A 288,358-nucleotide genomic window follows, 5' to 3' on the forward strand; every position below is an offset into this window, starting at 1 on the left:
AACTTGGGAATACACCCCTGGAGGACCTAGTGGAATCCACACTTCAGCCTGAAGTTGTAGTTGAAGTAACCGAGATGGACACCTCTGCACTGGCAAATACTTCCCGAGGTAAGATGCATTTAATAGTCAATTTAATGCTGAATGCCGCCAATGTACCCTAAAGTCAGATCAGGTGTAGTGTTCAGAATCAAAATCCAGTCCACATTTTACTTGCTACACCCAAATACATTATGGATTAAGCGGCAGCAAAACTTATAGTAAAGGCATGTAGGGAGGAAAACAGCATTTTAGCTTACGACACATCAAGAAAGTGACACTGTGGGGTCTATTATAATGTCGGGTGGATTGCCACCACCCGCATAGCAGTGGGGATCAGCCTGACATTATCTCCTGCCCGCCTCCCATTTCCCCCCTGCCATAATATGAATGCGGGGGTACCGCGGCAGATGGGAAGACCGTCTGCCGCTTCTCTGTCCGGTCGACCGGGCGGAAACGGGTTGAATATAGTGGTGTTGTCTGCTAGACACCACAATCCATATTACAATGCATGCGGGAAGCAGCCTTTCCGTGGTGGCAACATTTTTGCATTTTTGCAGTCGGGGGCCTGTTGCAGGCCCCCAGGATGTTGGCGGGGTAGGAGGGGCACATGGGGGGTTCCTATGGTACCCCCCTGCATTTGCATGTACAACATGGCACATACCAGGAAATTCAACGCTTTCCCTACTGTTGTACTGACTGGAGTGGGAATGGTAAATGTTACACCTCCGCAATCCAACATTTTCCCTACTGTTCAACTGACTGGTGTAGGATTGGTAAATTTGACCCCTCAGTAATACAACAGTTTCCCTACTGTTAAAGTTATTGTTGTTGGAATAGTAAATTTAAGCCCTCAGCAATCGAACACTATCCGTACTGTTGCACTGACTGGAATGGGAATAGTAAATTTTACCCCTCAGCAATCCAAGACTTTTCCTACTGATGCACTGTCTGGAGTGGGAATAGTAAATTTGACCCCTCAGGAATCCAACACGTTCCGTACTGTTGCACTGATTGGCGAGGGACTAGTAAATGTTACCCCTCCGCAATCCAACACTTTCCTTACTGTTGCCCTGATTGGAGTGGGAATAGTACATTTTACCCCTTCACAAGCCAGCACTTTCTCTACTGTTGCACTGACTGGAGTGGGAATAGTTAGTTGAACCCCTCCGCAATCCAACATTTTGCCTACTGTTGCATTGACTGGAGTGGGAATAGTAAATTTTACATATCCACAATTCAACATTTTCCCTCGTGTTGCATTGACTGGTGTGAAAATAGTAAATCTGACTCCTTTGGAATCTTACACTTTCCCGACTGTCAAAGTTCTTGGAGTTGGAATCGTAAATGTTAGCCCTACGCAATCCAACGCTTTCTCTACTGTTGCTTAGACTGGAGTAGAAATAGTAAATTTTACCCTTCGTGAGTCTAACACTTTCCTTACTGTTGCACTGACTGGAGTGGGAATAGTAAATGTTACACCACCATAATCCAACACTTTCTCTACTGGGAATACTAAATGTGACCTCTCCGTAATCCAACAGTTTCCCTGCTGTTGTACTGGCTGGAGTTGGAATAGTAAATGTTATCCCTCTGCAGTCCAACACTTTTCCTACTGTTCCACTGACTAGAGTGGGAATAGTACATTTTACCCCTCCGTTATTCAACACTTTTCCTACTGTTGCACTGACTGGAGTGGGAATAGTAAATTTTACCCCTCTGCAATCCAACACTTTCCCTACTGTTCCACTGACGGGAGTGGGAATGGTAATCCAACTACTGCTGAAGTTATTGGAGTTGTGATAGTAAATTTTACACTTCTGCAATCGAACATTTTACCTAATGTTGCACTGACTAAAGTGGGAAGGGTAAATTTGACAATTCCGTAATCAAACACTTTGCCTATTGTTGTTCTGTCTTGAATGGGAATAGGAAATTTGACCCCTCCAGAATCCAACACTTTCTGTACTGATGCACTGATTGGAGAGGGACTAGTAAATGTTACCAATCTGCAAGCTAGCACTTTCTCTACTGTTGCACTGACTGTAGTGAGAATAGTTATTGTAACCCCTCCACAATCCAACACTTTCCCTACTGTTACATTGACTGGAGTGGAAATACAACATTTAACACATCCCCAATCCAACATTTTCCCTAGGTGATATTTTGTCAGTGAACCGAATGTATCCTATACTGATGCCAGAGGGTTCCTGTTACTCTCACAAAAGTCAGACAAGTGGCAGTATTCCAACATAGGTTCATAGAATGGCCATGATAAGCTGTAACACTAGTCTATGGTTCCACGATGCAAGTAGTTTTTTGAATTCCTGTCGCACCATGGACCTTTTCGCCTTAAGAAAGTCCTTTAAGGTACGAAACGCGTGTTGGCTGCATTTCTTCTTTGAACATCTTTGTACAAGAACAGTGGACCGTCTGTCTTACAATAAAAAAACTGGACATGACCTACATTTGACCGGACTTGACTTTCGTAAAGACTTGTTGGTGTCCACATGAGCCATTAACCTACACTAGAAAAAAGTTCTACGGGTGTACTATCCAGGACTTGGGATTTTTTGCGCTCTGACAAATGAAGTGTTATCATTTAAAAAATGCTCTGATTTGGATACATTATTTGGGATTGCTGGTCGTAGTGATTAGTGGAGAAAGTTTAAGGTTGCTGCTGCTTAGATGACTGAGGAACCAGCTAGAGTTGCACATAACAATGCTCCAGCTGATTTGATAGCTGACAAACATAGAACCATGATAGAGCACTGGAAAAAGAAAGAGACAGAGAAAAAAGTGAAGTGGGAGAAAATCATGAGAGCTACACAAGAGTTGAAATAGACAGTGCATGCTTATTGTGAGAGGCTTCTCAAATTTATAGCAAGTATAGATAAAGGAGATGTTAGCAGATTCGTATTGGCTTTTGTATTCGGTTTGTGTCCTGAGCTTAGTTATCATTTTCAGAAAAGTGTGGTATGCTGGCAGACTAAGGGTATCAACAAAATCTTGCAGTGAATATTCTGATGGGAACCAGAAAAAAATAAAGAGAAGTTGATGATTTACCAGACCAAGCAGAGTCAGAATAACAGCAGGAACCATATGATATGTCCTGATTCAGATTTTGCACCACCTGATAATTTTCGGATGAATGGATTGAAAGGAATGCAAGGTGTTAGAATGGGAAATGAGATGGTGCAGACACAGGGTCATGGTAGAGCAAATGTATATAATTATTGAATCAATGCAAATATTAATTTGCTGAAAAAGAGCACTGTTGGTAATTTCTGTGTCAAAAACTGGCCCCGGAGTTATGAATGTAGGTAAAATCCAGATTGGATCCAGAATTATTTTGCTTCCCTGATGCAGCAAAATGCAAATAAGATGCAGAAACAGTTAGTCACCATAGCCCATGTAGCCCCTCTGCAGAATGTGCAAAGTCATGGACAGTTCTATGTGAATATGCCCATAGCACCAGTGATCCAGCAAAATATGAGAACTAAGATGTCTTATAAACCAGAGTATCACCGGAATACATTGATTCTGAATAATCATTTTCCTCGGTTTTCTCAGAGATTAATTCACAATGATGGTTCTGGGGGTGGGGGTATAGGTGTATATTCTTTGTGACGTACTAGAGATAGTCAAGTGTGGTCCATATGTAGATGGAGAAGTGAATGGCCACCTGTACCATTTCTACCTTCTCCTCAATTCATTCTGGGGAGGTCCCAAACCTGCCTCTCTTGGGAAGAAAAGTCAAAGTTGTATGCATTAGCAATAAACAGATTCTTAACCAGGTGACAGCAGAAGTACCAGTCATAATAGAGTCCATGGAGAATAACCATTTTTTTTTTATTTTTTATTTTTTATTTTTTTTGCTTGTAAAGCGCCTGAGTCAATTCCCGAAGGGATATCTCTGCGCTGTTGCTAGCAGTTTTAGGACAGCTTACTGCAGTGGTGAAATGCCGGGGGGGGATAGGTATTATGGCCTAGTAAAAAGGTACGTTTTCAATTTTTTTCTGAACAACACTAAATTGCTAATCTGTTTCAGTTCAGTGGGCAGGGAGTTCCAAAGTAAGGGTCCTTTGTAGGACAGGGCTCGACCTCCCTGCCTAGCTCTTCTTATTTTTGGAACTTGTAGCAGCAGATGGTTACTAGAGCGGAGTGCGCGTCTAGGGCAGTAAGGTACAAATTTCTCTCGTAAGTATTTGGGGCTGGTACCGTACAGGCATCTGTGTATGATGTTACAGATTTTAAAATTGATGCGCTGCTTCACGGGAAGCCAATGGAGTTGGTGTAGTAGGGGGCGGGAGGGCGTTCTGGGGGGGGCGTTGAGGGCCAGCCTTGCTGCCGTATTTTGGACAACCTGAAGTTTGTCTATTTGTTCTTCGTTCGCCGATAGGTAAAGCCCATTACAATAATCCATTCTGCCTAGGATTAAAGTTTGGATGAGGGTCTTTCTGTGGTTGTCTGGCAGGAAAGGAAAGACACGTCTTAGGAGCCCCACCACGTGAATGCAGGCACCTGCAACCTGAGTGGTGTGTTCCTTAAGCAGGAGTGCTTGGTCCAACTTAATGCCAAGGTTTTTTGCTATGGGCTTGGGGTTGGGGACCGGGCCTAGTTCCAGAGGCCACCAATCTGGTGACCAGAGGAGAGTCGCCCCTCCAAACAGCATGACCTCTGTTTTGGTCACGTTGCATTGAAGAAAATTTATTGCCATCCATTGTGCTATCGTTCTCATCCCACTGGCAAATGATGAAAGAATTTCCGGTGTGAGAGTTGTGAAGGGAAACAGAAGTTGGGTGTCGTCAGCGTACGACACCGGAGTGAATCCAAAGGATCTTATCATATTTGCTAAGGGGGCCACATAAATGTTAAAAAGCGTGGGGCTAAGGCATGAGCCCTGTGGCACACCCTTAGTAAGCTCTCTAGATGGAGAGGAGTGAGAACCTAGTCTGACTCCTTGTGTGCGATCGGAGAGAAAGCTCGTATTATGTGATTAGAGTCCTATTAATTTGCTTGGCAGAGATTTGCATTGCTTTGCAATAAGGACTGCTGACATGATTTACTGCACACCAGATGCTGCTTTCCCTCACATTAGCCAACACAGGCTTTCAAAAGAAGCAGAAGAATAAATTAAATGAATCATAGAAGAAATGATAGAGCAAGGTATTCTACGAAAGATACTGGGTAGTCCTTGCAACTCTCCAGGAAGGCGCATTTATAAAATGAGTGGTAAGAGGAGAAAAGTGCAGTACCTTAGAAAAACAAATCAAATAGTGATCCCATGTTTTCCTGTGGTACCAAGTCCTACAGTAATATGGTTTCAGACTCCTGTATATGCAGAATGGTGTGCAGTTATTGACTTATGCCAAGCATTCTTCTCCATTCCTCTACAAATAGATATAAGTGCATTTTTGAGCCACTTTACTTACAATGATCACAAGGTCTCACCTACAAAGATGCTAAATTGTAAAAAAGAAGTAATTTATCATGGTCATCACATTTAAAGAAGAGCAAGGAAAGTTTCAAATGAACGTATTTCTGCCATCTTCAAGATGAACCCTCCACACTCCCAGGGGAGATGAGGATGTTCCTGGGATTAGCTGACTACTTTTGAATGGCTAACTCACAATAATATCAAAGATTAGGTACTTTTGATAATTAATTCATGAAGGCCAGATGGGAAATTTTTTGAAAATCTGTGTAATGCACCTGTCCTCACAATGGGGGAACTTCCTTTACAACTGAACTTTTACATTGAAGTACCGTTACGACGCAGGTTTAACAACGAAAGTCATTACAACGACTTTCGCTGAGGGGGCTCTAGGATAGATAATAGTTTAATTTACTATCCAGCACCTTCCCTACTATCCACGGGGACTGGAATTGGAATAGTAAATTAAACTATTCACTATCCAGCGCCCCCCAACGCAAGTTGTTGAAACGACTTGCGTTGTAAAACCTGCGTCGTAACGGTACGCATTGTAAAAGCACGCGTTGTACCGTCATACATCCCTCAGAATGTATAATTATGACAGTTTTTTCTTTATTGTCACAAAGGGTCAATATATATTTCTTAATCTTGACCCAAAAACATGGAAGGGTTGTGAGGCCTGTGGCTTATTTATATGCTGTGTTAGATTGAGTAGATGCTGTATCTCTTCCTGATTGTCTGAAGTCGGTTGCAGATGTTTGCATTGTGATTTAACAAAGTGAAGGGATTGTAATGGGACATACACTGATTCTGTTTTTGCCCCAATCAGTTGAAATTTTGCTGACTCATACCAGAACTCAATATGTGACAAACACCTGCCTCAGGAGATATGAGCAAATTATGCTAGTAGTTGAAAACATCTTGATTAATAGGTGTCATTCTTTGAACCTTGAAATGCTGCTGCCTGTTTCAGATAGCAAAGAAAACAATGATCCAATGATGATGGTGATGATGGTGAGAGAGAACATGACTGTTTCAATGCTACAGGATTATGTACCGAGCCAAGACCAGCTAGCAAAGATGTTCCTCTTGAAATTACTGATCTGATTTTGTTTATGGGTGGTTCTTGTCTGAGAAGCCATCTTAGAACACTAATAGCTGCCTATGCAGTTTGCTCCATTTATGAAATTAATGAAACATCATACCTGCCTAGGATAACGTCAGTACAAGGGGCAGAGTTGATTGAATTGACAAGAGCTTGTTGCTTTGCAAACAAATTGACTGTAGCGATTTACACAGACAGTCAATATAGGTTCGGAGTGATGCATACGTTTTGGCAGTTTTGGTCAGAATGGGCTTTTGTGAGATCCTCTGGTACCCCATCAGGAATGGTTCTTATAATCTTAATTTGCTAGAAGCCATACAACAATCAAAAGAGTTTGCATAAGGTTGGTGACAACATAGTCACATAGGGAAATAAACATGTCGATAAAGTTGCAAGATACTGTGCACTTAAAAATGCAATTGTGAGATCAAATGAACAAATCACAGTGCAAGAATCTGAACCAATTGGATCAGGTGATAGTGTTGCCAAAATATGAATAATGTAAATTGTTTCTTGTTAAATCCAATACGGATCTTTTTAATTGATGGATCTCCAGGAGGAGGTTCCAGAAGATGAGACACAGAAATGGGAAGTGTTGGGTTGTAAGAAACTTTTCTGTGATATCTGTAGTACTCCTAAATATAATGATTTCTTACCTGGAGGGAACCCCACGAGAGACATAGGAGTTGGAATAACCATGTGGTACATGTAAGCGCAGAGGTCCCCCTCTATGTTATATTGGATGTTACTTCAGAATTGTAGAGCAGGGAGAGAGGAGTGGATTTTTTGGGGATGGTGGCATGGTGCTAATTGTGATCTGTAACAATTTGTACAAAATGCCTGTAAAAATGTATACCACAAGTAAGTCTTACCTGACTCAATGCTACATTCATGGCTCATTGTTTACATGGCCAAACACATGTAGGAAAGGACTCAATGACCAGGACTTTTAACCCCTCTGTGGGATTCACTGGGCCGGCACAAATGACTGCCCACACGTCGTTCCCCTCAGTCTCCCGAGTAAAATGGTACCTCACTTGTATGGGTGGGGCAAGGGCCTGTGACTGCGAAGAACCGAAAACATAGGGATTAAGGGTATAGCTCAGCAAATTCTATGGGCTACATTTTAAAACAAAATACGCTTTTAGCCAATTCTGCACTGGACACCCCCACAAGTGAGGTATCATTTTACTCGTTAGACTGAGGGGAATGCTGTGTAGTAGGACATTTGTTGTGGCATGGTGATTCCACTCAAAAATATGTGGGAAATGTGTTTTTCTCAGCAAAATTTGAGGTTTGCAGGGGATTCTGGGTAGGTAAACGTAGGAGGCTTCACGCAAGCCATACCTCCCTGGACGCACCAGGTGTCTAGTTTTTAGAAATGTGTGGGTTCTGTGGGCTTCCCTAGATGGCTGCCAAGCCCGGGCCAATAACCCATGTGACCCCCCCATGCAAAACCAGGTTGTTTTGTGATAGGTAATTTTGATCACTCCTCAATACGTTTTGGGCCCTTGCCTGTCGTGGTTACTTGGACCACCCACACAAGTGAGGTATAATTTTTATCAAGAGACCTCGGGGAACACTGGGTGGTAGGATATTTGTGTCAGCCCAGTAATCCCACAACTTTTCCACACAAACATTTGAGAAAAAGTGTTTTTTTCAGCTAAATTTGAGGTTTGCAGGGGATTCTGGGTAAAAAAACGTTGGGAATCCACACAAGCCATACCTTCCTGGACTTCCTTGGGTGTCTACTTCTCTGAAATGTGTGGGTTTGGCAGGTTTCCATAGATGGCCGCTGAGCCTGGGGCCAAAAACCCAGGTGACCTCCCCTAGCAAAACCAGGTTGTTTTGTTGTAGGTAATTTTGTTGTCTCCTCAATTCATTTTGGGCCGTGCCTGTCGCGGGTACTTGACCCACCCACACAAGGTAGGTACCATTTTTATTGGAAGACCTGGGGGAATGCGGGGAGGGTGGAATTTTGTAGCCCCACGCATATTCCAGAACTTTCCATCACATAAATATGTGGACAATGTTTTGTTTTTTTACAAAGTTTGAGGTTTGCAAAAGATTCTGGGTAACAGAACCTGGTGAGAGCCACACATGTTACCCCTTTCTGAATTCCTATGGGTCTCTAGTTTTCAAAAATGTATAGGTTTTCTAGGTTTCCCTAGGTGCCAGGTTCCGAATCCACAGCTAGGCACTTTGCAAAAAAAGGGTCCGTTTTCACAGCAAAAATGTGGTGTGTCTACTTTGCGTTTTGGGACATTTCCTGCCGCAGGCACTAGGACTACTCACAAAAGTGAGGAACCATTTTTATCAAAAGACTTTGGGGAATGCGAGGTGGGTGGAATTTTGTGGATCTATGCAGATTCCAGAACTTTCCATCACAGAAATGTGAGGAAAATGTGGATTTTTTGACAAAGTTTGAGTTTTGCAAGGAATTCTGGGAAACTGAACCTGCTGAGAGCCACAAAAGTCACCCCTTCGTAAATTCCTCAGAGTGTCTAGTTTTCAAAAATATATAGGTTTGCTAGGTTTCCTTAGGTGCCTGCAGAGCTAGGGCGCAAAATCCACAGCTAGGCTCTTTGCAAAAAAAAGGTCAGTTTTTCCCGTAAAAATGGGGCGTGTCTACGTTGTGTTTTGGGCCACCTCCTGTCACGGGCACTTGGCCTACCCACACAAGTGAGGTACCATTTTTATCAGAAGACTTTGGGAAACGCTGGGTGGGTGGAAATTTTGTGGATCCAAGCAGATTCGAGAACTTTCCATCACAGAAATGTGAGGAAAAGGTGCTTTCTTTTTACAAAGTTTGAGGTTTGCAAGGGATTCTGGGTAACAGAACCCCTTAAAAGCCACTCAAGTCACCACATCCTGGATTCCTATGGGTGTCTAGTTTTAAAAAATATATAGGTTTACTAGGTTTCACTAGGTGCCCCCAGAGATAGGGTTCAAAATCCACAGCTAGGCACTGTGCAAAAAAAGGGTCAGTTTTCACTGTAAAAATGTGGTGTGTCCACATTGCGTTTTGGGCTGTGTCATGTCGCAGGCACTAGGCCTACCCACACAAGTGAGGTACCATTTTTATTGGAAGACTTAGAGGAACTCATAATTGTAGAGCAGCTGTTATTACCTATTGACTTTCTTTGCATTTCTGCCTTCCTAATGTAAGACAATGTGTAAAAAAGATGTCACTTTGAAAAATGTCCTACAATTCACAGGCTAGTATCAGTAACCACAATTTCGGAGACGTGATAGATACTGTTTCTAAACTCTATATTTTGTTCCCATTTTTAAAATACGTGGGTATCTTTGGTGCCTATTGTATACTCTTTGTATTTTGCCAAATTAATTGCTATATACCCGGTACAGAATGAAAAACCACTGCAAGACGCTGCTCAGTTATTGGTTCTAGGTTCCTCAGGTTCTTGGTGAACCCTACAAGTCCTATATATCCCCAGAACCAGAAGGGTCCAGCGGATGTAATGGTATATTGCTTTTAAACATCTGTAATATTTAGTAGAAGTTACAGGTGAAAACGTTGGCAAAAATGGTTGTTTTTTTCAACTAATTTTCAATTTTCTAATTTTAAAACGGTAGTTTCTTGGATCCATTATTGATTTCACGCCCATTTCTACCACTAACTGGAAGGACGTTGAAAACACAAAAAGTAGCAAAAATAGGATATGTTGCAGTACAATGCCAAAACTGTGTAAATAATTTTGATTTTCTGACAAAGATCTGCTTGTCCCTGAAAGCTAGGAAGATGATGATTTCAGCACCATAAACCCTTTGTTGATACCATTTGCAGGGGAAGAACCAGGCGCTTTCTTCTGCAGCACAGGCCCCGGGTTCATATCCCGGACGAGCCCCCACTTGAAACCTAGAGACTTTGTTGCAATGCCTTGTGCACTCGTATTTTCTATTGTATTCCTATGGATGGGAACGTGAACCCAAGGGGCGGATAAGCAAATTTAAAATTCATGATGGGAACGTTGAATTCTAGGAGGTGACAATGTCCGAGCCACCTCTCCTGACCAATCATAATGTGAGAAACTGTCACTTGCAACAGTGGTGGGTGGTCTAAGGGTCCCCAAATTGTATAATTACCCTAGTGTAGCTTAGGAAAATTGTCCGACTTGTCCGAGTAGCAGACCTGTCACTGACCCTACGAACTCTATAGGTGATCCAATCTTGAGTGCTGCGGAGCACTCTGTCCATACTTTCCACAAACTCCTAGGGGTGGAAATAGTCTTAAGTGCTGGCGGAGCACTTTGCTGGGAAATTCGGAAACCCAATCGGGGTTACTGGCGGATTACTTGCAGAAAGGGGTAACGCAGGCGTTGCTTCCGAAGCTGTGGGTGTTGGTCGTGCCTTGGTGAGCCCAGTCCTGAACCTAATCCTGAGGGGTATCCTGTCCTGACTGTCCGTGAGCTGTACCTGCTCGCATTCTGGCATTCCTTTTCTGAGGGTCGTTGTCCCCGTCCTTCCCAACTGACCCGTGGCCAGGGTTAGTCTTCACTCTAAATTAGGTAATTATCAACCTGTGGGTTTGCGTCTTCCAATCTTTCTCTCACTTTCTCTCCTTTCTTAAATAAAGCACTTTTGCCTATGATATTGCCCTATCTCCTTGAAATACAAATTATATGCAATTGTTTATTAGAATTGTTCCACTTCTCTCCCCACCTTTAGGTGTTTGCCAAAACTGTCATATTTTATTAGTATGTTCCCGTTTTTCCCTCTCCCTTAGCGTGGTTGCAGTGAACTTAGTAAGAACAGTATAAGTAGCTTAGTCTAAATATACATTTTAGGTCCCTCGTGTTTAGTTTAAGCTTGGGTGCAATAGTGTGTTTCCCAATACTCTTATCCCATAGTTCTCCCGTATACCCAAATGGTCCTTGCTCTAATTCATAGTTACATTTTAGTTGTGATTCTAATGCTTGATGTGTTATTTTGTATATTGCTTATCCTAACCTATTCACTTTGAAATCTTCAGATAAATTTTCAAACCCATCAGGTGTCTGTGGTTATTTTTCTGATTTATAATGTGGAAATGGTATGGTGGTTTATAAAGTGTATTTTCTTCTAGGACCCCTGTCACCTATTCCCTGCTAGCTCCTGATCCGTCTGGAGTAATGTGCCTGTGGTAAGTCAGGTACATGATCAGCAGTGGTGAGAAGTCACCCCCCGGATTACTCATAGTAGCGTGTATAATCTCACCCGGTTCACGCCAAACACGAGTCATTGGTTTGTATGTGCACGCCAGGGCCCAGTGCGTGTGAGAATCAGGAAATCCAGTGACCCGGGTGAACTGCGCGCTCTATCAGTACTTTTCTGGTAGCAGAGGTAATGGTTAGGACTAGTTAAATTAGGTAGACAGAATAGTTGATAAGCAAACTGTGAAATTCGAATGTGCTGCTAAAATTTCTATGCTGCTAATTTTTCCATTGCATTTTTTTTCTCTCAAGTATTTTGCGATGTTATGACTGTGTATATGATTTTGCATTGCTGCTATAAATATTATATGTAACATTAACCCAGAACTGTTTGTATGTGTTCAGTGTAGTCTGAATCCCCGGGGAAGTATATAGCTGACGGTGAGTAGAATCCGATCAGCTGGAAAAGTCACTGGTTTGAAGTCATTAGTGTAGGGTGAAGAAATACCTGGAAACACTAATTAGGATCTTTTCATATCTGAATAATTGATAGCCACGAGTCCTTTGTATAAAACTTCCCTTGTGATATCACCTAGAAAGGGTCACATGTGGGAGGAGTAATAGGGTCTCCGAGGCTTGTCTGGTAAGTAAGATAGTTCGCTGGTGAAATCCTGGCTCAGTACATATCCCCGACTAAGGTGGATGAGTCAGAAGAATAACGGGTTCTATGTTACTAGTGTGAAGGGACAGGCAAAGAAGTCTATCCAGAGTGAATGAAAAGTAGACAGAAGTGGTTTACTTGTAGTGAGAGGAAATTTTTCTACTTATTTAGAACACTCAAACATAGTGGCAGACGTTGTGTGTTAGTTACTAAGTTTTGCGCTCGCACTTTAGGAAGAGTTAAAAGTTTCCGTTACCTTGTGAAGGAGGGAGTCGGGCGGAAGGCTGCTCTGATGTCACTCCGTGCCCCGCTGGTATTGGTCAGGACAGCGGGTGTGTAGTGAAGCCGAATTTGTAAGGGAGGGGTGAGTGCCGGAGCGTGGGACTTGGTCTCGCGAAAGGCCGCGCACCCATTGGATAAGGATTTCTGTATTAACAGTGTTGATTGGTTGCTACAAAAATAAGAGTCGCGCTAGCATTGGAAGTACCAAAGTAAACAAAATTAATCAGGCCGAGTTAGAAGCGAGCCTGGAAAGGCACATGTGGTATCCTGAGTTCTTACCTAATCCACAGAACTCAGGCTTCTATAAGGAACAGATTATACGAGGTAGACCGCACATGATGTATGGAATAAAGAGAAAAATGTCATTTGCCGACAAGGTAGAGAATTTCTTTAAGACCGATAAGCCCATAAGAACAAGAGAGGGTGTGATCATTCCTCCACCGAATACTCCTGCTTCCTTCATGATGTTTGAAAAGGGATATCATACCTGCGTGTGGCTAGAAAATTGGGCAAAGTATACTGCAGATGACAGAGTTCTAGCCTTTCCTATTGATGGTACCTTTAATGGTAGGATCCTGTTTAACTTAAGGACCCGCATGAATGAATTGCATCCCAGACCCAGATTGACCCAGTACGAAGCCTTAGAGGAGTGGGAGATTGAGGCTTTGGAGAGGGATAGACCCCGGATGGACAAGGGAGTGAGTAAATGGTATCCGAGGGTCCATAGAGAAACCAAAGAGCAGAAAATGAAACAGTGGAGACAAAGCATGATGACAGAGGGATTGTTTCCAATGATGGGGGTATTAGAACAAGGAAAAGGAAAAAGCACAGAAAAAACCCATCACTTAATGCCCGTAGGGGACTCAGAAGATGAGCACCTAGAAGATTTATTGATGAAAAACCCCCCTCCCTATGCAGCCGAGTCTGAGCCTTTGAATTCACCAAACCCGTTTGCCAAATATCCCAGATGTCGGAGGGATAGCGAGACAGATGGAACAGGTACAGACAGTAAAACCAGTGAAGGGGATGGGTTTTGCAGACCAAAATCCACGGTCCCGAATTACCAGCCATTTGGAGAAGGCCCCCCTCGATTGGTTACCCCAACTGCCCCAAGTATTTACCCTCCCTTGGTACCTCAAGTACTGCATGACAATCCCACAGGGAAGGGTTTGAGAGAACAAGAAAAGGAAGCCCTGGTTAGGCAGCGAGATGATTTAGTCCGAACCATAGCCCAGATACATCCCCACCCAGACTCCCTGACTATCCCAGTAACCATTGGACCCGCTATTCCTCTTTATAGGGATGCCCTGGCTAGTCCTCGTCCTCCTGTTATCTCCCCAATAATGCCTACTCCTAGCATTCCACCCCCGAGAAAGGAAGTATTCATAGATGACGATCAAGAAAGTGAATGTGAGTCAGTGGTTCTGATGGATTTGCCCATTAGGGAACCTAGGACTAGCATGTCGGGGGCAAGAAGTCAGAATAAGCCAAAAGAGGTTCTGATTGAAGGGGCATCTGGGGTTAGGAGTGCCACAGTAGTGTCACCAGAAGAATTAGACAGATGGACCAAAGAGTTGGAGAAAGAGGCCACTCCCCAATCCAGACCATTAGAAATTTATAAACTAAGGATAGAAATAGAGGAAATGATGGCTGGAAACGTAGGAGTAGAGCGCCTAAACTCATACAGTGAAGAAGAGTTACTGTTTATCAGCAAAAATCTTACCCGAAATGCTAGGTTGCTCCATGAAAGGATAATGGACACAGCCACAGAAATGGGAATCGATGTCAGTCGCTCCAAAATCCTTCAGAAACCCTACAGAGTAGATTTTTCGGATAAAGACTTAGAGAGCTTGAATGTGGTAGGAAAACAGATCCAAATCAAGGAATTACTGAAACTATTGCAGAAATGGGGAGAAGTGGGAAAATGGAGAACCCGGTGGGCAAAGAAAAAGGAAGACAGCAGGGCTAAGTCTCAGGCTTCAGAATTCGTGCTACAAGAAGTAACTCCAACAGAAAAATTGTGTCCTATGAGAGAAGTCCCGGGAGGAAAATATGTCCATGTCCCTTGGTCCCGACAGGATATTGTGTCATTTACAAATGACTTCCCGAAATTACGGGAAAAGCCTGTTGATTGGTACAGGCAGGTAGAACGCTTCATAAAAGTTCAGAAATGTCTCTTGAAAGACCTAGATGGGTTTTTCGACATTGTGGTCCCTGTAGATCTGTGGACCGACTGCAAAATTGAAATTGATTGGCCTAGTGAGGAATATGCGAGAGACGAGAAAACAGGAGCTCCCGCACCCGAAGTAATGAGGAAATATGAGCAAGTCATACAGTACCTCAAGAAAAAGGTGCCCGCAAAGGAGACAGATTGGACCCGAATAGATAGAACAACCCAAGAACGTGATGAAACTGTCCATTCTTTTTATGAAAGGTTACTGCAAGTATTCAAGACTTACAGTGGTATCGATAATGTGGACATGAAAGACATGACCCATTTCAGTTACAGATTCGTGCTAGGATTAAGGCCTGAAATATCTCAATGGATTCGAGACAATAAAATAAGTTGGCAGGGAAAACCCATAGATGATGTCCTGAAGTATGCAAAATACTGCGAAGATGAAATCGAAAATAAAAAGAAGGCCCTCAAGGAAAAGGTGATGTGGGCACAAGTAAAGTTGGCTGAACAGCAAGAAAAACAGTTAAGTAAATTGAATTATAGTAATAATGCTCAGAATGCCACTGCTGGGGGAGGAGGGAAGCCCCGGGCAAAATTAAGTCGGGAAGAGGCTATGAAAAAGTTCCCCTGCCACGGGTGTGGCCAGTTAGGGCATTGGAGAGACGAGTGTCCACACCTGCAGGCCGGTAACGCCCCTGTAAATGGTTTAAATCCACAGGTGCAGAAAGAGGGGACGAAAAGGAACCAGCAACAGGTAAAGCTACCTCCAGTACCTCGCGCTCCTAGACAGAATTATAAGAACCAGGGCCAGCAGAATGAAAGGGCAGAAATATGGGAGGGAGAGAATGGAAGCAATGCAGCAATTCCACAGTACCTGTTGAGTGATTCTTTCCTCTGTGATGAACAAGATTGACGGGGCCTGAGGGGGGAGGACAAGGAGTGCGTGCTTGGCGCCTCCTTACCGGTAGACCAGACTGGACCATACATTGAAGGGAAGGTTGAGGGAAAAGACATCACCTTTCTGTTGGACACTGGTGCTACCCGGTCCACTGTGAGAACAGTGGATGTTCCTAACCTACCCCTCTCGGGAGAAGCTATCCAAGTAGTGGGTGTCTCAAATCAGATAATAAGTACTCCAGTAACCGAGCCTATGGAAATCTCCATAGGAAACTTTAAAGAAATGCACAGATTTGTGGTCTGTGATTCCAGTCCCGTAAACCTGTTAGGTCGCGATTTGTTGTGCAAAATGAACTGCACCATCTTTTGCTCATCAAAGGGCGTCGAGGTTCAGACCCCCGATGAAGATGGTTTGTACAAACTAATGTTAGTAAGACCCGATGCTGACATCAAAACATTGTCAATTGAAGACTTGCCTGAAGAACTGCAGTTAAGAGTAGTTCCAGAAGTGTGGGATTTCTCAGGAAAGGATGTAGGCTTAATGGCAAATGTGGACCCAGTTAAAATAGCCATAAAGACAAATGCAGTATATCCAAAAACAAGACAGTACAAAATGAGTGCAGAAGTAAAGGCAGGAGTCGCAACTGAAATTACCCGATTGCTCGAAGCAGAAATCATAGAAGAAGTAATGAGCAGTCCCTGCAATTCACCTATCATTGGGATTAAAAAGCCTAGTGGGAAGTACCGAGTAGTGCAGGACCTGCGCAAGGTAAACCAAATTGTTGTACCTTGCTGTCCCATTGTGCCCAATCCTGCAGTAATCTTGTATCAGATTCCTTGGAATGCAGAATGGTTCACTGTCATTGACCTGTGCCATGCATTCTTTTCCATCCCATTGCATCCAGAAAGCAAGTTCCTTTTCAGTTTTGAATTTGACAGCCATATCTATGTCTGGAATCGTGTCCCCCAGGGGTACACTGAAAGTCCTTCGATTTTCAACCAGATATTAAAGAAATGTCTTGAGACCCTAATATTGCCTGGAGAGTCCGTTTTGGTGCAGTACATAGATCGCCTTCTAGTGGCATCCAAAACTCAAAATGACTGTGTCACCGACACCATCGCCTTGCTGAATCACCTAGGAAAGGGAGGACATAAAGTATCCCCTGACAAATTGCAGTTCTGTAAAAACTCAGTGAAATATCTGGGGCACCAGATAGAAAAGGGGATCCGGAAAGTCACCACAGAGAGGATCAAGATAATTAAAGCAATGGACCTACCCCGAACTCAGAAAGAGGTGAGGATGTTTCTAGGAGTTGTGGGGTTCTGCAGACAGTGGATTGTGGGCTTCGCAAATCTAGCCAAACCTTTGATAAAAATGACCAAGAAAGGAGTGGAAGACCCAGTCGGTTGGGACAGCGAAAGCATGTCCGCATGGGTAACCTTGCAAAATTGTCTATGCACCGCACCTGCATTAGGTATGCCAGACTATTCCAAGCGGTTCGAACTATTCTGTGACACCAGAGAAAATTGTGCACTCTCGGTCCTGACCCAGGAGCATGGGCTGGTCAGGCGTCCTGTAGCGTATTTCTCAGCCACTTTAGATCCGGTGGCTGCTGGACTGCCCGGATGCCTGAAAGCAGTAGCTGCTACTTGTGTCAGCCTGGAACAGAGTGAAAATATTGTAATGGGACATCCTGTCACTGTGTATGTTCCACACTCTGTTGTGATTCTACTGACAAGAACCAAAACCCAGTATCTCACACCTAGTCGGCTGACTAAGTATGAGAGAATTTTGATTGGTGCTGAGAATGTAACCATTTCCCGGTGCAATGTCCTAAACCCAGCCACACTGTTACCTGTTCCCCTCGAAGTAGACGACGAAGGTGAAATGGAACATAATTGCATTGATCTAACAGAGTTCAGCACAAAGCCCCGTCCTGACATCAAAGAAGTCGCATTGCTTGATGGGGATCATACAATGTTCGTGGACGGCTCATGTTTGAGACATGAGAGTGGGGGTCTGTGTGCTGCCTATGCTGTTGTCACGTTGACAGACACCATAGAAGCATCTTACCTATGCGAAGTGAAATCGGCCCAAGTAGCTGAGCTCATCGCCCTGACCAGAGCCTGTAAGAGGGGAAAGAACAAAAGAATAACTGTTTACACCGACAGTCAGTACTGTTACAGGGTTGTTCATGACTTCGGCCAACTGTGGTTACAAAGAGAATTCATGACTTCCTCAGGTACCCCTATCAGAAACGGAAAGGTGGTACAAGAATTATTGGAAGCTATTCAATTGCCCAAAGAATTGGCTGTGGTCAAGTGTGCGGCTCACAGATCAGGAAATGATGATGTGACAGCCGGAAATAGATACGCTGACCAAATTGCCCAATTTTGCGCCCGACACAAAATGTCCCTCCAAATTGGGTTGTGGGGTGGACACAGCTGCCAACTGATGTTGTTTGATAATGTGCCAACGTGGGATGAATTGAGAGACTTACAACAGTCAACAGGCAGGGAAGAAAAAGCTAGATGGAGTGAAAATTACTGCAGAATGAGGAATGACGGTGTGGTGGTAGATAAAAGTGGAATGCCCGTGCTACCCGACAGTCTGATAGATCCCATGGTCCGAATGATACATGAACCCACACATATGGGAAGGGATGCCATGTGTCGTGTGTTTGACAAGGTGTTCTATAATTCAAAGTTCAGGAACCAGGCGGAAAGGCTTTGCCAGAGGTGCCTAGTGTGTCAGCAATTCAATGCAGGAAAGAGGACTGTAGTAGAGCAGAGTACCATCGGCAAGGCAGTAGGTCCCTTTGTTAGAATGCAGGCAGACTTCATAACAATGCCCAAGTGTAAGGGGTATAGATATATCCTGGTCATAGTTTGTCTGTTTTCCCGGTGGGTGGAGGCTTACCCAGCGAAGAAAAATGATGCCCTAACTACAGCAAAGCTGTTGCTCAGGGAGTTGATACCTAGGTTTGGGATCCCTGAGACGATTGAAATGGACCAAGGTGGGCATTTTGCCAACGACGTCCTAGAAGAGCTCTGTAAGGCTTTTAAAATTAAGCAAAGACTGCACTGTGGCTACCATCCCGAGGCATCTGGGGTGGTTGAACAGATAAATGGCACGCTAAAGTCCAGGCTGGCGAAGATGTGTGATTCCACCAAAATGAACTTGACAGATGCTTTGCCCCTTGTGCTGATGAGTCTGAGAAGTATTCCAAATCGAAAAACAGGCCTGAGCCCCCATGAGGTACTAATGGGGAGAGTGATGCGACAAGCATGGGTACCTGGACACAAACTGCTAAGCATTACTGATGATTTGGTGCTAGAATACTGCAAGCAGCTGGGTGACCAAGTGCGTTCTATCTCCCACCAGATTGGAGAGACAGAAGACGACTGGCCCAAGACTCCAGCACATAAGCTGCGACCAGGCGATTGGGTGGTGTTAAAGAAACACACCCGGAAGAGTTGCCTTGGACCAAAGTGGGGAAAGCCGAGACAAGTGATTCTTGTCACCACTACTGCTGTAAAGTGCACTGGTGTGCCGAAGTGGATCCATGCCAGCCACACAAAGCGGGTAACCGGAGAAAACGCGACTGAAGCTGAAGGCAGCACCGCTGAGGAGACTCCCGAAGAGAGTCCGGATCTTGCTGACATCGAACTGCCAAGCACAAGTCGAGACGTTGAGTGGTACCCCGCCGACGACCAGGTTCATGATCCAATACGAACCAGGAAATATTCCTACCTAGACAGTGAGTGGGATAGTCCAGGTGAGACAGAACTAGAAGAAGAAGGTCAGGTCAACCAGACACACATCACACCTGATCAGGAAATAGGCCAAGTAGGGATAGATCAAGACGTCAACGCTCCACCTGAAACTCCGGAGTCTGGAAAGGGACAGATAGTGGTAAGGGCTGAGGTTCATGCGGAAGACAGTGAAGAGAACGAAGTGCATGAACCAGAGCAGATAGAAATAGATGAACGTGTTCAGGAATCAGACTCCAGTTCACGTAACAGCCAAGAAAACCCACAAAGCGAACCTGAACAGGACCAGCTAGAGGACCAGGCAGAAGAAATAGATGAAAGACCTGGAACTAGTCAGACAGGGAGGGAAATAGACTCTGTCAGGCACCAGAAGAAAAATAAGAGAGTGCACGAGGAAGGTCAAGTGTCCTCAACTACTAAGAGTCGCAGAGACAAAAGTACACCCAGGTACGTCAAAAGGCTAAGACTCTGAATAAAAACAGTCGAAGAGAAACTGAAAGACCGTGAAAGGGCTGAAAGTGAACGAAAACCAGCCCGAGGCAAGTTTCTGAGAAAAAGCGACAGATTGAAGAAACAGAACAAACTGTATCGGAGCCCCGAATGGACATACCTGGTGCTGGAAGAAATTGATGAGCCCCATCACAGTGGGAAAAGTGACGAGGAGTCCGTCACTGATCAGAGTTCGGACGAAGACCCTCCTTGAGACAAAACAGAGCGAAGCCTTGCATAAAGAGAAGAAGAGGGGTTGCAAAAGCCACCTGTAAGCTAAAATGTCTGATTCAAGCGTAGCTGGGAGATCCAGATGTGGGTGTTTTAAAACTTGCTGTAAGATATGCTTGTGTAGTATAGCAATGCTAATAGTAATGTGGATAGGATTAACCATTTTTTTACCTTTTATGATAAGTAAAAATCCTAACCTGTCCCCTACTGAACCTGAAATACTAGACACAGACGTTGCACGGACTGCGGAAACTCCACGGAGCTTAGGACGACATGACACTCTAGATAGGCAAAGACAAGCACGACAGAATTTAGAAGCATCAGATGAGGGTGAACTGCACTTTCACAAGATGAGAAACCGGACGCATTTAAATGTTTTTGCTAACTTGTTAGTGCATTATGTAGAAGCTATGGAAATAGAAGACTGTTATGTCTGCATGAAGCTACCTACCTCTGTAGCTGAAGGTGTGACATATCACCACTTACCCCTAACCTATGGAATTTCCTGTAGTATATTAGCTAGCTTGTTTTATAGAAGCACTTTACAGTACTACTATTCAAATGCTGATGTAGTCTTTTCTGAGCTTCCTATTAGAGGACACCTGAACCTTGTACATATTAAAAGTGACGTAACTCGTTATATGGGAGAATATTTCCTGACTATAGGTGACATAGACTTAGATGAAGCACGACAGGAAAATCTGACCTGTTCTTTGCAAGAGCAGGAAAAGATGTTCATAAAAATGGCAGACCGAAGGAGGGAAAAGTTTCAGAAAAAGGCAAATGATGAAAAGAATAGAGTCCCTAGGTGGGCTGAGCACATGGATAACACCTCTCAAGGCGAAGCTAATCCTGCTTTGTTGCTGGATTTTGAACGAAAAGGAAAACTTTGTCTCCATAGAGAAAGGACAGAATACTATAACAATGTATTCATTGGTTCCAGCGAGTGTGAACATAATTATAAGGTAATTGGAGGTTGGGGTTTCAAAAATGGGTCAGAACCTGTGTTTCCCGGAATATATTATATATGTGGGAACAAGGCTTATTTCAAATTGCCGGATCCCTGGTATGGAAGCTGCTACTTTGGCATTGTTTTCCCGAAAATATACCATGTGAATAACGCTGCTGGAAGCAATGATGAAGAAACTAATGGCTTAGTGCGTAGTAAACGTGAAAGTGTAGGTGAAATTATAGGTGATATCTTTAGTGCACTGATACCTGGAATGGGGGTAGTTCTGAACACTCATAGAATCTGCAAATTGTCTACAGTAGTGGATCGGTTATCTACTGACACTGCTGCTGGATTCCTGCTGGTCAATACTGAGATGGTTGCGATCAGATCAATGGTTTTGCAAAATCGCCTTGCTCTTGACACCTTATTGGCAAAAGAGGGCGGAGTCTGTAGAATGCTGAAGGCGCAACATTGTTGCACCTACATTCCTGACAAAAGTATTGCATTAAAGCAATATGTGAAGAACATAACTAATTTGGAAAAAGAGCTCAAACCATTAGAGGTTGACAGTGCCTGGACGAGACTGACTGGAGGTCTCTCCTCTATAGGTAGTTGGTTTTCTAACCTAGGTAGAAACATCCTGTGGAAAATATTGATGCCAATATTTGGAATAGGTGTGATTGTGTTGATAATTTTCATCTGCTGTAAATGTCAAAAGTGCAAAAGAAAAACTGTAAATAAGAGAGGAGTGAAGAGAAACATTGATGAATTAGAATTAGAAGAATTAAAGAATGAAATTTACAAAAAGGTGAAGAATCACCACTCTCATAGAGAAGCTGAAAGAAAAATAAATAATAAGTTCATCGAAATTGAAATGAATGATATGGAAGAATGAGAGTTGGCATCTGTTTCCTTTGTAGTGATGATAGTAAATATCATCAAAGAGGGGATTGATGGAGCAAGGATTCGCACGTAAAGCGACTTGCTCACACTCATGAACCTCGTTTAATGTATAATCATATTAATCCAACTGTTCGTCATTTATTTTTGCATTTTCCCCAACACGTGGGTGTCCCCAAGAGGCTTGCCTATGTGTCTTTTCATTTCTCACAAAGCTTGCACTAAAGAAATGGCCGCTTCGCTGAAATTCAGTCTGCGCATGCGTCGGTCATACCCATGTGATGTGACGCACTCGCATTCTGGAGGGAATCTGTGCTCATGCGCACTGTTGCAAACATGGCCGCTTGTCTCTTACCATGCTCTACGCTTGCAAACTGCTGCTTTCGCCTATCTGTCTTTTCGCACTAAACTGTAATACTATAGATGTTAGAAAATAAGGGGTGTGTTTTTATCTATCACGGTATACAGTGTGATCATTTTATACATGATTCTAATTTGTTCTCGCTTACTTTTCATGTATCGTGTCTCGGGGGCTGGGAAAATCGGGAGCGGAGCCATACTTGAGGCTCTGCTGGGCACCGTCATGTGACCGGGGAGAAACTATACTGCGCAGAAGCTGAAACCAGCCAGCTGGCTCCTGAAGCCCAATGCGCCTGAGAACCCAGCACAAGATGATGAAACTCACCTTGAAACCTAGAGACTTTGTTGCAATGCCTTGTGCACTCGTATTTTCTATTGTATTCCTATGGATGGGAACGTGAACCCAAGGGGCGGATAAGCAAATTTAAAATTCATGATGGGAACGTTGAATTCTAGGAGGTGACAATGTCCGAGCCACCTCTCCTGACCAATCATAATGTGAGAAACTGTCACTTGCAACATTGGTGGGTGGTCTAAGGGTCCCCAAATTGTATAATTACCCTAGTGTAGCTTAGGAAAATTGTCCGACTTGTCCGAGTAGCAGACCTGTCACTGACCCTACGAACTCTATAGGTGATCCAATCTTGAGTGCTGCGGAGCATTCTGTCCATACTTTCCACAAACTCCTAGGGGTGGAAATAGTCTTAAGTGCTGGCGGAGCACTTTGCTGGGAAATTCGGAAACCCAATCGGGGTTACTGGCGGATTACTTGCAGAAAGGGGTAACGCAGGCGTTGCTTCCGAAGCTGTGGGTGTTGGTCGTGCCTTGGTGAGCCCAGTCCTGAACCTAATCCTGAGGGGTATCCTGTCCTGACTGTCTGTGAGAGAGGCTGGTTTGGCTTCGTGTGTGACTGGATTCTTTTTAATTATTTAAATATTGCATTTCTACTATTGTGGTTTAGCGCTTTTCAGCGCTACCGCTTTGTATGTAGTGTGCTGATTTTAATGGGCACACCGGCTCCATTCTGTTCTTGATCGCCGATCTCGGCGCAACGTTTATATTTTGATTGCCTCCCTTGGCGCAACGTCCTGTACTCATACCTGCATATTTGTACTTAAATTTTGCTGTCCCCGGCTCCTGGCACCGATCCGCCACGGCTTGTGCCGTTTGCAGCGGCGGTGGCCATACGAGCGCACACTCACTTCCGCCCTGCATCCCCACTTCCGCCCTGCTGGCTAATTGGCAGGTGAGCGGTCTAGTGGTTCTCTCCTCTTGTGTACTTAATGTCACAATGGCGGAAGCGCAGCGGACGAGCGCAGCGGACGAGCGCAGCGGGAGCGCCGACTTCGCGCCGAAGTCGTGCCAAAGTCCTGCCCGTCTGCGCCCGTCCGCGCCAGCACGGGCCCAGGGCCCAGCCCCTCTACACAAATTCCTCTTTCTTACTCTCGATCCGCTCTCCTGCTGCTGCGGGGATCAATCTGCCCTTCGCATACTGTGTTAAACTGTCAATATGCCCCTACTGTTTGCTCCCACTGCTCCCTGGCCCTGGACTCTCTTGAATCAAGCACCGACAGTATGTCGTCCTCGTTCTGGAACTTACCCTTCCCTGCGTGTAATGTACGTCCCACCTCACACAATTACTCTTCAGAACTGACCTTCATTAGCATTAACAGTAGATCGCTCTCTAAACATAAGAGAGATATCTTCGACCTCTTGGAGTCAGATCGTCCCGCTGCTCTGTTTGTGACCGAAACATGGCTTAATGATAGCTCTGGACCAGATATCACCATGGCTCTCCCCAATGATTATACCTACGTTGGGAGAAACCGAGCGCTCAAAGACGGTGGAGGAATTGCTGTTATTTTCAAAAGAGAGTTCTGTAAATGGGAAGACCTCGACTTCCCTAACTGTGAGGCGGGCCTGTTCAAATTAACTCTTTCCCCCCAATTTACCCTAACAGGCATCCTGATTTACCGTCCACCGGGATCAGTGAGCGGTTGGGCTACTGCACTTCCCGAACTCATTGCTCCTTTATTAGCACAATCCACTAATTTTACTATTGTTGGGGATTTAAATATCCATTTTAATTCTGTCTTGTGTGCTAATGCTCAACGCCTCTTACAAGATCTTGAAGCTCTTGACCTGCATCTCCATAATTCCGACCCTACTCATAAGGCCGGTAACCTCTTAGACCCTATCATTTCTAATCTGACGACCATTTCCTATCAATCCTCTACCCCTGTTCTTTGGTCAGATCATTTTTTAGTTAAATTTTCTGTTAAAACATGTGTAGCTGACACTCCCAGGCCAGACCTTACCCATAAAGCTAGCAGGAACTGGAAACGTCTAGACCTTGACAGATTTAACTCTTTTCTGGCCAACTCCACCCCGTCAGTTTCTAATATAACGATCAAAGAGCTACCCACAATTACATCATGGTTAACTACAGCCCTGGATTCCTGCCTCCCTACCCAAAAAAATAAAACTCAAATTCATCACCCCCCGGCGCCCTGGTTTAATGACTCTTTACGCCTTGAAAAATCCAATTGCAAAAAACTTGAACGTATTTGGTGTGCAAAGTATAACCCCGAGCACAAAGCTAATTATAGGTCCGCTCTTAAATCCTACCACGCGGCATGTGACACTGCTAGAGCTAACTTTGCCAACAACACCATACTTACGGCTCAAAACAGGCCCAAGGCCCTGTTTAAAATTGTTAAGGAGCTCTCAGGTGCTTCCTCAGTTCCGAAAGACCCCTGTCTAGACACTGCACAGTGTAATGCTCTAGCCAATTTTTTCCGGGAAAAGATAGACAAAATCTATGCCATTTTTAATTCCACTTCTGCCACCCCCACCCACGTCGCTCAAAATCCCGATAACCCTCCCCTGGTTACTCCTCCCTGTTCCCTGCCTACCACTTCCCTATTGCTTTCTTGGGATCTCATTTCCCCAGCGCTTTTAAAAAAAATACCTTCAGGACATCAAATCTGGCTCTCCCCTTGACCCTCTCCCCCCTCAAGTTCTGGGCTCCCTCGACCCAGCTCCACTCCACATTATTTTGGATGTCCTCAACGCCTCATTGGTAGAAGCGACTGCTCCGAATGAATGGAAGCACGCAATGGTGGTACCACTATTAAAGAAGGCCAATGCTGATCCCAATAATCCTTCCAACTTTCGCCCTATTTCATTGCTTTCCTGTTTCTCCAAGATTCTGGAGAAACATGTTAATTCTTTACTTAGTTCTTTTGTTGAATCCACCAATTTTCTCCATGGATCTCAGTCCGGTTTCAGGGCTGGTTTCTCCACGGAAACTACTCTCCTTGGCGTGTCAGAAACCATCAGACGCCAAGTGGATAATGGTGAGACGGTGGCACTCATCTTGCTTGATTTGAGTGCCGCTTTTGACACCGTCTCCCATTCCATCTTATTATCCACCCTGGAGGCAGTTGGTGTTGGTGGTACCGCCCTGGCCTGGATTGCTAACTTTTTGTCTGATCGCACGTTTCAGGTTTTTTCTTCTACTTCTGTATCATCCACCCTTCCTTCCTCTCACGGTGTTCCCCAGGGTTCTATCCTCAGTCCCCTTTTCTTTAACCTGTACGTAAGGCCTCTTGCGTTCCTGGCCGAACAGGCTGGTCTCACAATTTATTCCTACGCTGATGACACTCAAGTCATCTATTCACTTTCTACTAACAAAAACCTCCCTTCCTCCTCTCTCCAAATTGGATTAAAGCATATATCGGACTGGATGTTGAAGCACAAACTGAAGCTCAACGGGGATAAAACAGAGCTGCTCCTGTTTGGCCCCGACACCTCTCTCTGGGGCCCACACCACTGGCCTCCGGAGATGGGTCCTCTACCCATTCCATCAGTGTTTGCTCGCAACCTCGGTGTGATCTTCGATAACCAACTTACTTTCAAACATCATGTTGTGAAAGTTGCGGCCACCTGCACTACCATCATCAGGTGGCTGAGAAAGATCACTTGGATGCTGCCCACAGACACCTTGAGGACCGTTGTCCAGGCCCTTGTCATCTCACGCCTGGACTATGGGAACATCCTGCTCTTAGGTGCTGCCAAAGAGGTAACCAGAAAATACCAAGTGGTTCAAAATATGGCAGTTCGTCTGATTTGTCACCTTCCCGCAAGATCCTCGGTCACTCATCACAGGCGTAACCTGCACTGGTTGCGCATTGAAAGCAGAGTGCACTTTAAAGCACTCTGCTACATGCATAACATCATGACTGATAGAGCCCCGCGCTATCTTGCTGCTCTAGTCCAGCAATATGTTCCCCCCCGTACACTCAGGTCCTCGTCGCATAACAAATTCAAAATTCCACGCATCAACAGAGCCAAAATGGGTGGCCGCTCGTTTGCCCTGCTGGCCCCATCCTTATGGAATTCTCTTCCTCAACCCTTGCGCACGGAATCGTGTTTTCTGAAATTCCGTAAGGGAATAAAAACATGGCTTTTTAACAACTAATGTCCCTCCCTCCTTTCACCGTTCAGTTTGCTCTAGCGCCGGGAAACCTCCGGGTAGCTGTGCGCTTAATAAATGTAATAATAATATAATAATAATAATACCTGCTCGCATTCTGGCATTCCTTTTCTGAGGGTCCTTGTCCCCGTCCTTCCCAACTGACCCGTGGCCAGGGTTAGTCTTCACTCTAAATTAGGTAATTATCAACCTGTGGGTTTGCGTCTTCCAATCTTTCTCTCACTTTCTCTCCTTTCTTAAATAAAGCACTTTTGCCTATGATATTGCCCTATCTCCTTGAAATACAAATTATATGCAATTGTTTATTAGAATTGTTCCACTTCTCTCCCCACATTTAGGTGTTTGCCAAAACTGTCATATTTTAGTAGTATGTTCCCGTTTTTCCCTCTCCCTTAGCGTGGTTGCAGTGAACTTAGTAAGAACAGTATAAGTAGCTTAGTCTAAATATACATTTTAGGTCCCTCGTGTTTAGTTTAAGCTTGGGTGCAATAGTGTGTTTCCCAATACTCTTATCCCATAGTTCTCCCGTATACCCAAATGGTCCTTGCTCTAATTCATAGTTACATTTTAGTTGTGATTCTAATGCTTGATGTGTTATTTTGTATATTGCTTATCCTAACCTATTCACTTTGAAATCTTCAGATAAATTTTCAAACCCATCAGGTGTATGTGGTTATTTTTCTGATTTATAATGTGGAAATGGTATGGTGGTTTATAAAGTGTATTTTCTTCTAGGACCCCTGTCACCTATTCCCTGCTAGCTCCTGATCCGTCTGGAGTAATGTGCCTGTGGTAAGTCAGGTACATGATCAGCAGTGGTGAGAAGTCACCCCCCCGGATTACTCATAGTAGCGTGTATAATCTCACCCGGTTCACGCCAAACACGAGTCATTGGTTTGTATGTGCACGCCAGGGCCCAGTGCGTGTGAGAATCAGGAAATCCAGTGACCCGGGTGAACTGCGCGCTCTATCACTTTTTCCCCATTTTTCCCCCAAAAAACAAAATGTAGCTGTATTTTGGCTTAATTCTGGGTCCCCTCCAGGGGAATCAACAAACCCTGGGTACCTTTGAAATTCCTATGATGTTGGAAGAAAAAGGCGCAAATTTGCCATGGTTACCTTTTGTGGACAAAAAGTTAGAGGGACCTAAGTGAGAACTATCTGAAATAGCCAAAAAAGGCTTAGCACGGGGAGGCCTAGCAGAGAAAGGGTTGAAAAGTACTGGTTTAATAGCAAATTCAGAAGTGTTAAAGAGGATTTGTGTCAGAGATCTGTCATTCATCAGAGAAATAATAAGGGAAAGAGAACTATTGTTCATTTGAATCACAATGACAAATCAAAGGGCCTATTTACAAAACTTCAGGCAGACTTCTTTGAGATGCCAGTTTGCAGCGGCTTTAAATATGTTCTCGTCATTGTCTGCTTATTCTCTAAATGAGTCAAGCCTATCCTGCCTGGAGATGCAACAGTATGACGGTTGCCAAACTCTTGTTAAGGGAATTGCTTCCACAATTCAGCCTGCCAACCGCTATTGAGACATTGGGCCTAATTACGATGTTGGGTAGGTCATTTCCACATCGTAATTCGGCCAAAGTGTGGAACTCATTTTAAAAATGAAATCCTTAAGTTGATTTGTACAGCTCTCAAGATTGATCAGAAATTCCAAATAAGTCATTGTCCCAAGTCACCTAGCATTGTAGCGTAGATGAATGGGACCATCAAAAGCAAGCTGGCTACAGTGTGTGCATCCACTAAATTGAAAGAGTCTGATACTCTTCCTCTTGTTCTGATGAGCATTAAAAGTACCCCAGAAAAAAAACTGGACTCTCGCCCTATGAGGTGTCAATGGGCAGAGCCATGAGGATTGCCTACATACCTCCAGGAACACTTGTGTTAATCACTGGTGACTTTGTATTAGATTACTGTAAAGATCTGACTAATGTTGTGAAATCTGTATCTCATCCGGTGATTTTGGCAACAGCACCAACAAAAGAAACTCAAAGTCATTCACTACAGTAGACTGGAGCTGCCTTGAGGGACGATGGAAAGGGCCATATCAAGTTGTGCTTGTAACTAACACTGCTATAAACTTTGCCGGAGTCACACAGTTGATCCACGCCACTCACACAAGAAGGGTGAAGACAGTGGATGAAGAATTGGTGACAACAACCACTGATTCACAGAGTCAAACTCAAGTTTGCAGCATGGATCCAGAGGAAGGTGAAGTCATTTTTAAAGCTGGTAAAGTTGCTGATGAAGGTGAAGATCCTGCTGAAGGTACCAAAGGCCATTTTCATCAGTGTGAAGAACTGTTGCGATGTCACAAGCAGCAACAAGAAGAGGTAGAATCTGATCTGAGTACTGAGAAGCTCCAGTTCAAATTCAGAGTCTTGAGAACAATCCTAGAGGAAGAAGAAAGTTCATAGCAGTGGCGTAGCAAGTAGTGCCGGGGGTTCCATCCCCCGCTCTTATATGCTTTTGCCCCCGGGGTGGCAAATGCAGAAATTATCGCCTGCCCCTCCCGCTCTTCAACGCGGCTGCGGGCGGCAAAGGCAGGTACAGCCACGGGCGGCATAGTGCCTAGCTGTGCCACTAGTTCACAGTTAGTCAAATTGCTGATGCTAGTCTAAGCACAAGTTTTCTGTGAGTGAAGATGAATCAGTAGTAGTCACAAGTGAAGCCCCAGAGCCTTGCCTCCTAGGAGTGTGAAGAATATGCGCAAGGGCCGAAGGAAATTCAGAGTCAATCAGAGAAGAACCCAAGTAGTTAAAATTGCTTTAGAGAATAGTGATAGTGAATCTCCTGTTGCTAAAACGACCAAAGAGAAAGAGAAATCAAACAGAAAATACACCTCTCCTGAAAACCCATATCTTGCATCTACATCTGAAGAAGAGCAAGATATAAAGATATACAGTCCAATAAACTGTTGCTAATTCATTTTTTAAAACGATCTAGAAGAAGAGCCAAATAGTTTATGAAATTACAAACTTAGCTTTGCAAAGAAATCCATATGAAGGAGAATTGGGCAAGTGAACTGAGAAAAGAATTGACGTTTGATTTTGTTTTTGATCATTGTTTTAAAACAAGAAGGTCCATTATTGTTTTAAGAAAAGTTTTCTTGAACACTGATTTTTGAGTTCCAAAATGTCTTTAAAATTTTTGTTGTTTTAGTTGTTGATCTCAATATAAATGGCATACAGCAGATGTTGGAAAATTATTAGCATGATTTCATTAATGATGATACTAATGAATTTAGTTGGACTACTGTTGTGCTTTATTTCTCCAGTTGGATACGTATCCATGGGATTTGAATTGACTACAGTACGTAATGCAATTGAAATACACTGACAAATAGGGAACGTTTAGTTAGTGGCTCTAATAAAAATATCTATGCAAAAACTTTGTGATTATGTTGATATTATGTGAGTTAAGCACTGTATGGTGTGTTCTATTCTGTCTTCTTGTGCAGGTGAAGTGTAACATATCTGCAGCTACCTATTTCCTATAGACTGTCTTGTAAAGTTTTTGTTTCTAAATTTAATAAGCAGGAGTTTCTATCACTATATTTGTCAGATTTAAAGTTTTGCTGGAGAAACTTCCTGTTCTGAAGATGTTGGGAATAAGGTATGGTAAATATGTGAATACAGTTGCACAAACTAACCACAAGACTAAACAGCTAAAAGTATGTATGTGTGTAGCTTGAGTGAAGAAGAGTGTAAATAGTTTGAGAGTTTGGGCACATGAGACGAAAGTTAGAGAACAGATTAAGGCTGGAGGGGAATTTAGGTTTTCAAATTTGCATCCAAGGTTGGGAATGGAACATGAGAGAATGGTGAATTGGCTATGGTGCTTATGCTTAATGACCCCACAAGAGTTAGGTCAATGAAATGTGTGGGTAAGAGTGTGAAAAGAGTTATGTTGTCAATGGTGATTTGCTGATTGGTACCATTGTGGGCCGGATAATATTAACCGTTTAGGGATCTACCTGGAGCCCTTCTTTAGAGAACTGGTATCCAAAGAATTCCACGTTGTTGGTGTAGACCGCACATTTCTGCCTGCGAAGGGTCAATAATCGCTCGACCAGATATTTCAGCGCTGCTCTCAATTGAGCATGATGTTCCTCAAGAGTACTGAAAAATATTAATATGCCATCACTCACGTTGATGACGCCCACTAGTCTGGACAGTGCATTCCGTGATGCCTCCTGGAAGACCTCCACCATGGAGGAGATGCCAAAACTGAGCCTTTTGAACCGGCGTACACCCACATGAGTGGAAAAGGTTGTTATGTTGAGGAAAATTAAATTTTGGCCATGTTGTGTTCCCTAACGCGTACCCCACCGACTCCATGTACCAGCTTAAAGTGCATGTAACTTCCCTCCTGTGCCAGCTATGAAGACGCAAATACATTTGCGTCCAACGTCAACTTGTCCTCTTTCAGATCCACCATGAATGGATTATATAGTCCGTTCCTAAGTATGCTATGCCACCGTCTTTTTGTAGTACACTTTTCACTTTTTCCTGCTCTAGCAAGAGTAGGCCCTGAATTCCTGCCATCTGAACCTCTTTTGTGGCTCCTGACTCTGCCCAGGCTACCTCTGTACTCGTGAACTCTGTCCTACTTTCAGCGCGGCCCCTCGCGCTCAGCTCAAGCCTGCTTTCTGCCAAGACTGACTATAACCTTCGAGTTATCTGTTCCGATCCCCGAGAATACATTCCTGCCTACTAGATCCTGTAAACATCCTCTCCAGCTGCAGAGCCAAAAGGGCCGACCTGTCTTAATGCAAGTAATTCATAGCCTCCGTTGCCATGCTTCCATGGGAGGCCCCGTGCCCCCACGCTTCACATGTAGACACTCAGGCGCTTATACACGCATCCACAGTTAGCATAGAATAGCTTCTGCCCTAGAGACCTTTCCGCCCAGATAGTATAGTTCCTAAACATCAGATATCAGATATGATAGAAGTACAAGTTGATCTGACATGCCAGACTTCTGTCTCTTTCCGTCAGTGTAAATGTCAAGACCCCTGCACCCCGTCAATCACACGTCATGCAGCTGCGCGCGCATCCAAGCTTCCGATTTCTGCTGACATTGCAACATTCTGTTAGCACCACCCCTTGGTGCCACCCACTTGCGTCACCTATCAGTGACGTTTCTAGCACACACCTCTAGTTCACGCCTAGTTTACGCCTCTTGATGATGTATTGGTACCACGTGTATACTGTTATCTTGTCTTCTCTCAGCTGTTACGCCTCTTACATTGAACCTTATGATGTAAATCAAGTATATAAGCTATGTATTGTCAATAAACGAGAGCGCGCTCATCTATCCCTTCTGACACCCCTGTGGTGGTCAGAACATGATATCCTGATTCCTTTATGAGGAATAAAACCCTTAGAAACTCTAACACCACGGACTCTGTTTTCTTTCCTTCTGATTGAGTTATCATTGATTAAGTACTTACCTGCATAGAAATTAAGAGAGTAAATTAATTATTTACGTCATTTTGGCGCCCGAACAGGGACCCCTCCCCCACCTCACGCGCCGGTAGGTGCGTTGCAATCCGTGTCCCCTGCCATCAGTTAGACGGACCACACGTGTACTGGCAGGATTTCCTGCATCCCCCTCTGACCCACGGAGGTGACGAAGACTGCGATCAGTGCCCAGACGAGGCGGTGAGGAGTGCGGAGGATCCCGACCAGAGCCCAGCCGAAAGAAGCAAGGTCCGAGGTGTGAAGAGGCCCACCAGTTTTCCGAAGTTTTCCGAAGTTTTCCGAAGTATTCCGAAGTTTTCCGAAGTTCCGAGTCGAGTCCAGTCGAGTTTTCCGAGGCCTTCTGTTTCCGTGCTTCCCGGTGAGTACCATTGCTGGGTCGTATCTAGACGGGTTTGGGTACGCAAGTCCGGTCTGCACTGTTTTTAGGCAGTGTATCTGTACTGTTTAGCAGTATATCAAGCATTTCGAATTTCTGCACTGTTATACCAGTGTATCCGTACCGTTGAGCGGTACATTCAGTATAGGGGGTAGGTAGTATGTCTTCAATGTTTTTATGTGATTAATGTTGTGGTATGAATGCGACTGTTTTATTGTGTATTATTGTATTTCTTGTATCAACTAGCAACTCGTATCAAGGAATAAAGATCTAGCGTTCAGTAATAAGTAAGCAGGATGCCGTTCCTCAGCAAGTTAAAACAGATCGGAACTAGGAAAGGGTTACTAGAGGAAGAAATTCCTATCCCCCCTAGGGACACTCCAGGCAATTTTATGTATCAAAAACACGGCATAGATGCCATATTATATCTAGATTTATGGGCCGATTACACCAAGCACCTAGACGAAAGACACAGATGGCCTGTTACCGGAACGTGGGATGCCGAGTGCATCATGAGGGTAGAAGAAGCATTATGGAAAAAGAAAGCCAGACAATCTCAGAAGGACGCCATAGAGTTTTGGCGTAAGGAATCACGTAAGCGTGCTGACAAAGCACTCCGTAGAGAAGACAGACTTAAAGAATCCGATAAAGAACGAGAAAACGAATTAGTTACTGAAGGGATCCGAGTAAAAACAGAACAAATAGACCGTGCCCGAAATAATCTTGTAAACGGTATGTATCTCGTAGCAGATGGCACATCTGAAACTGAATCAGAAATACCGAAAAACTTACCGACACCATTAGTTCCGACTAAAGTAATGCATAAAACTACTAAAGACATATTCCTGAATTCATATCTAGAGGATGTAGCACCAGCTTATACCAATCTGCCTGTTCGTGCCCTGCCTACTGACAGGGATGGGGGTGGCACTGCGCCCCTAGATCCAGTTCCGCCGGTACCGCGACAGACCTCCCCTGTTCCGCCAGCTCCGCCACTCCCCCCCCTCAAAACGGACCTACCGAAACCAGTGCTACCTGATCTTACTAAAAGACAAATTCAAGTCCAGATACAGACTCCGCGGAGAGATAATGCCCAAGCATCCGCCTCAGGAGGTGCGACAGCGGGTCTACAGACCCCGCCACCGACACACAGATTGCATTTAAGGGACACACAGAATCCTTTCCAGTCTCCCCACTCATCCCGGCTTGACGCATTTAAAGATAGGATGTCATTTTGCAGATATGATCCAGTACCCGGAAAAGACGATCTAATGGTATTAGCTTCACTGCGCTTAAGATCTGCCACCGATAACTTGCTATGCTATGTAGGAATGCAGGAAGTTCTCGATAGACTATATAAATTCATACAGACAGGGAAAGACCCCGACAGTGTCAAAGCTGCCATGCATAAACAGAAAGTTGACATTCAAAAACAGATATTACGATTCTTCATAAATTGTGTGATAAGAGAACGAGACAGGCCCGAGACAGATCAAAGTGAGTTAGACGCATTAAACAAGTGGGGTCAAAATATAGCAGACGCAAAACATGACAAGGGGACTTGCATAGCCACTATGTCCCAGAAAATTAGAAAGGCAGTATTAACTGCACACCAGGAAGAAAATGATAAAACTTCCTCCGAGGAGGAAGACGAAGATGAAACATCAGGAAAATCTACAGATATAATAGCGTATGTAGGTAAGGGAAATTACCTTAGGAAAGGCATCCGTCCAGAGAGCAAGAGAGTCCTTTTCTCTGCTTTAACAAATCCGAATTCTTCAGAACATCAGTTCCAGGAAACTGATAAAAGGCTTCGAGATCGAGTAGGGTACCATGTACTCAATTCTATGGATGAACAGGAACTAGCCCGGTCAGCCGTGTTGTGGGCCGAAAACCCAGACATATACAATGATGACACGTTAGTGCAGACATTCTTGAACCTTTCCCCGGAAGAGCAGAAAATAGCAGGTGTATACATGATTCAGCACCTCCTCATCAAGTTCAGAAACCATCATTCTGATCCAGGTCCCTTACACGAAACATTAGAAGCACTAATCATGGATAGATGGAGAGGTTTTAGTACCAAATTAATACAGATAATTCTAGAACAACGACGTAAGTATTACAACTTCTTGAGCTCTGAATACGTTCCCGCCCCGCCTCCAGAAAGAAAAACGTACCACATGCAATGCGGTGGTGGCATTGAAAGTCAGAATCCCTTACGAGAAGTACACCCAGTTATGGGTGAGGATCATACCCTGAAGCGTGTGTATGTTCACACACCACTGACTAAGTTAGAACTGTTAGAAATGAAGAAATTAGTTCCGTGCCATGATAAAGACCCTGCAGGTTTTCACAGAGAGCTTAAAGACATGTTACTGATGGGAGATTACACGTATGATGATATTATGAAAATGTTAAAAGTACTGTTGCCCACGGGCATTTACGAGAAATTAAAGGAGAAGGATTGGGAAGTGGGAGAGTCAAAGATAGCATGGGCAGAAATAGAAGACGAAGAAAAGAAACGAGTCCCAGGGTTAGGCCTTGGGGATCTGACTAAAGCATTACCAGGTTTAATAGTACAGGTTCTGCCAAGATTATTGACAACTAGAAAGGAAGATTGGGACGCAATTTCGTCCTGCAAACAGAAACAAGATGAAGATACTAGTGACTTTTATTCAAGATTCGAGAAATGTTTCATTATCAATAGTGGCCTAAAAACTAGTAGCGAGTCATATCCACACCTGTTCGTAACAAAATTAGTAGAGAACGCACTACCACTAGTCAAAAATAGAGTTTACAAGGTTGAAAGTACTTGGCAGGCAAATACGCCATCACAGATGTTACAAATGTTACAATATCACCAGAATAGAATTAGGGAAGAACAAGAACAGGAACAGAAACGTATGAAAGACACGAAAATGAAAATGTTAGTAGCTCAGACGATTCCAGCCGAGGGTCATAGAAAAGGTGGGGCCCAGACCAATCATCCTGCCGCTCCCGTTAAAGGAACATGTAATTATTGCAAGCAGCCAGGTCACTATGTACATGAATGCCCAGTCCTGAAACATAACATCGAGACAGGTAAAACTAAAGAAAGACCGCGTCCGCCTAGACATGAACAGGGTCATCAACAGACCTCACAGAACGAACAGCCAATGCAGAATACACAGCCTATGCATGATCAGTCCCATACAGTACAGACAGTAGCAGTACCGCAGCCACAGCATGCTCAGACACAGCCCGCTGCCGCAACCCGACAAGTATCACAACAGATGTACCAGTATGCCCAGTCGGCATATCCAGACTATCAGCGTTATACATGAAACAGCCTAGGGAGGGAAAGTGATTTGCCTCTTATTGAAATTCCTGTAGATCAAGAAGGTCCTTATGTACATAGTCACGTATTAGGAAAAGACAGAAAGTTTTTAATTGACACAGGGGCAAGTCGCACTACTATAAGTCATAATGAAGTTCCAGGGGCACCCCTCTCAGGCTCACAGAATGTTTCCCTTGGTTTTTCAGGACAGCCTATTGTAAATGAAGTATCAGAACCAGTACCACTAGCTGTGGGTCCATTATCTCGTGTTACAGATTTGTTACTTACGAAATCATGTCCCGAAAATGTGTTAGGAATTAAAACACTGAAGGCTCTAGGAGCTATAATTTGCTGTTCCCCGGAGGGAGTCAGACTCTTTCTACGGGATTTCAAGGGTCATTATGTTCTACGTGACTTTGATGTCAGATTGAAAAATGTACCAGATCACTTATGGGCAAAAGGCCCAGCTGATGTAGGTTGTATGCATATCACACCATACCGTGTTACACTCAAGACAGGAGTTGTTTTACCCAGAATCAGACAATACAAGTTACCACCCGATGCTACAGTGGCTTTACTGAAAATCATTGAAGAGCTTATTGCCCAAGGAGTGGTCGTAGAGACCGACTCCAATATCTGTAATTCACCTATCATTCCAATTCTTAAACGTACAGACCGCAATGCACCGCCAGTATACCGGCTGGTGATTGATCTTCGAGAACTGAACAAATGCATTGTACCACAGTATCCCGTGGTCCCCGATATCTCCTCCCTGTTAACTGCCATTGATTCAGAAGCGACGTTCTTTACTGTGATTGATCTCAAGAACGCCTTCTTCAGTGTACCTATTGACCCGGAGAGCCAATATCTCTTCGGATTCAGTTTAAATGGACGAAGTTTCAAATTTTCCCGCGCACCTCAAGGATTTACAGAAAGCCCCAGCATCTATAGTCAAGCACTGAAAAGACAACTAGATTGTATCCAAATGCCAGTTAATACCGCTTTACTACAGTACGTCGATGATCTGCTGATCACCGCACGAAGTGAACCCGAATGTGAACAAGCATCTCTGATGGTTTTGCATTTCCTAGCCGACAAGGGACACAAGGTGTCTCCTTCGAAGCTACAATTCTGTGTTCAGCAAGTTGTGTACTTGGGTCACTTGCTGTCCAAAGTGGGGAGACAGCTCACTCCCGATCGCATTCAGTTAATTGTAAACATGCCACGACCCCAGACGCAAAAGGAAGTACGGGCCTTCATAGGCCTCACCTCGTACTGCAGACAATGGATTCCTCAATATGCATTTCTAGCTAAACCACTCATCCAGTTAACGACACAGGAGGCAGCGACTTCGACTGTCCTCCCTTGGACTCAGGAACACACACAAGCCTTTGAGGAATTAAAGAAAGCTTTATGCCAAGCACCAGTTTTAGCAACACCATGTTACAGCAAACCGTTTACACTCTTTGTTACAGAACGTGACGGTACAGCATTGTCCGTCCTCACTCAAGATCAAGCAGGTTCACATAAGCCTTGCGCTTATTTTTCAAGTACATTGGATTCAGTAGCACAGGCACTCCCTGCATGTTTAAAGTCAGTAGCAGCAACAGCGTTAGCAATCAGACAAAGCGACTCAATTGTTTTAGGTCATCAGTTAACAGTACAAGTTCCACATTCTGTAGAGGTTCTGTTAAACAGAACCCAGACTCAACACTTGACTATAGCACGACTGACAGGTTACGAATTGACATTATTCCAGCCACACATAGAAATCAGACGCTGCAGTATCTTGAACCCAGCAACATTGTTACCTACAGTCATGACAGATCCAGCTCCACATGATTGTATAGAGATTATTAATGCAGTAACAAAGCCCAGACGAGATTTAACAGATGTTCCATTGACAAATCCAGACCTGACACTTTATGTGGATGGTTCATGCATGAGAACAAGTACAGGAGAGTTAGTGGCCGCATATGCAGTGACCACTGAAACTGAAGTTAAAGAAACACATCGTATTGATACACTGTCTGCCCAAGCAGCAGAGCTCATCGCTCTGACCCAAGCCTGTATTCTAGCAAAGAACAGAAATGTTAACATATACACAGATTCCCGTTATGCGTTCGGAGTCGTACACGACTTCGGCATGCTCTGGCAAGAACGAGGTTTTCTGACCTCTCATGGTACAAAGATACAGCACGGTCCTCTCATTCAAGCACTGCTAGAAGCAATACATCTGCCTTCAGCCATTTCAGTCATGAAGTGTAAGGCACATACTAAAGCCACAGATTCTGTTTCCCAGGGTAATGACCTGGCAGATCAGACAGCAAAACATACAGCACTGACTCACACTCAGACAACTGACACGACAAAGATAACAGATCCGACAAACTGTATGACAGTCAGAGATCCCACACTAGATGTTATTGACATTCAGACACATGCTACTGCAGACGAAATAAAGAAATGGACCGAACTAGGAGGGATCCAGACAGATCAAGGTTGGATGACGAAGGGAAAATCTACATGGTTTCTCCCTGACTCTATGGTTCAAGTCATGATAAATACAGCACATAGTCCTGCCCACCTAGGAGAGAAAGCAATGCTAGACAGTTTGCAAAATCTCTGGAACAATAAACACTTACGAGCAGCCGCAAAACAGAAAGTGCGTACTTGCATGATCTGTTGTCAGTTCAATCCAGGTAAAAGCGTCCCTGTAGAGCAAGGTGGATTTCATCCTCCCGATCACCCTTTTGAAGTCCTCCAGATGGATTATATCCAGATGGACCGTTGTCGAGGATTTAAATATGTTCTCGTAGTTGTCTGTGCTCTGTCCCGCTGGACCGAAGCATACCCAGTCCCAGATTACACTGCTCCGACCACTGCCAAACAGTTGGTTCGTGAATTTTTCCCACGGTACGGCTTGCCTCGTGTCGTGTACTCAGATAACGGTCAGCCATTCTCGTCTGCCCTAATGAAAGAAGTTTCCTTGTTACTGGGATACCAGTGGAAGTTCCATTGTGTCCGACATCCAGAAGCCGCAGGCCTTGTTGAGAGGCATAATCAGACATTAAAGATCCGCCTTGCCAAAATATGTCAGGACAAAGGGGTCGACTGGATAGTCGCCCTGCCAGTGGCACTATTCTATATGAGAATGGTTGCCCATTCGAGATCAGGGCTATCTCCGTACGAAGTGGTCTTTGGCAGACCACCGAATATGTGGGGGACGCCCATTCCTAAAAAGATAACCGATGTTGATTCTAATATGTTGACAGATTACCTTGCCTCCTTGATGTCTGCACTCCAATCATGTCGTTCACAGGTTGCCGCAGCCTTCCCTGACAACACCGATGTGAAGGAGCATGACGTCCGCCCCGGAGATGTTGTTTTAGTCCGAAACTTCGACAGGAAAAGTCCGTTGGAGCCCCGCTGGAAATCTCCAAAGACCGTTCTTCTTACTACAAAGACCGCAGTCAAATTGGAAGGAAGAAAGGGGTGGGTCCACCTAAGCCATATCAAAACATTCCCAGGACTGAAACCGGAACAAGACACACCCACCCCCACCAAAGACTCTGATAACAAAGACTTTTCCGAATCCAAACGAGAAAAAACTCCTCAAGAACAATATCGTATGAAATTACGATCTAGCAAGTCAGACAGTTTAATTGTTTAAGTCCTCCCCTAGGTGAATCGGTTAAATAGTTTCTGACATGTATCCCCTAGATCGAGTTAGAGAGAGAGAGGAAAAGAAAAGAACATATTGCAAATCGCTTCGTAGTCACTGCATAGTGACACTAATAATTATGTTTATTCTCAGTATATTAATTATTATCGCTAGCATCTTGTTACCTATATACTATCCTATTTTCAAGCGTGAACAATCTGCTTACAATGTCTCTGCTGAACACACTTTTAGTGAGTTACCTCCTCATGAGCTTTCCTACAGACTCGCGCTGCGCAACAATACATTCATTAGTATGTTACATCATTCTCATCAAACTAACAATGCTACAAATTGCTGGATATGTGGCCGACTCCCTCCCTACCAGAATTACAAGGGAGCCCTGCCTCTTTTTCCGTATCCGTTCACTCACAATGGCTCCTGTGGAGCATGGTTTAAGATAATTAATTCTTTAGATCCCGATATTGCTGTTTTCGATGGGGGTTGGGTTTGGGGAAACCTGAACTTGGTCCTACTAGACGTCTGTTACCCGGATAAGGAGGGACTCCCCATTAGAATAGGAACTGATCTAGAGAATGAAGTATATGGATTAGGTAATTATACAATTAGCCTTATGATTCTTACTGTCGAATCCGAAGCCACACCAGTTCTACCTATTATGTCAGTACTGCCAGTCACTGGTGAATTATGTATCAAGAAGAAAGGTTCAGTACACTTAGGTCATAGTAAATGCACTACTGTGGTCGAATTCAGTGATGATGGAAAATCATCTTTCAAAGCTATCAGTCACTCTTACTTTGTTTGTGGTCATACCGCATACACTCGTCTACCTCCAGATTGGGATGGTACCTGTTACATTGCATTCCTTCTGCCACCTGTTTTTCTAGCTCCTTCTGATTACCATAGAAATAGCAATCTAGTAAAGAATAGACCCAGAAGAGATACCCCCCTTGTCGACTACACAGAAACGGCATGGGAACAGTACACTGATTTTAATAAAGGATTCTTTTTCTTTTTAGGCCCTGTCCAGAATAGTAAATTAATACGCAGATTAACTAGAACACTTGAAGCCGTAGTAAATGAAACTACCTCCGCCTTAGGTAACTTAACAGAAGAGCAGTCCGCTATGCGGGTTGTTGTCCTTCAGAATCGTCTTGTAATTGACGTCATCTTGGCAGATAGAGGTGGAGCCTGTAAGGTCATCGGGTCAAGCTGCTGTGTTTTCATTCCACAGAATGCACCATCTGTATATCAAGCTATCACCCGTCTTCATAAAATTGCAAATCAGATACATCAGAATCCAGGCACCTGGACTTGGTCCGGTTGGTTCTGGACAACATTAACAGCTTGGGGATGGAAGATCCTATCCTTCCTAGGCATTGGCCTAGTCCTAGTATTCAGTTGCTGCCTGTGCCTACAGTGTGGGCCAGCGATTTGTGGACTATGTGCCACTTCTTGCATTGAACATTCCAGTTTTCACTCAAAACGTAACCGAAAGAAAGAAGAACAAATGATGTTACAAGAACAAACTGATCGATTCATGAGGATCGATATTTCATGAAGGGTCCGTAGGGAACAAGGAGGGAATGAGGAAAATTAAATTTTGGCCATGTTGTGTTCCCTAACGCGTACCCCACCGACTCCATGTACCAGCTTAAAGTGCATGTAACTTCCCTCCTGTGCCAGCTATGAAGACGCAAATACATTTGCGTCCAACGTCAACTTGTCCTCTTTCAGATCCACCATGAATGGATTATATAGTCCGTTCCTAAGTATGCTATGCCACCGTCTTTTTGTAGTACACTTTTCACTTTTTCCTGCTCTAGCAAGAGTAGGCCCTGAATTCCTGCCATCTGAACCTCTTTTGTGGCTCCTGACTCTGCCCAGGCTACCTCTGTACTCGTGAACTCTGTCCTACTTTCAGCGCGGCCCCTCGCGCTCAGCTCAAGCCTGCTTTCTGCCAAGACTGACTATAACCTTCGAGTTATCTGTTCCGATCCCCGAGAATACATTCCTGCCTACTAGATCCTGTAAACATCCTCTCCAGCTGCAGAGCCAAAAGGGCCGACCTGTCTTAATGCAAGTAATTCATAGCCTCCGTTGCCATGCTTCCATGGAAGGCCCCGTGCCCCCACGCTTCACATGTAGACACTCAGGCGCTTATACACGCATCCACAGTTAGCATAGAATAGCTTCTGCCCTAGAGACCTTTCCGCCCAGATAGTATAGTTCCTAAACATCAGATATCAGATATGATAGAAGTACAAGTTGATCTGACATGCCAGACTTCTGTCTCTTTCCGTCAGTGTAAATGTCAAGACCCCTGCACCCCGTCAATCACACGTCATGCAGCTGCGCGCGCATCCAAGCTTCCGATTTCTGCTGACATTGCAACATTCTGTTAGCACCACCCCTTGGTGCCACCCACTTGCGTCACCTATCAGTGACGTTTCTAGCACACACCTCTAGTTCACGCCTAGTTTACGCCTCTTGATGATGTATTGGTACCACGTGTATACTGTTATCTTGTCTTCTCTCAGCTGTTACGCCTCTTACATTGAACCTTATGATGTAAATCAAGTATATAAGCTATGTATTGTCAATAAACGAGAGCGCGCTCATCTATCCCTTCTGACACCCCTGTGGTGGTCAGAACATGATATCCTGATTCCTTTATGAGGAATAAAACCCTTAGAAACTCTAACACCACGGACTCTGTTTTCTTTCCTTCTGATTGAGTTATCATTGATTAAGTACTTACCTGCATAGAAATTAAGAGAGTAAATTAATTATTTACGTCAATGTAGCGATAGGACCCCACCAGAATCAACTTATGGTAACCATCATAAAGATACATGTTGGAAAATCATCAGGCTCCGTTCAGGTCAGCCACGATTTAGTTAATTGTCTGTGTTATATGTCTCTCTCTTTGAATAGCCTGATTGGGTAACTGCATGTCTACAGTATGTCGTATCTGGATGTTTGCGTTTATGGGCAATAACCAACTGCAATACCCATGGGGTGGGTCCTGTCACCTATTTGATTACCCTGACCTGTTCCAACAGTTCTCGTTCTTTATCAAACTGCAGCTTCAAATGAAACCGCTCCCTCCTGTGATGTAACGTGAGATTGACTTGGACCTCCTTCAAGCACTCCAGCCCCTTGTATAGCTCTGGAAAGTCTGCCGGGTTGTTCTCAGCATGTGACTGGTGTTTCTGTTACGTAAATAAGACCAGGCTTAGATCCTCCACCATATGTCAGCCAAGAGCGTGCCTGTGGCACCTGTAGTTGCGTGGAATTTGGCCTCCATCTTGGTGCCTCCGTGGGCCACCTGTACTTCGATGACTCCTTGCAGCGGGATTGGCTCGGAGCCTACATAGGTGTATATCTTGGCCTTTGTGGAGGCTAGGGCCAGCAGCGGATCTAGTTTCAGGAACTGCTCTCCCTCTATATCATTTACAGAGACACCTGTATCAATAAGGGCAGTGATTTTGATGTCACAAATGTCCATCTAGCACATAGGCGGTGATTATCTCACCCTGTGAATGATATGGTAACCACTTCTTCTTCTTTGTCATCCTCCAGTTGTCTGGTGTTAGCACTATTCCTCAGTGTTTGCCCATCTTCTCCCTCCTCTATCTACAGTTGTCTCACATTCACACTCCATCCCCGTGCGTTCACTCCTGACGCTGCAGTGGAGCTATGGCATACCTTTGCAAAATTATTAAGTCAGCCACACTGGAGGCCAAGCTAGCTCTGTGCGAGGCACCCACTTGGTAGGTGGTGTACAGTTCTACAGTTTCTGCACCCTTTTTCGCTAGACTTTGTAGCAGATGCCCCTTGGGGTCTCGCCAGAAGCCGCTGCATAACCTCTACCTGCTCCTCCTTGAACTTCACAGCCGGTCTCCTTGGGGGTCCTATGGAGTGGTGGGAAAGGGCCGACTCCATTCCCCCAGTTCTACTGTCAGCCAATTTGTGTGATCGAGGGAGTATCAGGATATCATCCAGCGTGATCCCGGGCTACCTCAGAATGAGCTTGCAGAGGTTTGACAAGTGGCACCCTTGAATCAGCTGCACCCTAATTTATTTCAACTTATCAATGCATGTGCACATGCTCACCAATTTGTGTAGCCACGCCAAGAATGTGTCTACTGATTCTTTTTCCGCCTGTCTCGCTTGCCACAGTTTAAACCTCTCATGCTCAGGATTTACTTGAGGGATGAAAGGTATAGTCAGAGCCACAACGGCTGCATCAAAATCATGATCCGCCCCAGTATTAGATAAGTTCTCGAAAAGATCATACAGCTCATAACCTCCCATGTGCAACATCATCGATCTTTTGACTGCGCCTCCCGTCTCTCGGGTGGCGTGAAAATAATGTTATACAGATCAACAAGAGAGAGAGGACTAGGTAAGCTAGCCCGTATCCCCAGTATTATATATGTAAATCAATGTGGGCTAGCTAGTTTGAGGGAAGAGGTCTTTAAGTGACTCAGGTACGTCAGCAAATAGATAAGGAAAAGGCACTGTTTTCCTTAGAAAGCCCTCACCCACCGACCTAGTCGGTGGCATGCTTTATCATCGGGCCCACCACAGTGGCACCGAATGTGCCCCGGGTGTGCTACAACGCCAGGTGACTGCGGAGCTGGTATATTGCTGAGTGTGCAGTGAAGGGGTGTGATAAGTGAAGTTTAAAATGCTATACGTGAGGTCCCAGCACCCGAGGGTTAACAATATTTAATAAACTGGGCCTCTGTTAGCAGGTTAAAAAGGCAAAAGGACGTTAAAGGAGTGTTACAATGACCTCCGGCGTCCAGTGTGGTCTACATGTTTCAGCCAGTGCCTTTTAATTCTAAGCTGGCTTTCCTCAGGACCAAAGAGAAATGTGAAAAAGTGCAAAATTATAATAAACTTAACTTTAAGTGTGTGTCTGATTTTTACTATGTGTTGCGCACGCTAAGGCGCTGTAACTGTTAGAGGGGGATTCCCTCAAGCTTTTTCTGTTATTTCTCAGTAAAAAGCCTCATGGGTCGCCTAGCAGAGAAAGAGACCGAGTAGTTCGGTCTGGTTCCTCCTGGGACCTAGTAGTCCATCCGCGGCGCGCCTTAGCGTGCGCAACACATAGTAAAAATCAGACACACACTTAAAGTTAAGTTTATTATAATTTTGCACTTTTTCACATTTCTCTTTGGTCCTGAGGAAAGCCAGCTTAGAATTAAAAGGCACTGGCTGAAACATGTAGACCACACTGGACGCCGGAGGTCATTGTAACACTCCTTTAACGTCCTTTTGCCTTTTTAACCTGCTAACAGAGGCCCAGTTTATTAAATATTGTTAACCCTCGGGTGCTGGGACCTCACGTATAGCATTTTAAACTTCACTTATCACACCCCTTCACTGCACACTCAGCAATATACCAGCTCCGCAGTCACCTGGCGTTGTAGCACACCCGGGGCACATTCGGTGCCACTGTGGTGGGCCCGATGATGAAGCATGCCACCGACTAGGTCGGTGGGTGAGGGCTTCCTAAGGAAAACAGTGCCTTTTCCTTATCCATTTGCTGACGTACCTGAGTCACTTAAAGACCTCTTCCCTCAAACTAGCTAGTGAAAATAATGTTGCAATCGTCCAATGCACTGATGCCCCACAGCACGTCCATTGCAGGGTCTGCCAATTGAATGAATGGCAGCAACGCTGTGATGGATCGATAAGTGCATTGCTGATGGGCAGGGGGTGCAGCTGCTTGAGGTGGTGTTGACATGGTGCCTTGAAGTACTTCTAGCCTGTGCCACCTAGGAGTTTAGGTGCTAGCTGTTGGTTTGCCCACAGGCCATGCCAGGCCATACACATCGTGTATGCTCTGCTCCTCCCAGCGCCTTGGTGTTGTGGAATACAACAGCCTTGGAGGCTGTGAGCTATTGTCTGGTCTCCCTCTCGCCAGGCCTCGTTGTGGCTTCACGAGCCTTCCTTACTCAGTCTGTAACCCCCCCCCCCCAAAGATGCTTCTGGGCACTATTCAGGGCAGCTGCAGGAACTCCTCCCACTGGAACAGTACCTTTGGCAGCTCCCTTCTACCTCCTGAGCCTCGCTCACAGTTTGTCAACTGCATGCCACATGGTTGTGCACTGGAAATACTTCTCCCCAGGGACTCAAGCCATCACCAGCTCCCTAACTGGAGCTCAAACATATGGCCCTGGTGCTGCAGCAAACAAACCATTGAACCCCAGGGCGGAAGAACCTGCACTCGCATGCAGGGGTCGCCATGGTTGTCGGGCGGCACCACAGGCCCAACAGTATCTGCCCCGTGCACCTTGCAGAAGCCTCACCACACTACTTGCTGCACCGCTTCCCACAGCGCATCGCTCTCCCAATGGCCGGTACAGCCGTGACCTCGGCCCAGGTGCTGACGAATGGCAGGCATGCAGAAGCAGCAGCCACATAACACGGTGGGGGCCCACCTCGTCGCCAGTGTTGTGTTTGAGTGTTCAGGGGATTACTAACAACCCTGCCAAATATCACGCATAAGCAGGGGTGGCTGGTGACATTTGAAAGTGGTGGGCATAACATTTTAGTTGGAGTGTACCGCGGCGAGCAAGTGTAGTGAGCGAGGCCTAACAACATAAGGGGGATTCGTGGAGTTCCCCCCGAGAAATGTTTGAAAAAAGAGTGGGCAAATGGTGCATTTCTAATCAAATTTTAGAAAGTAAAGTTGTACTGTGTGCCCTTTCTGCCAGTATGAATGTCTATGTCTGGCCCAAAGTTGCTGCAGCAGGCTGCGCGAGGGCAGCGAGACAGGGACAATGCAACATGGTCATCAAAACAGGATGATTTTACACATGAGCGTTTTACCTCTGGAAATAAAGAAACGTCAAAAAGACATTGCATCCATCCTGCACACATCGAAGCCACTGACTGTGAGGACGCTATAATCACACATATGAATGCGATGAGTGACTCGTCTCTAACGCTACAATCTTTACACAGAACATACAATGTTGAACAGCACTGTAGTACAGAGTGTCCGTCTGTAATGCAACTGGTGCTCATGTAAAGCACTCTGATACCTTTGGAGTGCCACCGGCGGGGCTCTTGTGTCACGATTCCTCCCCATAATCAGCCTCCCCTGGTGACTTTAGAGGGTATGGCACCTGAGGAGGACTCCTGTGCATGAGCATTACCCCGGCGCCTGCCCTTGGCTCATGAGAGAAAGATTACCCTGCGCAGAGGCTGCCTTTGTTGTGAGATTACTACCTGCAGATCCCGCCCTTGGGTCATGACAGATTACCTCCTGCAGAGTCCCCTTGTGTCAAGAGAATATCCCCCACAGAGCCTGCCCTTGTGTCGAGAGCGACCACCACAGAGCCTGTCCTTGTTTTGAGATTACCCCGTAGTAGAGCCCACATGTTTTACGAAAGATTACCTCCTTAAAGCCTGCCCGTGCCCGGTGTCATGAGATTAACCCTACAGTACCATCCCTTCTGTCGCTGCTGGAAAAACAGGAAGGAGGGGGGGCCGAGGGTGAGTGACGGCTAAATCCATCAGGACTTCCAGAGATGGACGGATAGTGAACTCCCCGATACACAGCCCCACAGGAAGAGTGAAGAGTGTGGAACACTCAGTGAAATCATTGAGAAGACTTTAATAATTAGTAGCTTGATATTTAGGACGCTAACAGACACTGAATCATCCTCTCCAGACTCCCTCTCGCATAAAATTGAGCAGTGACATTTCCGTCATTGAAAGCAAAGCCAGCATGGAAGGCCGTTCAAACCTGTCACAGAAGAGCGTTCTTAATCTAGTCTTGAAAACTGACTGCTTATAGGATACTCCCCCCCACCACTGTCATAATGCATAATAATAGGGCCCTAAACTTACCTTCCAAGTTCCTCTAGCGGCAGCCAGTTCCACGACCGCATCACGCGCCACCTCAGTTCCTGCTGCTCCTGGCGCGTTGTAGGCAGCCTCCCTCCTCCGGCTCCCCTAAACCAATCCCAATGCAGTGTTGGGACCACCCAAGCGCGGCACCCAATAATGGATCTGCGTGTGGTGGACCACGGTGGACCAGCCAATCCTGGCGCTGCATGCAGCGCCAGGATTGGCAAGGGGGGCACAGGTAGTATTCGCCCCAATGCCCTATATTAGACCCGGGGGCTGCGGCTCTGGCTAGGCTGGATACTGTATGAAGCAGCACCCTTGCATCCCAGGAAGGTTAATGTGCGCACATGCTCTGACTGATCATAGCCAAAAAATGCACAAGCGCACTACTGCGGCAGCTGAGTCTTGACTTTGTCACTCAAGCTGCCGCAGTTCAGCCGCCACACCCCCTGGCTCAGTGCAGAGCACACTGACTGATTGAGTCGGCCGACTCGGGCGTGAGCGAGGATTAAAGAGCATTGGCAAATCCAATGCTAGTTTTTGTGCTGCTTACTTACTGCTTAGCGTGTGTGGCGTGCGTCCATGTGGCTTAGTGGGGCTACGCCCCAATGCCCCAATGGATGCACCGCGCCTGCGCACCAGGCATTAGACTAACGCATTTCAGTGTAGTGGTCCGCATCACCGCACTGAAATGCGAAGTCACGCATATTAAGCACCTATGCCTGTAAAGTGCTGCTGCCGGAGCGCTGGCTGCTAATTATTTTACTCGCACTAAGTTGAATGGTACAGGCAAGCAGCGCGTGCTGCACACTATTAAACAGGCTTCTTGGGGGCTGGTTGAGCTGCTTAATGATACAAAGTAGCACAGGATTCAAACACTGGATCAGCTGCAAATATTTCACTGACGTGGTGACTTTAAGTACTAGTCGTGCCTGCCAATGGCTAATACCATGACTTTGAGGAGTCTGTGTGAGTTTTGTTACTCACATTTTATAGGGTGAGTGGGTCTTTACCCTCCAATGGCGCGAGTGGGCGGCAGTTGCGGAATTCAGAGTAGTGGCTGCTGGCAGATGAACTTGCAGCTCCGCGTTAATGAATACAGCGGCGCGACTAACCCGAATATGATCCAGCTGGGCCCACTGCAGCTGACAAGTAACATCCGGACTCACACTGCGGCACCGGAGTAGTGCCAGGGCCAGGAAACGGTGCGGCACACCCTGCACAGTGCTTCGCCTCATCGGTGTTCCTTCAACTTGCCTTAGAATCCTCAGGTAGGAGTGCCAAAGTTACTCAAGGCACGGTGCAGCCTATCGGATAAGCCCCAGCGCAGTGCCCTTATGAGAATCAGCATTGCGCCGCCTTGCATGTTCATGTTGCTTTTCACCAACTAGCACCGCTCCACAGGCCATATTATCAAGAAAGGGCGATACATTATCGCTGCTTTTATCGGCAGGAAACTGCAGCTAAAGCGGCGATAATGGGCTTGATAATACGCCCTTGTGAATTCCCATAGAAGCCCAGGTTGACACCAGAACCTGGGCTTCTATGGGAATCCAAAAGGGCGTATTATCAAGCCCATTATCGCCGCTTTAGCGGCAGTTTCCTGCTGATAAAAGTGGCGATAATATATCCCCCTTTCTTGATAATATAGCCCTACAGGTGTAGTGTTACTGACACTTTTCTGTGATGGCCGCAACTAGATTTTTGGCTTCAAACGTCAAGCGCTTCCTACTTGAGCCAGGCGTTTTGGCATCTTCGAAACCAAAGGTATTTCTACATCATTAGATTCCGTAGGTCACTGAAAGCAAGTGAATCAATCCCCACTGTGAGCATAGTGTAACAAAGGTAATTCGATCACCCAAATCTGATTTAGATTCTTGAATTCCAACATACTCTCTTTCTGTCAACTTTCTCTAGCTTTTCTCCTATGACCATTCTAAATTTATCGAACCCTGATTCACCCAATGAATAGACGCATAGCTGCCAAGGTTTAATATTACTATGTGTGACGTTTTCATGTCAGTGTAATTATAAGTCAGCCACTGCTGGCGTTTGCAGCAGTTTTAAGTACTTATTAGACTTTCTTGTTGCTCAAATACCTGTAGTTTCTGATAAATATTTGTTCCCCTTGTGTTTTTTACTTGATTTTTGCTCGCAAGAAAGTGTCACTCATTGTCGTTGAAATGTCGCTCACAATTACTCTGAAATTATAAAAATGTCACACATAGCAATCTGAGACCTTGGCAACTATTTTACAAGCCGTTTGGGAAGCTTACACGCATGCCTCAATGATCACACCGGACTCTCAAGACATCGTGAGGACACACTCTACCTCGAGCGGTAGAAGCACCTTTATTTAAACCAGGGGCGGCTATAGGCTCATGGCGGCCCTGGACAGGGAGCGTAGGTGGGGGCCCCGGAAGAGGTGGTCCGGGCAGGGGGGAGCGCAGAGGCCAGTGAAGAGGGGGGGAGGGTCAGGGTCTTTGGAAGTGGAACAGAGCCGGAGGCTGCCAAATCTCTGCCAGGGACAGCCACGCAAATATGTATCCATCCTCAGAGGATTATTATATTAAGGATATATATTGGCGTGGTGGCCCCTGGGGTTTGGTGGCCCTGTGCAGGTGCACAGCTTGCACATGCCTAAGGGCGCCTTTGTTTAAACCCTCAGACAGAGTCTGGCCCTCTGGATTTGTACATGCTAGAATGTATGGTAGCGGCCGTGTGGCTCTCTACAAGTACCAGGTACATTATACAGGGCATATTCATGTTTTTAAGTCAGGGGTAAACTAAGTGCAAGTAAATGGCATTGTCTGATTAATAAAAATCATCACCAAATGACATTTTACAGCTCATGCAACATTTTCGCATAAAGTATTCTTATATGCACCATACACATAAAAATTCACCGAAGTTAAAAATATATTTGCATTTACCCTAGCGCACAGTAATCCATACCGTTTGGTCCAAAGTGCCAAATGCTTATAACAAAGGATATACTGCAATTCGAGTAAAACCTATGTGCATAAAAATACTTCAAAGTTGAACATAAGATTATATGCATCCTTTCCTCGGAGAAAACCATTCAGGGAAATTAAGTGGTTTACCCAGAGTCACAGGATGTTGAGCCGACGCCGAGATTTGAAACTGGTTTCCCGTTTCAAAGCCGGGAGCTCTGACCATAGTGCTGCTTCCTGTCCCCCATGTATTCTTCCGCTGTGGATTGTTTTAGATGCAGATCAATCGAGGCACTTTTTTCACATTGTAGATGTTTTGGCAATTAAGTACTTGCTCTTGTTATAAAGAACCAATGTTGCTAATCTGACGCCGTACGTTTGCAGAACAAAGAAAGTGATATTGGAATGTAATGGAAGCCGTCAGATTAAATATATATTTTCAGAATAACAGCGGTCACCGAAGTCTCCCGCTGTAAAACCATCGATTCAAACATGTTCCAAGCTGCAATATTTGGCATAACGTGAGTATTCCATCATTAATTATAAGGGTTATAAAGGCAATTGTTTTTCAAATTTTGTGACATTGTTTCTCATAAAAAGATATTTGTCCCCATAATGCCTGATGGCAAATGCAAGCGTGTTTAGAAATAAACGATCCAGTCTATCATTCTTCATAGTCCGCCGAAGTACCGTTTAAAATTTTTTCAAGTTATTGTCTGGGGCTCTAGCAGATAGTGCACCTTTTGCTGTGATGCTCGAATTAGCTCCCATTTTGTTCCCTGTCAAACACTGCCATCTAGTGTCAAGAAAGGGGTAATTAAATTCTACTCTACTAAACAGACAAGTTTTAAACCCCCAAAAAAAACGTAAATCAGATTTTGAGTTAACGCAATAGCAACCAGAAATACTACCGTGTGTTTTGTAAGCCTCCATGATCTCTAAGAAGTGTGCCACGTCGGACAATGACCAAATATGTTTTTAGTGGATTCTCCCACCATGTGACGTCTTACGTTGCATCCACATGGTGACTAGAGTACAGATTAGGGAATCCCTTTATCTCATTAATAGGTGCGTAATCTATACTTTGTATGATCTGTTTTGATAGGAGCCCTCGCAGACGATGCCCGACTTTTACGTAAACGAATTTAATTGCCTATAGGAGACTGTTTTGTCATGTTCTTAAAGAATTACAAATGAACTGAAATTCTGTGCAACAAAACTAGTTGAAGCAAAACGTCGAAACCAGAGCCAAAGAACCAGGGTACTCCAAACCACCCTGAACTTGAGAACGTGTCGCAGCCTGAGAATGACCGAAGATGTTTTGCCAGTTTCTTCGGTCATTTGAGCCTGTTCAGCTGCAGCGGCCAGCTGCTTTTTTGTTAAGTTTGTGCTATCGAATACCACTCATATATATGTCATTCATTGTTCTCTTATTAAATTTGAGGTTTTCAATGTTTGTGAAGGATCAATACCAAAAAGGTTGAAGTAGTAGTTTGACGAAAAAAAACCTCTCTACCTACTTAGTAATGACTAATTTGGGCAAAAGTCATGTGAGACAGGTCCTGGGCTAACTTCACATCCATATAGAACATGTTTTATTATCCAAAATGCAGTTCTGCTGGGGTCCTGGCACTTGTTTGTTTTGGACAGCATCCCATTGGACCACCAAATTATCTTTGGATGAAGCTTGTTGGCACTTGTTTCTACACTGTCGGCAAATTACATCGTAGCCAATACCACCTTGCATACATTGTTAATATATGTTGCTGCCAATGTTTTGGCAGTATCATAAACCGAAGTTGGAGGAATGTAGGCAAGTAAGGATGCCTAACTTGAATTCCAATATGTCTTTGACTGCCCAGGACTGATTTAAAACAGGACTCGCCTTCCGTTATGCTCGAAGAAGTAAGGGGCATATTATCAAGGGGGTTTATCTCGGCTTTTATGGCTTTAAAAGCCAAGAAAGCGGAGATAAAATTATCTCCCTATTACCTAGCTGTCGCTAACACCAGTTAGCGACAGCTAGTAGGAGATAGCGACCATCTTGGGCCCCACTTTGCATGTCAGAGAAATTTATCACTAATGACATGCAAAGTAGGCGTGCCAAGATGTTAGCGACTGGAAACAGTCGCTAACATCGCTATCTCCTATTGCCAACTTTTGGAGATATTCGCGCTAAGCGCGAATATCTCCAAAAGCTAACACCTGCCCTGAGCAGTTCTTAGCCATGTTATCCAATGGGAGGTGGATAACATGGCTAAGAGCATTAGCTTGGTAAGGCATGAATATTGCTGACTTTTCAGTGATATTCATGCAATGCGGCCGATTTTTATCGCATTTGCGATAAACCATGGTAATACCAAGGTTTATCTGCGATAAAAATCGCCCCAGGTCGGCGATAACATTTTTGTCTCTGACCAAGCAATAGCGATAATTATCGCTATTGCTTGGTAATATGCCCCTTAGTCCAGGGATTACTTTAAAGAACATTTTACTGGCAGGGCTTCTTTACACACTAATGATCAGCATACAATTCTCAGATCTGGAAAAAAGAAAGCAAACACATGATTATGCAACTGAGGTTCAGGTTTACACTGAAGTCGTGCAATCGCGTAACACAGGGCAGCAAGTAAAGTTGCTGCTCTCTTTTGTGTGAACAAGAGCAGAGCAGCACAATATCTACTAAAATGTGGTGCTGTTCTCTCACCCGGCGCTGGTGCCATTTTGGCAGCCATGTGCCAACACAGACACCTTTACGCCATTGCACAAGGATTTCTTTGTTGTTTGAAACATAGATAGATAGATAATCTCTTTATTCGGTTAAATAAATAACCATAAAAAGTATAGAACACATAAAACATACAAATCCATTCACATATAGTTAAAGCGTAAATAGTAAAGCAAATACAATTGCTACATCTTCACTTAAGTGGATCCAGTGTACTGTACAAATGATGTGTGAAGCAGTTTCTGTACTGCAGGGTGTCCCTTCCAGCACAAAAACTATGCATTAGGGATTTTCCCACTTTGTATGTATGGTGTACGGAGCAGGACAAAATAACGAGAAATGAAAACATTTTCCCTCGTTATCCCTGCATCGAGTAGAGGCCGGATTTTGGCACAAATCCATGTACACAATTATTTGTAGATGACAGTTTACGTCAAAACTCAAGGCTGGTTGCATGGGAACGCGCATGCACCACCCATGGAATGTCCCCTTAAAGCAAAGTAATGAAAGGCCGCGCATTCCACAGCTTTGCATTACTTTGGGTTACAAGTCAATGCAAATTGTGATTTACATTGCATTGTAAATCCCACCACACTTTGGATCAGGTTTGAATTAGGACAGTAATGCAAGCCGGATACAAAATGATTGTCAATCTGGGCCTAAGAGTATCACAGCCTTAGCATGTCAAAAGAGCGTGATCGCAAGGAAGGGCCTGGCGGACAGGCCAACTTCTGTTGATGTTAGCTAGTGGCCTATCTGCCGCAGAGATGCCAGGTGGGCAATGTAGGAATACCCATCCTGTTTAAAGTGGGCCTTCACTGTTATTTCCTGTTGGCAACTGACATGCAAGGTTCAGGGATTGCTAGCATGGACAAACCACATCTTTGTGGGTTTGTTTCTCAAAAACAATGCCAAGCGGTCTTCCATAAATTGACGGCCCTTCTAGCATTACATTTTTAGATCGAGCCTGCAGAAATTGTGCATGCGCTGTCACTGAGAAACAACCTATTCAGCACTCCACTCCACTCCACTGCAATTTATCCCAGTCTACCCCTCTCTACCCCCACTGTAATCTATCCTAATCCACCCCACTCTAACCCAATACAATCTACCCCACTCCACTCTACTCCAATCCAATCTACTCTACCTCATTCCTCTACCCCTATCTACCTCATCACACTCTACTGCTCTCCATTCTACCCCAGTCTACCCTGCTCCAATCTACCACAATCTACCCTATCCCAACCTACCAACTCCACCTCAATATACCCCGCTCCAACCTACCACACTCCACTCCAATTTACCCCACTCCAAGCAGCCCCACACCAATCTACTCAACTCCACCACAATATTCCACACTCTACTCAAATGTACCCAACTCCAATCTACCACGCTCTACACCACTCCACTATACTCCAATCTACCCCCACTCCAATTTACCCAATTTACCCACTCCTCTCTACCCCAATCTGCCCCACCCAACCTACCACAGTCTATCCTAGTTTGCCCCAATCTAGCCCACTCTATTCCAATCTACCCTCTCTGCCCATTCCGCTCTACCCCAATCCACTCTACTCCAGTTTACCCCAATTTACCCCACTCCACTCTACCCCAATCTGCCCCACCCAACCTACCCGACTCTATCACAACCTAACCCAATCTAATCCACACTACCCATTCCACTCTACACCTATCTACTCCACTCTTCTCCAATATATTCCACTCCACTTTTCCCCAATCTACCCCACTCCAATCTACCCCAACACACCCCATTCCAATCTACTGCACTTTACCCCACTTCAGTTTACCTCACTCCACTCCAATAGCCTCAATCTACCCTATTCTACCCCAATCTACCCCCCTTTTGAGTAACTTTACCTTTTTCCACTCTAACCTCATCTACCCCAGTTTACCTGACCCCATTCTACCCCACTAAAAGGTACCCCATTTTACCCTGCTCCTCTCTACCCCACCCTACTCCACTCCTCTCTACCCCACTCTATGCCATTTAACTCTACCCCACTCTATTTTACCCCAAACTACACCACTCTAATCTACCGTAGTCCACTGCACTCTACCCCAAAAGACCGACTCCATTCTACCCCACTCTACGCAACTCCATTCTACCACACTTAACACTAATCTACCCCAATATAGCCTTCTCTACCTCACTTCACTCTACCCGAATCCATCCCACTCCACTCTACCCCAATCTACACAAGCCTACCCCTTCCTAATGTACCCCAATCTGCCACACTCTACCCCACTCTATTCCACTCCACTCTATCCTATTTCATCTTACCCCACTCCTCTCTACCCCAGCATACCCCACTTTACTCTACCCCAATCTACCCCACTCCATTCTACTAAACTCCACTATAACTTACCCCACTCTACTTGTCTACCCCACTCTAATCCATTCTACTCCACTCTACCTCAACCCAATCGACCCCCTCCACCCTAACCCAATCTACCCTCTCAAATCTACCCTAATCTACCCCACTCTATCCCAATCTACTCCACTTCAATTTACCCCACTCTATCCCATTTCACTCAAGCCCAATCTGGCCCACCTAACATACCCCAATCTATCGTAATCTATCCAAATCAACTCCAATCTACACCCCTCCACTGACTCCACTCTACCCCAGTCTATTCTGCTCCAATCTACCCCATTCCAATCTACTCCAATCCCAATCCATACTACCCCACTCCATTACAATATACCCACTCCAATCTACCACACTCTACTTCAATGTGCCCCACTCAACCCGGTCTTAGATAAAGTCAATTCCACTTTAGAGGACTTAATCATCTTCATTTATCATTACATGGTAGAGAAAATGTTTTAAAAATGATGGTTCTTCCCAAATTTCTTTATTTATTTAGATCAATCCCAGTAGAATTTTCTTTAAGTTATTTAAAAAAACTCAAAAATATTTCCTCCAGATTTTTGTGGGGGTATAAACACCATAGAAGGGCTCTCAAAAACATTGCACTCCCAAGAACTAGTTGCAGTTGGGATATTCCCTATTTTTAGGTCGAGGTAATATCCGGTCTGCCGAAGGCAGAACCGGAAGTACCGAGATTTAATGTTTCTTAGTGTGGACTATTTGTCCCGCCTCTGTTTTTGCCTCTCTCCCATTGGCTGGCTTCCTAAACGGAGGCCAGCCATTAGACGAGAGAGCGGTCCCTCCAAATAGGCTTCGTCCTTTTCGGATTTGGAGGTGTGTTCGGTGTTCTTCTTTCCACTTTTAGCCCACGCCCATTCTGAGAACACCGAACACGCCCCCAATCCGAAAAATTTGCAACGTTGTGCCATTATTTGTTTTGTCTTCCCATTGTTCTATTGTTCATTGACAGCATGTATGAGTGAATCTACAGGTAAGTGATTAGATGTGTGTAGGCATCTAGGAATCAATGAGTGGGTTTTTAAATACTTGTATTGCTGTGTCAATGGATTCAAATATGATACTCTGTATTTTACAAAGAGTGATGAAAGATTTTACTAGTGCATGAAAAGGTGTATGTGATTGTCACGTGGATGATGTCATCATTGATGTCATTTGAGATGTCATCAGTGATGTCACTGACCATGTCATGAATGATGTAATATGTGACATCATCAGCAGTGGATTGCGGGTGCGCGAAATATAGTTAGTACAACTAACTATATAGGAGCAATTCCAATGGTTTTGTATGAGTGAAATGTCCAGCTAACTATAACACCCCTAAAACTTATAGTTTTTGGAGTGAATTTCAAAGGTTTTTTGAAAGCTAATTCCTAACTATATAAGGCCTGAAACCTATGGTTTTTTCAGTGAATATATATATATATATATATCTGTACTACTATTATAAAGAAAGAGCACGCACCTTTGAGTCAGGTAAACTCGGGAACCACAGCACCAATCCACACACCTGATACATTGTAGAAATTGTCAGAGTGTGCAGATGGACATAGACTATAAAAAAAAATTTAAAACGTACATTTAAAAATATAACTTTTAAAAAAAAGTTGTGCCCTGGAAGTAGCGCCAGCCGCGACGCTGCTCTGGCCGCGACGTAGCGCTGGCCGCGACATGCGTGATGAGGACGTGCGTGATGACGAGGAGGAGAAGAGACATGGAGCTGCGGTGAAGTGAGGAGCACGTGCGCGTCATGGCGAAGAGGAGCGGCGGTGAAGTGAAGATCGCGGGAAGGAGCGGCAGCTCAGGTAAAGTAAATGCTCATTGAAATCGAGGCGGGAGGCGGGCGGCGGGCGGGAGGGGGGCGGGAGCGGGTGTGCACAGAGGGACAGGCGGGAGGAGTGGGGGCGGGAGGGAGTCGGGACAGGAGCGGGTGTACTGCCCCTAGCCCCTTTCTACCCCAGGCAACGCTGGGGCGGGCTGGTAGTATATATATATATATATATATATATATATATATATATATATATATATATAGTCGCTCCAAAAGTTGTCCACCTTTAAGTAGCACGCGACCAGCAGCTTGATTTATGTGTAGGTAAGGACGGGGATCCGCTTGCAGATGCCGGTCCGTAGTGGATTTGCCTGACGCGTTTTGAAGCTCCTATGCTTCCCTTCAGAGGCTTTAACGGAAGCGGTGTGCACAATCGCTGACCCACTTCCCCACTGTGTATTATGGGAAGTGTAGTGCGGAGAGCACACAATCACGTCCTGTATGGACCCGCAAGTGGGCCCGTCCACGTTCCTGTATACGGCTGCTGTTTCACTTTCGTGACCCCCAAGAGTTACGGGGTGGTGCATACTCCGCGGCTGGACAGCCGTGTATTAATTGTCGCTCCAAAAGTTGTCCACCTTTAAGTAGCATGTGACCAGCAGCTTATGTGTAGGTAAGGACGGGGATCCGCTTGCAGATGCTGCTCCGTAGTGGATTTGCCTGATGCGTTTCGAAGCTCCATATGCTTCTCTTCAGAGGAAGCGGTGTGCGCAATCGCTGACCCACTTCCCCACTGTGTATTATGGGAAGTGTATTCGCGGCCGTCCTGCCGCGGAGTCTGAACCAACCCCGCGGAAACAGGGGGCCACTCGACAAGGTATTTACCAAATCGACAATGTGGGTCAACAGCAGAGGATTTAGGACGGGTCCGCTCACACAGAGTATAATGCATGTATCCATTTGGGGGATGAAGATTACAAACCACAGTTCCCATAATGCACAGAGTCCCATTGGAGGGAGTGCAGTACTTAAATGGGTGCGTCATATACACGCATCCTTTCCGTGGAAGCCTCACAAGAGAAAGCTGAGGAGCTTTTGAAACGCATCAGGCATACCTACGCGGAGGCTGTGAATGACTGTAGCGGTATCCGTCCATACCTTGAAAAGAGAGCTGCTGTTGGCCGAGTGAGACTCAACTGATGGACACATCTTGGAGCTGTATGTATTCGCGGCCATCCTGCCGCGGAGTCTGCACCAACCCCACGAAAACAGGGGGCCACTCGACAATGTATTTACCAAATCGACAATGTGGGTCAACAGCAGAGGATTTAGGACGGGTCCGCTCACACAGAGTATAATGCGTGTATCCATTTGGGGGATGAAGATTACAAACCACCGTTCCCATAATGCACAGAGTCCCATTGGAGGGAGTGCAGTATTTAAATGGGTACGTCATATACACGCATCCTTTCCGTGGAAGCCTCTGAAGAGAAAGCTGAGGAGCTTTCGAAGCGCGTCAGGCATACCTACACGAAGGCTGTGAATGACTGTAGCGGTATCCGTCCATACCATGAAAAGAGAGCTGCTGTTGGCCGAGTGAGACTCAACTGATGGACACATCTTGGAGCTGTATGTATTCGCGGCCGTCCTGCCGTGGAATCTGCACCAACCCCGCGAAAACAGGGGGCCACAAGACAAGGTATTTACCAAATCGACAATGTGGGTCAACAGCAGAGGATTTAGGACGGGTCTGCTCACACAGAGTATAATGCGTGTATCCATTTGGGGGATGAAGATTACAAACCACAGTTCCCATAATGCACAGAGTCCCAATGGAGGGAGTGCAGTATTTAAATGGGTGCGTCATATACACGCATCCTTTCCGTGGAAGCCTCACAAGAGAAAGCTGAGGAGCTTTTGAAACGCATCAGGCATACCTACACGGAGGCTGTGAATGACTGTAGCGGTATCCGTCCATACCTTGAAAAGAGAGCTGCTGTTGGCCGAGTGAGACTCAACTGATGGACACATCTATATATATGAAATACAACTTGCCCTTTGCATTGAGAAGGCACACTGCACTGCTCTGCCATCCGGCTATAATCTGCTTCCTGCTTTCTCCTCTCTGACCAACATTAAATTTTGCCGACGCGTTTCTGGGCATCACGCCCCTTCTTCTTGGGCTGGGAGAAAGCACACACGAAATGACTGCTTGTTATTGGCTTTATTTAACAGCATCCCCACCTGAATTGATTGCAGTGCATTATGGGGGTAGAAGTTCTGCATATGGGTCGATTTCCTCGCAGTCAATTCGAGTGTGCCATAAATCTCCATGTTAAAAGTCCATTAAATACTCTGAGTGAGTTTCAGAGGAAGACAGGCAGAAATACATGCATTTGGAGCAAATGCGCTGTTTAAATGTTCGGAAAAGTTCTGAACTTCAGCCTCTGCAGCCCGTGGGTGGCGTCTCCTCAGGCTGCCGATGGTGCTCTTCCCCACGGCCGGGCCGCCGTGCAGACATGAAATACAACTTGCCCTTTGCATTGAGAAGGCACACTGCACTGCTCTGCCATCCGGCTATAATCTGCTTCCTGCTTTCTCCTCTCTGACCAACATTAAATTTTGCCGACGCGTTTCTGGGCATCACGCCCCTTCTTCTTGGGCTGGGAGAAAGCACACACGAAATGACTGCTTGTTATTGGCTTTATTTAACAGCATCCCCACCTGAATTGATTGCAGTGCATTATGGGGGTAGAAGTTCTGCATATGGGTCGATTTCCTCGCAGTCAATTCGAGTGTGCCATAAATCTCCATGTTAAAAGTCCATTAAATACTCTGAGTGAGTTTCAGAGGAAGACAGGCAGAAATACATGCATTTGGAGCAAATGCGCTGTTTAAATGTTCGGAAAAGTTCTGAACTTCAGCCTCTGCAGCCCGTGGGTGGCGTCTCCTCAGGCTGCCGATGGTGCTCTTCCCCACGGCCGGGCCGCCGTGCAGACATGAAATACAACTTGCCCTTTGCATTGAGAAGGCACACTGCACTGCTCTGCCATCCGGCTATAATCTGCTTCCTGCTTTCTCCTCTCTGACCAACATTAAATTTTGCCGACGCGTTTCTGGGCATCACGCCCCTTCTTCTTGGGCTGGGAGAAAGCACACACGAAATGACTGCTTGTTATTGGCTTTATTTAACAGCATCCCCACCTGAATTGATTGCAGTGCATTATGGGGGTAGAAGTTCTGCATATGGGTCGATTTCCTCGCAGTCAATTCGAGTGTGCCATAAATCTCCATGTTAAAAGTCCATTAAATACTCTGAGTGAGTTTCAGAGGAAGACAGGCAGAAATACATGCATTTGGAGCAAATGCGCTGTTTAAATGTTCGGAAAAGTTCTGAACTTCAGCCTCTGCAGCCCGTGGGTGGCGTCTCCTCAGGCTGCCGATGGTGCTCTTCCCCACGGCCGGGCCGCCGTGCAGACATGAAATACAACTTGCCCTTTGCATTGAGAAGGCACACTGCACTGCTCTGCCTGCCTGCACTGCTCTGCCATCCGGCTATAATCTGCTTCCTGCTTTCTCCTCTCTGACCAAATTTGCTCCAAATGCATGTATTTCTGCCTGTCTTCCTCTGAAACTCACTCAGAGTATTTAATGGACTTTTAACATGGAGATTTATGGCACACTCGAATTGACTGCGAGGAAATCGACCCATATGCAGAACTTCTACCCCCATAATGCACTGCAATCAATTCAGGTGGGGATGCTGTTAAATAAAGCCAATAACAAGCAGTCATTTCGTGTGTGCTTTCTCCCAGCCCAAGAAGAAGGGGCGTGATGCCCAGAAACGCGTCGGCAAAATTTAATGTTGGTCAGAGAGGAGAAAGCAGGAAGCAGATTATAGCCGGATGGCAGAGCAGTGCAGTGTGCCTTCTCAATGCAAAGGGCAAGTTGTATTTCATGTCTGCACGGCGGCCCGGCCGTGGGGAAGAGCACCATCGGCAGCCTGAGGAGACGCCACCCACGGGCTGCAGAGGCTGAAGTTCAGAACTTTTCCGAACATTTAAACAGCGCATTTGCTCCAAATGCATGTATTTCTGCCTGTCTTCCTCTGAAACTCACTCAGAGTATTTAATGGACTTTTAACATGGAGATTTATGGCACACTCGAATTGACTGCGAGGAAATCGACCCATATGCAGAACTTCTACCCCCATAATGCACTGCAATCAATTCAGGTGGGGATGCTGTTAAATAAAGCCAATAACAAGCAGTCATTTCGTGTGTGCTTTCTCCCAGCCCAAGAAGAAGGGGCGTGATGCCCAGAAACGCGTCGGCAAAATTTAATGTTGGTCAGAGAGGAGAAAGCAAGAAGCAGATTATAGCCGGATGGCAGAGCAGTGCAGTGTGCCTTCTCAATGCAAAGGGCAAGCTGTATTTCATGTCTGCACGGCGGCCCGGCCGTGGGGAAGAGCACCATCGGCAGCCTGAGGAGACGCCACCCACGGGCTGCAGAGGCTGAAGTTCAGAACTTTTCCGAACATTTAAACAGCGCATTTGCTCCAAATGCATGTATTTCTGCCTGTCTTCCTCTGAAACTCACTCAGAGTATTTAATGGACTTTTAACATGGAGATTTATGGCACACTCGAATTGACTGCGAGGAAATCGACCCATATGCAGAACTTCTACCCCCATAATGCACTGCAATCAATTCAGGTGGGGATGCTGTTAAATAAAGCCAATAACAAGCAGTCATTTCGTGTGTGCTTTCTCCCAGCCCAAGAAGAAGGGGCGTGATGCCCAGAAACGCGTCGGCAAAATTTAATGTTGGTCAGAGAGGAGAAAGCAGGAAGCAGATTATAGCCGGATGGCAGAGCAGTGCAGTGTGCCTTCTCAATGCAAAGGGCAAGTTGTATTTCATGTCTGCACGGCGGCCCGGCCGTGGGGAAGAGCACCATCGGCAGCCTGAGGAGACGCCACCCACGGGCTGCAGAGGCTGAAGTTCAGAACTTTTCCGAACATTTAAACAGCGCATTTGCTCCAAATGCATGTATTTCTGCCTGTCTTCCTCTGAAACTCACTCAGAGTATTTAATGGACTTTTAACATGGAGATTTATGGCACACTCGAATTGACTGCGAGGAAATCGACCCATATGCAGAACTTCTACCCCCATAATGCACTGCAATCAATTCAGGTGGGGATGCTGTTAAATAAAGCCAATAACAAGCAGTCATTTCGTGTGTGCTTTCTCCCAGCCCAAGAAGAAGGGGCGTGATGCCCAGAAACGCGTCGGCAAAATTTAATGTTGGTCAGAGAGGAGAAAGCAGGAAGCAGATTATAGCCGGATGGCAGAGCAGTGCAGTGTGCCTTCTCAATGCAAAGGGCAAGTTGTATTTCATGTCTGCACGGCGGCCCGGCCGTGGGGAAGAGCACCATCGGCAGCCTGAGGAGACGCCACCCACGGGCTGCAGAGGCTGAAGTTCAGAACTTTTCCGAACATTTAAACAGCGCATTTGCTCCAAATGCATGTATTTCTGCCTGTCTTCCTCTGAAACTCACTCAGAGTATTTAATGGACTTTTAACATGGAGATTTATGGCACACTCGAATTGACTGCGAGGAAATCGACCCATATGCAGAACTTCTACCCCCATAATGCACTGCAATCAATTCAGGTGGGGATGCTGTTAAATAAAGCCAATAACAAGCAGTCATTTCGTGTGTGCTTTCTCCCAGCCCAAGAAGAAGGGGCGTGATGCCCAGAAACGCGTCGGCAAAATTTAATGTTGGTCAGAGAGGAGAAAGCAGGAAGCAGATTATAGCCGGATGGCAGAGCAGTGCAGTGTGCCTTGTCAATGCAAAGGGCAAGTTGTATTTCACATCTATATATATATATATATTCACTGAAAAAAACATAGGTTTCACACCAGTTATAGTTAGCTGGAAATTTTACTGACATAAAACCATTGAAATTCCCACGTTATAGTTAGTTGGACTCACTATAACTTGCGCGCCTGCAATGCACTGCTGATGACGTCACATATTACATCACTCATGACATGGTCAGTGACATCACTCATGACATCACTGATGACACCATCCTTGTGACAGAGAGACAGACCTCCTTTCAGTGTAATGTAACCCTTGAAACACATATTCAAAAATAGAAACTAAAATTTTCAAAAAAATAGAGATACCCATACCAGTTTCAACAACCAATTCAGTAATACCACCATCTATATACACATCCACTCATTCACCAACAGTTCTATATAGTCACTCATACATATATTCACTCATCATATGTAGTGAAACACCTATGCATCCTGTTACACACCGACAGTCATCCAAAAGTTACTCACACACATAATCACACATGCAAATAAACTATTGATCATCCATTTATTTGCATTTACAGCTATACACACACTACCACCTTACTTCTAAGGAAACTTACACATACTTACTCTCTTAAACAATCACTTATAGAAACACATACTTATTTAAACAAGAACTCTTTCAATCTCTCACTCTCACATATACTCACTTATATACATCAATACTCACATATACTAGATTAAAACATATGTAGTTACTAATAAAGACACTAGTGAGACAGTCATTCACTCACTAACACACACATATACACACTAAGCCAGTTAACCAATCAATTTTTTTTAAAAACATCCATTAAGACACTTATTAAACATTTATTCTTCCATCGACCTTTACATATACATAAATAAAACATATTTATTTTTCAGAAAGACACACATTCACTGGATGGTGTCATGAGTGATGTCATGAGTGATGTCACTGACCATGTCATGAGCGATGTAATATGTGACGTCATCAGCAGTGCATTGCAGGCGCGCAAGTTATAGTGAGTCCAACTAACTATAACGTGGGAATTTCAATGGTTTTATGTCAGTAAAATTTCCAGCTAACTATAACTGGTGTGAAACCTATGGTTTTTTCAGTGAATTTAATAGGTTTTTTAAATGCTAATTCCTAACTATAACTGGTGTGAAACCTATGGTTTTTTCAGTGAATGTATTTGGTTTTTTAAATGCAAATTCCTAACTATAACTGGTGTGGAACCTCTGTTTTTGTCAGTGAATTTCATAGGTTTTTTAAATGCTAATTCCTAACTATATATAGGGCCTCAAACCTATGAAATGTAATATTTTTTATAATGAATCCTATATTGTACATTTATATAATACTTTCTGGCGCGCCCGGGGCGCGCACCGGTGAGCGTCCCGTTAGCGCTATTGCCGCGAACGAAAACATCATCGTGACGTATTGCGTAGCCGCGTCCGTGTGATACGCACGGCGTAAGCGTGCCCGGAAGCACCCACGCGCATACGAATGCGCTACGTAAGCACCGCGGGTCGAACCCCGGGGCGCGCCCCTGGGCACGCACCTGGGCACGTAGAGTAAGCGCGTCGGGTCATGTGACCTGAAAATAACACTTTTCATTGGTTCAGATCAGTTTTGATTTCCAAATGATATAAGCCCCCACCTTTTTTCCTCATTCTCACTTTGTTCATTGAGTGAGGAAGACCTGCTTTTTTCTTACAGATATGGCTACTGTACTATCTGCAGCTGAAGCATCTGCCCCACCACCACCACCACAAGGACCACCAGAACATCTCATTGGTGGTCAAGAAGAAGAAGAGGAGGTGGAGGAGGAAGAGGAGGAAGGGACAAGGCAGTTCCTGCCTGAAAACACTCCACCATACAAACCTAGGGAGCACTTCATATGGGAGTTTTATAAAATCCCAACTGGTTTCAAAAAAGTAAATGCTGCAAAGGTGACCTGTCTCATCTGTGGTGCTGTGCTATCCAGGGGGAACACTACCAAAAATTATTCCTTTGGGAATCATACAATGATTCGGCATATGCAGCGTTTGCACCCTATTAACTATTCAGCAGCAGAGGTGGGAGAACTCTGCAAAAACCTACCCCAATCATCTGGCACAACCTCAACAACCAAAGAACCCACTCCATCGGGTCCAGAAGCAAGTCAGTTGATTTCAAGTATACAACCAAAGTTTGGGGGATACAAAATTGTTTGTGTACATTGTGGGAAATTAATTACTTATGGTGAGCAGAGCATTACACTCATCATGCTTGCTGGTGATAACCACAAATGCACAAAGAAGCCTTAATTTTTTCCTGGTTTTTTTTTGCTCCAGTTGAGCCGTTTACAAATCCCTGCTTTTTGTTTCTCCCTATAAAAAATACAAAATAAAATATAAAACTGTTCAGAAAAGCAAAAAAAAATAAAAAATGTTCTAAAAAAAATATAAAAATATAAAACAACAAAAAGAAAAAAACTGTTCTTTTTAGAACTACCTCTAAAATTCAAAAATACATTTTTTTAAAAAAAAATGTCATTCTTTTTTTCTCCATGGTACCCTTCCCGGTCGCTACCCAGTGCGCGTACCGGGCGCTCCCCCGCGCAAATCGAAAAAAAATAAAAAATTGGGGGGTCCCGCGGGGCCCTTTTATAGCCCCCACATCAAACCTAGGAGGTCAGGGGGGTCTACCCTGCCCCCTTTTGCTCATTTTCTCCTTTGTTTTTGCTACCTCTTATGTCTCGATCCTACCGAGACACAAGATGGCGGCCGCTCCGGACTGTTTGGAATGTTTACAGACACCCGAGAGCCAATCAGCTTTCCGCGCGCGAACTTGCGTAGCGCGCTGGTTAACGCCCCGGTGCGCGTACCGGGGCGCGCTTATAGATATATATATTTTTTTGAACCTAAATTACTCAAAATCCACTGGAGCACATATCTTGAAACATAGCAAAGGCACATCGGGCTACCAGTCCCTACAATTTTGCCAAGTTTTGTGTAAATCCGTTCAGCCGTTCGAGCTAAAAGTGAGCCCCCGCTTGACAAATCCCCCCCAAACTTTCAGGGAAGGACCGGGGCGCCACAAGGCAAATTTGAGGAAATTTTCAGGCAGATTCCTCAACCGGCGTTAAAGTTATTCACAATAGAATGTTGAGATTTTGCATTGAAAATAATCCTAACTATACCTACCTACTGGCGACCGCCAGTAGGTAATATATATATATATATATATATACATACATACATATATATATATATATTACCTACTGGCGGTCGCCAGTAGGTATATATAGTTAGGATTTTTTCTCTATGGGATTTTTGAAAATTCTATGTCTAATAACTTTGGCGTTTGTGGACGGAATCGGCTGAAATTTTCAGGAAAATGGAACATTTTGTTTCTGAGCAGCCCCTGACAATTTGGGGGGGTTTCATCAAGGGGGGGCCGAGAAAAAAGGGGGGTCCCAAAACGCGTTTTTGCCATGTTAATTTCCATAGGGCGGTTACCCTCACTTTTAGCTCGAACGGCTGAATGGATTTGCACGAAACTTGGCAAAATTGTAGGGACTGTTAGCCCGATGTGCCTTTGCTAGGTCTCAATATATGTGCTCCAGTGGATTTTGAGTAATTTAGGTTCAAAAAAACATATATATCTGGGCGGAGCCTAACCACACATCTGATCTGATTGGCTGTCAGCACTTCATCCAAGAAGTGTTGGCAGCCATCTTGGGACCAATATACATGATAGCACCTCATTAAAAAGCATTGTAGTTAATAGAGGGTTTTAGGACTTTAGTTACATTATAAATCATTTGTTGATGGTACCATACTCGTTTTAGGAATTGTGGTGGGTTCTAAGGTGATTTTACCATGTGAAAAAACCTTCTGCTGTGATATCATGAATATTGTTTGAAAGAAAACTAATATCTCATGATTTTCCCACAGTGGTTTGGAAGGGGATCTATAAGCTAAACTGAAAGCATATTTTCTGTAAATTCACATTATCTTTCTCAGTCATGTGAAAATGAAGTCTGACATTCTCAGTAAAACATGTACATCCAACAAGGACAGAGACTGTCGGTTGATTCCTTTGTGTTCTACTGCAGCCTCCTAGAGTGTTCTAAAGAACAACTAGAGCGCTAACAGTCCTACTTATTACAAAGGTATGGCACACCTGAAGCCATCTTGATTGGAATAAAGTGGTAACTCTTAAAACATTTAATTTAAAAAGAAACAACATGAGGGGGTATATTTTGCCATAGAAAGTATGATTAGTGCTGCAGAATGAAAAATTAGGGCACATTTTGAGTGACTTCTCAAATCCTTTTCTATTTCATTAAAACATTCTGACATGCAGTCTCCCAAAATGGCCACCAGAGACAAAAGAGCCCAAATGTAGCCCAAATATCACCCAGATGTAGCCCAAGTATAGCCCAATGACAGAATGTCCCAGAGTTTTCTAAAGAACAACTAGAGCGCTAACAGTCCTACTTATTACAAAGGTATAGCACACCTGGAGCCATCGTGATGGGAATAAAGTGGTAACTCTTAAAACATTTAATTTAAAAAGGAACAAAATGAGGGGGTATATTATGCAATAGAAGGTATTATTAGTGCTGCACAAAGAAAAATTAGGGCACATTTTGAGTGACTTTTCAAATCCTCTTCTATTTCATTAAAAAATTCTGACATGCAGTCTACCAAAATGGCCACCAGAGACAAAAGAGCCCAAATGTAGCCCGAATATCACCCAGATGTAGCCCAAGTATAGCCCAATGACAGAATGTCCCAGAGTGTTCTAAAGAACAACTAGAGCGCTAACAGTCCTACTTATTACAAAGGTATGGCACACCTGAAGCCATCTTGATTGGAATAAAGTGGTAACTCTTAAAAGATTTAATTTAAAAAGGAACAAAATGAGGGGGTATATTTTGCCATATGAATTATGATTAGTGCTGCAGAAAGAAAAATTAGGGCACATTTTGAGTGACTTCTCAAACCCTCTTCAATTTCATTACAAAATTCTGACATACAGTCTCCCAAGATGGCCACCAGAGTCAAAAGAGCCTAAATGTAGCCCAAATATCACCCAGATGTACCCCAAGTATAGCCCAATGACAGAATGTCCCAGAGTGTTCTAAAGAACAACTAGAGCGCTAACAGTCTTACTTATGACAAAAGTATGGCACACCAGAAGCCATCTTGATTGGAATGAAGTGGTAAGTCTGAAAACACTCAATTTAAAAAGGAACAACATGAGGGGGTTAATTTTGCCATAGAAAGTATGATTAGTGCTTCAGAAAGAAAAATTAGGGATCATTTTGAGTGACTTCTCAAATCCTCTTCTATTTCATTAAAAAAATTCTGACATGCAGACTGAAACATGCCCTTTGAATACCAGCAGCAGACGTCCATGGTGAGCAGTAGCTTTACTACAGTGATCTAATGTGCAACTAGAGTGCTAACATTCAGAATTTATGGCAAATGTGTGACACATCTGAATGCCGTCTTGATGGAACCAAAGTAAACAAGCATTGAAAATGCAATAGATCTCGCCCTCGTTTAAGTTAAAGCCATTCTGTTTGTAATGAGGTGGCTTTTTAGCTTTGCTTTTATTAGTGTTTTTTCAACTTTTATGTAAATACCATGCATCTGTATGCATATAAGTATATGTATGCATGCATTTATGTTTGTATTTATATAGATATACAGATGATATATGTTTATATATGTATGTATATATATATATTCACTGAAAAAACCATAGGCTATAGACCATATATAGTTAGGAATTAGCATTTACAAAACCTTGAAAATTCACTGAAAAAAACATAGGTTATAGACCATATATAGTTAGGAATTAGCATTTACAAAACCTTGAAAATTCACTGAAAAAACCATAGGTTATAGACCATATATAGTTAGGAATTCACATTTACAAAATCTTATTTTATTCACACTAAACCATTGAAATTCCATATATAGTTAGTTGCACTAACTATATATCGCGCACCCGCAATCCACTGCTGATGATGTCACATATTACATCATTCATGACATGGTCAGTGACATCACTGATGACATCACTGATGACATCTCAAATGACATCACTGATGACATCACTGATGACAACATCCAGTGACTGTATGTTTCTGTAAAGTTAAAATATGTCTTACATATTGAAGAATGAGTGGATGTATAAGTGTCTGGATGAAGGATTTAGTAGGTGCATGACTGACTGTATGAGTGAGTGATTAAATGTGTCTCACTGAGTGCATGGGTTAGTGACTAAACTGTCTTAATTTGTGCATCATTATGTCTGTTGTTCTGTAAACTGTTGCATGTGTTGATAAGTAGCTATATGAGTAACTATATGGGTTATTGATTGGTTGCCCAAGTATTTGTATGGGAGACTGAGTGTGTGTGTGGGTGGCTGGGAGGAGTATGACTCTGTGCATAGATGTGTGAGCAGTTGATTCACTAGATATATGGTTTCAAAAGTGCATGTGGAAACAGCTGTATGGGCGGTTGACTGTGTGCATGAGTGTATTGGTGAGTGAATGGATATCTCAGTGCTACATGTCAAAGTAAGTACATATGTAAAACACAGTACATGTGAGAGTTGACATATATAAATAACTGTGCATAAGAGCCAGTGAATGTGTGAGTGGCTGTATGGATCATTGTGAACTTGTATCAGGGATTGTATAAGAGAGTAAATATGTGTTAGTATATGTTTGAATAAGTAAAGTTTGTATAACTGTATAGTTGAGGAAATGGAGGTGTGATTGATTCTTTGCATGACTGACTAGGTGTGTGAGTAACTCCATGGATGAGTGACAGTCTGTGAGTGTCTGTTTACACTGATTGTATCTAAGGTTATATTAGAGTCTGAAGAGGTTCATCGTATTATCACATGAATGATATCATCAGTGATGTGATCAGTAATGTCAAATGAGATGTCATCAGTGATGTCATCAGTGATGTCATTTGAGATGTCATCAGTGATGTCATTTGAGATGTCATCAGTGATGTCATCAGTGATGTCACTGACCATGTCATGAATGATGTAATATGTGACATCATCAGCAGTGGATTGCGGGTGCGCGATATATAGTTAGTGCAACTAACTATATATGGAATTTCAATGGTTTTGTGTGAGTAAAATAAGGTTTTGTAAATGCGAATTCCTAACTATATATGGTCTATAACCTATGGTTTTTTCAGTGAATATATATATATATATATATATATATATATATATATATATATATATATATATATATATAGATAGATATATAGATATATATAGATATGTATATATATATATATATATCCCAGTGGATATGTGCAGCATACATGCGTTGCAGCGGCCATTGCGATTTCAGAGTACCAGCACACTGAGGGCATCATTCACGCAGCCACGTGGGCAATCTCGTGGCGGTGTAAGGTGCGCAGACCTGGCAGACACGTTCGCCATACTGTAAGAGAACCACACCCTGAGAAACGTGCCTTTTATTCATAGCCCTAGGATAGGCTTGCGTGCGCTGAGCCAGCCCACTACGCTAAAGGGTTGGGGGGGAGGGGGCACGTATGTGTTACGTTTCCGTAATCTTCCCTACTGATTGTATTATCATGGTAGTGTCTACTATTCACTTCATTCAATACACCATCAGTGTATGTTGACATGTACATGTCTGTGCGCTGCATACTCAAGTCTCTCCGGCACATCCCCTCAACTCTTTGCATTTTATATTTTTATAACCGAGACACATTCGCACATACTTTGCTCCCATCTCTCCCCGCATTCTGCATTGTGTAACAGAGGTGCAATGCCATGTTTGGTTTGTGTACATGGCTAGCCATGGTTCCCACAGTACGTAGTGTTGTTTTGTTTGCTACGTGTACATGTTGTTTGTCATGTTGTATGTGATTGTACAATGTAGCACATTTATACATGAGCAGTGGTTTCTCTCATTTACATATCGCTGTCTTAAAGAGCATACAGAAGTTTTTTATCACAGGTGAAAACTGCGACCACAATGGCAGTCATTCATTACCATCCAAGAATGTCCAACTGCACAACGCTACTAAGCTTACAACACCCAAACTTGTGTGCTTTGTTAAAAACACGCCAACTCCCACAATTAGACCAACAATCACACAGCTTTCTAATGGCAGTTATCTGCTTCTCAATAATAATAATAATAATAATAAGGTAGCTTATAAAGCGCCTGGTGACGCCATCCCGGCGTGTCCCCGCGCTGTGGAAAACAAGTTACCAGAGACATACAGATCTCCCAACACCCACCGCCTTTTCAGATGCTTATTGTTTATATAAGTGTGTTTTTAGCATTGATCTAAATTTCGTTTCAGATTCTTCCAGCCTTAGGGAAGTGGGGAGAGCATTCCAGTTTTTTGCCACAATGTATCTAAAAGAGCGACCACCTAGTTTTGCTCTTTTTACATGGGGGATCGTCAGCAGACCCATCCCCTCTGATCGTAAGGCTCTGGTTGGCTCATACCTACGTACTAGATCAAGCAAATAGGGAGGGGCTTTATGTTGGAGTATCCTGTGGCATTCACTCCTATGGAATGTGAGCTGGCATACCGTATGTCCTTACTGTTTCAAACTGAGTAACTTCCTGTGGCAATATCTATTCCCACTCACACAAAGTAACTCCCAAACTTCAATTTGGCCTTCAGTCCCTACTTTGAAAACAAATTTCATTAAACTAACCAAACTGAAAGTGCTTTGTTCAGAACAGAAGTGTCCCTCATGTCTGCAAAACAAATGTATTGATTGCAGATAGCACAAATTTCAAGTAAAATACAGTCCCATTTAAATACAATCCTCCCATTATAGTTTGTGAATTGTTACACTATTTTCAAGGTCTGGCACACTTTTTTAACATGGTCTCCTCCGGCCTTCTCACAGCCATTCAAACTGTTTTTGGTATAATACCAGACTTCATTCATTCGATTATCACTGGAATAACAGGAACAGTGCCCATAATTCTCGCTCTGTTTGCGGCCATCCTACTACTATTTTTACTTGTAAAAAATGGCTGTGCTCCCTATGGTAACAACCATGTCTGACAGAATACGCCTCTACGCAGAGCTACATCAATACTGTGAAAAAATGGAACAGCTTTTTGGCTGCCTGCCTCTATCTATTATCAGAGCCAGCTACATGTCATTTATTTGCACGTATGCAATCAGCAAGTAACCATATTTTAATTGCAAAACTTGCCCATTCGACTGGCGAATGGATCTATGTCTTGCCAACATCTCAACAATAGCTCCCGATATCCAGCAGGTAATGGAGTATCTTGAAAACCATGAACTTGATTGTTCGGGCACTGGAGCGATGGCAGATGCAATGCAAAAAGGTATTGTGGCTGAATGGGATTCCTGCGCAGCCGCGAAAGATCTCCTGCAACGTGCAACCTTTGACAACATTGCAGATTGCCTGCCAATTCAAATTGCCGCTCCAACATTCGAGGAACATTACTGTCCCTTTGAGGAAATTCATTGGATTGCTTCGCTTTTCTCACACGATGGCAACAATGACCTCTTGGAACATTACGCATCTCAAGCCGCTGAAGAACTTCCAGACTGCAATCTCCAAGACTTGTAAGAAACTCCTGTTATTCTTGGATTGATTTTTTCCATCCTTTATGACTTTTTCCTTTAATTTTATACACTTCAATTGTACTACTTTCATATAATAACTTTCTAAGTATGCTCACCCATTTCAAATCTGTTTTCATTATTGCCCCTTACGTCGCCGCTCTAACCAGGGATGGGTGATGTATGACCTATGCAAATACACAATTTACTTGCTAAATTAGCCTAAACCCGACTTCCATTTTGAACCCATGTCTATTCTTTGTGCGAACGTCTCTCTGCCTGCCTGTTATTCACAAAGCCCTTTCACACAAATTTACTCTTCCTCTACCTGTGCTCACAAGCTGGCGATCAAGATCAAAAAACACAACATTGTTTAGGAACTGGTTGCCACAGTATGGTAATCGTATCCTACCTTTATTTTCATTAGACAATTTAGTCATTCATGTCTAATAGCTATTGTTCATGTCACATGGAACTGTAACATGTAATGTGGAATTCACTGATGCATGAACTTCGGTTTCAATACAGCAGAAGTAGTTGGAGTTTGCCTCAGCTCGATGCCTTAGCTCTCTGCACAAGAATGTTTTTTTGAAATAGCTGAAGACAATAATGTATGGTTTGACCGGAAGGGTACAGAATGTGCGTCTCAGAAGTGCAATGTTTGTATTCCTCCTCAAAGTTCCAATGCGGGTAGAACTATTACCAATTCTGACACGCACCAGATTGAATCTACTGTACAACAGATTACTGACTGTTCTACTGTTGATAATGTTGTGTTACAAAAAAGCAGTACCAGGGTACCTAAAAAGTTTGATGATTACATACTGCAATTTTTTTTCTTTGTTTTCTTAACTCCTTCGATGCTCATGACGGAACGGTTCCGTCATGAGCATCGGTCGCACTGTGCTCATGACAGAACCATTCCGCCATGACCACACCCGCGAATGGAATGTTCAGCACCGGGGGAGAATCGGTGCCCCAGGCAAGGTTTTAAAAGATACATGTGGTAATGGTATCCTACCTTTATTTTTCTTATAGAATTTAGAGTCATTCAATTCTAATAGGTATTGTTTATGTCACATGGAACTGTAACATGTAATGTGGAATTCATGATGCAAGAGCTTACGTTTGAATACAGCAAAACAGGTTGGAGTTTGCCTCAGCTGGATGCCTTAGCTCTTGTACCAGTGGGTCCATTTATGTCACCTAAATAAAAACACTTTTTATATAACTTTCAAACTCTGTCGCTTTATTACACACAGCCACTTTCTTAGACCCACCTGATTTCACCATTTGTCTTCTGTAGCATTTCAACATTCTGCATTATATTTTTCACGATTATTTCTTTATTCCTGCTTGCTAAAACACTGCATTTGAGTCTTCAGATCAGTAGAGGTGAGTAGTTCGCTTCCCACTCCCTGTATGGTATAAACGCATACTACTGCGCCCACAGCACATCACTTTACAGCAATCAGCTCACTGCTTACGCTCACGGTTTCATCCCGAGTCTTCAGATCGGTACCAGTGAGTAGTTTGCTTTCCACTCCCGCTATACTCTAATTGCATACTAACACCACCTGCACACCTATGCAACAGCGCCCAGTATGCTACAGCACCCAGAGCACATCAGTTTACAGCACTCAGCTCACGGTTTAGGCGCACGCTTTCATCCCCGAGTGTACCAGCCCCTCACCTCAGCACTATCTCACGGTAGGCAAAACAGCACTTTCACACCGGTAGGGATAAATACTTCACATCACACTCCCTGTACAGCATACTAGCAGCCCGTCCCGACGCTGTCCGGATATGAATTGCTGCCGGCCAGTAGTATATTGTTTTGTAAGATTTCGTTTTGATAGCATTTCTTATCTGTGACAGGCCTGTGAAACGCTCCGATTCACAGTGCACTGCTGACGCACTTAAGAGTGCGCGTTCAGTAGTGTGTGAACTCGAGTTTTCCTACTTCATTTTTCCTTGCAATATTATATAGCGCGAACTCGACAACATGGCAAGAGCACAATTTACATTACAGAAGAACACATTCATTTGTGGTAGGCACGAGGAGACAAAGCGATTTGCCTGGAATCACAGGATGTTGAGCTGATGCCGAGATTCGAACGTAGCTCCCCAGCTCTAAAGTTCGCAATTCTAGAACTTGTGACAGGAGGTGTGTCTAAAAGTGTATGTAGGTGCTGGCCATCAATGAGAGAGACCTGTGCATTTTTCAAATCGGTGGTGAAAAAATATGAGTATGTTGCTGGAGATGTGGGCCGCTGTGCCACCAATGTACTTACCGGGGGAGGGTAAACGCACATTATTCCGCACCTTTTCTTCTGCATACCATCACTCCGCATACTTTCATTATGGAAGTACCATGACTCCGCAATGCCATTATACCGCATGGCATTACATTTTATATGCTTTTACCACGCAAACATTTACAACGAAATTCGTTGTAAATCCATGAATGGTAAAAGCATGTTTTTTTAAAATGTTTGGATAAGGTAAGTATGAATATAGGAGTATATGTTTTGGGGTACTGAGGTATATGTTTTGGGGTGTTTGGGTATTTTAAGGGTTCAGATATAGTTTTGCGTTATGGGGTACAGGGGGTAGTTTTAGGGTTTAGGGATAGGTATGGGTTTAGGGGTACAGGGGTATTTTTAGGGTTCAGGGCTAGGTTTTGGTTTTGGGGTGTAGGGGTCTTTTTAGGGTTCAGGGGTAGGTTTGGGTTTTGGGGTACAGGGGTATTTTAAGGGTTCAGGGATAGGTTTGGGTTTTGGGGTACAGGGGTATTTTAAGGGTTCAGGGCTAGGTTTGGGTTTTGGGGTACAGGGGTATTTTTAGGGTTCAGGGGTAAGTTTGGGTTTTGGGGTACAGGGGTATTTTTAGGGTTCAGGGGTAGCTTTCGGTTTTGAGGTACAGGGGTATTTATAGGGTTCAGGGCTAGGTTTGGGTTTTAGGTACAGGGGTATTAATAGGGTTCACGGCTAGGTTTGGGTTTTGGGGTACAGGGGTATTTTAGGGTTCAGGGGTAGGTTTGGGTTTTGGGGTGCATGGGTATTTATAGGGTTCAGGGCTAGGTTTGGGTTTTGGGGTACAGGGGTATTTTTAGGGTTCAGGGGTAGCTTTGGGTTTTGAGGTACAGGGGTATTTATAGGGTTCAGGGCTATTCTTGGGTTTTGGGGTAGAGGGGCATTTATAGGGTTCAGGGCTAGTTTGGGGTTTTGGGGTACAGGGGTATGTTTAGGGTTTAGGGATAAGTTTGGGTTTTGGGGTACAGGGTATATTTATAGGGTTAAGATGGGTTAGTGTTTAAGGGTGTTGGGGTATTTTAAGGACTAAGGGTGGGTTATGATAATGGGGTGCAGGGGTATTTAAAGGGAGCAGGGTGTGATTAGTTTTTAGGGTGTAAAGGGTAATAAAATAAAATAAATAAAAATAATATAAATAGTGCAAGTTAACCCCTTCGATGCTCATGACGAGCTCAGCTCGTCATGAGGCACAGTGGAGCTGTGCTCATGACGAGCTGAGCTCGTCATGACCACACCCATTTACATTGTGCTCCAGCACAGGGGAAAAATCTGCCAAGCAGCCAAGGTCTTAAAAGAATAGGGCCCCGATGTAGGACGCCCAATACCGGTCGGTAACGGCCAATTTCGGCCGTTACCGACCGGTATTTGGCTTTTGACATGTAGGTGGCTCGGAATTTACAGAATTGGTATATTTACCGATTCGGTAAATTTACCGCTTCTGTATTTTTCCGAATCCGTAAAGATACTGATTCTGTAAATTCATATGTAGGTGGCACAGTTTGCAGTGCCACAGGCCCTTAGGAATTCTTAAATTACCAACCAATACTATTGGCACACGCTCACAGCACAACACAGACACGCCCACAAGGGGCAACTTTGCTGGCACGGTTCTTTTACCTTTTAAATGTATATGGTGGGCGTCTGCATAGCCTATGTCCTTCTGCTGCAACTGCCCTTTCCAACGCTGTATTGGGTGTTGTGATTGGTGCTGTGGTTCCTGAGATTACCCGCCTCAAAGGTTTGGGCTCTCTCTTTATTATATTAGTATAGATATATATATATATATAGATATATAGATATTGCATCAGCTTCTTCTCCTACGAGTCCGTAGATAAAGACACGGCACAGCAACAGATAGCTTTCTCCACAGTTTTATTTACACACCGTGTGCAAAGAAAAGTGCATCAAATGGACGGTCTACGCGTTTCGGCTTCCTGCCTTCAACTGGACCATAGAGTCCCTTGGTCTAGACCTTATTTAAATACAGTGCTGTGTATAAGTACCCTCTACCATTTCCATGGTCATCTAGACCTTCAACCCTGCACAGTCTGTTCTCGGCTAGTACATACTCGTGGCCATTTTGTGAGTATTTACAATTATCGTGAAGTACGTTTGTAAACCATTTACCATAATCAAAAATAAAGTATTTACAATCTCACAATCATCAACTTATTCTAATTGTTTTCTATATATAGTGAACTAATAACAATTTTCGTTCATTTCAGTAAAGTAATCATTTTATACTGTATAAAGGGGAGGTAAATTCCACTTTCATTGTTGTAATGAGTTTCTCCATTTTTCAACCAAATGCAAATAAGAGTAAAAGTGAAAGTAAAGGGGTTTCCTAAATACATGTATAGCATTCCAAATTATGATCGATATTCAAATCTACTATTTACAATTATATACATTTTTAGGTCATTTTCAACCCTTGACTCATCTTGTTTGATTCTTAGGATGTATGAGAACATAATATCTGTGAAGTACATTATCAAAACCGTTCTCTTTCCCTTTAGGTATCAATTGGTTGTTAATTCTTACTTTCCCCAATTATTTCTTATATTTAGAATGAGATTTTTCAAGATTAGATAAACTCATAATGGTTTCAAGTATGTACTCTGTCCAACATCTCACGTTTCACTATATACATTATATACAAAACTCCACATGGTGACGGATTCCAGTCTTATATTTTCATCAATACTGTCTATATAAATTTACAGATGTACGTGTAATTCGGCATCCAAATTATGGCCAAACGGCACCTCAGTTCCCATACTCAATATCATCCTGGATTCCAGTCGTCTTAATTGTACAGTTTGATCACCGCCCCTTTCTGAGATTTTGCTCATCTTGATCCCTGAGTATTTTAGTAGGGCGGGATTGCTCTGATGATATTGAGCAAAATGTGTGGCCATCGGGTAGCATGGGTCCTTGTTCTTAATGGCCCTCAGATGTTGAAGTATTCTTAGTTTTAGTTTGTTTCACAGTGCTCCCAATATAAAACTTGCCGCAAGGACACTGTAGCCTGTAGACCACACATTTTGAGTCACATGTAATATGGTCTTGAATAGTTTCCGTTTTGCCATTTTGTAATTTGTAATGTTTCATGTTTATTCCATGCTCACAGGCTTTACATTTGTGACATTTCCAGAAGCCTGGTGTTGTCAGCCACGTCTGTCTCCTCTCTTCACGTAATTCCAAATGGCTCTGTGTTAATATGTCCCTTAGGGAAGAGGTCTTCCGATACGTGATACTTGGATTTTTTGTCAAGGTTTCTTTTAAAGTGTTGTCCAACTTTGCTGGCACTGTTCTTTTGCCTTTTAAATGTATATGGTGGGCGTCTGCATAGCCTATGTCCTTCTGCTGCAACTGCCCTTTCCAACGCTGTATTGGGTGTTGTGATTGGTGCTGTGGTTCCTGAGATTACCTGCCTCAAAGGTTTGGGCTCTCTCTTTATTATATTAGTATAGATATAGATATATATATATATATATATATATATATATATATATATATATATATATATATATATATATATATATATATATATATATATATATATATATATATATATATATATATATATACACATATATATATACTCTCCCAACACGCCTTCACTTCCAATTCCTCACGAACAGACGAGTGTGGAACCGGTATTTTAAGTGCATTCTTTATTCAGCCAGTGCCGGCATAACGCGTTTGAGGAGATCCCTCCCTTGATCACATGACAGCTTACAGACATTTCCAATCGCTTTTTAAAGTGCATGTGCAGTGCAGCAATGAATAGACATGGTAGAAACACTTACTACACTATTTTAATATTGGGAGAAATGAGAGAAATCATTAAAATTGCTTATCTCCACTCAATCCTACCTAATTTTTCAAAACTTCACTAGTTTTCACTACACACTTATGCACTGCAATTTAGTTACCCTGTTGTACTGATTTTTTTCGGTACCACCCTTTATCAACAATTGTTCATCTTGAATTGTTTGTCTGTCACAAAAACATCCAGTGGCAGACTACACTTTCTCCTGGGTTAGGAGAGCCCAGATGATGTACAGGGCAGTACCGAGTGGGAACTGATGGGCACTTTTTCCTACTCAAGGAATTTAGTGCTGTTTGTTGCACATTTGCACTAGTCATTTATTTGGTTTTCTTCGGTTGTGCAACACTTTAGGATACACAGTTGAACCTTTATTCCTTTTTTGACCCACATACATTTCTTTGTTATGAATACGTATTATTAGGGCATGTGTCTGCGTGGGTCGTTAATCTAGCCCTTGGACCCTCACCAATTTGTTTGTTTCAAAACAAAAAATCCCCATGCTTTTTCCATAGACTTAAGAAGCACTACCGCAAAAACTAATGAACTGAAATACACTAAATTTGGCAGGAAGCTAGATCTTGGTCTGTAGATTGTCGTTTTTGTGATTTGGTGTAAATCTGTTCAGTAGTTTTGATACTATATTTGTACATCTACATGATTGAGAGAGGCTCAAGACGCTCTCGCGAGAAAGCCAATTTCAAAATAAAGTTTACTAATTGGTTCAGTGAACTTTATTTCCCATGGGCCAATTCACTCCTATGAGAGTCAGACTCTATGGGCTGGCAGCATCATCTGAAAAATATTACTGGCAGCCATTACAGGACTTGGGAACTTAGTCACCTGTCCTGAAGTTAGAAAGCAAGTATTATAAGGGGGCAGGGTTGAGAAACAGTCCACTTGGGTTGCCCCAGGATAAAATACAACAAAATCTGCATTGCTCCCGCCCGCAGGCAGCTGCTATTTATGCTTCTCCCTCTGGGCAGTGCAGGCAGTGAAACAGATCAAAAGTCTGCTCCCAGTCAGGGAACCTCCTGTGTCCAGGGGGTGGGTTCCCAGGAACACAGCAAATGAGCTGGCCCGGGGGGATGGGATAGCAGGGGCCAATAAAGGCTCAGGGAGGGGAGTCACTGGCCCCCCCTTTAAAATAATTAATGCCCTCGTGCAATGGAGCCCCCAGGGCCTAATGAGGCATGGGAATGGGGGCAACATGACCCGCCTTCCCTTTTTTATGGGTCTGGCTCCAGGGAATGGGATCCCCGGGACCTAATAAGGCTCTGTGAGGTGGGCAGCACAACACCCTCCCCTTAGATTTTGGTGCCGGGGGATGGCGTCCTTGTGGGTCCAAGAAGGCTTGGAGAGGGGAGCCGTGTGGCCCCCTCCTATATTTACTGGAACTGACCACAAGGATGGGGTCCCCAGGGCCAAGTTAGGGTCAGGAAGGGAGATGCATACCCCTTCCACTTAATATAGGTGTTTTGCCTCAGTGGGTGGAGTCCTCAGAGCCTGAAGACGAACCCTACTCTGCACACATCAAAGGTTGTGTGTAGTCTGAATTTAATAGCATGCTGGGATTTTGGCCCTGGACCATGTGGCAGGCCAAGACCTGTGGCCAACATGCCTCCGTGCACTGCCAAAGGCTAAATGCAGCGAGGTGTTGGCTGCTTGCGGGAAGTTGGAAACAGTGCCTGTCTGCAAGACAAGCCCAGAAGCTAACCCCATGCCACCCACGACTAAATGATCCACGTCGGGTAGAGTTGGTTGCCTCGGCATGGCAGCCTATGTGTAGTTGGACAAAAGGCCGCGCACAGCATGGGATTGGCTGCCAAGGGAAAGAGTAAAGTTCTCCCACTGGGCAGGAGCATGAAGCTGCTCCCACCCAGTGGGAGAACAAACCTTTTCCCTGCCCATGCTCTCAGCTAGAGAAAATACACTGAACTGCTCCACCCCATGGGAGCAAACAAAAACTGCTACCACAGGGTGGGAGCAATGGTGGTTCCCACTGCACCCATGATCGGTGCAAACGGGGAGTCGGCAGAGCTGCTGGGGCCCTGAGTTTCCACCTAATACCCAAATAGGGAGCAGCTGTAGCATGCCAGGACCCGCCACTTTAAAAAATATAAAGCCGTCTCTTGCAGGGAGCCAGCCAACTACACAGCCCTGGGCTTCACCTGCAGCCCCAAACAAAACTAGTTGTCTGTGGTGCCCCTGGTGGGCACCAGGACATCCCTTAAATATAAAAAATGACCAGTTCCTGTGCAGCCCCAGAGGGGGCAGTGGCTCCCCTCCCAGTCCCTAACCAAAAAAGAAAACATTGTGTGTCCCAGGCAGGGCAAGGACACCCAAGAAAATTCAAAGTGAACAAAAGTGTCAAATAAATGAAGCACTTGCTGATTATTCTCTGCCATAATGCCCTACGAGGGCTATTTACATATATCTTTGGGGGGTGATGTCCCTAGAAGGGACAGTGACACAACCAAAAATGTGATTTACTGTTGTGGGGGGCTGCAAGATGTTCTGCAACTCCAAGCAACATTAGAAAACAAGCATTTGCAATGCAATGGTCTCGGCATCATTAAAGGTAGATCTATTGGCATTGCTCATGACATTTTTTTCTTTAAATCAAAAATAAATGGGCATTGTCATTAACATTGCCAATACACAGCACTCTGCACTCAACAGCACACAATGCTCTGCACACTCACTCTGCACACTCACTCTGCACACTCACTACTCTGCACACTCACTACTCTGCACACTCACTACTCTGCACACTCACTACTCTGCACACTCACTACTCTGCACACTCACCACTCTGCACTCACCACTCTGCACTCACCACTCTGCACTCACCACTCTGCACTCACCACTCTGCACTCTGCCCTCACCACTCTGCCCTCACCACTCTGCCCTCACCACTCACCACTCTGCACTCACCACTCTGCACTCACCACTCTGCACTCACCACTCACCACTCTGCACTCACCACTCTGCACTCACCACTCTGCACTCACCACTCTGCACTCACCACTCACCACTCTGCACTCACCACTCACCACTCTGCACTCACCACTCACCACTCTGCCCTCACCACTCACCACTAAAAATACAGAAAGCGGACACCTCCCTGTTAGAATCCGAGGGAAGCGAAGACGCGCCCAGAGATGACCACGTGAGCTCGTTCGCATGGGGAAGGAACATCGCTTAATCTTAAATACCATGAAGTGATTGTACTGTGGAAGAACGCTGCTACTCGGCCAGCATGGGCTCCAACTTGTTAAGCTCTTGAGATAACTAAATTAATTAGCGTGAATGCCCTTGTGGGAAATCAGCCCATTCTCTTGTACAAGCCGCCCGTGAATACAAAGAGAACACAGGCTACCTGATGTACGGCAGCCAACCAAAACACCGGCGGAAAGCAATTACTTTCCGTCAGGCCCGTACACTTCTCATAATAAGCGCCAATGGACACGACATAAAGCAATCTGCAATGCATCTTTGTTCTGCGAAATAACCGCTCGTGGCCCGCATCGCTATTGTTTAGGCACTAATCAAATGCTACACCTGGCTGCGCCGCACGACGCCCCCTGGCGGAGCCGCGCCTGTGACCATCACCGCTGTGCACACTGCACACCCCGAGAGCGAGAAAGGCCTCTCGGGTGTGACAAAGGGCTCAGATAAATCACTGCATCAGCGTTTTCGCTCAATGCTGATCCGTCTCCAGAAAACAAGACACACACATACTACACACACACACACACTCACAGGCGCGCGCACCCTCCCAAATAACCCAGTAATTAAGGTATGCATACATAACTCACTTACCACTTAACTGGGATGCACGATAGCTAAATTCCATCCTGATAGTGTACAAGGGAAGAAAATGTACATTAAAAGCAGGAACCTCCGAACCCTAGGCCATGAGATGGTAGTGTCCCACTGACACGAACTCGGCCTCAATGGGGTTGAACCTCCTCGACTCATGGCCCCCAGTTCGGGAATTCAACCCCATCACATATTGGGGTGTCGCCAATGCAGTTTTATCACAGTTTATATTGCATTTATCACAGGCAGATGTTCAGTGTATGTGAACAGCCTGTTGCTTTCTATGGGTCTTCTTTAACACGTTTGCATTTTAGGAGTTTTGTGCTGTAGGTCCGCCCATCCCATCTTCTCTGTGTGATAGATACTCAGATTTTTAAGTTTAACCTTGTTTTTATCATTAAACATATAAGGTCGGCACTTTCACACTCACCCCTTGCTTGCAGCCATTGTAACTCCACAGACCACACTTTGTCCCCAGCAGTCTCTTAGTATCGCGGCCGCCCCGGAAGTCAGGCACGGTCGCCTGTGACGGGGGCGGGGCCACGTTCAGACCAGAAGAGGAGGCAGGCGGAGTCGTTGCGTCTCGCGGCCCGGGGCTCCTGTGAGCGGTGTAGAGCCCCGGGGCCACGCCAGCAGGAGGTTGGGCGCCGCGTGCTGAGGTAAGGTAAGTTCCAAAAGGCTGGAGCGGGATTGGTGCACGTGTGTGTGTGTGTGTATGCTCGTGTGTGTGTGTGTATGTATGTGTGCGACAGTGATGGCGGGGGGGGGGGAGGGGGGTCCTCGGTGCACTTGTGTGTGTGCGTGCGTGTGTGTATGTGTCAGGGGTGGTGTCTCTGTATGTATGTATGTGCGTGCGTGCATGGGCGCTTGTGTGTGTGTGTATGCGCATGGGTGTGTGGTGCTTGCGCTTCCCAGGAGACAGCGCCTGGCCACAGCGCGCGTTCCAGTTACAAATCGCCTCGAAGGATGCGCGCGGCCGGGACTGTCTCCTGGGAAGCATAGTCGCTGACAAAAGATCTCGGCGGAGACGCGCTTCCGCGCGTTGACGCCGAGACCTAAAAAAGAATGTCTCAAGGTCCCATACACCTAAAGCTCCTAAAATACCCTTATTGAAATAAAGAATCAATTAAAGACACGTTCAGGCCAAAGGAATGAAAAGGGGTATTGAGTTCTCAGAGGACCAGGCCTCTGGATTGTTAAGGTAGTTAAAGAAAAGCTTGTATAATCTTGTCTCTGCTGGACATCCACAAGACCATGACCTGTCAAAGAGGAGGGTTGAGCTAAGGAAAGTATATACCTTTTTTCTTTTAAATATTTCACATTAAACTATAACCATACATCTTTCCCCTTGGTATTGTATAAACTTGCAAATGAAGTAAAAATTTATATTTTTTGGGAAACACAGAGGCTGCCATTTTCTGACCTCAGTACTTTGATGCATTCTGTACAAGGAGATACATATATACACATACCATGAAATAGAAATAAGCAGGGTTATAGGATTCCCGTTTAAACTTAAAGAAGCTCTTGAAAATAAAACAAAAGCGATGCTTTCATGTTTTGCAATGGGCAGAAGTGAAGCCAGGCTCAATATTCTGAGGTAACTCAGATAGTGCGCCATAGAAATTCATTTGGTGCACCATACAACACATCCGTCCTGTTTTAAAGTTCCTTAAAAACTGTGTGCACCCTATGTCTCCTTATACGGCATTTTACCCTCATATCCCTCTTCCTAATCCCAGTCCGTACTATACTATTCAGAAATAAGCAGGGCTGTAAGCGTTCTGGGTCCTCCTGGTGCTCAACACCAGCAGTTCTAAAAAGCAGGTGCTGAGACGGGTCCCTATGAGTGTCTCCATTTTTGCTCTCACCTTCGGGATGAAAAACATCTTAACTCTGCAGCAGTGCCACCCTTTAATGCCTTTGAGGTCATTTCAAAGAGACTCGCTAGAGTACTTTCACAGTCTCATCATTTCAGAACTGAAGCATTTTCAATATTCTACAACAAAGCAATAGTTGTCGCTTATTTAGCTTCCACAATTAAGAACCATTTGCAAAGCCAATAGCCCTGACTTGTTGTAGGTGTAATGTTACTTGTTGTATTATATATATGTATGTAATGACAGATCAGCAAAATGTCAGTGGGGCGGCACACCATGCTAAGCAAAGATTTTTAGCTTGCATATTTTTAAGTCATGCCTTTAATCCGCTGACCAACCTCTTTGAGAGACCCCCCTCGTTTTTCATTCCACCTAATGCCCTGGGATTAAAACAATCCAGAGACAGGGATATGTGGAGCAGCTAATTGAGCTTCATCTCATACTTGTGTCCGCCATTAAAAGCACCAGGTGCTGCACAAGGATGGAAAACTGTTGGTGTTGGGGTTCTTTGATTCAGTAGCAATTACTTTTTTTCTGGGCTCTCACACTAGAGGTCATTGGGTTTAGCAGCATTGTGAGGTTTGTGTGGATCAAAGGCTGTACGCCATGCTTTGGAATACTGCAATCGTAATAGCTGGGTGGATGAATTGAGACAAGGGTCACAATGGATGCAATGAGGAAGAGCGGGCATCAGACTGATGGAAATTCATTTTAGGTTATTCAGTCACTAACTGTTATCACATGAGAAAACTGATCGGACCATGCTCGCAAAACAACAGTGTTAGACCTAAAGGCGTATGTGAACCCGGAAATGTTAACACATTAGAACTGTAATTAGATCCAGTAGAACCCACACCAATAAATTATAATGCACAATTACCCTTTAAAGATGACAGTTACACCCTTGGCTTTAAATTAATTGTAGGAACTGCAGAGTGTTTTACTGAGGTCCCCAATTTTGTTCATTTCAAAGAACGGTAAATAATATTTGCTTTTACTTGGTAAATAAAAGCAATGTTGATAAAATTACAACTTAATTAATATTACGGGCACTACAGAACAAAATAGTTTACCTTGTGCATAATTTCCCCAGCAGTCTCTTAGTATCGCGGCCGCCCCGGAAGTCAGGCACGGTCGCCTGTGACGGGGGCGGGGCCACGTTCAGACCGGAACTGAAGAGGAGGCAGGCGGAGTCGTTGCGTCTCGCGGCCCGGGGCTCCTGTGAGCGGTGTAGAGCCCCGGGGCCGCGCCAGCAGGAGGTTGGGCGCCGCGTGCTGAGGTAAGGTAAGTTCCTAAAGGCTGGAGCGGGATTGGTGCACGTGTGTGTGTGTGTGTGTGTGTATGCTCGTGTGTGTGTGTGTGTGTATGTATGTGTACGGCGGGGGGGGGCCTCGGTGCACTTGTGTGTGTGCGCGTGTGTGTGTATGTGTCAGGGGTGGTGTCTCTGTATGTATGTATGTGCGTGCGTGCATGGGCGCTTGTGTGTGTGTGTATGCGCATGCGTGTGTGGTGCTTGCGCTTCCCAGGAGACAGCGCCTGGCCACAGCGCGCGTTCCAGTTACAAATCGCCTGGAAGGATGCGCGTGGCCGGGACTGTCTCCTGGGAAGCATAGTCGCTGACAAAAGATCTCCGGCGGAGACGCGCTTCCGCGCGTTGCCGCCGAGACCTAAAAATGTAAGTCTCCTGTGTCATTGGATCCATGACCTCAGGAGAACTTACCATATTTTTTAAAAGAACGTACCAAACTGTACCTTTGCTTTACAGCTAGGAGTGCAGTGCCCTGTAGAGGTTGGTACAATGTCTGCGCTTTATGTGGCCTGAAGAAGTATAAATAAAATAAGGCCTTTTTGTAGATTTATTTTTTTATGATTACATTTTTTGGCATGGAAGATTCAGAGACATTTTTTTTAAATAAAACAATACATCTCTGATAATTTATTTTCACGTTTTTCCCCAAAAATAATAATAACAAGCAATTTGCAATGCAATAGGTCTCCATTTACGCGAGTTTAAGCTATTGGAATTGTAAATGACAATGAGTTTTATTTATGTTTTACAACCAAAACATAAATAAAGGCATTGTCATTTACAATGCCAAGAGCTCAAACCCGCGTAAATGCAAGACCTATTGAATTGCAAATGATGGTAGGCAACACGGAAAATGGGAGGGCGGGCGGGGGTCGGGGAGGGAGACGACATGGACAACAGGAGGGAGGGCAGGGGGTAAAGAAGGCACAACAAAGAGAGGGAGGGGGTAAAGAAGGCACCAAAGAATGTTGTGCCTGCAGTAAGAGAAACAGAATAACAAAAGTAGTGCTTACGGTCTAAATAACACAACGCATGTAACAGCCGAAGTAAAGGGGCCAGTCGCTATGGGAGGAGACAAATGAAGAGGAGGCGGTACTAAGGAGGGACTAAGAAGCCTACTAAGGAATCAGAAGCCAGCATTTAGGACAAACAATGACACAAGCTAATGGCAAATATGGGTGGAGAGTGGGCAGGGCTTCTTTTCGTTGCTCCACCACAACACGGTCCGCAGAGCAGCGCATGCACGCTGGCTCGGGCTCGACCTAAAAACTATGTAAAAGAAAAAGTCACAGACGTGTTTTAATAAACTTTTATTAAATATTTTTAAGTAATCAATATTAATCAACATTGGATTTTGCGTATTATTGAAACATACATTTGATAAAAATTATTGGCGATTTGTGGAGAAAGATGATATGTCTGCTTTATATATAAGAGGTACGGGGTGGGTGAATGGGGAAATGGCCAAAGGCCAAATTCACTGAAACAAAAAAAGGTTAAAGTGATGTGATAGTTAGGTATGATAATAATATCTTACTTTGAATTTTTTTTTAAACCACAGAATTTTACTCTCTTTGTTCTTTTGAATTAAGGGTAAGCGGTGTGCCTGCTGGATTTGAGAGTCCCAGTCCCAGTCTGCTAAGTCTGGAAAGGCTTTCTGAAGTAGACCCTAGAAAGGCCCTAGGATCTGAGCCTTCTGATCCTTCCGGTACTCCAAAAAGTCTCAGGTTAGATCTTCTCTGTCGATTTTCAAATCTTCAACTTTCAATTGAAGGGTCGTTATCTGGGTGTCGTGTTGGCTTACTGCTATATTCATACGAGACGCTACTTCTTCTACACCTACTACTCGGTGCTGCAGTTTTTCGATGTCCTGCGATACCCCGCTAAAGTTAGAGGTCAGTTCTAATAAGGAGGTCTGCAGTTTGTTATTATCCTCCCGTAGTTGTAAGTAGTGTTCTTGTGCTTCTTTACATGGATTGGTTAATATTTGAAGTATAGTGTCCAATTGGGAGGAGTTCGGCTCTTGTTTATCTTCTTCTTCTGGATCTCGAGGTGGAGTACTTTTGTCAGTCGTTCCATCTATGGCTAGTGTCTTTGAATTAGTAGACCCTGGCGAACCACATATTGGTGGAGTTACTGATTTGGGTTGTAGCAGAGACAAAGATGTCATGTCTTGCTCGGGTACTGCGTTTGATGTTGCATTAAGGGATTCACATGAAGCGCTGTTCTCCGGGGAAGCGGGGAAGTTTAGGAGGCCCGAGATAGGGTCAGGATCCGTAGGGCTTGTCCCGGATAACCTTAATGTCATACTCTTTACGAGCCCCTTTTCCTCTATCCATTTCCTAAGAGGGCTTTTATCAATAAGCATTTTTTTGGTGGCCGAGGTATTGTTTGTAATCAATCGATTTAGAGTGGTGTTAGCTTTGCCCCCTCTTTTAGTCTTGGACTTGATTTTCGGTTTGCGCTTTCTAGTCACCAGGGATCTCGTTGAAGTTTCAGACGGATCAACCGTCTCTTCTTCCGTCTCTGCTTCATATTCATCCTGGGAGCCCAGGTCTCCATTAACCTCTTCCAGCTCCTCAGAAGCATGACAGGCCTCTTTATTTGATAGCCCAGTGCCGTTAGTTACTGTGTCCTCAATTGGAACCGTATTGCTTGTTTCTTGGTTTGCCAATGGCATTTCTGTTGTGTGCCCCGATACAATGACAGTTATCAGCTCGTTTGAGTCTCCGCTAGCAACTGAATTTAAGTCGCCATCATTCATTAAACTCTCTTCTGTTATAATTGCTACTTCTGTAGCTGGTTCTATAGATAGTGATAGGTTAGAGTTTAAGTTTGGATTTGTATGAGGCTGTGTCTGAATTAGGGTTGAAACTTTGTTATCGACTTGGGATTTTGCTACAGTTCCTGTGGCTTCAGCTATGCCTGCTGTAGATACAGTAGCTAAGCTTGCCGGGAGAGTTAGACAGTCAGTTTCATCGCCTCCCTCACCTCCCTCTCCTCCAGCCAGAGTTCCAGTTAAACCACCGAGTTTTACTTTTAGTTTAGCTGTATTTTTAGCAGTTTTCTTGGATGAAGTACTAGAAACAGTCAGCGTTGGGGGGCGCAATAGTGGCTTACCGATGGTTGCTGCGGTTCCAGTGTCCTTATGCGCACCTTTGGCTCCAAGCGCTGCCGCTGCAGAGGAGCTGTTCCTGGCACCATCCACCGCCCCCGAGGACTCCGAAGCTGAAGCTGAAGCTGAAGAAATCGCAGTGTCAGGAAGCAGCGCTTCTGTATCCGTTGCAGCAGACGAGGAGGGGGGGCTGCTGAAGCTGTCACCACCGCCGTAGTCGTTGCGCCCTTCGGGGAAAGGGAGGCAGCAACAACGGTAGTCTTTGTGTTTCGGGTGGTGCGAGGCGGATTCTTAGGAGACATATTGAGTATCCACCGTGCACGGGCCGCAGGCCGAAGACCAAACCAGCCAAGCTCCGAGTTAGTGAGCAGGCTACGGATCGCTTGCCCAATCGACTGCCTAGCGGTCCGTGAGAAGTCCAAAAGCCAGAGCATTGGTGAGCGTCGGTAAGCGCCGATGTGACTTCATTTAAATGTTTGAGTGCCTCCTTATTCTTCCTTATTCTTGTGGTTCGGGGGTTACGGGGGAAACACCAGCATCCCCGGGGGAAACACCAGCATCCCCGATTTCACTTCAGAGGGGATGAGGAGCTCCCGGTCAGCCGCTGCTCGTCCGCGTCCTCACTCCGCCATCTTGGCCAGATTAACTGTTTCAAAGATAACAAGGGCATTAATTGCAGATAGTAGCTCTGAATTCAGGGTTGTTGAGGTAGAGTCATTTTTAGAGTGTAATGGTATTAAGCACACATGTACATCAGTTTATCAATCTGAAGGTAATGGACATGTAGAAAGAATTAACTGGCTTATCAAAGGTATCCTATAAATGGCTGAGTAGAAAAACTATATTGATGCAGGAAGTGAAGAACATGGTTTGGATGAACTGAATTTCTCCTAGTGTCATAGCATACAATCTACTAACTGTCATGCAAGGTAGCGTTATATTCACCAAGCACACTCAGGGGAGGATGAGAGACATCAACTAGTACAACGGTCGCTAGAAATGATTAAGGAAATTATTAGAATAGCACAAAGCAAATATAACATTTACGATAATGGTACATTTGGAGCTTAGACGTTGCAGTTCAAAATTGGGGAAATGGTACATATAAAAAAATAATAACAAGGGAGAGTATATTTTCGAAATGCAGGGAGGTAATTAAGGTGTATGTGAATGCAGCTGAACTAAGAGATGGACGAGTGTGGCACTAGTAGAAGAAATTCGAGATGCAAGAATGTGGTGGGGAACAGGAGGGTAAGAAGAAGGGAAAACATTATAAATGGTTGCATAAGGACAATACTATGCTGGAAACAAGGAATGGAAAGAATGATTGAGAGAAGTTCCAGAGGTGATGGAATGGAAGAGTGATTGAAACTGTTCCAGTGGTGAAGGTTATGTGGTACAGCCTGGTGAGCAGAATGGAAGGGTCCAGAGCAATTCTGGTCGAATTATCAGAAGGCCACCCTATTTAAATGATTATTTAGTGCAATCAAGTTTCTATTTATCTATATACCACCTACTGGGTTCAGTTTTAGGTTATTGTGATACATTTACCTTGTATGTTTTTAAATAGGGTTATAACTGTATAATCTAGTTCTTTTATCAAATGTAAAAGGACGATGTCTGGTGTTCTAACATTATAATCATTACGAATTTCAATAAAATGCATTCTTATAATAGAATTATGTTGGGGAACAGTTGGAGGTACGAGGAGGATAGAGCCGGGAGAGGATTGGAGCTGGCGACTCTCCCGGGCTTAATTAGGCGCGTATTTGCCTTCTTCGTGTGGGCATGTTTACACTTTGTGCACACCATTGTCCTGAAAGTCCCCGGGGGAGATGTCACAAGGACTCCTCTGCCTCAGAGCACTCCCATTGCAGTGATCGATGAATTTGATGATCTCTCGTAAGAGTGATTTTACCATCGATTACTTTAAGTTGAATTTGTATTTTTATTGTTAATGTGTATGCGCTGTTTTCATGTTAAAAAAAGTACGCTAAAACCAGTTGCATGATGCTCTTCGCTCTATTTATGGACGTCTCTGAACCCGTCCCGCACACTAAAAGACCCTGACACTACTGAACTCAGGATCACTGGACTGGTACAATACTTTTTACACACTTCAACCTCCGTTTACCAACCAATCGGCAACTAAAAAACTCCAGCTATGAGTCTGACACTCCGACTAGTGACTAAATAACCACGTGTTCAATTTTCCAAGATGGTCATGGAAACCAGGGTTCGAGCGTCAAGGTCGCGTCCCCATCCTGTGATTCTGGGCAAATCACTTGATCTCCCCGTGCCTGAATGTGTAATGTAATTACGGTGCTCGTGTAAAGCACTCCAATACCTTCGGGTCGAGTTCGCGCTATATAAAATATGCACACAAAAAAATAATATAAAATAAAAGGCGAACACGTATGGACACCCCAGCCAATCCGCACCCCGAAATTCCAGTTGGCGCACTAGTGAGCTCTGATACTAGTTCATTTTACACTTTAGCCGGACCCTAGCCGCACCTCCCTCTCACAATATATGTTCAGTCTTGTGATTGGTTGTTAAGCGACCCGGAAGTGCTAAAAATTACGGGCAAATGACATCCGTTTAAAGATCAGCTGCGGACGGCAGATATGAGACTGAATTCACGGTCGCTCCGTGTAAGTAGCGGGCTGGTGGTCACTAATCTGAGGTTGTAGATGAGAGTAAAGGGTTATTATTGATGTGTTACAACCTTGGCAGTTCCTCCAACTCACACCTTTTAGTTTTGGGGTTTTCTGCATTGTTTTTTAGGTTCGATCTGTTTACTTATCTGCTGCAGTAAAAAAAGACAGCATTTTATGTTCAGCCCGAGCGTTAATGAGGTCTTTGAAAGCCAAGAGAGGTGGGTTTGTAGGTGAACAGAGCTTGTTATAAGCATGAAAAAGGATACATAAATTGACTCGGACAAGCCTTGTGGTTTTTTTTTCCAAGCTGTGGTTGGTAGTGTTAACTGTGTGTGTGAGACAGACCGTAGTCCAAGCTCAAGTGTATCCAACGATCTGAAATGTGTAGTAGTTTCATGTAATATATTTGTTTTTCCTTCATTCTGGGATATAGTATACGCTTAATCTATTTCCCAGAGGGATTGGTTTAAACTGCAAAACTTAATCCTACCTTTTTGTTCTCCTGGCGCAGTGGAGGTTTTTAAGCGGTGGGGTTACATGGTAAAACATACTTATGTTTATGTTCTGTCAGGCCACTTGATTATGAGCACCTTTTGAAATTTGCTGTTGAAGGAAAGCTCTGACTCAAACAACCCAGGTTTTTGTTTAATGGTAAATGCTCTTTTTTTTTCTTTTTTTTTGTTGCCCAAATAAATTCAGTTAAGTGACCTATTTTTATGGCCTCAATCATGAAACATTTTTAGGGGGGAGGGGAATGCACAAATGGGGAGCCCCAATGGAAATACGGAGTTCATTAATAAAACCAATCGGAGGTGTGGACAGAAGTCCTGATGTTGAGTTACAATCCTACTTTTTCCAAATAAAAGTTTTAGCGACAAGGACTTAAGCTGCCTGTGCTTTCCTGAATATCTTATTTTCTCAGTATTGAGAAATTATTTTTGCATGCCTGGTTCCCTAGAAAATCTTGTCATCCTGTGTGCTTCAAAATCCAGGACTAATTCTAATGGGTGGCAATGACATTGTTTCTTGGAAACCCCAATGGAACTTAAGATACATTTTGAATGTGTTGAACTGCATTCAAAAATATTTACTGTTAATAAAAAAAATTAACAAAACCGTAATATCAGGAGGTTGTAAGAAACTACCTTCCACTTGGTACGTTGGATCAGGATTTGTTACTTTGGGTGGATATAATGTTTAGTCTTAAACACTGATCGCACCAATCTCAATTGTCTACATGGGTTCTTGTGGTTGAAAATGATTTAAATCAATTGTTGGAGCCATACAGCTATTAGCTAATCCCTTGTAAAAAATTGGATTATAATTTGGGGTTTACTGTCTACCCACATCAAAGAATCGCAAAACATGTCCGTGTAAGTCCCTAAATTAACATGGGCTCAACCCCTGGTAGCTCTGGCACAAAGCAGACTGGATACATTTATGGCAATGTGTAAAGTATTGATGCATTACCAAAACAGCAATGAAGTCAAAATGCAAAACAATAAAAATCCCTAACTGAATTAGAAAAATAAAATACAATTAAACAAAGTGACAAAAATCCTATAAGGAGTACTGTAGGTCTGAATTTTGTAAGCGGTAATAGCGCTAAAAAATCACAAAGTACCAATTTTAATCAATTGGTGTGTAGACTGGTGACTAAGTTCAATTTGAGGCTGACCATGATGAAACATGGGTTTTGATAAACTAACCAGGTTTGTCCCGGTCAAAGATTTCACCTTCTGACTTTTAAGTTCCTGTCCAATCAAACATGTATAAAGTGCAGCAAATCACCCATAAGGGTCTCGAAGCTCTGGAGATGTTAGCTGCTGCCTGTAGGTTTGTTTATTTGAACATTCAGGTCTTGAGTTCTTTCCTGAATTGCTGGAGGTAGGGTGTTATCCTGAGGTTCAGGATGAGGTTGTTCCAGGCCTTTTCCACCACCGGAGTACACTTCTGAGGCCTGCCTGCTCCCCAGGGGAGGCACTTGGAGATTCTCAGGGTGTCCGGCAGAGGCCAGCCGCAGGGCCTAGTCCAGATACTGCAGCTGGCTGTAGCTGCCAGTATCTGCCCTCTTTTCCAGTCTGGGGTAATCTTGGAAGCAGCACCCCATTGTCATTGCATCTCCCTGCCTGCACTTACCAAGGATCTAGGCTTAAAGCCACTCGAGTGCCTGTAGTATCAACTCCAGGGGGCACCCACTCACAAGACCAGTCCACAAAAGTCCAAGGTGAACCCTCTTTTTTGTTCGTGCCCACCAAACCCCTCTTCGGCTTGTGCTGTGAGGAAACCAGGGAGTTACCACTATTTCTGGAGTCAAAAACATTGTCAGGGGTATAAATTCAGAGTGGGTCTTCCACATTTGAGACAGGGGTTCACCAGCCATGCTGGTCTGACCTTCTGCTCCCCTTCTCAACATTTCTTCCTTGGGCAGGAATTAAAAAATGTAGTTCTTGAACCTGGGAGTTGCCCAATCAAGCCAATGATGCTTCCTCACCCTTCCATTGCGCTTTGTGGGATCTGTATATTGGTTGCATGTCATCTTGCACAGTTCTGTGGGAGGAAAGAAAGATAGAAGTTAACTTCAAAAGTGCAGCATATCGCTGTAATCAAGGCTGCATCCACTCGGGTCTAGTTTCTTCCATCAAAGACTTCAGAGGAACCCCATGTACTCGTTGGAATCGGAGGACTGCCTGCCTAATCCCCCTTTCCCCGACCCCCCCCCCCCCCCACACTCCCTGTACGTTGTAGGACTATCTTACAGTTGCTTGACAGGGAGGAGCTGCCAATCTGTGTATGGACATTTCATCCTGCCCCTTTGCTCTGCTAGACAAGTCTAATCTCCCTAGGATGCACCAATTGTTTCATTAACACTTTAATATACCAGCAGAGCATCAGAAGGACTGACTCATTCAGCAAAGCAGCTTAAAACTTGAATCCCATTAATTATCTTGAGGAAAAGCACACAGTTTTATCAGTAAATAAACAGACTTGTATAGAGTAGACGTGACTGTATATAACTTTGTGACCCAGTGATTGATGCAAAGAGGCACATCCCTGCCCTTCTACCTTGGTTACGTTATAAAATTATATCGTAAGCACGCGTTACCCCAAAGTTCAAACCATTGTAAACACTAGAGCTTAAGACATTAGCCACAAAGCGAGGGGCTGATTCTTTTAGGTGTCCAATTGCATTGTAAGGCCTTAGCAAGCTACAATCCATTTCATCTGAGTATAGATATTAACTGTTGGTATTTAAAAGCCCCTCACATGCTGACAGCCATGCACCCTGGCCCTGAGCACTGCTTTGTGCTTAACTCAACCCCTAGCCTTCATTGGGCTGTGTGGAGCTGGAGGATGTACATGTTCCTGAGTGATGTATGTGTGGACACTAAGATGTGTGTGTGCCTGCTTGAATGTACAACTCGCAGTTGACAGTTTGTGAGATTGTCTGAGTGTGTTAGGATGTGTGTCCTGGAAGAGGTAAGTACATTTGAGACTGCACACATGTGAAAGCGTGTGCAAGGGGTATGTGTGCACTTATGAAAAGCACAATACACAGAAGACACTTCTATTTTGGGAGGCCCAGGGCTTGGTGGAGAGGTAGAGGAGGAAGGAAAAGCCCGGCTCTTCAGTGTACTTCAGTAGGTGCTCTTTGATTCTGAAGGGAGGTCACTCTTCAGAGGGGCTTGGACACATCTGACGAAGGAGATTGGGCTATTAAGAGAATCCAAAAGCGTAGGGCTGGGGTCCTTTGATAGACTTTTGAAGCACATATCACTAAGGCTGAAATCTGGGTGTGAACCTCTAGTCACTATCTTGGCCTATGTTTGGGTGTGAACCTCTAGTCACTATCTTGGCCTATGTTTGGGGCTATCAAAATTGGAGACTGTCCTGCTGCGATAGACTGCTCTCTGAAGGAAGAGAACAACAAAGGAGTGGGCTTTTCAAAGTGAGCAACCAGTAGAACACAAACTTCAAATACAGAGACACTAAATCACAAGTATGTCTGTAAATGAATTAAAAATATGGGAGCTTGAGAATCCCACATTGGCAAACTGAAGCTGTACATCGCTTGGAGAAGCTCGGCACAAATTCTGCTTGTTGTGACCAGTACTGGGGACTAGGGGTCTTCCAGTCTCCCTTGCTGGGTGAGGAGACATCACACTGAATGGTCAAGAACACATGTTTGGAGCCTATAGCACCAGCTTCTGTCTGACCCTAGACCATTGTGCCCTGTGAGGTGAAGGAATTTGCTTGGAGGCAGCGAAGACCAATGGGGATCCATTGCATGGATGCAGAGAGTAAGATTATTTTCCATCTGTACTGCTACATCGATTTGATTGCCGGCCTGTGTTCCATAGTCCACAACCCACTTTCCAGGTGTTGATAGCAGTGAAGAGTACAGGTTACCACCCTTGGTGCTACACTCTTGAGACAGAGGGCAGTTGCCTGATATAGGGCTGTGACCTGAAGGGGGGGCTGTCACCTTGGTTGTGCAGCCTGTGAGCCCAGTGTGCAAGGTAGGGGCTGCAGTGAAGAGATAGGGTCATTGCCCTGTATGTGCTGCTGAGACCCTACTTGCATGTCAGGAGGAAATTTCCATGAAAGAGATAAAAGTTTACTCCCTGAACTCCTGTGCAGCTGAGACAACATAGTGGGCTGTGACTAGTTAAGAGTGAGAGCAACAACTTCAACTCCCCCACCCGGGAGCATTGAAGACCTGTTCTGGATCCCAGGAGAGGCTTACAGCATTGAAGGAGAGCAGAGGACAACTGCTGCTGCAACTAAAGCTCCCTGCCATCTGGACACAACTGGTCTGCCGAGGAGCACGCTGAGACTCTGACCTGCCACTCCGCGGCAGGGGGTTAGACTGGCTAATGGGTGGCTGGACCCTGGGAAACTTGCTCTGAATTAACACACTCTACCACAGGGACTCCGATCTTACTAAAGAGCCCACATAGAACTTCTGAGACTTGAACACTTGGCGAAAAGGCTGATTTGCATATGGCCATGTCTGAACTGGGGTGGTGTGGTGAGCAAAATAACGATGGATTAAACCCAGATCTGTGACGGGGTGAATGTTTTGCCATCGTGCAACATTCCGTCCATCAATTATTATTTTTGCATTTGCCACCCCGAGTGGGACAGGTATGCTCAGGCGTGAGTCCCGTGCTCTCCATGCCACTGGAATCCAGCTATCCTGGCTGATGACGGCTGATAGCCAGAAACCGGTCCTAGGATGCTTGATTCCGGACCAGGGAAGACATGACTGGGCAGTTCGGGCTGGAGTGTTCCCATGAGGCACAGGGTCAAGGCTGATTTGCATATGGCCATGTCTGAACTGGGGTGGTGTGGTGAGCAAAATAACGATGGGTTAAACCCAGATCTGTGACTGGGGGTGAATTTTTTGCCATTGTGCAACATTCCGTCCATCAATTATTATTTTTGCATTTGCCACCCCGAGTGGGACGGGTATGCTCAGGCGTGAGTCCATCAATTGTTGTTTTTGCATTAACGCACTCTAGCACAGGGGCTCAGATCTTACTAAAGAGCCCGCATAGAACTTCTGAGACTTGGCGAAAAGTGCATAATGTTTCTTGCATTGTGTTTCTATTGTACTTTGTATTATTAGATAAATGCAACTTTTTACATAAAAAAACAAGAAATTGACTGGGCACATTTATTGGTGTTGTTGGATGTATTTTGAGTAGAGTCTGTACGTGCCTTTCATCTACCTCCTACCCGAGAATCCTTGGACTTCTCGACTCGTGCTACCACTGACAGTCAAGTGTTGGAGGGGTACTTGGCCCAGTCGATTATAGCTTATAGCAGGCCTGGTCCTAGGACAGCAAGATAAACGGTCTCAACCACCGTGGTTGGGCCCAGTAATTCCTGCTTGTCCCGTGGTCCTCTGAACCTGGTTATGACATCAACCTTAGTCAGAAAGCAACCTGTACATTTGTGAACACACATATGCGAATGTGTAATCTGTGCTGTGCCTCTTACTGCAGCTAAACAGCAGTGGATTTTTATATTAAAAGGAGGGCACTGTATGCTGCAGCTCAGTACCATTTTAAAATATAGTGTACAGTGAATGTAAGTATTCCTTAAAGATACTTGCAGCAGAGTTTCAAAACCTGGAGATCCATAAGCAGAAAAAAATCTAGGTTTTTACGCAGGTTTTAACCCTCTTTGTTGCAAAAGGACCCACAGACATATGCAGCATTTGGCCAATGATGGAGGGCAACTAACTTGGCATTAAATATATAGGGTGTTGTTTTATAATGTTGCATTCTGTATTGTGTAGGGTCGAGAGTTTTAACAAAGTTAATGAATGCTAAATATCTGCAGCTCTTTTTGTACTTCAAGATTACAAGAATGTTTCATTGATTTAAAAGTGAGACTTCGAAGGTAAGTGCAGAAGAAGTGACCCATCGTGATCCAGTGGCGCCACTTTGGGGCCCGACGGAGGAAGCGTGGAAGAGAGATGTTACAATGGATTCTGCTGAAGAAATAAAGACGAAGCAATCGGGAGGGACGAGAGGGTTTGTAAAGATGTGGCTGCTTTGGCAGACAGAATGAAGTCTTTAGTGGGAAGCAGAGGAGAATAGACCACCATAAAAATACAAGGTAGTGTCAGCTGCCCGGTGTAACGGTGAATATAAGTGTAGACTGATCAGTCTAGATGGGCAAAGCATAAATCAAGCGAGCATAGAGGCAGTCTGTGTGTGTGTGGTCAATATATAAGAGGAAATTCTACTTTAACTGCTTTTTATGCCAGTATGAAAATTGTGTATTTTTCCTGAATTATTTCTTTCCCTTTCTCCTTTGACAAGTAGAGATAAAATTGATGCAATGGGACCAAATTACCTTTCGTTGGTGTTTTTTTTTAATGCTTTATGTGAAGTGAATTGTTACACCAAAAGTGATAAATAAAGATTGAAAAAATATTGAAGTGTATACTTGGCTAATGTATTTTTCACAAGTTTTAATACTATTGAGTTTTATCAAGGGACACCTCTGGTTATAACTTTTTGCAAACAACCAATTCCTTAGTAGATAGACGGGTCTCTTTCTAAGGTTGGCCTGAAGAGTTTTGAAATGCCAGGCCGTTATAGATATGTGGCACATATTATAAATAATGTATTGGTAAGACTTTTTAGGGTGCCTGTGAAAGATACCTGGCAGTAATTTGATATCCAACTGAAATATACTCTTTCGTATGCAAATGCCATCTGTCATGTGTAAATGTCACCTTGAGTCCCACCAAATCTGATGCATGATTTCAATTCAAATTTACTATAATAGTCGTGTCGCATGCCAGCAAGGGTTGTCATTGTTACAGAATATTTATGGCCATATCACGCATGCTGCGTTACCCTTCAATAACGTAACTGCCCAGTAGTTGAGACTAAAGCTTGAGTTGGCCCACACCCCCTCTTGTCAGTGGAAGCTCATTATACTTGAGTGCACAGTTGGGCTTCCTCTAGTCTCATGTAAAGTTATATATAGAGCCTTTTAAAGAATTGTGGTGTGTGGGTATATATGTGTTTGTTTTGTATATATGTATGTGTGTTTGAATATATGCATGTGTGTTTGTATATATGTATGTCTTGGGGTCTTTGTTTTGAACAGGAGGCAGTTTTCAAGTAGGCAACCACAAAGCAGAACAAACAATGCAACCGAGACTGCCTCTGCCCACAAGGGTTTTTATTGTTGTTTATTATTGTTAACATTCAAGCGGACTCACTTGAGATTAAATAAGCACTACAAAGTCCATCAGGCCAAGCGGTTGGCCGCGCCCACTAAGGCAGGAACTTCGGGATTTAATATTAAAAAATATTACGACAGAAAGAATCACGGCATATTTTAAATATGCGATCCTTGAGCCCCCCCATGGTTTAAACTAGAGTGAGGAACTTTATATTCATCTATAAAGGACACTGTATGTGTAGCAGAACTGTATTCAAAAAGTTGAAGCCTCCAGAAATTAGTTTGAGTGAGATGAACTGAAATTATTTTTTAACAATCTCGTTTTTAGAAAAAAACAAAGTGGTTCTTTATCTTGTACATAGTCACTTACTTAAAATTGTACAAAATTGCAATGAATTAAGCAACGGGCACATTGATTTGATTCATAATCCACTGGAGGATGATATGGTGATCAAAAGAAGCTCGATAAACAAAGCTTGATAATGAGTATGCAAATTAATCCACCGTAGGAAGATATTGTTTTGTTTAAAAAGTTTAAAAATAAGATTGATAATTTGTGAGCATATTTGACGAAATAATGCCATACAATAATGTACATAAAGGTGTGTCTAAAATGTTTATATGAAGTGCAGAAATATAAAAACAATAATGTATACACTACAACTACCATAATGCCCCTGAAACAGAAACAAACAGGAAATGTGAGAGAGAACGAGGGCGTTTACGTGAGCAAGGTCTCTGCGTAGACAGAAACGTTGGTGGTTTTATTTTCATGCTAGTAAGCATGCTTGAAATTTGATTAATAAATCTGAGCACAAGCTTTGGAATTACGAAAGTTGGAGTGCGACCTAATTATTCCCTTCGGGGAAGAGCGCATGTGTATGTATGTATATATATATATATATATATATATATATATATATATATATATATATATATATGATTGAATAAGGACTAACATTTCGGTAGGATCCCTGTTTTGATAATTTTGACCACAATTATTCAGTAATGGTTCATAATTATTTACTACAATCTCAGCGACATTAGTTTGTACTATGATCCTAATGTAATGTCACCCCGGAGGTATGATATCGCAAACCTGTTGTTACTATTCTCTGAATCTATTTTGCATTCAGTGTGTACCAAGAATCTTCTTCAATTCGACAGCTAACTCATCTGAGGCTGGCAGTGCTCTGACTGGATTCATTTTAGACATGGCCATGTCTTCTGCATTATGTTATATTTGTACTTCCAGCATTAAAGGCCAATACAACGATCTGATTATAGGTTTGTATCGAGTCTATAAAAGCTTCTAGGTTAAAGAGTGAAGGCGAAAGTGTGTTCTTTTGGAGTACTATACATTATTGGGAAATGGCAGAGCAGCTGCCCCATCAAACCTGGATTAGCCCTTCTAGTGTTTACTTTAATTATGGAAAGGAGCTTCTACTGGTACGAGTATGCCACCATGTGAGTTTTTCTTCAGCAAGTGATTGTACGACCAACTTATTGCAGTTTGCTTGCCTTGCTTGGGCCCTTTACTCGAGCTAAAAGGACTACACATTTTATTTGCATATGCATCCCACATATTCGCTGACAGATTACCAACTCGGAAGACACCATCACAGCTGCTGAACACCTGCACTTCCAGATACACACGGACCCCAGGACTACCCTCAGAGGCACCCTTATCTACAGACCCCCGGGATCACGCACTCAATTCAGCGAAGCCATCGCAGACTTCGTGAGCCCGCACGCCCTCGCCTCCCCAGACTACATCCTCCTAGGAGACCTCCTCTTCCACCTGGAGAACAACAACGACAGCAACATCACCACCCTGCTGGACAACCTCGCCAACCTCGGACTCCAGCAACTTGTGAACACCCCCACCCACTACGCCGGCCACACGCTCGACTCAGTCTTCTCCTCCAGCAAACACATCTTCTTTAGCCACTCCACTGGACAGACCACAGCTGCGTCTACTTCTCCTTCAAGAAAACCCCGACCCACCACCACCCGCAACAGGCCCCCCGCAGAAGCTGGAGCAAGATCACAGCTGACCAGCTCACCACCTCCCTCACCCAGAACCCTCCCACCATCACAACGGACCCTCAATGAAGCAGCCCGCAACCTCGCACAATGTATCATCGACTGCGCCGACGAACTCGCACCACTGAAGAAACCACCCAGAAAACCCCACAGTAAGAATGCCTCGTGGTTCACGGACGACCTCATAAACTCAAAGAAAACCTGCCGCTCCCTGGAGAAGACCTGGCGCCAGGACCAGACATCAGAGAACCTGACAGCCCTTAAGAACGCCACCCGCAAGCACCACCAACTGATCCGTACCACCAAGAGAACTACTTACAAACAGCGCTTGGACAACAACACCCACAACAGCAAGGAACTCTTCAGCATCGTTAAAGAGCTCTCCAACCCCAGTGCCTGCAACAACGACATCACCCCCTCGCAAGACCTCTGTGACTCCCTCGCCTCGTTCTTTCACCGCAAGATCGTCGACATACACGACCTCTTCGGTGCACAGACCAACAACCCTACGACCGATCCAGCGCACCCAACCGCCACCCTCTGCACCTGGACCCCGGTCAGCACCGAAGACACTGCCCGCACTATGAGCACCATCCACTCCGGCTCCCCCACCGACCCATGCCCACACCACATCATTAACAAAGCCGTCTCCATCATCGCACCCCAACTCCGCTACGTCATCAACCGCTCCTTCGCATCAGCCACCTTCCCAGACAGCTGGAAGCACGCCAAACTCGGCGCCCTCCTGAAAAAACCCACCGCGGACCTAACGGACCTCAAGAACTTTCGGCCCATCTCGCTCCTCCCGTTTCCTGCAAAGTCAACGAGAAGACGGTCAACCAACAACTCTCCGCCTTCTTCGAGACAAACTGATCCCTCGACCCATCACAGTCCGGTTTCCGAGCTAACCACAGCACTGAGACCGCCCTCATCGCAGCCACCGACGACATCTGGTCTATGCTTGACAACGGGGAAACCACCGCACTCCTCCTCCTGGATCTCTCAGCAGCCTTCGACGCGGTATGCCACCGCACCCTGATACAATGCCTCAACGACACCGGAATCCAAGGCGCGGCCTAAGAATGGATCATCTTGTTCCTCACCGGTAGAACCCAGAGAGTTCGCCTCCCCCCGTTCCGGTCCGCGGCTACCGAAGTCATCTGCGGCGTCCCACAAGGATCATCGCTCAGCCCCACCCTCTTCAACGTCTACATGAGCCTCCTCGCGGCCATTGCACGCAAACACAACCTCAACATCATCTACGCCGACGACACACAGCTGATCCTCTCCCTCACCAACGACCCCGCCACCGCCAGAGCCAACCTCCAGGAAGGAATAAAGGACGTCGCGGACTGGATGAAGCTCAGCCACCTGAAGCTGAACTCAGACAAGACGGAAGTCCTCATCCTCGGACCATCCCCTCGGCCTGGGACGACTCCTGGTGGACACCTGCCCTGGGCACCGCCCCCAAACCCACAGACCACGCACTCAACCTAGGCTTCATCCTGGACTCCCCCCTCACGATGACCAAACTAGTCCACGCCGTCTCATCGTCCTGCTTCAACACCCCGCGCATGCACAGGAAAATCTTCAGATGGATCCCCACCGCGACCAGGAAAACTGTCACCCAGGCCCTCGTCACCAGCTGCCTAGACTACGGAAACGCCCTCTACGCCGGAACCACAGCCAAGCTCCAGAAAAGACTGCAGCGCATTCAGAACGCCTCGGCAAGACTCGTCCTGGACATCCCCCGCCACAGCCACATCTCTGCCCACCTGAAGAATCTGCACTGTCTCCCCGTCAGCAAGAGAATCACATTCCGACTCCTCACCCACGCACACAAAGCTCTCCACGACGCGGGCCCCATGTACCTCAACAACCGCCTCGCATTCTACACGCCAACCCGCCAGCTCCGATCCGCCAGCCTCGACCTTGCGACCGTCCCACGCATTCGCAAAGCCACCGCCGGAGGAAGATCCTTCTCCTACCTGGCAGCCAAGACATGGAACACCCTCCCCACTCACCTCTGGCTGACACAGGCCCATCTCCCCTTCAGGAAGCAACTCCAGACCTGGCTGTTAAAGCACAAACTACCCCAATTCCCCCCCCCCCCCCAACGCTCCTTGAGACCCTTACGGGTGAGTAACGCGCTACAGTAAATTCCTTGATTCATTCATTTTCGTGACCCGAGGCATGCTGTGCAAACCTTAAGATGGCTGAATAGCTTTAAAACGAAATTTCACTTCATTCAGTCATTGAAGGACAGCTGATATGGGGGCAGCTACCAAGGAGGGCAGGTGTCAGATGTACATGGGAATATTTTGAGACTTGGCTAACGAAATAGAAGAATTTTGTTAAAACCAACAAAGCGGTAGATTCCTTCTACGACACTCTATGGGACGCATCAAAGCAGTGGTAAATGGAATCACTACAGCTATAGCTTCAATATATGGTAGAGAAAGAGGCCTATTAAAGACCAAATAGGCCTTGAAAAATCTACTTGCCCACTCGCTATGGCTAATCGGGTTTTTATAAGGGCGAGCTGTTTTTTCAGGGCCTACAGGCCCGTCCTGGCAAGAGAGATTGAGGTGGTAAAGAATCTGTTCATTTAAGAAAGTGAATTAGCAATAACTATGCCTTTAAATCTTGTTTTTATCTCGTAGCACTTGCTGTGCATTCAAAGGTCAATTTTTCTTTCTCTGATTGCAAAGTTATTAAAAAAAACTTGTCTGACAATCCTGCTGGGGTACATGGAGTGTAAAATTAAAGGCTGTAGATGTCAGGTTGTTTTCTAACACATTTAAATAGATTGTAAATGAACTGTAAAATATTAATAAATAAATAGGAGTTAGGAGTTTTTTTTTAAAATTCTGAAGGGTGATGGAAACAAAGATTTTAATAGGATCAAAACAAATTAGATATTTGCTGAAACTCAATTTCCAAACGTTGTTTGTACGCTATATACAGACCTTGAGAAATTAGAAAAAGTTTACCAGACCTGTAGGTTTAGTGACTTGAATAATCTACTCGGGCTAACTGTAATGCACTTGATCTATAAACTTGTTATGAATTAAGCAAGTCTACTGTACAAAAAAACTATCTTGTTTGATTTAATAGACTAAACCTTTGCTTGATATGTAATAAAAATCTAGCCCACATGTAAGTTACACATGACCAAATGACTTGCATCTTAGTTTACTAATAGCATTGTCATCAGGGCACAAGCAGGAATGTTTCTCCGTTCATTTTCACAAACTCTCACTCTTAATAAATATCACTTGACACATGATCTGGAAGCACACTGTCCTTTCCAGAAAGGCATTTTTCATTGAATTAGATACAAACTTTCCCACTGGCATACCATTTTCCCGAACATACCTGAAAAGTATTCTGAAGGCCTACAATGTTAAACTGTGTTGTGGTAAGCTACATAGCCTCGAGAGACAAAGCCAAAGGTGAAGACATGGATAGATGTCCGTTAGCGTGAAGAATGAGACAGGGTTGCTCGTTTTTCCTCCTGCTGTTTCCTCTTGCGGTGAAACCATTGGCGGTAAGAGCTTATCCACACATCAAAAAGAGTACCCCACTTTCGAGTTATTGGAGCAATTTGAAAGTATATTAGGAATCTCTGTATGAATGCACAAAGGTCAGAGGCCCCAAGTAGCTCCTTATCCACACGCTGCCATCTAGATTATCTTGCAGTGAACTTCAAATCAACCTACAATGTGAAAAAATTTAAATTCCTAGGCGCTTATCTTATGGGAAAGGGTTGGGATAGTATACAGTTAATTGGTTGCATTTATTAAAAAAAAAAGAAACTAAACCGATACTCCAGAATATGGCTGCCTACATATATTCCATGATTAAGACGTATCCATGCCCTTAAAATGCACATCCTTGCTTGCTCTTTCTTTTCCCCTGTTCCTTTCCCCCGTTCGGAGATACGTGACCTACAGGAAGAATAGTCCTAAAGTTTATAAAGGCTGGTGGAAATGAAAGGGTCAACAAAGAGTGCAAGTGGCAATAAGAAAAAGCAGAGATTTGGAGTGCCGAATTTAGATACTTTCCAATGGCGTACCAGCAATTTGTGGTAGAACACCAACTGGGGTAGTGGAGAAAAGATGCCTCTTATTGCATCAAGCAGTAGTTGGAAGAACACTGGGGTTTGACTCGGGTTGAGCAGTGGCATAGGCTAAAGAACACTTACCTAGCCATATCAGTAACAAAGAGCTGGGGATTTGGGATGGGGTATCTAAGAGGAGGGGAGGACATGAGATAGTTTGCCTTACCCAACACTCCATTTCATGGCAGTCTGTCATTCGCGCCTGCACTGAAAGGAGAAACTTTTAAAAGTTGGAAGAAATGGGACTGTACATTGCTGTCGGACCAATTTCGGAACAGAGGGATTAGTCATTTAAGGAATATAAATTCTTCAGATTTACTTCAGAATAATAGATGACCGGTTGCAGTACTAACAGTTAGGTATTTGGTACCAATGCAGACTAACAGGAGGTGGCCACTGGACCTGTTAGATTGTATGATGGCTCACTTGGACTCTCATCAAATATTAATAACATTCTCGAAATGACATGGCCTAAAGACGAGGGCCTACAAAGAAAATGAGACGCTGCATCTAAGTATCTGCTGGGGACAAAGGATGATTAGATCTATGGGCAATAGCACTACCAGGGTCCGACTGGCCTATCTGGCAATCAAGCCGTGCCTATATAGGCTGGCCTCCCAAGTCAGTTGTGGACCGTATTTTAAGCTGTTTGTGGGGCTATATTATCTGCTACTGAGCTGGTTTTTACTGTTAATTTCCCCAATATTAAAACAAACCTGGCCCGCAGTAGGCTCAAATCCAGGCAGTCTTCCTTACCTTTTACAGCGAGTCTTTAGAAGGCCAATACTACCCAGTTTGCAAACATGGGCCACATCTTTTTTTAGCTATGTAATTCAATAATGGGGACCACTGTTATTTTGGTGCCTAGGCGTACTTTTTTTTTGTCCGAGTCCGAACCTGAAAACTACAAATATATAAAAGTATCCCCTACAGGTAATCTGCTTACAAAGTTATGTTTCAGTAGCATAGAACCAAATAAACCATACATAGACCGTTTTCCCTAGTGGTCACAGACAAATGTTGAAGGTGCAACAGGGAGTGGGAACATCATGCTAATTTGTTGGGATTGTTCACAGATTTAGAATATTTTTTTGTAAGAAGGTTTTTGGTCATGTCAAGAGAATTACTGGTTTAACAATACTAGAAAATCCAGGTATAACCTAACTGGGACGTAGGGTGTCCCGGTTTGGAGAACGAGTTAGGCAGACTGAGTGCTGCTCCTGCATATGTTCACTGCAGTTAAGTTGATTATAGCTCCACTGGAAGAAGACAAACTCCTGATATCGAATTGCCTTGTGTTTCCACAGATACTGGCTACTTCTAACAGTGGAAAAGCTTTACATAATTTAGTTTCTGAACCTAACAAATTATCAAAAATATGCTTTGCACCCGTTTGATGTATATTGAATACCGTGTATTCTAATTGTTTACTTGAATTCATGTGGGAAGATTGTACGGGGCGATCAGTGTGGGGAGTAGGGGGGGTGTCATCACTGGATCTGGAGTTTGGAGACAACCAGCCTGGAAAAGGACCTGGGAATTATCCTAGGTCAATACCTGAACCATAGTGGGTGTCCCAATATTGTCTGGTGTAGTGGCTCTACGGGGTGGTGGGTGGATAGGCTGGTTTATTTAGGCATTATTTTTGCTATTGCTTATGCAGGGCCTGATTTATGGAACCCTATCTCCATCACCCCAGATTGTTGAAGTGTGGAATTCCTACTTCTTTTCATGTGACAGTTTCCTAGAGCGTACTTCCCATTCTAATTTGACACCTAGTGGTGATCAGTGCTGTTATCCACTCCAATTAGACTTTTGGAACTTGGTCTGTGGCTTTCGGCTAAAGCCCTAGTTGGACTGTAATGCATTTAGAATGCTGCATCAAGCGTTTCACCTACAGCTAGCTAGCCAGCCAGCTATTTTTATTGACACAGGAGATGCCAATCTACTCTTACCCTTTTCCAAATTCTGGTGCAAATTTAGTAACCCCTCCCTCTATCTTCACACGTCATCAAGAGAAGATCTTCCCACCCTCACTGGGACATGGCGATAGTATCCAGAGTTGCTGTCTTGAGAATCAAAATGGGACCATACATTTTGGCACTGATTCTTTCTGGAAATAAGAATGTGTGGCCTTCTTGGAGCCTGCTGCCCTAAAAAACCGATTAATGTTCACAGCCTAGGAAATTACACTGATTCTAAAGCTTAAGGAATTTACGTGTTTTAGACTGACCTAATGCGTCTTGTAATCACTACCTGTATCAACAGGAAGGTAACCTAATCAGCTTTGAATGATTCTCACCAGTCCTCAAGAGAGGATAGCTAAGTAAATTGAGGAGAAGATTTCAAGTGGGGACTCTGCTGTCTAATGTTCAGCAAAATACGTTTATTGTCCGCCTTGACCTCTTAATAGGTCAAATGGGTCCAACAACAGAAAATCCTGGTACCTGCTATTCAGCACATAGAGAAAATGTATGTGTATCTTTTCTCAAATGGGTCCCTAGTACTGCAGCTTTGCACCAAACGAGAACGTTTTGCATAATGTGTTTGTTTTCTTCAGATAAGTGGGTTTGTTTTTTTTTAGGTTTTTTTTTATAAACACTTTCCGCCAAAGGCCTTTTGTGACCGCAAAATCAAACCAAAAAAGAATAAAATAAAAACTATGCAGTTTGCTCCAGTTGCTGTAAGTGAAACCGACTTTGTGTAGGGGCTCGGAAGGAAGGGTTTTGGGTACAGGGTGTGGAGTATGGGATATCTGGGAAGACTATAGTGAACAAAACGGGAGTGGTTAAGAAAAGTCCTCTGTGGGCCTTACATGAGGCATCATAGGTTTTCAGATTATTTCCATGGATTCTACAAGCTCCTACTGGGAAGGGCCAATTCATAAACTCAGCGCGTCCGAATCTAGGCTTAAGAATCTGACTTGCTTAAAAAGGAACTGAGCAAACGGCAGCTTCTCCAGTCGGTACTACATCCAGGTGTTTGCACCAAATAAAAAATAGAATAATTGATTTCTGAACTCGTTTTAGATGTATAACCCACTCTATAAATGTTTGAGAAGTATAATAAATGTTTTATTCAAAGAAAAATAAATGCAGGAAACCGCTTACAAGGAGTAAAAAATGTTAGACTGTTGTTGCCTCAAACATAGCCCAATATTTCACATGGGCTGTTTGTGTACACACTGACAATTAATCTGAAATGAGGGTGTTTAAAAAAAACAATTTTTATTTTTATTTTTGCAGGTTTGTTCATGTATGCGATTTGTCCCACTCATATTATACGAGCAACAACCTTGTTTACCATAGATTTGTGTCTGATGCAAAGTGTGTATACTTCAGTGGTGTGGTACTGTATTTTGTCTAGTTTCTTTGATGGTGTTCTCTCACTTCATAGCAAGAACAGGCTACTGTGATTCAGTTACGCGTCTAAAGTTGCTATGCCCTTAGTCTTCCCCAGGCGCTGTTAATAAAGGAGTTTGTACACTGTTGTCTTGTGTATCTGTTACAATCTGTTCATGGCTAGCAAATACTATTCAAGACGTAATAATATGTTTAATTGTGGTGAGTAACTATGTTGAATAGAGGTTTGACCTGAAAAGTGATGGCAGCATTTGGTCATTTTTAGCTCACAGATGGAGTGCGGTCTTCTGCACGCCCAAAAAGTAGAAAGTGCCCATCGGATGACTCTTTTGCAGATGAGGAAGCTGAGATCTGCAGGTCCACAAAGACCGCTTGCCTGGTAAGAAGTTTCTATCATTGTTTGTTATGCTACTGTGTATAGTTAGCTGCAATTTTGTCTCAATCCTGCTTTAGCTGTTTTCTGTTTTTCACTGCCTGTTTCTCCCGCAGGCGCCAAGATTCCTTGATGGTATTATTTCCAGGAAAAAGACAATAAAACATAAGTTCAAAAACGTGAATAAAAACATTTGCTTGGCTAAAGGGGAGGGGATATTGGATGCGTTAACTATATACTTTGTTACTTATTGTATATTCTCCCCTTCAGTCGATCAGTTGATTGTAATCCCTCCACTTCTGTAGCATACATCAGTCACATTTAATAACATCAGTGGGTCCATTTTAAATCTATAGTGAAAGGTACATTATACAACCGTTTATAAAAGGTAGGGGTTAAAGGAAGCTACTTAAAATGCTTTGTATAATTTGTTTAACAAACAGCAGATTCGGATGTCTTATTACCATACCACTCCCAAAAGCTAACAGACTTTCTAACCTCTGTCAAAGTCCTCAGAAAAACGTATTGCTATACTTAGGAATGCTGGTCCCTACATTGTAGACCGCTTTTGCTTCTTCCACGCGTTATCCGGGTACAGCTTTCAAAAAGATATTGGACAATACGATTACCGATATCTGCTTCCTTTATTGTAAATTGGTACAACGAGAGCCTTGTGCCCTAATTCAACCTGGTCCACAGAGGGGACTTTAGAAAAAGAAGCTTGGGAGACTGCTGTTTTTTTTCAGCTTTTTTTTTTTGTTTTTTTTGCCACAGATCCACTACAAAGTTGTGGCAAAAAAAAAGGTTTTAGGCCTCTGGAGTTTCTGTGTGGACCCCACAACCAGTATTCATACTCTGCCCCCTTATGTTTTTTTGGCGTTTTTTCTTGTGATTCGGGCGAGTCCTGGTGCCAAGATGGCTGCCACCATCTGGTTGAAGTGGTGGCAGCCAATCAGATCTTACCATGAGATCTGTCAGATTCATTGACCCTCCGCATCCCTAGATATCTGTAACTCTTTCTTTAATAACTCCAAAACTACTGAATGGATTTACAACTGATTATCTTTTTGCCAAATTTGGTGTAATTCCAATCAGCTGTCCGTGCTGCAGTCATGTTCAAAATCCCTATGGGATATCGCATGGTGAAAACTTGTTTTGAGACCACCCCTCCTCCTGTTTCTTGAACCCCCCCCCCCCATCCCCGGGCGATTCACCCCGAAACTTTGCATAGAGCAGCTGAAGTGAGTTGTGCACTAGTTTTGAACATTTTGTGAAGATTCTTCAAACGACGTCAGTTATTAGTACAAAAAAAACACTTTGCCTGTGCAACCTAGGTTCTAACTAGAAGTACCTACTGGCGACCACCAGTAGGATATGGAGATATATAATCTCTTTGCACACTGGCCCGCGGATGCCTTGGAGCTGAATGGCGGTGAGTTTCTCCTTGGGTATCCATAGACTGAGAAAATTTAAATATTTGCTTTGATGAATTAGCACTATATGGTTTTCAGTTTGTAAGGTTTTAATGTTATCTGCTCAAATTTTGCACAAGCACTGAGCACTTTAGTTTGTATAGATATTTAGGTGTATTAAGGAAATTAACAAAAAGAATGGGAGGATAGTTTATCTAAAATCCATGATTTCAAATTACATTGCAATGTTACTAAACTAAGGAAGTCGCTATTTGAAATTCGATATAAAGCAAAATGAATAGAATAAGAGTACACCTGCTACAAGCCCACTGGAGGGCATACATGTGAGCAAAACCAAAATTATAAATGGTGAGACTCCCTAATGTGAAAACTAATTAATAGCTGTGGTACACTCGTTGAATATTAGATGATATGATATAAGGAAATTAAGAGAACTGACATAGAAGATTGTAAAATGGAACTACCAATCCTAACCTGCAATGCGCAAAATATAAATCCTAATGGAAGAGAGGTAAAGACCTATTCAGAAAGAGTTGGAATAAGGAATGACAATTGACTGAAAAAGCATTAATAGTTCCAGTAAAGCTTTGTGAACTGGAAGCATAACCGCCTTTTAGTTGTAAATGTTAATTATCAGTCCTGAAGATGGTCTAATGGACGTAAGCCGGAAATAGACCGAAACGTCAACACACACACCTTTTTTTCTTTATTTATTTAGGAAAAGGTGGTCACAATAGTGGACAGGAAGAACATTCATTTGTACAAAGCAGTAACTTCCGGTCGTATTGTGTTATGAAATGTTATTGTACCCTCTTATTTTATAAAATCTTTTTGGGAATATTATAAAACACTTGAAAATATACACCTGTGTGCTAATATCTATCTATTGGTTATGTAAGATGAATTCATGCTGAAAAAATTGTGAATAATATCTTCTGTCATAAACGTTTAGAGACCAGCAAGTTGAGAGAGCCTGTCCAAATTAGATTGACAAATTAAGTGATATATCTATTGAAATTAATCCATTGTAGGCACTTTTACCTGCTAATACTACTTGCCCGAGCCGTCAAGGGTAGATTGGGTTCCCCCTTTTGATTGCTATTTTGTGGTCAAGGGGCTCTGACACACAGGCTGCAAATCGCAAGATAAATAATTTTATGAGATTTTAGAGAACCTTGTTATGGGAACATGATGATAAACGCCCTTGTACAATAACTGAGCAGCATTCGTTCCGATGTTAGCTTGGGAATGCAGTTGAGGGAGTGGTGCCTCTGGACCTTTTGCTGAAATAATCAGATAAAGGCAAGTCCTGGGTTCACGTTCAGGAGAAAAATTCAGTCAAAGCAAAAATGGCTCTTGGTGCCTGCTGGCAGGATCTTCTCACTTATTCAAAAAGGAGCAGATCGATTTCTAAAGGTCATCTCCTAGAGCAGCGCATGCGTGCTGCCTAGGCGAGACCTAACAAGGGGGATGGGCCCTAAATAGTTTTCTCTATTCGATTTTGCATAGAGATTTTAGACATGACTACAGCCCGAACAGCTGAACGGAATTACACCAAAATTGGCAGAAAGCTAGATATTGGTCCAGAAATAATGCTTAGCAGCACATGCACTGCTCGCTCTGCGAGACATGCTGTAGTAGGGTATGCTGTGGAAGTGCTGTGGAATCCCTGCCTACTCCTTCATATTTTTCATTGACTAGTGTCATTGCCCTTGGTAAACACTGGCTTCCGATTCATTATAAGACTTGTTACCACCCAAAAGGACTGGACCTTTTACTTCGCTTGTTGCACTGCTTTATCTAGTGGGTGAACACTATTTCGTTTGTTGACAATGGAGGCTGTAATTTTTTGTTTAGTTGTGTGTGGATGCTGAGCGCTGCGCCCGTTTTAGGGACACTGCGCTCTGTTTATTTTTTTTATTTTTAACTTTCATTCGGAGCGCGACGCCCGCTACAGGGACACCACACTCTTTCTTTTTTTTTACAATGCCAGAGGTTAAAAACTTGCAAGACCTATAGCATTGTAACTGTTTCGGTTTAGTGGCTCGTGCCATTGTCTTTGTTTTCTAGCCTGACTCTGAAACTTCCTCAGCAGTTCTCAATGTGATTTACTGCCCTTCTCAGGGTGGTTTCGGTTTTGGTTTCGTTCCCATGCGTTTGCCAGTTCCACGTCCACCCTCCTCAGCCTACCAGCCCTTTCAGCCCCCTCCTGCTCCTCTTACAAACCGCGGGCCTGGCCATCCCTCGGATGCAAGCATATCTCCTGTTCTCCTCGGACCTATAGGACACTGCCTCTGCTTTAGTCAGAGGAGACAACAGGGGCGGCCTCGTGCAAGTGCAAGCTGTGCACCTGCATAGGGCCACCAAACCCCTGGGGCCACCACGCCAATGTATATCCTTAATATAATAATCTTCTGAGGATGGATACATATTTGCGTGGCGGCCCCTGGCAAGGATTTGGCGGCCTCCGGCTCTTTTCCACTTCCAAACACCCTGACCCCCCCTCCCCCCCCCCCCCCCTCTTCACTGGCCTCCGCGCTCCGCCCCGCCCGGACCTCCTCTTCCGTGGCCCCCCTACCTACGCTCCCAGCCCAGGGCCACCATGAGCCTAGAGCCGCCCCTGGAGACAAGAACACTTGCCAACTACGCCGGATTCCAGGAGCTGCAAGCCCTCTTCTTCCCAAAACTATAAATACTGCATGGGGCCCGGAGGCAGTCTAGAGCATGTGCTGTCGGTGAGCTCCAAGTGCCCTCCTACTCCAGCGCCCAGAAGACCCTCTGTGCCCTGCTTTCTATAGATGACTCGCACTCGTATACCTCATCACTTGCAAAAAGTGGCTGAGGAGCTCAGGACCACCTTACCCGGGTGTGCAGGTAAGGGAAGCGCCCAGAGGCTGCTACTCGTCTGTTATGTTATGCTTTGTCATGTTACGCAGTGAGTTGTTGTTCTACAGTAAGAGGGGCTGTGCGGTGCTGTTAGGATATAGTTAGCTATGCCCTGCAATCTTATGTTATGGCATATTGTTCTCCCATAAGCTGTGCCTTGGCATGTTTTCTCGTAGTGTTGTGGTATGATGTGATCTTATACTCTGGTTTGCGATATCATTTCATGTCATCAGGCTTTTATGCTTTGATAAATTATATCGCAGTATTTCAGGGTATCCAGTAGTATGTTTGCTATGCACAGCCATGCTATGTTGCACTATGGCATGTTATCCTTTTACATGAGTTGCTTTATTGTAGCATGGTGTACACTGTTGTGTTGTGCTATGCTACAGTGGGCTGTGCCATTTTATATGCTCCGGTAGGCTATGTTATGTTACACGACGCAAAATGATGCTGTTGCGGTGTTTGTTCTTGGTTGTGTTATTTTTAGATACAACATCTTAGTCTATGCTTTGTTATATTCTACGTTGTTGTTACTATTCTACAAAGTGTTTAGTCAGATTTTATGTCATGTACTGCGTGCGGCTATGTGTTATACGAATGGTATGTTGCCAGCATTTGCCTAGTGCATTGCTTCTAGCTGGATGGCTTTGTAGCGCTTTAAGGAGGTAGGGAATAGCACTCTGCTATAGCTTGGTGTACTCGGTCATGAAACCAGGAAGAGTAGTTTAAAGATTGTTGCTTCTGAAATGGGGGAGCGCTTGTCTGGGGCAGGAGTCGAATAAGTGCCCAACACCGCCCGTCATCTATTTGCGAAGATTCCTTTGATTGGACACCAGTAAAATCGTTGCTTTTCCACGATGTGAACACTAGTTTGTGCTGTGTGTGTCTGGTGTGGGGCAGCTGTGTTCGTTGTGACACAAGCCTGCACTGGACTCAGAGTTTTCGCACCCTGTGGTTCTTCACTTCAAGGTGCCTTCTCCTTTTAACGACCCACAATATTATGGGGATACCCTTACATAATTGAGACAGGCACTGTGCCCACACTGAAGGCAGCGAGGCATTGATTCCCCCCTCCAACAACGACTTTTGCACTATTAATGCTCCGTTTTGTACCCTCACTCGATTCCCGAATACATGCTGTGTTTAGAGCCCTGTCCTCCACAGATGCTCTGGGGAGGGAGTGCTCGGTTTCGTACTGGTGAGTATTGTAGTGCTCCAATAAAGGCATGGCAGCCCTGCTTGGAAGTACTGTTACTGTCCCAGTAAAAGTATGGCATCCCTACTGATAAGTATTGATACACTCCCAATCAAAAATATGGTATCCCTGCTGAGAAATATTGGTGCAAACACAGTAGACATTTGGCAGCCCTACTGACAAGTGATGGTAGTAACACAGTATCAGTATGGCATCCCTGCTGAGAAGCATCGGTACTAACACAGTAGAAGTATTGCACCACTGCTGAGAAGCACAGGTACTGTTGCAGTAAAAGTATGGCAGCACTGCTTAGAAATATTGATACTGTCTTAGTAAAAGTATAGCAGCCCTGCTGAGAAGTATTGATACTGTCCTAGTAAAGTATTGCAGCCCTAATGAGAAGTATTGCTACTAACGCAGAAGAAATATTGCAGCACTGCTGAGAAGTATTGTTACTATCCAAGTAAAAATATAATAGCTCTGCTGTGAAGTATTAGTACTAACACATTAGAAGTATTGCAGAACTGCTGAGCAGAATTGACACTTTCCCAATAAAAGTATGGCTTGCTGAGAAAAACAGGTACTGTCCTAGTAATAATATGGCAGACCTGCAGAAGAGCAGGTACTGTTTCAGCAATCTCCAGCAACCCTTCTAGTAGGTGCTGCCACTGCTTTTTCCTTCCTTCCATCCATCCATCCATCCATCTATCCCACTTCACCAATGCTGCACGCGTTTTTTTTAAAATCGAGCCTAGCTGCTGTGCGCATTCGCTGCATGCTCTGCGAGGCTTGCTGTAGCTGGGTATGCTGTGAAAGCCTCATCTACTCTCCACCCGTATTTGTCATTGGCTTTGTGTCATTGTCCTTCTTAAATACTGGCTTCAAATTGGTAAATAGGCTTTTTAGTCCCTCCTTGGTACCGCCTTGTCTCAATTTGTTACTGGCCAAAAGGACTAGACCTTTTACTGGTCATGCTACACGGTCTGCTTTATCATGGCTAAGAGCACTATTTTGTTTATTTTTATTTATTATTTGCAGCGCAGTCCGTGCTTAATCTGCTGTGCTTGGTTTTTTAATTAATTTGCTGTTTTCTTCTGTGTGAGGGGTGGGCACAGGCAGAGCTAGAGCCAGGCACATCACACGAGGCTTGGTTCTGTTGTGGTGAAAGGCAGGCACTTTTACCTAAACAAGCATTTGAAATGCAATAGGTCTTGCATTTACGCAAGTTTGAATTATTGACACAGCAAATAACAATACCTTTTATTTTAGTTTTTGTTTTTGAAACCTAAATAAAAGGCATTGTGGTTTACAATGCCAATAGTTTAAACTCACGTAAATGCGAGACCTATTGCATTGCAAATGCTTGTTGCAATTTGGTGTAAATCTGTTCAGTAGTTTTGCAGGTATTAAAAAACAAAAAAAAGATTCATAGATATCTAGAGAAGCAGATCCACTGCAATGGATCCACGCGCCAACAGCTATGCCATGATTGGCTGACCTCAACCTGAGAAGTTACGGTTGCCATTTTGTCAATGGGGATGCCCATAAAGTATAAATAGGATGTATGGGGTCAGGCTAGAGGTGCGCAAGTTAGTTACCTTAGGGCATGAGTTATGGTTACTTGTGAGAAAGTGCCACCTTGCTTGCATTGGTATGCTCCCACTTTTTGCTGAACTGCTGATGTGCTTTGACTGAGTGTGCCCTGGGCTCCTGCCAACCAGGTGCCCAAGGCCTGTGTTCCTTCCCTAAAACTGTGTTGAAACCAAGACCCAATTGGCATCTCTGGCCACCTGTCGGCCCGTAGTAAATGGTACCCTAGGTACCCAGGGCATGGTGACCAGAGAAGGCCCCTAAGGGCTGCAGCACTTATTGTGCCACCCTTAGCGGCCCTGTGCCCTGACACACACACACTGCCTTTTGCAGGCTGAGCGTCTAAGTGCAGAATTAAACCGAGTCGACATGGCACACATCCCTGTGTGCCTTGCCCACAAAACACACTGCCCTGGCATACCTCAGTCACTCCTATAGCTGGGTGCCCTATGCCAGCGGTGTGGGCACAGGTGCATGAGCACTGTGCTCCTACAGTACCCAGGGCCATTCCTGGGCACTTTAAGTGCAGTGATGCCATTAAGAGTATATGGTACTGGAAGGTTGTCATTACGAACTCCACAGCACCATAGTGGCTACACTGAAGACTGACAAGTTTGATATCAAACTTCTCAGCACATGAAACCCACACTGATGCCAGTGTGGGATTTAATGTAAAATGCACCAGCGGGCTTCTTAGAGATGCCCCCTGAAAACCTAACCTACAATCCACGTCTGGACTGAGAGGCTGACAAGGTTGCCACACAGCAGACATGTTGCTGGACCCCTGGGTGGAGAGCCCCTGCTCTCCTGGGCCTGCAACAATGCACATCCTGGGCGAGGTGCTAGGTCTCCTCCCCCAGGATGGCAGGGGGAAGCTTCAAAGGCCTGCCGCCTTTGTGAGCTCTCCAGACCATTTGCTGTACCCAGCAACTGGCCCCCACCTGTTCTGACTCCCACTCTGGCGGGAAGACTGACGTGAAACCCTATGTCGGGAAGGGGGGTGTGCCGCCCTTTGCCAACCCCACCCCTCAGGTGGGAGAGGCGAGGTAAAGCACGACCCCGGGCTCCGGCCATCTTGAAGATGGGAAGCCTTGCCCAATCACAGCTAGGCTCCTGCCCCCCCTCCCACAGGAGAGGAGCAGACTAGGGGTTGTACCCACCCCAGGACAGGGACCTATTGGTCCCTGCCCTACCTGTAACGCCCCTAAATTCAGTATTTAGGGGCACCCTGAACCTTCCTTCCTCTGATCCAGATACGAAAATCAGGAAGAAGATCAAGAAGAAGACTCACCGTGCAGCTGCTAACAGGACGACACCAACTGACTTGGCCCCAGCCCTACCGGCTTGTTGACCCTGGAACCTGCCCCTGCTCAAACCCGGCGACTCCTGCGGACAGCAACCGTGGAAACCCGGAGGACCTGCCTGCCTTGACCCTCTCAAAGATTGGGACTCCCCCGAGCAGAGGCTCTGCTCCAAACAACCATACCCCTGGTGCCAGCGAGGAACCGTGGATCCAGCCCACTCTGCACCCGCCGAGCCGGCCCACACCCGAGTGATCCAAGACCCCGTGGACGTTTCCTCGGCAACTGGGACCCGAAGTCCAGTGCCCAAAGACCCTTATCGACGACCCAGACGACGCCTGCAGCCTCAGAACCAGGGACCCCTCCAACCGCGACCAGCCGAGGGTAAGATTTCCCGACACCCAAAGACACCCTTGCACCCGGTGCCCCAAGGCCCCTTGGGCCCTCCTTTGGGGTACCTACCTCTTCTCCAAGAACCCTACTTACCTCTTGAAGTGGTGGTCGCACCTGAAGAATCTCCAAAGCCTGCAGCCTTTGTTCACTTTGTAACTTTCCCATAGGATAACATTGAGCGCCCGATGGCTCAAAAGCACCCTGCACCCAGCCGCCCGAGTGCTGATGGAAGGGCAACTACTACCCTACTCTACTTCCCCACTTGCCCTGAGTAAGTGACCAGGAGCTCAGCTCCCACAGCCGCTTGGCCTGCCTGCTTGCAGCCACCAACCAAAGGCCCTCTACCCTCCATTGGATTGCATTGGGCCTACTCTCTCTGCACCCGGCTGCTCCTGTGCCGCTAAGGGTGTAACAATTGAACCTTTCCAACCCTGGTAGAACCCGGAGTCTAGGTCCAGAACCTTAACCTCACCAGTCGAATACTCACCTGAAAGCTGATAACTCACTTTCCTTCCATAGGTTAACATTGACTGGTATTCACTGACATTTTTCTCTAAGTGTGGAGTTTTTAAACTTTGAAATATTCCTCTAAAATCAGCCAATTACAGTGCTGTACTTCCTAGTTCAGTGCTGAATTGCAAAAGTAATCTTAACTGTACTTACCAGTTACTTATTTTCTTCCATAGGAAACCATTGACTGTTTTTTTCTCTGAAATTTCTTCTAATTGTCGATTTTTGCAAATTACAAATATTCCTTAAAAATCCTACCAACTGCTGAAATGTAAATACTTACCTGTCTTAGGTAGAGGTTCCAGTGCTGGACCTAGGAGTCCAGTGCTAGATTACAAAAGTAACGAGAACCTACTTTACCTGTGACATGAATTTCCTTCCATAGGGTAACATTGCTAGTTTCTCTCTGAAAAGTTTTTCTGTCAACTTTGAAAATACATTTCTATCCTTTACAAAGTACAACTGTAACAAACGCTTTTACTTAACTGCTTACAGCTTAGGTCCCGAGACTGAATTCAGGATCCAGTCCTGGCAGTAGCAAAGTAATCCTGAAAGTAATCTATTACATTTTTATCGAAAAACCTGTTGAGCTGAATGTTAAATTGTGTTGCCTTTTGCAACCCCAGTAACTATTGTACTTATCCAAACTATTGCCTTCTGCAAAGTAATTACATAAAGTCTCTCATATTGAGCAAAGTATATTTTGATACCTGTTGGTTCTAAAATAAAACAACTATGTCTTTTTGATATAAAAACAATTGGCCTAGAGTTCAGTTCTTGAGTGTGTGAAACCTTTTGCTGACGAGTGTGTACAACAAATGCTTTGCACTGCCTCTAAAACTGCCTTACTGCTCGACCAAGCTACCACTTTGGAGAGTAAGGTCAGACCTGACTTTAACCTCTGTTATACCTCTGGGGATTGGGGACTCTATAAACACTGTACCTTACTTTGGTCCGGTATATATAGAGCCACTTTCTTACATTACTTGAGATAACTTCTGAATTTCTATGGTTTTGTGTTAGTGAAATCTGAACTCCACTATGACCTTGTAACTTTTTTTGTGTGTGTGTGTGAACTATAGATATAGAGATATATATTGGTTTCCCTGAAAATGAAGATGCTTTAGAAGGCAGATAACACATTCAAATCATTTATTTTAAAACCAGCATTAGCATTCCAATTCCTTTCTTCGCCTGATGCGTATCGGTGCCTCAAGCTCCTTACTCATAGGCTGTCGTGGAAATACACAGAGGCAATAACTTCCATTCTCTTAACTGCATGCTGGTTTGCCCTCCAGTAGGCCTCCCGGGTGAGTCTAATTACTGATTCATGCTAGGACTTGTAGTACATTTTAGATTTATTCTTTCCCTCCATATTCTCTTCTCCTTGTTATTGGCAGTTGCCAGCTGGCTGTCGAACGCTGTTGGTGCATGGCTATAGGTGAGGCCGCCGCACCAGTCTAAAAACATCCACATCTCGCATTCCTCAGGGAAGACTATGCAATATTCCAAATTTATTACAGCAACAATGGTGGACACATTGATACCTTTCGGTTTCTCTGAAGCTTTGGTCACGAAAAGTAATGCCATTTTGTAGTACATTTAAGTACAGCCATACGTGAATAGACATAATAAATATTTGTTTCATCCCCTCACCAGGTTTTTTTTCATAATTTTGTAATTCTTAATACAGATTCACTAAGCAAAAGCATTGAGTGTTGTAGTGCGATCCTTATAACCAACACATTGACTATGATAAATAAAATGCAAAACAATGAAATGTCATCAAATCGACTCAGACAGCAACTGATTCATAGTCCAGAACAATTACATTTAAGCTTAGGTGAAAATCCTATAATCAATTATGTCCCAGTGGGCTAAGTAATCCAAAAAGTGTTTTCTTTTACAGTTGGATTACCCAAAATATAACTACAAACATGAAATCTAAATAAACAAACTGAATTTCTACTTCCCTCAATGGGTTAAGTTGAATAGCAAGTTGTTTTCAAAGTCTGTCAATTAGTACGATCAAACGCAGTACTCTAAAGGAGAAGAAGGGGGGCTGGTGCAGATTTACATAAACACATAAACCAAATCGATTAAAATACATTCCTAAAAGGCATCACTGCCATAAAGAGACAAAAATAGCTCCTTACTGGAAGAATTCCTAGATAAAAACTCATCTCTTCATCCACATTAAGCCCCCATTGTTCTTTACTGTTCAGGGATAAAACGTTTCTGGACTCTAACCTCTGTATTGCACTCTTTCTATAACAACCACTTACTTCTCCACACTGTTGCTCAATTGCACTGTATTTCATGTCACTCCAGTCTCCCCCCGTGTTTTTGCTGAAAGTGCCTTGCAACCAGGTAATTGGGGTAATTATTTTTAGTCACTCTTGTGCTACAGTATGCACTTGTGTACTTGCAATTTAGTGCAGGCACAGTCTTTTAGGCCAGGGAAACTTTTAAATATACACGGCAAATTCTGTTTTACAGTTCAGATGTCCTCTAATTCCTAGTTTCCTATTGGTGAAAGAATTCTGGATAAAGGTAGCATTCTCACCTTACCAACAGCCTTCCTACTGGCACATTTCTTGAAACCTTCTTGTGGTTGGAGTCATGAATCCTTGGTTGTGATAATACTCCTTACTAACTGTTCTTACTTAGATATTGCTCTTCTGTGAGTTAACTGTATTTTCAGAGTGAGTTTCTTTCCTATGACCAGACCATTGCATATCAAATGCCGTTTTTTATTCAAAATGGCTCTCTTTTTCTTATATACGACATTGAGGTTATAAACCTGCCTACTCCTTCCTTGGTCTTGTCTAGCCTCTGTGTTCTGAACAGGGCCTGTGTTCTTTTTATTTTGCACCCCAGTTTTATCATCTGCTGTTTATAGCATTTTCTCTGAAATCCGCATACAATCTCATTTTCTACTTCTGTGTATTTCTTTTGTTACCTGTTTGTTCTCTTTTATCTCTAAGTAGCTCTCCGTAAGATATTCTCATTTTCAGGGATTAAGGATGGAAGCTGTTGGTGTCTAATTGACAATTTCCTGCACTCGGTTTTCTATAAAGGGTAGTGGCTAAACTCCTATTTTCAATCATTAGTTTCACATCCACAAATTCAATTTTTGTTCTTTAGCTAATGTAACACTTCCTCTCCAGATCACAAAGATATAGTCTATGAAGCAGACCCATAATACAATGTGCCTACACCATTCATCAGTCAAAAGTACCTGCTCCTCCTACCAGCCCATATGCAAATTAGCATAGCTGGGGGCGAAGCAGGTACCCATAGCAGTATCTCTCTGCTGCTCATAGAACTCGTCGTTGACAAAAGCATGTTCTTTGTAAGACTTCACTGTAGCATTTCTAGTCCTATTTTTGTGTGTTCATATTTGATAGACGTGATCTTAAGAAATGTTTAACTGCCCTTAATCCCATCTTCTAGCCTGATACTCGTAGATAGCGGGCTTATCTCTCCCATAGAATAACATTGTGGTACCTTTTAACATTTAATAACTGTTACCATTTGATTGGCAACAGGTCAATATATCATGTTTGGCGTCTAAAAAAATTGTAATTTTAAAATCCTTTTAATGGTGTGATTTTTAACTCCCAGTTCTGAAAATGGCATTTTTTTAGAATGTTGGCTTTTCTTGGTCACATAACTGTGAATGCCTTACCTTCAAAGGGGCTGCCTTGGGACATTCGCAAATAACTTCACACCAGTCTATTATCACTCATGACAGTTTGGGATCCGGAAAGGAGAGGAAGGACATTCCAGACCAGATTTTGAGGAGGGGTGGTGTTGGGGCAGGGAGGTCTAGAAGTTTCTCCCACTGCAAGGCTGGCACAAGGTAGAAATATTGGATTCTCAGACAAACTCTTCAGTTCACTACTGGACCTGCGGAAGACCCACAAAAGGACTGGCTTGTACTTCAGAGTACTGCCCTGCTGCTTGATCCTAGGAATACCAGAGTGACTCCAAGGTCTAGTTGGCTGGCCTCCTGTTCAGAGCTACAGGTACACAAAAAGCTCCAACAACTTGAACCCAGCACCTGAACCCTGCCTGAAGTGAGTCCTATCCTTGAAGTAGTGGACCCTTCGATGTTGTGCTAATGGTACTGAAACAGCCAACAACAAAAACTTGGAACTTTGAAAATGTTCCACTGAAATCGGAGAATGTCCCAAGGTGCCTCGCAAGTGGGCCTGACTTCCTTGTAGCTCCAGCTACGTTATTCTCCGCAGCCGCAAATCCTGTTCAGTGACTCCTCTTCAGAAGGGTATTCTGCCTCGTGGAGCCCCCCATTCGGCTACAGGCTGCAGCTTCGTTCACTGGAGGTTTTCGACGTACAAAAAAATGACTACGTCTGAAAGTAAAAATCTTCACCCAGCGGCTCCTTGACTATGACGCCGCTCCCTCTTCCTTGGACACCGCCTTCTAACATCCGCCCCCAAGGTGAACTTTACCTTCTCTGTCATTTTCCTTTAAGGGCAAAGGTAAGGCGAGACCGTCCCAATCCACTTTGGTATCCGAACCGCGCTCCATTTCGATCAGCTGTAATTTTCTACTTTACAACTATCTCGCACGACTATATGTCCAGGGTTGGCGCTTTGATTTATTTGGCACTATTTTTCACTAAAAGTGTTAAAAAATCATAACTCTGGTTCTACCGATTGGATGTAATTAGTTTAGGTGTCATTTTAATTATTAAAACCATCTCTGTTTCTGAATTGCTGTGGGATTTAATTTTTTCTTGTTTTCATTAATTATTACTGTTTGAGTGCTGCATAAATACTTCACACATTGCCCCTAAGTTAAGCCTGGCTGCTTTTGTGCCAAGCTACCATAAGTTCAGGCACATGATTTTTTTAGGTCAAATGTGGGCAGCGCATGCACTGCTCTGCAAACCTTGCTGTATTGGAGTATGTACTTGAAGCCCCGCCCACTCTCTGCCCCTATTTGTCATTGTCCTTCGTAAATGCTGGCTTCTGATTTGTTATCAGGATTGTTAGTCACTCCTTAGTACTAGTACTGCCTTGCCTTAATTTGTAACCTCTCATGAGCACTGGCCCTTTTATTTCGGTTGTTGCACTGTATGTCTTCTTTAGTCTGTAAACATTGTTTTCTTTAATGAGCTCTTATGGCAGGAGGGTCTCTCATGCGCAGTTGTGACCACTGGCTTGTTTAACTCGTAGCAAATGAGGAGCTCTTCAGGGTACATGGTAGACAGAAGGAGGCAACTCAGCGATACCTTTTGGGAGGTCAAAGGTGCGTGAAGTAAATTCCACCAGATCTAGCATGTTTATTTTTCTGAACAAACATCTATGTTAAACATCAATCTGCTTTAGGTTTGCTCCACCGCTCACTTGTTAAAAAACATGACTTCAACAAAGGGCTCTTATCCTCTTTTCTCTATTTGTTCCTCTGAGAAATTGATCCAAAAAAGAAACTCTGACTGCAAATGTCTCTTTGGACACACTCTCCAGCAACCGACCCAGAAGCAGAGGACGGCCCGGGACCAGGGTTCAATACCCAACGCGGCAGGGTCGTGAACCAGGGTCAGCGGACTCGATAATTCTCACCTCGGTGCCTACTCTAACCAGGGATCACACTCTGCAACTCTGGGCATTAGCTTGCCTCCTCTCCACAACGGCCCCCCACAAACGCCGGGGATGCCTGGTTTCACCTTGGAGATACCCAGGAGGGAACATCTCGTAGGGAAAGCCAGGACTGGTTCCTCAGCGGTCTATAGCGCCAAGACGCCTCCGGGTAGCAGTGCGCTTTACAAGACACACACATTTACAAGGTATTAGAACGCTTTACTAAGCAGTTCTCCAGTTCCAAAGTGGCAGCTCGCTGCACTTTGCTCCTCCGCTCAGATTACCTGTAAAGGGTGTGCTTTCATCCCAAGCTTAATGTTGCTCTCGCTCATTTGCTTTTCTCGCCCTGCCCGCCACATTGGTTTGTCTATTGTTTGCTTCCCTATGCCCTCTGTGCCCCCTTACCGCGCCATCATTTTTGCTTCCCCACACCCTCCCTGTCTGTGTACCATCTGTTTGCAACCCCCCACACACACACAGGTTTAAAAGAGCTTTTGGAATGCAAAAGGTCCTTGCGTTTGCAAGAGTTTAAGCTATTGGCATTGTAAATGACAATTACTTTTATTTATGTGTTAAAAACCAACACCTAAATAAAAAGCATTGCCATTTACAAATGCCAATAGCTCAAACCTGTGGAAATGCGAGATCTATTGCATTGCACTGCCCCTAAACCAGGTGTCCAGCAAGGTATTGGCCAAAGTCTATCAATGCTTAGCCACTTAAAGGCACTGGTTCTGAATGTGGCAGCCATGGTTAAACTCTGACACAACATGCACAAATACAATTGCAAGATTGCCACCCACTCCTAAGTTTAATTTCGCTATTGCAAGCATATGCCTACCATGTTTATGCCACAGCATGTTTTTTTTTTATTTTATTTTTTTTACTTTGAATCTTTTACGTTTTGGAGCACGTGCTATTTGCATTTTCTTGTGGTTGTGTGAGTGAGTGAAAGTAGAACTGGGTTAGTGAATGGAAAGGTGCAAGAGTCCGTGAGAGGGCATGTATGATGACTTTTCAGTGCCCAGACCAGCGGTCTTGAAACTGGGGAGCGGGCCCTCTAGGGGGTGCCCTTAACTGACCCCGGGGGTGGGGGGGGGGGGAGGGGCTGGGGCACCAGGCTCTGGTTAAAAAAGCATCATCCTGAAAGCAGTGTGGGTGTTTCTAGTTGGCACAGGTAGGTACTTGTGACAAATAGGGACCCTTGCCTCTAGTCCCGGTAAGGGGGTACACTCCTAAAAAAAAAAAAATAACCCCTGCTCACCCCCTTGGTAGCTTGGCACGAGCAGACAAGCTTATCTCCGTGGCAGTGTGTAAAGCATTTGTGAACATATACAGTAATCAAGTGACAACACTACAGATGGATAAGTTTTATATTAAAAATAAGTATTCTTTATATAGATTTAACACGACCACAAACAACAAAAATCCACAATACTGGACTAAAAATGGTAGTTTTAGCTTAGTTCTCTTCAGTTCTTAAAATGCGACACTGAGTCAATGTACCCTAAGATGCGACAAGCAGGGCATCGAAAGTGTTGCAAGATGGAAATGCGGCAAAGATCTGGTGCAAAGAAATAAAGGCCTCAAGTTCTTCCTGATGCGGCACGCTTCTCCGATGTTGCGAGAAGTCTCAGCTCAATGCATCCGCTGCAGGGGCAACACCCTTGTTCAGTGATGTAACATCAGCGGCTTTGGCAGCGACACTACTCCGACGATGCAAGACGCTTCCGCTCGATGCAACAACTGCAGCGGCGACACCCTTGTTTAGTGATGTGATGTCAACAGCTCCGACGGCGGCACGCTTCCTCGTTGCGAGACGCTGCTTCCTCGTTGCGAGATGCTGCTTCCTCGTTGCGAGACGCTGCTTCCTCGTTGCGAGACGCTGCTTCCTCGTTGCGAGACGCTTCTCTTGATGCGGTGCAATGCGTCGGCTACAGCAGCGACATCCACGATTCGATGGCAGCAGCTGAGACGGCGACACGCTTCTTCTGTGTTGCGGGACGTTTCTTGAGATGCGGTGCAATGCGTCCGCTACCGCGGCGACATCCATGATGCGACGGCAGTGGGTGCGATTGCGACACCCTTCTCCCTCTTGAGTCGTGCTTCCAGCTCCTTGCGACACGCAGTCCCTCAGAAGGCCCAAAACCGCAGCAGGCACTTCAAAAAAACTCTGGGGAAGCTGGGGGTTGAAGTCTGTTGTCCCTGAGACTTCAGCAGGAAGCAAGCTCTTCTCTCAAGCCCTTGGAGATCCTTCACAAGTTGAAATAAAGCACACAAAGTTCCTTTCTCCTTTCTTTGGCAGTCAGGCAACCACTGCAGGAAAATCCCCCAAGCAGCACTTCAGCTTAGGGATAGACTCTCCTCGGTTTCATCAGGTTCCTCTCCACAGAAAAGGTTTTTTCTTGTTGTCTAGAAGTGATCTAATTTCTTGGCATCAGGGTCCCAATACTTATACACCAACATCCTTTGTCCTCTGAGGGCAGAGGGGCCTTTGCCTAGTCCAAACCAGTTCTGGAGCACTCTGTTTACATGACTCTGTCTTTCCTTTCACAGTGCAGTGCAGGGCACAAACATCAGACAGGAGGTGGAGCCCGCATTGTGGAGGGAAGGCACAGCCCTATTCAGGTCCCAGGTGCAACTCCTCCCTCCCATCTAGATCTCTCTATTCAGCACTGGGCTGACTCACCCTGTCTCCTGGAGTGCCCCAGCCCTGTCACTCAAACTCCAGACAAGGAATACACAACCTAGCAGAGGAAAGCTTGGATAGTTAGACAAGAAAATACCTAATTTCTAAAAGTGGTATTTTCAAACACACAATGTTAAAACCAACTTCACTAAAATATGTATTTTAAATTGAGTACAGGCATACTAGACTAATTTCTACCATGTTACCCGAGTCAGTTAGGATTATAAGATGTAATAATCTAACTGCCCATTCTGGCCTATGGAGAACAGGTAGCCGTGCAATAGTGAAAAACAAACATGGCTGTAATTCACTATTAGGACATACCACACACACACCAGGGCATGTCCTACCTTATACTTACAATGCACCCTGCCCTGCCCTTAGGCCTACCATAGGGGTGTCTGATATGGGAAGGTTTAGGGACTGGCAAGTGGGTACACTTGCCCAGTCAGCATGGCAGGACCAGACTGCACGCAGACTCTGCAATGGCAGGCCTTAGAAACACTTTTACAGGCTGCTTCTATGGGTGGCACAACCAGTGCTGCAAGCCCACTAGCAGCATTTGTATTATCAGTCCTGGGCAGTCTGGTCTGACCAGTAAACCAAACAAGCCAATCATGGAGTCCCTAATCCATACATCAATTTATAATAGGCAGAGCATATGCACTATAGCACTGATCAGCAGTGGTAAAGTGCCCAGAGTCATAAAACAAACAAAAACAGGTCAAACAAAATACAGGAGAAAGGCAAAAAGTTCAGGAATGACCCTGCAAAAAGGGCCAAGTCCAACAATTAGCAGTAAGCCATTCTTTAATGCGCCATTGCTAATAACCTTTGTCATGTATATCTGACTGGGAACATGTGTCAAAAGGGAAGGGGCTCCAAATACCCTTCAAACCTCCCCGCCTCTCATTTCGTATAATCACACCGGGATACTTTCACACATTAATAAGGCCTTGCTAACCAGAATAGTATTTTTGGCATTCATGTATTTGATTGTATTTTTGAAAGGTTTAACATAACTGTAATGTTTAAATAAGTCTAGGGATATTTAAACTATGCAAATTTCATAAATTAATTGTAAAAAATTCTGGGAGGCCGCAATTATGATTTTTTGTTTTATACTTGGGGGGCACTGCATTAAAAATTTCGAAGACCACTGGCCTAGGCCTTTCAATGACTAAAGAGGTAGATTTTAATTTATAAGCCAGAAATAACGGCATTACCAGTGCTTGTTTTTATTACCTTTGAAATACTGGCTATTTATTTAGTCTGCAATTAAGTTGCATGGTTAGATGGTTATTTATATTCGGTTTTATTGTTAATGGTACTGGCTGTAAATTGAGTGCTTGGTTATGGGTGCGGTTTATTTTTGTTTTCACAGATAATAAGATGCATGCCACTACTTAAAAGGTTGTGTTGCTGGCATTGTCATTGCTTCTTTGAATTAAACCATTGATCCCAGCTTGAAGAAGTCCACTGCCAAGATAAACCAGCGTTAAACCTTCCAAGCCAACATTTGTGTTGGCTGTGGAAAACCACTTACCAGCGCCCAGACACACTTCACTTGTAAACTCGAAGGCTTTTTCAAAATTTCTCAAATGATTTTTGAGTCCAGAATGTCACTTCAATGTCTTTCTTTTTTTTCTTCTTGTAGAATTTTTCGAAACCATATAAACTAAACTTCATTTATTTTTTTCACAGTTGCTTGTGGCCATCTATATAGCCCAACATCATGACACTTGACAGTGTTAATTACAATATCCAATGATTTTTCAACACCGAACTGCCCTTCCCAATCCATAATCCTGATTATAGTGGGGGTTGGGAAGACTGGGCAGGTTTTCCATTGTCATTTTCAACACCAAGAGCTTTAACTTTCACAAATGTGAGACCTTTTGCATTGCAAATGCTTGTTTTTAATGCAGCAATTTTTCCTTAAACGTTACATTTTCTTTTTTGAAACACATCCCATTTTCCTTTAAGTTTCATTTTCAGGTCGAACGAAGCCTGCCAGGCAGCCCAGCTGTCTGGTTTGCTAAATACATCTTGGGGATATTTGAAAAGCTTCCTTGTGAATACATTCCACCCACTGCTTACCATTGGCTTTGTAGTTCAAAACTTAAATGTGCTTGCTTTCTATTTGTTGGTTTTATTTGTTTTAGGCTGTCAAGTTGGAGTTAATACCTTCTGTGGAGCATAGTCTGTTAACAAGGGCAACTTGTATTTTTCTTATCTTGTCACATTTCCTGTGCATTCAGAGACCGAGGTCAAATGTCAGGCTCTGTCTTATGAGGGAGCTTGGTGTTATTTTTCAAAGCGAGAGGATTTTTGTGGCAATCATGCTGGGTACTGGGGGTTGTACTGGAGAAAAGCTGTACAATGTTTTATTGCAAAATTTAAATGTCTGTTAATTAACTGCTCCGATATTAAAGAATATATCATAGGAAAGCACATTTTTTTTTAAAAATGTCTGAAGTGCGTTTGAAATAAATATTTAATGTTGACCAAAACAAATCAGTACACTAGGTGATTATATTTCCGCACATTATTTGTGCACTGTATAGTTAGTTGTCAGCAAAACTGTGTCTGTGCAAATGCAACTGTCATTTCAGTTGGAAATGTGATGTGTATAATGGCAGTGCGCTGCCACACCATGCATTAGCCACTTTATGCCACTCGAAATCACTCCAACTCACTCTACTCTGTACCACTTCACACCAATGCACTCTATGCAAATTTACTCTGCACAACTCCACGGCACTGTACTCTAATCACTGCGCTCTACGCCATTGCACACTATGCCAGTCTACTCTGCACCACTAAACTCTAGTCACTATGCACTACTCTGAAACACTCCACTCTTTGTCACCGCACACTACGCCACCCTATTCTATTTTGCAACACTGCATTCCGCCACTCCACTTTAAGCCACTGTACTCTGCACCACTCTACAACACTGCACTCTAGGCCAATCTACTTTGCACCACTGCATCCTACGACCCTGCACTCTACACCAGCTCACTCTACTCTGAAACAATTTACTTGGCAACACTGCAGTCTATGCCACTCTGCTTCACTCTCCTCTATGCCACTGCTATATAGCTTGTGCCACTCCACACCATTCTACTCTAATAGGCTGCACTCTATGCCACTGTACTCTACACCAGTTTACGCTACACCACTTTACTCAACAGGTTGCTCTACATTACTACACTCTATGCCAATCTGCTGTGCACCACTGCACTCTACACTCCTCAACCCCACTGCACTCCACCCCACTGCACTCTACTCTATGCAACTGCATTGTATGCCACTCTACTCTTCACCGTTGCACTCTGCCACTGCATTCTATACCACTGTAGTTTACTATGCCGAACAATAGTCTATGCCAATGCTCTCTGCACCACTGCACTCTGTGCCTATGCTATGCAGCCTTCTCTAAGACACTTGGCGTTAATGCACTCTACGCAATTATACGCTACACCACTCTACACTGCATCACTACACTCCACGTCTGTGCCCAGTGCACCACTACACTCTATGCCACTGCATTCTACGCCACTCTACTCTGCCCTGCGCCAATCTACTCTTCATCATTTAACTCTACACCAATCTACTCTTCACCACTGCACGCCAGTCTATTCTGCACTACTGTACTCTATACTGCTATACTCTACATTACTTGCATCACTCTACTTTACTCTGTACCACTGTACCCAATGTAATGTACTCTACCCCAATGCTCTCTATGCCACTCTTTTCTACACCACTGTAAGATACTCTACTCCTCACTACTGCACTCTACGACACTACTCTGCAACACTGCACCCTATACCACTGCACTCTACTCTACACAACTCTACTACACTGTACAACAATGCACTCTTCAGCACTACACTCTATTCCACTGCACCATGTGCCAGTCCACTCTACACCTTTCTAGTCTACTCTGCACCTTTGCAGTCTACGCCACTGCACTCTACACCACTCTAGCTGCACCACTCTGCCACCTCACTCTACTCTGAAAGAATATACTCTGTGCCACTTTACTCTGCACCGCTGCACTCCACACTATGCCACTGCATTCTATGCTACACCACTCCACTCCACTCTAGTCTACTCTACGTCACTGCACTCCACATAAATGCACTCTATCCCACTTTGCTCAGAACCAGTGCACTCTAAGCCACTGTACTCTACCCCAGTCTACTGTGCTCCACTCTACAAACTACTCTACCACTGTCTACGCCACTTTGCTCCTCTCTATGCAACTCCTTCTATACCTCTCTGGTTCTCTCTAAGCAACTCCCTCTATCCTTATTTTTGTCTCTCTACGCAACTCCCTCTACTCTTATCAACTCCTCTCTATGCAACTAAATTTACTCCACTCCTCGTTACTTTACTCCATTCTGTGGCACTGTGTGCCACTCCACTCTGCCACTGCAAGTTACTTTGCTCCACTCTATGCCACTTTACTCATCTCTGCGCCACTCATTTCTACGTCAGTTTACTCCACTCTGTGCCCTTCCATTCTACGACACTCTACTCCCTCCATGACACACCACTCCACTGCGCTCCACACAAATCCACTCTATTCCACCCCCCTCTGTTTATGCCACTAACTTTAAGCCATGTTGAGCAGTATCCACGCAAGTGTATAATATGGCTAAAACACATTAGCAAAACCAATCGCTTTTGCATAGGCCCGACCTATTGGTATTGCCAATGCCTGCTCTTGAAAAATATTTTACATTCTCAAAGGGGAGGGGGTCCCATTGGGACCGATACCCATTCGCGAATGGGTTACCACAATTTTTGAATTGGTAGTGTTGTATTTTTGTTTTGCGACCGGAGTTCGGTCGTAAAATATTAATGCATACTACGTCAAACCAGTATTTGGAAGGGGCGCCCCAAACACGCCGCTTCTAAATACTAAATCGCAGATGTAAATTGCGATTCCGTTATTAACTTACTAAATCACAATTTGCCTTTTGTACATTTCAAATAGCATTTTTATTGTTGCAAACGGTCCGATTGTGCGAACTGGCCCATTTGCGACCTCAAAAACGCTTTATACATCTGGCCTTATGAAGTTACATAGTTTTGGGTAATAAATGGAAAGCTAACTAGTCTGAGTCTAGTGAAGAGTTAAGCACATTTATTTTCAGAAGTCCATCTCTTCTAAATATTCCCCGGCTTCACAAGTAAAATCAAGTCTTGATGGTCATCCCTCAACCTGCAAGTCTAGGGGCTGAGGAGAGAAGAGGCATTCGCGCTGGTGAGGCAAGTCTTGGGGCGTGGCGCGCCAGTCATGGCTTGTGCCTGGAGGATTCTGCACAATGATATTTTATTTGCTTGCACAATTGTGTGAAAATGATTTTCCATTGTATAGCGTTTAACATTTTCAATTCGCTGTTTTTGCGTTTAACTGTACTTGGTTCGATGGTAAGGTACAAAATGTACTAACATTTCAGAGTACTTCTTAATTGGTTGAGATGGAGCACAGTGGCCTGTTAAGAACAAATTAACGTTTGAGATGGGTTTAAATAAGTCGGGGTCGATTTACTTTTTCCGTTTCTGATGATATTGTGCACTGTCTCTTTTGAGCTTGGGTTCTTGTTAGCAGAGACAAAGGAGGTCTATCTTTATGAACGGGAGCCTGTAGCCTATAATGCACCAGTTTTGCCTCAACCCAAATAATTATCAGCAAATATCTTATTTTTTCTTTGTATTAACTTTTTTTTTTAGGTTTTTCAGTGCTGATACTGTTAGGGTGTTTTGAGGATTTGTGTGCAGCTTCAACTGCTGCACCTGCCATCCTGTGAACTCTGCTATTTTCTGCTCTTCGGTACTTATCACAAACGATTAGATGAAATTAAAGCTTGTAAGGTTTGATTTTTATTTCTGGGGAGACATAGCATGTTTTGTGATCATAAAGTTGTTAGTTAAAGCAATGTGAGACTGTTGCCTGTTTGTTGGTCCCCTGTAGTTGGAAGCTGATTTTTGTGGGAACTGGGTCATATGACCATGCACTCCGATTAAATATTTAAAATCTACTGACCATTAACTATATTAATTGTCCTACATGAGCCTACTCTGTGTATGAACTATGAATGTTTATATTCCCCACACCAGGCTGTATCACACAAAATGGAGAAGCGGCCTTCAAAACCGACCAAATCTGGAAGAAATAGTGCTGTGACATTAGAAATACAAGGGCTAATATCCAAAAGTAAAGTTGCTACCTCCCAAAAACGACCAACAAAAACCAGGAATGACCTACAACGTCTGCATGAAACACCTGACAATGGCATAATGTCACGAAGTAGAGGGCGAAGGATTCCCTCTCATGGTTCAGAGGGAGCGATCTCTAAAGAAAACCCTGGCACTTTGGGCTCTAGCTGCATTCCCAAGCTGAGCGACCGTCAGCCTTTGGCAGGCAGCGATGAGTCTTGTCAATCTAATGCTAGCCTAACTGCAAGAGAAGATAGTGGTGATGGTCATGCTTCTTCGAATGAGACCATGGGAGGAGCCTCCGCCCCGCAGAAGACACCGATCCACATTGATAACAGTGTATTCATGGATGAGGACAGCAACCAGCCCATGCCCTTGGGACGATTTTTTGAAAATGCTGATCTCATGCAGGTAAGCAGTGTTTACATTTATTGTTTATGCTTTAAGCATGGTGGAATTGCTTTGAATTACATGGACTAGAAAGGAAAAAACAGCAGTAAAAAAAAAAAAAAACTGAATAAATAATTTTGTCCAGGTAATATATATTACATATGTGGCGGTTTTTAGAGTTGTAAAGAGAAAAATATTTTCACTCCATGTAAATGAGTGGGATGCAATCCTTTCAAACATTACAGCAAAGAAATAAACTTTACTCGCCTGTAGAATTCATTTTTCAACATCGATATCTTTAATCAAACTAACCACTTGGAATACTAGTGCATGTCTAGTAGAATCTGTGAAAGCCATGATATTACCATCTGCTGTGACCTTTTCCCTCCTGAGGCGGAAGCCGGGAGGTCTCGCTCTCTTTCTTTCCTTTTTTAAAATTGTGTGTTAGACATTTTAATGCTGTGCTTCTCTGCGCTTGACTAATAAGCGCCAGAGACTTGAGACCCTCAGACTTCCTAGCGCTCCTTAGCGCTTCGTTGCTCCTTCACCCCTCCCCTACCCCCGGACCGCCCTCGGCCAAGCATCGACGCCGAGGGCTGGGATCTGGCTTTGGCGGCCATATTGGGTGTGGGCCAGGCCGTTCACGCGCTCTAGCAGCGCTATAAAAAGAACGTACACTTCTCCGCACAGCGGACGCTTACAGTGGACGCGCCGGATCTGTGCCGTTGTCATGCCCGTCTGCACCCGTCAGCGTCCCGGAGGCGTACAGAGTGGCGGGCAGGCTCGGTCTTTCTGCATACACTTCCTTTGGCGCTATTATGATGCGCTACTCGTCCTTGGAGCTCCGTTCACTCCAAAAGGCCTCGTGCGCCTGTCATACAGTCTTTTCTGGTCGATATAGGGGCAAGAGGAAATGCCGGGCTGCGGCTGGTCTCTGGGCAGTGTCCCGCCCTTTACATCAATCAGGGAGGTGGTCAATGTGAAGCATCTCTGCCTACTTTTAAATACCAGATCTGTTTCGCAGACATGCCCATGAAATCTTTGATCTCCTTGTCACCGAAAAACCGGTATGCCTGATGTTGACAGAGACCTGGTTAGGTGAGTCATCTAACCCCAATATTGCTACAGCGATCCCTCTGAATACAATATTTTTAGGCAGGACAGATCGGAAGGGAGAGGTGGGGGCGTGGCACTCGTGGTGAATAAAGCCTTTACATGTTCTATCATCCATATGGAGGCCATCACGGGTTCTGAATCCCTTGCTTTCTCCATATCACTGACACCCCAACAATCTCTTAAAGGGCTCCTAGTGTATAGGCCCCCTGGCCCGGCCGTGTCCTTCTTTGAGGAGCTTCAGTCGATAATTTTGACGCTGACCCTAAGAGCGGAGCACTGCGTACTGGCTGGAGATTTTAATTTTCATATGGACGAGAGTTCTGACCCTGATGCAACTAAATTGATCGACATTACGGCTCCCTTAGGCCTGATTCCTTATCTCTCTGGACCGACCCACGACAAGGGCCACACTCTGGATCAGGTCTTCTCCACATCCCCTATTGAGGTGACGGCATTGTTGCCGGTGCTCTGGACAGATCATCGGTTGGCTTACTTTTACATACCGTGCACTAAGAAACCATCAAGCATTTCTATGAGACATCAGGGGTCAGCATCCAGGGCGTATCATCGGGTGACTCCGGAGATGCTGGCCCAGGCCTCTCTGGACCATCCCTTCCCTTTCACGGGTGATCTGGACAAAGACCTAGAAGCTCTGCAGATGTGGCTAACGGACAGGCTGAACGATCTAGCCCCTGTGATTTCCCCCCCCCCCCCCCCCCCCCCCCCCCCAAACTACATTTAAACGGGTCTCTGCTCCTTGGTTCACCAATGTGCGGGCGCACTCCCGTAGGCAGTGTAAAGTGGCCGAAAGGGCTTGGCGGTCTCAGTATGATGCTGAGGCGAGGCTTACCTACAGGTCGACGGTCAAAGCCTACCACCGGGAAATTCTCCAGGAAAAACAGGCTATTTTGCCAGGAGAATTGAGGACGCAGCCAACTCTTGTAAGGAGATCTTTTCGATTGCTAGAGAATTCACTACCCCGCGCTCTAATTCGACGCAGGCCGCTCCTTCTGAGTCATGGGTTGCTACCCTCGCCAATTTCTTCACCACCAAGATAAAGGTGATTCAGGACTCCTTTCCTACAAGGCTGGTTGATGTGCATCCCAGCCTCGCGGGTGGGCCAGTTTATCCAATTCCTCCAGGTCCAGTCTTGGCAGCTTTTCCCCCACTTTCGGCACCCTCGTCGTTGGCACTTATGGCCAATCTTAAATCTGGGTCGCCCCTTGATCCATGCCCGGCCACATTTTTGGCGATAATGGCGGTTACCGTAAATCCTTTAAAAATCCGCTCTTGAATCTCTCCCTGAGCCAGGGGGTGATCCCGCAGGCGTGGAAGCAGGCTATGGTCATCCCCCTCCTTAAGAAACCGAGCCTTGCCCCGGAGGCCCCCGCCAATTATAGGCCCATCTCGCTCCTCCCTGCATTGGCTAAGATCTTGGAGAAACATGTACATATCGTGCTCTCCAATTTTTTGGGAGTCTCACGATCTGTTACACTCCTCCCAATCTGGCTTCCGCCCCAATTTAAGCACCGAGACGGCGCTGCTGGAGGTGTCTGAAGCCATTAAAGAGTCGCTGGATTCAGGAGGCAAAGCTATGCTGGTCATGCTTGATTTGTCGGCGGCTTTCGACACCGTCCCCCATGAGGGTCTCCTCGCCAGACTTTGAGATCGGTCTGAGGGGGACGGTGTTCAGCTGGTTTAGATCTTTCTTGGCTGACCGTCGACAAACGGTCTGGGCCTCTTCTAGCTCCGCCGAGATGCCGCCACTGGGAGTCGGAGTCCCTCAGGGCTCCGTGTTGAGCCCAACTCTATTTAACATCTTTATGACCCCTTTGGCGACATTGGTGGAGACTTTCGGGGCCCAGATCGTATCCTATGCCGATGATACCCAGCTCCTCCTTTACTTGCCGGAAGGGAGAAGATTTTGATGGAGAGAGTATCTGTGAGTGCCTTGGGCTGTTTTTAAATGGTTCCAGCTAAACAGCCTCAAGTGCAACTCAGATAAATCTGAGATACTCTTCTTCGGCTGTCCATCTGACCCAGATTGGCATGGATGGTGGCCTGCCGACATGTTCCCTCCTGCGCACTCGTCCCAGCTAGCCAAGAACCTGGGAATCAAGATTGACAACGGGCTGACGCTTAGATCCCAGGTCCTGGCTCTCACGGGAACCTGTTTTGGCATCCTCGGGATGCTCCGGAAGTTCTTCCCTCTGCTCTCCGAGGAACATAGGAGGACTACGGTTCAGGCCTTAATCGGCTCAATATTAGATTACTCCAACATACTATAACTTGGCCTGCTGGAGTATCTCTTGCAACGCTTGCAGGTGGTCCAGAAACGGCCGCACGGGCCATCTTTGGCCTCCACAGGCGGGCCAGAGTCTCTAGCCTATTGCAGTCGCTCCATTGGTTGCCTAGCCGGAAGCGGATAGTATTTAAGGCTTTGACACTGGCCCACAAGGCTTTGCACGCCTTGGGAGCCCAATATCTCCAAAGGAGGCTCGCCTTTTACCATCCGGCACGATATTTGAGATCAGAGTCCCTTTTCTTGGCTGTGGTTCCCCGAGTAAAAAAGGCCCGTATTGGAGGCCGCTCTTTTAGGCTGCGAGCTCCGCAACTCTGGAACTCTCTCCCTTTGACTCTACGCAGTACATCTATTCTACTGGCTTTTAGGAAGGGCCTAAAGACCTGGCTCTTTGCCCGCTAGGGCGCTCTCTTTAGTGCTGGACCCCTTTAGTACTCTGTATTGAACCTGTTATTGTTGTGTGTTGTCTGTTCTTTTCTGGTCACTAATAAAAAGCGCCGGGACACTCCTTTGGAGTAGCCGTGCGCTATAGAAGACCAATAAAACATAACATAACATAAAATATTTTTATAATTGTTTGGATTTGCCCTGGTGGGCACTGTCTTGGAAAACATGACCATGTCTATGTAAGAGAGTACTCCACCCCACCCCCAAACTGCAGGGGGTTTCACCTGCCCTTCAAACATTTCTTTTTGAAGTCCCATACTATCCTTTTTCATCGTAAAAGCTGATCAGGTGAGTGAGTTAAGTCTATGAATACAATACCCCTATTTTAGTTTACTTCTACCCTCTCATTAACGGTATCTTAATCATTCAAGCAATATGCGAGCCATACCCTATAAAATGGGGTAGGAGGAAAGGTAAAACAAATGTGCATGCTCTGTGCAGTTTGACACTGCTCACCTTCTTTGAAGGTCTGGCCATTGCATTACAATCCATACAGTAATGTATACAAGATATGTGCACTGTTCTTCCACTGGAGTTTCAATATATTTCTGTTTTGTGAGGTTTTGCTAACCTGCGGCAACGAATTGAAAGATGGGAGGATCAAATGCCTCTAGTGGCATTAGGGGGCTGCTGAAGGGCCAGTGAGTGAGCATCAAAGTTGAGTAGACACACAAATCCTTTTTGTAGTATTTATTCAGAAGAGAAACCATCAGACCACCAGCCCATGCAGCAGCTCAAATCCAACTGCCAGCAGTGCAGTTGGACAGAACAAACCATTATGTTGTCATGGATGACAAATGGAACAGTGTGGTCCTGCCCGGCAACAGGGACAACTGGGCATTACATAGGAAGAGGGTGAACGGCAAAAAACAGGCCAAACATAGCCCATAACACACCTTCCTCCCACACAATGTTAAAAGAACAATGTAAGAAAGAAAAAATAAATGCCAAAAAAAGAATAAAATGAAACGTTCTGAGATGCATCATAATGACGAAAGAACAAAAAACGTTTCAAAACATCTCATAATCTCGGTGCCAACTGGTCTGAACCTCAACCTCCTAGAGTACATAGAATCCGGCACACCTGAACAAGAAACATCACATGGTACTACAACATCAGAAAAAAACAAACGTTCAGACACATTCGAACCACCGTTCCGCTGGACCAATCTGGACATACTCCACACATCACCAGAATTCAACACAACAATGTTCCTCCTTACTTCCCATGTAACAAAAGGGCCCATAAATCTGGAACAACCTTCCTTCAAAAGTCCTGGATTTCTGATTAACACTTCATTCCCTACTCTCCAAACCTTGCCTAGAACACAATTCCTTTGGTCAAACCTGTCATTATATCTCTTTTAGTGAAACTTTCTTTTAGACACAAGTTGCTCATCCCTCCTTTCATCAACCACATCCAAACTTATTCAGGCGGGACTTAACTTAATCATGCAGCTTCCTATCTCTCATAACAGTAAAGGGAGAAACCAAAGTCAAACAATTGGGTGTATTACGGTGAGCCCACCACGTTTCTCTGAGGACGCTCTTAAGGGAGGACTTGGTCTGTAGAGCCCTCTGAGCATAACTTTTCACCAACTTATTCATGCTCTCCGCCAAACCATTGGCTTGCGGAGAATACAAAGCTGTCTTGTAATGGACAATTCCTTAAGAAAAGAACTCGTATCATGTGAGACAAAATGAACTTCATTATCCGTAATGAGATGCTTGGGAGTGCCCTCCCTGGAAAACTCCTCAGAAAGGAACTCGATAACAGTTCTAGTATTGACAGAAGGCACGCATTTGGTCACCACCCACATGGAGGTTTAGTCCACCAACAACAAAACATAACGTTCATCATGCAGAAACAGTTCCAAAGGACCAGCAATGTCCCATCCCAACTTTTTACAAGCAACAGGGGGGCTGTATGCGCCTTTTTGCTCTTGTCACTATTGGCACCCTCCCAGCAATCCTTCACCTCATCCTTAATCTGCTGATCCATAGTCGGCCACCAATGCCATTCTCGTACCCTGGCTTTGGTCGGATTCCTCCCAAGATGTCCCTCATGGGCCAAGTTAAGCTTGCACCTCAGATTACCAGGAGTTATTACCTGGCAGCCTCTGACAACTTCTCATCTATTCATCCTTGACATTCAAAAAAGTCTTCAAAGACTCTGGCACTTCCTTGTCCACTGGCCAACCTTTCACAGTATACTCCGTAATCATTTCTAAATCCTTGTCACCTTGAGAAACCAAAGACCACTCCTCCACATTGACTGCTGATTCATGTACCCACACCACAAGAGAATTATCAACTTCTTCGCCACACTGGTTCAAAGGCATCCTAGACAGATAATCAGCAACAGCATTCTTCGGGCCAGGCACATACTCTGCTCTGAAGTGAACTCTGTTAAACCTTCCATCCACTGTTTGATCCTTGGAGACAGATTATCAACCTTCCTGCGGGTAAAAATCTGACCTAGTGGGCGATGATCAGACCTAACAACAACAGGCAGACCCCAAAAGTAGAATTTAAAATGACGAATTGCCCAATAGACTGCCAGTGCTTCCCGCTCAATTAGTAACGCTACTCCGCCGCCCTGAGCGAGCGGGAAGCAAAAGCAACAATCCTGGGTTCAGCATCCACAATTTGAGAGCACAGCTCCCAACCCAACCGTCTTTTTACAAGCATCAAAATGTCCCAAAGTAGGCAAACGACCAATAACTTCCTTGATTGTGTTGAAAGCGAGGGTACACATCAGACCACATGAATTTGGCACCTTTCTTGAGTAGCAGTCTTAATGGAGAAGAGACACAGAAAAAGTTTGGAACAAACTTTTAACAAAAATCAGCCAACCCCAGGAAGGATAGTACATGGTCCCTGTTCACAGTTGTAGGTGCCTTTACAATACTTTCAGCAAGATCTACTTTCAGACTGATCCCTTCCTCAGAAATCGTGTGACCTAAATAATTCACAGACGATACATGGAATTAGCATTTTTCTTTCTTGAGCACCGAACCAGCATCCTGGATTTGCTGCAAAATTCCATAACTGCTTGTCGTGCTCTTGTTGATCCTTTACAAAAAGTAGGAGATCGTCCTGAAAAATGTGTAGTAAAGGTCCGTCACAGAAGAAGTTGACTGAGAGCTTTAATAGGAGCATCCACATAGAAAGGCAGCCACAGGTAAACTGAATAGAACATCCCACAGAGAATGGAATGCTCGTACATAGACCAATCAAAACAAAGGGACACAGCGATAAGGGAGGAAAGAATGTTCATTTAACCAGGCTTGGTTAAATGGACATTACCACAAAATGAGAACTTTGGACAACCCATCCAGCACTTTGTTCATGACTCTCTGAAAGCAGGCAGTAGCAGATGCTAGCCCAAAAGGCATACGGATGAACCTTAAAGCGCCTAAAGGAGACACAAACTATGTCAAATGCCTTGAATCCGGATGAAGCAAAACCTGGTGGTAAGTGGAGGACAAATCCATGACGCTGAAACATTTGGCATCTTTGATAAGAGCAAGAGTCTCTGAGGTGTTCGGTAAGGGCTGTCTATCGACCCAAATGTGCTTGTTCAGCCCGTGCAAGTCCACATACATGTGGATCCCTTTGCCCCATCTTTGTAAACCAAAATAATCTGGGCCAACCACTCTGAACACTCAATCTCATTAAATGATACCAGCACCTAATAACCTCTTCAACTCATGACTTAAAGGTTTCATCATCATGTGAGGTACCTTCCTCAGGAGGGCGCGGCCTGACACCAATGGAGACGGGAGCCTGAATCGGAGCTCTAGCACCATCCTGCCCGATTAAGGGGGGCCTCAAGCCCAGAAACCGTCCAGGAGGGGGGTTGTTCAGAAGCTCTAGGGCATTGGGGCAACACGTCGCCGAGGGTTGCAAGCCCCACCTCAGCGATAAACTGTGGATGGATCTGTGAAGCCACAGGACCGTCAAAATGGCGGGCGCACGTTGGCAGTGTCCCTGGGGTGGACGCCGTGCGGACTGCAGAGTGCGGTGGTTCACCCGGATCAGCAACCGCGGAGAACGGAAGGGGAGCACCGGCAGAGGTCTGGACTGTGAAAGGCGCAAGTAAGGAGGCAGCGCTGAGGGAAACGGAACCCCAGGACCGGCACATGAGTGCACTCACCAGTAACCGCTGAACACCCGGCCTGGACGTGTGCCCAGAGAACCAGCGCCGACGTGGGAGGGGTCGGAGCACTTGCACGGCTAGAGCGGCAAGACACCCGCAGTGCTCCGCAACCCTCACTGCCTTGAAACAGAGCCACAAAATGGTGACCGCATTCTGCAGGTAGTGCTAGGGGAACATTGTGGAGACAGTTTGGCGGCTAAAGCAGCAGGCAAGGCGGGGCAAACGGTTGGGCACTTGTACATTGCAGGGAGTGCCTGGCGCCCCTGGGCGGACTCAAGAAACCCGGATGGTCGCCAGGTGGTGCTTGGCACATCGTGTGAGGGACAACTGAAGCAGAGGCACAGCGGTGCACCACGCCAAGCCTGCGGGGAGACCCACACTGGGACGGGACTGGTGGAAGCACTGACCCCAATAGTCGCCTTGATAAAGCCCCAGTCATAGATCCACAGAGTCTGAGGAGGGGGGGGTTACCGCTGCGGCTTTGTAGCCAAAAGACTGGGCCATACAGGACCGTGCAGCTGTCACCAGTACTCAGTAGGCGGGCTGGGACACTGCTCAGCTGCATACTGGCCCAGTGGCAATCGTGACACCAGGCCTGGCACGACAATAACACAGCCCAGTTAGGAGGAGACAGACCCAAGAGGCAGTAGATCCTGTGGTGAGGGAGGGATTCGACCGCCACAAGCACAGTGGACCCAAGGGGCTAAGGAGAGTATATCAGCAAGCAGATAAAGCTCAGTTGGACGGTGCGAGAGGGGTGAGGCCACGGGGCTGGTACCTACCCACTACATAGCGGAAGCGCCACAGTCACGACCCTGGGAACCAGGGACGCAAGTGAGGCGCATGGACCACGGAGCCGTACATCAGTCGGCTGCAGGTCCATCCAGCTGAACGCCTCATCTGGGGCAGCGACTACCTACATTGACCGCACCATGGGTCGGACTACCAAGAGACGCGATACCGAGCATCAGGAGGTAACGAGTGATGAAAACATGGAATCACGCTCCCGCTCGTGGACCAGAAAGGAAGGGGTAACACCCCAGGAGGAGCTATCACTCCACGACATCCTGCAGGCCATAGAGAGATCGCAGACTGCAGTGGAGACCAAGATCGATACAATCTGCGAGGACCTGGACCTCCTACGAGCAGACCACAGGAAGCTGGCTGATCAGGTCAAGGTCACAGAAGAGGAGATAGAAAGCCTGAGGCTGCCTGTAGCAGCGACTGCACGCAAAGTCAGACCTAGAAAAAAAGAGTCCTGATCCTCGAACAGCACGCAGAAGATGTGGAAAACAGGGCCAGCCGAAACAACATAAGAGTCACAGGCCTTCTGAAAAAGTTGAGGAGAACGACAAGGTGGCATACCTTGAGCACTGGCTGCGCTCAGCTGTGGCAGAAGAGGGTCTGTCAACGTTATTCGCCTTAGAACGGGCCCACAGAGTCCCTGCCCGAGCACCGCAACCAGGCAGGCCGCCGCGGCCGGTGTTGGCCCGCCTCCTATTCTACAAAGATAGAGATCATGTGTTGAGCCAGGCGCGCCTCAAAGGGCAACTCAAGGTGGACAACAGCTTTGTATGGATCTTCCCTGATTTTTCCGGGAGGTGCAACCACAGAGCGTCCTTCATCGCGGTCAAAAGGAAACTGCACCAAATGGGGGTGTCCTACTCTATGGTATTCCCAGCCAAACTTTGTATAGTACGCTCAGGGGGGAACTACATTCTTCACTACTCCCCAGGACGTTTGGGACTGAATTGAGGAGCAAGATCCTCGGTCTGCAACGGGAGGACAAAAACCCAGTTGAAAAAGACATGGCATGCTCTCCTGACAGTGGGACGACCTCAAAGAATCACCCGACGACGGAAGAAGCGAAGCGAACCGGGCCAGTGCGATTGCAGCGGTGGCCTCCTTGAGCGCAGCACGCGCCTGTGGCCCACTGTTGCATTCTGGAGAGGAGCAGAGGGACTCTGAGACCAGCTCGAGCTCGGTGGGAGACGCCGGCCAGGTCTTGCCGCATGTAACTCCCAGATCAGCAGACTACCTGATGTGAAGTGGATCACGGAAGCAAGTACAATCAGGACTTTACTGAGGGGAGAGGTGGGGCATGGCGTTAGTACCACCCTACACATTGCCAAGAGGGGTCCCTACGTAATTCTACAAGACCTCTACACTGGGGAAGGGGGACCCAGGGGGGCGGAGAATACGTCTGTCCTGCAGGCGGACATTGGCCTAACCACTACTTCGGATTCTGACTGTTCAGGCACTAGAGTGCAAGGTTTGGATGGGGGAGACGTTCTCACTTGTCCTGGGGAGGGGGAGTTGGGATGGTTTCCTTTGTTCTAGTTGGGGGCACTGCGGTCTTCCCCAATGGGGCAACACTGGGTACTACATGAAGGCTCGCAATCTACGATATTGGGCACAGGATACAGGGCGGGGCAGGGGAGGCCAGACGGAGGTTGAGAGGCTAATTCACAATGCCCACTCAGAATCGAATTTTCTTTCCTGGAATATTTGGGGGATACACTCCATGCATAAACAATACAAAATATTCTCACAGCTGAATTGACGGGGGGGGGGGTCCACATAGCAATGCTGCAAGAGACTCATACACTAGCTTCAGAGGGGGAGGCACTACACCGTAGGTGGAGAGGCCAGGCATATTACACCACGTACTCCGCCTTTGCCAGAGGGGTCCTGATTTGGATCAGGGCAGGCGTCCCATTTCAACACACCGCCCACAAGGTGGACCCAGAGGCCGGTATGTGGTGGTCACCGGACGCCTTGACGGACAGGACATCACACTTCTCAAGGTCTATGGCCAGAACACAGATCAAGGGGCGTTTTGTGAGAAGTTATCCGGGTCACTGGCTCCATATCTGACGGGGCAGTTACCATTGGGGGAGACTTTAACTGTATAGCAGACCCAGTCCTGGACCTCTCACACCCACCGCTTCAAGATGCCCCTGTACATAGGATAGCTAGGATGTTTAGGGAATGGCAATACCATTGGTGGTTGGTGGACCGTGGCGACGGATGCACCCAGGGGACAGGGAGTACTCCCACCTCTTCCATGTACATGACTTACACGTCCGCCTGGATACCTTCCTATGCTTTCCAGATATGCACACCCGACTTCACAAGGTGGAATACCTCACCCAAACGGTGTCCGACCACAATCCTCTGTTAGCCCTTCTGCAATGGGGACACAAGCGTCAACCCATTCCCACCTGGTGCCTCAGGCCGGAGGTACTTGAGGACCAGGTGTTCCACCACGAGAATAAAGAGCAATTCCCCACATGTTTTATTGACCATGCACACTCTACGGACTCCAGGGTGACTGAGTGAGAGGCCTTTAAGGCAATGATTAGGGGGCGCTGCATGGCATTATCCATAGGGGTGTGACGCACACTACTGACGGACGTGGAACAGGCAGATCGAGTGTTGAGGGAGGTGGAATGCAGACACCCGGCCAATTCAGGCCTACGGCAGGAATTTAAGCAAAAGAGGAGGTGGCCGTACAGGAGGAGCGATTGAAGTGTTTTGACTACTGGGCATATATGGACAGAACACATGCGGCGAGAGATAAGGCGGGTTGACTGATGGTGTGGCTCGCTAACCCTATCCGTAGGGAGCACGCAATTCTAGAACTGGCGGGACCGGGAGGTCAACATATATACCGGCAGGACGATATTAATGACTGTTTCCGAGGATATTATGAGAAACTTTATAAGAGCGCTGAGCCCTGTGGGGTGGGGGATGTAGAGGAATACCTGGCAAGGCCCCCTCTGAGACTGAGGAACCAGAGTTGGGAGCCCCGCTGCTTCCATTACCTGGGGGTCCACATATTCCACGCTGTTATAGGTAGGGGTTTCCGCTCCCTTAAGGACACGATGACTTTCTGGGGTAAACTCCCTCTCTCTGTGATGTGTCGCATCTCACTTCTTAAAATGGTGACGCTTCCCCGGCTGCTCTACTTTTTTTTTGTCACACTACCCCATTTGGATATCAGCGGCCTGGTTCCGAGAGCTTGATTCCTGCATGTCGGCTTTTATATGGGGGTCAGGACGCAGACTGGTATCCCTTAATACAGACTAGGGGGCGGCATGGCGATGCCCGACATGGAGGCCTACTACTTGGCAGGACAACTGCAGAGGCTCACACAATGGATTGCCTGATCTTCCGAACGAATTAGCAGTAACTAACACAAACTGATACATCGTTGCTGGGACAGATGCTTGCAGAAAACCAAAACAAAGCGCCCATATTCCCCAGAGATAGCGTTGCCGCTACTGGAAGCCATTCCCCACGGTGGACAGTGGTGGGCCTGGACGAATGGGCTGAAGCAGGCGTGACTAAAGTTGGGGATCTTTTCCGGGACGGGGAGCTCCTCTCCTTTGAGGACTTCAGGGCTGACTGGGAAATACCATAAGGGCACTTTCTTTTATATGGGGCTGTCACAGGAGCGAGACACTACACAAGCGAATATATGGGCCTGGCGGGTGGAACCATCTGTTGTATAACATTTTAGGACCCTATTGTAATTTTCCCGATTCATGCGCTTATATAGGTATAAATCGCCATATCCTTATATAGGCATAAGAATCATAACCATATTTAGACATAGCTCATGCAGTCCAAATACAGCAGGGCTACTTCCACTAGTTCCGAAAATGTACAACGATTTCTTGGAAAACTCCGCTTCAGCAGCTAGGGACTTCCCCTTGCTCGAAAACTGACTTGTCCAAGAACTCATCGATTTTCAAAGAACTGAGACTCTTTGACGTTATTATGTCCACCTTTACGTCAAACTCTGTACCTTCAAGGTATAAATATGCCCACACTTGCCATAGCGCAAACACAGTGGTTTGGAGCAGTTCGACTATCTACTTGTCCGACGCGCCCTGCTACTGCAAGTGCCGAAGGAAGCTGACCCTACAGCAGGCGCACTGAGACGCTGTCTTTTCTCCTGCCGAGCAATTCAGCTCCAGTGTTTCCAAGCTACCCTTACGGGTTGTTGGGAAATAGAGTCCGGAGCCTGACCTTCATCATTCCAAATCAAGGTACGGATTAGACCCTAAGAGAAATGTTGGACAGATTCTTGGCAAACGAATACTACATTTATGCTACACCTCACTTACTTCTTCCCTCGTACTAAGCTTAGGTTGGGTACATCGGGGTAGGCATATTTTAGAAGCACCAGTTGAGTACTTTTAGCCTCTGTTATTTATGTATGTATTTAGCTATGGTTTAAGAACCATACAATGCTCTTACAGTATTATTTTATTCTACTCTTTTTACTGTATGCATTATATTTTGTAACCAGTCTTACGATTGTATCAGTTAATTTCTTATGTTTGAGAAAGAAGACTGTTCAATAAAACCTTTTTATTGAAAACGCCCGTCTATCTATTTCTCTGCACCTCTGGTGAAACGAAGAATGCACGATTGACTGAGTGAAATATCTATCTATTGTTTCCACGACTCCGAAGATCAGTTTAGTCTTGGGGAAACAAAGTTGTCATGTTTATGCAGTTGTCAGAAACAAATCTCTTCTTGTTTATTCGAGAGTTTCCAGTGACCTCCTGAGGTAGCTGGCACTCACAATTAAGTCTAATATAGTCGATAGAGACCTAGTTGACCTCAGTACTACGTCAAATCTATAGGATATATTATTCCAATGCGCAGAGCCTATTGGGAATATAGGAACTACACTACACATCAAGGCTGTGGCCTGCTTCTACGGAGCTATAGGACAGGACTCCACGCAACCACTGGACAGATTACGACACAAATGGGAGGGCGACATTGGCAGGCCACTAGGACAAGGCTTGGGACAATGTTTTAAAGCGGACTGCCAAAGTATCTCAGAATGCCCGATTTTAGCCTGATCAGCTTCTATATACTCCATCAAGCCTATTTAACCCCAGAATGTATCAACCGATACTTCGATGGAGGGGATGCTAGATACCCGAGGTGTCAGGAACAGGGGGCGACTTTATACATATGATGTGGAGCTGTGCCTCCTTAACTCATTACTGGCAGGAAGTGACACAAGTGACCGCAAGGGTGACCGAAGGGTGGTCCCATGCACACCTGCCCACGTAGTGCTCCATTTATTTCCACACTCTACTAAAACTACAGCCAGACTCCAGGACATGGCATTTATTCTGGCGAAGCGAGAAATCACTAGTAGCTGGAAAAAACGGGGGGCCCTTATGTCCTCAGATGGACACGTGAGATTGTGAAGTGGGCGGGTTGTGAGAGTAGGGTCCTACTTCGGAATGCACAGCTGGGTGTGGGCAAGCCAGAGAGAGCCCAGGCATGGGAAGGGCTGGTGGCAGACTTAACGAGACTGGACAGGGGCTCGGAGGCTTCCACCCCAGAGAGGCTCCAACACATAGAGCATCCCCATGGACCAAAGTAAGGAGGAATACCCCGGTAGAGACGCAAGAAAGGGAGCAATCCATAGCATTGACACACGGGTGACTAAGGAGAATCAGAGTGGAAGGTCCTGGCGCAGCATCCCTATTCAGGCTTGGAGTACCAGAGAGCGTACTAATCGAACCGAATAATACTCAAGGGGAGACAGCAGTGCGGAAAGGGAGGGCAGGGCAGTTGTGGTTGTTGTCGTATTGTTGGAAGCGAGGGAGGGGGGGGGGGGGGGTCTATCCACTATACTTGGGGCATAACTAAGGGAAAATACTGCGATCGTCCAAGTTGTCATGTACAAATGGGGCCTGGAGAGGATACAGACAGAATCAGTACGTCAAACACTGCATATTATTATTATTATTATTATTATTATGCACAAATCATCCCCAAGGGGATCTCTAGGCACCCAGGAGACCAACTGACCACTATGCAGGAATCCTCATCTAAAATAGCCAGGTGTTTAAGTGCTTTTTAAAAAGATTCAAGGTAGTGCATGCCCGCAGATCTTCCGGCAGCAAATTCCAATACTTGGGGGCTAAGTAAGAGTAGGCGCGGCCACCCGTTTTTATCTTCTTAATTCTCCACATTCGAAGGAGCTTTTGCCCACTGGATCTGAGCTGACTGGCTTGGACATACCATTCTAGTTTTTTTGTGAGATATCTGGGTCCAAGTCCATGAAATGCTTTAAATACTGTAACGACCGGGTTTTTGGACAAGATGGAATCAGCTCCTAGGAGCCCCTCTAACCCAGTCGGAACGTAATCACCTCCCTCCTTAAAACATATTTACAATGGGTATAGGTATAGGTATGTACATCTCGTACCTAAGGATGGGGGACAATAGCAATAAACATGCATAAGTTTTCTACAATATCCTATTCATACTAGCTAGTCTCGCGGCCACTTAGGCCCAGACTAATCTACCCTGGGGCAGGTCTGATTATGTACCTTTACACACTGATCTCTCTCAGTGCTCACTCGACACGCAATCCGGCGTGCCTACACACGGGCCTGCAGTCCCAGTGCTCTCATTTACTTATCCGGTCCACAATCCGGCGGACCTCCACACCGTGTCCCCCCCGGTGCTCTCATTCACTCACAACACGATCCACAATCCGGCGGATCTCCACACCGTGTCCCCCCGGTGCTCTCATTAACGCCGCGTACCAACGACGATCACTTTCCTATGAACACCTATGGCAGAAATCTCTCATTGTCTACTCAGGATAATGCTACGATAATAGAAATTAGTACGGCTTTCCAAATTGAAATATGTACCTTCTGCTCTTGGCATCAAACGTTCCCTCTCTCCCTCATTGCTCAGTCACTTCTTACCTGATCGGGATTCGCATCCGTTCAGGCAAACAATGTCTGACTAGAAGAACAGGTTACCCTGATTGAACAAGAATACAAGGCACATGTCGGTTCACTAAGAACTGGGGTATTTTTATTACAATGATTATAAACACAATACTATACGATAGCATATATATTCTGCAAAGAAAAGTAAAAGGTTAGAATGTGCACTCTATAAGGGAGAGGGCGGAGGTCACCTTATTAACGTGAAGTCGGGGTTCGGCAGTCATCTAGGTTCCCTTCTCGTCTGTCTTGGCTCGTCTCGGAATCACACCTTAGCAGTCACGAGTACACGTCTGCACCGCTATGCTCGATCTCCTCTGCTTCCCTCCAAGTCACTGGAACCTCTCTCGTTATTAGCTGCTGTCTCTCTCTGTCTCTGATCGCTCTGCGCTACTTCTCCTTCTCCTTCAGTCTTTCTCAGAGAGTCTCAGTTTCATGATCTTTCTCGGACTTCAAAATGGCGACTGTCTGCCTGGAAATAATTAATGGCATAGATGCTAACGGCTAGCTGCCGCCTACAGACTGACTGACTCCTTGCCTAACACTTTCGCTAATATCGAAGCCTGTCCCTTCATGGAAAGTTACGGCCAGTAACCTGCTGCCCACCAAATTCTTGTACCTCCCCGTACCAAGGACACGTTCCCAGCCGGCCGGCCTGAAGTTGTGTCTTCGGAATGGAGAAAAATACAGTCTTTCGATAAGGGCCAGCCTGAGCCGGTTCTCTCCAAGCGAACAACACCTCGAAACTAAAACATTACACTTGACCTAGAAAGCCTCTCAAGCTGCCGGGCAGGAAGCAAAATGGAGTCTCTCCCGTTTGAGGCCTACAAGGCCCGAAATAAGCATAACTCCATAGAAGTTATACTAACACTCTTGCAAAAGGACGGATCATCACTAATACTAATGAATCTATCCCCTAACTTAAGTTTATAAGCCCTGATCTAAAGAAAAGGGTACGAAAATGCACTACTGTGCCTTGTGGATAAGTCCTGTTTATAGTCCTAATCCCTGTACTAAAAGGGTAATAGGCTGGAGTCATCTTCCATCATTCTCCCTCCAAAGAGGGCCGAAAAAGCCGGTCATTACACTTCACCCTTGACTCCAGTCTATTAACCATGTTCTATATGGAACTAACATCAGTGGAAGAATAATAAGAAACAAAATTAACTGATCTATGTCTCTTGCCAAATCTACAATATTGGAGTAGAGAAGGAATGCACTGAAGAAAGCAGCAAATTGCTACTAAAATACAGATAGAAATCATAATACCCCCTAATATCTGTCGTAGAGAATGTAAGTCAGGTAACCAATTAAAGAGGCAGTCAAACCAACCCTGATCAATATGTTTTCTAACTTCTGCAGTCAAGTCGTGAAGTTTGTCAATATGGGCTTGGATTGATTTAGAGTGGTCGGACAGGTTGCAGCAGCAAAGACCTTCAAAGTCAGAACAATCATGTCCATGCTTCAACAGGAGATAGTCAATTGCTGCGCGGTTTTGCAGAATTGCCCTGCGTTCACCCTGGGCATCTAATAACATGTCAGATAGAATGGTAGAGGTTTGGTTAATCGATTTGACCATCCAACAGGCCATTTTTCCAATGGACTTGGCGTTGTAAACTTGCCAATGCCGGGACACCAATAATGGAAATAGCTAAACTTAGATATTCAGATTTAGAATAAAGATGAAGGGAAGAATCACAGTCCTCATGTAACATCATAGAATTACGGACCACATGGGAATGGGAATTGGGATGTGAAGAAAACATTAATAAACTCAGTCTGGTGATGGCACATGGACCGCCGGAAATATTTGCAGGAATATAGGGTCAGGAGGAATTCCCGCAGGAAAATAACCAACCAGAGGGCAACAACATTGTACGGTAATAGCTAGGAGCAACTAATATACATTTGCATGTCATATTATTTTTAACAGAAACACATGAATTCGGGAGTCTTTGTAAGCACAGCAAACGTTGATGAGCTGAAAAAGAAGTGGCAGCATTTAACTTCAGTTTGACACATTCAGTAATTGCTTTGGGATCACAGGTCAAAATTAAGCATAAATCACCTTGCGTGATATTGTAGATAGTAATTTGGGAATGAATCGGGGGAATGGAGTCTGAAAGAACAGTACACAAAGGGCAAAATTCGTGGGCCGCGAAATCGCCCAGAATAATATTGGGTCAGGCACTCGATATATTGAAAATGTGCCGCAACGTTTCAGTGGAAGCAGGGACGGCAACCAAGCAGGTCGCTAAGATGTCAGTCACAGAACGCATAGGGGTAAGGCAGAAATGCGGGGTGTTAGTAACCCGCTTAGCAAGGGTGATCCAAAAGTTCGATGAGGAATCCCACGCAGCGAAGGAACGCGGAACTCGGGTTCTCCAATCAAACGAAGTCTGTGGGTTCTCTCCTCTCCCGGCATAGCAGACCAAAAGGAGTCCAACGCCGGCACATCCTGCAGCAGCAGTCCAGAGAATGATCTGAAAGAAAATCAAACACCGGCATTATTCATTCTCGTAAATAACATTTGTCAGCCGGGACAGCTTCCCAGCTATCTTTCCCTGGTCTCATTACCAAAATGGTATTGTCATGACCGGTCGCAATGACTTCAGCCTGTTCAGGGGGATGTTTAGGCGATTGCACCCATATTTTCGCTCCCGGATTATCGGAAGACCCGAAGCCTTTTTGGCCTTATACTGTTAGCAAAGTCGGGGCAACGCCTTTCTTAATCTCACCACTGAAAACAGGCATAATTAGCAACAGAGCAACACGGTCAGATTTCTGAATCGATAGATCAATCTCACTGCTATTCAGCAGGAGAACCTTAATCTCTCCCTGATAATCACTGTCAATCACTCCTCCGAGTACTTGAACACCTTTTAAGGCAAGGCCCGATCTAGGGGCAATCAGTCCAAAACTTCCAGCTGGTATACAGATACCAACGCCTGTTTCAACAATTATTCGGGCTCTGCTCTTGCGGACAGTATCATTCATAGCATGCAGTCCAAGCCTGCGGAACCAGGGGTTGCTCTGCATGGAGCCAAAGCTCCGGGGGTAATTTCCCAATACATAACAGTATTACCAATGGTGTTGGGCTTTGCATCAACATTTGGAGGAAATAAACGCATTAAAGGAGATTCAGCATGCAACAAGGGATGATTATTCAGAATCGGCAATGCCTGGAGTAGAAAGTCCCTCCAGTTCTTATAGTGTACATCAGTTAACTTTCGCAATTGTTCCTTCAGCAAACCATTAATTCTCTCAATTAAGCCCGAAGCCTGTGGATAATACGGAATGTGAAACACCCATTCAATGTTATTCTCCACACAGAATTCCTGCACCAATCTTCCACAGAAATGGGATGCATTATCAGATTGAATTTGAAATGGAACACCATAGTATAATGAGTAATTCCAATGTTTTAATGGTATTGATTTGGGTAGCTTGTTTGCAAGGGAAGGCAACCAAAAGGCCACTATAGGTATCAATAGCTGTACAAATATACTGACAATTTTTGCTCATAGGGAGCGGGCCAATATTATCAATTTGCCAAATTTGAGCGGGCAATTTTCATCGATGTAAATGGCCTTTCACAATATGAGGCACTTTTCTCTTTCTAGAATGTTGACAGATGGGACAATGCAGAATGATATCTTTAATGTAATTTAAAGGAATATGAATCCCTCGATCGGCAGCCCACCTGCTAGTGGCTCTCTCTCCAAAATGTCCTGCTTTCTGGTGGGCCCATTTCGCCAATTCCGCCAAATCAGAATCTTGCATGTCCACCACTGCCTCAGCAATTTTAGACTTTTCATCTGCAATGTTATGAAAGAATTTGTCAAGGGAGTCTATCTGGGTATGAGCATCCACATGAAAGATCGTCAAAGTACTCTGTGGGAGCATTTCCCAAATTTCTTGCCATAGTTCTTTTCCCCACAATTCTTTTGAATGCAATTCCCAATTATGAGAATGCCAAGTTGGTAACCATACCGCCAGTCCATTAGCAGTGGACCAGGAATCAGTGAAAATGACATGTGCCAGGTAGTTCCTGTTTCAAAACTTGGTAAACTGCATACAATTCAGCATATTGACTACTCTTTCCGTCACCAGTAGTACTCAGTAATTTCTGCGTGATCGGGTTATAGGACACTGCTTTCCAATGCCGTTTCTCACCAATGAACTTCGCTGAACCATCCGTAAACCACACATGTTTTCTGTCCTCCGCGGACAAATCATCAAATGGCTCACCCCACTTGACAGGAGATTCCTGCACTACAGGTACGGAGCAATCACTTCCAGTCTCGTTCGATGGCGCCTGCGCCACACGCTCATGTAACCTTCCACACCTTTCGGACCCACACGTGCCCTGTCCTGAATATACCATTTCCATTTAATCACGCTCGCCTCTTGAGCATGTCCAATTCGATGTGAATTCGGCGAACTCAAAACCCACTGCATGATAGGAATTTCAGGTCTCAAAATTACAGCATGACCTAAAGTCAATTGCTCGGTATCCACCAGAGCCCAATAACATGCAAGCAACTGTTTCTCAAAAGGTGTATAACGCTCACCAGCCTCAGGCAACTTTTTAGTCCAAAAACCTAATGGCACTTTTTGTCTGCCCTGCTTTTGCCATAAACTCCAATTGGCATACAGACCTTCCACAGACACATTCAAATCCACATCACCCTCGCCCACAGGCCACAAATCTAAGGCGTACTGAATCGCTTCTTTCGCCAAATTAAAAGCATTCTGTTGTGGTTCACCCCATTCAAACGCATTCTTTTTACGAGTGACTCGATATAAGGGAGCCAAAATCTGACTCAAATGGGGAATATGTTGACGCCAAAAACCAAACAAGCCAATGAAACTCTGAGCTTCCTTCCTATTCCTCGGAACTGCAAAATCTAAAAATTTTCGTTTCACTTGTGGAATCACTTCTCTGTGACCTTCATGCCAATTGATGCCTAAAAATTTAACATTGTGGGATGGACCTTGTAACTTATCAGGATTCATTTCCCAACCTTTTGCACGTAAGCAGTCAAGGATCTGATCTAAATGGGTCTGGACCTGATCTTGTGTCACACCTTGAATCAAAATGTCATCAATATAATGACACACCTGAATTTGCGGATGTACAGTCACTTCGGACAAATGTTCCGCCACCAGCCGGTGACAGATCGTAGGACTATGTACATAACCTTGAGGAAGACTTCTAAACGTCATTTGACGTCCATTCCAGGTAAAACTGAATTGTTCCTGACACTCGGGGGCAATCGGAATCGAAAAGAAAGCATTAGCAATATCAATGGACGCATACCATGTACCTGGATGCTTCTGAATTCTTTGAATTAAAGTAACAATGTCTGGTACTGCAACAGTCAAACGAGGTGTGTGTTTGTTCAGCTCTCGATAATCAACAGTCATGCGCCAAGAATTATCACTCTTGCGCACAGGCCAAACGGGATTATTCCAAGCAGAGGTAACCGGACATTGATCCACATTCGGTCCATCACCTGTTTTGTTTGCAAATTCCGCCATAAGTGCGCTGGGGATGCTCAGACGTGGGTCCCAGGCACTCCACACCAATGGAGTCAAGCTAGCCGGGCCGATGAGGTGTTAACTCGAAACCGGTCCGGTCCTCGGATGCTTGATTCAGTTCTGGGAAGGACATGGCTTTTGTAGTTCGGACTGGACTGTTCCCATGGGGCACAGGGTCAGAGCTGATTTGCATATCGCCATTGTCTAACCCGGGGTGGTGTGGAGTGCAAAAAAACAATGGATTTGGGCCCAGATCTTTGGACTGGGATGAATGTGTGACATTGATCCACATTTGGTCCATCACCTGTTTTGTTTGCAAATTCCGCCATAAGTGCGCTGGGGATGCTCAGACGTGGGTCCCAGGCACTCCACACCAATGGAGTCAAGCTAGCCGGGCTGATGAGAGGTGTTACCTCGAAACCGGTCCGGTCCTCGGATGCTTGATTCCGTTCTGGGAAGGACATGGCTTTTGTAGTTCGGACTGGACTGTTCCCATGGGGCACAGGGTCAGAGCTGATTTGCATATCACCATTGTCTAACCCGGGGTGGTGTGGAGTGCAAAAAAACGATGGATTTGGGCCCAGATCTTTGGACTGGGATGAATGTGTGACATTGATCCACATTCGGTCCATCACCTGTTTTGTTTGGAAATAATTAATGGCATAGATGCTAACGGCTAGCTGCCGCCTACAGACTGACTGACTCATTGCCTAACACTTTTGCTAATATCGAAGCCTGTCCCTTCATGGAAAGTTACGGCCAGTAACCTGCCGCCCACCAAATTCTTGTACCTCCCCGTACCAAGGACACGTTCCCAGCCGGCCGGCCTGAAGTTGTGTCTTCGGAATGGAGAAAAATACAGTCTTTCGATAAGGGCCAGCCTGAGCCGGTTCTCTCCAAGCGAACAACACCTCGAAACTAAAACATTACACTTGACCTAGAAAGCCTCTCAAGCTGCCGGGCAGGAAGCAAAATGGAGTCTCTCCCGTTTGAGGCCTACAAGGCCCGAAATAAGCATAACTCCATAGAAGTTATACTAACACTCTTGCAAAAGGACGGATCATCACTAATACTAATGAATCTATCCCCTAACTTAAGTTTATAAGCCCTGATCTAAAGAAAAGGGTACGAAAATGCACTACTGTGCCTTGTGGATAAGTCCTGTTTATAGTCCTAATCCCTGTACTAAAAGGGTAATAGGCTGGAGTCATCTTCCATCATTCTCCCTCCAAAGAGGGCTGAAAAAGCCGGTCATTACAAATACTAAGAATAAAAGTTTAAAAACTGCTCTTTTCTTTATAGGGAGCCAATGTAGCACTCTCAGTAGGGGAAGAGATGGAGTTAGAGCCGGCTTATTCAATGCTAACCATGCCGCCGTATTTTGGATGACTTGTAAACTTGCAAACAAGTCTTCCCTCATATCAGTAGCATGTTTCCATAATCCAGTCTACTGACTAGGAGTGCCTGTAACAAGGCCCTTCTGGTGGCAAGAGGGACCCAAGGAAAAATCCTTTTCAGCATCCGCAACATTCCGAAGCACCTGCCCAATAGTCTTAACATGCTCTTCCATAGAGAGATTGTTGTCATAACAATGCCCAGGTTTTTTTCCCACTTTTTTGGGATAGGCGCTCCTCCTAGCTCACCTGGCCACCACTCCTCTGTCCATAGGTCCTCAGCTTTCCCAAACAATAAAATCTCAGTTTTGTTGGAATTGAGCTGCAGGAAGTTCTTTCGCATCCATGCGGCTATTTTTGTCATACATGTCTTAAATTTCTCTCTGGTCACTTTGGGCTCCTTTTCTATGTGGACTATCACCTGAGTGTCGTCCGAGTAGGAGATGGTTTGAAACCCACAAGATTTAATAACAATAGCCAAAGGTGCCACATAGATATTGAACCGGGTGGGGCTTAGGATAGAGCCCTGTGGCACGCCCTTGTCCACCATTGTAGGTAGGGATATAAAGGAGTCTAGTTGTACACATTGAGATCTATCCGATAGAAAGCTTTGTATCCACTCTAATGCCGCTCCTCCGACACCAATCTCTTGTAGCCTATCCCGTAGGATTCTGTGAGATGGTGTCGAAGGCTGCCGACAAATCTAAGAGAACTATCATGGTTGGTGTTCCCTCATCTAACCATAACCTGACCGAGTCTGTTACCTCTGTCAGGGCAGACTCCGTGCTGTATCCTGTCCGAAAGCCTGATTGTGAGGGGTCTAGCAGATTATGATGCTCCAGATACTGTGATAGGTGTTGGTTCACTAGCTTCTCCATTATCTTTGAGCAGCCCGGTTAGAAGAGAGTTAGGTCTATAATTTTGCAGAACAGCACTGTCAACTAATGGTTTTTTAGGCAGGGGTTTAATATAGGCCTTCTTCCATTTTGAAGGAAAGGAAGAGGTTGATAGTGACAGGTTGCAAATATCCCTTACTAGGATTACCAACTCTTCTGCCAGGTCCGCCATGATGTAGGGAGGAACAACATCTGAAGGGGAGCCTGACTTAATCTGTGTCAACAGGGGTAGAACTTGCTCCCTGGTGATAGTGGCGAGGGTCTCTAATCTTGGTAGAAGATTATCTGAACAGGGGCTTGCTTTCTCAGTCCTGATCGAAGGAGTCCTAGATTTGATCTATTTTGCTTTTGAAGTGCATAGCTAGTTCATTGCAGAATTCCTGCTTGGGTGGGCATGATGGCTTGTTAGCTCTTGGAGTAGTAAATTCTTTGAGGATCCTAAAAAGCTCCTTTGAGGAGCATTTTGCCTCTAATATTAGAGTGGCAAGATATGTCCACCTTGCTATTTTACAGTTTTTAAGGTAAGTCCTGTGTGCTGCATTAAAGGACAGTCTGTCTTCCCCTCGTTTTGATTTTCTCCATTTGCGTTCTGTAGCTCTACAAGCGGCTTTCACCATTTTTTTTAATTTTTTTTAATTCTGTTTTTATTATTTTCATTCACAACTTCGGCAAAAAGATCAAAATGTACATAATCACATGGCACAGTTAGCTTACATAATCGTCTTAAAATATCAATATTGATTCCAATAATAATCTGGCTAGTTGCAGTTGAAACTTTAGGCAATCTACTTAACACAGTTCCTCTACATATCTCAGAACTCATCATCAGAACTATCCTCATTGTAATCGGGTATTGGCTCACATATGTTCCCCCGGTATGCATTCCATGCTCCCCATATTTTGGTCCATTTCTGTTGGCATCCCCGGTTTATGAAAACCGTTCTTTCGGCCATCATAGCAAGGCCCATATCTCTACACCAGGCCGCCAACGATGGTAGTTCCTCGGCCCCCCATTTTTGCGCAATATTACGCTTTGCCACCATGAGTCCCAGTGTGACCACGTTTGCGCTAGACGCGTAAGATCATTGGGTTCCCACATGTTTAGTAGGCATCTGCGCGGCTCTGGAACCAATGATATACCTACTGTCTGTGACATCGTTCTTAGTACCTTTCTTCAGTAGTCAGCTATCCTTGAGCAGTCCCATAATGTGTGAAAGAAGGACCCCTCCTCCCCACATCCTCTAAGGATGCCCATTTTGTGTAACGTGCATCTAGTATGATATGTGCAGTGTAATATCTTAAGCTGCACAACCCTGAGCCGCGATGGTATACCCACCACCTGTCCTATTACTTTCACGACTTGGCCTTTATTATATAAGGCCGCAAGCATATTCCCCGTGCCCAGCTGAGACATATCTGCCCGGTACGCTGGGTCGGCCTGGGAGGCATGTATCCATTGATTAATAACTTTGAGATGTGCCGCCCAATAATACAACTGGATGTTAGGGAGTGCTACTCCTCCGTCGTACCATCCTCGATTCAGTTTTGCTTGCGCTATTCGTGCCAGCTTATTGCCCCATAGCAGCGTGGATACCTGTGCAGCTATTTGTTTAAAATATTTTAGGGACACTGGAAATGGTGTGTTCTCAAGGGCGTATAAAAATCGGGGCAAGGCCATCATTTTGAACAACGCTGCCTTCCCCAACAATGTTAGAGGAAGCAGCTCCCAAAGCGCCACATCTCTCCAAACGCTCCAGTGGGGGCGCCAAGTTCCTAGAGAAGAAGTCTGCCAGTCCAGCCGTGATGTGAATACCTAAATATTTAAATGAGTCATGTGAGATTAGAAGCGGGCAATTCTCAGGGAGACGTGGTGCGGGTCCCTTCAGTACGTACATAACCTATTTGGACCAGTTGATAGTGTAGCCCGATATCTTTCCGAAACTATCACATATCTCTAGGAGCACTTGTATGGAGTATTCGGGGTTTGTCAGATACACCAAGATGTCATCTGCATAGAGGGAAATACGGTCTTCCCACCCTTCCGCCCACCGAATACCTCGCAGCAATGGGTCTCCTCTGATCCAGGTCGCCAGGGTTTCCAACACGAAAAGGAGCGGTGACAGGGGGCATCCCTGGCGCGTCCCTCTCGCCAGCAGTATAGTGTCTGATATGTGCCCATTGGCCGTCACATACACCAAGGGTCCGGTATATAAGATACGGACCCATGCACAAAATTTGGGGCCAAACCCTAAATGACAAAAGACCGCGAAAAGGAAACTCCACTCTCCCTAGATGCGAGGATGGCTTTCGATATGGTAGAGTACAACCGCTGGTTCCTGCAAGGCCGGGGCCTTAGCCAACACCCCATGCAATCGTCTAAGATTCAGTCCAGTGTTTCTGTTTGGCATGAAGCCTGATTGCTTTCTCCATTTTTAAGCTTTGAGTACCATGGTCCCGGGGCGAACCTATCATGAATTATCGTTGTTTTAATTGGGGCAATGCTATCACAGACTTTTGTCATCGCTGTCTCCAGTTTACTTAGAACAGCATTGCTGTCATTGCAGTCACTAAACAACGGAGGGGAGAATATAGTGCCAAAGGTTTTAGGGTTTTTTTTCCGCCATTGTCTGCGCGGACTTCCCGCCCTAGAGGCTGATCTGGCTGCTTAGGGGTGGTAAAGGAAAAACTTAGTGCCAAGTGGTCAGACCAACTTACTACTTGTAGTAATTCAGTTATCAAATTATGCATATTCATGAAGATGTTATCTAGTACGTGACCCGCTATATGTGTCTGGTTACATACTCTAGGAAGGATATCTAACATTTCCATTGCTGCTAGCAGGTTTGACGTGTCCATATTAGTGACCAAATCAAAATGGAATTTAAATTCCCTAAAAGAAAAAAGTGTTCTGATTGCAGCACATAAGGAGCGAGAGTTTCCAATAGTGAAGCACAAAAATACCTTATTTTCCCCTGGAGGATGATACACTACCGCCCCCATAACCTTATGGCTTTTAGCAGACTCTAAAGAAAAGATCCATCAGCTCCATACTCGGGATAGGATAGTGTCAAATATTTTTATATTCAAAGTTGGGCGAGTGGCTATAGCCAGCCCTCCTCCCCTCTTGTCTGTCCTATCCAGTCTTGCTATAGTATATTCCGCTGGGAATGCGATGGCTATAGAAGGAGCTGAGTAAGTATGTAGCCATGTCTCTGTAAAAAAGAAAATGTCTGGTTTCCGGTCATCTAGGAAATCCCAGACTTCTGAGGCATGCTTAGATATGGACCTTGCATTAATATACAGCCCTTGAAATATAGCGTCTAGGTCATTCTCTTTATTGGTTTCTTCCCCAGGGGTCAAATTCCTGATAGCTTTGTCACCTATAAAGGAGCTATGCATGGGGCATACTTTCCTATGAGGGTCTGCTGTCACCCAGTTACACTTGGGACAGCATCTAATATCATCTCCCTCTTCCAAACCGAGCCGACCCTTGCGTTTCACACTTGAGGAGTTGGCCTGTATCTCCAGCAGCTTCTCTCTAGAATATGTTAGGGGCAACATTTCATGCTACCGGAAGTAAAAAGGACAGTTTTCTGCCAGCTGACAGCATCCTGGCGCGGACGGGCTTGTCTTAGGCACGCCAGTGGTGTGCCCGCTGCGCGGCAGTTAGCGCTGAGATGTGTGCAAGGCGTCGGGGCACTAGAGCGCTAACCGCCCAACATGGTGCCCGTAAGTGTCCCTCTGGTTTCCGGCTATCTCTCTCCACTCAAGCCTTCATGTGCGGAGACCGTGGTGGACCGGAGAGGAGCCTATGCCTACAAGCTGCAGGTTCCCAAAATCAGTAAGTAGCAATGCCCCCAAAATATCGAAACCCTATAATGCAATTCTGCAATGTTAGTTTTTTTTAAAACACGTTTCAACATATATCTCCCAATTCAAAGAATTAAAAAGCACAAAACGCGGCTAAAATGAATATGCGTGCAAAGGTGCCTGCTGCTCTATTACCTGCCCATACATAATGTACACTGCTACCTTAAAGGAATTTGTTGCTTACTGTATAAAAATCAATAAAGTTTGTTTAAAAAAATGTGAGGTACCTTCCTCACCTTGCTAAAGGAAGGCTGGGCATTCTGCTTCAAAGTAATCTTGTGCTCAAAATTCTTCAGCAATCCCAGGTCATAACTAAACATGTTTGGAAACTGGAAACACACATCTACAGGCAGTTGACCACAGGACAAAAGTAAAACTTTTTCAGGTGAATTGGGGTTTAAAGTGATCCCCATGTCCCTTTGGCGTCTATATCCAAGTAGGTTATCTCCCATTTTGCCACATACACCTTCCTAACAGTTTCTCTATCTCTGAACTGTATTCTCTTGACAACATAACCCAAAACATCAATCCTAACAACCACCATAACCTACAGGGTTTTTGTCAGGTGGAGACAACTCCACCTTATCTTGACCAAACACCACTTCCCAATTAACATCACCAACCATGGTATAAGGCGAACCATAGTCAGCCAAAGCTGAGAACTGTTTGCGATTAGTCAAAACCTCACACTCTGGCATCTCCAACTTGGCCATGCACTACATCATCTTCTCTCACGCTCAACATATACTTCTCTTCTACACAATGTACAACTTGACCTTCTGCATCTAGACATACATGTCCATAATGTCCCTTTTTGCCACACTTACTGCACATGACAAACCTTGCATAACAATTTGGGCTATTAGACAAATGACTTTCACTCCCACATCTGAAGCACTTAAAACTAAATTTGCTGTTCCTGGGACTCAAATGCTCCCTATCAGACAGTTATTTCATCCACATCACTTTGAACGTTTTTTTTTTTAGCTCCCTCCCTTTACACCCATTTTCTTGACCTCATGAACCATCTTCTCCTCTAGGGGAATATCATTACTTTAATCCACCCTTTTCTCACACCCACATGTTGGTGTTCTCCATACTTTCCACAATATCCAATGTCTCTTTCAGGTTAGGATTTTTGTCAAGAACCTTTTGCTGAACCTTGACATAATTCTTGCAGCTGACCATTTGATCGCTCACGAGGGAATCCGTAAGCTGTTCGAACTCACAAGTACGTGCCAATTTATTCAAGGTCACTACGTAACTACCAGTCTTCTCCTGCTTACCCTGAACTCCATCTTATGGCATTCTAAAACGACATTAATTTTCGATCCAAAATCTTTCTCAAGCATCATACCTGACGTATCAAAGACATTGTCAGGTTCCCTTCTCCTTGCCCCAAAACAATTTCAACTAAACGGTCATACACATGCCTCCCCTCAACCTTAAGATTATGTAATAACACAGCTTGTTTCCTTAAGGCAGAAAATCTTTCGTCCCCAATGGCTAATAAATTGGAATCAAACAATGGTTTCCATCTATTCCAAGGCCAAATTAGGTCACCTTTGTCAGAAAGGAATTGGGGAGGTTGAGACATGCTAGAAGATGTCATGATGGAGTAATAGTCACCTAACAACTGAAAATAACAGTAAAAATAAAAGAATTTTGAAAATAAATCTGAGAGAAGAAAATAAGTGGCGAATATAAAGTACTCTAGGGTGTGCGCATCACCGCACTGCAATAATGAATTAAATAGTACCTCCAGGTGCTTGAAGGACAGAGCAAAACCGCAGTAGGCAGATTGAGGCAAAACTCTCCAAATGCAAGTTCCAAAACTACTAGAATTGTATGCGCATTCCGGCGCATGCCACAGAAACTATTGAAATGGTGAGTGCATCACTGCGCATGCCTAGAACAGCAAGAAAGGGAGCGTGTCACTGATGCGCTCCAAATGCAAGTTTCCAAGCTATCACTATGGTGTGCGCAATACCGCGAATGCTCATAAATCATTGGAGAAGTGTGCAAATAACTACGCATGCTCATAAATCATGGGAGAAGTGTGTGTGCATCACTGCACATGCTCAGCATAATGGAAACTGACGTTCAAGGAAATGAAGGACAAGCGCACCACCGAGCACGAAAGCCTCTGGAAACGCCAGAAAAACAGAGCCAGGTGCAGTCTAACTGCCACTGCAACAGACACATCCCAGCAGTCCAGGAAACAGAAGTACAGAAGTGTGTGGATCTGACACACATGTGAAGACAAAGGATATCTGCGGCGCCATAGTCTAGGAAATAAAACGCGCATGGAGGAAAGCGTGACGAAAGTGAAATCCACACGTAGGAGACGTCGCACAACTCATACAGTCACACAGCGCGTGCAAGCCAGGGTAGGCCTTCACTTTTCAAATGCAACGGTTAGTTGAAAAAAGATCAAGAGGTGTAAATGTACACCAAGTAGAAGGCAACTCGCTTCAGAAGTCATCGCTTAAACACAGATTGAGACAAACCCACAAAGTACCTGAATCATGACCAGTCCTTGAAAATAGGCCGAATAGTTGCTGCCATCCTCATGGGTCTGTGGGGAAGCTGATGGTCCCAGAATTATTGTCCCCTTGTAGGCACAACTCATCACCAGTGATACAAAGTTGAGTAAACACACGGAAATCCTTTTTGTAGTATTTATTCAGGAGAGAAGACATCAGACCACCAGCGCATGCAGCAGCTCAAATCCACCTGCCAACAGCGCACCTGGACAGAACAAACCATTAAGTTGTCATGGATGACAAAGGGAACAGTGTGGTGCTGCCCAGTAACAGGGACAAGTGAACATTACATAGGAAAAGGGTGAACCACAAAAACAAGGCAGAATGTAGTAAACCTATGCGCCTCCCAACATGGCCATCTGCGGTCATTTGTCTTTTCTAGATAAAGGAGGAGGATGTGTAGTAAACGAGTTCTCCTTCTAACATGGCCATCTGCTGTCATCACATTTTCCTCTATGCTCCTACCTACTAGCCTCCCAGAATGCTTGTCTACATTCTATGTTGTACTTGGAGGTTCCACACTCGACAATTGAAGGTCTGGTCAGCTGGCGAGTTGTGTTGCTCTGCTGTATTTTAATAAACCTAACTTGAAACTACCAAGAAGTGACGTGCTGCCTACATGTACTTATTTACAACATTTTGGCGACCTTCTGTGCTGACCAAACCAGAGGTACTTATTTTTGTATTACAAAAGGTCCTCGGATTTTTGTGATATCTAGAGGATTAGTTTTCACAGGCTCAAAATAAAGACTGTGTTTTTTTCTTCTTCAGTGTCCAGCCGGACCTAGAAGCGTTTATTTTTTGAAGATGGTTAAAATAAACAGAGTAAGGCGAAACAATTTGCACATTAATGACTGGGCACAAGCCTGTACCAAGTCAGAGGGAGACAATACAAAAGAAAAAGAATTCACAGGCAAACAGGGAGAACAGGGTGGCTTATAATACAATGCAAACAGTTCTTGAATAAGCACAAACCCACAGTAACTGCCGAGAAAATTAAAAATCATACAACGAGCAGTACTGCAAAACAGTCGACGAACGTTTCGATCCCTATCTCCAATAATATAGTGGGATCATCTTCAGGACTAAAATTTGACTTTGCCTGATTTGTCGAGTAACCCTGTAGGGTATAAACAGGAAGAGAAGGAAAAGAAAATTTCTGTATCAATTCTTTACAGGGTGAGTGCTAAAAGGCTAAAATGCTCGTCAACAACCATTCTTGTCATGCAAAATGCAGTTATGTATTCCCAAAGGGCACGGATCTCAATGTGCTCGTATTTGGGGTGCAGAAGACCGAGTGAAAATAGGGCATACCGCGTTTACTTATGTGGAAGTGGTGCAGAAGACCGAGTGAAAATAGGGCATACCGCGTTTACTTATGTGGAAGTGGTGCTCGGTGGCGGGGAATATAGTGTTTGAGTGAAGAATTATCGTGGTGAGGGAGGCATGGGGTCACAAGAGTGTAAATGGGGGCCCGGTATAAAAATTTTAAATTACCACGAGCAGGGCTGGGTGGGCCGGTCGTGGATGAAGGCACTTCCAAAGGCAAACAGTTCCAATTATAGTTGATGCCTGTATGGAAATATCTTAGTCATAAATTATGCGTATAGCAGGTTAATAAGGGACGAAATAAATGAAAGCTATAGTTACCGGGTAGCGATTCACCGGAATCACAAGGAGGATTAATACCAGCCAAATAAGGTCGAATTAATTGGGACCTAAAAGGGAGGTTTATAATCCAGAGTTAGAATTGCAACAGTGGTGCCAGGGTGGCGACTTAAGTGCAGTGAAAGAAAAACAACATTACCGATAGAGCCTAGCATATAGATTGGGCTTGATGTGGAACTTCAATTGAAAGTTGTAGCCTGTGGACAAAAACATAGGCAATTGGTGGTTGAAGGAGAGTGAGGGGCGAGTGACGGCGGCTAGTGCAGACAAGTAATTACCGTAAACGGTGGTCTGTAATCCACGCAAGGCGCTCGATAGCATAAGCCTTTTCCGTGCGAGCCTGCAATAAAAATATACCGAGGGCGCACATAAGATATAACGGACTATACCGGACTCATTTGGATCCTTAAGGGAGCCGGGGTCATGGACCCATTCAAAGCTTACCGTGATGTACTCGTAGTGGGGCCGCAATGGGTTCCCGTCTAGCAGCACAATGGCCAGATGCTTAGCGTCTGCATGCAGAGACGCCTAATGTGCTCCGTCAGGGTAGTGGTAAACAGTGAAAACGGACTACTCGAAGGTGAATTGTAGTGCCGGTATTGGTCGCCATCTTTGAATGGTGAGCTACCAGGGGATTGAGATTTTTGGCATAGAGGGGACTGGCTAGTGAAGGTGCCACAGCGCGATTTGCAAAACAAAGGTTTCGAGCTAATTAATTAAAAACAAGCTGAGACGCCTAATGTGCTCCGTCAGGGTAGTGGTAAACAGTGAAAAACGGACTACTCGAAGGTGAATTGTAGTGCCGGTATTGGGCGCCATCTTTGAATGGTGAGCCACCAGGGGAGTGAGATTTTGGCATAAAGGGGACTGGCTAGTGAAGGTGCCACAGCGCGGTTCGCAGAGCAAAGGTCTCGAGCTAATTAATTAAAAACAAGCTGATTGAAACCAACTGACATTTCAGAGTTGTTACATTTAAGACCAGACAATTATTATATATGCTCATGCAACGAAAGGAAATCATTAGTAAACAGCTTATATTAGGCTGGTCCAGTCCTCTGTTCTGTTGAGGCCATCCTGAATAGAGTTGAACTGTATGATGGACTTCAGCTCTTCTTTATTGAGTAACTGTCCCATATTGCCACCTCTCGGAGGGAGTCTCAGTACTTTCAAGACAGTCCATTTCAATTCACTGTCAGAATGTTTTAGAGCTGCAAAGTGTTCCACCAAGGGTGCATTTAGAGTGCCGCACCGGATGCGGCTCCTGTGTTGTCCAATACGAATTTTTACCTTTTGGCTGGTCTGTCCTATGTACACTTTTTGACAAGGGCACACAATTAAATAAATAACATTGCAGGTGTTGCAATTAGAGAAGGAACGACATTGTATAGTGATATTGTTAAAGGTAAAACTTTTTCCTTCTATAGTGTTGTCACAGGTATTACATCCACCACATTTTGCATGCCCAACAATGGGGGACAGACCCCATACATTTTCAAGTGTAGTTGGTGGTAAAGAAGCGGGTAGAGCAGCCCTTACAAGATGATCTCTAAGATTTTTACTCTTTTTGAAGGCAAAAACAGGTTTTTCAATGGAGAGGACACCTGTATTTAGTATTGGCCAGTGCTCGAGAATAGTCTTTCTTAATTGATTTGAGATTGGTGAAAAAGTAGATACGCAAGGTATGCGCTTAGTCAGTCTTTTCTTTTGGTGTTAGTAAGACTTCCCTGGGGCAATACCATGCACGCTTAGTAGCGTTTTTAACTAATTTCTTTGGGTACCCCCTATCTTTGAGTTTGGTTGCCAAGGTGGTAGCTTCTCGGAAGTAGTCGTCCTTACAGGAGCAGTTACGCCTGATTCGCAAAAATTGCGAGTACGGGAGTGAGTCACGTAGTGCTCTCGGGTGGTTGCTGTTGTAGGCCAAAAGAGTGTTTTTTTCAGTGGGCTTACGGTAGAGACGTGTCAATAAAGAGCCTTCACTGTGATAGATTGACAAGTCCAAAAAGGAGATAGTCATGGTCGGTAGTGATGGTGAAAGTAAGGCCCAAACAATTATTGTTCAGCCAGTGTAAGAATTGGCGCAGGCAATCGTCGCTTCCATTCCAAATGATGAAAATGTCATCGATATACCTGCGCCAAAACTTAATCCCCAATAAGAAGGGATTGGTGGGATTGTTAATCACATTGGTCTCTATTTCATCCATAAAAAGTATCACCAGATTCGGAGCAAACATTGCGCCCGTGGCGGTCCCCTTGATCTGTTCATAGAAATTGCCATTGAAGAGGAAAAAATTCCTCGTAAGGCATATTTCTAGGAGCTGAAGGATAAACATGCTAGGTACAGCATGGGGTCGAGGTCGTGAGTCCAGAATCTTTTTAATCACTAACAGTGCTGTAGTCTGAGGAATATTGGTGTAAAGGGACTCAATGTCCATGGTTACCAGAGTTTCAATCATTGGGTTGTACGGATGATGCTCGATCATGTTAATCATGTGCATTGAGTCCTTTATATAGCATTGCGTGGAGGGGACAAAATCTTTAATGAAGAAGTCTACGTAGGATCCCAATGGTTCTAGGATGGATCCGCAGGCTGAAACAATGGGACGGCCTGGAGGTTTTTTTTTATCTTTATGTACTTTAGGTAGCGTGTATATTACCGGAATTCTAGGTGTTTTGACATTTAAGAAATTGTACTCTTTTTTTGGATAGATAACCTGCCTCAAGGCCTTCTTTTGTGATTTTTTGTATTAGGCTCTGTATTTCTTTAGTGGGATTGTGACTCAATCTTTTATAGTGTTCCTTATTCTCAAGTTGTCGCATTATTTCTGAAATATATGCGGCTTTTTCTTGCAATACGATACCTCCGCCTTTATCGGCACTCTTGATTATGAGGTTATCATTAGTTTTGAGTTGGGAAATGGCATTTTTCTCTTCCCTAGAGATGTTATAAGGGATAAACATTTTCTTGTTTTGGAACTTCTGCAATTCCTTCAGAATAACCTTCTCAAAAGTAACCACTTCTGTGGGAATCATACTTGCGGAGGGCGAGAAGATAGATGGTGGACGGAACGGAGTATTGGTGACCCTTTCTGGTGTGGGATGTAACTGAAAGAAGGCTTGTAGACGTATACGTCTAAAGAATCTCATTAGTTCAGTTTGTAAATCCATATAGTTGGGTGGGATTGTTGCCACAAAAGAAAGGCCTTTCATAAGTAATGATAGCTCTTCTTGTGCAAGTGTGTATTTAGAAAGATTAAAAATAGGAATGCTGTCAGTTCCCTGTGGCGGAGTTCGTATTCCGCTCACCATTGGTAATAATTGTTGCGAGTTCTGTGCTCGCCAGGTGGGTTGTGCCATCGTTGGGTTTTCTTGACCTTCCCGCGCTGCGGTGGGTCCTGGGCGCCTCTGGCTAAAAAAGAATTTTGAAGCAGACCACCTCTTCTCGCACCACTGCTGCCTTCCCCGGGATCCGAGCTGTCAGAGGATTCAGCAGAGGTGTCTGAAAATCCCACCAAATTCTGGCGTCTGTTATAGCGGCCCCAAGGGCGGCTGTTTTGGTAGCGGGGGTATGTTTTGTTAATATAAAAATCCTTCTGCAGGTAAGGGTAGGTGTTTTCAATATTATATAGTTTCACGTCCCTTTTGATTTTATTTGACTTTTTATTTTGTTCAATCCTGTGGAACTCAGCCACAGTTTTGTCAATTTGCTCAAGTAGTTTTTTTGCGTCTGCACTAGGGTCAGAATCCGTTATTTGTTTAAGGAGGTCTGCAATTTCTATTTCCAGAGATTTAAGAGTTTCACTTGCAATATTAATGCCTAGGGCTAGCCAATGGCGTGAACAGGTAGTGCCTATAAAGCTGAAGTTTTGGATATATTTAGGATTATCAGTGAAAATTCCCGGAATGTTCCGAACTTGTAAACCCAGCGGAATTACGTTGGCTTTTATATAATCTGTCAGCATTAAAATCATAAGTTCTAACCGAACTTGCTTCTTTTTCAGTTTTTCTAGCTGGTCTGGGATAGAGTCATTTACTGAGATTGGAGCTTCTGGGGTCTTTGACAACAGAGAAGGGCGTGAGCATAGTTGTTTCAAATAATCGTCTGTATAGAGTGGTGTGTTGACTGACATATTAGGGAGACCAGTGTGGGGAGGGGTTTACAGGATGTAAGTGATTGGGGAAGACAAGGTGTTAGGACTGGCCCGCCCCCTAAGAAGAGGTGGGCAAGGGAATAGAAACCCTTGCAATCTAGTGATTGCGCTAATTGTAGGTATTAGTATACAAGGGAACCCAAAGGAATGGCCAAGGACCATGGGTTAAGCTACTTATTTTTGTATTACAAAAGGTCCTCGGATTTTTGTGATATCTAGAGGATTAATTTTTACAGGCTCAAAATAAAGACTGTTTTTTTCTTCTTCAGTGTCCAGCCGGACCTAGAAGCGTTTATTTTTTGAAGATGGTTAAAATAAACAGAGTAAGGCGAAACAATTCGCACATTAATGACTGGGCACAAGCCTGTACCAAGTCAGAGGGAGACAATACAAAAGAAAAAGACAAAAAGACCAAACCAGAGGAGCAGACCAAAGAACCTGATCACGGTGACAATACAGCCCAGCACGACCAACACCTCGCACAAAGGACCCAGCACTACGTGCTATCTAACTGCGGCAAGAAGTAAGAAGTAAAGAAACCAGAAACCTGTTCAACACCAGAAAATAAAAACTTACCAGCCGCAAGTAACAAAGTATATCAAGAAGATGAATTAAAGGAAACCTGCCGCAAATAGTTTTAAAAAACAAACGAAACGAAGGAAAAAACTAACCATGAGGACTTTGACACTGCTTCATGGGTGGTTGGTTGTCCAATGCCAAGTGACGTGTCCGCCTAATCTGAGGTGAAAAATCCTGCCCTGTGCTCCTGTTTTCTGGTGTGAGGGCCGACCCAGTCTACTTTGCCATTGTTGGTCAGAGAGATCCTTCTGCTGCGCTGATACTTTCTCACTGATGATGTCATGGAGTTTTCGTAGTGACTGCATCGTCACTGTCACTCTTTCAAGAGTCCAGCGTCTTTGCGTTGTCCTGGCTAGCACCCTAACTGGAGAAGGGCTTTCTGCGCGTCATCGCGCAACGTCACGTAACGTCCAGCAGCCATCTTGTTCCTTCGTTTCTATGGTTTCAGTAACACAACCCAACGCTATCCAATTGCGGTGTATAGAGCTGTGCTTCAACGACGGTGTTGTGTTTACTGTTCACAGTACCATGCAACGTACCAGCACGCTGCTCGTGCTGAATGGTTTATGACGTCAGTGTTTTCTGATGTGGAACGCTGGCAAGGGTTATGACAGTTGGGGTGATGACAGTTACTGGAGGGCTCTTGGCAGACAGACGTTCCTTGGTGTTAGTGCGCTTCATGAATAAAGCTTTTACCTACTTACCTGTCTCACGGGTCATCTCTACAATTTGGCGATGATATGGGATCACTGACACCGCGACAAACCCACGTGTGGTCATCTGTTCTACATTTTAATCACAGGACGTCTTCGTGTTGCCGAGTCCTGCCATTCTTGTTTTCCTTCTTCTTGTGGAATCGTCAGGGAGTTACAGTTTCTGTGATACCTTCTGTCTCCTATGGCAAGTTCTTCATAGTAGCTGTCTAGTCGTCCTGTACTGTGTGATCGGCCATCCCTGCAAGCAATATATGGACATCATTCCTGTCAGCGATCGTTGAGCCGGTGAGGGTTGTCTTTGCCGAACAGCTGACGGAGGATTCTGCGCGCTGTCAGAGTCCCTGGTCCTGTGGTCTGAGACCCGAGTGGAGGGTGCTTTCGCCTTATTGGGGATCTGTGTTGACCATATCTGACATTGTGAAAATTTTGTTGGGTGACTTCACTCGCTGCACGTTCCTGTCAGGGTGCCTGGCGTACCTCAGGCGAATGGCGCATTTCCCTCAGGACGGGCTGTGACGTCAGTGGAACGCATACGCTGATCGACGTCTGGCGGCCATTTTGAAAGGAAGTTCAATCTCAGCGTGTCTCCCACTACGGTGACACGCACACCAATTCTTTCAGTAATTTTAAAGCGCAATTCCTACGGTGCAGTTTGTGCACGTTGCAACGGTGACACGCACACCTGTTATGGCATAATTTAGCGTGTCTATAATCTAGCGTGTCTACTCCAACGGTGACACGCACACCTTTTCTGTCAATAACTTTGTTTAAGGCTGACGGGGAAGAAAAAAATTAAAGCGTTTTTCCAGCGGTGATACGCACACCTGTGGCTAACATAATCAGTGCGTGTTTCTACATCGGTGACACACCAATTCCTGTGATTATTTTCGTGGAACTAATATAGGCATCAGAGACACACACTCTCCTGGGTTATTTTTATTTACATCCTTTAAGAAACCCATCGACAGATTCACACTTATAAAATTCTGTTTGGGCCATTAAGGAACCATTTGACGTGTTACCTAACTGGGATACACATTGTGGAGAATTGCTCACACGCTATTCACAAAGTTAGCGTACCAAAGTACTTCTATCTTCTGTTTCTACAGTCATGGCTTCTGGTAATGTGTGGAATCTGTCTCCCCCGCTACCTTTCATTCCTTCAACGGGTGATGATGCACTTAAATGGGAAGAGTGGGGGGAATATTTCGAGAACTACATGTCTACTTTCGAAGATGAAGAAGAATTGACTCCTGAAAAGAAGAAAAAAATTCTTCTTCATTGTTTAGGAGCTAAAGCTATGAACATTTACAATTGTATTAACAAGAAACCTAGAGTAGGTGATGTGTATATACAATCGCATTGGAAGATTTAACTATGCATTTCAAGCCCACTATTTCTATCTCAGTTAACAGGTTTAAGTTTTTTCAACGTAAACGGGCCCCTGAGGAGTCAGTAGAAGATTATGTTGAAAAACTTAGCGCTTACTTTCAGGTTTGGGGCATTACATGATGAATTAGTTCGCGACCAAGTTGTCATGAGGTCCTCTAATAAACATGTTCAGGAGAAATTGTGGGCTAAAGGCGAGTTGCCTTTAGAAGAAGTAGTGGAAATAGTTAAATGTACAGAACTTACATGTACAAAAGCTGTGTTGCAGGAAGAGAGATCTTCCACGGAAGACAAATCCACTGTGGCGAAAGTAATAGCTTCTAAAAATACAAACGGCAAACCCCGTGCTGGTTATGTACAAAAAAAGATTCTAATTACAAGGTTAAACTGTCTGATGATAGAAAATGTTTTAGATGTGGTAGCAGATACCATTTGGCGAATGACAAATCTTGTCCAGCTTTGAGGCAAAAGTGTTCAAATTGTGGTGGAGTTGGGCATTTCATTGCAATGTGTCCGAAGAAACAAAGGGGGAAGAAATGTAAAAGCTATTGTGCTGGATGAACAAGAGGATAGTATTTCTTCAGATGAGGATGATATGAATTTATTTGTGTTGAATGTTGAGGATGGAGGGAGCAAAAAGAAGAAACCGATTTGTCACATGAATATTGGTGGGGTGGACATTTCAATAGTGGCAGATTCAGGTTCACCATATACCATCGTTAACGAAATGGTGTGGTTGTAAAAATGTGTTCCTGTTATCGGCAGAAAGTTACAAAGTCCTGACATTTTTCCTAAATCTTTTACATATGAGCCTATCGAAATGTTGGGTTTCAGAGAATTACAATTGCAGTTTGTCTCGTCAAATGCTAGGCAAACTGTATATCTCAAAGGTCGGTCCGTCTGTATTAGGATGGATCAATCATGGGGAATTAGAAATAATTCTGGATTCTAACAGCCCGGATCCTGTCCTGATTTTACAAACTGAAGAGGAGTGTAACAATTTCTTTATGAAAAGGTTTCCCAAGGTGTTTTCGGAGAAAATTGGAAAACTTAAAGGTTTTGCTCATGAGATCAAACTCAAAGAAAATGCCGTCCCTTGCATACACAAGTCTAGGAACATACCGTTTTCTATCATCAGTGAAGTAGAAGAGGAATTGAAGAGATTGCAGAAAGAGGGTATTATTGAGCCGGTAGAATCAGCGGAGTGTGTTTCGCCTTTGGTTATCGCGAAGAAATCCAATGGCAAACTCCGTCTATGTGGTGTTCTACGCGATCTCAATAAAAACATCTTGGTTGATCAATTTCCCTTGCCGAAGATTAGTGAAATGCTTTCCTATACTAATGGAGCAAAGTGGTTTTCCACAATTGAGCTAAGCTCCGCCTACCACCAAGTGGCTTTGCATCCCAGGAGTAGGAGCCTTACTACGTTTGTAACGCCCTTGGGATGTTTTAGGTTTAAGAGGGTACCTTTCGGACTGGCTTCGGCTGCGGCCATGTTCCAAAGGTTAATGAGCACACTCTTTAAGGAGGAAAGGAATCTCTTAATTTTTCAAGATGACATCATGGTAACAGGCACCACCAGAAGAGAACATGATGAAACATTGAACAGAGTCTTGGGGGTACTAGAACACCATGGCCTTACGGCCGAATTGCGTAAGTGTAAATTTGCTACAAATAAGTTTACTTATTTGGGACACGAAATTGATGGCAGTGGCATAAAACCAAAAAAAGAACCGTTGTCGGCCATTAGGGAAGCTCCCTCACCCAAGAACAAGGAGGAAGTTAGAGCTTTCCTAGGCCTTTCGGAATTTAATTTTATGCCAAATTTGTGCGTAATTTTTCTGCAAAGACTTTTCACTTAAGAGAACTTATCAAACAAAAAAACAAATTCGAGTGGGGTGCCACGTGTGAGGAATCCTTTATAAGGATTAAAGAAGGTATTTGCAAAGCTCCATCCCTCCAGGGGTTTAATCCCTGCTTCCACAGCGTGGTCACCACAGATGCGAGTACTAAGGGGTTAGGAGCTGTACTGTCACAAATAACTGAAGAAGGAAAAGAAGTGACTGTAGCCTTTGCCTCACGATCGATCACACCCACAGAAGAAAGGTATTTTGTCATTGAGAGAGAGGCACTGGCGTGTGCTTAGGGTTTGGATCATTTTAGGCAGTACATATGGGGTTAGAAGTTCACCCTAAGGAGTGATCATAAACCTCTTATAAAGGTACTTTCTACTAAGGGTCTCCAAATTGTATCCCCCTGCTTAGCTCGCATCTCCATGAAGCTGCTTGAGTTTAACTATGAGGTTGAGTATCTCCCTGGGATTAAAAATAAGGTTGCAGACTGTCTAAGTTGTTGACCTTTACCCAACACTGATGGCCAGGTCTCAGACATTGATACTTTTTGCATAGCCAACATTGTAGATGAGATACCATGCATTTCTGGTGCAGATTGGTCTGCAGCTATGGAGGAAGACGTTGTTCTCCTTGAAGTAAAAAAAATATAAGAGCTGGTTGGCCGGCAAAGAAAAGGGTGCCGGAACTTTTGCATCCGTTTTGGGAACTCAAAGATGAACTATCGGTTGAAGGAGACTTGGAACTGAAGAATGGCAAGGTCGTTCCTCCCAAGTGTTTACGTGCCAAATTACTTGAGATTTGCCATGAGGGACACCTTGGCATAGGTAAAACCAAGAGTAGAATCAGGAACTCGTACTGGTGGCCAGGGCATGACATCGAAATTGAGAGGAGTGTCAGAAATTGTGTTGCATGTGAAAATTCAAACCAATCTAAACACACATTGAGGCCTCCCCTTCAACCCCTTTCTTGTCCATCCATGCCCTGGGTCAGATTAGGGATTGACATTTGTGGTCCCATTCGTGAACACGATGAGATGTTGTACCTTATTGTGTTGGTTGACCATTTTTCTAAGTGGCCAGAAGTAGAAGTGGTTCAGAATGCTGAAGCCAAAAGTGTGGTTGGATTCTTACGTAAGTTATTCCTTAGAGAGGGCCTTCCTAATTGCATTGTATCTGACAATGGTCCACAATTTACTTCTGCAGTATTTAAAGAATTCATTACCAAGCATGGAATCGAACATAAAACCACTTCTGTATACCATCCTGCTGGTAGTAGAGAGGTAGAGAGGTTCAATCGGGTGAATAAAGGATTCATTCAACTAGCTAACCAAAACAACCTGTCTTGGAGAAAGCAAATCATCAACAATCTTTGGGCTTTCCGGGTAACTCCTTGTGAATCCACGGGTGCCAGTCATTTGGTGCTTTTGAGAGGGAAAACCCCCATAACTAAGGATAATGTGGGTTGGACAATCCCCAAAAGAGTGTTGGTCCCCCGAGGAAGTTCAAAGAAAGGTGCGGGAGTCACAAATGATGGGAAAAAAATACTATGACTCCAAACATGCTTGTAAAGAGGTTTCCATCCAGTTGGGAGTCAGAGTTAGAGTGAAGAAATCAAAGTGCTCGAGCAAAGAGCAAAAACACTACTCACAACCTTTGGAAGTCAAGAAAGTGTTTTGTAATTCTGCGCTACTGATTGATGGTAAAACATGGCATTTTTCATCATTGTCAATGTGTAAAAATGGGGTGGCCGCGCCTCATTCTTGGTGCGTGCCTATCGAACGAGATGGTTCCTGTGCCCAGGACTACGATTGGATTCTGGATTGTGAGGTGTGTGGAGACTCTTACCCACATGGTGCAACTGATGTATCTTCGGGTACAAATGATGTACCGTCTGGGGGCGAGTATACCTCTGACCGTTCATTGATTCGGAATGACAGTGGTAGTAGGTTGAGCGAGGAGTTATCTGAAATATACAAAGGATATCAGACCACCAGAGATACCAATGTCGACTTAGATGAGTCTGTGGATGAAGATCTTACGGCTCAGGACATCAGTTAAAATGACGAACCTACTGTGAGCAGATTTGGGAGAGTGGTCAAACCACCAGCTAAGTTACACGATTTTGTTCGTGATTAGCAGGTGGTCTCATCTCTGTTCCAAGAGGTCTCACTTGTTGGTTCCACACAGTTTTGTTCTGTTTTATTGATAAGGAGATGTGTTGTGTTTACTGTTCACAGTACCATGCAATGTACCAGCACGCTTCTCGTGCTGGATGGTTTATGACGTCAGTGTGTTCTGATGTGGAACGCTGGCTAGGGTTATGACAGTTGGAGTGATGACAGTTACTGGAGGGCTCTTGGCAGACAGACGTTCCTTGGTGTTAGTGCGCTTCATGAATAAAGCTTTTACCTACATACCTGTCTCACAGGTCATCTCTATAGACGGTATAGCTGAGGTAGCGGAAAGGATTGCACTAAATCACCACGAGTGCTAACTCAACACAAGCACTAATGATCGTAGCATCAATGTGGCCAAAAGAAGATAAACAGTCACACACACACTGCCTGAAGGTCAGATGGTGTGAGAAGTGAATGGAGTTCACATACGATTGGTGCGTGTGTTTTGTTTTATGAAGGATGCGTGATGGATATCATATACAAAGGTGAATACCCCACGCTCTCTTTATTGTAAAACATTAAGCATTAGTAGTTTCACGTTTTTGTTTTTTTTGGGAAGAAATACCAATTCCACTTGATTTTCAACCATATTTCATCCAAATGTGAATTTTAGAACTACGAAAGGCCAAAGGCAAAAGTGAACACTTTGAAAACACTGCCACCTAGTGGATTTTTTTGTATGATCATATTAAATCTGGGAAAAATCGAGAAACTTGTCCGAGTGCACAGAACAAATATAAATAAACCAGCAAAGCTCCTCACCCTTTTTAGCATGCCACTTATAAAAACATTACACAATCGTAAGTGTCAAGAAACAGAAGCGGGTCAGAGGAACTTGAATAGGAACAAAGTATGAAAGTGAGGAACCGGGAAAACCAAGTTGTGTCAAAGCGCTCTGAACCAAGCATATATTTTGTGTTATCTGTATTAAAACATTAACCCATCATATTACATTGAAGAGGTTAGGTGCATACACCATTGGGGCACTTAAGGGAGTTCTGAAACTGTTATACTGGCAGATGGTAGCTGAATATCAAAGCTCATCGTCCCCATTCGTGTCTCTTGCTACACCAGCGTAGAAATACTCCCAGGGACAGTGACTGTGATCTCTATACATGTAAAGTACCTTACAGTGGAAAAGGATCAAAACCTAGAGCAGATAGTCCAACCAGGACAAAGTGTTCAGATTTATGAGAAAGTGTTCAGATCTGCAAAAGTATAGAATGTGGCAGAGTGACTAGAGAAAGTGCAGAATCTGTGAACCTTGAACAGGGACCAACGTCCCACACCCAGTACCTGCCATACACATTGGACCCAGGATCAGGGCAAAGAATTCAATAGGTTGAAAGCGAGCCCATAAGCGGGGCCACTGGATCCAAACCTGGGACACACGTCCTACAACTGGAAGCTAGTCCTAACCCCGTCAGAGTAGTAAGACTGAGATAATGGTCCCAGAACCAGTAGGGGCAAAGGCCCTGAAATCATCAGGACACACAGCTCACAGTACCAACTGTGGGCTAAGGTCCCATCGGCCCATTACAAAGAGTGAACAAAGGTCGTCCAAGAAGGGACTAAGGTCGTTCTTGATTGAACAAGGAGTGGACAGAGTTCGTCCAAGGCGGGACAAAAGTCTTCCCACAACTATGAATGGACTATGGTCGTCCAAGAGTGGACAAGGATTGGACAAAGGTAGTCCAAGAGAGCACAGAGCCCATGACTGGTATGGTGACCAGAAGTGGGTCATAAGATCCAGAACAGGGTCTAACATTCCACATCTGGAAGCTGGCCAGGGAACTCTTAATCCTGTCTGTAAACTAGAAGGGTAGAAATGTTCCCAGAACCAAGAAGAAGTTTCTGCAATGGGGTCTCTGTGCCCCAGTACTAAGATCAAGAGTCCAGTATCAGAAAATGTAAGAAAATCCAGGAAAATATTTTCTTGCACTTAGAGTCCAAAACACAAAATCTATTTCTGAGGCCCTCAAGCAGAGCAAATGATCTAATACTCAAGAAAGAGTTCAACAACTTGTTAGAGGGATCCAGAACCAGACCGGGACTTCTAGTTCAAATTGTATCTTCAGTTTAACCTTTATCTTCATCTTGGAGCGCAAAACAGGTTGAGGAAAGTGAACTGCCTCTTTATGTGGGGGGGGGGGGGGGGGGGGGGGGGGTAGAGGGCGCACTGCGGAATGGCTGCTCCTTGAGACCGCTCCGCCGGACAGGTGCCATTAACTGACAATTACACGGTGCCCCGGCTGAATTTGGCGAGAATCTACGGCAGATTTTGCATCCGGAATGTGTCCCTGGTGAGATGAGTGGACCTCCGGCCCCAACACCAATTCTGACGGCGAGATATTTGTAGTTTGGAAGTGCTCGTGCCCGGCAAGACAAGATAGCGGCGCCCGGGCCCGCGGTCCGCTAGGTAGTACACCCTGGCTGGTTGACCCACGGCGGCCCAGATCTGCTGCCAAAGTAACTGGAACCTGCCCCAGCTGACGGCGACGGAAGGCGATGTGGAGGTACGCTGCATAGAACGCTTCCCCAGCTCGTTTTGCCTGCGAGCACAGCGATATGGGGTCGATCACTAACATGGCGGCGCCGCGACCACCAACACAGACTGCGAAAACTGCTTACGAAGCGGAGCGTGTTGACCGTGGCTGAACTATCTGCGCCAGACAAGCATGCACGCGCATGAATGTGATTGCGGCCGCCGCTGCCCACTGCACCTGGGCGCTGGAGATGAGACGCCACGAAGACCCTGACTGTCACACGCCACCATACTGGGACGCGAAGTGAGTAATCGGCGCTAGACATTGCTCGCTTAAGTGGAAAACGGCTGGCTTCCCCGCAAGACGCGCCACTACCTTGGGCGATGTATCTGCTAACCCTGGCTGCCCTTCCAGTGACGTGGGGGTGACTGTCCTGGGAGTGGACTGCCTCGTGGACCGCGAACGCTGCGACATGCGCTATTGCGACGCATATGAATACACGCCGTGTCTACCTCCTAACTGCTTCTAATTAACATTGTCCATCCCGACCTGTCGCCTCACGAAGCTGCTGGCAACGGCCGAAATAACCTGAACACAGTGCGCTATACCAGATACTGTCCCTGATACTGGCCCACGCTGGGGAAACAACGACGCTGTAACATGTGGGGCTGCACTGGCTGATACCACGCTACCACTCCCATGCCACCCTGGCCTGCGGCCCAACTGGCGCCACTAAGGGTGCACCTACAGGACGACAAGTGTTAGCGCACAAGAGGCCCACGTTGCTCCTGGCCCCCAGAGCATAACAGAGACTGACTTGCTATCAATATTCTCAACTCCCCACGTTGTCACGATGGGCAAGCCGGAGAAGCAACAAACAAAGCTTCAGTTTGAAACCAGAAAGCAGCCCAAGAGCACGACCGCGTCCCCAGACACTGAGGGCGACAACGACGCAGAGGGAGGAGGCGGACTAGAAGATGTTCTCAGGGCGATTCAACATAGCCTGCAAGAGATGAATGGCAAACTGGACGGCCTGGCGCTGAGAGTGGACAACATTGCTGCCAAACTAGACAAACATGGTGAACGCCTCGTGGAGGCAGAAACTAGACTATCTACAGTTGAGGACGAATCCAAATCCACGGCCACGGCCTGCGCACTCATGGAAAAAACGATGGACTCGTTACGCGCTAAGATTGAGGACCAGGAAGCCAGATCTAGACTCAATAACGTCCGAATAGCAGGCCTGCCGGAATCAACCAACACAGGCAAAATGGAGCACTACGTGGAACAACTAGTGAAAGACTTATTTGGTGGAGAGAATCTATCTTCGGTGTTCCTAGTGGAGCGAGCACACCGGTCCCTTGCACCTCGTCCGAAACCGGGCGCCTCGCCACGGATTATAATCGCCCGACTGCTCAACTACAGAGACCGGGATACGATCCTACGGCTGGCACGTGAGAAAGGTGACATTACCCATCAAGGTAACAAGCTTCAATTCTACCCGGATCACACCATGGCGGTCCAAATGGCCCGAAAAGAATACGGCCCAGTCAAGAAAAAATTGCGCGACCTGGGTATTGAGTATGCCATGCTCTATCCAGCGAAACTCCGTCACCAATGCAGGTAAATCCACGATTTTGCCATCACCGCAGCCTGCGCAAGAATACCTCAAGAAACTTGGCCGACGGCGCAGAGCGAGTGAAATGAAATGAAAATAAAATTTGTAAAGCGCTACAGTTGCCCTCAGGCGTCCAGGCGCTGTGACTAAACAAAAATGCCCTCCGATGAACAAGAAGCTTCTGGTTACTGAAACAAAAAGGTTTTAAGCTGTTTCCGGAAACTGGTTGAGTTGGGGTTGCTTCTCATGTGCAAAGGGAGGGTGTTCCATAATCTTGATACATTGAGAGAAGGAACGTCCTCCTGCTCTGGCTCTGAAGATTCTAGGAATCTTGGCCAGAGATGCGGGCGAGAATCGAAGCACCTTGTTGGGCAGGTAAGGGGAAATCAAGGAACAGTTGATTTCTGGGCCCATTTTCCAGAGAGCCTGGTGAGCAATGCACAGAGCTTTAAACTTAACTCTGTCCCTGACAGGCAGCCAGTGCAACGTTCTTAGCCCAGCTTTTATTGAAGTTCTTCGTGGGACTCCAAGTAGCGCACGAGCAGCACAGTTTTGGGTGCGCTGAAGTTTTTGCAGGGTGTAGTCCGGTGCTCCAAGATAAAGGGCGTTATTAAAATCCAGGCGGGATTGAACGAGGCCCTGTAAAATTATCTGCCTGGCCTCAAATGGAAGAAGGGGAAGAATTTTTGTAATCACCCTGAGGAGGCCAAAGCAGGTGGCCGCCACCTTGGTGGCCTGTGTATTGAAGCTCAGCGACTTATCTAGCCATACCCCCAGGCTTTTGATGTTATCTCTGGGGGCAGGGGCCGCCCCCATGCTCGCGGGCCATAGCAGCTCCAAAGTAGAGGGGGCCGCCGGGCCCAGGAGCATGAGCTCAGTCTTGTCATTGTTGAGCTTCAGACATGAGCTCATCATCCAACTCCTCACCTCCTCCAGGCACGCTGCTAGATTGGGCGGCGATTGGAGGCCACTCTTCTGCACAAGGGAGACCACAAGCTGGGTGTCGTCCGCGTAGGAAATGATGTTAATACCATGCGGACGAACAATCCCAGCCAGCGGCCTCATATATGCATTGAAGAGCGTAGGGCTCAATGATGAACCCTGAGGGACTCCACACCCCAGAGGCCTGCTCGATGAAACTGATGTGCCGTCAAAGACCTGGAAGGTTCTATCCGATAAAAAAGACTTGAACCAAACCAGTGCTTCTCCGGACACTCCTAGGTCGGCGAGACGGTTCATCAGAATTTTATGATCTACCATGTCAAAAGCGGCACTCAGATCGAGGAGGATCACTGCCACTGCCCCCCCCCCCCCCCCTCCCCCCCGATCCAAGATCCGTCTCGCCTCCTCAGTCACAGCCAATAGAGCAGTCTCTGTCCCATGTTTTGGGCGAAAGCCCGTCTGGGAAGCATCGAGGAGGTGATTTTCCTCAAGGAACTTCGTCAGGGTGGTATTAATGTTCTTATCCAGGATCTTAGATGCCCATGAGAGCAGAGAAATCGGGCGGTAATTGCTAGGGTTAGCTGGGTCAAGGGCAGGTTTTTTTAGCAAGGCCCGTACCAATGCATGATTCCATGTCACAGGTACCATCCCGCTCAGAATGGAGGAGTTCAGCAATTCCATGAGAGTAGGGAGAATGGTTTTGCTAGCCAACCCCAGCGAACCCGGAGGAGCAGGATCACACGGTGAACCAGATTTTATTTGTTGTGCTAGAGACTCCAATGTTTCCAGATTCAACAATGAAAAGGACTCTAGCTTGCTATGAAAGAGAGTTACTATATCCAAAGCTGAGTCAGAACGTTGGGTGGGTGATTCAATGGCTGGATCAGTAAAGGAAAGGTAAATTTTATTAACTTTTTGAAAAAAGAAATCAACCAGCTCGTTACATTTAGAAGGGGAATTACTATTGTCTACGGCGAACGGAGGGGGTTTTATCAGGGAACTCACTACCCGGTATATTTCTTTCGGCTTAGATTTAGCCATTGTTATTTTGTCATTATAGTAGGCTGCTTGTGAGGTTTTTATTGCCAGTTTATAGTTCCTGATAGCATCCCTGTAAGTAGCTTTATTAATAGGATTGTAAGTCATACGCCATTTCCTCTCTAGTCTCTTGCAGGAGCGCTTTTTGTCCCTAAGGTCTTCTGTGTACCATGGTGCTGATTTACTCTGCCTCTTTGACCCAGATAGGTGTGAAGGGAGAACCAGATCAAGAGAGACGGTGATCCAATCGTTCTATTTATTATTATTTGCCATTGGGTCATGGGAGAGTAGAGGTCTAGTGGTGCTAAGGGCCTTCGTCCAGTTATCTACAGAGAGTTTGGACCAATTTCTGGTTTTCCTAGATGTGAAAATGGAAGGAGGGGGTTTGCTTGTGGTCCAGGTGAAGGCTATCAAGAAGTGATCCGACCATGGTAGGCTGCTAATAGTGCCCACTTTAAGTTGGTCACTATTACTAAAGATCGGGTCTAAGAGATGACCTTTTTCATGCGTAGGAGAGGGAACTAATTGTTCTAATTGGATGGCGGCTAAACTCGACATCATCTCTAGTGCCATGGGGTCTGACAGGTTGTCAAAGTGAACATTAAAATCTCCAAGTTAAGTAAAATTAGAGGGAGAGGTAACAAGTTGGGAGACCACCGACAAAAGAGAGGTGTTAAATTGTCCGATGGATCCAGGAAGACGATGAATAAGAATACCAGTGAAGCTGGTGTTGGGAGAAAACTTGATCACAAAAGGGAAACTTTCGCAATCCTCAATCTCCTCCGTCAAGCAGCGGCAGACATAGCTCTCTTTATAAATGATCGCAAGGCCACCGCCTCTGCCCTGCGGTCGATCAACCCGCGCTATCTGGTAACCCGGGATGTTGGCCTGTGCCAGATCCGGCTGAGAGTGGACGAGAGAATCCACACAGTGACTCTGAATGAACAGCTTATCCCAGGTAACCTTGCTTGTTTACTTCTTCGGCTACATTGAGCTGCAGAGCTGCATTATGCGGGTACGTGCTCACCTAAAAGAGACACGAACCTGACTTTAACTGTGCCCTGCTGTTAGTAAGATTGTCCATATGTGCTCGCAGGAAACTGCTATCCATTCAGAGCAGATACCACTAACGATGTCACTGTCCATTATGAGCGAGTAGTTGTCAATATGCCCTTTCATTCTGCATATATGAACACCTGGCTTCTGCCATGTAGACTACGAGAGAGAGCGTTAGGGGCCTGAATAACCCTAAGAAGATACGTCATATATTTGCTTATTTTAACAGGCTAAAGGTGGATGTGGCATTCTTCCAAGAAACGCACATAGCGGCCAGTGCTGTAACCACTTTAGGGGCCAGATGGGCAGAATCGACACACCATTCACAATACTCCTCCTACTCCCGTGGTGTCAGCATTCTAATACGAAAAGGGGTACACTTTAAGATCACAAATGTCCTGAAAGACACAGCAGGTAGGAGCATAATAGTTGTAGGTACTTTACGCAACCAACACGTGGCATTGATTAACACGTATGGCCCGAATACAGATGACCCTAATTTCTTCATCAAGCTATGGCACACCGTAGCTGACTTGCAGATCACAAACCTACTGTGGGGCGGCGATTTTAACATTGCTCTGCGAGATGGACTAGACCGTTCGCCTAACACTACTGAACCGCACAAACCAGCACGGACGGCATTGCAGGACGCCATGGCGGATCTGTACCTCAGCGATCTCTGGAGAGCTCGTCACTCCGCCACCACTGAAGCCACACATGTTGCTGCAGCATTCAGCAGCTGGTCTAGGATTGACTATTGTCTGGGTACCAATAACCTATCGTTATGGACAGCCTCCTTAAAGCACTTACCACGCACGCTTTCCGACCATAACCCGGTTTTGTTGTCACTAGAGCTGCCATGTTATGTCCCGCCACCGTTTGCAAGGAGATTTAACGCCAAAGCCCTTCTAGACTCGGTGTACATGGACACTATCCATAAAGCGATTGCAGAATACTTTGACCATAACCTTCCCACCACTGATGACCATGGGGTACTATGGGAAGCATTCAAAGCTACGATAAGAGGCACATGTAAGCACCACAGCAGGCATACTTAAAGATATCAGATACCAAATTACTAGTCGAGAGCATAGACTACGAACATTGGAACACAATTATGAGCACACACGAGACTCTCACATACTGGGGAAAATTCAAACGGTCCTGGCAGAATACAAGCAGTTTGCATCAGATGAACTGAAATACATCACGAAACGTACAGTGGCACGTACAAATGGCGAGGTGGGCAGACCGGGAAGAGCACTAGCACAGAAAATCTGCACTGGCCATGCATCACAACATATAGACATAAGAGACTCTGAGGGCAACCCAAAACATGACATACAACGCATTTTGGAAAAATGTATGTCCACTTATGGCAGCCTGTACGAATCACGCATAAATGTCAACAGCCATGTTAAAATACATGGAGGACATTGAAGTAGCATGGCTGGCTGACGCTCACAGGGAATATTTATCCCGGCCGATAGCAGTGGAGGAAGTCACGGATGTCATTAAAAGTCTTCCCAATGGCAAGGCGCCTGGCCCTGACGGCTTCACAGGTGAATTTTTAGAAGTCGTTCGCGGACTCGTTTGCCCCCACCTTGTGAGACTATACGGTGCAGCCCATGAAGTACAAACGCTCCCCACATCACTGAGAGAAGCCATCCTGATCGCTATACTAAAACCAGGCAAAGAACACGACCGGTGCGACTCCTACAGGCCATTGTCGCTTATAAATATTGACACCAAAATCATTGCGAGTCTGTTGGCAGCCCGACTCAAGCCTCTGATGCCCCTCTTAGTGAGGCCAGACCAATCGGGATTCATCCCAGAACGATCCACGACACACAACACTCGCACTTTGTTTGCATTGGCTCACTATCTAACACCAGAGACTAAGGCGGTGGCGGTGCTATTAGACGCTGCTAAAGCTTTCGACACAATTGAATGTCACTTCTTACATGCTGTGCTGCTACGCATGGGCTTCCCTGTCATATTCACGCAGTGAATCTCAATGTTATACACTGACTTAACAGCCCGCATAAAAGTGAACAACTATGTCTCAGACCCCATCCGGATCTGCCACGGCACCAGACAGGGGTGCCCCCTATCCCCCATGTTATTTGCTCTGATTTTGGAGCCTCTAGCGTGTAAAATAAGACAACATCATCACTATTCGGCCCTTTAATTCCCGACACGCCCCCTCCACATATCCCTTTATGCGGATGACATGGTATTGTATGTCAGGGATCTGGAACAGCACTTCAACCTTCTGTTGAGAGAATACATAAAATTTGGCCAGCACTCTGGCCTACATATTAACTGGACCAAATCTATTATCCTCGCACTGACCGATAGTACGCTCCCCTTTGCGCTAGACTACCCATTAGAGTGGCAGGAGGAACCTACACGCTATCTGGTGGTCTGGTTCCATAGAAATCCAGAGCTTGTCATCTGCACAAACTATGGTAGAGTCATAACTGAGCTGAAAGCCAAAGTAGCGCGCTGGAATAAGCTCCCCCTCTCACTAGCTGATAGGACAGCCATAGTCAAAATGGTGCTTCTGCCGAAGTTACTTTATTTATTCAACAACATACCGATTAAACCACCCGCTGTGGTATTTCGAAACATAAACAAACTAGTCCTTAATCTACTTTGGGCAGGAAAACAAGCCAGATTAAATTTACAGACGATGACCCTACCATACGCCCGGGGGGGATTCAAAGTGCCTGACTTTCTACTCTACTATCTGTGTGCACAGGCGCAATTTGCGCATTATTGGTATCATGAAATCCCCTTCATGTCCCACATTGCAGTAGAGACCGGAGACGCCCTTCCGATACCACTAAAGGCTATACTACCTCACAAGAGGCCTAGGCTACATGAGCGTGATATTAACACCATTGACGCAACTAACGAGGCCTGGCAACTGATTGGTAAAAAAGCGGGTAAACTGCCCTTATATGCGCCGGCACTGTCTCTAACATGCCACCCAGCACTCTTGGTTACCCAGGAACAAGTAGGGATGGATCTACTCAGGCAGGCGGGCATAGATACAATGGGAGATCTCTATATTAATGGGACATATGTACAACTAGCGGATCTTACCTACATCAGCAACCCTACACTACTGTTCACCTTCACGTACTATAGATTGCAGCAGGCAATGAAACTACACTAACAATCATACCCTGCAGAGCCACAAACAATGACATCTTTACAGTTCATGCTCACTACGCCCACTGCAGCGAATCTAGTATCCAGATTATATTCCAGATTACAGGACGACATTGCAGGTAATACTGAGACCATGAGACTCAAATGGAACACTGCCATACCAGACCCCTTAACGGAAGAGGAGTGGACCACCACATGCCTACTAACTACCATGTTGACCGCGAATGGTAATTTGAGGATCATACATTATAAATACTTACATGAAATGTATTATACGCCATATCGGCTATATAAATGGGGACTGAATACAGACTCAAGATGTAAGAGGTGCAGGCAGGAAGATGCAGATTTCATACACCTGGCGTGGCAGTGCTTGAAAATTGCAGACTATTGGGTGCAGGTAACTGATGCACTAAGTGATATGCTAGAGACGCACATTGACTGCACATTAAAGGTGTGTTTGCTGGGACTGGTGCCACATGTCAGAGCAAGCAAGCGAAAGTTCTGTGCTGTTGCTCTCCTGATGGCCAAGCGTAGAGTCTCGTTGCACTGGAACAGCAGACGATGCCCAACGTTGAGGCGTTGGCTGGAGGACCTGATCTACTGTCAGGATACGCTGACGACATATGAAGAAGAACTTCCACTCAGGTCCCGCCAAAAGATTACTGGTCATACCTACGCAACTATCTTGCCACACACTCATTGGAGCGAACTGCACAAAGTACGGACGATCTGTAGATCGAAATGCATTCAGGCTACAGTTATAATAGAACAGATGATAGGAGGGCGAATGCTGTGGTACTGTGGATGTAATCCTTGTTAATTTCTTTATATATTTCTTAAGGTATTTTTTGCCTCTTTTTTTTTTTTTCTGATGTTGTTACAGGGTATCGGTAATTGAAAGTTTTCTTAAATATTCAAAAACTGTGAGACACCAACTACACTATACTGTCTGCGTCCTACTACTGTAATCCCTATCACGCTTCTACACCCCTGATTGTCGGCCATTTCACTGTATTACCCTATAACATGCTGTTTGATGTATGAGTATATTGCAGCCGGCCTCCGAGGTGGAAGGCACAATGCTGTGTTCATTTGCATTTTTCTGCAATAAAGGTCTTACAACCAAAAAAAAAAAATTCTCTTTGTGTTGTTTTTGCTGGTCACGGACTAATAGGAGAAAGTGGACTGACTTTTCCTGTTTTGGTCTGTCTAAGGGAAATAGGTGGTGGTGATACCTATTAGTTGTTTTGGGTGATGTGTCTCCCCTCGCATTTCACTCCCAACACTCTTTGCCCCTTAACGCTCGTTTGCCTTCTCTATCTTTATTTTTCTCTCTATTATAAAGGAGGAGGATGGTATGTAATACATTTTTAGATAAAGGAGGAGGATGTGTAGTAAACTAGTTCTCCTTCCAACATGGCCACCTGCTGTCATCACACTTTCCTCTATGACCTTACCTACTAGCCTCCCAGAATGCCTGTCTACATTCTATGTTGTACTTGGAGGTTCCTGGTTGAGTGTGTTACAAGGGGTGTAAACGCATCCTTGAGACTGGGCGCACACACACCAGGTTCGTCATATGAAGACAGACTCCGTTATTAGTTATGACAATCAATTGCTTATTCAAAGATTGATCATGTTTTTTAGTTGTAGAGGTTCATAGGTTCATGTTTTCCAAATTTAAAATATTTTCTGAAAATTGCAAACCTCCTCCTTCTTTCTCATCACACCCCTGATTGTCGGCCATTTCACTGTATTACCCTATAACATGCTGTTTGATGTATGAGTATATTGCAGCCGGCCTCCGAGGTGGAAGGCACAATGCTGTGTTCATTTGCATTTTTCTGCAATAAAGGTCTTACAACCAAAAAAAAAAAATTCTCTTTGTGTTGTTTTTGCTGGTCACGGACTAATAGGAGAAAGTGGACTGACTTTTCCTGTTTTGGTCTGTCTAAGGGAAATAGGTGGTGGTGATACCTATTAGTTGTTTTGGGTGATGTGTCTCCCCTCGCATTTCACTCCCAACACTCTTTGCCCCTTAACGCTCGTTTGCCTTCTCTATCTTTATTTTTCTCTCTATTATAAAGGAGGAGGATGGTATGTAATACATTTTTAGATAAAGGAGGAGGATGTGTAGTAAACTAGTTCTCCTTCCAACATGGCCACCTGCTGTCATCACACTTTCCTCTATGACCTTACCTACTAGCCTCCCAGAATGCCTGTCTACATTCTATGTTGTACTTGGAGGTTCCTGGTTGAGTGTGTTACAAGGGGTGTAAACGCATCCTTGAGACTGGGCGCACACACACCAGGTTCGTCATATGAAGACAGACTCCGTTATTAGTTATGACAATCAATTGCTTATTCAAAGATTGATCATGTTTTTTAGTTGTAGAGGTTCATAGGTTCATGTTTTCCAAATTTAAAATATTTTCTGAAAATTGCAAACCTCCTCCTTCTTTCTCATCAATCTTGTATGACAAGGGCTTAAAATGCCTACACTCAATAACAATGTGTTGATCTGATTGTCAAGATACACATTTGCAATGCCTGTTGTCCTTTTATCATCCACCACACATTTATCAGACGCTACTGTGAGAGCTGGGGGGAGTAATACACAGCAGAATCTGCTATAGATAAATAGTTGTTGGATTACAGAATAAAGTCGGTGTATTTCTTCATGACTAGGAGAAAGCAGAACTCTAGGGACTGGTTTTCTGCTGAGCATGGTTTTTGCTGAAAGTCCCAGCTCCTTCTGCACCATCCTTGGTCTGTTTATAGACTTTACTAGTCAGTCAGTAGACTTTACCAATATATTTTAAACGGTTATCAAAGCTTATTGATAGTTCCCGCTGGCCAATCTACAATGGTTATTAAGATCAGTGTTGTAGAAAAACCTATTCTTTGTGATGAATAGATGTTTTACCTTCATTTGTAGCCCTTGATTGCGACATATCCTAAGAATGATTCTTTAAAATGTGCAGTGTAGGTAAATGGGAAACTCATTCATGATCCAGAAGTGGTTGTATTTGGCACAATTTCGTAAATTGATACGTTTTAGTATGTGGAGTTGAATACCTACTAAGATGCGTGCTGCAGACCTCATTTAGCAATGTGGAGGCAATCCGCGTCATTAGAGGAAATGGAAATACACTTACGTTTCCTCTATACGACGTGCAACATCACCTCAGAAGATCATGGAGAAGAGACGACGTTGAGCGGTAAGGGGAATTTTAGATAACAAATATATAAATATAAGGATTGAGGGGGTTGTGTTACGCAGGGGTCCAATTTTAGGGTTAAGGGCAGGGGAGGGGTATTTGTAAGAAGGGTTTAGGGGTGGGGGAAATTGCGAAGGGAAACATTTTAAGGGTTCAGGGCAGGGGTAATTCTAAGAAGGATTGGGGATAGGGGGGTCTCGCAGGGGTACAGGGGAGGAGTATTAAAAAAAATTAGAGAACTAGAGAGGGGAGGGGGCGAGGGAGCAGTTACAGGAAATGGGCAAGGGGTCTGAAATAACCTTTACCAAGAGTATGCCCTTACCATGCATGAATTTACAACGAAAATCGTTGTAAAGGTATGCGTGGTAAAGTAATATTTTTGGTAAAGGTTTTGCTTGAGAATGGCATTTGCGTTGTAACGCATGCGGGATTAAGGCATGCGTTGCAATGGAATGCGTTGTAACGTCATACAACAGATTTGTTTTCAGAACCTTGTGTGTAACTTTGTATTTATCAATGATTATCTCCATGATGCTAGGGTCATCATTATATTCATAGGTTTCCCCCAATATGTCATGGGTGACCAATTATTAAAATAAGTACATGCAATACACTATTTCTAGAGTTTTGCATTTGATGCCATCCATATTCCATGAGTGACTTTTTTTTTTCAAAACCGTTTCCATGAGTGACTTTTGAGTCAAAATTTACCTCTAGTATGTTGGGGTCAGCATTATGCCATGGTTGTCTTCTCACCACTAACAGTATGCAATGGTTGTCTTCCTAAATGCCAAGAATGTACCTCCAGTGTGCCAGCACCAGAACTTGCGACTGGTGCCTCTTACCCCAGGAATTGTGTCTTGTAGGCCACAAGTTTTCCTTTTGCCAAGAATGACCTCCAATATGCTAGAACCATCGTTTTGCCCTGAGTGCCCCATATTCCAAGCATTAAATCTATATGCCTGTACTAGTATTTTGCAATGGGGGCCTCGAAGTCCACAAATAACTCCAGCTTGCCAGGGTGAGCAACAGACACGCAAGCAAAGCACATGCACACATTCACACACTCCTTCACTCAGTCTTGCATGCACACTCTGTTATACACACATTCTCGCGTGCACGTTCTTTCGCCAGCGCACACGTTTTCTTGCCGACGCGCCCCCTCTCTCGCACGTTCGATCGTGCGCACACGCTTGCGCGCTCATTCGCCCATTAGCTCGTGCTCATTCACCCAATAGCTTGCGCTCATTCGCCCATTAGCTTGCGCTCATTCGCCCATTAGCTTGCGCTCATTCGCCCATTAGCTTGCGCTCATTCGCCCATTAGCTTGCGCTCATTCGCCCATTAGCTTGCGCTCATTCGCCCATTAGCTTCTGCTCATTTGCCCATGAGCTTGCGCTCATTCGCCAATTAGTTTGGACTCATTCGCTCGCCCTCATTTGCTCGCAAGCATTCGCCCATTTGCTCACACTCATTCGCCCATTCGCTCTCAATTCGTATTACTGTCTCATCCTCAAACTGGTTCTCTCACTCCCTATTACTGTCTCATCCTTACACTGGCATACTCCTACTCAAGGTAGCTCATCTTACTCACTTGCACTCACTCACTTTACAGGTTTGCATACGCACACCACATACATTCCTACAATCGTAGTCACCTGTGCATGCCAATGTAAAAAAAATTTAAGCAGTTATTCTCTTTTGGTATAATAAAAAAAGTTGCTGACAAGGACAGAACATCCGTGGCCATAAGGGAGAGTCACTGCTGGTGGTTTCCTCTGTATTATGAGGAAGCATGAGAGTGGCATTGTAGCTTCAGTGAAGCTGTATGCCAGTAAGTATTCTAATTAACACGGACGAACTACAGACTCAGCTTAGATTAAGCTAAGAGCAAGGTTTGTTAGTATACAATTCTGCAAAGTATTGTGTGTCCCCCTGCCACACCTTTTCAGGTGTTTGTGTGCGTATGAACCTCAGCCAGTCTGTGTGTGTGTGTGTGTGTGTGTGTGTGTGTGTGTGTGTGTGTATATATATATATATATATATATATATATATATATATATATATATATAATATAGTATTTCATGGAGGGCTGTTTATGAATTTAATGCACAAGCAGCCTCCTCTGCTACTTGCTGGTGAGACTATGTTGAACTGTAGCTCTTGAGAGTGCTGGCGCAAACTTTTGCAATCATTGGTATATCTGTTGGTGTTCCTCACACAACAAGCCAAATGAGGAAATGTGTATAAAAAAATATTAACTTGCGGTTATAAGTATCAAAACCATCTCTTTTGTCGTTAGGGGGGTGGGAGTTAGTTGATGCTGTGTCAAGAGATCAGAATCTCCTTCAAAGGAAGGAAATGTAGTGGCTGGTTCCAGGCTGAGAAAGAAGGGCCTTTCAAGAACATTATAAGCCTCTCTCGTATTACAAAAGGTGCTAAAAATGTATTGAAAAGCAACCCTGTGTTAAACTGCTGGTATAATCTTTCATGGTAGTGCTGGTTTAAAATACCAAATGCAATTTCCTGCTGTGATAACCATGTTTTCCTCTTGCAGGAAATCCCACCAGTTGTTCCAGCATATTCGTCAATGAGCAGAAGAGAGTTCAGGAAACTGCATTTTAAAGCAAAGGAAGATTATGAGGAGGAAGAGGAAGAGGAAGAGGAGGAGGAGGATGATGATGATGATGATAATGATAATGTATAACTGCTGAAGGAATAAGGTGGGAAACTATGATTGTTGCTTTTGTTAAATTTAAGTACTTCTGAGTAATCGGAGTTAACCGTTATTCATTTTAATCAAAGGTGATGAATATTTTACTTGCTAAAAATCATATTTTCAGTCAAATAATTCATTAGCAAATGATTGGTGGACCTAGAGGCTAGATACCATAAATCAATGACCTTTTTCTGGGTTAATGTCCTCAGTGTAGTAGCTATTCATAGCTAGATAAAATGACTAGGCGAGAAATCTGAGCCGTTCTCTTTATTAATGAAGTGCTTTATTTAGAAGTGATTTTGGTCACCTTGGTTTGTACATCCTCCCAAATTGGTAATAGTTGACCTCTTTACGATAACTCGTCACCTTTCCAGAAAGCTTAAATTGATCGCGTCACGGTGTATTAATTTTTATACTGTTGGGAGACATGGTCAAGATCAGATATGGAAACTGAATGCCTCTTACCGATTCTGAGCCCATAGTCCTTCCCCCAACTCTGATACAGAGTCTCTCATGATGTCAAATCTGGTGCTGACCGGACCAGTCAGACTGTTCCGACCCATAAGACTGTTCCGACCCATAAGACCATCCAATTCCTCCTTTCTTTGATTGGCACTGTGGGGGATTTTGGTTGAGCTGTATCTGCTAATCCTTATACCTACCCTGACCCCGTGGAAGACCCTTTGGCCCAACCAGATGATGACCACTTGTATAAGAAACGGGCTGACGCCGGTAATCTAGACACAGCTCCAGATCTGGCCTTGTCTCCTCAATTAGTGTGGTTACGGATGTAGGGGGCTACCCTTGCTATGGTGATTAGGAAGGCAACTGAAGTCATCGATCTTAAGCTACCCTACATGGAAGTCTACTCGGTTTTGACATAGGTGCTTCAGCCGGGGATACTGCCACGGAACTCTTCCCACCCTTTAATGAAGGCCTCTCGGATATCCTGCTTGGGACACGGACCAAGCCTTGCATGGGTACCCCTGCGCACAAGCCGATTGTGCACCACCACCGCCCGGTCCTGGGAACCCAACTCTCCTCAACCAGCACCCTAAACCTGAGAGTCTGGTGGTACAAGTCCAGTCCGGCTCATCCCCTGCCACCCTACCAGACAGGGAATCCAAGAGGCTGGCCACCCTCGGAAAGCAGATTTTCTCTTTCGCCAAACCTGCACTGCGTCTGTGAACACCATGTGCCCCTTGGGCGAATATAGACACGCTGTGTGGGACTCTGTTGCACAAGTGCTGCCTATGGTCTAGGAGGAGGCCTGACCCACAGTGAACCAGACCATCACCAATGGCTTTGACGCAGCACAGTTCACCATCCAATGCCTGCTAAATACAACCGACTTGTTGGGCAGGGCCATTGCTTCATCGGTGGCACTCTGCCTCGATGCCTGGCTAAGAACTGCTTTTCGTAAGATGTTCAGAGATCTCTCATGGACATGCCGTCAACGGCACTTTCCTGCTCGGCGACGAGGTTGATTCAGTGCTTGAATGCATCACTGGTCAGCCATTGGGGCTCACCATGTCTCCACGCCAACCACACGTGTCTTTTTGCTCCTTCCTTGGTTATGGTAGGGTAGGGTTTATCAGCCATGTCCTTTACAGCAAATCGCCCATGTCTTTAAGGCTTCCCAGCCTTTTTGTGGCTGCGGATGCGGCTCCCACAAGTCCAGTGGGAATCAAAGAAAGGGATCTGCTCAGGCGACTGCAACCTCCAAACCTCTATGTTATGTTATGTTATGTTATGTTATATTGATTTATTATGCGCACAGATACCCCAGCCAAGGGGCGTCCCGGCGCAGAGACAAGGTAGAACATAACACAACAGGAAACTAAAAACATGAAAGCAGCTAAAACAGGAAAGTTTTTAAAGCCCTCCGGAAAGTCAAGAGGTCCTCCATCAGACGAATTTCAACAGGAAGGGAGTTCCATGCTGACGCGGCCTTTACACTAAACGAGCGGCCACCCATGCGACTAAGCCTAAATCTGGGGACCACCGCAAGGGCCAAACCCTGGGAACGGAGGGTGCGGGTGGGAACATAAAAGGAAAGACAGCTGGATAGGATTTCCGGGCCAATACCTCTCAGAATCTTAAAAGCGAGACACAAGACCTTAAAAAGGATGCGCTTCCTGACAGGGAGCCAATGTAGGGTACGAAGGACAGTTGCCACCGAGCTGAATCTGGGCAGGCCGACAATCGCCCTCGCCGCAGCATTCTGAAGCCGCTGCAGACTGGTTAACTCGGCCTGGTTAGCCCCAGCCAGAAGAGAGCTGGCATAATCCAGGCGGGAGATGATAGTTGCCTGGATCACCAGCTGCCTGGTCGGGGCGTCAAAGAACTTGAGAACAGGTCTCAAGCCCCTTAGGAGACCTTAGGAGACCGAAGCTATAGTGTGGCCTCATAGCAACATGGGCACTCCTTTGGAGGCAGGATCCGGCACTCCCTGCCACAATGATATGCCATTACATAGGACAAGAGGGTGCTCCAGACTGTCCAGCGCATACTCCTATTGAGCGGCGACAGTTGATGGTCTTCAGCCTCCCTCCAGAAGTCTGTGATTTCACCATCTTGGCAGCCGGAAGTCCATCTACAAAAACTGTATACATCTGCCATTGAGAAGTTTGTGGCTTGGTGCTCTGAAAAATGTGTTGACCCCTTTGCTGCACCCTTGTCCCAAGTGCTGGTGTTTTTTCTGTCCTTAGCCCAGCAAGACCTTGCCCTGGGCACAGTTAAGGGCTATCTTTCTGCCATTTTGCCCCTTTAGCAGTTGTCAAATCAACCCTACCTGATTAAGTCACCCATTATGATGCGTTATTGTAAGGTCTTCAGCACACGTTTTCTCCCAAACCTTTCGTTATACCACAATGGGGGACTTAATTTAGTTTTACTTTTCTGATATGTTCAGGCGCTTCTGCGCTCAGATTTCTGGCAATCAAGATAGTCATCTTGGTGTCCATCATATCAGCCATGAGGGTCAGTGAGCTACAGGCTCTCTATTTACCCTCCATACACCATCTATTTCCAGAGACAAAGTGGTTCTGTAGTAGGGGATCGCTGTGTATAGTCATAATCTAGTGATTCTGGGATACTGGGAGAAGTTCTGGAGAGTTCTCTTAAAGGCACAGTGTCCTGTTTGAGCCACATAATGGGAAATGCGTACACCTACACATGATGGCAGCCTATGGGGCTTGTCTGTCCATTCCTTTCTCTCTATCATCCAGAGGCTTTTGCTGGTAGAGGCAAGTTTCTCTATGGAGGAAACTGGGCAGGCTGTGCTGTTTGTGTGGAGTTTTTCGTGGAATTTCTAGTTGAAGTACTGGACAGTGTGGCCTGTGGATATAGGCTGCATTATCTGTCTTTAAATTCTCTCTTAAGTGTCTTTGCAGTTCTGCATTTTGTTTGACAATTTAAGAGATTATTTTTGATTGCTCCGGGGTCCACGCACATGGGCGGGACTATTCACTAGATTATGACTATAACAGAGATACCCCTACTACAGAACTGGAGTTACAGGACAGAAACTACTCCTTCTCTGAACACATGCCTCTTTTTTTCTAAAGGTGGTGACACCTCTCCACGTAGGCCAAAACATCACACTGCCCACTTTTCTTTGCTCTGCCTCACCCCTCTCAGAAGAGGCTGCATTGCCTGGACCCTAAAAGGGCACTGTCATTTTACATCGATTACCCCAAAGAACACGGGTGGACAATCCACTCTGGAACAAAGAAAGGGAAAGCAGTGCAGAACCAGACCATCTCCAGGTGGAATGTACTCTACATAAAGATCTGCTACATATTAACCAAGAAGCAACCTGCTGAGGGCATGCAGGCTCATTCTTCCAGAGCCCAAGCTGCATCCACTGCATTAGCTCATGGAGTTCATCCTGGGCATCTGTCAGGCTGTTGAGCGGGCATCCTTGCACGCTTTTTAATAAAAACTACTGCCTTTAAAGGCAGGTCCGTCATGATGGGTGCTCCTCCAGGAATTTGTGGTTTGGGCCAGTTTGCAGACCCACCTCAGGGGAAGTACTGCTTTGGTATCTAATCTAAAGCAAGGAATCTGGAACTAGAAGTGAGAGAACCTGAAAAATTGCAGCCATGTTTTTAATGCAAGTTACTTACCTTTGATAAGACCTTGACACTGAAATCATCGCTGAGGAAAGAGGATTGACAGTGACCAATGGGAAGAGAGCACCAAGAATATGCAGAAAAACACTGGTGAGAAGACTGACTTAAGAATGAGAAAGGGGCATGTGGCAGAATCTAAAGGGGGTATGTACAAGTGGCACCACAAATATGCATAGAAAGACACACAACTTGTCTGTAACCTTTATCTTCCCAAAGACCTCAGCACAGAGGACTGTGCGGCATGTGTAGTTATCCTGTCTAAAACCATCAGGGCAAGGCAAAAGCTAATTGGGCACACTACAGAATGGCATTACCACAGAGAACTGCACTGAAAGGGGGGCAGGATGCACACCTCGTGTTCCCCATTTCTCAAGTTCATCTGCTTACATCTAAAGGGTGCGTGCTGATTGAGTTTAAAGTGCCATGCCCTGTCGGCACTGTAGTTATAGACATCACTGTCGTGGGGCTTCATCACGCCCCAAACAACCGCACTGCTGAATGTGCGAATTCCGCAATTGTTTATTTGTTTTTTTCACCATAATCAAACTTCATCCATGTAATCCTTAGTATACCAAATCTATTTACTTCTTCTCAAATTTTTCTGCGAGTCCACATGCTGTGTCTATGTGCAATTAGACACAGCATGTGGACTCGCAGAAAAATTTGAGAAGAAGTAAATAGATTTGGTATACTAAGGATTACATGGATGAAGTTTGATTATGGTGAAAAAAACAAATAAACAATTGCGGAATTCAAAGATGGCCACCGAGCTGGACAAAGAGGCTCCCAGGGTTGGGATAATTATTCCTTAAAATATCCAACTGCATCCCCTTCCATCGATGAACCGCTAACTAACTGTGCAACAAGTAAGGCGTGCCAGATGGCCTCTTACTGGCAAAACCAGGTTTCCATTTATTGAGTCAGGAACGTTTGGATTTCCCTTGAGGGCTGCCTTGTCACATCTGGCATCGGAGTCCATTAGCCCTTGGACTACAGATCGGCACTGGAGAGCACCTCATCATATCTGCCCCAGATTCTCAGGTATTTAGCTCACTGGAGGGTTGATTCCTCTGGGATCCGCCTCGGTTGTGTGTCCAACTTTGGGCTTAACCCATCTGCATCACCTACCATACACCTCAATTCCTCCTGCGAGTGTCTGAAATCCCATAGTGTGGCCCGAGTAGCAGCTCAGAGTGGTCCCAAGCTGCTCCACTTATCGATCTCCGGCTGGATCAATTCACATGCACGATAGTACCCTAGCTCACGTCTACGGCCTGGGACGTCCTGATCTTGCTGCCAGAGGTTGCGCACATTGCCTTTCTGGGAACTCCACTCCCTCTCTTTTGCCAGTGCGCCCAGTCCTTCAGCTGACCCTGATGACCTCTGCACTATGGGAAACAAGAGGACTTGTGACCTTCTCAAAGCAGCCTCTTGCCGCCACTTATCTAGCACTGCTAAAGTAAACCAGATCCCGGTGAACCAGCACTCCATTTTAGTGGGCCCACGCCAGCCTTTTTGTCATCCTCAAAATGGCGCCCAGCTTTTAACTCCCAATCAGCAACAACTAGGAAATCTACCAAGAGAAACTGTTATGAAAGAAGGACTTAAGAACTATCACTGGGCTTCACTGTAATGATAGAAGGAATGAGCGCTCTTAAACAGGTAAAACAGACGAAGGCCTCCTTGAATGGCAGACAGCAAAGGAGAGCTTAACAGTACAGTCGGCATAACCATTGGCGGACATCTTGCAGTGGTTTTCGTTCCTGCGGTCTCCTAGGAATTTCTGCTCTTCCTCCTACAGGGCACCTGTGCCCTGCACCAACACTAGAGCTCCAGGAGTTATGAACTAAAAATAAGACCTTCTTCATGCAACCTACACCGTTCCTTTATTTATTTTTTTCTCTTGAATCCTAATGACCGGTAGGAGTCGCTAACCTGGTCTTCACCTCATGAAGCGGGCTATATCCTGAGCTGAGCTCAAGCAACCTCGCTGTATACAACCCCCACCATGGCACTAACTAAAGTTTACTCTAGGGCTAACCTGTTATCGCAGGTAGGGCGGAACGCTTCTAAGATCATCTACCCTCCAAACCTTTCTAAGAAAGCTGCAGAAAGTTTCAAACCTAATCTACTCAAAAGGTTCCCTCAAACACTAGTATCGGACACCAATTTATTCAAGTCTAAGGCAGTGGTGATTAATGACCACATAGTCTTCAGTAACAGAAGAGCACAATGCAGAAATGTCTTGACCTCCATGTTTTGTTCCAAACCAATGAAGGAAACTCCTCATGGTTTCAGAGTAATCTTAATTCCATCACCAGACTTCAATGCAGAGATGCAACAACGAAATCACCCCTATTCAAGCCTCTGACAGAAACCTCAATGATTTTGACAATGCCTTTAAGAGGATTATAAATAGCCTGGATAACATTGGGAAGGTTAATCCTCCACATCAAAGCCCTCCCACAGATATGATGCAGCCTGTCACATTGTCCAACTATACTGCAGCACTTGTCACTGCTCCACACACCCCCATCTCATCAGACCTCGATCACACAACCCTCTGAAAACTAAGAGCTTAACAATGAGGAAGATCCTGGATCTACTTTACCCAACATTATCTGTCGGAACACCAATTTAGGGGATCTGCCTTCCCCTTTACTTTCATGAGTCTGATTCACAAAGCGCCCCCGCCTGAAGTCTGTAAGTCTAATAGGGGAAGCTGCAGCTCTAACAACGTCCTGACACAGACTCCTGCCTATGCCCACGTAGTTCTCACCCCACTCCAGTACCCCCAGTGTCCTCTTCCTCTCAAACCAACTATCAGGTAGTGACAGTTAACCGGTAAATTCCTCCTACCCGTCACCCTCGCTCTTCCCCCAGTACACCTTTCTTGAGCCCATAACTGCATGGTCACATTTACGCATGCCTCCTCGCCCATGGAGACTCCAATCTCCCCCCACCACCACCGTCCATGAGGGGCCTCTTCTACTTTCCACCTCTAGTCAGACCTCCATATAAGAGAAGTTGGCTGACCTCAAGCAATATCTCCAACTAGTTAAAAGCAGCTTGCAGAACCTATTACTCATCCCAGTGAAGTTGGAAACATTTTTGATGAGTAATTCCATCCCTGAGACTAATTTTCCCAGCACTCCTGCTACAGGCAAGCATGGCACTAGAATATTTATGTCCAGGAAAAAAACACTACTTTTTCTTGGGAAAACTCTACCCTATCCTAATCGCCCATTGATCCACCAACCATCTATCCGAAGATGTCATCCACTCCCTCCTGTCTTATAATGGCCCTCACAGTGTCTCTCAAACCTCGGCACTCATTCATCCTAAACCTTCAAACCCGTTTAGAGAAACCACTGCAAAACACAGATCCAAGAACAACAACCTAGTCCATGTACCCACATCACACCTAGAAATGGTGGCAACTAAATCGCACATCAAATCGATGCTACTTAATTGCAGGTCAGCAGTCAAACACGCTGCTGATATTGTCAACCTTATTCTTGCACATGCCCTAGACATCCTGATCTTAACAGAAACTTGGCTCAACGGCGACTCCTTGTCAATTTTGGACATCTTAGTGCCTCCCAAATATGACATTAGACTGGATAGACTAGTTAAAATGGGGGGCGGTATTTCATGCATTTATCGCTCCAGTCTCACTCGGAGACTCTTACAAACACACAATGTCTTTGCACGATCACCTGAGTGTTGAGATCTGGAACAACAACAAGATTGTCGGTTTGTCTCCAGGAGTATGATCGATCTTGTGGAGCAATCTTATTTTCATCGAACAAATGTTGGAAATTATAGCCTCCAACTCGAACGTACCCTCCAACCATATCTTCCTTGGGGACTTCAATCTGCATTGGAACGATACAACTGAACTCTCACTGTGTACCTTCTAGGCTTTACTCGGAGACCTTAACCTCACCCAGGTTGGCAATATATCACTATATAATCTCCTTTTGCATACTAGAAAATGTCTAGACCAGGTCAACCGCTTAAGAACAAACAGCGGTCTAGGAATCTAACTGACATTTATGTGATGGACCTAACCTTTCTTACTAATAACCTACTCCTTCCAACCCCTAACATGACCAATTTAGACAACCTCACTGAACACTATAGTCAGACCATGACTAATATACTCAACACAGTTGCTCCGAAGCAACTCGAGGATTCCGGTCAAACAGCCCAAACCCTGGTTCAATGGCTCCCTCAACGAGGTACGTGACAAACTAAGGCTCTTCGAAAGACTATGGAGAAACTCTACTTCGGAAACTAACCTCAAACAGTTGAGGAGAGCAAGAAGTTCTTAGAATAAACATATCTGCAGCACGAAAGCGGAACACTTTAGATTTCAACTAGACAATGCTAGAAACAGACCTAAAAAGCTATTTGAAATCATCAAGCTAACCGTCCTACAATCTGTTCCAAAGATCTCTCCCCAGTAAAGAGTTCTTCTCCACACATTTTATCAAAGTCTAGAAAGATTGAACTAGAACTTCAACAGGCATCACATAATAGGCTTCATCAGGTGCAGTCCATCCCATCAACCTGCTTAACCTCAGAGTGCTTTGTCCTACATTGGCATAGGCCTTACTCCCAAAAATTGCACATAATGGAACAATTTCAGACTGCCTGACAATGCCGAGCTTTGAAAAATGTTAATGTCACTTAAACCCTCTAATCATTTCTATGATCACTTGCCAGCCAAATTCTTCAAAGACTTTAGATCGCCATCCTCCCTCTCTGGTCTGTGATAATCCATGAATCTCTCGTACAGAGTAGGATTCCTGACTGCCTAAAGAAGGGACAAGTCACTCCCATTCCAAAAAAGCCCAATGTAGACGCATCTGATCCCAAACCTTTCCGTCCAATTTCCAACAATTTCTGTCCAATTTCCAACATCATGACTCTAGCTAAACTTAATGAAAAATGCGTACACCTACAACACTGTAATCACATCGAAGAATTTCAGCTGCTTGAACAATGGAGGAGAAGTGTGGCTCACTGGTTAGAGCAGGCAGACCTTGAAGCAGAGGTCAGACCCGGGACCAGGGTTCAATTCCCGACGCGGCAGGGTCTTGAGCTCAAATGTCCACGGACTCGATAATTCTCGCTTCGGTGCCTGACCTAATCATGGGTTCACACTCTGCAACTCTGGGCATTAAGCTTGCTTAATCTCCACAACGGCCCCCCGCGGCGGGATGCCTGGCTTTCACCTTGGGGATGCCCGTTAGGGGCTATCTCACAGGGAAAAGCCAGGACGGGTTCCCAAGGCAAGCGCCGAGATGCCTCCGGGTAGTCGAGCGCTATATAAGAACATACAAAAAAAAAAAATACCAATCTGGCTTTGGAGCGTGACATAGTACTGAAACGTCCCTATCTCACATTGTTAATGCCGCTTTGAGTCTACTCGACCAAAATGTGCCATGTCTACTGATCCTTCTTGATCTATCCTCAGCGTTTGACACGGTCAAACATGAAAACCTGATTGCTGTTCTGGTAAAAAAAGATGGGGTTATCAAGACCGGTCTTAAATTGCTTTAACTCCTTATCTCATTTGTTTGTGACATTTTCGGAATGGAACTTATGTTCTCGCTATATGTACCTCATGTTGTTTTCGCTCTTATTGTATTGAGGTTGGTTCACTACAAATGTTTAGGATGTTTACTTGCTTAGTGACTAATCGTATCCTTTTTCTGATGTACAGCGCTCTGTTACCCTTTTCAGGTCATGTTCGTACTTTTATAAAACTTTTCAAATAAATAAAGACATGGGAGGGAGATGGTGAAAGCCAGCTCAACGCCGTCCACAAAGACAGGAGCCATGTCCACATCAAAGTGCCACTCTTAATCATTGCCAAAAACCGCAGAAGCACCAAGACACCTCAGCATTGAAAAATTCTTAAGCATCGATGTCGAAACAAAGACTTAGTGGACCTTGATGAACAAAGAAAATCGCCCGAGTTGGAGAGGAAAAGAGAGCATCTCGGAGCCGAATTGGAAGCCCTAATTAAAAAGCAGAGGCAATTCGACAATTCCTGCAGGGCTACAGAATTCACCTGAAAAAGGAAGGTGGAAGTAGATGAAAAAGAGGACCTGGAGCAGCCCTCTACCCCAGAGCTTCAGGAAGAGTTAGAGGAGGAGTTCTTCGACATGGAAGAACAGCATGAAAGCCTCACACACATGGAAGAAACAGCAGATGACTGGCAAGACATGTATGTAGACTCACTAGATGAATGGGTGGAGTCGTATCCATCAAAGCCATCACACCAAGATGAATTCACTGCATACAATACAGTAGTAAAGAGGGTTGCAGACACCTACAAAGTGCAATTGGAGGAAGAGCAATTTGAAGCAGGTCTCATCTTGGAGACAATGTTTCCAAATTTAAAAAGAAAACTGTTTCTTCCAATGGTACCAAGCATGTTCGACTAGGGCAGAGAAGCATTCCAAGAACCAGCAACGACTAAGGCGTTAACTCCAAGGGTAGAGAAGACGTACCTCTTCTCATCAAGAGACCCTCCTACTTCAGAGTGTGGTGGTGGCACGAAAAAGAGCCAATATGTCCATGGCTACAGGACCACCTCCTGACAAGGAGAGTAAGAGCATGGACATGGTGAGGAGGTACATTGAGTGATCAACAGCAACACATGGGCTGACTGGCAACTCAAACACCCTACTAAAATGGTATGCTCACCAGTATGAGATGGAGGAACATCTCCCAAACAAATTCGAAAAGAGCACAAAAAGTGTTGCAGAATGGTAAGACAATTGCCGACACATGCATCAAATCCACCCTGAATGCGGCAGACAAAGCCAGTAGATAGCTCCAAACAGTGACTTGCCCACGCTTCTCCCCGATTTATACCACACCTGTCGGGGGAAGACTTCAACATTTTCTCCCCATTTGGCCGTCAATAACATCAGAAAAATGGGTGCTTGATATTATCCAACATGGTTGTTGCCTGGAGCTTACCAGCAATACCCCAAACGTTCCACCTTGCACTCACAAGTTGTCTCCAGAACACATAAATTTGGTAAAACGAGGTCCAGTCCCTCTTACTAAAAGGAGCAATAGAGCTGGTTTCAATACAGTACCAGGACTCAGAGGTTTACTCTCTACTTTCTCATCCCCAAAAAGGACGGTTCTCCAACACCTATTCTGGAGCTAAACCGTTAATATACTGTCAAGGCACTTTAACATAGTGACACTTTAACATGGTGACACTTCAACAGGTACTCCCACTTTCACAAAGAGCAGACTTTGTCTTCTCTAGATTTAAAAGATTCATATGTTCATGTTCCAATTCATGCGGCTCATCGTAAATACCTAAAATTTGTGACAGCAGGCAAGCATTATCAGTTCAAAATGCTTCCTTTCGGAGTGACTACAGTGCCCAGAGATTTTACCAAATACCTGGCAGTAGTCACTGCTTATCTCAGAAGACCACAAATTAACGTGTTCCCCTACCAGGACGACGGGCTTATCAAAGCCAGCACTCACCAAAACTGTCTACGGCACACACAGATCACAATAAATCTACTTCATCAACTAGGCTTCACCATCCATGTACAAAAATCTCACCCGAATCCGTCCCAGATGCAGTCCTATATAGGAGTAACTCCAAACACAGTCAAAGCTCTAGCCTCTCCCAATGAAGCCAGAATACACAATATTCAGGCTACAATTCTACAGTTTCAACCCAACCACGCATTACCAGCCAGGGTGTACATGCAACTGCTGGAAATAATGGCGTCTAGCATTGCAATTGTATCCCATGCAAGGCTTCACATGCACCTCCTATAAGAGTGCTTAGCACTTCAGTGATGTGGAATCAATCGCAGTGTTGGTAGACGGCCCTAGCCATCGCTCTCGGCAGAGGTGGAACCTACAAAACTTATCAACCGGCTGGTCTTTCAACAACCCTGTTCCACAGATCATGCTCACAGCAGATGCATCTTTAATAGGTTGGGGAGCCCATCTCAAAGATTACACAATGCAGGGCATATGCAGCAACAAGCACAAGACTCTCCACATCAATTATCTAGAGCTTTTACTGTTTTTATAGCACTCAAAACTTTTCAAACTCCCCTCATAGACAAAACTGTCCTAGTCCGAAAAGACAACAGGACAGCAATGTATTCTGTGCAGAAGCAAGGGGGAGGACACTCTCTCTCCAACTGTCAACACTCTCGCAACCCATTTGGAATTGGGCGATCCATCACAAGATTCATCTTCTAGCAGACCATCTCCCAGGATTTATCAATCAAATTGCTGATCTCAGCAGAAGAAGGCAGCAGATTCACAAGTGGGTACTTCACCCCCAAGTTCTCTTCCATGCTTTCAACAATGGGGATTTACACAAATAATTATTTGCCATAGCCGAAAACACAAAATGCCCAAACTTTGGCCCCAGGTTCCCACACCCGCTCTCAAAGGGCAATGCCCTATGGATTAACTGTACAAAAGGGGGTGGTGATGGACGGAGCATCTGAAACAATCAAACACTCACTCCCAGTCAACAGATCTGGGTTTAATCCATCACCGTTCTTTAGACCACTCTGCCACCCCAGTTCAGACATGGCCATATGCAAATCAGTCTGACCCTGTGCCTCATGGGAAAAGTCCAGCCCAAACTGCCAAGCCATGCCTTCCCTGTACCGTAAACAAGCTTCCGAGGACCGGTTTCTGGCTTTTCAGCCGTCTTCATTACGGCATGCTTGAATCCAGTGGCAAAGTGAGCAAGGGACTCACGTCTGAGCATACCCTGCCAACTTATGGCGAACAAAGCGGTACAAAAGGGGGTGGTGATGGATGGAGCATCTGAACCAATCAAACACTCACCCCGAGTCAACAGATGTTCCCATGAGGCACAGGGCCAAGACTGATTTGCATATGGCCATGCCTGAACTGGGGTGGCTTGGTGAGCAAAATAATGATGGATTAAACCCAGATCTGTGACTGGGGTGAATATTTTGCCATTGTGCAACATTCCGTCCATCATCTTGTGTGTTTTGCTATGGATTAACTGGTCAGGGATGTTTGCCTACGCTTTTCCTACTCTCCCGCTCATTCCAGGGGTGGTTCTGAACCTTGGGCAAACAATCACTCACACTAAGTCTGGTAGATCCCACATGGGCCCGTCAACCATGGTACACCACCCTGTTCAAGCTGTCCCTAGTTACACATCAAAAACTGCACCTTACCTCCAGGCTCCCCACACAGAACTATGGAGGGCTGTTCTGTTTACTTTGGGGCATGAATTATTTTTACCTGAGGTAATTGCAAGTGGTGAATTTCATTGATTTTGTTCAGTTAAAATAGTATGTTTTAACTGAAAATGTTCACCTACCTATATCATCCCTTTAATCTTTGTTTTTCTGTGAATTTCTACGTATTTACAATAAATGTAACCTAATACAATTCCTAACTATACCATCACTTTAACCTATGGGGTTTTTTTTTGTGAAAACTGTAACGTCACTGGTCTGTGGTGGATAGGACCTGCACTGTGCACGGCCAGCCGATGAGAGCGCCCATCACAAATTAATGGGGTGTCACTTTAAATTGGGCAGATCTACTTTGTCAAGGGGTCACAACATCAATATGTAAAAAGACATACCTTTTGGCCTAATCAGGCGGGGACCACATCATAATCTGAAGGCAAGCCTATCAGGGAGTCGCCACCTTATTGAAACTGCAATTGTATTATGAATAAACATTAAAGCCAATAGAATCCAATATCCTAGTTAATGGAATTAATTATTAATTAAAAGCATTGAAGTGTTTATCAATAAACCTTTAAAGTGTGTATGTGCACACAAGGAAACAAAGGCGTAAAACAAGAAAAGGGGGCAGGGTAAAGCACTCTGACCCCCTAGGCCTGCTCAGGGGGTGCCACAGGGGCCCCCCAGAGCCAAAAAAAAGCATAACAAAAAAAAGGAATCTGCAAAAGTCGCGAAGGATCCGCAGATCCTGCCACGAAAATAAAAAAAAATAAAGTGCGGGCTTCTGTGCTTCGTTATTATTTAGTCCCCAGGTGGGACAGGTCCCGGGGGCAGAGAAAAAAAGTGTTGGGTGGGGCAATCCCCCCTACACTGCCCCGGGGACCGCTACTTCCCGGGGCTTCTTTCTGAATGGATGGGGCCTTTATTGTTTAATTTGAAGGGGGCACTAATATTCCAATTTGGGGTCTGTGAAGGAACCCTTGGGTCCCTCACCTCCCCGGGGCTTTGCCAATGGTGGGAGGGGGGGCCACCATTGGCAGGATACCTGCTCTCTCTTCCAAAAGCCAAACCACATTGCTTTTCCACATGGGGAGCTGCATATCAGCATCTCCCCATGTGGAAAAGCAAGGAGGCGAGGAGCCGGCGGGACCTTGGGGGAATTAGGGCTCCCCCCCCACACTCCCCAACGAGAGGCCAGGCCCCGGGGGGTTGGGGTCCCCGGGGACAAATATGGGCTCGGGAGGGGGCCAACTTCTATTTTGTTTTTTTTAAAATAGGGGTCAGAGCCAGGAAACACCTATAGGGGAATATTTGCGAACCAATACCTGACTGATGTGGATAGTTCTGAAGAGGAATCAGGAGAGGACTAGGGAGGTTGGGTTGAGAGGGCAAAAGTTGGCTTATAAAATTAACAGTTGGGGAACAATGGTGGAAGATGAGTATATGTATCAAGAACTATTCAAACTTACTGTAACCAATGATACTGTACAAGCTGATTGTCTCACTGATATGAGTAAAAATAATAAACATAAAAAAATAGGGGTCAGGCCCTGGGGGATGGGGTCCCCAGGGCCCATAAAATAGAAAAGGAAAGGGGGCCACACAGCCCCCTTCTTAAAAAAAGAAGACGTGATTGTGCCGGAGGCCCTCCCCCTCCCAGCAACACTCTGAAAACGCGCCATGTGGTGCGTTTTTAAGTTGGCGAATTAAAGCCCCTTCAATACAGGGGGTTCCTGGGGGCCAACTAGCCCACCAGGTACCTCCAGTAAACGCCACAGGGCAGCGTTGCAGAGTGGTGGTCCAGGCCATGCCCCTTTTTACACCTCTCTGCAACGCAGCTCTGTGGTGCTTACTGAAGGTACCTGGTGGGCTAGTTGGACCCCAGGGACCCACAGGGTTCAAGGGGACTTGATCCCCCAACTTAAAACGCGCCAGGGGGCGTGTTTGCAGAGTGGTGGAGAAAGGGGGCATGGCCTTTGTCTACCTCTCACCAATCCCACTGCATGGGGCTTACTGGAGGTATAAGGTAGGCTAGTTGGCCCCTTAAGGACCCCCAGCCGTGAAGGAGACTTCAATCCCCATCCAAGAGCGTGCCAGGGAGTGCGTTTGTAGAGTGGTGGGCAAAGAGGGCATGGCCTAGTATGAGTACTTAACAAGGCTGCTGTGTGGGACTGACTGGAGGTAATAGTTTGAGAAGTTGGCCCCCAAGGATGTCCTTGGGGGCCAACTACCCCTCTTGTTACCCACAGTAAGTCCCACACAGTGGGTTTGCGAAGACTTCTTCGGAGGCCATGACCCCCTTTTTCTACCACTCTGCAAACGTGCCTCAAGACCGACTACGGGATGGGGGATGAAGTCCAATTTAGTCCTTAGGGAGTTTGGGGGCCAAGAATCACTCCTGTAAGTCCTACGTGCGGAATTCCTGAGCGTTGGTTGGACGCCCAGCACCCTTTCTCCACCACTCTGCGAACGCGACTACTAGTTAAAGTAGCATATTTCTACTCCTCTGACTTCGAGGTAATTTTAATCCCCCTCCCCTGTTATGTACTAGGGGCTTACAGAGGGAGGTCATGCTAATAACAGGGGTACCCCAACGCATAGTGTTCCCTAGTGTATGCAGGTGTTTTCACTGTATTCTAAGCGTCTTTTAGCATAGCACTGGCTCTAGGCCTGGTTAGTCAGTCAGGACCCGTCAGAAAAAGTTGTGGGCACAGGATCATTTTGCAACAAGGCCTCTTACTGCTCCTCTGTTGGTTCTTTCTGCACATGTCTTGCTTCTGCCTGCTCTTTTCTTAGTCTTTGTGGACTTCTGTTGCTTCTTATTGCATTTCTTTTGCTTCTTTCTGTGCCTTCTTTCTTTTTTCTTCACATGTCCTTCCTTTGTAGGCATAGTTAGAAACTAGCATTTAAAAAACCTTTGACATTCACTGAAAAAAAACATAGGTTTCAGGCATGTTATAGTTAGAAATTGGCATTTAAAAAACCTTTGAAATTCACTGAAAAAACCATAGGTTTCTGGGGCGGTATAGTTAGTTGAACATTTCACTCGTACAAAACCATAGAATTTCCCCCACTATAGTTAGTTCAGCTAACTAGAACTCGCGCCCGCAAAGCACTGCTGATGACGTTACATATTACATCACTCATGACATGGTCAATGACATCACTCATGACATCACTGACAATTATGTTTTGGGGGAATGGGTGTGTGGGCGGGTGAGTGAGAGAGAGAGCGAGACGGACACACACACACCACACTGACACACTCATCCTTTTTTTTTTTTTCTTCAAAATATTTTCAGGACAAGGGACCCTGTCCCCGAGTCCTGTAATGTCTCACAACATTTCTATTCAGGTTTTGGCCAAACAATCTGAGCGCTCACTGTTAAAAAATAAAATAAAATCTCCTTAGCCAATCAAGGCTTGTATATTTTAATATTTTAATTTTAGTTCACTGTCAATATATGTATAAATGTTCACCCTTTTAATTTCTCCAAAACCTCTGAACTGATTCACACCAAAGTACAGCAAGCACTGGCGTTGCCAATAGGTCTCGCAGTAGGAAAGTTGGAGCTATTGGTTTTGTAAATGACAACGCCCTTTATGTTTTTAAAATGAAAACCAAAATAAAAGGCATTATTTGCAATTGTAATAGCTCCAACTTTCCTACTACGAGACCTATTGGCAACGCCAGTGCTTGTTTTATCTGGCACCCCTCACTATGGAATTCACTCACCACGCCACTTCGGCATGAAACCATCTATAAGAACTTTTGCAAAGGTCTTAAAACGTGGTTATTTAACCAATAATGTTTTCTCTCTTTTTCTGCGTTGGTCCGAGGGCACCGGGAAACCTCCGGGTAGCTGTAATAACAACAACAATAATAATAATAATAATATGTTTCAGTCTATGAGTAACCACGTCCTGACCTCTAGAATGCACTTATAAGGAAAATGTCAGTTTTTAACAGGCCTAATAAAGCTGTAAAGTACACGGAAGCAGAGAAACATGTTGGCCATTCATTGAACTGAGCACATCACTGCCACTAATTTGTAACTCTGTGCACAATTTAGAAGCCGTATAAGGCACCATGCTTGAAACGTTCTGAGCTGGTTTTCATTTTCACTACAGAACAAACGTAAACCTCTTTCACAGGCTTACACATGGTTTACCAATACTGTCCTCTGACCCATCAGGGTAAGCTGTAGACAGAATGAAGTTCTCTAGGGTGGAATATGAACTGCATTGTTATAGGCAGGGACAACATTCGGAGCCAGTCGTAGGAATAGACCTACCTTCCTTAGGAAAAGGAGGAAGCTGATGAATGGATACAGGGGCTTAGGATTAAAAGGTACCCACTTTATGAACTGCTGGGGTGTTTCTTCCATTCCATGCACCTAAAAACACTCAATCTAGTGGATACTCCAATCTGTGAAATTTAAGGTACAGTCGACATCACTAGAACCGTCAAACAACGGAGAGCTTGCATGGTGATTGAGGCCCAGATACTCAAGAGTTTTGGATTTTATAATAGTGGGGGTGACCTCGTGCTCCCTCCCCACCACTAGGCGTTAACACATTTGCTTTAGACAGTGGCATGCCTGTGGTTCAACTGCATGTCTCCTGGTGCACAGATTACTAGCCCTGTTGCATAGTCTGCACGACCACTGAAAGTAAAGAGAGGAAAGGGGAGAGAGAGAGAGAGAGAGAGAGAGAGAGAGAGAGAGAAAGAAAGAATGAGAAAGAGAGGGAGGCAGAGAGAGAGAGAGAGAAAGAGAGGGAGAGAGAGAGAAAGAGAGGGAGAGAGAGAAAGAGAGGGAGAGAGAGAAAGAGAGGGAGAGAGAGAAAAAGAGGGAGAGAGAGAAAGAGAGGGAGAGAGAGAAAGAGGGAGAGAGAGGGAGAGGGAGAGAAAGGGAGAGAGAAAGGGGGAGAGAGAAAGAGGGAGAGAGAAAGAGGGAGCGAGAAAGAGAGAAAAGAGAAAGAGAGAAAGTGAAAGAAAGAAGGAAACAGAGAGAAAGAGAGTCAAAGTCAAAAAAATGTATTTGTTTCGGTACTCAACTGAGGACCACAAATATTATATAAAAAGAAAAAACAGGTTACAGGGAAAGGAATTCATTACAAATTAATATAGTGTTAAAAAAGATTTTAAAAATTAATAGAAATTGTAACATACAAATTCATTAGGTGGTTGTTTGCACACAAATAACAATTCTTTTACTGATGAAATTCTACATTTACGGTATATAGGATCAAGATATCTTGACCGTGCTGTTACTACATTTGAGTTTGGGCATACAAATAAAAGGTGCTCGATGTTCTGATCTCCCCCTTGACAAAGAGTACATAATGGGGATCCACCTGATGTCTATCTTGATGTGAAAGTTAACACTGGTAAAATACCTAATCGCAGCATTGTAATTGCCCTCCTTGCACAATGTGTGAGGGAAAACCCTATGTATGTCTGTACATGCTTGTTCTCCAATGACTCAACGTAAAGTTTATACAAAGATAATTTGCTACAGTGTGCAAAGTTGAGTTCAAAACTCAATTTAGGAGTAAAAAATTTTAAAAAAAGTTTCACTTGCGAGGCTGACCAGGTAAGCAAAATATCCGTACTGATCTTAGCAATTTGGAATACTACGGTCATGTTCCTGAAGAATATTTGCTTTGAAGCATCTAGTTCAAAAGTCTCGATCTTTAGCAGGGATCGTAGTGATCCTTCTTTTGCATGAAGGAGATTGTAAGCCCACCTGATAACATTAGCAACAGCTGTAGCATAGGAACTTGTAATTGAGAATTCAAGTCTTAGAGCTTGCACCGGTGTAGATTCTGAGACCTTCAAGACTTTCCTCAAAATATTCCCTTCTTTTTGGTCCATATAAGACCACTGTTTTATTGGGATATATTCCGTAGCATAGGATAAAACAGGGGGAATCTTTACTCTGTATACTTTTAGCAGTAAAGAGAAATGCCTGTTCCCTGTGGCAGAGTACAGTCTGGAAAGGGGCCCGGCATGTAATTCTGATTTCCTCTTTAAATTGTTTATCTGCTTTGTATTTTTCAGAGTCTTTGTAAAGATCCTGCCGAGATAAGTATATTCGTCGACCTCTTCTACTTTTTCTCCGCCGAGCCTCCAGCAGTACTTAACACTTTGTTTCCTACCAGAAAAGGAAACAATTTTAGTTTTCGTTAAGTTTGGAATTAAGAAGTTGTCCTTAGAGAGAAAGAGAGAGACTAGCCCTCTACTGGTTCATAAACAGCCCAGGCCTGCAAAGAGCAGTAACAGGCAAATGGCCAGCCATCACCCATGGGTTATTAAGGCAGGCAGCAGCAATTTATCAGGACAACACTAGGGCATACATCTTGTGTCAAGCATGGAAACGATGCATTGCAAGGGCACAGGCTTAAGGTGCTGCAGAGACCTACATGGCTAACATGTTGAGAAATGGTTGTGCACGAGCTCACTAGAAAACATTTCTGGATGCTTCATTGAATTGTTACATTGAGGACGAGCATGAAATAAGGGAATAAAATGATAACTTGAAACAAATCGCAGGGACAGTTGCATCATGTTAAAAAAAATGAACATTTCTCTGCAAAATATCTGTAATAGACTCCCATGCATCACCTACAAACAAAAAACATTCGAGGAAAACGGGATTTAAAACTATCTGTTTCAGAAATATTCAAGGTAATCAGGCCAAGAAGACCCTCTGCAGAACATAACTGGTTCTATCATGTGCCCTCCTGAAAGGATGGGACCCTGGGCCCATGCTTTAAACCATCTCTGGGCCAGTGCCCACAATGACCAAAGTTAGGATGCCAGTTCACGAGCAGTCCTGTCAGGCACTCGGGCAAGGGTATGCGTCTGTTTAACAAGCAGGGCACATTCATGTTTCAACAATTACGGAAAGACTAAAGAGCAGTTTAGGAGCAGGGCTGGTGCTCAGTCATTCCACGAATAATGCAGATTCCCATGACATTTATATGTCGCCTATTGTCGTGATAGGAATAGCGTGTGCCGTGTCCTACGATGAAAGGGTGGGTGGCTATGATTGTTTTAGGAGCAGTGGGCCTCACTGTGCCATGAGGACTGCTTAATGTCAGCTTTTGATTAGTGCATTTTATCCTCACGAGGCTGGAGTATATCGTCGTGACAGATGGATCAGTGCATCATATTATGAAAAGACTGGAGCCTATTGTCGTGATAGTACTAGTGCATATTATTGTGACAGGGCTGCTGCCTATCGACAGGGTAGTAAAAATGCACCTTAATTTGACAGGACTGGTGCCCATCGTCCTAATGAGGAAGAGAGAATGTATAGAAACCCGAAATAGAGGATAACTACCGCACCTAGAGGGGCGGGAGAAAGTGGAAGGTGAAACCTTGAGAAAGACAAAGAGATAAACAGTTAAAGCAGTAAAATAGAATATACAGCGGCATGGATGTTAAAGAGTTAGTGGTAAGTAGGCAGGAAGAGAGAGGAAAATAAAAAAGAGAGATGAATTAGAGAGAGAGAAAAAATGAAATAGAGGTTATGGGGAGGCGACTAGGAGAAAGACGTGCAAAACTGCAGAATTCGAAGGGGGGAAACGGAAACGTCAGAGAGTGACTAAGAAAGAGGCAGAGGAAGTGAGACAGGATGGAGAGAGGGTCAAGGCCGAGGAATAGGAAAGATAGGCACATGACGAAAGAGAAATTAGGGTAGACTGAAAGGAAAGAGGGGGGAGAGAAGGTCACAAAAGAAAGACTGGCAGTGAAACAGAGGCGGAGGAAACTGAGGAGGCAGAGTGCGAACACAGAGTAGAAAGGCTTGTGGGAAAAGGCAGATTGCGATAGGAAGGAAAGGTAATTGAGAGCTTGAAAGCAAAAGGTTAGCGAGAGACTGCGAATGCAGGCAGAGGATACACAGGAAGGGGGGTAGAATCCGGAAGAAAGAGTCGAGAGAAGAGAGACAGGGAATGGGGTAGACGTGGTATGGGGAAGAAAGAGGCTAAAGGAAGGAACGGCATTAGAGTGCATAGAAAAAAAGAGAGAGGAGGGAGAAGTGGGCAGAAAAAGAAAGGGAAATAATGAGTGTGATAGAGTGCATCACCAACACGTATCTGATAATGCAGAGCGGCCGGGAAACTGAAAGTACGGCCGGCCGGCCAGCCATGATTAATTAGGGGAGGAGAAGCCGCAGAGCGCATGCTGGGCGAAGCCCTTTGATGTGCTGTGCGGCCGTGAATGCACGTGCTTGTTTGGTCACGTGAACTTAATGAAAACCGCACCAAGAAGCCCTTGGTTTGACGAGGATTTCGAGCACTTGAATTCTCGCTCCGCTCAATGCGCTTGCGTGCATTGATAGGTCGCGAGACCTATAAAGCTTGATTTCTGCGTAAATACCTAGCTCTGCGTATAACACTGTGAAGCCTCTAGAGACAGTTTTAGCAGCACAACTTAGAGAGTGTGACAGAATCCCAGTACACCAGTGCAGAGGACAGCACACTGGCCAATTAGAGTCCTACAAGCCCAAAAAAATTATATCTGGCTTTCTTTAGCTATCGCTAGCCTGTGGCCTCTAAAGACAGCGCTGGGAGAGGTCCAGTGATTCAGTGGAAAGTCTGCAGAAAGAATGCTGACAGAATGAATTTCAAGAAGCTCCACAATGTCAAACTTCTGGGAAGATGTTCTCAACATCTGTCTTGAAGATCTTGACTTGAGAGACAGGAACATGGATGAAGGGCTGAGCCCAAGCAGATGCTTCCTTAAAGAGGAAAGCAAATCACCTGGTCACGCTTTGGGTGTATTTTATATAGACTGCAGTAGATCCTTGAATACCACTTAAGCCTGCCTCTCAGGTGGATAGTTGTAGTGTCTTCATGCTGACAAGATTTACTTGCTAGTGATTTGGTGTGGGAAGAATACCATCTTGGAAGCACACTTGTGACTGCCACAGACCTGGGCAGCATGACTCCTGTGACGAAGTGAGGATGACACCCAGAGTGGCAATGTCCCTGAGCAAGTTGTGGAATTGGCAGCCATTTCTTTTGCGTCAGGGGTTCTTGTCAGACTTTTGGATTCAATCATATCGTAAGACTGATTCTGGTTTAAGTTCCTCAGTGGTGGGGAAGGTGGGGAACTGCTGGAGTATAGAAGAGGGTAATATTCATTGAAAGCAAAGTTGATGGCAACTTGCAAGTGGAAAATCACTCACCTATCAATGTATATTACATTGAGCGGTTTTCTTGGTTCTGAGGCGAAAAGTAGTCAGGCCACTTCCCAGCTTTGCCACCTTCCTCATGCTGTCTCGCTGTGAATTCCTTAATAGATGCATCGCATCCTTTTTATCAATTGCACATGCTTGATTATAGGGTGTTCTCACTGCTGGAAAATTTGTTGTCAAATTCCCTTAGGGAGCCTTAAAATGTTGTCATCTCCTGTCTTTATTGCTGTTTTGCCCATTAGGACTTCTTTAAACGCTTCCCATTCAATGGATGCTATTTGCACTGTGACTTCATTAATTGAGATGTAGTCATGTTGCTAACATTAATAATGCTGTTGAGTGTCCCATCCCACAGTGTTTTGACTTGCAGGTTCCATGTGGGAATTACTTCGATTGCTTTCCAGTTTCAGTAGTAAACTGTTTTGGTCAGATAATGTGTGGCCCTAGTTTTCAGAGTTCTGCACCGTGTCCTTCAACTGTTGAATTTATACACTTGGCTGAGTGACATGTTTTTAAGTTGTGTATTGGATTGTAGAAGCTTGTCACTCTCGGACATTCTGATGAATTTCACAGCAAATCTTGAGCACTTCAAGTCTGTTACACCGTTTCACTGATCAGTGGACAAAAAGTGGAGTCTAGTTAACATTGGAGAAATGTTTTATTTAGAACCTAGAGTGATTTCTTAGTAGTGGACAGTGGGTTATGGCTGAACAAATAGGTTGACAGATTGTTTTTGTTTCTGCAGGTCACTCGAGATGCTATAAAAATGCCCAAAGAAACTGATGAATGTACCGTCCACCGTGAAGTGTCACCGACAGCCTGGATCCAAAATGCCTTGTCATCAACCCATGTGTTAAAAAAATATATATTGTTCAATTTTTATAGCTTTTCTTGTTAGAGGCTTGAGACCATGAAAATGATTTCAAATATAATGTAGCAAGTCACCTTTTGGCTTTTGGGCGAAGACCATTAACAAGGAGGCATCCATTACTTATAATTTATATTAAATTATTCATTGACGTAATTGGTTTGCAAAGGAACAAATAAAATCAGAAAATCCCAAGATTGTACGGTCTAGTGGCCAGGCATCAAACTGTAAACTTTATGTAAAGAGGAGCTTTCTTAGCCAAATAAGTTAAAGCTTTGGGGGGTTTAATTGTAATGTCTACAAGCGGGAAGTTTTTTTTTTATTGCCTCAAGGTTTTTCCTTATATGGTTTGTAAAAGCATACAGGGTACACATTTTCTCAGACAAGCTTAGCTTTGTTAGTTTTAAGGATCTCAAACTAAATTATAAAAAATTACCCTGTATTAAAGGAAATTTTTGCACTTAAAAGTGAGGCTTTGGTTGAAGTTTACCATGGTTATTGTGGCTAGAGTGACCAAGTCCCAGAAAGACAGTGATCATTCTAAAAGTGTAGCGCCTTTGCATAGTATTAAATGATATAGATTTGACTCCAGCTTTGAATCAGTTGGTCTTCAGCTGGATTGCTTTCACACTACAAAGCTTGCATGCACGTGTTACACACCTATATAAATCCTTTATCTCCTTTGTGTATATAGTATTTTTTATAGAACTTTAAAACTTAGATGGTTTTGTTACCTATATTCCTAAAAAAACTCGCTAAATTGAAATGAAGTAAGAATGAGTAATCTGTATAATTTTCAAGGAATTTTCTATTTCTATTAAAATTGCCCATTTTATGTATTCAAGCAAACTAGACGAGTAGTGCATTGTAATGCCAATTACTGAATCTATTTTATTATAGACCATGTGAAGCCTGAATTGCTGCTGGTCTATTATTGGTACTCTGCCCCACACGTGCCAAAAGAGGTCCGACTGTTGAACCCTACAGCTACTGCGACTGCAATTTTAAATGCTAGAGCTTTAGTAAGGGTCTGAAGACACCATCGAAAGCTGAAAACCTCCAGTTTAAAGTGGTACTGCCTTTTGTTGCCCATTATTATGAGCATTTGTTTCTAATTGTACAAAAAAGTGGTGCTACTTATTCAAAGCATTCATTAGAATGCTTTATGTTTGGTCCATGATTCCGTAGTGAAAGCTGTTGATAAAGTGATGCGGGTAGCAGTAGTGGCTTGGCATGTAATAGATTGTGGACTTTTTTAATAGCACATTAGTGGCCGCACACCACCTTCCTTTTCTTTACGTAGTAGAACGCTGCTGTTTCTTGGTAGACTGGGAGGATAGGAGCATGCTTAACTGGGGTCTTGTATAACTGCATTGCCCCATACGCTTATAGATGCATTCCTGCCACCCTCTGAAAATCCCAAATATTTTTGTTGGGAATATGAGGGCGGTATCAACGGCTGACTAGATGGTGAGCAAATGGCCATAATTGCATGCTGTATATTCCGAATGAATAGTTGGTAGGTAGATGAGCATTGATTTCCTTTTTTATTTGGGTCTTTGGTTACTACATTCTTTCCAGTATGTGAATTAATTTGAACATGCTGTTCTGCCTCATTGAATGCCATTGTATGTGTTATTCACACTCAAACTTGCCTTTGTTTTTTTTTTTTGTGCACACACACGATTCTACAGAAGAACGCTTTACAACCAGACACGCGATGCTTTGTGAAACATCCTAATTTGATTGTTAATTTATTTGCAGTGTTGTATATCTACTGTGTACGTTGTATAGTATACAAGAGGTATATTTTGAAGGATGGGAGAGGGACGGTGCTTTATACTCCAACCACTCTTGTGTGCTGAATTGTAAATTTAAGCTGTACAAATGCTGTGGATTTTTTAAAAACTAAGTTATACATTTTGTTCTGCTTTGGGACATTTGGTAATATGCTGACCGGAACAACTGACCAAAACAATTTATATATCTTTGTCGGAGAGAGTCCACAATATTTGTAAGTAACGGCAAATATATCATTTCCCCCTCCGAGTACTGCAGAGCATGCTCACTTAATATCTTCAGTTCACTAAATTGAGTTGGGTGGGTATCCAAATTTAATTTACATGATTGTACACCATTTTCTTGCCTTTAAACGTTTCTAGGGTGCTCATTCCCAGGTGTTCGCTATGTCTATTAGAGCACAGTATATGGTTTGAAGAAGGCCACAGACCGTGAAGTCGGATAAGGGTACGCTGCTATTCGGCATTGTTTGCAAATTATAGGTGCAAATCTGGGCGTTCCCCACACAAGCTGTCTCCAAAGGACTATGAAATAAATAGTTTGTGTTTTGAATGGGGAAGAGTTAACACTTTCCTGTACAGCGCTTCGAAGCTGAAAACCTGTTGCATTAGGCAGCTGCCTAAATATTAGATAATAGTTACCTAAAAAGGGCTTGTAAAGTTTAGGTGAAGCAGGGGCCTTATGACTAAAGGGAGCATGTTTTTCTAGCACTTGCTGACAACAGCCATTGTATATCTTGAAGATTCACTTTTATGTTTTGTAAAATGACTTTTGAGGAATTTCCAATCTATAGTGCCTCAAATCTGATCAACTTTGACATCCTGAGATATATATATATATATATATATATATATATATATATATATATATATATATATATATATATATATATATATATATATATATATATATAGTAACTTTTTGATATAAGTGAATGTAGAACACTGAAAGCATTACCACATTGACTTAAATGTGGTCCTATTTTTAATTGTCATTGGTAACGTTTATCTCTGCAGGAAGATATACTTCTCCTGAGTGCTCAATCCTGAGTGATAAGCATTCTCCTTGGTCACTTGCTGAGAATGACAAAACCGATTTACAAACTTTTTAAAATTATTTCTTTGATTCGCGTAGAATTTCATTTGGATTCCCTGAAACTATATTTAATCCTAAAAAGAAGTCTTATATTTGGAGTTAAAAATACAAAAATCTCAAACCGTTTGTCGATCTAAAATAGTCTATTTACAGAAATAATGGCGAGGTGCCCAACTTTGGCATTTTCTTCCAAAAATACTGTTGCCTTGTTTTTCTTTTGAAGACACCAGTTGAATGTAAAGATGGTTAGAAACACCACATCCGATGGCTGAAAAAAGATTTGCCATTTGAATACCGATTGCTGCCTTGCAACACCCGTCCTAAGCACAATGTGAACACTATTGTGAGGCGCCTTTGTAGACTTGAACGTGCATGGGTTGTTTCAGGAGTCTGAGCAAAATAGTTTTGGGGTAGTGGCCTGGCAATGTAGTGCCTATTCATCCCGGGTGCATTCCATCAAAGGAGACCTAGTGTTAAATATTTCTAGCAAACATTTGCTAAGAGAAGCCCAGGTCTACCTTGTTTTTCTACTAGGGTTTTCTGTCTGAGTCCCCACGCTTGACACGAGAAGCTTTGAGCATTATTGCTAGAAATGTATAATCTTAACTTGATGCACCTGATTAGTCCAGTTCACAAGTTATGGTGTATATCATGTGCAGCTGGAAACAACTAAAGTGAATGTAGCCTTTTAATTCACACGTTTTAAATGAGAACTTCTAGAGTTTCGCATTTGGTGGTGGAAATGCAAATTTATTGTACTGCATGTTCAAGTCTTGTAAATAGTTTGTATGTTACCACTAAAAAGCATTGTCCCATTTATCGCAATGTGTAGTACTATTTTGCTCATTGTATACATATGCATTAAAATATCTTAAAACTTGTTTGTGCCATCTATCTGGGATGTGTGAGGGGTGGATCTTAGCTTGTTTCTTGCAAATATTTGTATAGTCCGATGTTGCTCAGACCGTTGAAAATTTAATTTTACTCACACAAATACTAAATCTGGTTATTTATAATGTTACGAGTACGCATTGTAAATTGGAGATAGAGCTGGTCTTTTCTGGGGCCTAAGAAGAGTTTTGTCTTCAGTTTCTTTTGAAATTACGAACTGATGAGGTGGCTCTTGTATGAAACGCAAAAACAACAATTGATGGACGGAATGTAGCACAATGGCAAAACATTCACCCCCAGTCACAGATCTGGGTTTTAATCCATCGTTATTTTGCTCGCCACACCATCCCAGTTCAGACATGGCCAAATGCAAATCAGTCTTGACCCTCATGGGAACAGTCCAGCCTGCACTGCTAAACCATGTCTTCCCTGGACCGGAATCAAGCATCCTAGGACCAGTTTCTGGCTATCAGCCAGGATAGCTTGATTCCAGTGGCATGGAGAACAAGGGACTCACGTCTGAGCATACCCGTCCCACTTGGGGTGACAAATGCAAAAACAACAATTGATGGACGGAATGTAGCACAATGGCAAAACATTCACCCCCAGTCACAGATCTGGGTTTAATCCATTGTTATTTTGCTCACCACACCACCCCAGTTCAGACATGGCCATATGCAAATCAGTCTTGACCCTGTGCCTCATGGGAACAGTCCAGCCTGAACTGCCAAGCCAGGTCTTCCATGGACCGGAATCAAGCATCCTAGGACCGGTTTCTGGCTATCAGCCTTAATCAGCCAGGATACCTTGATTCCATGCCACTGGATTCAAGCTATCCTGGCTGAAGAGGGGTGAAACCCCGAAACTGGTCCTAGGATGCTTGTTTCCAGTCCAGGGAGGACCTGGCCTTGCAGTTCGGGCTGGACTGTTCCTATTGGGCGCAGGGTCAAGACTGATTTGCATATGCCTGGGTCCAAACTGGAATGGCATGTTGAGCAAAAAAACGATGGATTTAGGCCCAGATCCCTGTACTGGGGTGAAGGTATGACATTGTTCTGCATTCTGTCCATCAATAGTTCTTTTTGCACTTGTATGAAACGGCAGACTTTGGGAGTGGGGTAAGAGAATGCGTGACATCTGGCTCTGCGTGTTCATAAGATGTGCTCGAGCAAGAGTCTGGCTGAGTGGAGTTGTTTGATCAGTGTTTGGAAGATGAAGCAGCTGTGAAGGTAGGCAGGGCCTTGGTTGTGCATGGCTTTGTAGTTTTGTGTAAGGAGCTTAAAAAGTGCATTTGTGAATGGGAAGCCAGTGAAGGTCTTTAAGGTGCAGGGTGATGTGCGTTCTGGGAGGAGGCCTCAGTTGGAGTCTGGCTGTTGCACTTTGGATGGTCAGAAGTCTTCTGATGTGATGGGCAGTGATCTCAACATAGAGTACCTTGCTGTAGACCTGAGTTTGATGATTTGCAGATCAGCATTTTGAAAAGTGCTCTATTTTAAATTTTGTTCACAGTAAAATTGCTAGTTCCAGTGAGAGATAAGCACACAATTTGCAGAAAGGACATGGCTTAAGGGAGATGGAGTCTGGTTTTAGGAGTGGCTATTCCACCGAGACAGCCCTGCTCGGGATTACCGAAAAGATCAGAGAGCTCAGAGATGATGGACAAACGGTAGCACTGGTCCTGTTAGATCTCAGTGCGGCCTTCGACACCATCTCTCATACCAGACTGCTTGTCAGGCTGGAAGAGTGTGGTGTCGAGGGCAGGGCGTTAGAATGGATCAAATCATACTTATCCCTACGCACCTTCCAGATCACCTCTGCTGAGGCCTGCTCGGATGTCTTCTACTCTCCCCATGGTGTACCACAGGGATCTATCCTGAGTCCTCTATTGTTTAACTTGTATCTCCGTCCCCTAGCTAATCTTGCTGAGAACTCTGGTCTTATTTTGATGACATATGCCGATTCCCAGATTTTGTTCTCTCTTTCTAAATCTGTCACGTCTGCTCCTTCCGCACTCAAAATAGGCCTCCATGAGATATTCCGCTGGATGTCGGCCAATCAACTTAAATTGAATGGGGACAAAACAGAGGTCCTCCTTTTAGGGAATAATAAGGACCTATGGAGTGATCCCCACTGGCCGACAGCATTAGGCAAGCTACCGCCTCCAGCCACCCAGGTCAGAAATCTTGGGGTCATCATAGACGACAACCTCTCAATGTCACAGCAAGCCAACAAAGTAGCGGGTATATGTTTTACGATTCTCAGATGGCTCCGTAAAATTGTCTGGATGTTGCCACTCACCACCCAGAAGACCGTAGTCAATGCCTTAGTAACATCTCGGCTTGACTACGGCAACATCTTGTACCTGGGTGCTAACAAAGCAGTAGTAAGACGCCTACAACTGGTACAAAACGCCGCAGCCAGACTGCTTTGTAGAATACCCAGACATGCCATGATCACAAAACATCTTAGGGATCTACACTGGCTCAGGGTCGAAAACAGGATTCGTTTTAAAACTCTGAGCTATCTGTTTAAAATTAAAGCCGGGACCGCCCCAAGTATCTCCAAGATCTTGCCAAACTCCACGTTCCCAATCGCAACCTTCGCTCAGCTACATCAGCAAAGTTTGCGGTTCCCAGGTTCAAACGGGCCAGAATGGGCGGGAGATCATTCTCACATCTGGGCCCAACCCTGTGGAACACTTTGCCCATTCAAATACGCAAAGAGGAAAACTACAGGAACTTTAGGAAAAGTGTAAAGACCTGGTTGTTTGACATTTAAGTACCCTTGGACTCTCTCTCTAGCTAGCTGGGCTCGTGATCCTCTTCTTCGGCGCCGGGAAACCCTTTGTGGGTAGCTGCGTGCCTTACAAATACTATAAAATAAATAAATAAAAATAAATTGAAGCCCAGACATGCAAGCCGCGGAACCAATATGGTTATGTAGAATAAGCCATGATGTTGATTAGTTATTCAACCTTGACCACAAAGGAATAGGTTGCACCTAAAACCTCTGATGGAAGCAAGCAGGGTACTGCCCCAAAGGTGCAAGGAATTGGAGTTTTTGCAGATGTCCACTTAAAAAAAGTAGATAGTTTAGTCTACTGATCCTCTTGTTGTTCAGAAGAAAGCTTTTCCTGGACCTTCAATTATTATTGAATATACTCATTCCCAACTCTTGAAGCACCTAAAAAATCTCCATATAGTAACCACTCGGGGGGGGGGGGCACGAGTTCCATTTCAGAAGAGCCTAGTCACTTTGAAGGACTGGGTTCTTTAAGACCCAGCGGTGCCAGGGCACAACACCTGAAACCTTCGTGGGTAACCTGCTCCGGCGTACGAATCACAGAGACACGGGACACTTCCTTCGGCGTCAAAGACTCAAGGTTTATTTTCTGCAGGGAACACAGAAATCACGACAAGTACACCACGTGCAACTTGGGGAGACTGCTTCAAATTGGTTCTGTGGATCGCTCCTTTTATACAGTTTTTACCCATAGGACAACATGGTACACAAAAGTTTACAACCCGGTTCTCACCATTATCCCCCAGAGGGGTCGCTTTGGTCACTTTGAAACACATGAGGTCCGGAACATAAGTGCGGAAACATTTGGCGGTTCCCAACTGTAAAAACCCATCTTCCCCCCTTTAGCAAATTCCAATCCGCAGTAAAACGGATCGAAATAGGAACAAGGACAGGTGCAGAGGAAGACGGAGACAGTGGGGAGATCGGAAAGGGTGTAAAAGGGGAGGTATCGGGAAACACGAGATACAGGCATCAAAGGGACGTGCCTAATGAGATGCACGGCTGAGACAATAAGTCCGTGCGGCAAGATGAGCCTCGAGCGGTGCCATCTGCTTTACAGTAGCATCCCCCTCGTCATAAAGACACTTACAAAGGACATGTGTCTTCCGCAAATATCTTGGGAGTCCCAGGGTCGCGAAGCGGACAGCGTCCGTTCGCTGGCTACTTGAGGGCAAGAGACAAAATGGATGCCGTATCTAAGATGGAACCCGTGGGTACAGATGAAAAACCCACATAACAAACGAACGGTTTAAGTTAGCACAGCGAAACTGCGCACACTTACTAAACTCGTCATTTGCGGTTCATAGATACCAGACTCGACTATATTCGTGCGAGTCGAAAACACCACTTACAGTTGGCACGGAACCTCAGACGCTCCTTTTGCCCTCATGTAGGCAAGCACTAGTCGGAATCATATTCGATATTCATCAAACCATCGAGATGTTGCTGTAGCATAGCTCTGTCCAATCGAGTCCCCTTGGTATCAGGTGGTTGTCTTATACACGTTGTAGCACAGAGGCCACATAAGGCAGGACCGCACTGTACACAAAGGCAACACGTGAACAGGAACACTACAACGACTCCGATGATCATCAGAATCTTCCAACCCCAAGTCGACATCAGACCCCAAAACCATCCAAGTAGCGTCCAATCCCCTACATCCACGTGTATGGATTCGGAGATCTTATGCAACCTCGAGATGGCTTGATAGACAGTAGGAGCATTATCTGGGATAAAAATGCAGCAGCTCGAATGGATCACCTTACATACCCCACCTCGATCTGCTAAAATGACATCTAAAACCATACGGTTTTGTAACGTCATAAGTCTCTCCGCCTGAAGTTCTGTGGTGATATTACCAAGGGCACTGGCAGTAATATTAGCTGTCGATTCTACAACTCGAGTCAACTGTCTCAGGTTCCTACTATTAACCATAGGTCCCCAAAACGGGAGGAAACCCTTGAAAAAGTCTCCTGCCTCTTGACCGGCAGTATCCTCTTCGCTAATTACGCCTCGTACAACTCTAATCTTATGATAATCGGCATCTACGGTAAACGTCGGAGGTAACAAATTTGCAATGAAACATGAGCCCATGAAGTCAGCGGGCAACCATGCATATGCACGATCATAGCAGATAAAGTATGTACCCTTGGCAGCCAGAAACACAGGGGACGAGAACATCGGCAGAATGTAATTTTCAGTGCAAGCACTTGCTCCAAGTCGGGCTTGCGATCGTCGACCACGACCCATGAGACAAAAATTACCAGTGTGGGGTACGACCCATATCGGAGGCGAGCTTTTAAGCTGCTTTTCGCTAGTGAACGCACTATATTCACCTCTACTTAGGACCCTATAGGCTTGTATCTCTTCTTCGGGAATAAGCGAAGGATCATAGATTTCACTATCTAAATCCTCTATTGCTATCGACAAAGGTTTTTGATACGAGGTAGGACCAGAGTAGGGGGAACGTGGTTCTCGAACGGGGTGGAAACCCAGTGCGCTTCGAAACATTGCTTGAAATGCTCGAGCTGACCCTTGGGAACTATACGGTAACACCAGATATGGAATTCCCTTATCCGTAGTATGTGGCATCAACCCACACACCCAACAATTAGTAGTGTTAACCACTAACTGATGCTGATGAAGGAGCTGAATAAAGGAATTGTTGCGGAATTCTACACGTCTAGCCTGCTCGTGTTCCGGTAACATATGAAAGGAATGGGGAGAAACAGTAGAGGTAAGATTAGGGTCAGGAGTAGGAGTAGGTGTAGCAGGTAAGAAGTAAGACATCGTGCAATACACCCCACCCGCCAAAAATGCTGAAGCAGTCAAAAACAATACAAACAGTTGGAATATAAAACATTTGGTACGACTGAGTTGCTGCAGCTTGAATCGATGAACCTGAGCTCCCTCCAAATCATTCAACTTCAAGAATGCCATTCCCTACGACCGTCCGCAACGTTTCTTGACGCACTTCGTTCTGTGTAGCAATAGTCAGTCTCTAGGAGTTCCCAGGAACCGACGGCCTTTAACCTAGCGTCAAGACCTACTATCCAGAAGGAAGTACGCGCGCGGCCCTACGGCCTTCAATACACAATAGGTATATGTGCAAAACAAAGTCTCTCAGCTGTGGAAGCAAAAAGTACAAGGAATGAAGCTCAATATGTATACAGGAATATTTTCAGTAATACGAAGGTTCAAAAACTGATCACGGTAAATGGGATTATGCAGTTGTCAATACAACAAGGCAGAATATTTTATTTGTCCTTAGTGCGAGATCGCAAAAAGTATCGGGTTTTCCCAGGACGTGTCTGCTCGTCAAACAAAGGATCCGTTGAAGAGACAGCGTCCTGCTGATCAGTTGAGTGTTCTGGTCTTGAGTTTTTTGATGACAATTGTTCAACAGTGTCTTTCTGCTGCGCTGAGGATTCTCCAACAGGCTGTGCGTCGCTAAAAGGTACAAACGCCGGCAATGTTTCTGTTTCCGTCGACGCAATGCCTCTCCTTACCCACGGGTCTGCCGGCAAAGGGATGGGGACTCGTTTAGTGTGGGTGGCATGCACCCAATTCTTACGTCCCTCGAGACGAACGGCAGTCCTCGTGGTCAGGAGCACTTGATAGGGTCCGGTGGACCTCGGGTCTAGGTTATTTTTGCGTGAAAAATTTCTCGTCACCACCCAGTCTCCGGGCTGGAGCTGGTGGCCTGGACCCTCCGTCTGCGTCGGCAGTGCGTCGTAAACCTGTTGGTGAATTAACCTCAGTTTAGCAGTCAAGTCATGTAGGTAATCGATCAACATTGGGTACTCAAGATCAGAAAACATTCCTGGCCTAGGAACCCCCCACACATTCGCAGGACGGCCGAACACTATTTCATAGGGACTAAGCCCTACTCTGGAGTGTACAGTCGCCCTAGTTGACAGTAATGCTAAAGGTAAGGCGTCGGGCCACGAAAGACCAGTCGTAGCCTGAATCTTCGCTAGCTTTAGTTTAAGGGTGCCGTTGTACCCTTCAACCAATCCAGCTGACTGGGGATGATTGGCGCTATGGAATTTCTGATTAATTCCAAGGCCCTTACACACACTCTTCATCACACTACCCACAAACTCACTTCCGTTATCTGACCATACGACTCTAGGCATTCCGTACCGAGGAAAATATTCCTTCAGTAGGATTTTTGCAGTAGACAAAGCAGTATTGTCTTTGAGGGGATAGGCCTCGATCCATCGGGAGAATGCGCAAATCACAACTAAAACATATTTCAGGTTGTTGCATCTCTCCATATGGATGAAGTCCAATTGAATCACCTCAAAGGGATACGAAGGGGGAGCAAAACTGCCAGGAGGAGTTGGGGTTCCTTTGCCAGGATTGTACATCATGCACACCATACAATTCTTCACCAAACGTTCAGCACATTTCGTGATACCATCATTCTTCCACACAGGAAACAGCAACTTACAAATACCTTTCGCGCTAATATGCGCTAACCCATGTGCCATTGTCACAACGGCCAGCACATACGCATCGGGCAACAACCATCTTTTCTGATCCGACAAATCAATCCAACAACCATTCGCATCCAACTTTCCCGTACTTTCTTTCCACTTCGCCTTTTCAGTCTCGGTGGCCTCATTCTGAATTTCTTTCACACTTTCGATAGTGTCCTCACACATACTCGATTCTGTAGGCCACCTAACCGAACTCGTCACATACATCCGAGTGCTAAGGTTCCGGGCAGTCTCCTTAGCAATCTCATCCGCAAACGCATTACCACGACCAACATCATCCGTCACCTTACGATGCGCACTACATTTAACAATCGCAACTTGCGTAGGCAACGTTAAGGCATCCAAAAGGTCATTCACAAGCTGGCCATGCTGAATCTTCGTACCATGCGACGTCAAGAAACCTCTCTCTCTCCACAATCGTCCAAAACTGTGAGCAACTCCAAACGCATATTGGCTATCAGTAAACACATTCACACGTTTCCCTTTCGCTAACACACATGCTCTAGTAAGAGCAATCAATTCTGCAGCCTGGGCAGAATTCTGATTCAACCTTGCAGTCTCAACAACAGTATTCAATGTTACAACAGCATAAGCAGTAGTCACATCGCCATTCGGTAATTTAAAACATGACCCATCCACATACAATGTGCCATCCGGATCTTCCAATGGGGTGTTTTTAAGGTCCACTCGACCTTTTGTTTCCTCTTCAGTCCTCAAGTAGCAATCATGTTCTGCTACTTCATCTGACTCTGTGCTAATTGGTAACAAAGTTGCCGGGTTCAGAACGTTACAACGTTTTATCTGAATGTGGCTTGCCAAGAGCGTCAACTCGTACCCAGACAACCTCGCACTCGTCAAGTGCTGAGTTTTCGTCCGATTCAAAAGAGTATCGACTGCATGCGGAACCATCACCGTAAGCATATTATCCATGACCAGTCCTGCTGATTGTCGGATGGAGACCGCAGCTGCCGCAGTTGCTCTTAAACAACTCGGCAATGCTCTAGCTACTGGGTCCAAGGTCGAGGAAAAATATGCACATGGACGCTGTTTACCACCAAAAGGTTGCGTTAAGACACTCAAAGCACAACCTTCCCTCTCGTGAACATATAATGTAAACGGCTTACTGTAGTCAGGGGTACCCAACACAGGAGCCGAACACAATGAATCACGCAATTCAGAAAAACTTTTCTGACATTCTTCCGTCCATGGTAAAGGAGTTGAAACATCCTTGCACGTAAGAGCCACCAATGGTTTCGCTAGCAATGAAAAATTAGGAATCCACTGCCTGCAGTATGACGTGATACCTAGAAAGGCACGCACATCTCTTTGGGTTTTTGGCACAGCCATTCGCGCAATTGCTGCAATTCTCTCTGGGGTCAACCTCCTTCCCTCCTTTGACAATAAGTGACCTAGATAGGTTACCTCTTGACAACAATATTGGAGTTTAGAAGGGGACACCTTATGATTCAACTCACAGAGATGTTGCAGCAACGACACCGTAACAATTTTGCAAATGTCCTGAGTATCAGCAGCCACCAATAAGTCGTCGACGTATTGAATCAAGGCCGCACCGACCGGCAACCTGAACGCATCCAGTTGACCCTTCAAGGCTTGACTGTAAATCGATGGACTTTCACAGTAGCCCTGAGGAGCGCGTTTAAACCGGAAGCTACGCCCACCGAGAGAGAAACCGAAAAGGTCCCTGCTCTCCTCGGCAATCGGGATGCTGAAAAACGCGATTTTCAAGTCAATCACCGAAAAATACGATGCAGAAGCTGGGATCAGAGTCAGTAGCGCCGTGATGTCAGGCACAACAGGGAATTGAGGAACCACAATTTTATTCACCTCCCGTAAATTGATAACAAAACGATAAACAGGTGGTTTTGAAGGATCAGTACGTTTAAGAATAGGCAGCACAGGGCTGTTGCACACGTTTCCCCGAGTCTCTTCAATAACATCTTTCTCAATCAGATCATAAATGATCGCTAACAGTGCTCGCTCACCATCAAGGGATATACGATATTGGGGAATACGTGGCAGTCGCACATTAGATTTCAACTGAACAACATATGGTGAGATATCAAGTAGGCCCACATCGTTGGGACCCGTCGCCCACAAAGACGCAGGAAGAGAACTCAATTCCGGTGGGAGCTTATCGAGGGACAAATACATAGGAGAGGCAACCCTCTCTCCTAACGTAAGCTTTACACCCGCAGGAGAACAATACAAAGTTGCGTACAAACGTTTAAGCAAATCCAGGCCCAAAAGATTTTCACCACAACCTGTGGTTAGAATCAATGGAGCTTCTAGCTCACGTGGCCCAATTTTAAGGGGCAAAGGGCGTGAAACTGGATTGCTAACGGGGGCGCCAGAGAATCCAACGGAAACATTTGTTAAGCCAGACAAAGGTGCGCCAGGGAGTCTCGAATGCTGAATAGAACTTTTCGCTGCACCAGTGTCCAACAGAAAAGCCTCAACGACGCCCGATGTAGCAACTGCGACGTAAGGCCCTCTCTGATCAACCGGAACTGATACCACTCCCTCTCCTTGTCTTTGGCTGTCCTAGTAATTACTATCGTCAGTTCCCTGATCGACGTAATAATCGTCTACATTGTACTGCGCAGATCGTCCTTGCGATGATCCACGTTGGTCGAAACAATTATTAGAATTGGATGAATTATCTGAGCGATCGTTCTGAGCACCACGACCTCTACCACGTGATGCCTGCTGCGAACCACCACGACCTCCTCTAGATGAGTTACCATTGTTACGTTCATTCAAAACAGGGCAATTGAATTTAATGTGTCCCTCCTGTCTACAATAAGCACATTGATTGTACCCCAACGATGATCTTTGGGAGGAGGAATCATTACGCGGCTGCGATCGATTCGATTGCGACTGCGATCTATTCTGTTGGGACGCATTCTGATTTGAACGTGGAGGGTACGCTTGTTGCAACAACACTTTAGTTTTCAGTTCCTTCGTCTTTTTGTCAGCACGGTCGTTCTCCTCTTTCTCTCTATTCTCATAATATTGTGCCGTAGCCAATATCTGAGCTGAAGTAGAAACGGCCCATGCACTTTCCGAATTCTTTAATTTATTGCTCAAATCGGGCAGTAAGTTCGAAACAAATTTATCCACAAACAACCTCTGTCCACCCTCGGTACCCATATCCTGTCCACTATGGTCAATGAATGCTTCCTCGAACCTCGTAAAGAAGTCGGAAACACTCATCTTTCTTCTGCTTGCAAGCTGACAATTTATCCCAATTTACCCTCATAGCTGGCATAAGAGTTTTCATTAATGTTATTATTCTTTGAGGAAGAGCAGTAATCAACTGGTCGGGTTTAGTAGCAGCCACTTGTCCAGCATCTGCCGCTATAATGGCAGCCCAATCACCGCCTAATTCATTCGCATGATTCTCCTGCCGAATCTTAGCCCATACCGGTTGCGGTACGACATTGCCGAACAACATATCGATATCGGCAAGATTCATTACCGTAGCATCTACGAGCTGCGATAATTCCTTATAATACCCTGTAGGATTTTTGCGCGGATCAGGTAAAGATTGCTTCACCTGTAGCACTTCCGATCGTTTCCATGGGAGATGTATCCACACTCTCTGGAAATGCGCCACTGTCGCAGGATTAGCATTAGGATCAGCTGGTACCCAAACCGGCGGAACTTCACGCATAGGATATTGGCCAGACTCGTCTGGTTGTCCTTCAATATCCTCAACAAACAATGCATGGGGTATTGGAGCGGGACGAAAAGATAGCAACCGCTCAATAGCACGTCGAACGTTAGTATCTACTATCAGTCCATTTGCGAACTGAAGCTGAAGCTCAGACAGGGCGGTCAGCACCTCGTCAGGCGCATCGGCCGCTATCTGATCATGAAGGAACTTACACATTTCATTAAACACATATCTCTGGGTTGGTATATTGAACTGACAAAACGTTTCAAGGACAACACGGGGTGGATTTCTAAGAGGGTTTACCATCCAACCCATCGCCATATTATATAGCGCAACACGTTCTCTGTTGCCAGGAAACTGACTACGTCTTTGAGGACCATCAGAACCAGCGGACCCATGAACAGGCCCGAGCGAATGAAAGAAGCTAGCCGCAAGGGGAGAATTGCGACTACGAGTAGAGGGAGAAAGATACGACACAGGACTAACAAGAGAAGGAGTAGAGACAGTAGCAACAGCAGGAGTTAACAAAACAGGAGCAGCAGCGGGAGCAGGAGTATGTGGAAGTGGAGGAGCAGTAGGGATAGAAAGAGGCAAAGGAGCAGGAACAGTCGGAAGAGCAGGTGCAGGTTGAGGAACAGGCTGAGGAACAGGCGGAAGAACAGGTACGGCAGGAACCACAGGAGCTGCAGCTGTGGTACCCTGTACGTACGGAGGTGGCGACTTCATGAGATAAGACATTAAAGGATCCTCAACTGGCTCTTACTTCTTTTCCGACTCCGTAGGCAAGGCGGGATAACATTTATCTATGGTCATACGCTGTAGTCTGTCAAACACTTCCTTATCCTTAACCTCCTTATCACGCTGAAACTGCTCTGCTTTCTTCACTATGGTAGCAACATTATCTCGCTGATTACGTTTATTTTGTCTGATTTCTTTCTGTCGGGCTTCTTTGCGCCACAACCGAAAGGCATCAAACATGGCCGGCCTTGACTTTCGTTCGAACAATTTAATCTCTAGATTATCTAAGATCGGGGCCTCGAAGCTACCATGAGGTGGCCAACGAAGGTCACCATCCTTCTTCGTGTATTTAATCCAATAATCATTAAAGGTAATTGGGCCTAGCCCATGCTTACTGTACAGGTCATAAGTAGGAGTTCCAACCGGAGGTATCGGACACGAGTCCTCCAGTCGGGAATCCGCACCACAAGGTCTGAAACAACTAAACAAAGTACTACGACCAGGCATCCTGCACACTAGCCGAGTTTCACAAACTTCAAGGGTTACGGGATTTACCAAGTCCCAGCAAAGAACAAAAACCCTCGGTTTTTGGCGGCTGCAGTCGTCAAACAACACAACAAAGTACGCTAGCAAAGTGTCACCGACAAAAACACTCACACAGCGTTAACAACAAAAACACTCGCTAAAGTGTCAACAACCAAGAACTCTGGGAGCGACCCACAAATACTTAACTCAAAGATCAATGGCGTCACCAGGAAGGCCCGTCAATCGTCTCGCTATACCAAGGTCTACGCCAGGCGCCAAAACAGGTCTACAGTCAGGGCAGCAGTCCGTCGCAGCCGTCCGGAGGCGGGAATCTTCGCGGGAAAAGTCTTCGGGCCACTTATTTCGACAACAGGATCGATGAAGCGGAGTGCACCTTCCCTCGGAGATTTCACACGAAGTTCCTCACGATCGTCGGGCTTGGACCGGTACCACTGATGCAGCTCCACGTTGGGCGCCAACTGAAGGACTGGGTTCTTTAAGACCCAGCGGTGCCAGGGCACAACACCTGAAACCTTCGTGGGTAACCTGCTCCGGCGTACGAATCACAGAGACACGGGACACTTCCTTCGGCGTCAAAGACTCAAGGTTTATTTTCTGCAGGGAACACAGAAATCACGACAAGTACACCACGTGCAACTTGGGGAGACTGCTTCAAATTGGTTCTGTGGATCGCTCCTTTTATACAGTTTTTACCCATAGGACAACATGGTACACAAAAGTTTACAACCCGGTTCTCACCATTATCCCCCAGAGGGGTCGCTTTGGTCACTTTGAAACACATGAGGTCCGGAACATAAGTGCGGAAACATTTGGCGGTTCCCAACTGTAAAAACCCATCTTCCCCCCTTTAGCAAATTCCAATCAGCAGTAAAACGGATCGAAATAGGAACAAGGACAGGTACAGAGGAAGACGGAGACAGTGGGGAGATCGGAAAGGGTGTAAAAGGGGAGGTATCGGGAAACACGAGATACAGGCATCAAAGGGACGTACCTAATGAGATGCACGGCTGAGACAATAAGTCCGTGCGGCAAGATGAGCCTCGAGCGGCGCCATCTGCTTTACAGTAGCATCCCCCTCGTCATAAAGACACTTACAAAGGACATGTGTCTTCCGCAAATATCTTGGGAGTCCCAGGGTCGCGAAGCGGACAGCGTCCGTTCGCTGGCTACTTGAGGGCAAGAGACAAAATGGATGCCGTATCTAAGATGGAACCCGTGGGTACAGATGAAAAACCCACATAACAAACGAACGGTTTAAGTTAGCACAGCGAAACTGCGCACACTTACTAAACTCGTCATTTGCGGTTCATAGATACCAGACTCGACTATATTCGTGCGAGTCGAAAACACCACTTACAGTTGGCACGGAACCTCAACTTGCTGTCATAATAAAATCGGCACCCTAAAATAAATGCTAGAAGTGATCTTTGAAAAAACCCAAGATTTTCTGGGTTTTTCGCCTTGAATAAATCTCATACAGGGAATATCAAACAGCATCTGCATTTTGATGTTAAAAAAAAGACCAAACCCCATGCCTGAATGGATTGATGGTTTTGATCCAAAAGACAACAAACATTTGATGCTTACGGTTTCAAGGTATTGTTTATTCTTTGAATTTGCAACATAAATCTGTAACTCTTTAGTGTGGGGACCCTGTTTAATAGAGATACTAAAAATAAGAGGAAGGATGAATATATGTTTTAGGTCATACGACTCCCATTATTTTTCGGTGAAGTGTTTCACAAGAATTGTTGGAGTCTGAGAAGATGGTATGGTGGCATTGCATATGAGGAGAAATATTATCTTATATATTCATTGCCTGAGATGACCCTCACTGTGATAAGGAGGAAGTAGTCATATCCCACACATTTATTTCTACTGTTGTATAAAGGAATGGGTGTGCAGACAGAATATCGAGTCTAAAATATCGAAGTCAGAAATATTGTGGTTCAGAAATGTCGACAGCCAGCATATCAAGGTCAAGAATATTGACTTAAGGTAAGTAATATCTATTTTAAAAATATCGAAGTTTCTAATACAGTTTGCAAAAATATAGTTGTTTAAAAATGTTGTATTTTTAATGAATGTTATGTATTATATTATAATATATGTTTTAAATGTATGTGATGTATGTTTTTTTGGTTAAGAATCGTCTGTATTTTTAACGTGTTACATTTTTAGTAGTTTGTTTTATTTGAATTTTGGGGTTTTTGTTCCGTAGCTGGTTGTGGTTTTATAGGGGGATTGGGTGGGAAGTAGTTAATTAAATTAATTGATTATTCTTTATTCATATTCATTTAATTGAGATCTTATAATGTTTAATGTGTAAAATAATGTATTAATTTGTTAATCATTTATTTTGTAATTATCGTAATTTAAGATAAGATGTGAGTTTTGGTGTTTATAGATGTAAAGGGTGGGGAAAGTAATTTATTTTTAATTGCTGGATTAATAGTTGGTTGTTAATTATAATCAATTAATTGGTAATTGTGTAATTTTAGTTGTGTGTTTTGGGTTTATAGGAGTAAAGGGTGTTAAGTAGTTTATTTATTTTTTTATTAATTAATTGATATTAATTACATTAAAAATATAGTATGGCAATTGTGTGATTTCGGGTGTGTTGTGATGGTTATAGGGGTAATGGATGGGTAGTAAATTTTGTTTAATATATAGTTTTTAATGTTAATTAATTGATATTTCTTTTGGGTGATTTATTTGTGTGTTTTTACTTTTAAAGGGGTGAAGGGTGGGTTTTAAATTGTAATTTATAATTAGTTAATAGTTTTTGATTTAAAAATGTTTTAATTGTGTTATTTTATAGTTTTGTTTAGGTTTGTGTTGTGGCCATTATAGTGTTAAAGCGTGTGTAGTTAATGAACGTTAGTTATTTTTATCATGTTTTTAATTGATTATTAATTATGTTAATTATGAAAGTAAATGTGATTTACAATATTGAAGTGTTATTGATGTGGTGTTATCAGGAGGAAATACAATAAATACATTTATGTAATTATGTTTTTGTTTGTAATTATTTTCTAGTTTTTTTTAAATGTATTTTATTTATAGATATTTGTTCTATGTAATATTAGAATTTTTTCTTTTGATATGGTTAATATATTTGATTTTATTTTTTCAAATGTATTTATATATATTTAAAATTTTTAAGATGTATCTCAACTCCAACAGTTCCACAAATAAACGCATTCTCAAAGTTTAAAGTGCAAAGCAGGATGCGCTTTATTGCTAGTTACGCGTTTCGACAACTGAGTGTCTTGATCACACGAAAATTGTGGCAACTGAGCGTGCATAAATTAACATGACAAAGGACTGCAAGTGAAACTCACTTCGAATCCAACGTGTCAGACATTTTGTAACATCCAAAATTATACGTACAATGTCACAAAACCTTATTATATGCATGGCAATTTATTCTTCAAGTAAATCAAATTTACATATGTTTAAAAAGATAGAATATCAAGCTTTCATATCGCACTAGTGTCATAAAGTACGATGATGGCTAGTGAAATTGTGTACTAAGGCATGTATCGCCACAGCACTTTATCACGTACATAAATTGCTGTAATGCATTCGGACTTGTGCTTAAGAACCACATCCCTCAATTGTAACATTATTAGACAATATGCGCTTAGTCGCACAAGTGACATAAATTTGCTATACTAGCTTGTGATGCTTTAAACTTTAAGCCTACTTATCACCATAGGGCTTCCTCACTTGCTTATATTTATTACTGTCATGCATATGGACTAGTGCCTGTAAATTACATCCCTCCATTCTTTAATTATGATACATGTGTACCATTTGAATTCGCACAAGTGGCTTTACAGAGTTACGGTATCTGAATGCGTAGTGGCAGTGTTACATAACCTCTTTGGAAGCCGCGATCTTGTACTGAGAATTGTCAATGGGACGTATGAAAGTAGGTTCTTATTAAGGTAAGTGAACTGTGCTGTAGCTATTAAGTATAGTAGATTAAACTGGACACTCAAGAGTTATATTGACTCGCCAAGTAGCCACTAATTATTGTCTCTGTCCAATACATACCACAAGTGAAAAAGTGCAAAGGAAAACTAATAAGTAATGTAAAAATAATATAACATTTTAAAAAGTCTCTTATCTTGATTCAGTGTTCACCCGAGCCCGGGGAAGAAAAGGGTAGGGAACCCGTGAAGTGAACTTGCAATGTGGTGGGTCCCTTCCTTTTCTCCTGTGAAAAGGGAGAAAAAAGATAGAAAACATAATAAGTACAGTTTCATACAAAATATACACTTGAAACCAAAGTTTCTTTTTCATGAAACATGTATCATAGATAGCAGTACTGTGAGAAACCAAATTCTCAAATTAATCAGCATGAAGGTGTGTGGCTAGCTCTTTATCCATATTATGGCCCCCAGGGAATTTAGTTTCTAATTCTAATATACATTTGGATTCTTTCTTCCTGAGAGCCAATTCGCTGTTGCCCCCTCTCTTGCCCAAAATTATCTGATCAATTGCAAATAATCTAAGAAGCAAACTGTTAGCTTGATATCCGAAATATCCTACAGTGGCAACTGCCATCACGACACTGAGGCTTCCCTCGCCGTCGACAGAGGCACTGGGAAGACGGAGATTGATGAAAATCCAGACGGTCGACATCGAGAGAAACATCCTCCTTCCCAGGTATCTGGATCGTGCATATCGCACCAGAGGGCTCTCCAATTCAAGAAAAGCAAACGCCTACTATTAATGTGTCTCCACGGTGGTGCAGAGTGTCAAACATTGGAGAGTTCCACAATGATGTCCAGGGTCAGACTTTTAATAAACTTACTCCCCTTCCGGAGTCTCTGCTAGTTCTCCACCTACAACGACTGCTGGAAGTTGTCCACACCGATCTCTATGGAGAACGAGAAATCCTTTCACATGAAGATTTCAATCTAGAACACCTCTCAGACAGTTTAGGACTCACTATTCTTACTCTTCCAAGTTACGAAGAGGCAGATGGAGATCATCCTCGCTTTTCTGCAGCATCATCATGATCTTCTGTTCGGGATTATTCACCGACTGTCTGCTACTTCTCCAGTTACTGTCTCCAGTGGACGACATGATCACCTTCAATGAAGTCCTGAGCAGAGATGCCAATAAGTTGAACATTGAGATGCCTACGCCAACTACCTCTGCATTTATATTCTAACGGTTGGTGCTGCAAAAGCCTGTGACCAAGTTAATTGGCATTATCTTAACACTCTAAAGACTGTTGGGTTTGGAGTCAACTTTAGGGAAGTTCTTAAAAAAAATATGTAAATCTCCCCGGGCACAGATCTTGGTTAATGGTAATCTTTCTGCCGTTGTCGCCATACAGCGAGGTACAAGACAAGAGTGCCCATTATCTCCGATCCTCTTTGACCTGTACATCGAGCCCCTGGCCCAAAGTTGAAGATGGAATAACAGGTGCACAGTCAAAATATAGATTCCAAATTATCGACCAACATTAATATCGAGTTAAAAATATCGAAGGTGAAGAATATCTAGGTCAAGAATACGAATATCGTTGGACAGAATATCGACCCTAAGGTAAGTAATATCGATATTATTATTATTATTATTAATTTTTTTTATATCGATGTAAGTAATATTGCAGTTAGTAATATCGATGTTACTAATATCGATATGTTTGTTATGTATTTTATTATGTATTTTGTATGTGTTATGTTTTTTGGTAAGTTTTTTTATTTGTTTTAAATTATGTGTACTATTTTTATATATTAAAATTTTTATATTTAATTAATTTTTTTAGTACTGGAGCGGGTTGTGGGTTTATAGGGGAATTTGGTGGGAAGTAATTTAATTGTAATTAAGTAATTATTTATTTTTAATAGATATTGATGATAATTTTATCTATAATTAAATATTATTTGGTAATGAATTATTTTAATTGCTAATTTTTTTAATTGGTAATTATGGTTTATTTGTAATTACATTTTTTAATTGGCAATTAATTTGTTTAATTGGTAATTAAGGTTTGTAATTGGTAATGACATGTTTTAATTGGTAAATACATTTTTCAATTGGTCATTGATATTTTTTTTTCTTTTTTTTTCTTTGGTTTTTTTTTTTATCCTCATTTGCGTGCATGGCTCCAATCTATCAAAACTAAAAACCGCCACAGAGCAATAGAAAAAGTTAGGCTGTGTTTTTGTGCTATCTCAGCGTATAGCTGGCGGGAGATTTTATTAAGGAGGGGGGGGGGACCAATTCCCAACAGCACATTCACACAGGCCATACAAGATCTTGCTTAGGGCTGTAATTTAGTAGACGGTGCCCGAGTTACCGAAGCCCCCGTAACGCCGTGACACTTTGTCAAGGAAGCAAGGGTGGGCAATGCGCGCATTAATCATAGGACCTGGGGGGAAAAAAAAAAACCCGGCTCATCGCTACTACCATAGCATAGTCCAGAAAGCTCTCCTACTGGGATTTCCTGCCCTGGCCAGGTCGAGTTTGGAAATCTGAAGAAGTGATGATCGCCATTCGTGCACTGTAGGTGGTTGGGCATCTTTCCAATGTCTGCATATCTCCCTACGTGCCGCCAGGATGGCATAAAATAACAGATTAGTAGCGGCATTGCGGGCTTTGCTTCTAAGGCCAAAGATGACAAGAACGAGGTCTATGGAGATGTGTTCACCCAAGGACTGGGATAGCTTATTACCGATAGCATCCCAAAAAGCGGATAGGTTTGGACATTCGTAAAACATGTGGATGTCAGATGCTGCGATGAACGCACATCTTGGGCATAAGACCGGGCCCGTTAAAGAAAACTTTGTCAGCCTCTGTGGGGAATAGTATGCCCTATGTATTGTAAAAAGGTGGTTCCTGCGAAGCCACGCAGGTTTAACTAGGTCCCAGAGTGCTGCGCAAGAGGCGGTCCAAAGCTCATCCACGTCGATGCCTGGCATTGAGTCAGCCCATAGTGATGTCGGTAAATAAGAGTTGCTATCCATTTCATCGATAATCTTATTATGCCAACGTGATATTTCTTTCTTTGCCACAGGGCTATCTAACAGGCAAGTCACCAAATCATTATTACCACCTATAAGTAGACTACTAATACGTGCTGGCTGCTCTTTGTATGACTGTGTCCAGCTAGAGATTTGGATGTATTTAAATCTCGACAGACTTGGCCCAACTTTGTTGAATAAATAGTCCCATGGAAGCAAAGACCCATCCATAAACAAATCTTCCCAAATGCTGATACCGGCTTCTCTTAGTGGATTAGTAAGTGCATCTATTGTCCATGGAGGGGGAACGGGTAAGTTCCATATTGGAGCCTTCCCTGAATAATAGCCCACTTTGGTCGCTTGCCTCACTTTGTACCAAGTTGATGCAATCCCCTGTAAAACTTTCAATTTTTATTTTTTTAAAGAATTTGGGGTCTCCAAATTTAAATAAAAAGCCAGTTTGAGCTACTCCTTCACAGTCCAATAGTGTAGAGAACCCATCCCTGTCACTGTAGGGGTTTTGAGCAACATACGTGTATGCGAGAGCTGGAACGCCCATGCGTAGACCTGAAGATCTGGTCCAGCCAGCCCTCCCTTCTCCCTACGACGTCTGATTTTTTTTCCAAGAGATTCTAGGGCTCTTGCTATTCCAAATAAAACTAGTAATCGCGCTCTGTAGCTTTGAAATTAACTTAGAGTCGAAAAAAAGTGGAATTGAATTAAACAAAAACGAAATCTTCAGCAAGATACTCATCTTCACCAAGTTAACCTTGCCTAAAACAGTGAGCGGGAGATGTGACCAGTCTCTCATAAGTTTTCGGCACTCTGCTGCTGTTTTGGCAAAGTTTAATGAAGCAATTAAGTTGATATCTTTAACTATGTTTATCCCCAGGTAACGTAGTTGAGTTTTGGATGTTTCGTTATTATCTGTTGTATTAATATTCCAGGACATTGACTCTGTCTTAGAGGCATTAATCTCATACCCTGAGACTTTACCGAATTTGAGAGCCAGATAGATTGTCTCTGGATATGCTTCGTCAAAGTTTGTAGTGAAAATCATAATATCATCAGCATAGAGTGCCACCTTTTTATCCCAGCCACCGAAAGTAAAAGGTTTAATGAGTGTATTGTCTCTTAAGGTTTGGGCAAAGGGTTCGATGTATACATCGAAAAGGAGGGGAGATAGGGGACACCCCTGCCTGGTTCCTCTAGTAACCCTGAATTGCTCCGTTAGGCCCTCGTTTATCAGAAGTGAAGCAGACGGGCTACGATATAGCAGATTTATCGCTCTTCAGAATCTATCCCCAACATTGAACTTTCTCAAGGTCTCCGACAGGTATAGCCAATTCACCCTGTCGAAGGCCTTGGTAGCATCCAACGTAAGGACAGACAGAGGCGTAGCCTCTTTTATAGTTATATCTATGGAGCCTAGTAGTTCATAAGTAAGTTCACATAGCTGTCTCCGTTTTATAAATCCTTTTTGATTAGGATATATAATATCAGGCGCTACCCGGCCCAGCCGTTTGGCCAGTATTGTGGCAAAGATTTTGTAATCGGCGTTTAAGATGGAAATAGGCCGATATGAACCACATTCTGAGGGGGATTTACCAGGCTTCAAGATAAGGGTTATAGAGGCATTATTCCAGGATTCAGGTGGCAATGGGCCATCTCTCAGGATTTGATTAAATAAGGTTACTAAGACTGGAGACACCTCTGAAATCAATTTATTATATATTTCACATGGTAGGCCGTCAGTGCCTGCAGCCTTTCCACCCTTTGCTCCCCTTATAGCCTCCTCTACCTCAGCAATACTTATTTCCTCTTCCAAGGAGCGGCTCTGTTCTGATGTTAAAGATGGTAGGGAGATACCTTCCAACCAACTCTTGATATCATTCTGGGTAACATTAAGGTCTTCTTGGTATATAGATTGAAAGAAGGTTCTAAAAGTTTCTCTAATTTCTTCGTCACTGGAAGAGGTACCCTTCACTGATGTGACGGAGGGAATGTTGTTTCGGGCCCGATTTGATTTTGTTTTCCAGGCCAGTAATTTCCCTGCCCCTTCCCCATATTGGAAATGAGAGCTTGCTTGCCTCCCATTTCTGCAAGACACGTTTCTCTAGGATTGCTGATAAGGGGTTCTTTAATCTATCCAACTCTGCATGTTTTGAAAATAGGTCCTGGTTATCTATTAACCCATTTCTATCGATGTCAGTCTGAATTGCCAAAATGCTATCCTCTATATAAATTACTTCCTCTATATACTGTCTTCTTCTATAGGCTGCCTTATTCTTTACAAGGCCTCTTAATGTACATTTGAATGCGTCCCATACAGTTCCTGCTGAGGCTGTACCAGTATTAGTGATGAAGAAGTAACGTGCTTCTGATTGTAAGAATTCTATATCCTCTATTGATGAGAGTAGTGATCTGTCAAAAGACCACATTCTTGCAGGAGGTGCCGCGCCCAGTTTTAATTCAAGCTTCATTGCTGAATGATCGGAGAGATGTATTGGGATATAGTGTATTGAGGTGATGTCATCAACCAAAGCTCTACTAGTGAGGATAAAATCTATTCTAGATTTATGTCTATACTTAAAGTTCCTAAATGAGAAGTCTTGCCTCTGGCCCTCTCTAAACCTCCAGATATCTATATATCCATACTGGTTCATTAAACCTATAAGACAATTTCTGGATTTAGAAATACTTTTCTGTCTACTGTTAGGGGATTTGTCCAGAAGTGGGTTCAGAGTTATGTTGAAATCCCCAGCTATGATCACCGGGTCTGGGAATCTCAACAGGTGATTGAATAGGGATTCCAATGCTGAGGGATCATCGATATTTGGACCATAATAGCCCACTAATGTTAACTTCATTCCTCCTAACTCTATTGCTACAATGGCCCATCTTCCTCCAGAGTCTACTTTCTGCTGTGTTATTTTAAACCTAACGGATTTCTTGAAAAGAATAGAAACCCCCCGCGTATTAGATGCTTGTGATGTTGAGATCGAGGATTCTATCCATCTATTCCTTTTAACTAACTCAAGCATTTCGCATTCGATTAAATGTGTCTCCTGGAGGATAATAATCCCCGCATCGGCGTCTCGAAGATATTGCATGATTTTGTTAGCACGAGGCCTGGTGCGGAGACCATTAACATTCCAGGATAATACTTTGAGTCTACTCATTATGCTGAGAATATGTGTCACTTTGTGAGACTGACAATTTATATGAGTTCATGTTGATTTGCTTTCGATGATTATAAAACCTTATGTTCAAGAATTTACTAACGTAGAAAGATTGGAGCTCATTCATGAGTGTGTATTTTTTCCTAATTACCTTGTGCCCCGCCACCCCCCCTGAACCCTCCCAACCCCCCCCCCCCCTCCTCCCCTGGGAAAACCCTGTATTCCCCAACCGGAAGTTTTCCGGAAGTAAGTGCCCCTAGCTCTTCCCCATCCCCACCTCGTGTGCCTCTTATATTTATACGATAACTCGCCTTTCAAATATAGTGCTTGTTTTGTGAATGAGTGTTTTTTTTAGAGTATTTATGTATTGTGTGTTTTTCTAATTTTTTTTCCCTTTTCTCTTTATCCTTTGCCCCCTTTTTTTCAATTTTTTTCCCTTTTTTTTCTTTTTCCCCCTCTTTATCCCTTTTCTCTTCCCTTTTTTTTTTTCCTTTTTTTTTTTCCTTTCATTTTTTCCCCCTTTTTGTTTCCTTTTCCGATTGCCTTGTCCTTAATTTTATCTTCCCTCATTAGTTAATAGAGGTATTGGTAGGCTAAAGAGCTAGAACAGTTGAACGTAATTTACAATTATATTTCATCACTACTCAGCTCTATTCCCTCTGTTTCCTGCTTCCAAAAGACAATAAAAGTTCATCTGCAGCCTGCACTGATCTAATGTTGTACATTTTGTTATCTAACATTATCTTGAGGGATGCGGGGAAACTCATCTGTACTGTAGCACCTATTTTACGAAAAGCATCCATTCTTCGGCCCAGCTCCCACTGTTTATCTAGGGTGAACCTGGACAGATCTGAGCGAATCTGAAAGTTAAAGCCTTTAAATGATAGTGACTTTTGCTTAAGTGCTAAGTTTAGGATATGCTCTTTCAAGGAGTAGGTATGGAAATTTACAAGGATTTTCCGGGGTTTAGTCCGCTGTGGGTTACGTCTAAAAGGATCTCTGTGTATGCGTTGAATATCTGTAGCTAGCTCTTCATTAGGGTGCGAGAGATTTAGAGATTCTTTTAGTAAGGTGATTATATAACTCTTGATGTCCGTGCCTTCGCTGCCTTCAGGAACATTCAAGATGCGTATATTGCTACGCCTTGCATTGTTTTCTAAGATCTCCATTCTCTCCGATAAGGCCTGATCTTCCTTTTTTAATCTCAAGATGTCATCCTCGGTGCCCTCGGCCCTCATCGATATTTGCCCCACCGTTTCCTCCAAAGCTTGGGTTCTCACCGACAGGCTACCTATTCTCTCATCAAGGGACTCGCAGAAGCTCCTTATTTCCCTCTGGTTAGAGGCTGACTCAGCAAAAGCTTGCTTTATCTCTGCAGATAGTGCTGCAAACATCTGTTGTAGCGAGGCTACTGAGATGGCTTCTGAACTCGGACCCGCGGCGCCATTTATTTCTTGGCAAGGGGCACGATCGTCACCCCCAGAATTAGAGGCGAGATTAGTGATCAAAGGGGGTTCAGAAAATATCCCGGCTTCGAAGTTGTCTTCTATGTTAACTGTATTATCCGAGATGGTTACACTGAGTGAATTACTGCAGCAGTCTACTGGAACTGAGGGTAACACTGTTTCCTCAACTGTCAAAACAGTCTTCTATGACTAAGTCTGCTTGATTTTTAGACAGTAATCCTCCTCCCTCTGTAAAAGGTTTTTCTGCTAGCTGTAGTATATGAGCGGAGCCAATATCAGCCATTTGGAGCTGGTTGTCTAAAGAGTTAGCTGGTGCAATCTCTGTCGCTAAAGTCAAGACTTGCCCATTGGTAGTCATGTTATCGGGCCCTGGATTAAGCTTCGTGATGGAGCTACTCCTCTGCTGGTGTTCTTTCCCAATTTTCAGGACTTGAGGAACTACCTTAAAGTATGAACGCAGAGATGGAGTAATTTTAGGTATGGAAGCGGGGGGGTTTCGCCTTGCCGCGTTTTCTGCCCCTTTTTGCTTTTACTTCAATGGAGAGGTAAGATGAAGATTCCTGATCTGAGTGTCATTTTGCTCCGTTTTGAGAGCTCTTTTCAGACTCAGAAACCCCCTTTTCAGCCTCCTCCTCTGTAGCCTACAGCGCGCCTTTAACTCTCCTTTTACGGGGTATACTAGTCCCCACCGAGCCCTTAGCTGCGCTCTTACCTTTTGGTTTCCTAACCGTCTCTGCAGTGTTCATGTGTGCCAAGGGTAAGTCTTTAATTGTTGGTTCTTGACTGCTTCTGGTGTTTTTTTACCTCATTGACGCGGTATTCATTACCACCGGCCGTTTTCTCGTCTTCGCGTGAGGCTCCTGTGAGCTGCAGAGGGGGACAAACGACTGAAACAGTAGGCGGTAATAAACTAGCTCCAAACGCTGGCTTACTGTCGTGGCTAGAACCGCTTAAACGGGAGTCCCTGCGGAGACTCCGAATCTGCCTCGTTCTGCGGAGCTCCAGGGCGGCTTGCTCCCAACGTAGCAGCTCAGGTGTGGGCTTCCTTCGGCAAGGGCGTTCACCTCCGTAGTTGCAGCTGATTGCATTCATGCTGTTCGCCTCCGCGGAACCACGGCGTCCGCCCTCCTGAGCTCCGCGGCTCGCAACTTCCTCAAAGCACATTAGGCTACGGTCGAAAATCTCGATCTTCAATTTTGCCTCATGAACCAATTTGTGAGTATATTAAATGCGCTTAATATCATGCACGGAAATTCGCTTAACCTAGCGAGTCAAGCGCGATGATTAGGCACTTGAGAGCAGGAGACGGAGCGGAGCACTGCAGCAGTCAGCCGACTGCCGCCATGTTTTCCCTGATTGCCAGGTCATTGATATTTTTAATTGTTAATTACTTTTTATGGGTAAATACATTTTATTATTTGGTAAATAATTTTACATAAATTTTTTATTAGAATTTTTATTTTATTTTTTACCGTTTTTTAATTAATTAATTTTTAATTATTAATGTTTTTTGTTTTGAAAAATATTTTAGTGTTCAATATTTATTTGGTAATTGGTAATTTATATTTCTTAAATAATATTTGTTATTTATTTTTAATGTAGTGTTAATTAATTATTCAATTGTAATTATGTTTTTAGTAATTATTAATGGGTATTTGCAAATGATGTAGAGTTATTTAAAACTTACAGTTATATTTAACTTCTACGCTATCCAATGCTTTCCCTACTGTTGCCTCTCTGGAGTTGGAATAGTAATTATTACCCCTACGCTATCCAACACTTTCCCTACGGTTGTACTCTCTGGAGTTGGAATAGTAATTTTTACCCCTACGCTATCCAATGCTTTCCCTACTGTTGCCTCTCTGGAGTTGGAATAGTAATTATTACCCCTACGCTATCCAACACTTTCCCTACGGTTGTACTCTCTGGAGTTGGAATAGTAATTTTTACCCCTACGCTATCCAATGTTTTCCCTACTGTTGCACTGTTTGGAGTGCGAATAGTAATTTTTACCCCTACGCTATCCAATGTTTTCCCTGCTGTTGCACTGTTTGGAGTGCGAATAGTAATTTTTACCCCTACACTATCCAACGCTTTCCCTACTGTTGCACTCTCTGGAGTTGGATTAGTAATTTTTACCCCTATGCTATCCAATGTTTTTCCTATTGTTGCACTCTCTGGAGCTGGAATAGTAATTTTTACCTCTACGCTTATACAATGGTTTGTCTACTATTGTGCTCTCTGGAGTGGGAATGGTAATTTTAAGTTCTATGCTATCCAACATTTTTATTAATGTCTTTCTTTTGCTTATGGATTTTGAATAGTATTTTTATTTATTTAGTTGTTCAATTTTTTTGTATAAATTTAGATAATTTAGTATATAATTTTAAAAATATTAAAGATATATTTAATTTTTTTAATGTATTAAACATAATTCTTTACTTTTTATTTATGTTTTATGTTTGTAAATGTATTTGTAATTTATAATTTTTATTAATTTATAAATTAAAATAATTATTACAACCTAAGTGCGTATATATTTTCTGTATATGTTTAATGTATTATTATATATGTATTATTAATTTTAAACATTACATATTTTTAACTATGTTTATTTTATTTATTAGTGTAATTTACCTTATTTTACATTTATATTTTTACAGAGAAAGAAACAATGTTTTTAACATCGATATTTTTAACATCTATTTTTTTTCGATATTTTTGTACTTACCATGTTGTAGATAGGATGTCGATATTCTTGCCTTCGATATTTCTGCATCGATATTCCTGTAGGTCGATATTTTCAATGTCGATATTTTGTCAGTGATTCAGAATAACAATATCTCTCCTTTTTAAAATCAATGGGTTTACCAGGAAGGTTGCATTGTATGCAGATGATCTGATTTTATTTTCCTCCAATGTTAATCTTACTGTATCTGAGTTAATGGCTTAAGTACAGTCTTTTGGGGAAGTGTCAGGCTTCAAGTTAACAGTGATAAAACTGAGATCATGGCTTGGAACACCTCAGCACAAGGGGTCAGAGATCATGGCTTGGAACACCTCAGCACAAGGGATCTGAAAGAGACACGTTAGTGATAGATTCCTTACCTTAGAATATCCCCAGGCGTCAGACTGGATCCGGAAACTTTTGCGTAGCAATACCCCTGCGCGCTGGTAGGCGTCGTCTGCGGCTCCGCGTCAGTCGTCGGCGTCGTGAGCGCCGGGATGACGTCGTCGGAGTACTTAGACGGCGCCCATGCGCGCTGACGTCAGTTCTTCTTTTTTCCGCGCCAGCTAGCGCAGATCCGGAAGAAGCTCTACCCCCAGTCACTTTTTGACTGAATAGTTTTTTGATCCTTTTTGATCTTCTCTTAGTCGACTGTCTCGACTATCAGTGCCAGGGATGCCCGGGTTCAAGCCTTGTTCGAAGTGCAGCCGACTCATGTCGGTCACGGACCCCCATCGCCGGTGCCTGAAGTGCTTAGGCCTCGACCACGACGATCGAACCTGCGTCGACTGCCGGGCTCTGACGTCGAAGGCTAGGCGGGAGCGGTCCCGCAAGCGTCTCGAGCTGAGGCACTCGGCCCCGCGCCGCTCCAGGTCCCGGTCCCGGTCCCACGGGAGGTCGAGGGACAGGTCGCGAGGTCGGAGTCATCGACGTTCCGGAAGTGGACACCGATCGTCTGGTTCCAAGTCCTCAGGTAAGAGGCATGAGAGGTCGGAACGACACCATCGGTCCTCCGACCCGCCCCGACGCTCGCTCGATGCGGCCGGGGACTCGGGCGACACCGCCCACGCGGCTCCGCGGGAGTCGCAAGCGTCGCCGCCTGCCCCACACCTTCGGGTCCCTGGGCACGGCGCGTCGCAGGAGGAGGTCGAGAGGTACCTCATGGCCATGAGGGCCCTCCCTCCTCAGTCGGTTCCCGTGGCGCCTTCGGGCCGATCGGCTCCGTCTGGAGGTCCTTCCGGGTCGGGCGCTTTGGCCCCGACGACGTCGGGTACTTCGGGCCCGGCGCCGCGCGACCTCGCTGGATCCGGATCCGGGACCTCGCCGGTCGACCTTACGACCTCGCCGGTCGACCTTACGACCTCGCCGGCGCCGTCCCTTCAGGTGTCGTCCCCGGCAGCCGATGTGGTTGCCGACCCCAATGTTTCCTACGGTCCTACTCAGGAGTCGGAGGGGCGCCGCTGGGCCCCGATTCCGTCGGCCTTTGGAGACTTCTATCTCCACGAGGAGGCCCTGGCTGTTAATCCTGGTCTCCAGGAGCCAGGTGACGAGGAGCAATGGGAGGGGTCCGAGGACCCTCTGGCACGTGATTGCCAGTCGCATCAGGACTGGACATATGAGCTTGGGGAGGCCAGTGGTATTGACACCTCGCCAGACACTGGATTTACGTCGCCCCCGACTGTGGCTTCGGAGGCGGGTTCTGCTTACAGTGTAGTGTTGACGAAGGCAGCTAAGGCCTTAAACCTTCAGCTCCCCGTCGCGGCCGTGAGGACTAATCTCCTCACTGAGGTCCTCAAACAGCAGTCCGGCTCCGCGGAGCCCCTCCTGCAGTTCAATGAGGCCTTGTGTGACGTTCTGCTGGGCACTTGGTCCAAGCCCGCCACAGGCCCCCCTGTGGACAGGAACGTGGCCAGACGCTACCGCCCGGCACCGGGCGACCCATGCTTTTTGTCCACCCATCCCACCCCCGAGAGCCTGGTCATCCAGGCCTCTAACTCCCAAACCGCATTCCCGTCGGCCCCGCCCGACAGGGAATCCAAGAGATATGAGCAGTTCGGGAAGAAGGTCTTCTCGTCTGTGAGCCTAGGGCTACGGTCTGTGAACACCAACTGTCTCTTGGGCCGCTACACCCACACTCTGTGGGACACGGTTGCGGAGGTGCTGCCACAATGCCCTGAGGAGGTCAGGGCTAAACTCAGCCAAACCCTTGCGGACGGCCGAGATGCGGCACGTTTTTCTATCCGGTGTGGGCTGGATACCACGGACTCACTGGGCAGGGCGATGGCAACGACGGTGGCGGTTCGACGCCACGCCTGGTTGAGGTCCGCCAACTTCTCGGCCGATGTCCAGGCCACCCTCCTGGACATGCCGTTTGATGGCCGTCGCCTCTTCGGCGACAAGGCAGACCATGCGCTGGAACGTTTCAAGGACTCCAGGGCCACGGCCAAGTCCTTGGGCCTTACGGCCCCACGCCAGCAATCGGGTGCCTTTCGCTCCTTTCGTGGCCACGGAAGGGGCGCCCCACCATGGACCGTCAGCCACGCGCCGCAGAATGTTCAGCAACGCGGTGGCGGACGTGGGAACCGCCGTGGCGGTGGTCGGGGCCAGCGGTGAGGCCAGTCCACACCTCCCTCAGCAGCCCCCGCCTCAAAACCTTCCTAGTCCGAGTTTTCAGGCCCATGTGACGCCTGTGGGAGGCAGGGTTCGCCATCACCTCTCCCACTGGCATACAGTCACTTCGGACAGGTGGGTGCTGCAAATTGTCCGAAGGGGTTTCTCCCTCCCCTTCGAGTCTTCGCCTCCATCTATGTCACCTCAATACCACCGTGTGTCGGGGGATCACTTGCAACTTCTGCAAGAGGAGGTTTCGGCCCTCTTGGCCAAGAGGGCCATCGAGCGCGTTCCTGGGCCAGAAGTAGGACGTGGTTGTTACTCCCACTACTTTCTGGTACCCAAGAAGGGCAAAGGGGGCCTACGCCCTATCTTGGATCTGCGGAACGTCAACGGCTTCCTCCGGACGGAGAAGTTCAAGATGCTCACTTTGGCTCAGGTCCTGGCTGCCCTGGACCCGGGAGACTGGATGGTAGCGTTGGACTTGCAGGACGCCTATTTCCACATCCCCGTCCTGCCGGCCCACCGGCGTTACCTACGGTTCATGGTAGGCCAAGAGCACTTTCAGTTTACCGTGCTCCCCTTCGGCCTTGCCAGCGCCCCACGGGTGTTCACGAAGGTGATGGCGGTGGTCGCAGCCCATCTGCGCAGGCAGGGGATATCAGTCTTCCCCTACCTCGACGACTGGTTGTTGAAGGCGGGCTCGCCCCAGTCAGTCGTCAGCCACCTCCAGACTACGGCCGACCTCCTGCACTTGCTGGGGTTCTCCATCAATGTGCCGAAGTCACACCTGTGTCCCTCTCAAAAGCTCCTCTTCATCGGAGCGGTTCTCGACTCGGCGCAGTTTCGGGTTTACCCACCCGAACAGCGGGTTCGGGATATTCAGGCTCTGATTCCTGTATTCAGGCCGTTATCCCGGGTCTCGGTCAGGTTGACGCTGCGGCTTCTGGGGCTGATGGCCTCCTGCATCCTTCTGGTGCGTCACGCCAGGTGGCGGATGCGGGCTCTGCAGTGGGACCTGAAGTTTCAGTGGGCCCAGCATCAGGGCAACCTGTCCGATCATGTCCTGATCTCGGAGGGCACTGCGAAGCAACTGCAGTGGTGGCTCACGGACCGCGACTGGGTCAGTGGCAGACCCCTCTCCCTACCCCAGCCGGAGCACGTAGTTGTGACGGACGCGTCCCTCCAGGGCTGGGGAGGCCACATGGGAGAGGCGGAGATCAGAGGCCTCTGGTCTCCGGCAGAGTCCCGGCTCCACATCAACCTTCTGGAGCTGCGGGCGATTCGTCTTGCACTGAAGGCATTCCTCCCCTCTGTCAAGGGGAGCCTAGTGCAAGTGTTCACCGACAACACCACCGCCATGTGGTACTGCAACAAACAGGGCGGTGTGGGGTCGTGGACCCTCTGCCAGGAGGCTCTGCGCCTCTGGCAGTGGCTGGAACATCAGGGCGTGACCCTGGTGGTTCAACACCTGGCAGGCTCTCTGAATGCCAGGGCGGACGAACTCAGCCGCCGGTGCATGATGGATCACGAATGGCGTCTGAACTCGGACGTGGCGCAAGGTCTCTTTCGACAGTGGGGAGAGCCTTGGTTAGATCTATTCGCCACAGAAGAGAACGCGCAATGTCAGCAGTTCTGCTCGTTGGAGTTTCCAAGGCGGCACTCGCTCGGAGACGCTTTTCGTCGCGAGTGGAGCTGCGGTCTGTTGTACGCCTTTCCGCCTATACCACTTCTGCCCAGAGTGCTGAAGAAGATCAGGCGTGACCGGGCCCAGGTCGTCCTTGTGGCTCCGGACTGGGCACGAAGATACTGGTATCCCGAGCTACTCAGCATGTCAGTCGATCCCCCGATTCGTCTGGCTCTTCGGGAGGACCTTCTGTCGCAGCAGCAGGGGACGGTCCTGCACCCGAACCTGTCCAGTCTCCACCTACAAGCTTGGAGATTGAGCGGCGGCAGTTGAGGCCATTTGACTTGCCTCCCGAAGTCTGTGATATCATTCTGGCAGCCAGGCGTCCCTCCACAAAGTCGGTATACGCCTGCCGGTGGAACAGATTTGTGGCATGGTGCACAGCAAAGGCTGTGGATCCTCTCTCTGCACCCCTTTCGGAAGTGCTGCTCTTTCTTCTTTCCCTTGCCCGGCAGGGCTCTGCTCTGGGCACTCTTAAAGGGTACCTTTCTGCTCTATCAGCCTTCTTGAGGCTACCAGATCAGCCTTCTTTATTCAAGTCCCCTATTGTGAGTAGATTTCTGAAGGGCATCACGCATAGGTTCCCTCCTGTTCCCTTCGTGATGCCCCAGTGGGACTTGAATCTGGTTCTCACCTATCTGATGTGTGCTCCCTTTGAGCCGCTTCATAACTGCCCTCTTCGTCTCCTTACTCTGAAGACGGCCTTCCTGGTTGCCATCACCTCTGCCAGGAGGGTGAGTGAGCTCCAGGCCCTTTCTTCTTCTCCACCTTTCCTGTCTGTTCATCCTGATAAGGTGGTGTTACGTACACGACCTTCCTTTCTGCCCAAGGTTGTCACGGCCTTCCACATCGGGCAGGCCATCACCTTGCCCACCTTCTTTCCGCCTCCGCATCCCTCGAAAGAGGAGGAGAGGCTCCACCGCCTGGATCCAAAACGTGCGCTCTCCTACTACCTAGATCGCACACGCCAATTCCGGGTGGATGACCAACTCTTCGTTGGTTACGTGGGCGCGAAGAAGGGAAAGGCTGTGCACAAGAGGACCATCTCAAGGTGGATCATCTTGTGTATTCAAGCATGTTACTCCATGGCGAGAAAGGAGCCCCCGGCTGGATTGCGGGCTCACTCCACTCGGGCAACGACAACTGCCCTGGGCCGCGGTGTCCCCCTGCAGGACATCTGTCAGGCAGCCACGTGGGCCTCGCTGCACACGTTCGCAAGACACTACTGCCTGGACAGTCAAGTCTGGAGGGATGGCTTCTTTGGCCGTTCAGTCCTCCAGGACTTTCTGGTGTGATATTGGTTCGCAGACCCACCTCCGGGGTTGGTATTGCTGGGGTATCTATTCTAAGGTAAGGAATCTATCACTAACGTGTCTCTTTCAGATGCACAAGTTACTACTTGTGTAACGATATATCTGTAAGAGACATTAGTTAGTGATAGATTCCTTACCGCCCACCCATCCTCCCCGTTCTGCGAACCGATATCTAGGGTTAAGGTCATCCCCTTTCAGGGCCCTAGTTTCATGGCACCAGTGTTAGTTCTATCATGGCTCTGCGTATCTGGCGCGGAAAAGCTGTGTTATCAGAACTGACGTCAGCGCGCATGGGCGCCGTCTAAGTACTCCGACGACGTCATCCCGGCGCTCACGACGCCGACGACGGACGCGGAGCCGCAGACGACGCTTACCAGCGCGCAGGGGTATTGCTACGCAAAAGTTTCCGGATCCAGTCTGACGCCTGGGGATATTCTAAGGTAAGGAATCTATCACTAACTAATGTCTCTTACAGATATATCGTTACACAAGTAGTAACTTGTGCGTCAGGCTTTCTAAAGAACTAAAGTACTTGGGAGTGATAATAACCCAGGACATAGGAAAGGTCCCCAAAATAAACTTGGACACAGTCTTGAAGGAGGTGGAGCTTTTACTGAAGAGATTGCAGATTCTACCATTATCCCACTATGGGAGAGTTAATCTGATTAAAATGTTTGTGCTCCCCAAATTTGCTTACCTTATTAATAATATTCCTCTGGAATTTAACAAAACTGCTCTTTTGAAAATACAGAGTAAGAGCTCCTCGTTTATTTGGGCAAGTAAAGGATTAGGCTATCTTAGAAGAAGCTTAGGCGAAAGTTGGTTAAGAGAGGTTTGGGTCTGCTGGACTTTCAGTTGTATTTTTGGGCATATCAATTAAAAAACTGCAGGATGGGGGGGGGGGGCGTGGCCAAGATGGCGACGGAGTAGGACGCTCTTTCGAGTCCCCTCCGGCGCCAAACCCAGCATAGCCTTGTATAGCATCATTCCCGGGGTGCTGGCCGACTACAGATGACCAGCGTAGGTCACTGACATCGGGAAGTGCGGTCCGGCGCTTCCGGCGGGACTGTGAGGCGCCTGCGACAGCCGGTGGAGGAGCGGCGGATTCCGGCCTTGGAAGCACCGGCCTTGCGTGAGGAAGGGGCCGGCGTTGCGATCTACAGCGCCCGGACTCTGCGGGGCGGAGTGCCGCCTCGAGTCTCCCCGGTCTCGCCCGCTACCTGTGGGGGCTGAGATGCGCCATCGAGGGAGGGGCGGCTACCCCCGGGGAACTTGTGGCGACCGGAGAACGGAAGCTGAGGCGTCAGGCCTGACGCAGTGGAGTGCGGTCCGAGCTGTCGGCAGGGCCGAGTGGAGCCTAGAGCAGCCGGTGGCGGAGTGAACCGGACCCGACATTGAGTGATACGACCCGGTGATGCCGGCGGGTCTCGACGGCTCCTGGAACTGCTGGTGGAGGTGAGGCGGATTCTGGCCTAGCGAGCACCGGCCTTGCTTAGAGGAGGGGCCGGACCTTGGGTTCCGCAGCGCAGCAGGCCCGGCTGTGTGAAGTGCCGCAGCAGCCTTGGGGCTTTCTGGACACATCCACTGCATATGGACGCTGGGATACGCTACCTGGGAGGGGCGGCTGCCCCGGGTGCCCTGAGGAGGCCGGAGGATAGCCGCTGGAGAGTCCGGTGACCAGGGACCCACCGTGGGCAAGAGTGGCGGTGCTGCCCACGCCGCCTCTTAGGCCGATCCGCACTGGCCGCCCGGCCGGACTATTTCTCCCATTGGGGGACGTGCTTTAGCCTCCGGAGGGGGTGAGAAGGGACACTGCGAGAGCCAAGGATTCGAGGCCTGAGACTCCCCGGCCTATGGTGACAGTGGAGCTGGGCTCTTTGACTTCAGGCGGTGGTGGGGCCCGCTGCAGTGGAGCAGGGAAGGATCGGACTTTGCGCACTCTGCGGCCTTGAGCTGCTCACTGCCGGGGGCGCAGTACTGCGTGTTGGAAGAGCGCCCTCCTGGCGGGAACCGTTTGCTGCGCCATCTGGGCTGGGCGGTGGCCTAACCCGCTCACCCACGAACTGGGTTGGATGCGAGGGGAGCCCTGCATTGCTTCTGGATGCTTATGACTGGATCAGCATCGGGGACTCCCGACGCTTGATCCCCCTCTTCTATTGAAGTAGAGTGTGCGTTGGAGGAGCCTCCGTACAGCCGTACAGGTACCACCTGCAGCGAGGAGCTTGGCGGTGTTCTTTGGCAGAGGGGGAGAAGTCATAACCCCTGGTGGGGTCGACTAGAGGGGGGTGCCATACAGACGGCTGTCCCGGAGACCCCATAGCGGCGTTCCGCCCTTCAGTCCGGAGGAGTGTGGGGGCCGCCTTGGCCTCGTACAGCGAAAAGAGCTCCACGATGTCCAACACGCTTCGTAAGGGGAGGCCAGGGAAAGATGGTGCCTCTAAATCTTCGCAGCAGCCAGCGGGTCGTCCAAGCAGTCGGATGATGAGGCACCTGCCACCAAGGCCTTCATGACTGAGCTATTCGCCTCCATTAAAGAGGACATCTCTGAACTCCGCGCTCAGCTGGCATCGGACCTTTGGGAGGTACGGCGAGATGTGGATGGCATTGGCGAACGGGTGGTGACGCTGGAAGATCACGACCTGAGTGTGGCGAACGACGTGCACCAGCTGCAGCAAGACATCATCCATCTCACGGAACAGAATTTGGACCTGCAGACCCACACGGAAGACTTGGAGAACTGTTCACGAAGGAACAACATCCGCATTCGCGCGGTCCCATGGGATGGAGAAGCGGGGGACTTGCGTGGCTATGTCCAGGCCCTTTTTTTGCAGATTCTAGATGAGGAGGATGTCCAGGACATAAGAATGGACAGAGTGCATAGAGTTGGGTTGCCCAGGCGAGAAGGGGGGCCCCTTCCGGACATCCTCGTTTGTGTGCACGACTTCCAGGTAAAGGAGCGCATTCTGCGGAAGGCCAGAGCTATCCCGTCCTTGCAATTCAGGGAGCATCGTCCGCAGCTCTACCAGGATCTGGCAGCATCGACACTTCAGAAGAGGAGGGAGTTCCGTCCGGTGACATCCTTCCTACGGGAACGCAACATCTCATACTCATGGGGCCATCCTTTCTGTATCATCTTTCGCTGGCAAAATAGGCTGGCACAGATTCGCTCTCTTCAGGTGGCGAAGGATCTTTTGGGCCTGGATGATGTCACACCCTCCCAAGAGGCACACACCTCACCTTCAAGGAGACGACATCGGTCATCCTCCTGGCATAGAGTGGGTGCGTCTCCGGACCGGAGGCGGCCGGATCGCGCTGCTAGCTTGCAGGAAAGGGGAGATGTGGTGGCTTCGGTGGCCTCAGCCACGCTTGCAGATTCTCAGCAAAGCTCTGGAGCGGCGTGATCCCTGACCCGCAGGTGGTTAGGCGCCAGAGGGGCACTGGTCCTATGGTCCCGGGGGGTTTGGTTGTACTTTTGGAGAAGACACCCCGGACCGTGGCCCTGGGGGTTACTAAGTTGATACCCCTACCCCGATTCCAGTCCAGAGGGGCCCTTACGAACTATGGTCTACTGGAACTGCTGAGTACAATGTTCAGGTTCAGTGCCTTGAGTTATTTCCTATTGTTCTTCTGTTTGCAGGGAGGGGGGGAGGTGGGGGGTCCTGGGGGTGGGGTGCACAGGGAGGGGTGCACAGGGGGGGGAGTTGGGGTTTGGGGCAGGGGGGGACGGAAGGGTGGTGGCGACCGGAAGATGCGTGTGAGGTATGTTGGTGTGTCGGGAAGATTGATGATTTGGCCTTAACTGCTGGTGCTTATCTCAGAGCGCCGTCATTATCTTGGGACCTACTAAGGAATCTATGTTCCATGTTGGCTGTCTGGTTCGTAGGGGGCTCGGGGTTCTGGGACTTCCGGGGGAAGAGGAAGAGTGGGTGTGTGGCGGCGATAATCAGGGTCGGGGCTGGATCTGGGAGGTTGGCATGGACACGGGGGAGAGTTGAGAGGCGATTACGGGTCTATTTTGCGAGCACACAGCATGGGGGCCGTCTGACTGAGTATGCCTGTTAGTATTGGCTCATGGAACGTGAAGGGTCTCAACTCCCCGCAGAAGTGCCAGAAGCTATGGAAGTATTTGACGGACCATCATCTGGACGTGGTGGGTCTCCAGGAGACTCACCTAGCTAGGAAGGATGAGCTTAGACTTCGACACAGGCACTTCCCTCTCATTTATAGGGCATCTGCATGCACTAAACATAGGGGGGTGGCTCTTATGTTCCGGGCTTCCCTTCATTTTCAGCCTGGAGGAGTGAGTGGTGACAAAGAGGGCCGTTGGCTGATGGTGAAGGGCTCGCTGTATGGTCGCATGTGTACATTTGTGGTGGTGTATGCACCCAATGCTAAACAAAATTGCTTTCTGGGAGGAGCTACGTCACCAACTGAGATGGCCGCATAGTCTCCCGGCTCCGCCGACCTCCGTCTTTCGGTCTGTTATCCTGTTGACTATCCTGGTTTCCTGCACCAGATCCGTGTGTGTGATCTGACCTGCTTTCCAGTGGTGCAGTCCCGGAGTTTCTCCGCAGTCGTGGAGCGGAGATACGTCGATGGTTGTGTGAGGCCTAACCCAGTGGGGACGCCGGGGTCTCGAGTGCAGGCTCTGCCGGGTCCGAGTTGAACAACAACGGACTGCTGTGTGTGGTAGGGTCCGCTCTCCGGAACATTCGGACTTTGATTGGTATGATACTGCCAACTGCCTGGTGTTTCAATAGTAGGTGAGGAGACGAGTGACGCACGGCGATGTGTCGCAGGGGTCCCTGACCGGGGGTTCGGCAATCGCTTCGTCGATCCCCCCGGGTCGGTGCCTCGCTGCGTATTGTTGATTGCTAAACTTCAGTCCCTCATGGCTTGCTCCTGCTCCGTCTAATTTTGCCCCGGAGAAGGCGCCACTCCGTGGGGACCACCATGTTGGAAGAAGAAATGCAGCTAGCGGAGCAGGCTCGAACTGGCCCGTCATTGCGAACGGTGCTAGAGGCACTTATGGCACTCAGGGGAACCATTGCAGTCCGGACTTGCAGTTTGTTGTCTGCGACTGATGGCCTCACAGGTCTGAGAGCGGACCCTGACTCTACACCCACGCCTCGGCAATCAGCCTGCATTTTAATATCTTTCTCGGAGACTTGTTTTGACCCGGCGCTGGAAGCGGTGTTTGCTCCTACTATACTGGATCTACCTGACTGTACTGTGCCCGATCGCCCTATGGAGCCGTTGAAACCCCCGATTGTGTATCCCCTGGAACATTTACAAGATATCCCCATTCTGGAATTGTCTACTTTTTATCCTTTGCTGTTTTGGACCTTGTTGACTCCCCTCCCCTGTCGGTCTCTCAAGATGGCGGATGGGCTACAACTTGGCTTCGGAGACGGGGAGGGGCACCATTGTCACCAATCATCCATATCGAGAACTGCCGCACTTTTTTCAGCTTCGTGGAAATGGCTTTCTTTAACCAATGACTTTAGTGCATTTGATAGACGGGGCCAGGGTTGAGATTGTTATTTGGGTCTCTCACTGTCGCATAGGTTTGACGGGACTGTGTCTTTATTTGATCTAACGGAGTCCGGGGCGGGGTTGATCATGACGGGGGAAGGAGACCGAGAGTCCGTAGAAACATGCCCTCCTCCGATTTCCCTCACAAGTAGGGTCTTTTGCCTTTCTTTCTTTCTCCCTTCTATATTTCGGGTTCTATTATTGGGCGACAGGCACGCTGCGAGGGGGGTGGCCATAGTCATCAGCAGGGGTGCAGGGTGGGGGGGTGTGGGGATGGGTGTTCGTTTTTGTTTTTGTTCTATGGCCTCTTCTCTTCCTTTTCTTGTCTTTTTTCCTTTCTTTTTCGGGTTAGTGTAGTGGTTTTGGCTTTCTTGCATCCTGGTCTCTATACCTGTACCTTGATTATTCGGGGTTTTGGTGCTCTGTGGCGGGCAGTACTGATGGAGACGACAACAAAATGCGCTAGTTTATCCTGATGACTCGTGTCTCAACTCCGTTGACTCAGTGGATAGCGAGTTTCTTTAGGACACGTTGTTTCTTTGCTCGCCCTCTTCTGTGATCCGAGACACTGTGCTATACCCGACTCTTCTACTTATTATTTAAAAATGAAAACCTCCTATCCTGTGTTTAAATCGAATTACTTTTGCAACCGGTACGCTTTGTGAATTGAGATCCTACGATTAGCGGCCAGCCCTGGGGGATGTAGGCCCTTGTCTGTATTTGATTGCAAATGTTCAATAAAGGTTTTCAAAAAAAAAAAATTGCTTTCTGCAGGCATTGTTGGAAAGGGTGGTGGACTTTGTGGAGGGACATCTGTTCCTTTTGGGGGACTTTAATATGGTGTGGGATAGGGACTTGGACAGCTCTTGTACACAGAGAGCGGGAACTGGGGTCTTCTCCAATGCAACGCTACAACAGGTGGGCGACCTGGGACTGATTGATAGTTGGTGGTTCCTGTACCCCCAAACTAGGGATTACACCTTCTTCTCCCACGTCCATCGTTCTTATTCTCGCATTGAGCATATCTTCGTGAGCCAAGCCCTTAGAGGGGACATCCGTGTTTCTAGCGTTTTTCCACTCTCCGTGTCGGATCACAGCCTGGTGGTTCTCGGGTTGCACTGGTCGATGGGGGGGGATGGATGGATGGCGGAGGTGGTACTTCCCGGCGGCGCTGGTACGGGATGATGCTGCGTGCAAGGAGCTGTGGAGGGCCATTGGGGAATTCCTGGCTCTTAACCCGCCTTCGGACACTTCGGTGTACACCACCTGGGACGCCTGTAAGGCCTCATTACGGGGCACCTGCCTGGGCCTCAACTCCAACCTTAATAAATTGAGGAGGAAAGAGCGGTAGGACCTGGAAGCGGAACTCGCAGTATTGGAACAGGCGCACAGATCGAATCCGTCTCGACTGACTTTCCGGCCTCTAACTGCGTTACGGGGGGAAGCTGCGGGCCCATTATAACAACCGGGCCGAACTCACTCTCCTGCGCTTAAGGCGGGCCTCCTATTCACAGGGGAACAAGGTGGGTCGGCACTTGGCCCGGCAACTCCGGGACAAGAGAGCGCGGGACTACAATGGGGGGATTCGGGACTCGGCAGGGATGGAGCAACACCGAGATGTGGATAAAGCTGCCACCTTTGGCTGCTACTATGCCGATCTCTATCAGGGCGTTGACCTAGATCGGGATGCCCAGGCTACGTTCCTGGATGGCCTTCCTATACCACAGGTCTCCAGAGAGTGGAATGAGCTCCTATCCGCCCCTATCTCTAGGGAGGAGGTGTTGGATGCTATAAAGGCCCTGAAGCTCCACAAGGCTCCGGGCCCAGATGGCTACACAGCCTTGTTCTACAAATCGTTTGCGGCTGAGCTATGAGATTTAGTTTCCCTCTTTAATGAGATGGCCATCGACGGTCGGACCTCTGGGACCATGGCTGAGGCTATGATTACCGTGCTCCCTAAACCGGGGAAAGATCTCACCCAATGCTCTTCATATCGCCCGGTAGCCCTCCTTAACCTGGATGCCAAACTGTATTCTTCGATCCTCGCGAGGAGGCTCCAGGACTTGATGCCGGCCCTCATCCACCCGGACCAGTCCGGGTTCATCAAAGGGCGACAGACTCATGACAATCTGAGACGGGTGGTCCATCTGATCGAGAAGGCCAACAGGTTTCGTATACCAGCAGTGTTGGTGGGTCTTGACGCGGAAAAGGCTTTCGACCATGTTGACTGGGGATTCCTGTACCGCACTCTAGAAGCCTTTGGGTTCTCTCCTCAATTCATTAAAATGATCAGTGCTAACTACAACCAGCCTACATCTAGAGTGATGGTTAATGGACATTGATCCGCCTGTTTCCCCCACTCGCGCGGAACGTGCCAGGGGTGTCCTCTCTCCCCGCTCCTCTTTGCCCTCAGTATTGAGCCTTTGGCCCTTGCAATCCGAGAAAAGGAGCAAATCGTCGGACTCCCCTTTACGGGCGAACAGCATAAGATCTCTCTGTTCGCGGATGATGTGCTCTTATCAGTTGGGGACCCGGCCCAATCGCTGCCTCACATCCACACGGTGCTATCGGACTTTGAAGCGGTGGCAGGCTTCAAGGTTAACTTTGATAAATCTTGCATACTGAACCTGACTCTTCCTTCCGCGGAGGTGGAGCGGGTGCGCACACTCACGCCTCTTTCATGGTCTGCTACCTCTTTGCTGTATCTGGGTGTCCGGCTGACCTCCACCCTGGGCGCGCTATTCGCGGCTAACTTTCCTCCAGTGTTAGCGGCAGTACGTGCGGAGCTAGAGAGGTGGAAGCCGAAATACATTTCCTGGCTGTGTAGGATCCATGCTATCAAGATGGTCCTTCTGCCTAAGTTCCTGTATCTCTTCCAGGCTCTGCCGATACCAGTAGAGTTGGATTTTTTTCGTCGCCTTAAAACTCTGATGCTGAAATTTGTGTGGCAGGGAGGTCGGGCGCGGCTCTAATTTGCGGTGATGAGGCGACCACGGGGGGAGGGAGGGGTGGGATTCCCAGACATGCACCTGTACTATAAGGCCGCGCAATTGCGGGTGCTGGTGGAATGGTCCCAGCAACTTTCAGAGAAGCACTGGTTACATATGGAGCGGAGTGTGGCTGGAAGATCCATATGGGACTTGGCCTGGAAACCTAAGGCTGATCGGCCCAGGAATGCTTATATCAGCACTCCTACCAGCACGACTCTGAAAGTCTGGGATACGGTCTGTTGCGATAACCGATGGACCACCTTCCCATCCCCACCTATTCACTTTAATCCGTCCTTTCCCCTGGCAATGTGTGAGGGATCCTTCGAGTTGTGGAGAGAGGGAGGGTGTAGAGCTCTCACTCACTTATTCCATGGAGCAACGCCTCTCACCTTTCAAAATTGCATGCGGGACTATGGTGTTCCTCCCACTGAACGCTTTCACCACATTCAGCTCCTGCATTGGGCAACATCGGCGGGAGTGCTAGATGCAGCCACACGGTCGTTGACATCATTTGAGACGTTTATCCTACGTACATCTTCTATGAAAGATGAGGAAATATAAATTTTTGGTCAAGTTATGTTCCCTATCGTGTACCCCACCGTCTCCATGTACGAGCTTAAAGTGCATGAAACTTCCCTCCTGTGCCAGCTATGAAGACGCAAATACATTTGCGTCCAACGTTAACATGTCCTCTTTCAGACCCACCCAGAATGGGTTGAATAGTCCGTTCCTAAGTATGCCATGCCAACGTCTTTTTGTGGTGTACTTTACACGTTTTTCAGCTCTGGCGAAGCAGGCCCTGAAATCTGCCATCGAGCCTTTTTCTGCTTTCTGACTCTGAGAGCCTCAGCCCAGGCTGTCTCTGTACCCGTGACCTCTGCCTTACTCACTGCGCGGCTCACCGCGTTTAGCTCAGCCTGCTGCCTGCCAAGACTGAATTCAACCTTCGAGTTATCTGTTCCCTTCTCCGAAAATGCATTCCTGCCTACTAGTTTAAGTAAACATCCCCCCAGCTGCAGAGCGAAGGGCCCGGCCTTACTGTCTCCGTGCAAGTAATTCATAGCCTCTGTTACCATGGCAGGCCCATGCCCCACGCTCCACATGCAGACACTTAGACGCTTATACACGCACTCACAGTCAGTATAGAATAGCTTCTGCCCCAGAGACCTTTCCGCCCAGATAGTATGGTTCCCAAACATCAGATATCAGATATGATAGAGGTACGAGTTGATCTGACATGCCAGACTTCTGTCTCTTTCCGCCATTGTAAATGTCAAGTCCCCTGCACCCTCCAGTTTCACGTCAATCACACGTCATGCAGCTGCGCGCGCATCCAGGCCTCAGATTTCTGCTGACATTGCAAGATTCTGCTTTTTGTTGACACCTACTTATGACGTTTCTAGCACACACCTCTATGTTCACGCCTAGTTCACGCCTTCTAATTACGTATTATTACCACGTGTGTGTTTTATCTTGTTTCTCTCAGCTGTTACGCCTTCTGTATTGGTTTCTATAATGTAACTCAAGTATATAAGCTATGTATTGTCAATAAAATATTGCTCTATCCCTTCCTGCACCCCAGTGGTGGCAGGAACAAGATATCCGGTCATGACCATTCCTTTTTAAGGAATAAAACCCCTAAGAACTCTAACACCACGGACTCTGCCTTTTTCTTTCCGATTGAGTTATTATTGATTAAGTACTTACCTGCATAGAAATTAGGACGGTAAATCAAATATTTACCACAAAGAGACGATCTCCTTCCTTTATAAGTTGTTACGCGTCCTCGCTACATGGACCGGTGGGAGGCCTTCCTGGGTAGAGACATCCCTGATTGTGAATGGAGGGGCCTATGGCGGGACATAAGGGCACATAACCACTCGATAGACCTTAGAGAAGCTGGGATTGGGGGTTGTTGGTTCTCCTTTGTTGCGACACTACCTGGCGCCTGGAGACAGACTATGGCGGATTCACACGCAGCTGCATCCCCTAGTTGGGATCATCATCCTAGTTGGGACTGTCGTCCTTAGTGGCGAATTCGCAGTTCATCTGATCGGGGATTTGAGTCCGAGTATGTTGCTATCGCTAGTGAACATTGACTCTTACGCCAGCACTGATGTTCTTATATGCTATCTCCCCGTGCTCAATTGTGGAAGCGATCTCCAGCACCCCCTGTGTGGGGATGATTGATGCCTTGTCGCCTGTGTTTTTCTCTCTTCTCTCTTTCTCCCTTCTTTTCTTCTTCCTTTCTATATTCTTACTTCAAAAAACTTCAATAAAAACATGTTTTAAAAAAAAAAAATGCAGGATGCTACTATTAAAACCAGACAGCTCCCTGATCGGTAATATGTCCAACGCTGTGCTTTCAGATATGGATAAGGTGGGTTCTATGTATAAATTTGGAGCCCCCAAATATTTTAAAAAGATCAGGCTTAAGACTTTAGATATGGCGGTTAAGCTATGGACTGAGTGTTGAGCTGGGCTAGGATTGCCGTATTATAGCGACTGGGCTCCAGTGTGGGACTCCCCAGGAACTCCTGAATGCCTTAAAGACACCCTTTCTCAGCCATTGAAAGAGGCCGGAATCCTACATTGGAAGGATATAATGGATGGGAACATCGGTTATCCCTGGGAAGTATGGTGGAACCTTACTAGCGGAGCCCTTTCTAGATTCAAATTTTATCAAATCTCTTCATGTTGTAAAAACTTAATAGGGCAATGCCCGAGGATACCTCCATGGAAGATGAGCTGCAAGACTCAATGATTAAAAAAAAAAATGAAGTAGGCCGTTGGTACCAACATCTCCTTGCAGCAGCAGTTAAGAAAATGAAGTGCCCATACCTGGTCTGGGTGAAGTGCTTGCCGTGTGAAGACCTGGAAAAGTTATGGCAAGTATCTTTGGAAATTTTATACCCATTAATTAAATCTGCTGCACTCGGAAAAAAACATTTCTTCACATTGCACAGGATATACTGGTTGCCCTTGAAGCTTGCCAAAATAAGGGGAGGTGGAGAGGCTAACTGCACGAGATGTGGAGCCCCGAATGCGGCTGATGTTCACATCTTTGTGGCTTGCCCCCCGGATCTGGGGCAGTGTGGGTAAGACATTGTCTGAAGTGTTGGGCATGGAGGTTAAGGTAAGCCTCTTTCTTATTATTTTTGGTAATGTGTTGAAGCCTGATGGTCTGTTAGGGTTTTCGGGGCCCGAGAGTAAACTGGTATTCTACTTCGTCCTTTTGGCAAGAAGGGAAATCTGTAAGATTTGGCACCAGGCTCTTCCTCCAACTTGGAGAGCCTGGTGGAATGTGGTACGATATTTTAGAGACTTGGATCAAAAGGTCAACCAGATAAGGGGTAGGGCAGATGTGGGGCTGTTTTGGAATTGCTTAGATGGTACTGTTGGCGTTTAATCTATCTGCGCTATCCTATGATTAGACCTCTTGGTCAGCTCCCGATGAGTGGTGTGGCTGGGTTCCACATAAACACCATCAGCTGAGTCTACACCCCTTAGATAAAAAAAACAACAACGGTGGTATAGGTTGAGAGGTCGTTATATCTATAGAGGTCATATGAGGATAGTAAAAAAAAAAAACTACCTCTGCATGGGTAATATTTGAGACGCTGCATCACAAGTCCTCAGCTAGGCCGCTGCTCCCTCTGGTTCCCAGGCTACTTTAACCAGCTCTACAAACCCTAACACCACCTGCAGTAGGGGCAGCGCTACCACGCATCACTAAGAAGTACAAGGCGCAGACCAGGAACCACTGTTTCTAAGAGCAGATCTTCCACTGGACTCAGTAATAGTAGCAGCAGCTAGAAAGGCCCATCCAGGAGCTGCCTCCTCTTCAGTCCCACCTGAGAAGGATAGTAAACTAATGGACTCCCTAGGAGAGAAGATGTGCAATACTGCTGCACCTTTTGTGAAGGTTGCTAGTCCCTCTGCGCTCTTCGGGAGATACGACAGGGCAATTTGGCACTCTGGCAAGATTTGCGCAAAAGCTGCCCAAGGAAGACCAGTAAGACTTCCAGGAGATCTTACAGGAAGGTGGTCTCGTAGCAAGCCAGGTGATCAGCCCAGCAACGGACACTTTGGATCTGGCACCACATGGGTACTCCCACTGCATCTGTACTAGACACTCTGCCTGTCAACGGCTCACTGGTCTCATGCCTGAAGCGCAGCCCAGGATCAGGAACCTCCCCATCAGAGGTTACTCTCTATTCGGCACACATGCTGATGATGAGGGGTCCAAAATTAAATCAGAATTAGACACCTAAAACACAGTCCGCATCAAAAAGTGCAAAGACTTCCAGTACAAATACCGACTTATTGATCGTTGGCAGTTCAAACCCCTCGCAGGTTGACAAAACAACAACAGTCCAGGTCACATCATCAACGCCAACCAGGACGAGTAAGAGGAGCCTCCACCCCAGCACCTACCTCGGCAAAACAGCCGGCAAAGCAATAAGAACTTGCTTCTCCTGTCCCTGTTGCCCACTCATCATACTCTCATTGTAGATCGTGTCTCTTTCCCCTCTCCCGTTACTGTTGTTTGGAATACCCTTGACCTCCCTAAACTTTTCCATCCTTCTTCCCTGCCCTTTACATACCCAATGTCTTTTGGTTTTTCCCCCACAGGTTTCTACATGCCCAGTACAGGACTACTAGGGCTCCACACCAAGCTACCTTCAAAAATTCGAGAGCCTGTTCTTCAGTGGTGCACCACATTTCACATAGGTCTTGAAGAAGTGGCACCCGATTCCTTTGGAACAACTAGGCACAAAACATGTCGACCCCCACCTTAGAGACTGCCCGCTAGGAACATCACATTCCCATAGGGCGTCCATTCCATTTTTATTTAGGCAGGGTCTACCTTGACCATTAGATTTATTGAGATTAGGACTGACCATGACCGATTTTAGATCACCCCTCACGTGCACACAAGCCCTCACTGCCCCCACACACACACAACGGCTTCCTCTAAAAAGATCTCTGACAAAGAGCCACGGAAATGGTGAGCCCATCGAGCATTGCGGCGCCTGCCCTACGAGGAGCAAGGCCCAATGATGAAGCATGACAACTCTCGGAGTGTGTGAGGGCAACATGACGAGATTTGTCTTTTCCCCTTCCTCTTCCATTCCCTCTCTAGGAACTGCACCCCACTTGTCTAACATTGGGGGGTGGGGGTGGGAAGAGTATCATGTCTCACCTGGACGAGTAGAAAATGATCACAAAAGACCAGTGGGTGCTAAATATACTGCAAAATGGTTACTTGCTCAGATTCAAGTCCCAACCTCCAACAATACCACCTTGGTGACTGTCTGTCCATCAATACCATTTACTTCCGACAGAGGTAAATGCTCTACTACAAAAAGACGCATAGATTAAATTCCTTTACCATAGCAACGGCAAGGAATTTACTCCTGTTACTTCCTGGTTTGGAAGAAGGGTCCATGTTGAATAAAGGTAGGGCTAAGACCTTTTTCAAGATTTGCCCGGCGCTAACCGCCTTTGTACCATTCAAATTACCAAGCAATGAGGCAGGCGCCGGAGACCAGAAGGCAGGAAACAGAAGTTTTATTCCGACGGAGCAGAACACATCAGATCAGACAACAAGGTATCGTCTCGAGGTGCTCTAACAGCCTCTCTGAGGCCTGGCCTCTTATACACTGGTTTATGGCATGTGACCTTTCTTTATTACAATCAGAACATTGTGAAGTAAGGAAAAAGACATCCCCGTAATCCTCGTGTCAATCCCACCCCACATGCCTCTACAATAGAGATCCTCAACCTGCTGATAAGAGGAAGGGGTCATCGCGCAGCTGAGTGTTCTGCCGATTCTTAGGATGTGTGCGCCTGATCATATCCCGGGGGGTGGGGAGGTCTTGATCAATAGAGGGTCCTTTGAAGAAGAGTGACTTCATACAATAAGGGGCAGTAAATGATATCTTAGGCGATGGCCTCGGACCTGTGTGGACAGCTGGACACGGGGGAAGGGGTCATCAAAGGAGTGGTATTCATGCCGCGTGGACAATCGAGCGCGGAGGGAAGGTTTATCAACAGAGGGGCATTCATGGGAGGAGAGGAGATGCTGGTCAGGCGCAGGCGTGACTCCCAAGGACAGGGTCATGCAGAAGGGTTATGCTCATGAGAGGGAGGGAGGGGGAGCCAGGGTGCGCGGAGGATGCCTGCTGGGTCAGAGGGGCGCGCTGGCGATCGATCGTGGACAGGGAGACCATGATACCTAAAATGGTTGTCGTGCACGTTGTACATGGGTGACAAGCTGGCGCAGATGATGTTCAGCTCGTAAACTAAAATTCCACAGTCCTCCCTTTTAACATGTCTCGCCAACTTGTCAGTTCGGATTTATCCCCATAAGGCCACGTATTTCTACTTCATAGAGGGGACTCATGTGCTCAGTTCGGGAGTCCAAAGTCTTTGGGCACATACAGTTAGAAACGAAGCTGCACAAGGAGGGTAGACATTGAATACCCAAGCAACACCCACATAATATCACAACAGGTATCAGTATGAAGGAAAACAACTTCCAACCCCAGCCCTTCAAAGTGTCCCAAAACCAGCTCCCAAGCGACCATCCTTCTTGTTCTTGATGAACCTCCGAGGAAAGTCTGTGGAGGTGCTCAATTGCCTTGTAGACTGAAGGCGAGTTGTCTGGCACGTAGGTGCAGCAGCTAGATCCGATGATGCGGCATGCTCCTCCTCGGTCGGCTAGGACCACGTCTAGGACAAGGCGGTTTTGAAGGGTCACAAGGCGGACCGCCTGAAGCTCCACCGTGTTGTTGGCGAGGATGCCAGCCGTGATGTTGATCGTTGTTTCTACTGCCTGGGTCAGGTGTCGGATAGCGCGGCTGTTTGCCATTGGCCCCCACAGAGGAACAAGTCCTTTTACGGCATCCAGGAACTGTGCTCCAGTGGAGTCGGCTTGTTCAATGTCATTTGCACGCCTCTGCCGGTGATGGTTGGCAGGGGCTACATACGTGGGGGGAAGAACGAAGGCAATGTAACAGATACCCTTCCAACCTTTCGGGAGCCAGGTGTAAGCTTTGGTGCCACACACAAAGTACATGTTTGGAGAAGCAACAAAGGAAGGGGGGTCGGCTGAGTCCAATGTTCTAATGATTCGGCAGGAACTGCGACCCACCAGCTGTGTTCCCTGGCCTTCGAGACACACAAGACCTGTGACATTGATAACAGACAGAGCCACAGTCAGAGTGGCAGTAGTTTGTTTTTGCAGATGAGAGAAGGTGGATCTAGCTGGATTGTGGAGCACCTGTACTTCGACACGTTCTTTGGCTGGAATGTCTTTAAGGAAGGTGGCGCCTGTGAGCGCAGGACACAGGGGAGCAGAGGTCTTTCCGGTTTTGTTCAGCAGGAACCCAGAGTAGAAGTGCGACACCGTCTGGCTGGAAGTGGCGTTGTCCTTGTGGCTCTCTTGCATGAGGATCAGCCAGGCGAGGCAGGAGCCGTGAACTGAGAAAGGAGAAGGGATGAAGGGGATGGAGTGTCCAGTGGCATGCGGGAGCAACCCGCAGATCCAGCAGTTCGTAGCATTTGCGGCAAGGTTGTGTTGGTGCAACAGTTGCACGAAGGAATTGTTTCAGAATTCCCTGCGCCTCTCTCGGAGCTGAGGCGACAGGGAGATTAGGTGATGCTCCTTCATGGGGGTCGGTTGTGCAGCAGGCAGCAATGCCTCATGAGCCGGTGTGCTTTCCTCCAGAATCCAGAAGGAGGTCATGAGGAGGAGGCAGAAGAGAAAGACAATAAAGAGGGCGATTGTCTTTGATTTGTGCAAATTGTCAGTCTTTGGGTTTCTATAGTGGGTATTTCCTGTTGCTTCCATCATCTTCTTATCTGGCGCTTCCATCATCTTCTTATCTGGCACTTCCATCACCTTCAAGGGGCTCGGTAGCGGGCAGAACCACGGACTTCGTTTAGCGTCTCTCCCGGCAACCCTTGGTTGTGCTTAGGTCACCGTTCTGAGATTCAACTTAGTCCGTGGCCTACTTAGCCGAAGCTCCCTCCTTTCGACGCAGGAAATACCCTTCTCTGGATGGCACAGTGGGATCAGAGAATTTTGCAAGTTCGAGTGCCTTAGTATCGGGATAACAGTTCAATGTCGGTCGGTCTTTGTTCAGGAGCTCTTCTTGGGTGTTGACGTTTTCTGTCGTGGCCAGGTTTGCAGAGACCTTCCGGCAGTGATGCGCGTGCAGCCAATGCCTCTTCCCCTCCACTCGAAGCGCCGTCCGTGTGGTAATCAGCACTTGCCAGGGGCCCGTCCACCGGGGTTCCAGACTCTTGGTCCGTTGGAAATTTCGTATTAGAACGAAATCTCCCGGTTGGATGTCGTGGCCGGGGCCCCTGGAAGCATCGGGGATGGCCTGCTGCACCTGTTGATGAATGACAGACAACGTTTTAGTTAACTTGCACAAATAATCAGATAGTAGGACGTCCGGGACGTCATGAATGGAGGTTGGCTTGGGAGCAGTCCAGAGGTTCATCGGTCGCCCGAATACAACCTCGTAGGGGGTCAAATGGTGTTTGGTGGGAGTAGAGCGCATCGATAGCAGGGCCAAAGGGAGGGCGTCTGGCCATTTAAGTCCGGTGGTTGCCACTATTTTTGACAATTTCAACTTCAGTGTGGCATTATGGCGTTCCACCAGACCGGCGGATTGGGGGTGGAAGACCGCATGAAACCTTTGTTTCACCCCCAACCCCTTTAAGATTAATTGGATAACCTCAGCTATGAAGTGGGGGCCATTGTCGCTCCATAAGATTCGACAAAGGCCATAGCGAGGAAAGAATTCTTTCAGTAGTACTTTGGCAGTAGTCATGGCAGTGTTGTCACGGGTTGGATAGGCCTCTACCCATTTGCTGAATGCACATACGATGACTAGTACGTACTTCAAGCCTTGGCATCTCTCTAGCTGGATGTAGTCCATTTGAAGGACCTCAAAGGGGTGATTGGTGATCCCAAACCCTCCGCGGGGTACCACAGTTCCTTTCCCGGGGTTGTGTTGCAGACAGATAAGGCACTGTTGGACTAGGCGTCTGGCTGAGTCGGGGATTTTGTCGTTGTGCCAGACTTTGGAAATGAGTTCGATCATGGGTGCAGATCCTATGTGTGCGGGGGAATGTGCCATCGTCAGTATGGGGATCAGATATGAGTCAGGCAGCAACCATCTGTTGGCATCCTTCGTTCGCCAGCAGCCCTCATCATCCTTCAAACCCACCCCGGCCCACTTAGTCAGTTCGTGAGGGGTGCTGGTCGACTGGATGTCTCTGATCATTTCCCTTGTGTCAGTCCATTTCTCTGCTTGTGACCTGGTCACATACATGTGTGTCATCGCCCTATTCTCAGCTGTGGTTCGTGCAGTGATGTCGGCCAGTGCATTCCCTTGTCCGACTAAGTCTGTCACCCTTTTGTGTGCCTGACATTTGATCACCGCTAATCGTTTGGGGAGGAGAACTGCTTCAATCAGGGCGGAGACTAGATCTCCGTGGAGGATAGGGGTGCCGTGAGAAGTCAGGAATCCCCTCTCCCTCCACAGGAGCCCAAAATGGTGAACCACCCCGAAGGCATACTAGCTGTCTGTATATACGTTCGCAGTGGTCCCCGTGGCTATGATGCATGCTCGTGTGAGGGCTATCAGCTCTGCTGCCTGGGCAGATCGTTGTGTGATGCAGGCTGTCTCAACTACTGTTCGGGCTATCGTAACTGCATAGGCAGCTGAAGTGGTGCCATCTGGGAGTTTGATGCATGAGCCGTCTACCCATAGCTCTCCATCGGGGTCAGTGAAAGCAGTATCTCGGAGGTCAACTCTACTCCTAGTTTGTTCGTCCGTGAGGGTCACACAGTCGTGTATGGGAGGAACGTCGGGGTCATTTTCAGGTAGGGGCAACAATGTGGCCGGATTCAAAGTCGTGCATCTCTTTAGTGTGATGTGGGGTGCAAGTAGCGTCAATTCGTACCCTGTCAGTCGTGCGCTAGTCAGATGTTGAGTCTTGGTTTGGTTTAGAAGGGTGTCGACAGCATGGGGTACTAGCACGGTCAGAGAGTTTGAAAGTACGATTCCTACGCTCTGACGGATAGAGACGGCAGCGGCAGCTACCGCTCGAAGGCAGGCAGGCAAAGCTCTGGCTACAGGGTCAAGAGTGGCGGAGAAGTAGGCGCAAGGGCGCTGCTTAGGACCAATTGATTGAGTCAGGACAGACAATGCACACCCCTCCCTTTCGTGGGTGAAGAGGGAGAAGGGTTTGGAGTAATCCGGGGTTCCCAGGACGGGTGCTGAACAGAGTGCATCTCGTAATTCCTTAAAGGATGCTTGACACTCAGGGGTCCAAGGGAGCGGGAAGGAGGCATCTTTGGTTAATAGGGCAAGTAGGGGTCTTACAATGAGGCTGAAATTAGGTAACGACTGTCTACAAAAAGAGGTTAGGCCAACCAAAGAGCGGACTTGCTTTTGTGTTTTTGGGACGGGGGTGTCTAGGATGGTTTGGATTCGGTCGGGTGTGAGTTTCCTCCCTTCTTTGGACAGGAGATGGCCTAGGTATGTCACTTGTGGCTGGCAGAACTGTAATTTCTTTTTGGAAACTTTATGGCCATTCTCTGCAAGAAAGTGTAGGAGTTGAACAGTGGCTGTGATTGCAAGTGGGGTGGTGTCGGCTGCCAAAAGGATATCATCGACATATTGGATCAACACCACTCCATCTGGTAGCTGGAAAGCATCCAGCTGTCTTTTGAGGGCCTGGCTGTAAATGCTGGGGCTTTCAGTGTACCCCTGGGGAGCTCTACAAAATCGGTACGAGCGGGATTTTAAAGTGAAGCCGAAGAGATAACGGCTGTCTGGATGGATGGGGATAGAGAAAAACGCATTCTTAAGGTCGATAACAGTGAAGGTGGTGGCAGTGGACGGGATGAGGGTCAGAATCGTGGTGATATCGGAGACTACGGGGTATTGGGGTACAACCACTTTGTTAATTTCTCGCAGGTCGATGATGAAGCGGTATGCTTTCTCATCTCCTTCGCCTTGCTTCTTAACAATAGGAAGGATTGGGCTGTTGCAGACGTTGCTAACCACCTCTTCAACCACTCCTGCATCTACCAGAGACTGAATGATCGCTACCAGTGCCTTCTCGCCCTCTGGGGATATCCGATATTGTGGGAGTTTCGGGAGCATAGCGTCCTGTCTTACAGTTATATGAATAGGGTCAATCATCATTCGTCCCACATCAGAGTCATTTTTGGCCCACAGGTACAGAGGCAGGGTGTCAAGCAAGGACAGGTCAGCGTCAGTTATGGAGCACATGTGTCGTGAGGGGCAGGATCTGGGCATGCCTGGGTTGTCGTACAGGATGACTCGGATTCCATCTGGGGAACACCTAATGGTAGCTCGAAAATGTTTCAGTAAGTCAATGCCCATAATGGCGTCAGGGGAGTTGGAGGAGAGTAGGAATGTCGTGTCAGTGGTGTTGTTTTCTAGGTCAAAGGTGATAGGCACGGACAGGGGATTAGTGGAGGGCGTTCCATCGAAACCTACCGACGTAATGTGTGAGCCAGACAAGGGTGCCCTTGGAATCAGTCGTTTTGATAACACACTACGTGTCGCCCCAGTGTCTACCAAGAATGGAGACTCTGTACCCAGGACCTTAGCGGTGACATAAGGACCTTGCTGGTCAACACAGAGCTCGACTGGATCCCTCCCTTGCCCCTGGCAGTCCTATGCAAAATCAGGGGCATTCTCACCATCGGATAGTTGATATTGGTTCTGTCGGGGGCCCTCGTCCTTGTCCTCTGTTTCTCTGACCACCTGCCACATCCCTGGGGTCCCTATTTCTATTCATCTCTAGCAGAACCGGACACTCGGATTTCCAGTGGCCGAATCCTTTGCAGAAGGCGCATTGGTCATTGCTAATGTCTCTACGTCCAGTGTGTGGTGTTGGGGAGTGATCTTTAGGAGGTAGATTTCTGGGGGTGGTCGATTGGTAGTTCCCCCTTTGGTGTTCTCGTCCTACCGCTATACCTTGTATCTGGGCTATCATTACCCTTTCTTTTAAATCTTTCTTCTTTTTCTCGGACGCCCTATCATTCTCATTCTTTTGGTGCTCGTAATACTGAGCCATCTGAAGGATAGCTGCGGGTTTGGAGGCCCCCCAACTACTCTCACTCGTCTGCAGTTTTTGGGAGACCTCTTGTGATAGGCCCTTTACATAATTTTGTACAAACAGGTGCTGTCCGGTTGCGGTGGTCATGTCTTGGCCACTGTAGTCGGAGAACACTGTCTCGAATCGGGAGAAATATTCGGACACATCTTCCTGGGGTTTCTGTCGACAGGCCGTGACTATCGACCAATCTACCTTTTTCTCTGGGATCAGTGTCTTTAACTTCTGAACTAATTTGTCTGGGAGTTCTAATATGTCCTTTACTGGTTTCCTTCCAGGCTCTCGCTGTCTATCTAGTTTACTGAGTTGGTCCCAGGTATGTCCAAACAGATCCGTGTGGTCAGCCTTCCGGATTTGCTTCCACACGTCAGCTGGCAGGCATAACCCGAAAAACAAGTCAATGTCCGCTAAAGTCATTATTGTCGAACCCAAGGCTGTGCCTAATTCGGTATAGAATGCTGTCGGGTTCTTTCTTAAATCGGGCAGAGTTTGTTTAAAGGTTAGGATATCTTGCCGGTCCCATGGTTGGTAAACCCAATTGTACACAACTCTCCCTTTTGCATCTGCGTGATTAATATCGTCGCTTGTTCCCTGGCCACGTGGCGGGATCCAGTAAGGGGCCACTTCTCTGATGGGCATCATAGTATTGGCTACTTCTACTGAGGTTGTTTCAGGGACTGTAACCTTGGTTTCTGGTTTTTGCTCCGTGAGGTGGCGGAAGACCTCAAGCGTCTGCATGAAGAGTTCCGTCGCCTCACATTCAGTCCCATCTCCGACATCAATCTTCCTATACAGCGTGGTCAGTTTAGCGGGGCCCTTACTTTGATACCTATCTTCATATGCGTTCAGGGTGTGGTAGCTGAATCGCAAAATGAAATGCCGTCTGTGGCTATCGGCATGCGAGTTATACATGCTCAGTGTGTGCTCTTCGCTCTCCCTTCGTTCCACTAGTGTCTTTGCTATTTTGTCAATCCCATCCCGTTCATCTTTGCTCAACCTATTTGATCTGGCTGGTGGGTGCTCGCTAGCCTCGAGGGCATCTGTTGGTGCTGCTAATGTGGCTGGTGCGGAGGCCGTGAGGGCTGGTGCACTAGCGCTAAGGCCGTTCTCGCTCGTGCTCAGGGCCTGCAGGTGTTGTTGGCAGGGAGCATATGGAGGGGGCATGTAGATGATTGGGGGACCTAGTAGTAACTCATCGTTCGCCCGCTGTTTGGAGGGCAATTCAGGGTAGAGCGCAGAGGGGGTCCTAACAGGACATTGACCTGTCGACCCTGATTCTTGGTTTTGTGCAGCTTCTTTTCTTTCTTTTATTTCTTCTTCTAGTTGCTTGGCGGCTAGGTGGGCTGCCTTTCGTAATTCTTTCCCTATTTTTGCTTCTTCTCTTTTCTGTCGTTGTTCCGTTTCTTTGCGCCACATGCCAATACTATCGAGCATAGTGGGCGTGGTCTTATTTTTCTGGAGCGCTATTTCCAATGTTTTTATTTTATTTTCATCAAAGGAACCTATCAGTGGCCACTGACTTTCAGGGTTCTTCTTTGTATATTTATGCCATAGTTTAGTATAAGCTATAGCGATTAGTCCATGCTTAGTGAACATGTCCTTATTAGGGGTGCCTTCCAGTGGAGCTGGATGGTTCATCTCTAATAAGCGGTCCGGGCTGTACAGGCTACCAATCAGTGGGGAGAAGATAGGCATGACGGGTTACAACGGGGACAAAGGTCTGCACTACCTATCTTATCACGGCGGGCAAAGACTAGACAGAATATTTCTATTCTCCGTTGTTTGCCGGCGGTGAATACCTCAAAAGAACCAATACCGAACAATCAGTGTTCGGTCAATCAAACAATCAGTGGGGAGAATAAGTGGGTACGAAAAAGGTTTGCGTTACCCACTAATTCTCTACCTGCAAAGAGAGACCTTGTTCTTCCCTGTTTGCAGACAAAGAATCTCCAGACAATAATCCACGAACGACAGTTCGGGAAAACAGTGGGGGAGGAAGATAGGCACGACGGATTACAATGGGGACAAAAGTCTGCATTACCTATCCTTCACTGCTTGCAAAGAGAGAGCCTGTTGTTTTCTCCGTTTGCAGACGGTGAATCTCCAGAGGTATCAACAAAGCGTAATACTAGTATTATCCAAACCAAACAATAATTTCTCGATTTGTCGTGTTTACACGACCTTACCCGGACCGCATGGACGGTTTCCTGTCTTCCGAATCCAGCGCCCGATCGTCCTCTCTTCTTCGCGATGTTCGTGGCACTCCTGATGGTTCCCAGTCAGGACCGTAGATCACTCGAGAGAGGTCTATTCGGAACTAGTGAAGGTCGGATGATCGGCTGTCAGACGAGGGTCTATCGGACACGAGCTCTCCCGATCGTTGCAGTCGTTCACTCTGTCGTCGGGACCTCTCCCACTGGATCCATGTGTCGCTGATGGGCCCCACGCTTTGGGACGCCAATTGTTGAATAAAGGTAGGGCTAAGACCTTTTTCAAGATTTGCCCGGCGCTAACCGCCTTTGTACCATTCAAATTACCAAGCAATGAGGCAGGCGCCGGAGACCAGAAGGCAGGAAACAGAAGTTTTATTCCGACGGAGCAGAACACATCAGATCAGACAACAAGGTATCGTCTCGAGGTGCTCTAACAGCCTCTCTGAGGCCTGGCCTCTTATACACTGGTTTATGGCATGTGACCTTTCTTTATTACAATCAGAACATTGTGAAGTAAGGAAAAAGACATCCCCGTAATCCTCGTGTCAATCCCACCCCACATGCCTCTACAATAGAGATCCTCAACCTGCTGATAAGAGGAAGGGGTCATCGCGCAGCTGAGTGTTCTGCCGATTCTTAGGATGTGTGCGCCTGATCATATCCCGGGGGGTGGGGAGGTCTTGATCAATAGAGGGTCCTTTGAAGAAGAGTGACTTCATACAATAAGGGGCAGTAAATGATATCTCCCGGCTTAGGTGATGGCCTCGGACCTGTGTGGACAGCTGGACACGGGGGAAGGGGTCATCAAAGGAGTGTTATTCATGCCGCGTGGACAATCGAGCGCGGAGGAAAGGTTTATCAACAGAGGGGCATTCATGGGAGGAGAGGAGATGCTGGTCAGGCGCAGGCGTGACTCCCAAGGACAGGGTCATGCAGAAGGGTTATGCTCATGAGAGGGAGGGAGGGGGAGCCAGGGTGCGCGGAGGATGCCTGCTGGGTCAGAGGGGCGCGCTGGCGATCGATCGTGGACAGGGAGACCATGATACCTAAAATGGTTGTCGTGCACGTTGTACATGGGTGACAAGCTGGCGCAGATGATGTTCAGCTCGTAAACTTATTCCACATCCATCCCAAGAGTACAGACCCATACTCAATCTAAGAAGCTTGAACAAGTTCAGCCACTAAGAGATTTCGGATGCTAGCTGTGCACCAAATCTTTCCTCCACTCCATCAAGGGGACTGGGTTTGCACCATAGACTTTCAGGACTCCTATTTTCACCTTCCAGTTTGCAAAAAACATCGGAAAATTCTGCGGTTTCCTGTTTGGGCCAAAATCAGTGCCCCGCACGTTCTCAAAATGCATGGCAGTAGTATCTACTTTTCTATACAAGTAGAAGATCTTAGTCTATTGATACCTGGACGAATGTTTGCTGAAAAGTTTGTCACCCGCTCTGCTGCAGAAACACCTTCAATGCTGCATTCAAGTGATAGGCAGTTTAGGCCCACAAATCAACTACAAAAATTCTATTCTCAACCCAACTCAGAAGATACATTAGCTGGGGGCTACTCTAGATACTGTAAGTACAAACGTGGGTCCTTCAGAGGAGAGGTTATTCTCAATCACCAACAAGTGCCTCACTCTTCTAAGCACACACCTTCCCACTGCCAGACAGGTGTCCTCCCTTCTGGGCCGATGGCTCCCTGCATCATCACTGTCCCTATTGCCAGACTACAAATGCGCTCTATCTAGCTGGCTTTGGAGGATCAGTGGTCACCACTTTTAGACAACTGGGAAGATTCAGTGGCTCTTCCTCAGGTAGCCAAGGATTCACTCAGGTGGTGGATGAAACGTTCTCACCTGCTGAAAGGAGTTCGTTTCCGTCAGGATCTTCCCAGCCAGACGATTATCATGGACGCTTCCCTCCAGCGTTGGGGAGCTCACATGGGTCTTCTCCAAGTACAGGGATTGTGGTCAGAGGCCGAGAAAGGATATCATATATATTAGAACTGAAAGCTGTACGTCTTGCACTCGTCATTCTTTGTTTCCATCCAAACATGCTCCCTGTTTATTCAGACGGTCAACACCACAACCATGTGTTACCTGAACAAACTGGGAGGAACCGGGTCGAGACCCCTCCTAGGAGGCTCAAACCATATGGAAGTAGCTGCTTGCAAGGAAGTTAGCCATTTCTGCGATTGTCCTTCCAGGTACTCTAAACGTGCATGCAGACTCTCCAAGTCGGAATATCACCAAAGCTCATGACTGGGTGCTAAAAGACAAAGTTGCACAGGACATCTTCCAATGATCGTGAGTTCCAGACATCGGGGATGCACTAAACGCAAAATGCCACGTCTTAACATCCAGGTTCCATCAATCAGGCTCCAGAGGGAATGTGCTTTTGATTGCATGGTCAGAAACATTACTTTACCCTTTTCCACCAATTCCTCTCATTCCTCTGGTGATCAACAAGTTCTACAGAGTCGAGACCAGGATGATCCTGCGCACCAGAATGTTATTGCCAGTGGTGGTACTCGGACCTTCTTCAGCTATCCAAGACACCACACAGGAGGATACTGTGCCCCCCGGACCTACTATTCAAACTGCATGGGGGGAAGGTGTTCCACCCCAACCTTCCATCTCGGAGATTGACGGCATGGCTCCTGAGGTCCTCCCGTACGGACATTGAGGCTTGTCTGATTGTATAAACATTCTTAAAGAGGGTAGGAGACCATCCATGAGAAAGCTGTACGCTTTCAAATGGAAGCGGTTCTACATATGGAGCACCAATAATGGTTATGATCCCATTCTAGAGCAGGTGATTCTAACATACCTATTGTATTTAGTCAAATTAGGCCTTCAGTTTTCCTCTATAAAGGTTCATTTGTCCGCTATTACAGCATTCAGAAAATCTCCTACACAGTTGTCCTTTATCCAGATACCTGCAGTAAAGACTTCCTTGAACGGTTGAAAAAAGTCTATACACCGATTAGATCCCCCTCTCCTGCATGGGAGCTCAGTGTGGTCCTATCTAAGTTGATGGGTCCCCCATACGAACCCATTCATAAAGCGTCCCTGCAACATTTGTCATGGAAGTCCGCTTTCTTCGTGGCAATTGCCTCTGCTTGCAGAGTGAGCGTGATACAAGCTCTGTGTTGTAAAGAACCTTATCTCATTTTCCATGGAAACCGGATGGTCCTTAGAACTCATACTAGTTTTTTTTTTTACCTAAGGTGATCTCTGATTTTCATATTGACCAATCTATCAGTCTTCTAACCTTTTTTCCGAACCCCCCCCCCCCCCCCAAGTCCTCCTGAGAGGGCTTTACATCCTCTATACCTCAAAAGGCTTTTTAAATTCTATCAAGACAGAACCAAGGATTTAAGAAAATCAAACTGTCTTTTTGTGAACTCTGGTTCCATACGTACAAGCTTTTCATCTTCTAAGCAGTCCATCTCTAGAAAGATAGTCTTGTGCATTACATTGTCTTACCAGCTGGCTAATAAAAAAACTCCCTGGTAAACCAAAGGCTCATTCCACCAGGGGAAAGGCCTCTCCTACAGCGCTCCTCATGAATGTCCCGAATCCAGAAATTTGTAAAGCTGCCACATGGCGATCAGTACACACATTTTTTATCGTCACTAATGTTTGGACTTCGACTCTTGGGTGGATGTTAAGTTTGGACAAGCCTCTTTAAGGAATCTGTTTGGATAAATTATCCTTAGAGTGTCTTTCTGTGACTATACTGGTGTTCATCCGCAGGATTGTTGGGATGGGTTTGCTAATCTATTCAGTGCTTTTGACTATTGATGAGTATCCCCTGGAAGAGAAGGCTAAGTTACTTAACTGTAATCCTAGATCTCTTCCAGGGGTATATTCATCATAGTCATAAGCAACCCACCCACCTCCCTGGACAAATACTTTTGTTATAGTAGCATTTTCTTTCTTCATGATTCCTACATGATAGTATGTCGTAATAAAGACCTGACCTAACTGTTACCTGATGGGAGCAGGGAGGTCTTGGATGTCTTAAAGGCATGGAACCAGTTTTATTACTGTTGTGGTTTCTTTATGCAGCCTATGACTCTGCCCTGATGCCGTCCATGGGTGTGACATCAGCAAGGTCACATAACCCCCCCAACGCCCCCCCCCCCCGCGTGACATCAGTTTTTCTCTTTTCAGTGTGCGACGCAGATCCAGATCGTGTCCTGACCTGTTTTCAGGCTTTTCTTTTTCACGCTTTGCGTTGTGGAACAGAGTGCGAATGCCTTCGGGCTTCAAGACTTGTACCTCTTGTGCACGTCGGATGTCGGCAACGGACTCTCACCCGATTTGTATGTGGTGGTTGGGCGAGCACCATGGTTCGACTGACTGCGATGCCTGTCAGCACCTCAAACGGAAGTCACAGCGGGAGTGCTGGATGAAATTGCTGTCGGCCCGCTTGTCCAGGGCAGTGTTGTTGCAGCGTCCGTCCCCTACCTCGGAAGCCAGGAGCCGCCGATTCTGACTGCGACATTGTCCTTCGCCATGGCTCCAAGGGCGTCGCTCGCCCACTGGTAGGTCCTGCAGCTTGTCTCCGAGGCCCTGTCCTAGTTTAGTGGAGTGGTACATATAAGTGGGGGGTCCCCGCAAGAGAGATATATTGCACTAGGAAGGCTAGTACTTTGTGGACACAATTAAAGAGATCTAAAGAATTACAAATTTTAAAGCAAATTACCAAGTATTGTAGTTTATTAACAATACTGAGCACCTAAACTGGTGACAATTACTTAATAAAAATTGGTATCTACTAAGAAGCCCCAGGGAGAGGGGAGAAAGGAAAAGAATGGGGGTGCTTAAAGATGTGAAGTACAAAAATAAATAGGCATATTTAATCAGAAACAATCAAACATTGACAAAATAGAATCAAACATTTCAATTGTGATAAGCCGAAATTTGTGGCCAAAATTAACACATTTTTAGAAAGACATTCAACGGTCATAGTCTATCAATGGAAAACTCAGGGATATGGACCGGATGTCAAGGTGAACACAAGCCGTTGACGTTTCGACCCCTGTATGATAGGTCAGATAAGGTCCTTAAGCGGGGTCTTCATCAGGACAAAACAGGGAGGTGGTAATGGGGCAAGATTATCTGAAAGTATCAAAACAGAGTATCAGACATTAAAAAAATTAACAACAAATGTTGTCAAATGGCAGAGGAATTACTAATAGTCACAATTACCATGGTCATCAGGCCCCAAAGGGGCACCCTTTGATTATAGACATATAACTGTAACCAGTTTTACTACACACTTTGTGATTTTACAATTTATCCGTTGGTATATAATCCGTTTTCAATCCCATGTGTGGAGAATTGCACGGGTTTTTCCCAATGGACTCAATAAGGTTACCTGCTTCTATCTGATTGAGAATTACATTGAGCTCATAGATACCCTTTGCAAAATATCCCATACTGTGTAACAAATGATAGACAAGGTTTTTCTCAATACACGTGGTCAAATGTACCCATAATTATCGTCTACAACCTCATGCTTGAGAGTTGCACGATTATTGCTTTTAGAGCGACCAATACATGTGTTTTTCCTTCTCCTGAACCTGACATCATGGTCGGATTTGCGGTACTTTATGTTTTTATATTTATCACTTTTATTTAATCTTGCCCTTCCATTCCAAATATCTATTATGTAATCCAAATTCAATTTGAACCCACGAAAGCTTTTTGGGCTCTCCATGGCCATGACATATTAGCTGCCCGTACTGTGAAGTATGTCTTCACTTTCGATCATTATTTGGACACATGACCCGCGTTTTTTCTAACTACGCGTAGTGTCATCGGCATTCAGTTCTAGCGTTCGTCAACCCTTGGATGGCGTTGTGTGATCGACTATCCGTAAGTTGATTTCTACCTTCCTTTTTTGAAACCACGAACACCGCTAGGCTAGCTAATTAAAAAACCCAGTTTCCGCATTGAGTAACGGATCTTTCTTTCCGTGTGCTTAATCCCCTTACAGTAATCGTATGGGACGTAAATAGCAGGTCCAACACGTCTGACCCACGCTTTAAGGACTGTGTGAGTATTCGCCTCCACTTTCAGTTTTTCGCCCCCCACCCTATTTTTTGGCGTCACGCGTTTACTGTGGTTTTTTAAGATAAATGGAGCTCTGAAGTAAGGAAGTTTATTCCTTTATTTTCCCCTGCAGTACCCCACGGAAGTGATTCGTGGGAACTAAGCACCCTGCTTTTTTGACGTGATTATAAAATAACAGTAAGTGCCGTTTTCTGTACCACACAAGGGGTCGGTGCGATACTATTTAATTACACACCTCATTATGTATGTTGCTAATCCTTTGATCGGCCCCATGCTTTTCTGCCCGCAGCGTGACGTGTCGAAATGAATTCTTCTGCAACAATGTGCCAATGGTATACATGACCCATGTGTAGAAAATGTACAATTCTCACAAGCAGTTCGGTTTTCCTAGCTTTCCCACAACTTTTTCTCCAAAATAAGGGTGAGCACCATGACTATGTCTGCTGAAAGTTGATGTTGTGATCCAAAAATCCTGGTATTTAGTGTGATTATGAGACAGCAACTCTCTTTATTCTAGATTATGAGCATACCTTTGATGACATTGGTAGTAACCATACCGTATATGTGGTGAATCCTGTCAAATATCTACAGGCCTCTATGTTCTGAGATAACTTCTATGATCTGATGTAAGAGGCTTTATCCTCTGTGAATCGACGAATTTAGATACATATCTGTATGTACCCGAGTGTGTCTAATAATGGACTTCTTTCTCTTAATCTAATCCTCTGTAGTTGAACAAATTTCTGTCGCGGCGGTTATCCATTACGATTGAGTGGTTTACCCGTGTTCCTTCACCAGAGCCCTTTGGGGCCTGATGACCATGGTAATTGTGACTATTAGTAATTTTGACGTCGTAGCCACGACGTCCTCTGCCATTTGACAACATTTGTTGTTAATTTTTTTAATGTCTGATACTCTGTTTTGATATTTTCAGATAATCTTGCCCCATTACCACCTCCCTGTTTTGTCCTGATGAAGACCCCGCTTAAGGACCTTATCTGACCTATCATACAGGGGTCGAAACGTCGACGGCTTGTGCTCACTTTGACATCCGGTCCATATCTCTGAGTTTTCCATTGATAGACTATAACCGTTGAATGTCTTTCTAAAAATGTGTTAATTTTGGCCACAAATTTCGGCTTATCACAATTGAAATGTTCGATTCTATTTTGTCAATGTTTGATTGTTTCTAATTAAATATGCCTATTTCTTTTTGTACTTCACATCTTTAAGCACCCCCTTCTTTTCCTTTCTCCCCTCTCCCTGGGGCTTCTTAGTAGATACCAATTTTTATTAAGTAATTGTCACCAGTTTAGGTGCTCAGTATTGTTAATAAACTACAATACTTGGTAATTTGCTTTAAAATGTGTAATTCTTTAGTATCTCTTTAATTGTGTCCACAAAGTACTAGCCTTCCTAGTGCAATATATCTCTCCTGCGGGGACCCCCCACTTATATGTACCACATAGCGCCCAGGTCCCCGTGACTGCATGGGTCAAACCCCTTTTAGTGTAATGGCTAGTTTAGTGAAGGGCGTGGACTCCCCTCGAAACGTGCACCCTCACCCGTCACCACCCTACCCGCCATTTCCTGGCGTATGGGCGACTAGGACCCGAATGACATCCTACGCTGCAGCTTTGCAGGCTTCTTTGGCCCCTCCTCCACCTCCTGAGACATCAGCAGATCCCTTGCCTCGCACAGGGCCTTCCGCTGAGCCGCTGGCAGCTTCGGCCCTGGCTCCGAAGGGTTCAGCTTCAGGTTATAAGAGGGTGGTCTCTAACCCTGGGCAAAGCACTAAGCTACGCTTGCATAGTTTGCACTACTTCGCACTATGTGAATCGCACGTAGGCTAGCACAGTGCAAACATGCGTAGCGGTCATTTTTTGTTTTCTCGCGGTCCTCAACATCAAGTTGGCGACCACAAGCAAGCAAAATGACATCACAGCACCGAAGTCTTTCCTCCCCGGCCCTGGCGGTACCACGGGTGGAGGCCGGGACCTGAGGTGCTTTACAGAGTCCCTCTTGGTCCTCTACGCGGGAAGCTGCCCCGTGTGAGGTTGAGCCGGTGCCTTTTCGGTGCAGTTCCTTAGCTGAACCAGCCCACCCCAGGGAGCACGTGGTGGTGGAGGTGGACTTGGCGCCGCCAATGTCTACTCCGACGCCGATCGACATCTAACCGGCGCCTGTGGCGGACTCCACAGCACCGTGCCGGCAGTGGGTCCTTGATTCATCTCCGGAGGTTCCTTCCTCTCCAGAGGTTTGTCATCTCCTGGTCTCTTCATCTTCGGAGACAGGTTGCTTTTTCACCGGCATCTTCCAGGGAGGGCTCTTCGCCGTCCCCGCAGCCTCAATCTTCGGACTATCTTTTCCGCAGCTCGCGGATGGTTCCTCCACCGGCTTCCCTGGGGGCTCCCTCCGGTTCCCCACTCGTCCGTGGATCCCCCACCATCCAGGGGCTGGCCGCTTCCCTCTATAGCGGGACTTGGGGACGGATGGCTCAGTTTGCGGCCGTCGCCTACGGAGGAATTGCTTTCTGTCCCGCAGCGCCATAAGGACCAGTGTTACCTTTGTTCGGGCTATTTCCACGGCCGCTGGCATTTTGCGAATGTGTGACCCCGTCACCCCATTCCCTACGATAATCTCTTGGAAGCTCTCCACCAGGGCTCTGGTGGACGGGAGCTGTTCCTTCCTTTCGAAGCATCGCTCCACAACTCTCTTCCGGGGGCTTGGGGGTGTCCTGCCACTGGTGATCTGGTGCCTCAGCCGCTCCTGCATCGCCACCGTCCTGCTCCACACAACGCAGTCTGCCTTTCCTTCCACCCTTCTACTCGGGGCTCTCTTCTGCGGACTGCTTTTATATCCTTGTCTGTGGTGTTGTTTCTTCCGTCTAGGGAGGCCCGGGGATTGGATTCATGGGGTAGAACATCTTTGCTTCATCCAGTGCTGCTTTGCGGGCACTCAACACTCTTTGTGTATTGGCCAGGCCTACCTCCAGCCTATGGGATTCTGTGGAGTCCCTTCTGTCTCACGTCTCCCACGAAGGTGCCCTTGCTGATCTGCGGCACCATATGTAAGATGGTCGGGAGTTGCCCACGTTTATTCTTCGTGTGGCCTTAGATGTTGCTGATGCTCTCAGCCATGCTATGGCCAGTTCTGTGGCTCTCTGTCGCCATGCTTGGCTGCGGGATGCTGTATTTCCTGAGAATATTAGGGAGCGTCTGGTTGACATGCCCTTTGATGGGGTGCTTTTAACACGTATGCGGAATCCGCCATTCAGCGTCTCCTTGCGGGGTTCCGTCCTCCTCCCCCTCCGTAGGCTGTCTTGTTGATCTTCCAGGGCTTGATGGGAGGCGTTATCCCACCTGCTTCCTGGAATCTTGTGTTTTGAGTGGCCCGTTGTATGTTCTGTGTGGTTTGACATGCCCTCTGGGTCCCTTGGTCGGCCCCTTGCTGCTGTTGGCTGGTGGGTCAGCCCTTTTGGCAAGTGTGTATTTTTCGGCTGATTGCTAAGCCGTCTGTGGTTCCTACTGCAGGTCTTATGTTCTTGTTCTCTAATGCAGGATTTTTTCCCTAAGAGGGGTTCTCATGTTTTCTTTGGGACTTGGCATACACCAAGTGGGGTACTTGTAGCTATTGTATAGCTCTGTCCTACGCTGGGAAGGTGGACTCCCTTTTGCGAGTTCCTCGCCTTTCCTGGCATCGCTGTATACTGCTGGTGCGGTTTCTTTGATTTTTGTCTGGGTGTAGCTTGCGCTACTCCAGGTTTTGTCTTTCTCAGTATCCGCTGCAACGCTGGACCCGCTATGGCATGCCGTCTGCGGCGTTGTACTGTGGTGTTTCCGCCCTTTTTTGTCTGGCATTTGGGCCTTGTCCTCTGCCTTGCGTTCCCGGGGGATAGGATTTCCTGGTATTTTCCTGCGTTCAGGTTGATGGCTTAGTCCGTCCTTCGTATTTCTCCTCTTCTCTTATGGCTGATCCCACTCCTTTTCATTGGTCAGTTTATGTCTGGAATGGTCTCCCATTAGGGGTTGTTCTGGATTTCTCTGGTCTTTGCCTTCGCTTGGATCTGGACGTTCGGCTTCATGGTACTTGCCGGCTGCATACGCCTGCTCTTTCTGGTCTGTAGCCGGGGGCCTTTGCATGTGCTTGTTTGCTCCTGCCTCTTGTTCTGCTGGAGCCTTGCAAGACTACGTCTTTCTTCTCGCGCCTGCCTTCATGGCTGTGGAACCGTTCCTGCCTTGTCTGCTGACTCGAGGCTGAGGCCGGTTCAGCTGTCCCCTTCACTGTATGTTCTCCTGTGGAGGGCTTTGCCTCAATTTCTACCTCTTCTCCTTGGAGTTTGGGGTGCTTCCTTTCTTCCTCTGTACTCCTCTGCCATTGTCTGTCCCTCCGGGGCTTTCTGGCGGATGTCCCTGGTACCTTATGGGCTTGGGGTATCCAGGCCTTCCTTTGCCTCGCCCTTGCTTCCTTCTGCTTGGTGGGGCTGGGCCGCCCTTCTTGTCTCCATTGCACATCCCCTGCTGGGGCCCTGTGTTTCTTTCTACTGGGAGGCTCTCTCTCTTAGGCCCTCCTCCTCCTCCCTTCTGGGTACGACTAGGGTATCTATTCTACGTTAAGGAATCTGAAGCTAGTAGTCTCTATCAGATGTAAGAGTTACTTACCTTCGGTAACGATGTATCTGGTAGAGACGATTCTAGCTGGAGAGTCCTTCATGACCCGCCCTTCCTCCCTGTTCTGCGAGGACCTTCAGCTTGGTCTTCTGCACTCGCCTGCCTCTAGGTGGTTTTGTCTTCTGCAAGTCCCCTCTTTCACTTCCTCCCTAGTGGGATGCTTGTTCTGTTTGATTAATCCACTCCTTCCTTTACGGTGATTGGTTGGTGGGTTCGTGGGTATTTCTGTATCCCTGCACCCTGGTCTTCCAGTGTGGGGCCTACTCATGCTCTTCTCCCTTTTTCATTGCTCTGACTCCTCTGCAGTCCTCTAAGTTGGGGTCTCCTGGCTGTGCCTCGACCCTCATCTCTTTACAGGGATGTGCCTTTCCTTGCTGGTGTTGTCTTGGGTTGATTTGTCGTTACTCTTCTGGCCTTGTTGTCCCAAACTGTTTATAGACTGGGGTTGCAGGCCCCTTTTGTCTTCTGTGACGTCTTTCACTTGCCCTGCCTAACATAGAGCATCAGACTGTGACAGAAAATAGGACCCCTACCAAAATAAAAGGGGCCCCCATAAGTGAGTTAGTTAGCTAGAAAGGTGTCCCACATTTGCAAATTAGGGCAGTTTTAAACTTGTAAAGATCTACTGTATACATTTTTTGCCAACATGCTGACCTGACAGCAGGGCTTTAAGTGGGATGAAAAAACTACGGGGGGCTTTCAAAGAGGCATGGCTAATGTAATTAAGGGTGTGGCTTGAAAACAATGTTGCTACATCAATCTGTACTTAGCATAGTGCGCCGACCAACTGGTATTTTGCTGCTTCTGTCATTGCCTCCAGATAAATATTTCAACAAGTAAAATTACACCTATAAAAAGCCAATACTATTGGCTTTGTTAGTGATTATTGGTTGCATAAAATGAATAATCAACATCTAGGACTTCCTTGTATATAATATTGAAAAGGCTCCAGTTCTGACATGATGAGACTGTGAAAGAATTATAAGGAGTCTCGTTGAGGTGGCACTGCTGCAGAGTTAAGATTTGTTTTTTTCAGTGACAGACAAAAATGGAGAGCAGGCCTGTCTCATCACCTGCTTTTCAGAACTTTTATTCATTGTGCAGACACTGGATCAATGTTTATGCAGGCAAACTTAAGGACTTGAATATAGGGCCCCTTTTCAATGTCCATTTTAATTTACTACTGGGTCTAAGACTTGAGTGACCCAGCACACTTTAAACCCTGCTCCATCCACTTTTGCATGCGGATTCTGCTCCTGTGTGCATCTCGTGTCTCACTGCCACACTCGCACCTAGCTTCTCCCCCCCACTTCATTCTGTTTGTCTTACCCAATTTATTCGCCTCTCTGCTGCCTTTCCACTTGTCCGAGGTGGGCAGTTTCCATTGTGATGCGCCGCCATTCTATCTTTTACTCTGCGCCCAGCAGGATATCCTGCTTTTCATTGATACATGGGCAGGTCACCCTTCACACCAAGGACACTGTAATTAACGGTCTAATTGCTGTCATCGACATGCAGATGCAGCCATTAGGCCCACAGAGACAGGCCTGCAGGGGGGAATGATCAATAAAAGAAAAAATATAAACTCTTAGGGGACCCCCTGGGCCTCAATAGGCTGTAGTCCTTAGAGGTGCGAGGCCCCATGGCTGCTCACACTGCCCATGCCTAGCACCGGCCCTGCCTGGGGCTATATATGCGAAAGCATGTACCCACACTATGTGAGATAGCTTGGCTGCTGTTACTGGGCAGTGTAGGGGATTTCTTGTCTCCTGTTATGGGACAGTAATGAGACAGCATGTCCCTTGTTCTGCAATAGCATATGAAACAACATCTCATGCTCTGTGACCGCGTATGAGACTGCATGTCTCATGGTCTAGAATAGTGTAAACAAGACAGTATGTGTCCTGTCCAGGAACAGTGTATGACAGTGTCTCCTGTTTAGGGACAGTGTAGGAGACAGCATGTGTCCTGTTCCGTGGCAGCATCGGAAATAGCATGTCTCATGTTCTGGGCCCGTGTATGCATGTGGCGCAGGAGGTCCCTCACTGGAGTGTGCAGGACATTCCATGTGGTGTGGGAGGCCCTGCAGAAAAGTGCAGGGCACAGTATCTGGTGCGGTAGGAGCCGGAGGTATAGTGCAGGGCACTGTATCGGGTGCGGTAGGACCCCGGCTAGGGAGTGCAGCGTGCTGCATGTGGCATGGAACAATCATGGCTGGAGAGTGCAGCACGCTGCATGTGGTGTGGAAAGATCATGGCTGGAGGGTGCAGGGCTCTGCATGTGGTGTGGGAGAACCCCACTGGAGAGTACAGCCCACAGCATGTGGTGCGCGAGGACCACAGCTGGAGAGTGCTGGTCACTGCATGATGCGGGGGAAGACCCCGGCCTTAGAATGCAGCGCACTGCATGTAGGGAGAGCTCCCTGGCCTGCAGGCAAGCGAACAGCATGTGAAGGGAAGTAC

The 288,358-nt window shown here is 45.6% G+C and overlaps 1 protein-coding gene across 1 annotated transcript; it reads left to right on the forward strand.

Annotated features, from left to right (window-relative positions):
* The first annotated feature begins 91,899 nt into the window (after nucleotides 1-91,899).
* On the forward strand, nucleotides 91,900-218,704 carry C5H1orf174 (chromosome 5 C1orf174 homolog). Its single transcript, XM_086921735.1, has 5 exons — nucleotides 91,900-91,988; nucleotides 109,504-109,617; nucleotides 133,362-133,871; nucleotides 192,546-192,711; nucleotides 216,052-218,704. Exons 1-4 carry the CDS (start codon nucleotides 91,962-91,964, stop codon nucleotides 192,693-192,695), a joined length of 801 nt encoding a protein of 266 aa, XP_086777861.1. The 5' UTR covers nucleotides 91,900-91,961; the 3' UTR covers nucleotides 192,696-192,711; nucleotides 216,052-218,704.
* The last annotated feature ends 69,654 nt before the right edge of the window (nucleotides 218,705-288,358 follow it).

The sequence above is a fragment of the Lissotriton vulgaris genome, chromosome 5 (assembly GCF_964263255.1).
Source record: "Lissotriton vulgaris chromosome 5, aLisVul1.2, whole genome shotgun sequence".
NCBI classification, from domain to species: domain Eukaryota; kingdom Metazoa; phylum Chordata; class Amphibia; order Caudata; family Salamandridae; genus Lissotriton; species Lissotriton vulgaris.

Excerpts from the sequence above, each read along its gene's own strand:
- C5H1orf174 (XM_086921735.1), top strand. The coding sequence starts at position 91,962 with ATGAGACTGAATTCACGGTCGCTCCGT. Across the intron at positions 109,618-133,361 it reads CCACAAAGACCGCTTGCCTG|GCTGTATCACACAAAATGGA; the intron begins GTAAGAAGTTTC and ends TCCCCACACCAG. Across the intron at positions 133,872-192,545 it reads AAAATGCTGATCTCATGCAG|GAAATCCCACCAGTTGTTCC; the intron begins GTAAGCAGTGTT and ends TTCCTCTTGCAG.